Below are 288,358 nucleotides of genomic sequence, written 5' to 3'. Positions count from 1 at the left end.
ACACACATGTATGAAAGTACCTGAATGAAACCCACTGTTCCATATAATTAACATATACCAGAGAAAAATTTTAAACGTGATTAAAAGCCACTGAAATATGTAACATGTCAGACCCCTGTACTATGGAAGAGTATGGTGTTATCTCAATGATATACTGCAACTTCAGGATACATTGTCTCTGACATATCAAATTCAGGGCTGCAGAATGGAACTAAACTCTACAAAGGAATGGGTTTCGTCTGTTCCCAGGTTTCGTCTGTTCCCAGGTAAGTAAGTGTTCGGGATGGGGAAAAAATCTTGCAAATAACTCAGAAAAAAACTACTGCGTTTCTATAAGTATTTCTGAATGTGCAGTCACCTGTGTACAGGCCTGAAATGCTGCCTGCTATTTGTCCTTAATGCTTCTCCGAAATCACAGGGTCTGTGTTCCACTACTGACTACATCAAGGCTAAAAATCAACAATATGGAAACAAAATGAAGAGAGAGAGAGGTGGGGGAGAATATTTACTTCAATTTTCTCAGGTCTGCATGGGAAGAAATTGAACTTAGAAAATATTTTAATTTTTAGTAAAACTTCATTACCTAAGATGACTTGTTCCTACTTAAAATCATTTTGAATTGCATTTTATTCTCTCTGGAAGTTTTTTTTTTTTTTTAAATGCACTTCATTAACTCTTCACCTAAATAAATTACTTTACATAGGACTGTATCATTTTGCCTAAGATTTAACACTGGATAAGCAGAAAAGTCTACAGTCGTACTGTTTGACTTCATGTCAACATGTTACATGAGGTAAGATGTGTCCCCATTTTGTCTTTCAAGATAAATTTTTGTTTATTTTGTTGTGACAAGGTCTCGCTTAGCCCAGGCTGCCCTCTGACTCCCTATACAAAGCTGAGGCTAGCCTTCAATTCCTGATCCTGCTGCCTCAGTCTCCCAAAAGCTAGGACATAGGCATGCACCACGGCGCATGGATCTTCTAGAGGCATTAGATAGCACAATTTCCCTATTCACCTCTGCTAATATCACTAGCATAAGCTATCAGTATTGGATGATATGTCAGAACAGGAGCTATGTCAAGAGAAAGCCAGTTTGGCAGGAAAGGACATCTCCACAGTCTTGTCTTTGGGGAATTAAAAGTGTGAATGCATGGAGCTAGGAAAATGCTGCAGTGGGTAAAAGCGCTTGCCGTGGAAATGCAAGAACAAGACTTCGAATCCCTACAACCCATATAAAAGCCAGCCACATAGCACAAAAGTCTGTAATCCCAGCAGCAGAACCAAGAGAATTCCTGGAAGCGGGTCAACTAGTGGAAAATGCAGCAGAAAAACAAAACAAACAAACAAACAAGACCCTGTCTAAAGCCAAGTGAAAAGCCAGGACCTGTACCCAAGGCTGTCTGTGGCACATGCATGTCCATACAAATGCACACACATCACGTACCTACAGCTCTTTCCGTCTGTCTCTCTCACCTTGCCCTCCTAGAATATTCTCCACCCTACCTTAGAACAATCCCATGAGAATTAGCCACACGCTGGGAGCTGGCATTATGAAAGAAGGCAGTCTCATCCAAATCACACCTACCATAAGAACGGCGAGTGAGCTCTTAATTCTGAGCTGAGTATAAAGCAGTGTCTATTCTCCGACTTTGGCTTATGTTTTATATTTGTCATCATTTCTACAGTGTGTCTACTTACTCAGTATGTGACCTGATGTGCTTCCCAGTCTCAACTCTAGGGCACATAGCATGGGTGTCCTAGCAGGCTTTGTACAGGTGGAAGGCCAAGCTGTAAACTGGCAGTAGCTGCTCTCTGGCAGTAAGTGGATTTAATTCTATTTATCCCAGCCCTGTACAAGATTATTTGAATTGTTCTAACAGAACAAATGGGGATTACCAATAACTAGGCCATTTGGCCTTAGGTATTCAGAACTGGAGGAAAGAAGGGAGCTCCCTCTTAGTGGCATTTACACAGCTAATTACCACAAAGCTCCCTCTTGGTGGCATTTACTCAGCTAACTACCAGGCAGCTGCAATGCTCTCATCTATCCTCTATATCCCACATGATGTTCACTTCATCTAACCAATCCAGAATAAAAGAAAGCAAACAGCAGCCCATCTTTTTCACCACCTTTTAAGTGGAACCTGGTCTAGTAATTTACTAGATATATTAAGAACAAAAGAACAAAAAAAACAAACAAACAAACAAAAAAACCCAAGAAGCTAGGTGGTGGTGGCAAATGCCTTTAATCCCAGCACTTAGACAGCAGAGGCAGGTGGATCTCATTTGAGGCCAGCCTGGACTACAGAGCAAGTTTCAGGACAACCAGGGATACACAGAGAAACCTTGTCTCGAAAAACAAAAATAAGAGCCAAGCATAATAGTGCATGCCTGCGGGGTTGGGGATTTAGCTCAGTGGTAGAGCGCTTGCCTAGCAAACGCAAGGCCCTGGGTTCGGTCCCCAGCTCCAAGAAAAAAAAAAAAAATGAGTGCATGCCTGCAATTGAAACACACATCACGTACACACTTCAAGTGTGTGGCACGGGAATCAGCAGTTCCAGACCAGTCTAGGCTGCCTGCCTCAAAAATCCCAAAGAATAAAAACCTGAAAACTCCTAGCATGTGCAAAGCTCTAGGTTCAGTCTGAAGCCCACCGAAACATTTAAAAATTAATAATAATCCAAGAGCCACGAATAGCATGGCACACAATGGTAGTGTCAGCATTTGGGCGGTGGAGACAGAAGGAGTCTTGGCTACATGAGACTTTGTCCCCAAACAAACAAAAACAATCTTAAAATAATGTTTTTAGGGGTCTAGAGAGATGGCTCAGCAGTTAACAGCACTGACTGCTCTTCCAGAGGTCCAGAGTTCAATTTTCCAACCACATGATGGCTCACAACCATCTGTAATGGGATCAGATGCCTTCTTCTGGTGTTTCGGAATGTCTGAAGACAGCCACATTGTACTCATATATACATAAAATAAATCTTAAAAAGAAAATAATGTTTTAACTTGCATACATGAGACCTTGGGTTTGGTCCTCAATAAAAGGGAGAAAGAAGATAATATAGATAATAAAGATAATATTTCAAATATAAGGGAGACACAGCACACACTGACTGGATATACCCTGACCATTAAAACATGTTATGTAGGGGCTAGAGAGATGGCTGAGTCGTTAAGAGCACTTACTATCTTACAGAGGACCCAAGTTTGGTTCCTAGCATGCACATGAGGGTTCATGGTCACTGCAGCTCCAGGGGATCTCGGATGCATGAGATGCACATACATACACTCAGGCACACATACATTTAAAAAAAGTTTTAAGTACTATGTAAGCATGTTGACCTAAATCCAGACATTCTGTTTCTGAACTGTATTCATTTTTAGCCTGAGGGTTATTCAATTTGATACCTATCAATTAATTAAAAGTGAAAACCACTTGGAAGATCAGCAAACAGAATTTCCTCAAATGTCACACCATGATTTTAATCAGGATCTACGTTGCGAAAACATTACAGTTATACAATTGTTACTGCTCCTGACTGCTTTTGGTAAGACTGTAAATTCAGCCTCTTTTGATTCCTTTCTGTCTCTACCAAGGCATACTAAAAAACCAAGAGGGGATGGCTCCCAGATCATAAAAGAAATGTATGAGGTGTACTCTTGACTGTGACAATGCTCTATAGGTGGTGGCTGACAGATAAGATCTGGAAACAGTGTGGGACTAGAGCCACTCGCTCTAGACAACAAACTGACACACAACAGGCAAACTACAGGATGATGAGGAGAGGAAAGCCCAGATGGGAAGAGAGGTCACACGCATGGCCCAGCATGCTGGTGAATCTGTAACCCCAGCATCTGATCACATGAGGACTGAGAGAAAGCTTGACTTCTAGGTCAGCCTGGGTTACATAAGACACTGTCTCAAAAGGGGAAGAGAGGCAATCTCAAAATTCTTCAGAAACATCTACCTCAAAAGGCTTATGGAAGGAAAAAAACTGAGGAGAATAAATGATAAGAAATAGCACTTGAGGGCTGTCGAGGTGGCTCGGCAGGCAAGAGTACTTGTTGCCTGATCACCTGAGTTAGAGTCCCAGGCCCCACGTGGTAGGCGAGAACAGAGGTCTGAAAGTTGTCCCCGACCGCCACCTGCGTGCTGTGGAACTTGTTTGAGTATGTGCACCCACATGCACACAAATAATATATGATGCAACAAAAAAAATGTAAAGACTACATTTTTTTTCTCCCTTATACACCAATAAGAAGACAGAATGTGGTACTAATATTGTGCTCACAAAGTGGGAATCAACTTTCCTAATATGGACGAATCCTAAATATAGCCACATTTTTTAGTTGTTGATGTTGTTGCTCAAAATACACCAAATTTAACCTTATCCGTGGAAAGAGTGGTGGTAGACAAGTAGACGGGGAACTCAAGAAACAGCGACAAGGACCAAGACGCCATCTCCACAGGCATTCAAATGGCTGTAAAGTCCTTCGTAAGGGCTGCCGAAGTGAAGACACCTGTATTAGACAAGCCTTTCCCTCTCCAAACCTGGAATCTTGATCTAGTCTGGGAATCCAAGAAGAATTTACATGTCCTGACTCCAAAGTAATTCTACAATTCAGAGACGTTGCACAGCATCACTAGCAGACAAATAAAAAGCCCAGGACCAGTCTGCCTGACGGAAATGACCACTGTGATACAAGGAACCCTCACAACTTACCTTCCAAACATCACACAAACAAATGCTATTCTGCTTAATGCTCATTCTCTCGGAGTTGGGGTCAGGTATGGTAGCGCGGGCTTACTGTAATCTTACAACTGAGAGGCAGTAACAGCCTGGGCTACATAAGACCATTTGGAAATGCAAGTTAAAAGAAAATCTTGTATAACTATAGTAAGGGTCTGTATATGTTTTGAATGAATTTTTTTATGCAATGGGGAACATGAAAATTAATCAAGGGGTTGGGGATTTAGCTCAGTGGTAGAGCGCTTGCCTAGGAAGCGCAAGACCCTGGGTTCGGTCCCCAGCTCCAAAAAAAAAGAACCAAAAAAAAAGAAAAGAAAATTAATCAAAATTCATTTCAAATGTGATGCTTCATGTTTGTGTTCCCAGAACCTGGGAAGCAAAGGCAGGAAGACTGCCGAGAGTTTGAGGCCAGCCTGATCAAGTCTTCAAAACAAAAAAGAAAAATTCAAAGTTTTACTTTTAAAAGGTTTGTTGTACTGACTACTGACTGTATACATCTTTAACAAGAAACTGCCTTTGCAGACATTCTGGACATAAAGTATCCCCAGAAGGCCACAATCGATGTGAGGTGTTCAGGTTTGTTGGGTTTTTTTTTTTGGTTGTTGTTTTGGTTTGGTTTTGTTTTGGGTTTTTTTTTTTTTTTTAATGCTGAAAACTTAAACGGCAAATAAAAGGTTTTCTCAACTAGTAGGGCTGAGGGGACAGTACAGGACCCAGGAAAGCATCTTTGGAAACTTATCACTCAAAGGCAGAATAGTACAGGAGTTTAAATACTGGCCAGCGAGTCCATTGCTTAGACGAAAATGCAAGACAGCCACTTAGAGCTGTGGATTTTGAGCAAGCTTCTTAACACATGCTAATTCAAAGGTATGTGTTCCGAAGATGAACTATTAAATATAAACTCTGCTTTGTTAAATTAGAACCTGAGACGTGTCATAAAAGCATTTCCCTCCCTTTCCACTCATCATGCGGCATCAGCCTTTCTAACTGATAAGGAAATTACACACTTTTATTCATCCGCTGGCGAGCTTGTCACACACTGCAAGAAAGAAGCTGGTTTTTTCCCCCATGGCTTCACCCTTTCCAACTTCAAAATACTGTCACATACTCAGCAGGTTGGAGTTGCCTGCAAAATGACAGCTTAGAGGCTCTGGAGCAGGGGAGACGCAGGTGACTCTCCCTCCAAAGTCCCTGGAAGGTACACACCGGTCCCAGCGGTGCTCAGACACGAGAGCATATGGGGAAATTTTGTGGAGCACCTGAGGGAGAAGGGCAGAGGATGGCGCGGGGCTCCCACCTGGGGAGACCTGGAGAGCAAGGAAGGAGGACGGCGCTAGGTTCCCACACAGAGGGAGCAATAGAGAAGAGACAGGGCGGTTCGCAGGTCTGAGACCCTGAAAGAAGTGCAAAGAGGAGTCCCACCTGGAAGGACCCGATGAGGGAGGGAAGAGGATGGATCTCACCCGGAAAGGGGACAGAGAAGCGTGGGGTCCCATCCGGACAGAGGAGACTGAGAAACAAGGGTCTTTCCCAGGAGTAGCTAGGAAGAAGGTACCGGGAGGCGCGGGGTCCCGCCTAGGAGGAGGGGACAGGGCGGCGCGGGGGTCCGGTCTCCACGCAGCCCGCCTGCGGCCTCCCTCCGGCTCGCACGCGCTCACCTGAAGGCCGGCTCCTCCTTGGGCGGCCGGGCCTGGGCGGACGCTGCGCCGCCGCCCCTTTTGTTGAAGAGCTTCTGGAGCAGGGTCGGGGCCATGGCGTGCACGCGGCGGCCCGGGCAGCCACGCTCCGGGACCCGACTGGCTCAGCGCGCAGCCCACGGCGGCCGCGGCAGGGGCCATGGCGACAGGGGCGCAGCCGCCCAGAGGGGCGCGAGCGCGGGACCGCTGCAGCGGACGGAAGGTGCGGCGCCGCGGCCGCTGGCCGGTCATATGACGGAGCCGGCCCGCCCGGCTGACAGCTCGCTCCCGCGGGAGGAGGAGCGCGGAGAGGGCAGCACGAGGGAGAGGGAGGAGCACGGGAAGAAGAGGAGGGAGAGCACGAGGGAAGGGAGGAGCACGGGGACAGCAGGGCGGGGGTGCACGAGGGGAGGGGGAGGAGCGCCAGGGGATGGGGGAGGAGCGCCAGAGGGCAGCACGAGGGAGTGGGAGGAGCCAGAGGAACAGGGAGGAGCGCAGGAGATGGAGAGAGAAACGTGTTGGGAGGAGTGATGGGGAGGAATACAAGGGAGTGGGAGAGAGGAGTGTGTAGGGAGGGGCGATGTAGGAGGAGCGCCAAAGAAGGGGAGGGTGGAGTGGGGAGAGGCTTGTCGGGAGGAGGGAGTTATGACCGCAGGGCGGTGAGGTGGGGAGGAGCGCGGGAGAGAGGGAGGAGCATGGCAGCCTCACATCTCCATTGGCCAGCTTTACCCGCCCTGCGCCGACATCACTAGGGGCACGCCCGAAGTTATCACTCGCCGGGCGCTTACTGGGGCTGAAGAGTTGGGCGGAGTGCACGAGTCTTCGCACACTTGACCCACTGAGGGGTTTTTGTTCTTTGGGGAAAAAAGCCCTTGAACTTGGTCCTCATTTTGTCGGGTCCAGGACTCCCTAGAGGAAAGTGTGTGCTGGAGGAGCAACCTGGTGCCTGAGGTTGCTGCTGGATATTCTGGCCCCTGCTGCATTTGAGGTCCCAGCAAGCTGCTGCCAGGACCAGAGTAAATCTGCAGGCTCAATTTTAAATATAAAGTTTATTCAGGTCACCGTTTTGTTTGGCATCTTGGGTCCCACTAGTACGTAGGTCACAGAAAAAGCTGCACGTGTGCTAAGCCCGTGTGTGTGTGTGTGTGTGTGTGTGTGTGTTTGTTAAGCCCAAATATACACTCAAATGGTTGCTTTCCTGGTTCCTGTTCGCATAGACAGAGCACATAAGACAAAAATCGCAGCAGATACTTTGATTTACAGAAGGGTGTGTGCTTAGACTCATTTGCCAATGTTTTCACGCCTCAGACCCCCTGAGAATTTAATGTGCTGTGGTGCAAGACGCTAAAGAACCTGCGGTTAGGAAGAGTCTGACCACATTCAAAACAGTTTATCAATCTGTTTTGCAGCCTAGACCTCTAACGTGCCTCATCTGGTAGGTAGTTGAGCTGGAGTTACTTTTGAGTTCAACTCTGTCTCCCCCAAATTTGAGAACGGTGAACAAATGACCTACCAAGATTTCTTAGACTTGATCAAAGAAAAGTTAAAGATGGAGAAACATGGCTCGGTGGTTACAAACATAAGCTGCTCTTGTACAGGACTAGAGAGCTCTTCCCAGAAAGTGGGTCAGAAAACTCACAACCAAGTGGAACTCCAGCTCAGAGAATCCTCCTCCCTCTTTGGGGCCCCTAGGACACTGTGCGTGCACAAAGTTACACAGCAAACACACGCAGTTAAAAAATAAAACAAACAGAAAAAGAGGGTATTTACACATTTAAAAGCAAACATATTTCACAAATAAGTGATCACAAGAGGAGGTGGGGCATCGCTCTGAGCTGCCCAAGGCCCCCAATCCAGCGATTGCTTCCTCGTTTCTTTTCTTTTTTTTCTTTTTTGTTTTTTCCTTTCTATTTTTCGGAGCTGGGGACTGAACCCAGGGCCTTGCGCTTGCTAGGCAAGCGCTCTACCACTGAGCTAAATCCCCAACCCCTGCTTCCTCGTTTCTTAGCTTCAGTCTCTAGTACGGCCACATGGCTCTGTATGTCAAGAACAGGAATACTGTGAATGCTTGGAGATGACAGAATAACAAGAAAATGGAAAGCGAGAATTGTGAGGGCTGTTTTCCACAAGCCGGTCTAGCAGTTCATGTGACTTGTTTCCATATATACATGCTCTGTCGTCTGTTTTAGATTCTGTTATATTATCATGGACACCGTTCGTGACCTGCTGAAACCTGGTACTCCTCCTTCTTGAAGAGACTAGAGGGAAAACAGGAGAGGTTTCTTCCCTCCTAACTAAGATGTAATTATTAATATTTAATACCTGACTATAATGTTATAACTGTCTTGATAGAACTTGCAGATGAAACCAGGAAAAGATATGGTGAAGAGAGAGGTATTGGTCATCACTATCAGTCCACAGTCCTGCTATTCTAAACAGATGCTTTCTGTTAGAAGAGAAATTTTATCTGAATCCAAAAATCTGTAAGAGAATTTCATTTTTAAAATTGTTCTCTATTGCTTATTGTATTTTTGGAAATTTTTAACTCCTAGTCTGCCAGAGAAAATACTCAACTCCAATGGTCCCATTACAGTTTTTTGTTGCTGGTGGTGGGGATTTAACCTAGGGCAAACTACTCTGTTCTCATGTGATTCATGTAATATACATATATTACAGGCATGTGCTACTCACCTGGTTTACCCAGTGCTGGGCTTTGTGTATGTTAAACAAGCAGAGCTGCATGCCCAGCCCAGTCAATCAATTTTTTTCTAATATTTCAAAATGTTTCTTTCATCAGGTTTTCCTCTCTTTCAGTGATTAATTACGGCTCTAGAATAATGACAAAGATAATCTCCCCAAATTACTTTTATATTCTTTTAAAGAATATTGCAGACTCGGTGCCATTCAATAAAGGAACGAAGGCTGATCTAAGAGTAACAGTTTGTTTCACTGTTGAATCAACCTTGTAGGAGATTCCAAATTCTATATCCTTAGTGGGATATGATGATTCATACATCACAGCATGTGAGGGGCCACAAATTCAAGGCAAGCCTGGGCTACACAGTGAATTATAAAGTGACACACTGTCTCCAAAACAAAAACCACCAATCACAAAAATTTTTTTCCATTTTACCTTTTTTTTTTTGTAGTAGTAGTAGTAGTAGTAGTTATGGTAGTAGTATAGTTAGAAATAATTGTTGAGAGATGTAATACTCCCTGGGGACTGGCATGGTGGAACTTGCCTATAATCCTAGCACTCAGAATGGAGATAAACATGGGAAGATGGATAGTCATCAGCTACATGTGGTGTTCAAGGCCAATCTACGCTGCACAAGACCTACCTCAAAATAAAGAAATTAATGAAATCATTGCCCCATTAAACAGAGTTGCAGCTAAGAAATATGTAAGATCTCAAAATCTCTGGTATGGTCCAGTGATAGAAGAGCAAATCCATGTAAATTGATCCTGAGTATTTTTTTTTCTTTTTCTTTTTCTTCTTTTTTCTTTTTTTTCCGGAGCTGGGGACCGAACCCAGGGCCTTGTGCTTGCTAGGCAAGCGCTCTACCACTGAGCTAAATCCCCAACCCCTTGAGTATTTGAAACAGAACTCCATTTACCCGACACTGGGTGATACAACTCCATTTACCCAACACTGGGTGATACAACTCCATTTACCCGACACTGTCGCAATGGGGACCATTCACGTGATACTAAAATCAGGAAACTTTCATAATCAACATGATAATGGAACATTTCCTCCTTTTAGAAACCTACCTGCATTTTGGCATGGTGCTGGTTTGAGAAAGACTCATGTAGTGGAGGCTGGATTCTACTTGTTTATGCAGCTGAGGATGACCTGGATCTCCCCATCCCCCCTGCCCCTACTACTGGGATTACATTATATACCACCATGCCTGTCCCAGAACCTAAAAGCCAGGCAACTCGGGCTCGATCCTGAACTCACATTAAAAGTAAGAAGAGAGAAAAAAACTCCACAAAGTCCTCCTCCAACCAACATACGCACGCACGCACGCGCAGAGCACAAGTACATTTTCTGTTTTATTAGCTATTCTCTGAAGGTTTTCCCCAGCTCTATCCTTCTTGGGGAGTGGGGAGGGATGAAGCAGTGCTTTTGCTCACTGAGTTACCTCATGGCTCTGTTTTCATTTCCGTTTTGAAACAGGATCTTCTGTGTACCCCAGGCTGGTGTCAAATTTAAGATCCTCCTGGCTTCCCCTCCCAACTGCCAGGGATTACAGGTGTGCACCTTCATGCCTCACCACATTTTTATTCTTACTTTATGTGTACATAATTGGGAGTGTACAGGTGTGTAGTGGTGGTGGTGGGGATGTTGTGTATACTGAATTTTTAATAACTATATCCATCTTGTTCATTAGCTAGCATTCTTTTTGGTGAAGAGAACATTTAAAAACCTATTCCTTTCACAAAGAATATACACTATATTTATCCCATATACACTATTATTAGCTTTGTCACCATGGTAACAATATATGGCATTCAGAAAACTTACTCCTTGTGAGACTTGAACTTGGTCAATCTCCCCACTCTCTGATTCCCTAACCCCTGTTCTCCAATAGCCACATTTTATTCTCTGCCTCTGTGAATTTAGTCTGTTTAGGTTTGTAAACCTGCAGGGCCATGTAGTTCTTATCTTTCTATGCCAGACTTGTTGGCTTGGCATAAAATTCTCCAGATTGTTGCAGTTATCAAAAGTGAAGACATTTTCTTCATTCATAGTTCTTAATAGTGCTGTGTTCTACACACTGCTCCATTTTTTCTTCCTTTACTTGCATGTGTTCTTTTTGCCCCAAAGCAGTGAATTAAACCCAGGGCTTGCACATACTAGGCCAGGGTTCTACCACTTAGCTTCCTTCCCAGCCTTACATGGAATTTTCATTAGTTTGCCGGTATTGTTTTTGTTTGTTTGTTTGTTTGTTTGTTTGTTTGTTTAAGGCAGAGTTATATTTTGTGGATTGGAATGGTCTCCGATTCAACATTCACCCAATTAGCCTCCCTAGTGCTGGGATTCCAGGCCTTGGTCACCATTCTTGGCTTCACATACAGCTTTTTTTTTTTTTTTAAATTTGGGGGTATTTGGTGCTGCTGCTGCTGCTGCTGCTGCTGCTGCTGCTGCTGCTGCTGCTGCTGCTGCTGCTGCTGCTGTTACTGTTTGATAAACATGGTGGCAGATACCATGGTCCCAGCACTTTGGGAGGCTGAGGCAGGAGGATGGCTGAGAGTTGGTGACCAGCCTGGATAAAGCTAGTAATACACTATCTCAAACAAGCCAACCATTAAAACGGTAACTTTTGTATGTGTGCTCCATACGGGGGGCGGGGGGGGGAATCCAGAGCCTGGCACATGTTTGGTATACTACCTACCACTGAGGCTACCACAAGCTTAAAATAACATTTGGTTTGTTTCTTTATTTACGTGTTATTTTTGAGATATGGTCTCACTAAGTAGCTTGGTGAGGCTACAGCTCGAGTAGCCCAGGCTGCTCTCAAACTCCAGCTCCTCTCGGTTTGGGCTACTTTAAATGTGCTTTTTCCTTTCCTTCTCATCTTTTTCTCTGGTTTTCTCAAATGGACTGGAAACTCTAATGAGATTGTTAATAGTTTCCCAGGTGTGTGGCATAAAGCTAGACTGGTTGCTAAGGAAAACACACTTGCTGGATACATGAATGAATGAAAGACTTAATTCAGGAAGGCTCTGGGGGTGTGCCAGAAAAAAGCCTCAAAGAATCCCAAACCCTAGAAAATGGATGACAGGCTGTGGTGTGGTAGAACCACGCTATCGGAATTTCCTCTGACCCCTGTGAAGAGCCAGCCATGGTCCACGCAGCCTGCAGAGTTCTGTGAAAGAACTGTTTTATAAAAATTGAGAAGGAATATGTTTGATGGATGCGTAGTGAGATGTGGGGGAAGGGGGTGCCGAAGCGGTCCCGTGCTGAAGCATCCCTTCCCCCTGAGGGACCAGCCACACGGTATAGTATACAATAGAGTTTATTCAGGACATAGGGAGGGGAGTTGAGAGAGTTGAGACAGAGAAAGGCAGAGGGGGGGGGAGAGGGGGAGTAGGGGAGGGGAGGGGAGGGAAGGGAGAGGAAGGGAGGAGAGGAGAGGAAAGGAGTAGAGGCCGGCTATGAGCACATGGAGAGGGAGGGGGTAGGTGAATGGGGAGAAGGGGGAGCAGGAGCAAGAGGACAGAGCAAGAGCAAGAAAGCAAGAGAGAGAGGAGGGGGCAAGGAGCCCCTTTTATAGTGAGCCTGGCTGTTGCCAGGTAACTGTGTGGGGCGGAGCCTAGACAAAATGCCAACGAACAGATCTGAGCTGCTTGTTCTATGGGCTGCTCTGCTTCTTGGCCTCAAAATGAGGCTGGGAAGAAGTCACTGGAAATCCTAAGATAACCAGACCCAGAAATGAGAAGAATCTAGCATTTTCTTTAAAGTGTTTAAAGATTATAAAGCTATCTCTCCCCCACCCCCTCAAGTTAGGACTACTGTGTACTGTGTCCTACTCCTGCATGCAGCAGCAAGAGCTCAGAGCAGCCTCTGAACTCCCAGACAGCTCTTCCTCTCTGCCACCTGTCTGTTCCCTCCTTCCCTCCCTCCTTCCCTTCTCCCCCGTCTCCTTCATCTCTTCCTGTCTGTCTATCCCCATGTCTCTGTCTCTGTCTCTCCTCTCTGTCTCTCTGTCTCTCTGTGTCTCTCTCTCTGTCTCTGTCTCTCTGTCTCTCTCTCTCTCCTTGACCCCTTGACCTTGTCTTATAGTTCCAGGAGGTTCAGTTCCATCACCCCTCTCTCCTTGTTTGTTTCCATCAACACTGTAAGAACCCCCAGGGTGTCCTGCATCTCCCTTATTTCACCCTCTAGATGTCTGGTTCTGTAACCCATATTCTTTCTTGGTCTTTCTTCCCCCAGTCTTGCATCAGCACCCCTTTGCTCCTGTAATGCCTAGTCTGTCAGATGAGTTATCCTTGCCCCCTCAGTCTGTTCGGTGAGACTGTTTCTGGGCAAGCTTCCCGACAACCGAAACCTCAGTTCTTTCTGTCTACGCCAACTCTGCTGCTTCTCTCACCTAGTTCTCAGGCTGTAACTGGTATTTTTACACACAGTTCTGATTGACAGCCTCAGCCTAGAGGGCTCCCAGGAAACACAAGTCCCTGAGTATCTAACACACATCTTTCCTCTTTTTATTTATTTTTTGGACACAGCCTCACTGGGTGGCCATAGCTGAGCTGGAAATCACTTTATAGAAAAGGCTGGCCTTGAACTCACAGAGACCTGCCTGCCTCTGCCTCCCGAGTGCACCGCATGCCCAGCCCCATCTCTCCTCCTTCTGAGACAGTCTCCCCACATAGCCCAGTCTGGCCTTGACTTCGCAGCTTTTCCACACGTCTAAAGTCAATTAGACCCATCATTTGCTTGTTTGTTTGCTTGTTGTCTCATGCAGCTTAAGTTGGCCTCAGACTCACTACGACCTTGAACTCCTGATTCCTCTGCGGCAGTTACTGTTAGGATCCTATGAGCTACACTGCAGAGCCACGTACCTATACTTTAACAGCCAGCTTCTCCCCAAATCTGCAACTTTCTTCACCGCATCAGCAACAACCTTGTCTTTCTGGTCGTTCATGCCAAGAATCTTAGGATCATTTTTAGATCCTTTTCTGTATATCCCAGATTCAGCTGCCAGCACATCCTGGTGGCTCCGATTTCAAACTATACCCAGTGGGCTGGGGTATACAGTTAAGTGGTACAGAGTGTGTGCTTAGTATGTGCAAGGTCTAAGGTTCAGTCAGTCACCAGCGCTGCCAGAAACCAAGAAACATCTCAATGAAACAACCAAGCAAACGTCTCAGTCACAAGGTGCCTATAACCTGGCCATCAAACCCACTACTGCTGCCATTCTATTCAATCCCATCACCTCTCACTCCCTACCAAATGTTCTTCATACCCACTGTTTAGTTCCTTTCGTGACAGTAGACTGCTCTTTTAAAATATGCAGGTCATGTTTAATAAGGCCTCAGTTCGATACCTCAGTGGTTTCCCCTTGCCTTAGAGTGACTTACCAGTCCCTCCAAGTTGTGCTTGCCAAAGCTGCTCCCACCTGCCTCCCAGTGTCCTCCTTGTTGCTTATTCTGACCCATCTCGCAGGCTTTCCTGCAGTTTACAGTACACATCTTGCACACTACTCTCAAGTGAGGCATTGGTGTTCTGCACGGACTCCTTCCCTGACTTCGGGGCAGCTCATTTCCTCCTCTGTGAATCCCTGCAAACCATCCTATTCAGAGCTGCATTCCCCTAGAACCGAGCGGTCAAAGCCTTGTGGGTTTGTTTATTTATTTGAGACGCTGTCTTATTAAATATAAATATCCCAGGCTAGTTTCAGACTCTGGGCAAGCCTCCTGTCTTAGGCACTGAAGTGCTAGCACCGCAGCCATGCACTACCATGTCTGGCTGGCCTTTATGTTTTGATGAAGGTTGCAGATTTCTTCTACTAATAATGTACGGATATGTCAGTTTCCCCACAGCCTGTCAACAGCAACTATTAACTTTTTGGTTTGGATGGGGGTTTTGTTGGTTTTGGTTTTTAAACAGGGTCTCTCTATGAAGCCCAAGCTGCCCAGGAACTTTCCATATAGACCATAGCAATTAGTGGTCATCTTCCTACCTCTGCCTTCTGAGTGCTGGGATTACAGACTTGTAGCCCCATCCCTGGCTAACGCTGGATTTTTGACAGAGTGTAGTTTTAATTTTCATAGATTTTTGTTTGTTTGTTTGTTTGTTTGTTTGTTTTGAACAAGTCTGGACATCAGTTTAAAAGCCACTTGCAAAAAAAATGCATTTTTGTCCCCTGCCCACCTCACTGGGGCTGTTGCTTTCTCTTCTTTATTGGCAGAGGCTCTTTGTGCCTTAATCAGGAAGTGTGTGGACATTTTCTAGTGTGTCATTTGGCTTGATTTGTGGCAGGCATTTGTTTTTTAAATCATATTGTGTGTATGAATGTGAAGTATGTATGTATGTATGCATGCATGTATGTATGTGAATGCATGTATGTATATGTATATGAGTATATTGCTACAGCAGGAAAGTGAAGGCACTGGCCTTCCACACGTGAGTGCCAGGATTGAACACTGCTTGTCAGTTGGTGACAAGTACCTTTACCTACTGAGTTACCCTTATGGCATTGGTGGTATGCTACTTATGCAAAATTTTTGAATATGAAAGTCTTACTTGTTAATATTTAATGTTGTAGGTTCTGAATAGTCAATTATACTTTTAAAAGGCTTCTCTTAGCTCCCTCCTCTCCCCTCATCTATCACACACATACACACACACACACACACACACACACACACACACACACACACATACACACACACACACACACACACACATACATACACATACACATACGCACACATACACACACATACACACACACACATATATAATATATATTTCAAACTCTTTAAAAGTCCTGTGTACATTTCATCCATGAGGAATGTATTTTGGTGCAGATGAAGCATACAGCCTTGTATTTGATATGACTACTCATTTCCTGGACGTTCTCTTTTCTCCACAGAAGTACCACCTAGGAGATTCTTAGGGTGACTTGAATGACTGAGTTCAAGTTGGGGTAATAATACCTTTTCTTTGTGAACTCTGTGGCAGAAACTTCAGATACGTTAGTGAGAACTTCAGATAAGTCAAACCTACAGCATGCTGAAGGCCCACACCCAGTAAATGTGTGTGTGTAATGTCTCCAAATTCTATCTGTATTTAACACAAGTGCATGATTCTGTGTAATTAGCTCCGTCACCCCACACACATTCTCTCAGTCATGACAGAGGGTGTCAGGGACTATTAAATGGTTTCTGGTGATCTGTCTTGCCAACTGACTCCAGCTACATAGGAGCTAGACCAGACCTTTTGTTTCTCAAAATCACTGAATTATGGGTACAAAGAGTACAGACTTCAAGTGTGTTATTCTTGTGACTTCAGCATGCTGGAATTAGTGACATTTTCTTAAGAGAGTATAAATTTATCTATCTTTGTGCAGCTGGCTGTGAAACTGAGCCCTGGGTGGGAATGATAAGGGCTCAGCTATGGACTTGGAAAGACATTTCAAAGTCGGTGATACCATGAGACTGCTAAAGGCAGTTTACTTTACGTCTGCTTACTAAGATGCATTTAAACTGGGGCACATATCTATAATTCAATGACTGTTCTCTGGATAACAAGGGCAGGAAGTTACTGAAAAATGTCTGAACTGGATTTTTTTTTAGAAAGTGTCTCACTTTGTAGCTGGACTGAAACTCACTATGTAGCCCAGGCTGGCCTTAGACTTGTGCCAGACCTCTTGCCCTAGCCTCTTGGTTGCTCCACTACATATGATGCAATTTTTTGAAATAAGCCTTGAATCATCAAAAATAATTATTATGAGATATATAATTTAGCTGTTTCTTAAATAAGGATGATTGGAGCAAGTCACTTGACTTCAATAAGCTTTAATTTTCTCATATGCAAAACAATGACAGTATTACTGTTTTGGGAATTAGGAAGGAATACATTTATTTATTTTAGTTCTTTTTTTCAGAGCTGGGACTGAACCCAGGGCCTTGCGCTTCCTAGGCAAGCACTCTACCACTGAGCTAAATCCCCGACCCCAGGAATACATTTAAAGTTTGTACTTTATAAGTTTTTAAATGTTAAGGGACTTCCCAAATCTGATTTGCAAAGACCAAAACCTGGAAAAAGAAAAGAAAGAAAGAAAAGATGAAAAGCCAGGGGTGGTAATCCTAGAACACCTGTAATCCTAGAACACCTGTAATCCTAGAACTTGGATGGTGGAAGTCAGAGATTCAAGAGTTCAAGGCCAACTTCAACTACATAGCAAGTTCAGTTCCAGCCTGAGCTACCTGGGAGCCTGTTTCAAAACACTAGGCAGGCAGACAGACAAATTTAAAAATTCATTTTTAGTGATAGTTTGGTATGGGCAGCTCTTTATATGAGATAGTTCTCTCTATGTTACTTGGGGGCATATAAATTAGTACAGCCATTACACAAAACAGCTTGACAATAGATATCAAAAATTAAAATGTATGCATACTCTTATTGACTACCAATTTCTTTCACTATAATTTATCACGCAGGCAAAATAAAAAAATAAAAAAAATAAAGGTGAATACAGTGCTGAGAAATGGCTCTGAGGATAAAAAGATGTACAGCTCTTGCCAAGGTGCAGGTTCAATTCCCAGCATCCTTGTCAGGGGGATCATATCCTCCTATGACTCTAGCTCTAGGGAATCTTATCCCCTCTTCTGATTCCACTGTTACCTGCTTTCACATGTGTACACACGCACACAAGCATGCACGGGTGCACACATGTACACATAATTGTAAAATATAATTGCTTAGATATCTCTATGTGGATATAGTAGGAAAAGCACAGAAACCCAAACCTCCATCCACAAAGGACCTATTTTGAAGGACTCAACAATCAAACACATTGCTTACAAAAAGAATGAAGAACCAGGCAAGTAGCACACACCTTTGATCCTGCACTCAGGAGGCAGAGGCCGGTGGATCTCTGTGAGATCAATGCTAGCCTGGTCTACAGAGTAAGTTTCAGTCCAGCCAGGGACACAAAGTACAAGCTTGTCTGAGTGTGTGTGTGTGTGTGTGTGTGTGTGTGTGTGTGTGTGTGTGTGTGTAGAAGTGGGTAATGGATATCGATTGTCAAGCAAAGAAGCAAAGTACAAAACAGTGTAAATGAGGTGTGAGGGGGATAATGCTTTCTATTGCTCAGTGGTGCAGATTAATCGCTGAGGACTGTAGGTGCTGGGTAAACACTCTATTACTGAGCTACGGGGCCAGCCCTGCGTGTACATCTTTGTTTGTGCAATCCCATAACCAAGAAAATGAAAATATGTTCTCCAAATCTAGAATTCAGTACCTGGGTGACTAGAAAGCTTTGTGTGTGTGTGTGTGTGTGTGTGTGTGTGTGTGTGTGTGTGTGTGTGTGTGTGTGAATATATATACACACATATATACATATATACATACATATACATACATATATATACATACACACATACATACATATACATGCATGCATGAATGTAACTCTGTGTGGGTGTGCATGTTAGGTAGGGATGCTTTGTAACTTTGGGTGTTGTTCTTCAGGCCGTCCCTCATTTTTGTTTGTTTTACTTTTTTAAGACAAGGTCACAAGCTAGGCTGGGCACGGGCATTTCATCCCAGCACTTGGGAGGCAGAAGCAGGTGCATCTCTGAGTCTGAGATGCCAGCTAGGGTTACACAGAGAAACCCTGTCCCTAAAAACCTTAAAACAAACAAACACACAGAAACTAGAAAGACTATATCTCTTCTTCAGGAAAACACCAAGTGGATGTTGATGCTGGACACTGGGAGGGAGGGCTTAGAGTATCTGGGGGCTCAGGCTTAGGAGCTCATAGAGGAAAAGCCAAAGACAAGGAGTGGACCCCTGGCACCAAGCTGGGCCACGTGATCAAAAACATGAAAGTGGAGGAGATCTACTTGTTCTCCTTGTCCATTAAGGAATCTGACATTATTGACTTTTTCCTGGGTGCATCTAAAGATGAGGTTCTAAAGGTCACATCAGTGCAGATGCAGATTCAGATGTCCTAGCGGACAAAGTTCAAGGTTTTTGTCGCTATTGGGGACTACAATGGTCTTGGTGTTCAGTGCTCCAAGGAGGTAGCTGAGAGGTAGCTCTGCCATCCGAGGGGCCATTATCTTGGCCAAGCTTTCTGCATCCCTGTGTGGAGAAGCTGCTATTGGGGTAAGCCCCATACTGTCCCATACAAGGTGACAGGCTGCTGTGGCTCTGTGCTGATGTATCTCACTCCTGCACACAGAGCGGGCATCTGTCTATGTCCCTGTGCCCAAGAAGCTGTTGTTGCTGGCCGGTATTGATGACTGCTACTCACTCGTTAGCCAGGGGCTGCACCGACAACCTGGGAAACTTTGCCAAGGCCACCTTTGATGCCATCTCCAAGACCCACAGTTACTCATCACCTGACCTCTGGAAAGAGACTGTGTTCACCATGTCTCCTTATCAGGAATTCACTGACCCTCTGTGAAAACCCACACCAGAGTCTCTGTTCAGAGGACCCAAGCTCCAGATGTTGATGCCATGTAAGGAGTTTTATACAAGAAAAACAAAGTAACTTAGTGTCTCTCTCTTTAAAAAAAAAAAATCAACAAGATCTCTCATTGAGCTGGACCTCATAAAACAGTCTGGACCCATCCACATGCTTCTGCCTTTCTACTGCTAAGATTACAAGTGTCTTCCTGCCTGGCTTCCTCTAGTTAGGGTCTGGGGATTGAACTCAGGTCCTTGTGCTTGCCAGGCAAGCAGTACCAACCAAACTTTCAGTCTATCTGCTGAATGTGTAACTTTGAAAAACCAAACTGGAGTTTGGATCCTCCACGCACATGTTCACCGTGTGTCTGTAATCCCAGCTCTGAGAGTGTGGAGACAGGCAACTGTCTGGGACTTGCTGAGCTGCCAGACGGGGGCAAACTCCAGGTTCAGGGAGCCACTCTGCATCAGAAAACAAGAGGGGAAAGCTATTAAGCAAGATATTGTTGTAGAAATTTTTAATCCTGACCAGGGGTTTCTACCCCATCTTTGACCATTTAGTTTCCAGAAAAAAGACACATACTACCTTTGTGTTTACAGTAACCCTTAAACAGCACATGAGCTGGGCAGATACCTACCCTCTATGCTTTCTTTCCTACTTTCCTGTCGGTAACCTGGAATTTGACAAGCACTAGGTCCTATATTATTAAATATAAAAACAAATTTAAGTATATGTATCCATAGATATATTAAATCTGCAAAGAAGGGAGAAATGAGTGGAAATTGATATAAATGTTCTTAAGGAGAACTACAAGGGAGAGAAGGTGAGGCGGAGGAGAAGTCACCATGGGTTAGGGAGGTTCATGAAAATGTGTCCCTGAGGGCTGGCCAATTGGCGTTAAGAGCAGCCCAGATGAAATATAACTAATATCTTGGGTTATCTAAAGGAAAGTAGATTCTAATAGCATAGAGATACCTACCAAGCTCTGCGCTGTGTAAGGCTTAGTGTCAATCTAAAGGTTGTGTGTGTGTGTTTTTCCAGAAACTAAATGGTCAAAGGAGGGGTAGAAAGCCCAGATTGGGATTAAAAATTTCTACAACAGAGCTACTCACATCAGCCTTCTGACAAGCACTATATCATTGAGTGTACCCACACCCACATGTGCACATACTTGCTTGTGCCACACATACATGTACGTCTAAATAAATTAATTAATCCATTTGAAACTACACAGATCACTCATGCCATTAAGTAATCATGTAATAAATAACAGTAGTTATTTAAAAATTTAATCTCATTATATTGTTTAATTTCCATTGAAATAAAGGTATACTGAAAAAAGTTTTAAATTATCCCTGAAATTTTTTCTCTTTCTTTCTTTCCTTCCTTCCTTCCTTCTTTCTTATTTTATTCATTTATTTTTTGAGACAGTGTTTCTCTGTATAATAGCCCTGGCTGTCCTGGGATTCTCTCTGCAGACCAGGCTGGCCTTAAACTCACAGGGATCCAGCTGCCTCTATCTCTGAGTGCTGGGATTAAGAGTGTGTGCCTGAAATAATTTTTCTTAAAAATGTTTTTGTGACATTTGTTATTAGTCGTTACTGTAAGGTGAAGGTTTTTACATGATATATTTAGTCCTCAAATAACTATATTATAACCTTATTATTCTACCTCATTTATTAGACCTCTATGATTTAAAATGTTGTCCCATGTGATTCTAAAACTGATGCACTGTGCACTAGAAAGACGGATTCTTCCCTTGGTGTGCATAGTGACAGGAGTGGAATTCAGGGTTTCACACACACTAGGCAAAGTGCTCTACACCTGGGCTACACAGCCAGGCCAAATCTAACACTGTTTAAAGGCTTAAGTATTTGCAAAAGTTCACCACAACAGTGTGGGGATACATACCTGGAATCCCAGCACTCAACAGGCAGATTCAGGAAGATAAAGGATTGAAAACCAGCCAAATGTGTGTGTGTGTGTGTGTGTGTGTGTGTGTGTGTGTGTGTGTAGATGTCTTTCTGACACTAACGCTAAGTCTCTCTTTATGTATTTGGCTTTGATCTGATATCTTATAAATTGATTAGGCTTTTATACATTTATATTTTTATAACTTTAGGACGTGAATGGAGGCAAATAAAACATTTTCCTATAGAAAGTGAAAAATTTCCTACTCATTTTGCCGAGTGAGAGCTGGTGTCAGTCTTAACTTCCAGAAGTTTCTTTAGCTGCAGCCAAAGACTGAGGTCAAGGGAAATAAGGATCCGGGGACTGCAAAGGTAATGCAGTACTTGAGGGCACATACTGCTCTTGCAGAGGACCCTAGTTCATTTCCCAGAACCCACATTAGCTGCTCCCAACTGCCTTAACTGCAGACCCAGGAGAATCTGACACCCCTGGCTTCCTCAGACATCTGCACTCATGTGCCCATACCTCCATACAGACACACGTGCACAGATATATACACAGTTTAAAATAATATAAATCTTTTAAAAAAACAAGGAAGAAAGCTGTGCAGGTCACAGGCCTGGCATCTCTGACACGGGTACACTGAGCAGAGGAGCTTATGCAGACAGGCAGTCTACTAGGTCTCATTGACTGACAGACTTCTGTGGACATGCTGAGGATTGAGTGTTTTTTCCCCTAGGAGCAAGAGTAAGCCATTAAAAGATGTGTTCATTTACTTATCAAGCTATATGGTTGAACGGGGGTTACGTTTAGAGTCTTTTATATGCTAGGTAAGTATTCTGGCAGATTACAGAGCTTCATGGGCCAAAATAAAAAAGCCCTTTTGATTTATTGTACTATAGTGTTTACATTTTAGAGGCCTGGAGAGAGTTGGTAGAGTGTGTGCCTTTCATGTACAAGTACCTAGGTTCAATTCCCAGTACCGGAAAACAGAAAGAAAGAAAAAGGAAGACAAAATTACTTCAGCTAATGCAATTATTCCCATGGAGATCTTGATGTAAACAAGTTTGTCACTGGATTGGTTTAATCAACTGAGGGTAAACACACGTTTTTACAATGGAAAACAGTGAAAATTAATTTTAACTATCCCTTCCGAGAAAATAATCTCATTGCTCCTCAAAAAAATTTGCTAATACATAAGCCTCCAAATGGTCGAAGAATCCTAAGCTTGGGGAATTCACAGGTACGAACACAGGACGCTGCTTATCTGGGCAGAGTTGATGGAAACAAAAGCTCTGCTGCCCCCTGGTGGCATCTGCTGCCTTTCACTGATTCTCTGTTGCAGCTCAGAAAACCTGCTCTGAAATTGCACTTCTATCCCTCCTCTCGGGGATCTCTGCCGGGCGAGAGCAGGGCCCAGGGGGGAGGAGGTCCTGCCTGTGTGTGACCACCTGCATATGATGCCAACCTTCAGTGCGCAACTGTGTGCCCTTATCCATTTAACAATCAATCCCTTTTGTAAGTCCAGTGATACAATCAGAGCCTGATAGTACGAACAGGACAGTGGTCCGTCTTCGCTAATCTTTGGGGTCCTTTCTAATTTGTTACCTTTGAGAATGTGTGCTATTTTAAATTTGCCTCAGGTCCTGGTAGAAACTTCAGTGATCCACAGTCTATGCCCATGTAACTCAACCATGTTTGAAATACACTTATTTGTCTGTAACTCACTTTAGATTTCAATTTGGGGTTGTTTTCTTTTTCCTGTCCCCTCCATCCTTCCTTCCCTCCCTTCCTGCCTCTTTGCTCTTCCATCTCCCTCCGCCCCCTTCTTAGTCATTCGAGACTGTGTACCCCAGTCTGGCTTTGCACTCACAATCTTACTTCCTCAGTCTCCCAAGAACTGGAATTACACTCCTAATTTCAAATTGTCTCTTCCAAAGGACTGGTAATTTGATCATTGCCAACTTATGGAATCCCTTTTCCCTGAGGTTAGATCTAAATGTCAGAAGGTTCAACACAGTGGCAAGTGGATAGAGGCCTCCATGCCATCCAGGCACACAGGCATCCAGCTCAGCAGCTGACCTCAGGCATCTGTTCTCATGGTCCTCTACCGAGCTCAGAGTTCCCTCCTGCACACTCCCTGAGTTAGGGGGTTGTTTTCCTTTCCTTTCCCCTGATGGTAGGGTCTTGGGGTGGTCTCGTTTATAATTTTCTTTCCTTAGCCTCCTAAGTGCTGGACTTACAGGTTTGTGCTCCAACACTCTGCCTGTTTTTTCCTAAACAGTTGAGTATCTAGGAATGTTGGGAATCTGTCCACTCCCCAGCTTCTTGCTTCCTTCATGAGCTGAAGTTTGCTCTTTGTGACCTGCAGCCCAGCTTGAGCTGTTCAGGCACCAGCATGCCTGACCTCTCTGCTCCTAAATCTCTTTAGCTGCTCTGTGAATGCTTATGCATTCTCAGAGTTATGATGGCTGATATGTCAATCAATCACCAATCAATCAGTCAGTCAGTCAACCCACCAATCTCCCCCACTCTTGTCAAGTGGCAAACTGCCATGTACTTGCTTTCCCTCTTACTCTCTTCTGTCAGCCCTCGTCCCTCCTCTTTTAGATCAGGAATGTGCATTTCTTGTTAAATTAGTTGGTCTTACTCTATAGCTCTAGATGGCCTGGACCTCTCTATTTAGAGCAAATCAGGTTCAAACTCACACAGATCCACCAGCTTTTGCCTCCTGAGTGCTGGGATTATAGGTATGGACCATCATGCCTGGTTTTACTTTCTTTTGAGAGAATAAAACCATGCATGATCTTATATAAGATGGGTTTGGAGGGAATAGTGGTGGCAGGCACAGGCAGATCTCTGAGTCTGAGGCCAGCCTGATCTACAGAGCAAGTTCTAGGGAGGCCAGGAAAAATCAAGTCATTTGCAACACCAGACCTGGAAGGCAGCTCTTTCTCTTGAAGCAATGAACACAGAATGCTTAGCTGCTTGCTTGGGGTGGAGTGATGTGCAATGTGAACTAAAAAGAGACTGGAGTGGGATGTGTTAACATCATTGTCCTGTGCTTATGAAAAACAGAAAGGATAAAATAATGCTAATGCTCTCACACAGGGCCCTCTCTGTCTAGGTGAAACCAGGTCCTCAGACAGCTCTTCCTCCTGTTCCTTCCTGAGATGTCAGAGCCAAGGTGACCTGTCCTGAAGGAGCTGACAGTTGGTGGAGTAAGTGGTTTTAGAGAGGCTGGTCTTCTCACTAGAGATCTGGTTTTCAGTGATTTCAGAGGCTGGATTCTTAGGGCCAATGAGTTGGCCTCGGAGGTCAAGAGAGCTTGCTGCTCTTCCAGAGGATATAAGCAGGACCACAACCACCTATGACAGCAGCTCCAGGGGAACCAACGCCCTCTTCTGGTCCTTGTGGGCATCTGAATTCACATACACAGACACAAACACATAATTTTTAAAAAGTTTGATTCTTTCATTTTGTTTGGTTCTAGTAATACGAGTTTCATAAAAAGCCACAGATTTACTGAGTGTCTTAGGGTCTTACTGCTGTGAACAGATACCATGACCAAGATAACTCTAAAAAAGACAACATTTAATTGGGGCTGCCTTACAGGTTCAGAGACATGGCATTATCTAGGGAGGCATGGTGCAGGAGGAACTGAGAGTTCTACATCTTCATTTGAAGGCTGTCAGCAGAATACTGGCTTCCAGGCAGCTAGAATGAGGGTCTTAAACCCACACCCACAGTGACACACCTACTCCAAAAGGGCCATACATTCTCATAGTGCTACTCCCTGGGCCAAGCATATATAAACCATCACACTGGAAAAAACTAGATAGTAGGAGAGTAACATTTGGATTAGTTTTTATACTCAGACTTTTGTACAACAAAAGAATCATCCTGTCTACCAAAGCTACTCGTTCTAAATGTACCTTTTTATTCTTTGAAACAAGGTCTTGCTTGCATAGCTCAGGCTTGCCTGGAACTCACGTGGATCCTCCTGCCTCTACCTTCTCAGGACTGAATAAGCACATTCAGCTTTAAGACGTACATTTCACACCAAACTCATTTGGAAAAAGAAAAAAGGCAGACTTTAATAATAGCGTGTCCAGTTTTAACAGAAGTCAAAATCCTCTCAATATCGGCACATTTGGAGCCTTTGCTGTAGACTGGGTCACTAACAATGTGATGGCCAAATGACAATAACATTGTAATAGTAACAGGACAGCTGTTATTAGGAGCCACAAGTTTATGTCAGACATAACTTTAATCTCAAAAACGCCTTCTCGAAGTGGGCATTAAGAAAAAGAAGAAACCAATTAATTTATACATGGGCTCTCCTGTGTGCATGCTACCACATACTTGTGGAGATCAGATGGCAACTGGGCGCTAACACTTTTTCCTTCCACCCTGTGAATTCCGGGGATCAGACTCAGGTCAAGCACTGTTAGGTGCCGCTGAACCATCTTGTCTGCTCAGATTAGGCATTTTTATCCCCATTTTACAGACTTTAAACTAAGTTTTGGAACAGTTACTGGTTTAAGTTTCAAAGCAGTTACTGGCAGTTCGTGGCGGCGCCGAGGCTAGGATGGTTTCTAAATAGTCCAACCAGCGATGCAGCAAAGACCGCGAAACGGCGCAGGGACTTTAAAAAAAAACAATCGACCGTCACTCTAGCCACTAGAGGAGTAAACGATTAGGGAACAGGCGCAGAAACCGGAAGGTGAAGACGTCACCGGAAACTAGAGAGCAGCTTCCGGTCGTGCGCAGGAAGTGGGTCTTCAGCGTGTCGCCAGCTTATAACGTAGACGTGCGGTAGAGTTTGAGCCCCTCTCTTACACGAGGCACTTGTGTCCTGCTTTCCAGCGCCTGCAGTGAAGATGTCCCACCCATCCCCAGCAGCCAAGCCCTCCAATTCCAAGAACCCGCGAGTCTTCTTTGACGTGGACATCGGCGGGGAGCGAGGTGAGCGGCGCGGGTCGGCTCAGCCCTTCTCGCGCTTGGGGCCGCCCTGCTGCGGTTCTTCTTGGCCTGCTGGCTGTTCGGCGGCTCGGGGCCTGTGATGAGAAGGGAGATAGCACCCTGAATCTCACCCAGAGCAAGACCTGGCGTCCACGAGTTCAGATTGAGTCCTCTCCCTTGTAGGCGATGGTCGTAGTTCCGGTGGAAGGTTCTGGAAATTTCTACTTAAGGAATCGTGGCGTCCCTTATGTTTGTCTCTTTATTTGGTCGCATTTCCCTGCAACCTTTGCATTACCACTTACTATAAAATAAAATGATTTGACGAGTGTGGTGGATAGTTCGGTCCGCTTCCTGGATATGTGCCTGCAGGGCTCTAGTCACGCGCCATGTGCCTCTTGGTACCTGAAATGCACCGGGAGCTACCAGGTCATTTACATATTAAAGTGACTTATTTGCTTAGTGCTTTTTCCTCATTACTGATTATAGTAGCAGTTTAGGTAGGCTATTTTGCTATCATGGAATTGAGCACCATGTCTGTATTCAGAGTCAAGAAGCCCAAAGCCAGTGGCTTAATCGGTGGGTCGAGACTCTTTGGAGGGGGGTTGTTAAACGACCCTTTTACAGGGTTGCATATCAGATTAGGAGTCGTAACAGTAGCAAAATTAGTTATGTTGAGGAACTGTATTAGAGGGTCGAAACATTGAGAAGGTTAAAGAATAGTCATAAGCTCCTGTGTACTGGGTGAGAACATGTTGCTTGGTAACTTGAGTTGGGCTTGTTCTGAAACATGTCGGAGTTGTAGGCCAGACCTACTGGGATGGGTTCACACACGTTTACACGTGAACTAACTCACTTTGTTTTGTAACAGATTTTATTACAGTTTTGGATTGTTGAGAAGGGAACTGTTTCAGAGGTTACAAGAGGCAGTTTCCATAGAGCAATGAGAGTGGCTTAAGACCTTTCCTGGACTATGTCTTCTGTTAGTTTCTTAGAGATTAGAAATTCTGAGTACAGGGCCCTTGAGATGGCTCAGCAGGTAAAGGTGCCTGACCACCAACCCTGACTGCCAGAGATTGTCCCATGATCTCCACACTGCATTCCTCAGTTTTTGTTTTTGTTTTGTTTTGTTTTGTTTTTTTGAGCTGAGGACCGAACCCAGGGCCTTGTGCTTTCTAGGCAAGCGCTCTACCACTGAGCTAAGTCCCCAACCCTGGATGCTGTAATTGTAATCTTAAGTGTGATGTTTCAAATTTAGATAGTCGAAGCTTTCCTTAGACTAAATAGGAATATTAGAAAAATGATAAGGAGATCCAGCAGTTCCGTGCTTGGGAGATGGAGTTTGTATGTATACCTGTGGCACTATTCAGTAGCCAACATACAGCACCCATCTGGTGTCACTCAAAGCATGAAAACATAGTGTGCTGTATACATAGAATATAACACTGCCTTTTAGAAGAAGGAAATCTTAATTTATAATTTTTTAGTTGAATTTAGAGGATGGTATGCTGAGTGAAATAAGATTACTATAGGATTTCACTTTTGTGGACTCTTTAAAAAGTTGAACTCCGAGAAGTAGCATGATAGGTACCATTGCCAGGGGAGATGTCAGTCAAAGGATGCACAATTTCATTTAAAGACAGGCAAGCAATTCCATTTAAAGAAGACCTGTCACACATTGTGACTACAGTTAATAACGTGGTTAAAACAGAACTAAATGACTTTGCAAGAAACTAAACTGACAAGATGTCCTTTTCTTTTCCTTCAGTTGGACGAATTGTTTTAGAATTGTTTGCAGATATTGTTCCTAAAACTGCAGAAAATTTTCGTGCATTGTGTACAGGAGAAAAGGGCACTGGACCGACAACTGGGAAACCTCTGCATTTTAAAGGATGCCCTTTCCACCGAAGTATGTATATGAACTTCCTCTGTCCAATATCGATGCAGATATTAGTACTGCTCTTAGGAATGGAGGAAGAATGTCAATTTCCTGATGGACACTTGGACAAAGTGGTAGCTCAGTGTCATAAAGGCTTGGCGGTGTGCAGCAGGATGGATTGTGGGAGCATACTAAAGTTTCTCTGGGCAGCTCTGCTAACTCTCCTCTTCAAACCATTTCACTGGGAAAGAGAAAATATGACAGATAAATAATCTGACCTTAAATCATTTGACAGCCTGGGCAGAATTGTTTGAGAAGTATTGGACATTTGGTGTCTGGGATACCTTGGAAATGTGTTCTTAAACTATACCTTACATAGATTACTCGCCTGTTGGCCTAGTGGTTAGGTTCAGTAGAGTTCAGGAGCCACATACAGTCATCATTTTGTTTTATTAACTAATGAAAGTCTAAGTAAATTCAGTAAATATTTATGAATAAACAAGTAAATGACAGTAATTTTCCGATATTGCAGGGAATTGAATCCAGCTTTTCAATTTTCTTTAAAATACTATTTATTAAGAAAAATGAGCCAGGTGGTGGTTATGCATGCCTTTAATTCTAGCACTTGGAAGGCAAAGGCAGGTGGATCATGAGTTCCAGGACAACCAGGACTGTTACACAGAGAAACCCTGTTTTGAGAAAACCAAAAGAAAAAGAAAAAATGAACACTGATTTTTAAAATGTTTTAAACTTGACTTACTTTTGTATTTCATAATGTATTAAAGTATGCTAATAAAAATGTATCTAGAAAACAGTTAACATGGGAAGGGAGGAATGGTAGAACAGTTAAGAACACTTACTGCTTTTCTAAGAGGACCCAAGTTGGGTGCTCTGTGTCCACGTTTCTTGGTTCACAACCTCTTGTAACTATAGTTTCAGGGAATCAAACACCTGCCCCCTACAGGCACTGCACATACATGGCATACACATACACAGACCCACATATACGCTAAGAAAATAGTTTATACAGTGGATTTAGCATTGCTTATAAAATATAAAAGTTGGCTTAGCTATTCTTATAAAAATCAGTTGGCAACTAGTCACTTGAACCATTTCTTAAATCTAAGGTTAATGATTGGTCTGTACTGTTTTTACAAATGTAATTTATATGAAACATCTGCTTTTTAGTCTTGAATTTTGGAACATGTTACTGTTATGATTTTTATAAATTTATATATAATATTTTGGGGGTGTTGGGATTCTGCCTGGACTTCTTGGGCAGTTTTATCCCAGGCCTCTCTGTATTTTTGTTGCTATGAGAAATGTAAGCTCTGTACCACTTTGAGAAGGAGAGAGCCCAAGGAGGCTGCACATGTCTACCTCCCAACTCTGTTTCCTTGTCTCTTGGCTAGCTGTGTGTATATTATTGCAGTGTAGTCCAGTGCTCAGTCCGGTGAACCTGGGGTTCTTTGAACATGGGTGGGCAGTCTAGTCCTTATGAGGGATATTTAGTGTTTATTTAGCAGGCATTACTCAGTAAGTATGTATTTTTTTCAAGGAATAAGATGATATTAAAGGAACTCATTGTTGGAAAAGACAAGATTATTACATGTAATAAAATGGAAGTAGAGTTAGCGTAATGATGGAAGCTAAGTCTGTCTCCTGTGTTTCAGTTTAACAGATACAGGGACTATCTTTGATTTAGCTCAGAAAACTAATTTCTTGAGAGTTGGTGGGGAGTCATTAGTAAGAAGTAACTTGGAGTTAGGCTGTGAGAAATCTTCAAGTAGAGTTGTTAGCTGGGGGCAGGGGAGGAGGTTGGGGCACTACTAAAGTTGAACTTAGGAAGTTGTCTTTTTTATTCCTTCATTAGTTAGCATCTGCTTCAGCTACTAATGGTCATATTCCTTTTTTTCTTTTTTTTGCAGTTATTAAGAAATTTATGATTCAGGGTGGAGACTTCTCAAATCAGAATGGGACAGGTGGAGAAAGTATTTATGGTGAAAAATTTGAAGATGAGAATTTTCATTATAAGGTAAAGAAAAAATCTTAGTTTTGCTAATATAAAGACTGTATTTGAAATATACTTGAATTAACATTTAAAATAACTTTGGATGTGGCTAGATTGCTGTCATCCCTGCCCCCTTCTGGTACTAGGACCTCTTATGACAGCCAAATGGTTCATCACTAAGCTCCCCTTTCCCGTTTTCTATTTTGAGCCTGGGTCTTGCCTATTGCTCAGGTTAGCCTTAAACTCATCCTAGCTGAGCCATGCCTTGGACTCCCAGTCCCTTTTACTTACCCTTCTTAGGCACTGGGATTACAAACCTGTGTCAGCAGCCTGGTACGGATTGTACTTTTCTTATAAAAGAGACAAATACATAAGCATTTCTAAGGATGTGTAGTACTGGGGCTGAGCTCAGGGTCCTGTGCATGCTAGGCAAAGTCCTCTACCACTTGCGCCACATGCCAGTTCAGTATGCATCTTTGATATGAAAAGGATTTAATCCAGTAACAGTTTGCTTTTTGAGATAAGGTTTTATTGTGTAGTCCAGGTGACCTTGAATTTACCATCCTTCTGCATTTTGCCTCCCGAGTACTGAATGGCAGATAAGCAGCAGTTTATCCAGTTTATGCCTGGCCAGTATGATATTTTGGCAAAAAATAGCATACTTAACTTCACTACAATTAATTTTTATATGCTTCAGTTAAGCCAATGAGTTTTAAGCTTCCATATGGCACAATTGATCCCAGGAAAAATGTTCTCATTATTGTAAGGATGGTAACTTGTGCATCTTTATCCTTGAATTTGAAGAACAACAAAACCATCGCTAATATCCAGGATGTCAGGGGATTTTCCACCTAGCGGATATGGTTAATGTTCGGGGTGTATTGCACCATTCCCGTTTTAAGAACAGACATGTAAGTACAAAAGTAAAGTGATGTCTTTGGCAATGAGGAATATAAGCAAGGTAATTAGGGTGATTTGGAAAGAGAATTTCTATTGGTCGGTTCCGTCACTACACCAGAGAGAGAGCTTGTAAAAAAGAACTTGAGAGGCTGTTTATAATCGTACCTCAGAGTCAAGATTAAAGTACAAGGCGCTGTGAAGGATAGTATACAGTTTACCACATGCAAATGCTAAGCATGACTTCGATACAAGTTGAGTATCCTTTATATGAAATACTCCATGTTAGAAATATGCCCGTGTTATTTGTATTTTGAAATATTTGCATAGATTTTATAGGTTGAGCATTCCTTATCTAAATGTGAAAGTTGTGATTCAGATTTTGTAACACATTCGAATTTGGTTTTCGGATTATAGATGTTCAACTTTTAGATTGGCACTAGCTGTGCAGAGCAAATTGGCCTAAAACTCTCAGAGATCACTAGTCTGCTTCCTGAGTGCTGGGATTTAAAAGCACATGGACCACACCTAGCCAATGTGATAGGAGAAAGATTTAGATAGTTCAAGTTTATAGGTAGGAGAGGCAATGAGGTTTAAACACTTAAGCTAGGCAAACTGGGCCTTCGGGTGGCAGAAATTTTGCCAGGCTAGACTAAAAATACAGATTTCAAAATGAAGTGGTGGTAGCAATAGGGGAGACAGTGAAGGCCAAGGAAAGAAAGCTTTCTGTCTACTGAGTAGTTAAAGGAAAACACCAGGAAGGCTGTCAGGGATAACAGCTTGTTCCACCACTGCATTGATTAAAAGAAAGGATGCAAAAGGAAAAAAAACAAAAAAACACAACTTGCTGTGGCATTGTGAAAATTTGGTGACCTTGAAAGCACAGTCAGATTTGGGTTGATGGGTAGAGGGACACAGGTGGGAGAGTTCTGAGGCATGCACTGGAGGTATGCCTTCCAAAGCCTAAGCTATGCGAAGCAGAAGAGCGGGGACACTGGATTGACTGGAACAGACTGAGTACAGGCTATTCCTCTGCATTGTCTCTGGATCATTGATTCACCTGAATGAAACCCATAGATTGGAATTATTTTCAATACTTAATCTGAATAACTTGTCTCAATTCAATAGGACATTACTATTCTCAGTTTGGTGAAAAATTAGTATCATAATATAGGCCTATTTCTGATGGTGGGAAGACTATAGGGGTTCTCAGAAAAATAGTAACTGTCACAGAAAGAGCACAGTTAACTACTAGATGTCCTTAGTGTGGCATCTTCATCTTTAAGAGTGATGTGTAAGCATCTCTTGCAGATGGCCAGTTTAGAAACGACCTGCTTCTTGTTAAAGTGACATTTAAAGAGTTTTGTTCATTTAAGGTGGTAGTTCTTCAAGTAAAACCAGAGCAAAAGGTACTTAACATTTATAAGCAAAGTTGATGTAAAAATAAAGTTTAGTATACACCCCATCTATTTTAGGTGAAAAGCCAAGTAAAGGAAATTCATACTAGGCCTCTAACTTGTTTTTCTTTTAATGATTTTTATCTCTGCAGCATGATCGGGAGGGTTTGCTGAGCATGGCAAATGCAGGCCCCAATACAAATGGTTCTCAGTTCTTTATCACAACAGTTCCAACTCCTCATTTGGATGGGAAACATGTGGTATTTGGTCAAGTAATAAAAGGACTAGGTGTGGCAAGGATGCTTGAAAATGTGGAAGTGAATGGTGAAAAACCTGCCAAAGTAAGTAAAAAGTTACAGTAAAATGAACAGACCAGCTTAGTTACCTGTCAGAGAAATGCATAATTGTTGCCTCAGAAAAGTAGGAAAGAGGTTAGGATGCTTTTGCTATACTGGCAATAGGACCTAGATTGGCAACTTTTCTTGAAACTTTTTTTTTTTAAAAAAAAACAAGGCCAATAAGATTAGTTTAAAGGAGATTTTTTTTTTTCTTTGAGATCTGGCTTTCCTTGAATTGTCTATTAGTCTCAATCCTTTTGTCTGTGCTAACTTTACTCTAGTGCCAGGATTTAACGACTATGCCCAACAAAGCGATTTTAAGACTTACCAGCTTCAGTGGGATCTTATGAAGTGATCTATGTTAGATTGTTTAAGTCTTCCCATAACCATGAGACGTGTGTGTCAGTAGTAAGTAACTATAATACACACCAGAAAGAAGGTAGCGCACTGTTGTTTAACTGGAAGTTTGACATAGAACTTGTTACTTTTCTTGATCTGCTTTTATAGCTTGCATACATTGCTTAATGGTTTCAGGTTATATTGTATTCTAAATGCCCATGCAGCAAGGTGACTATGAAAGACCCATAATGCAACCAGACAGTGCACAGGAATTAGAAATCCAGCTGTTTGTAGGAAGTGTGCCAACCAGTAATACAGGACAGACTGTATCACCTGAGACAGCTTCATGCATCGTGATGTAGTTCTCAACCCACTGTGCTCATAGCACAGTCCCTAACAGTGAAACGCTGTGAAGAGTGACATTGTTGTGTTAGCTGGAATGTACAAGAAAGGAAGTTGCTGTAATTTAGCAGATAGATGTGTCCCTGACAAGTCTGCCACATGAGTAGTAATGTATGTAACTGAGCTATGCAGCCTGCAAAGGTAGACTCTAAGATCTCTAGATACTCACTTCAGCTTACTGCTTTTTCAGCTCTGTGTTATTGCAGAATGTGGAGAATTGAAGGAAGGGGATGACTGGGGAATATTCCCCAAAGATGGCTCTGGGGACTGTCATCCAGATTTCCCTGAGGATGCAGACATAGACTTAAAGGATGTGAGTATTTTCAGATGGATACTTTTTTTTTTTTTTTTTTTTTTTTGGAGCTGGGGATAGAACCCAAGGCCTTCCGCTTCCTAGGCAAGTGCTCTTCCACTTAGCTAAATCCCCAACCCCAGATGGATACATTTTAATTACTTAAGTGAATTAAAATATTTAGTACTAAAAGCTTGGTTAGCCTATCATGTATATATCATATATGTTTCATATCATAGTGTTAAAGTCACATTATTTACTAATACCCAACATATTTATGTCCTTTTATACAGGTAGATAAAATTTTATTAATATCTGAAGACTTAAAAAACATTGGAAGTACTTTTTTCAAGTCTCAAAACTGGGAGATGGCTATTAAAAAATATGCAAAGGTTTTAAGGTAACAGCATTTTTAACAAGTTTAATAAGTTTAACATTTTTAATAAGTTACTTTTAGAATGTATAAACTGAATTATTATGAACTAAACTCAGAATCGCTCACATTTAGCAAGTTATTTATGTAATGACAGTTGTTTTGAAAGAGTAACATTTCTTGGTGGTGTGGTGCTGGGGAGGCAGAAGCAGGCAGACCTTTGGATTGTAGGAGGCTAGCCTGGTCTACAGAGCTAGCTCCAGGATAGCCCCAGGGGGCTACACAGAGAAACCTTGTCTCAAAACAACAACAAAGAGTGTGTCATCGATTTCATGTCCCTCCCTGTTGTTTGAGGTGCTCGTGGTCCCAGACCCCTGGCAGGTTAGATAAGCACGCTGAGCTACACTCCCAGCCTGGTTTTGACATGTTGTATCAATACCTTAGCCCCTGCTTTAGGATGCTCTTATAACTACTTCCCTTTTTTTTTTTATCTGGAATAAGCAGTTTCTCTAAGTTGATTCCTTTTAGAGAAAGGAAACTAAAAACTAAGATCTAGGGAACAGATCCTCAGCTCAACTTCTAGGATCTTTAAACAGTTCTAAATCAGTGTTACATAGCTGACAAAATAACTCTGTGAGTAAAAGCACTTACTAATCAAACCTGGGACCTAAACTTCCTGGAATCCATAGTAAAAGTTAAGTAACTGACTCCGCAAATTTGTCCTCTGACCTACACACACACCACATAGCACTACATAGTTCTTTGCCTCTTTCCATTGAATTCCCTAATATAGGAATATGGGTTCTGAACATAATTATATTGGAAAGTGTGTAATATGAACCTGAGTTGTACATAACTGGTATGGGGGTTAATATTAGTTGTTAGCTTTGGGGGAAAGTTGATGTAAAAAAATGACCTGGAGAAATAGGGCTAGGAATGCAGCTCAGTGATGGGAAGGTAGGCCTAGCAGGCTCTGGGTTTAATTTCTTGCATCTGAAGGAAAAGCGACATGAAAAAGTTGTGATCTTCAAGGGTGAGATGGACCGTTAATATTAGACACAATGTTGAAGAAGCAGTGTGGAGTTAACTGTTACTTTTATTAATGTTTTCTAGGTACGTGGATAGTTCAAAGGCTGTTATTGAGAAAGCAGATGTATCCAGACTGCAACCCATAGCCTTAAGTTGTGTGCTGAATATTGGTGCTTGTAAATTGAAGATGTCAAATTGGCAGGGGGCAATTGACAGTTGCTTGGAGGTAAGTCTGCATGATTTATTTATATTTTTGTCTTATCAAGTTAGAAAAAGTCCTTAATGTATTTTTATTGCCTAGCACCAAAATGAGACTTGACAAAATGTGACATAAGTCATCCTGTCTCTAGTTTGGATTGCTAGTTCTTTCTGTAAATTCATTAATTTTGCTTTTAATATTGTCACCTGATATGTACTTTGCTTTTATTTATCAAAACATGATTATCTTCTTATTTATTGGTATTTATGAGCTAGGCATGTGAACACAAAGCCTGGAATGATTAAGAATATAGGTATGCGTGTGACCTGTGCCTGTAATTCCAGCGCTGGGGAGGTAGAGGTAGGAAAGTCAGGAAGTCAGAGCTATCATTTGCTGTGAGGGAGGCCCTGTTCTCAAAAGCAAGACTAAAGCATGGGTGTGTAGACATGCTTTCTCTTCTGCCTGTGCAGGGTTTTATGCTTTGCTTTATGACTTGAGACTTAAGTCTTGGCTTTTTTGAAACAGGGTCTTATGTCCTTTAGGCTGACTTGATATTAGGTATTCCTGCCTGGCCTTTCAAGTGCTGGGGTCAAGCACGTTCCCACCATGCTGGGCTTAGCTTATCTTCATTTTGTACCTATTATGTCTATGGCCATGGTGCATGTCCAAGGGTCAGAAGACAACATTTGTGGAGTTGGTTTTCTCTCTGCCCTTAGGAGGAGTCCAGAGATTGAGTGGAGGTTCAGGCTTGCATGGAAAGTGCCTTTATCCATTGAGCCATTTTGCTGGCCAATTTTATTTACTTTTTAAAAGCCTGCATCATCAAAAAGCTATTTGGCATCCAGACTAGTTACTATTAGAATACATAGACACTGTCCTAATGTAGGCCATCCAGGTACATTGACTGGTACTTTGAAAAAATTTCCAGACTAAATGTTTTTTTGCACATTATTCTTAGAGCATGTATCAGTGCTCAGCAAGAACTAAAGACCTGGATGTGTAGCTTTGTGGAATAGCAGTACTTGTGTAGATTACAAGGCTACCCTGGAGTCCCAGCCATCTCATACCCCTTGCTTAAGTAGGTGGAATAAATGATGAGAACTGTATACACATATATTTAAAAGGGAACATGCAATAAGGAAAGTACAAAAGAGAAGGTCCACTCTGGATCTCTACTTCTGTAAGGCAGGTAATATTCCATCCTAAAAAAATTCTCAGTATTTGCTCTCTTAAGAGCTGTCATGCCAACAGAGTATATTGCTTTAAAAATGTTTAGGGGAGATGCCTATTAAAAGTTGTTCATGTTTATAGTATAATTGTCCCCTCTTCCCCAATGTCCTTGGGCTCTCAGATAAACACGTAAGCTTGTTTTCCTCATTACCTATAAACCTAGCTGGACACATACTTACATGGCATTCATGTGATTTGCATAGCCCTGGATTTTGGTTTTCAGGAAGTGGTGGACTGTCCTTGAACCAGTCACAGGATTCCAGAAAAATGACTATATTTAAGCTTTTATTTAATTTTTTTTCTTCAGTAGTCTGGGTCCACTTGGGCTAGAAACAGTACTGAGAACAGCACTCTGGAGACTGATAAGAATCCTATCCCTTTCCATGTCCACTCATATAGCTCTCTTCTCATAAACTCTACCTCGTGCTGGCTGGCACAGGTCCTCTAGCTCCAGAGAGTTGGAGCCAGTTGATAACAGGTCTTTTAGATACAAATACTGATGGTCTAATTTTTTCATAGGCTCTTGAAATGGACCCTTCAAACACTAAAGCACTATACCGAAAAGCGCAAGGATGGCAAGGATTGAAAGAATATGATCAAGCATTGGTAAATTTTGTTATTAATTGTTTTATAATAATCACCTTAAAAGTCTTAATGTCTAATGATTCTTACATTCTCTCCCCTATTTTAGGCTGATCTTAAGAAGGCGCAGGAGATAGCCCCAGGAGATAAAGGTAAATTGCAGGATTTTGTAGTGACACTTCATTTTGTTTTTCAAAAGTGGATACTCATGTACATTTAACCTTGACAGATATTGTTGTCCACAAAGAGTGCCTCTTATTGGGTCAGGCACCGACTATATAGTAAATAGACAAATATCCAAGGTCCCTGCCTTATGCAGAGCGTACGTTCTAATTCTGCTCAGGAATGTCCTAGCTTTATAATATGGCTTCATCCTGCTTCTGTGAACATCGTTTAGGTGCAGGTTCTATTCCATCAGTGCTAGTCAGAAGGTCAGCAGTAAGAAAGTATTCATTGTGATTGTAAAGTTTGGGACATGCCTGCCTTCCTCAAGCTGAATGTGGCTGTGACCAAACATTCTCTGTATTGGGTGTGCTGCAGAGTAGCTAAAACAGATAATGCAGACAAAAGTGACACCAGGTCTAAATAGTACTGCGAAGAGATGCCAGGAGAGTTATTGTCACTACTAGGTTGTTGGTCTTCTTTCCAATCTTGTAGATGCTTTGAAAAGTAATTGTTTCCCTTTTTTCCTCCCCAGCTATCCAGGCAGAATTGCTTAAAGTCAAACAAATGATAAAGGCACAGAAAGATAAAGAGAAGGCAGTGTATGCAAAAATGTTTGCTTAATAAGGATTAAAGTTTCCTTAACTATTATACATTGATTATATAAAGGACAATGTATATTACTGTCTACATAATCCCTGATGTGTTTCCCTTGATCTTTGTCATTGTTTACATAGCAGTGCTGACATCGGTTCCTTAATAAAGTTACGAATTACAGTGAATCTCATTATAAAGTGTTTCTGTCTGCATTTTCACCAAGAGTGGTATCTGGCCAATGTTTAGACTCTAAGAGGACCTTCTAGCCCAGTAGTCCTCAACCTGTGGGTCCACTGGAAAACACAGATTTACGGTTCAGAACAGTAGCAAAATCACAGTTCCAAAGTAGCAAAAGAATAAATTTTTGTTTGGAGTCATGAATGGCACTAAAAGGTTGTAGCACTCGGAAGGTTGAGAACGATGTAACCTGTCACAATTATGTGTATAAACCAGCAGGTATGGCTCTGTCTCAATAAAATTGCTTGTAAGTGTTGAGCTCTGGATCTTCTTTCGTGGTCTAGAATACACATTTGTTTTTATACTTAAAGATTTTAAGTTTTGCAAGACAAATATATTGTAGGAGCTTAGTAGCCCAAGTTTCTGTTGGTACTGGAAGGACTTGAAAAGCAAGTAGATGCTCTATTATTTATTTATAAAATTTTATTAATGACAAATATTTCATGATTTTATGGGACAACGTTAGATACAAAGTTTTTTACTTCAGTGTTTGAAGGACACTTGTTCAGAAGTTATCCAAACAAAGGAGGTTAGTTTGGCATACATTTACAGTATTCTAGAAACTGGCTGTCAAATGTGCCAGTAAGTGCAGGCACTTGGGCTTTACATGCCATTGTAAGCAGGTCCTCCTCCACCTTCTGGGACCACCCAGTTAATATTTTGACTTGGGTCTTTGATATCACACGTTTTACAATGCACACAGTTCTGAGCATTTATCTGTAACCGAAATCCATCACCCTGTTCCAGAGGAACAAATTCATAAACTCCTGTAAAAAAAATTATATATATATTTAGCTATGCAACAAAAGGCAAATAATGAAAAAGTGAGTGGGTATAAACTAATCACATGATAGAAGTGCAGCAGTACTCTCTGGGTTAGTTAACAAGCTAAAGACATTGACTCCAGTCCTTCCTTCTGACAGACAAGTCAGAGACAGGAGCTTATTCTTGAATATTTATCTTCCAATCGCACTTGAGCATACAGTGATTTTCATAAATCTGAGTACTGTTTATTCTACCATATTACTTATCTTGTTTTCATTAATTTTAACTGAAAGCTCTTAGGACTTAAGGGATTCAGTACTTGGGATGAATTTAGTGTCAGTCACTGGACTCGGTGTGGTCATGTCTATACATGTACACGTGAACCATCATTTCAGAACAGCGTTTAAAAAGACCCGAGAATAGGTATTTCTTTTCTGTAGTCCAGTCCATTTGTATGAGGGCAGACATGAAAGCATTTTGGAGATAGGTCATCCAAAGAGAACCTAACCAAAATCCCTACTATTTTATCATTGTGATTCAGGACATTCAAGAAATGGGTTTCATTTAGGGTGCTGAGCATAGAGTGTTGTGTGCACATGTGTGTGTGTTTCAATGGTCTCTTTGCAATGGAAGGGAGCATCTTGAACTGGGAAATTGTTAAATGTTTAGGAACAGAAAGAAATTGTTACTCACCTGCAGGGCAGAATCGCTGCTCAGGCCCATCATATATTGACAGATTTCTATTAACAGGTATGCTGTCATCCTTCAAGGTTAAATGTGCTGGCTGGTCATGTTCATGATTAGTACCACTCAGAGCCACAGAGGATAAGAGGTCAAAACTGATCTGTCCGTCAGGTTTTGGATACTCAATGGGTGTACAGTCCTTGGCTGGTTTGAGCTGTTCAGAGTCTGAGCCTTAAGCAATTTTGAGGAAGATGTTTAATAAAGTAACATCATTTTCTAGGACTCACCGTGTGTGTGTGTGTGTGTGTGTGTGTGTGTGTTGGTGGTACAGGCAGCTCATGCTTATAGGCTTTTACAATTGAACTTCATCTTCAGTTTCTCAATCAGTCTTGTTATGTAGTCCAGAACTTGGCCTTGAACTTAACTGTCTTGCCTTTACCTGTCCATGTCTGGCTTGTCCCCCCCCCCCCCTGCACCCCAACCCCCAGTATCCAAACAGAACCATATTTACCATGGCTCTGACAAGCAGGGTTAAAATGTGAAGAGGGTGGGTGGAGATGAGCTTAATGAAAGTGTTTGCTACTGAGCAGTGCAGCCTGGGCCCCCAACACTACCAAAAAGCGGGGGAAACAAAAACCCTGTAACAAGGTTATATTCTCTATTAAAAGTACACCTCACACATACATTTTTTTCCATATATAGGTACTTAATATCAATACTAGCATTAAGTATATTTGAATTACCTTTATGTTTTAGAGTCCATGGCTCCATTCCTCTCAATATCCAGTAAAATATTCCAGTGTAAATCATCCCTCCATATACCCCCAGGATCCCGTGGCAGGATGGCCTTATATTTCTGACAGCATGTAGCTCTTTCCACACCCAGGATTGCTTCAAATTGTCCTCATACTCAGTTACGTGGAGTCCTTTTATGAAAAACAAATATTAAGTGAAACATAGAGTGAGGCTTAGTTTTTAAAAACATCATGTGGACCCATGCAGAATCATGTCTGAGTATAACAGAATGGTTACAGACATAATTGGGGTCTTGTGGAATAGAGTGAGTCCCTAATCTATTAGACATGCCCACTTTACAAGAGACAGACAGATGATGGTGAGGTGAAGACAGGCAGAAAAGGGAGGAAAGAATGTGTAAATCAATCTAAGATGAGGAAAATTAGAAACTTCAGAGAGCATGCTCCTTGATTTTGAACCTCCTACTAAAGAACTTGTAAAGAAGAACTTGTTTAAAGTCATCTAGTTTGTTAAGAATACTACTAAGAAATCAATCTTTTGGGGGATGGGGGGTGAAGATGGTAGGGATTAAATCTAGTGCTTCATGAACACTGGGCAAGTGCTACATCTAGTATGGTACATTTAATCTTTAAGGGGAACAATTGCTTATTAACTGACTTGCATCTTTAGTTAATGGTTTTCTGTTAAAAATTTCAAGGGATTGTATTCCTTTTTTATAACTCTAAATTCCAGGGTCATCTGGTACTATGTATGCATGGTACAGCTACAGTAGGGCTTATGGTCCCATAGGGAATAGTACTTGATGAAAAATTAAGAGAACACTCTACCTACCGTCTGTACACTTCATCTTGTCTATCCTGCCTTGTCTAAGGTATCTCCTTGGCTTTTATTGGTTTTCTTACCTCTTAACAAGCCCATGTGCTAGATCTTCATTCTTAAGATACTTGAAGGCATAACCAAGCTGTGCTTAACACTGGTTTGGTTTTTTTTTTTTTTTCTCTCTTTTCCAGAGCTTGGGAACAATCAAACCCAGAGTCTTGTTCATGTTAGGCAATCTTTCAACCATTACCTCAAGTCCCTGACCTGCTAATTCTTAGTTATGTGTAGTTCTATGGACTAGGTTTATATTCACTGTTTGGAACTGAAAATGAACAATCTTTGCTGGAGTTTTTTTCCAGGTGCCAGGATAAATTAAGATAAATTAAGCCAAATATATAGTGTGTCACATGATGGCGCGTGATAATGAACAGTGCAAAGTAGGAGGCCATGTGCATCCCAATTGGCTGTTTGGATAGAGGCAGAGACCATGAGAGGAGAGGATGTGTGACCTAGATGTTCAAGAAGTGGACACCAGTGACTGCAATGCGGACTGTGGAAATGAGGTCAACAGCAGGGGGGTGTAGTTTAATTGTAGAACCCTAGGTTCAATACCCAGTACTGGCAAAGAAAAATAAAACAACAAAACAAGCCCCCAAAAAGCAAACAAACCCCAAACTGGCAACCATGGAGCTGAGTTCCCAGCTCCTGGGGGGGTGTCTCTCTGCAGGAACTTGTACGCATGTGCAGAGACCTACGTACACAAGTGAACAATGATAGTTGATTTTTTTGGAAAGTTTCCTGACCTTTAAATGTGTACTATGGCTTATGTATGCCTAACTCCTACACATTACATGTACTGTAATAACAGTAAAAATAAATAGCAAATATTAATAGTAAAAAACCAGTAAACAGTAATAACAGTGAAAATAGTTAATATTTATACATAGTATATAATGTATAAATGTATATAACATTTATTATATATACTATTTTATAATATATAGGCAAATGATTCAATGTGAATATAGTACATATAAATTATATCTATTAATATATAAAAGTATATATAATAATAAATACATAACTTACAAATAATAAGGAAAAATGAAATCAAAGAGAAAACTGGGTTTCAGAATAAGAAACTTGCTAGGGGTCATTTTATAATTAATTGATTTAGAGACAGTCTCATTACATAGTCTGGATTGGCATGGAACTCAGAGATCTGTCTGTTTCTCTTTGATTAACAATGTGTGCCACCAGGCCCAGTCAGACGGCCTCTTACTTTACTATGGTGGTCGTAGTTGTTTTCTGTCACAGCAGAGTTGTGATTATGCTTACAATATTTACTAAGAATAGGTGGCTGATTTTGCCACCTATACTTGGGAATTTGTGTGATACCTTTTTGAATCATTCCATAAGGTGCAGGTGTACCATGTGCTGAAAGGGGACATCACTGGTGCTCTACTTTGGATGTGAAGAAAATGACAGTTAAAATTTCTGACTGTAGGGGCTGTAGAGATGGTTCAGTGGTTAAGAGCACTTGACTGCTCTTCCAAAGGTCCTGAGTTCAATTTCCAGCTCACAACCATCTGTAATGGTATCCAATGCCCTCTTCTGGTGTGTGAAGGTAGCTACAGTGTACTTATATAGATAAAATAAATAAATAAATCTTTAGAAGAAAATGTCTGCCTGTCTTAGTATTTCTTTCATATAGGAGTTTCTCACCCGCTGTCTTTGATTGGAGATTTTCACTAGTTAGTTGCTTAAAAATTGCTTCTGCTGCCAAGCTTCCACTTTTCATTGCCGTGTGGGTACCTTTGATCTTGGGAACATTCATGAATCCAGGACTGCAACCAATTAGTAAGCCACCAGGAAAAGTGAGTTTTGGTATGGACTGAAAAGAAGATGAAGAATAATACATTCGTCAGCTCAAATGAGGCAAAACAAACACAAATATTCCAAAGAAGAGTAAACGCATGGAAAAGGGGTGTCGCAAGGAAGGGGAACAGCCGGCGCGTGTAGGGTTAGGACTGTGGCTTGCTTTCTATTTTTTTTTCCCTCTCCCTATCCCATGCCTGTCTTGTATGGGACAGAATTAACAAAACAATATGTTTAAAATAACATGCTTTTATTTATGTGTATCTGTCACAGTTCAAACATTTTCTAAGTTTCGGTGAAAATTGTAATTTTCTTTACATGTATTTTGAGAAATGAGTCCATGTCTTTATTTTAGTCTGGTATGTGGAGGTAAAGAATATACTCTAATGGCATTACAACGTCTAGGTGCTACTCTAAGCAACTGGAACTTTCAACTTCTGATAAAACAACCAGTGTAATAAAGGTATTGGTTAAAAAAGGTATCACTGTCTTCAGTTTAGCCAACAAAAGTACATTGTCTAGGGAGTAGGAACTGAAATAAGGACTGCATGGAACATGTACTCAGTTTGAAAAGGATTCAAAGCTTTATTTTAAAGTCATGTGACCTCCATGTTACTTTTCTAATAGATTAAAGGAAACCAAACACCAATTTCTAAAACAGTTTGAGAATCTAGACTATTAGAGGCAGAAGTGATCATGTTTTAAATACAATCCTGAAAGCAGAGATGCTATCTCCTTTCAAGTCATTTGGTCTAACCTTTAGAGCTGCTTTTCAGATTATCTTATCTGTCTGACTGATACTCTTCATAACAGTACTAACAACTTTTATCTGGCCATTTAGTTCTTATTTCATCATTTCACATATACCCAACAAACTTATTTCAAAATATTTACTTTTAACAGAATAACTAGAGGTAGAATCATAACAGGCTACCTGAAACACTTAGTTGGGATAAACCATTTTTAAAAGATAAATTTCCTTTTCAGTTTCCTGGTGTAAGTAAAACAATAAAAGGAAAGCATGAATCACACAGGTTTTTTTCTAATAAAAAAGTAAACAAAAGGCCCATGAAAATATCTCTAGAAATATATATTTTGGAGACAGGGTCTCACCATTCTTGTCTGGCTTCAAGTTCAAGAAATCCACCGGCCCTAGCCAACCAAGTGGTGAGGTTAAAGGCGTGCACCACCACCCCAATCAAATCATAACCTTTTTCCTTTTTATGTGTATGAGTGTTCTGCTGTATGCCTGTGTACCATGTGTGGGCCTGATGTCTGAGAAGGTCAGAAGCAAGTATCAGATGCCTTGGAACTGGAGTTGTGGATGTTGTGGGCTGTGCTACAGATGCTGGAAACAGAACCTCAGTCTTCTGCAGGAACAAGTGTTAACCACTGGGCCATCTCTCCACTCTCAATATATTCTTGAAACTAAATTCATGGTATACTGTAATCACTGTGTTTATGCATAATTTATAAGTATTTGTTAAGCTCCTTAAAGTTTTGTCCTATGAAATAAAAATTATGTTCTTAATTTGAGAAGTGCTGGAGGCTACCTGCAAGCCGCCTTCATTGAGAGCTCGGGCTCCATAGGCTATCCTTTTCCCACCTTCCAGGGTTGGTCGGATGCTGGGGTGATGCTTCCACCTCTGGAACTCTCTGAATGGACTCAGGTATGGATTCTGATAGTCCAGGCCAACCTTAAAGCAAAACAAAAATTAAAGCAGAGATAAACTACACTGAGGGTAAGAGAGTAAGCAAAAGGATAATTGCATTTCTAACTACAAAACTTTAAAGATTAAAAGATCTCAAGAAGCCGCTGTGCTGTGGAAATCAAGGTCCAAATTAAGAAAATGATTCTCGATGCATTTGTAAATAAGTATCCACAAGTGGAGTTGTAATTACATAACTTACCAATACCAACTCTACAAGTAAGATAGTAGTCCAGGCCGGGCAGTGGTGGTGCACACCTTTAATCCTAGGACTTCGGAGGCAGAGGCAGGTGGTTCTTAGTTGGAGGCCAGCCTGGTCTACAGAGAATTGCAGGATAGCCAGAGCTACACACAGAAGCCCTGCCTTAAAAACAGAACAAAACAAAAACAAGCAACAAAAAGAGTAATCTGTGTTACAGTAGTACTAGGGCAGAATTAAAGTGGTGTAAAAACAGTGGGAGGAAGTACAGCTTTTACAGCTGTATCGGTGCTCAAATTAATAGCTACACCTTTTTCTTTTCATAAGCCTGAGTCACTAGGGTAAGTACCACAGGGTGACACACCAAAGCCTGACAACTGGGTTAAATTATGTACTGAGTGCAGAAATTTAATGATGAATCATGTAAAAGGATCATGACACTAACCCTTGACATTGCTGTTAGCTATAAGATGTAGAAACTTGATTGTTCAAAATGTTTAAGATATAATTTATTGCTATAGCAATGGAAGAGGAAATTGTAATTTGTTTGTTTGTTTGTTTGATTTCTTTTTTTAAATGGTAGGTTCAGACTGTGGGCCAACTTATTTTTAGTAGCAGCATGCCATAATGGAAGTGGGCTCTAAAGTCAGCATCAGGCATGAATCCCACCTCTATCATTATGGTAATTTGAATGGAAATGGCCCCTTTAGGCTCATATGTTTGAATGCTTTGTTCTCAGCTAGTTGAACTGTTTGGGAGGATAGGAGGTGTGGCCTTGTTGGAGGAAGGTTGCAACTGGAGATGGGTTTGGTGATGTTAAGACTAGACCAGGCCCATTCTCTCTCTGGCTTCAGATTAGGGTATAAAGCTCTCAGCTACTGCTCTGGCACCACTGATGTCATGGACTAACCCTCTGAAACTGTAAGGAAGCCTCCAATAAAATGATTTCTTTTATAAGAGTTGCTTTGGTCATGATGTCTTCACAGCAACAGAACAGCAACTAAGACAAGGAGTTCCTGTGGCATTTGGATAGACTTATTTAATTTGCTCATAATAAGGATATGCTTCATAGCACACAGGATGGCTACAAAATTGACTGACCAATCTCCACTAACCTTCTAGAACAGTGCCTAGAGTGTGGTAGCTACTAGTATTACAGCTAAGCAAGTTGATGAATGTCTACAGTAGCCATAGAGATTTTACATGCTGGTAAGTTCAAAAGTCAGCTTTCTTTTTTTTTTTTTTTTTTTTCTTTTTTTTTCGGAGCTGGGGACCGAACCCAGGGCCTTGCGTTTGCTAGGCAAGCGCTCTACCACTGAGCTAAATCCCCAACCCAAAAGTCAGCTTTCTAATAGAAAAGTATTCTCTATATAAAGCTCTACTTTTCACATGGATCACCCTATACCTCTAGTAAAACTTTTTGCAATGGGAGAAAACTTACCACAAAACCAACAGCTACTAGAGGTTCACCTTCATTTAAGTGATAGAGGAAAGAGCCTCCATAAGTATGTCTGTCCAAGGGCCAGCCAACAGTGTGATCTACTCTCCCAGGTTTCCACTTCTTTTCATCAATAACCCATAACTAAAAACAAAACACAGTCCTTGAAGTCTTACAGTATTAATTACATTAATATTATGTAACATGTAATATTGTGTAATATTAATTACATGAAAGCAGCACAAAATTATTTTGGACAAAAATATAATTAAATGATTGTAAGCCAACATAAAGAAATGGTTCATGAAAGTTATGAACCCATTAGCACTTCAAATTAAGTATTTCTTTTGTGAGAGTATAGAAAAGATTATTGAAAAATTTCTGGAGTACTGGCTACTCAAGTATGCCTACTGTTGCGGGAGAGGGGAAATCAATGGAGTAGCAAACTTCAGAGCTGCCATTTTATCATTCTTACTTCAGCCATCTTACAATAGGATCATTGTTCATTGCCAGCTTTTATTCACAAATATTTATTTACTTATTTTTTCAGTGCTGGACACTGAAATCAGGCTGTCATACATTTTAGGCAAGCACTCTGACATCCCAAGACCTTTAAAAAATATGCTGTGTCATGTGTCACGGTGGTGAGGCCTTTGGGAGTCAGGCGGGAAGATTTTGTAAAGTTCTTAAACTAGCTCGGGATGCAGCTCTGGTAGAAGGTTTGCCTAACACAGTCAAGATCCTGAGTTTAATTCCTAGCACTGCAGAACAAAACAAAAAACAAGTTTAAAGGGTTAATAGAGTGTAGAATAAATTAAGAAAATATGCATTTAACTTTATTAAATTATAGATTAATATACAATGAGTATTTCCTGAAATATTTTCACATAATTTTGAATAAATAATTCTTTGTAGGATTTGGCCATTCTATAAGTAGCACGTGAGAAAGCCATCGAAGGGAATGTTATGGGAAATATTAAGGTTCAAATATTTTCAAGTTTATGAGGTGCTGTAGACATAATTTAGGCAATCATTTGACCTGTTTTAGTTTAAAGAAACCATTTAAATTAATGAAAAAATTAAAGTAAAATTAAATCAATATTATAAACTACATGATAATACAAATTAAATTCCATCACTTAAGGTTAAAATTTCACAAGCAAACCAGGATACCTCCTTCAAACCAATTCCGTAAGTCTGGGCATCACAGCTGGCCCTCAAATCAAACTTCTTATAAAGCTGCTTGGCTAGGTGTCCATGGCAGCCTTCTGCAAAGATTGTGACTTTGGCATGCAACTCCAGGCCTCTCTCAAATGTTGTCTGAAAAGCAAAAACTTGTTAAAAAACAGTATTTGATAAAATAAGCTAACAACGATTTAGGTACACAAAACATAGTAGACCTATGTACTGGAAGGAAAACTATCAGGACTATTTATTATAAGTGAGTCTAAATTTCCCATCTCCGTACATTCCTGAGTTTGCTTTTACCATCAGAAGCAAAGCAGTAGGTTTCTTATGAGTTATGAAAAGAAAATATGCATTAAACACCATATACAATCTAGTTACATCATTTTTTTTTTTTTAAAGAGTGGAAGTGCTGTCTGCATGTACACCTACATGCCAGAAGAGGGCTTCAAATCACCATGAAGTTCTGGGAATTGAACTCAGGACCTCTAGAAGAGCATACAGCCAGTGCTCTTAAGTGCTGAGCCATCTCACCAGCCTAGTTACATCCTTTTAAGCATTAGACTGCACTCAACACACTCTGCATCTACTTGCTTTATTTACTTTAACCTTTTCCCTACTGTCAACATATAGTATTGCGAAACAAATTTCCCTCTCACTAAAAAATTAATCAAATATGTATGTAGGTATGTTTGTATGTATGTATGCATGCATACATGTATATAAAGGCCAAGCATGTTGCATACTTCTGTAATCCCAGACCTTAAGAGACCAAGGCAGGAGGATTATGAATTTGAGATCAGCTTAGGCCACAATGAAGAGACTACGTCTCAAAATAAAACAAAAACAGGCTACAATTAGAGACTTTTTTCTAACTGCATTTACATCTGGCAGGTGACAGTTACTTAAGAACAATAATTAAGGAAATCCATTATAAAATATATTTTTTTGAGGTGTATGTGTATACAGATATATTATTTATATAATTAATAGGTTTATACCGAAGTAATGCTTCATAGTTATTTGCACATCATAAGTGTATGTATATTATATGCATTATACCAGAAATGAAACATTCATATTTTAATGGTCAAATAGATTAAGTTTTTGTTTCTGTCTTGCAGTGAAGGCCAAGCTGCCAGTGAACCCAGAATTCTTCAGTCTCAATAGTCACAACTACCTCAGTACTAGGCACACTCAGAGAAACAGCCCGCTTTTCACTTTGATTGGTAAATTGGTTTTTTCTTGAGGGGTGTCTATTTGTGCCATATAATCATATCACAGATAAGCATATACCAATAGACAAGACCGAGTTGACCACCAGACTGAAAAGCTGGAGCTGTTTCAAAATGTCACAGGCGAAAATCAAGCTAAGTAGGATAAAAAGTGAGTGGAGCACAGCAGAAACCACCTCTGCTTTTCCCCACGGCAAACATGGGGCAGGAGATCCCACCACATTCTTCTATGGTGTTTGTGGGTTTTTTCTTCTCTCACGGTTTTTCAGTATGTTGACCAGGCAACTTTTGAGCGCTGGGTATCAGCTTATCCTCCTGAGTATAGGTATGTGCGACCATGCCTGGCTTCTTTTATACATTACATTCATGTAATATATACATATGTATGTGTGTATTCAGAGAGGAATATGTGTGGTCTTTGTTGTGATGTTGTAACGTTACTATTATATGTAAATTTCTTTACAAATTAGGTTGTCATAATGTATAGAGAATAATTGCACAGGCAAGCAGCATGGCATGGCTTGTGTGCTTGCCACTGGCTTTCTAAGCAGAAAAACTTACTGGAGGAGACTAGATTCCTAATTCTGTTCAAGAATAGGAGAAAGGGGTTAAGCAATAAGCAATCACCAGGTCTAGGGTAACCGTATGTTACTTCTGTCCTCAAGAAACTGACCATGTAGTTGGGAGATTAGGTAGTAAACACAGACGGACAATGTATTGTGATGGGAATTTGTGTTTATTCTTATGGTAGGAAAAGAACCTGACAGTTGCAAGCTCTGTAATTCTTTTCTTTTGAAGCTCCAATCTATTTAGGCTTACATAAAATATTCTTTTTTAATCTTGGTTTCCTACCCCACCCCCCCAGTTTTAAAACAGAGTCCACAGCTATCCCTCTGCCTCAACCTCCCAATAGTGGGATAACCGGTACGTGCTCCCATGCCTGGTGCTAGCTATGCCTCTTAAGTTATATGTAGTTTAATTACTGATCTAAGTAGTGACTCCTGTGAGTCTGAGCGACTTTTCAGGCTTTGTAGTACGGACTCTACATAGCAGCAGCAGCAGCTAACGTGCACCTGTGTTCACCTGTCAGACCGACGTCGTGGAGGAGAGGAGACAACCAGTTTTAGGTTTCCCGGAAGATGGCTGCTGTGGTAGAGTGAATGAGACTGAAGGAGTGCCGATGCAGATGGCTGTGCTAGTTGCCACAACTAAGTCTCTCATTGAGTGAATGGAATCAAAGCTTTCATGTTTGTTCCACAGGTTTATGACTCAGATTTTATCTTTTAAAAATTATTCTTAAACATGTTATACTTGTGTTGAGCTCAAACGTGCCTCTTGTTTTTAAACAATTGTAAAAAATACTACTAAGTATATTCTAAAACCTCCATACTGTGCAGTTTGTAGGAAGACCTAAATACCATGCTTGGGTTGGTTCTTTTTGTTGAGAAAGGATCTGGTATGTAGCTAGCTTAGGCTGGCCTTGAGCCTCAGCCTCGGCCTCCCAAGTACTGGGCCTGCGATGTGCGCCATGCCCTGCCCTGGCTCAGCACATAGCTGTTGTTCGTAGGCATACCTTTGGTGCGCCATCCTTCTGTATTCCCACATCGTTAGTGGCGATTCCTTTCACACTACCATCTTCATGATAAAGGACCTAAAAATGATAAAAGCAAACTTAGTATTACCTCAGATTCATATTAACTTTGACATATTTGAAATGATGATGATTACAGTTTATCTTTGAAGCAAGAAGGGTGGGGGAACGTAAATAACCATGAAGCATAATCAAGAAGATGAGAAACTATTGTGACACCGCACTCCTGCTCCCTCTAGAGAAAAATGCTCTCTGGACAGTCAATGCAACTGCACCCTGGAATCATGGGAGTATACGAACCAAGGAGAGCGGGTCAGGTGGGTGCTGACCCAAGGAGAGCAGCAATGGAGAACGGGGTAGACATGGAACTGAGGTCTGGTTCCGAGCACTAAAGCAAACAATAAAGCCTGCTAACTGTTGGGGATTGGTTCTAATGCGTTGAATTAATTCGGCCCCAAAGTTGGGAGTCTGCATGTCCAAATACTGAAGGTCCTTTCCCCAAATGCTTTTCGATCAATCAATAAAGAGCCAACAGCTAATGACTGGGCAGATAGACTTAAGGTGGGACCTTTGGATTTGTGTGGACTAGAAATGGGAAGAGAGGAAGGAAGAGTCACCAGGATTGAGGGGAAAGGGTGGCAGGATCGGGGAGAAGGATGGGACATAAGAACGCAAGAGGGAAAGTCAACCAGTCATGTAAGAATTCTGGTAAGTGGCCTTCCCCGATTGGACCTGGAGTAACAGCGGAAGGTGTAGGAGTCTCAGGAGTACTGGACGGGAGCATTTGCTAGCAGAGGACTGTTTAGGCTCAAAGCCCAGCCTTTGAGCTAGCCACAGCATGTAAAAATTAACTGTGTGTGTGTGTGTGTGTGTGTGTGTGTGTGTGTGTGTGTGTGTGTGTGGTGTTTCAATCCCAAATCGAAAGAGCTCCTGGGTGGGTGGCTGGGAGTATGACCTGGCAGGAGCCAAATTGATGTAACTAACTACTGCTACAGCTAACAACAATCAGGAAAGAAGTGAATAAAAGAGAAGCTGTCTGAGAGACAATTAGTGTGTATACATAAAAGAGATGCCAGGTACTTAATAAAGTCACTCTCTGACATGGAGCCACCCAAGAATGTTTAACAAAGCAGTGCGAAACTCCACACTGAGGTCTAAAAACCCAAACGCATATGTATGGACTGAGGAAACAGAAACTTTTAGCAATAAGGACAATACAGGGGCCTGTGTCTTTTACTTGGCTTTGATTAATAAAAAAATTGAATTTTCTCTGACACAAAGGTAAAAGAATTTCTTCTTTGTAGGATGATGCCATTCTGCAGCAAGGCGGGTCCAGGATAAGGCGAAGCCTATCATTGGATGAGAAGGAAGGGTAGGCGGGGAAAAGTCTAGGAGGAGGGGAAGGAGGAGGAGGAGGAGAAGTGGGAGATGAAGATGGAGTCTACAGAGAAGGATGGCTTAGATTTAGATGACCTAGGTCAATTGTATCTTGTCTAGGTGGGCGGTTCATATCTTTATCAATTGGCAGGGAATTTATTGTGTGGATGTATTATAGATCGAGAATTTAACACATAAGTCTAATTGTTAAATTATAAGTTTTTGGAACTTTGATTTTTACCAAGCTAAAGAGGAGAGTATGCGAAAGAAATGGCTAAGAGGCAGGTGGAATGTGCGGATCTGGTTCTGTTGCTTGTGAGGGCCAGCAGAACGAGGTGTGTGTGTGTGCGTGCGTGTGTGTGTGTGTGCGTGTGTGTGTGTGTGTGTATGCGTGTGTGCGTGCGTGTGTGTGTGTGTGTGTGTGTGTGTGTGTGTGTGTGTCAGGCGTGGCACCTACGGCCTAGGGGACCATTGGGAGAGGGTGGCTTGTGTGGCAGAGTCGCAGCTGGAGCGAGAGGATCCGGCTCACAGGAACTGATTGAAAAAGTTCTTTTTAATTTTTACCACAACACTTCTTACCTCTCTTCTTTCATTATTTCTTCAAAAAAAATTATGTATGTTTTATTTTATGTCTATATTTTATGTTTTGCCTGAATGTTCATGCTGTGCCTTCAGAGGTCAGAGGAGGGTGGCAGATCTCCTGGACTAAAAGACAGTTGTGTGTGCTGGCATGTAGGTGCTAGGAATTACACCTGGATCCTCTGGAGAAGCAGCCAGTGCTCTTAACTGCTTCATCCTCCCAGCCCTTTCCTTTCTGTTATAGAGACAGCGTCTCACTATATGGGCCTGGCTAGCCTAATGTGGACCAGGCTGGCCTCAGATTCACAGTGATCTGCCTGTCTCTGCCTCATGAGTGCTGGGGATTAAAGGCACACCATCATGCCCAGGTGCCTGGCTTTTTAAAAGGATATTTCTTTCTCAGCCTGTGAAAGTAGGGGAATTTTTGGTTTATTGTTCATTGAATATTAAATTGATTTAAACAAATTGTTTACAAGTTATGAAGGTTCTTTTGGATTTTCAAATTTAATTCCTTGGGGTCAACAGTTTGAAATGGTTCCCAAAAACTATTACTCTGTGGGAACTAACAGAAGAAGTTCTTGGAATGGAGAATAATCTACACAGGTTTGAACTAGTTCATTCATCATGGTACCACTTTTGAAAAGGGAAAGAAATGTGTTTAGTGGAGCACGACAATAGTAAGGGAGATCAAATTACACAGCATGGTGGTTGAAAGAAATGAGAATATTAGCCTGGGAAACTAAAACCTGGTGAGTAAAGGTGGGGAAAGAGTGAAAAAGACAAGAAGAGTGTCCTTGGAAGAGGGCATAGACTTGTTTTGCAAAGCCACACAGCAGATGATTTCCACTGAATAAATGAAAAGATGACCAGGAGTCCACAGAGAGATTCATATCCCCATGGCGTTCAATCACATGACGGGAGCAATAGAAGAAATTCAATTCCTCTTTGGATTAGCATTTTTAGTATTTTCCCCAATTTTGCTATTCTAAAATGCTAAGATTTTTCTAAACAATTTACCTCTGTAAAATTATTGGTTTACTTTTGTAAGAAAGAGATTGTTTCCTATAAATGTTAAAAAAACAAAAAAACAAAATAAAACTACACAGACCTCAGCAGCAGCATATCCAGGGTACACTTCAACTCCCAGAGCCTCTGCCTGTTCTCCCATCCAGCTCACGAGGTGTCCGAGGCGTACGATGTAATTGCCATGATTGTTCATCGGAAGACCTGCAATTTTTATGCAATTTAAAACCTGACATTTTATTGCTAAGGCACTTTGATAATCTAATATACTTAATTTAAAAAATCTAACCAGTGTGTACTACTGCATAAATATACACATTATCTTTTTGGCTATCATGACATTTTTTAAAAGTTTGGGTATAGTTCTAGCTTATTAAAATAAAGTCAATATTAAAGCCTGAAATAAAAAATTCCTCGCTGGCTTTCAAGGCTCTTTAGAGAGGAAGACAAAAGAACTGCACCCTAGTCTGGCCTTCTCATTAGCTCGCTCAGCCATCTCTGGGCAAGTCCTCCACATTTCCCGGCTTCTGTGTTCTCATCTGCAGATGAGGGTTTTCCTCACTGAGATGCAGCCCCTCCAGCCGTGCAAGCCCATGCTTTCGTGACTGTGCATACTCTACCTGGAAGAATTGGCACAGGAATTCTGTGTTTCTCTGTTAAAATCGCAAACCTGTCTTCTGTTACAGGAGTGTTAAGTGGAGCCTGGGAACAAATGAGAACAGGAAGGAGATGCTTTTACTTGTATGTTGGGTGATATGCCTCTGAAAGAGAAGAGAGAAAAGGAACTCCTCTCCTTTGCTTTGAAAACCTTGTAACTAAATTGTTTTGTGTCTGTTGGAAACAGAAATCCTTTTTCCTTAGAAATGTGTAAGCGTGTCTAAGAGTGTTTAGCCTGCATGTACAGCTGTGTACCTTTATGTGCCTGGGGCCCACAGAGGCCAGAGGTGGCTCTGGAGTTACAGATGGTTGTAAGCTGCCACGTGGATGCTGGGAATTGAACTTTGGTCCTCTGGAAAAGTAATCAGTACGCTTAACCACAGACCATCTCTCTGGTCCTAAGATGGGGATCTGAAAAGCCAACCCATAGTTCTTGGTGGTTTTGAGAGGCCTCTTGAAAGATGTCTGAACTGTGTACATCATGCCTCCCTGTCTCTGTGGGCCTCAGTGCCTGCTGCAAGTTAAAACTCTGCCTAGTTGGAGGAAAAATTAGAAAAGTTGTCCTTTTGGGGATAAAGACAATCGACATGTATGTAGAACTGACAGCTGTGGTGTAGAGGTCTCAAGGCAATAAAGGGCTTTGACATTAGAGCTGACACTGCCAATCTAATGATTCGGGTTTCTGATAACCTGAAGACAGAATAAGTCCCTTTTCTTAAAATAAAAAATAAGGGTTTTTGTTTTTTTTTTTGTTTTGGTCTTTTTTTTTAAACCATGCTATTTTGGGAAGGAGTGCACAAATCAAAGTTTCACATTATAGTTTATTCCATAAAAAATGAGTGCAAATAACATTTATATACTTATTCAACCTTTATTAAGGGTATTCACAAATATTCTAACTTTGGATGCAGGACAAATATAACTCATCCTACAAAAGAAAAAGTTGAAGTAAGATTTTAACCAATTTCATATTAATTTTGAAAGCAATGAAAACTAACACTGAGTCTTCTGGATGGTCATACTTGTACCCTTTTCTGCTGAGATTAGAAGAAACCACATTATTTCTTTAGAAAATTGATTTCAGGTGCCAGAGAGTTGGCTCAGTGGTTAAGAGTGCTAGCTTTTATAGAGGACCTGAGTTCAATTCCTAGCACCCACAACTATCTGTAATTCAAGTTCCAAGGAGATGCAATGCCCTCTTCTAACCTCTGTGGGCATCAGGCATTTTCATGATACACACACTTACATGCAGGCAAATACTCATACATATAAAATAAAAATCTAAAATAAATTTTAAAAGAAGAAAATTCCTCTTTGGTTTTAGATATTGCATTATCCCAGAAAAGTCTACATAATATTTTACTAGGCAAACATTTAGAACAACAAAGTGTTATATTAGGTAAATTGTTCAAAGAAATTCTCAAGATCATGGCTTCTCATATGTTCAGTATATAAATGAGACATATAGGCAGCGTTATATAAAATAGGAGTTACGGGTTGGAGAGATGGCTCAGAGCTTAAAAAGCACTGGCTGCTCTTCCAGAGGACCTGGGTTTGATTCCCAGAACCCACATGGTGGCTCTCAATTGTTTATAACTCCAGTTCCTAGGGGACGAAGTTCTCTTGTGATCTTCACAGGCACCAGGCATACAGGTGGTGCACAACTATATATGCAGGCAAGACTTTCATATACATAATAAAATAAGTAAATACATACAATTTAAAAACTATGAGTTACTATGTCAAGTTATAATTCAGTTTCTTCTTTCTTGTTTTAGATTAGGTCTTGCTATGGAGCCATGCTGGCCTTGAATTCATCAACCTCCTGACTCTGCTTCCTCCATGGTAGGAGTACAAGAGCAATCAACTATATTTAGCTTTCCAGCTATTGTTCATTTGTGTGTGGTGCTGGAAACTGAACCCAGGTCTTGCCACGCTTGCTATACTACTTAGCTATAGGCTCAGGTTCCTTTTCTTTGGTTCTATTTAAGTTTAAAAAAATTAAAAATATATATATTTACCTAACAATTTAAAATTTAGATTTACATGATAAGTGTTTTCTTTATTTTACTAATTTGAAAGTAGAGACAGCATAGATTAGACCTTGTGTAAGAATCATTGTCCTACCCCTTTCTCCTTCCAGTCTGGGAAGAGCTCTTTAAAAGCAGCTGGATCAAGGCAAGCCCCTGAGAGCGTATGAGCTCCTATCTGAGCAGCTTTCTCCACCAGACACACACGGATGTCCTTTTCCTGTTCAGCAGCCAGCTGCTTTAGCCGAATAGCTGCAGAGAGCCCTGCTGGGCCGGCACCAACTATTACCACATCTGCTTCTTCTGCAAATCTCTCCATATTCACTCCTGGGAGGAAAACAGGTTAAAGATAAAGAACAACTCTGGGATTAATAGAACCACATAAGTCTTATGCTGGTTTAGGATACATTAAGATGTGTTTTAGTGTGTTTACCATGCTTAATAGTATAATTTATAGATATTATCTCTGGGCTGTGCATAATAATTATAGTAAGTATATAATTTGATGAATTTCAGGTTCTCTTAGGTTCAGTATGTATCTTATTTTGCTTCTCATGAACAGTCTTTTGGCTTTGAAACCCACTATTATAAATTTAGAAGGCATGGTGGTTCACACTTATAATCATGACAACTGGGCGGTAAGAGCAGGAGAATCAGGAGTTTAAGGTCATCCTGTTACATTCAGGAGTTCAAAGTCAGGCCACTACATGAAGTCCTGTTCTAAAAGAAACAAATGAACAACAACAAGTTTTTACTTATCTAAGCCGTAAGATGTGACACATTTGATAAATCTGGGATATATATTGGATGCTTTTAAATTATCATGAAAAATAAAATATTAATACCAACAAGATAATATAAAGTATCTAGGGAAGTCTCAAGAATTTTATGAAATCTATGGCCTACCTTCCCATCTTTTGTCTTTTTCCCGGGGATGAATAGTGTAGTGAGTGGTAATCTGAGGTACAGCAGAGGTTGAAGAGCATCTTGGAGCACACAGAGGTAGGCACTTTTTAATTTTTAAGGCATGAAACCACTGATATGCTGCATAAAAATGAAAACAGTATCTTTTTAAAAATTAGTTTCCATCTGTTGTATACTGAAAAGTCTCTCAGCTGAACGAATATTTTAAATAATTGACACAATTCTAAATGGAATGTTTTTTCTTATATGAATGATACAGCTAACTTTTGCTCATGAAGCAAAATTTCAAATCTTAAAATGAGTAAGAGAATAAAATGAATGGCTGATAGTATAATAAAAATGAATGGTTTAGAATTTGAGAGGGATAGTTACTCATTAAATGGCACAAAAATAGAAAAACATGTTTTTTTCTATTTTTGTTTTGTTTTTCCAAAAACATTTGGAAAGAATATATACATTGTTCTTTATGTCAAATGAATTCCATTCAATCCACTGTCTTTGATTGTTTGTTTGAGACATGGTCTTAGATCGCCCAGGCTGGCTTGGAACTTGTTAAATAGATGATGCTGGGTTTGAAGTACAGAAATCCACCTGCCTCTGCCTCCCAAAGGCTGAAATTAAATGTGTTTATCACTATACCAAGCTTAATCACACATTTTTATTAAACATCTCATAATATTATATAATATATATAATAATTATATAGTCACATATTCTTTGATTCTTCCCCTACTGAGTGTGGACTGGACCTTAATAGTTTCTAATAAGTGGAATATTAAAAGAGAAAAACTGGAACTTTATAGTAAAAAATATAGTAGTTATAATTTGAATAAAGTGAATCAAATGGTATTTGAATCACATACCATTTGAATATGACCAGCAGAACACTGATGTCACATGCTATTGATATGATGTAATGAGAAAGATTCTTAACCTGTGTGGTACATACCCTCAAAATCCTTACTCTTCAGTCTAACCAGGAAATCGTGAGAAACCACCAAATAAGTTTAGATTAAGAAGCATTCATTAAAATGCTTGTATCAAGATCACAAATGACAAGAAGCAGAGGAACTGTCCCATTGAAATAGATGGAGGTATGCATGGACTAGATCCTGGACCAGAAAATGGCAACCTCAATAATTTTGTAGTATAATAACATTTCATCAATGTCAGTTTCTTAGTCTTGATATTCACCATGATTATATATGATGTTAAGGTGGGAAAGACACGTGGGAACTCTGTATTTGCTCTGCAACTCATCGGAAAGCCTAAAGCAAGTTCAAAATAAAAAGTTAAAGAATACAGTGGTAGGTAGATCAAAGACTGAAATACAAGAGCTACAGCTATTCAGATGGGCATGGTGACATGCCTTTAATCCCAGCACCTAGAGGCAGAGGCAGAAATAGGGGATCTCTGTGACTATGAGGCTAGTCTGGACTACACAGGGAGTTTCAACCAGCTGAGGCAACACAACAAGACCAATTATGCCCTTCTTAACAGGATCAGGACCTTCCTAGTAACAATTTCAATGGTTATATACAAAGAAACCTGTGAAATTGCTCGATTTCTAACTTGGATTGTGTCTTATGAAGCACCTACAAATGAAGAAACTTTTATAAACTTTTGTAAAAAGTTAAATAGTAAAGACAACGAGTTTTGTTTTGACTGTATAATTTACACTTTCCTGGACATGATGACTGGTTAAGAATTTTCCATGTTAATATTATGTCTTGGTTGGGGTTGTGGCTCAGTTGGTAGAGTGCTTGTCCAGTTGGGTCATCAGTACCTCATAAACCAGGTGAAGCAATGCACACTGGGAAGATCAGAAGTTCAAGGTTATCTTCAGCTACATAATACCATAACCAACCTGTGCTATATGTGAACTTGTTCCAAACAAAATGCCCCTCATAACTTTCTGAGACGTGGAGTAGCTGCAATCCCTATTTACAGCAGGTAAATAGAAATTCAGATAGTTTCTTCTAATACCTGTCAAATTTTGAAATAATAATTATCTCTGAAGTCCTGGAACCTGAGGCCATGGTACATTTTTTTCTTTCAATTAAACAGAAAGAAGAAATCTTTCAAATAAAAATTAACCTTATATAAACTAATTTTATCTTTTGGCACCACTTACATGGTTAATATTTTTAAATATTTCAACAAAATAGTTTCTCAAGTGATTCCTAGCATCAAGGCAATAAGTACTAAGTTGAATGAAGTGGGAAAAACAGTTGGAGTAGAAGTCTAATGTCTTGTAAGTACTATACATTTCTTTTGCTAATTTTAAAGTAGAAGGGAAACAGATCTCTAGCTTGTTTTGCACACTAAAAATTATAATATTGCTGGGCAGTGGTGGTGCATGCCTTTATCTCAGCCTTTATCTCTGTGGATCTCTGTGAGACTGAGGCCAGCCTGGTCTACAGAGCCAGTTCCAGGGCAGCCTGGACCACACATAGAAATCCTATCTCGAAAAAATCAATCAATCAATCAATCAATCAATCAATCACGCTGGAATACTTTATTAAGACCAAGATTAAATCTTTATTTACCCCAAATCATGGGAGGAAAGATATCAATAAGTAATTCAGTTTGAGTTCAAACATACTAACATCATTTTAAACAGTATTTATTATATACTGTAGTTTACCATATACAAGTTATCACTTACATCTGAAAATTAGTAAGTGGAATATGACAAACTTTAATTCTATTATTTATACATCTACTAATTGGATCTGTGGTCTCTGATTTCCATTTAAAAAGGCATAAATACTTAAATGAGCATGGTGTCTCTCCTGAGACATCTGAACATTTAGGAATAGAGACAGGGTTATGGTAGGGAAGCAAAGTCAGAGTCCACTGAACACTGATCAGCCACACACATTACATACTTAAGCACACTTAGTGTCAACACTAGCAGTAACACTGAGTTATGAAAATGTATCAAACAGCATTCAAAGAAAAGTCACTGACTGGATCCAAGACTGCATCTAAATTAGGCTGTAAATAGCTTTAAAAGTATAACATATCCTGTGTAATAGATGCTTGGTTTGAATATAAAACATATTGTTTAAACAAATACATACATACATATATATATACATATATATATTCATTCGTTTAAAAATCCTACAGCCAAATTTACTTCAGTAGTGATTTATATTAAGCCAATTACAAAAGAATTCAAGATCCTCTAAACTTGTTTGAATTAGGGGGTTGTTTTTAAGTAAAAACTTAAAACTGTCATGAAACTGCTTTAAGAAGCACCCTTAACAGAAAACGCCTGGAGTTAACTTAGGATAATGCAGAAAAATTTCCGACTCCAGACATAATTGTTGATACATGAGTTACACGATATGACAGGCTAGACTTCAATTAAGATTGGACTATCATGGCTGCAAAGACGAAAGTCAGGTCAGAACCAAGGAGACAACCCACACAAGTTTTTCTTTCTTTCTTTCCCATTTCTAATAAGGCTGCAGATAATACCTGAGCCTTGGGGTAAGGATTAGGATCCGCATTTGGGGGAGGGGGGGACTCCACCGAGGGGGCAATGTTGACATTTTCCTCTTCTCATGACCTTTAACCTAGATGTTAATTCTGCCAACTGGGGCAACTCCAAGGTCGGCAAGCCAGGGTCCGCCAACAGGCGCTGACGGCATTGACCTTTGCCCTAGTTTAGCCTAAGAAAACAGACAAGGAGAGAGGTGTTTGCAGTACCCCAGGTGTGGCCCCAGTCTCTTTTGTCCCAACTTATCCACCTTGCTCCATCTGTCCCCACCAGGAGTTTCATCTCACCAGGGCAGGGCAGCTTGGTTAGTCGCACCAACATGTTCAAAGTGACCCGGAGACTTGATCGGATACAACAGAGAGAGGCGGGTCGGTGGCCTGAGGACGGCGCTGGACTTCTAGGCCACGAGGGGCGCCATCACCTGCCAAGAAGCCCCTACTGCTCAGCTTCTGTCAGCCTCTGGGATCTGCTGATCGCCCTTGCTTCGCGGCGTACCCGCCCCTCTTCTGCTTTGCGCCGGCGCCACAGAGGACACGATACCCAGTAAGGTTTCCGGGTCACGTACAAGCGAGGAAAAGGCAGAAGACTCCATCTCCCAGTCATCCTCATCCAGGAACCTAGTGTACGGAAGAGGCCCACACGGTCTCGCATGCGCGCGTGCGCACTAGAAGCATAGCAGGGATGAGTCGCTCAGCATTCTGGGAGTTGTAGTGTTCAGCTCCAGTGTCTCCCGATCCGGACCCGAGGTGTGCGCAAGGAGTGCCTGACTTGATATCTGATTGGCTGTCTGGGAAAATGAAAAGTACTTGTGGTCCAGGGCAGAGACAAACGAGAAGATGGGGCGGGACTCCGTGTGGGAGGAGGCGGAGCCTGTGGGCTTTGGGCGCGAGCGGTCGAAAGGCAGTTGGTGAGGGTTCGGTTGCTTGGTCCTGTCCGGCGGTACCAGCTCAGTCCCATGGCTGATTCTGAGGAGTTTCGGGCTTCTTCGCCACCGCCGCCGCCTCCCTCGTCTCCGTCGTCAGGCGCCTCTTCGTCGTCCCTCAGCATGCCAGTGAGTTTGGGCTGGCGGGGTCCGAGCCGGAGCCACGGTCCAACGGTGGACCCGCTGGAGCAAGTGGAGCTGCAGATCGGAGACGTGAGTGTGGCCGCTGCGGCCGGGAGCTGCTTGCAGCTAGGGTGCTCCTGCCTGCAGTTCTTGGAGTTGAGGGCTAGCCTCGGCTCTCTCCGTCCGCATCTTTCTGTCCTTCTTCTGCCTGCAGTCACCCACAGCACCGCTACCGGGATCCTCTCTCCGCCTCCTTCCATCCTTCGGAACATTTTGAGCAGGGACTTGAGCCTGCGCTTCTAGTTGGTCCTCAGCCCAGGGCTAGCTGGTGATGCTATTTATTGTGTGTCGCATACTTGCTCTGTGTTGGACTTGAGTGGACCAGGGCTAATCACAGCCGGCAGCCGAGGTCATTGGTTTCACTGATGGTTAGACAGAACAGATTAGACATCCCTGTAATGCAAAAATTACGGGAATTTTTTTTCAATCTCGAATTCCCAAAAATCAGTTCCTGACTCCCAACACATATGACACTGAGGTGGTTGGAGGGTCACAGCGTCACTTTATAAGGACTCTTGAGAGGGAGAGAGGAATGAAGTATGTAGCGGACAAACTTTCTGGGAGAGCGTTGTGGAATAACCACACTAAAGATTGGAAACTAGAACTGGTTGACAGGTTTTTATTGTTTCATCAAAAGAGATGGCTAAAGTGCTGGCCCAGGTTTTTAATTTTTTTCCCAAAACAATACTGGTTGCAGATAAATGTGTAGAATAAATGCTGATGTGATATAAAAAAGTGTTACTTTATATATTTTTGGTGAGGAAAACATTTGATTTAAAAGTGAGTTTTTCATAGCTGTGTGTGATGTTAGATGTTCTGTCAGCTCAGCTCAGAATATCAGTTCTTTTGATTTTTTTTTTTTGTAGTTCAAAAATAAATATTCATGGGTGAAAATAGTGGAACAGGGCTATTCTTACCCAGTTACCAGCAAAAGTGGTTTATGAGGAAGTCCTTTGGATGGCTCTGTTACTTTTAGTCAAGAGGTTTCCAGATTGCTTTGGTGAAGTATACAGGAGTTGGGGGGTGTTTTCTGTTAAAAATACTGACTTGCCATATTTAGTGGGTGTTTTTATGGCAGGTATGTTTCCTCAATATGAAATTTTGTTTCCTTGCATAATGAAAAAAATTTAGAGGTTCTGCATGTAGGTCAGGTAGAGCTATGTGTCTCCCATGTTCTGAGACTTTGGGTTAAAGAAAGAACCAGTGTTTCTTTGAAAATTCCTTCTTTTAAAGAAAAACATGTGGGCCTTTGATTGAAGGTTTTAAGCTATATTTAGACTATGAAGTTAGACAAGATTTTTAAAAAAATAAGCGTGTGTGAGGTCCAGAGCGTGGCTCAGTGCTGGAGGTTCTGGGTCCTCATACCATAAACGAACCTATTTGACTTTTTTCTTTCATTAAATTTCAGGCGGCGTTTTCATTAACTAAACTCCTCGAAGCCACATCTGCAGTATCAGCTCAAGTGGAAGAACTTGCCCTGAAGTGTACAGAAAATGCACGTTTCCTTAAAACGTGGCGAGACCTCCTGAAAGAAGGCTATGACTCGCTGAAACCCGACAACTAGTGACTGGCACAGAAGATGCTGGCATGTGGACCGCATGTGGGACTGCCCGACTCCAACATTTATACTGAGAATGAAACTCTTCTTAGTACTCTTGCTCTGTGAAAGCAGAGTACTGGACTGCTCTTATTTGCTTATGCGATTTCCCTGATATGACAGTGTTTGCCTTAAGTGCTTTCTGCCCTCTAAGCTTCTGTAGACTTCCTTCATGAGAGCTAATTCCATCAGTAAGTAACTGTCATACTAGAGAGAAGATGACAAAAATGCTTGAGTTGGGAGTTGACCCCGGTGTGTCTCCTGAGGCAGCGATGAAGATTTCAGGAGCATGGTCCAGCCCCACGGGACACCGACTCTGAGAATGGGGGTGGCGCTTTGTTTACTTCCCTTATCCCAAATGCCACAGCCACCACACAGCACCCACTATCTGTGAATAAGACTCGATGAGTATAATTGAAGGAAAAATACGCTTTTTTTTTTTTAATGGGAATTTGACATTTTTTCTGCCTTGAAGCCTGTGAAGGCTTCTGTCTTAGTCTCTTGAGGGCCAGGACTTCTGGTGTGCAACACCGTGCCCAGTAGAAAGTTTTGAATTTTGATGATGATTTTAAAATATATTTTTACTCATTCTATGACTCCATTTTTAAAAAAGCTTTTACTTCATAAAATGAAAACTTTTATAGAATGCATGCTTTTTTTCCTATTTATTTTTATACTTAACTGCTTCCATAGTTGATATTTTTCTTGTTGGTGTTCTATATGTTCAATTGCTGTCTTTGAAATATCAAATTTATGGCTATATGCTAGGTATTATTAAATGGAGCTTTGCAAGTTATTTATGTAATTCTAAAGTTGGTTTCCAGTGTCTAACGTTTAACCGTTTGTATGGGTTTGCTGTCAGTTGACCTTAGGGTTAAGGTTCCAGTTTATCTGTACTGTGTTTTATGTATTTAGTGCCATCTGTCTTCAAGCCATGTACTACCTTGATACATAGGACTTTGAAGTATCTTTGATGTGATGTCTGTGTCGATACATTGATGTGACTAGAACTCTCACTGGGAGCTGTGGTAGGGGACAAATGGATGGGCAAAGACTAGTTTTGACATAGTCATAGTGATTTTTTTTCTTTAAGATCACACAACATGTATAGTGTGATTTCTGTACCAAAGAATGCAGAATGCTTATTTCTGTATGAGAAATACTTATATATTCTGAAAATTGCAATTTAAAAAATATATAAAATAAATGTATTACAAGTAAATTTGTTTATTATTATTATTAATAGTAATTATTATTATTATTTAAAGTTTTATGAGATAGTTCAACCATACAGAAAAGGTGAGTGATTCAAAGAGTCCCATATATTCCTATGCAGGGTTAAGTTTGTATTTTTATATTTTCAGCTATCCCCTCAACCCCAAGTGTTAGACTCATTGGAACTTTACGTTGCCACCTCTTACACCCATCCCCTTGTTTTTCTCACCATAGCCACTGTCTCAGAAATGTTAAGTTTTTGTTAATTTTGGATTAAATGGTATTAAGTAGTTGGTGATTTGTATCCTGTACCACTCCCAACCCTGCTGAGGACTGAGTGTAGGGCCTTGTGTATGCTAAGCAGGTACTCCTTGGGCCCTTAATTTGTGTTTTGAAATTTCCTATACTTACAGGTGCTTTGTTTTTGAGACATGGCCTTTTAATGTAGACTGGACTGACCTTGAAGTTGCCACGTAGCCAAAAATGACCTTAAATTCCTACCTTGCCTCCACTTCCAAAGTGCTGGGATTAGAAATTGTCCCCTTTTATATACTATGTGCTTTATTTGGTGAGAAAGCTTCAGGATAATCATTTTTCTTAAAGAACTACGATGTTTTTTGTTTGTTTTGTGAGACGGGGTAGCCCTGGCTCCTGGAACTAGCTCTACAGACCAGGCTAACCTTGAACTCAGAGAGAGCCACCCGCCTCTCCCTCCTGAGTGCTGAGATTAAAGGCGTCGCCACTACTGTCCTGAGAGAAACTTTGATTTGGCAAGTATTTCATTACAAACTTCAGAGGAAAATTTAATAGTCTCGGTGATGTGAAGTGAACTGTGTCACGGGACTGTGTTAGAATTTGTGAGCATTATTTTATATAAACTCTTGTGCTCTGAGGACAGTGACATCTGTTCATAGAGCAGGGCATGGAAACTGAGAGAAAACAATTTCCCAGGGCTGGAGAGATGTCTCAGCGGTTGAGAACACTTGCTGCTCTTGTGAGAGGATGCAGATTTTGTTCCTAGCACCCCCATGGTGCCTCATAAGCATTTGTAGCTCAGGTTCCAGATGACCTGTCTTACTTTTCTGGCCTCTTTGGACAGCAGGGATAAATGTGCGCATGCACATGTGCAGAAGAGCTCTTCCTTAGGTCCCTTAAAACCCTCAGTATCCTGCGACATCAAATTATTGATGCTTGTTTGTATTACACCCAAGCAGACTGGAGAGAAGTTAAAGTTCAGGTCTGTCAGTTTAGTCTCCTCATGTGGTGGTGTCACAGGTGCTCAGATATTTGGTCTGATTCTGGGCTTTGTTTGGCCCCCCACACCCCCATCAGGGTATGGTTAAGGTTTAAGGATATTCCTGCCCCCTTTTGTGTGTATACACGTGTAAGTATGTGTACAAATGTGAAACGGAGATCAAACCTAAGGTTCTGCATACACTGTTAACCCTAGACCTGGAGATTTTTTTTTTTTTTGTTTTTTTAAAAGCAGGGTCTCGTATATACCAGTTAGCTTCAAACTCTGTATGTAGCCACAGTCAGTCACGGACTCCTCATCCTGATTCTGCTTCTCAAGCGCTGGTGTGATAGGTGTATGCCAGGCTGAGGTAAATTTTTAAAAATTAAGCAAATTATATACAAAGTAAAGTGAACTTCATCCAAACAGGAGAAGACCAAGTAGAGGAAAAGGCCCTCAGGAGGGTTCTGTCAGCCTTTGAATTGGACACTGATGACTTCTGGTTTTGCAGTAGCCTGTCAGCTTTCAGACTTGACAGAGCTATGAGTCAGTTCCTTGTAAGTATCTCTTACATGTGTATGTGTTTTTGCATGTTTACACACACACACACACACGTGTACATGTGTCTTTGGAGAGCTGAGTTACTATCTACAAGTAGAGCTAATATTTGTATAGCATTCACTCCCCAGATACTTTTTTTTTTTTTCTGGAGCTGGGAACCGAACCCAGGGCCTTGCGCTTGCTAGGCAAGCGCTCGACCACTGAGCTAAATCCCCAATCCCCCAGATACTTTTTTGCGAACTTTAAAAACCCATAATGATCGGCTGCTGGATTAGAACTGAGGCTACAGACATGTTAGCTTATTGCAATATTCATGTTGACATGGATGACCCAAACTATGGCACTAGGTATTGGGGCAAAGAGAAGACCAAATAGAGGATCTACTTGGTTCCCAGAAACCTTTATGAGATAGAAATAAGAAAATTTGCTGGGATCTTTTTACACAAGAATAGGGACCCCCAAAGCAATTATGTGGTCATGGTGGTGGTATGTGTACGTGAGTTGCCCCATCCGGGGCTTCTGTCTGTACCACCAGGGCTTTTTTGCCATCTCCCCACAGCCACCTAGGGCTTCTGCCCTCCTTTCATCACCAGGGCTATCATCTTTCTCCAGCACCAGAGCTTTGTCTCTATGGGTAAATCTTCTGGGTTCTACAGACTTCCTGTCCATCTGTCATGAAAATCTTAGTGCTAGGTCGAGGGATTGCTGGCTTAGGTCTGTTCTTTTTTTTTTTTTTTAAATATTATTTATTTTATGTATATGAATACACTGTAGCTGTCTTCAGACATAGCAGAAGAGGGCATCGGATGGTTATGAGCCATCATGTGGTTGCTGGGAATTGAACTCAGGACCTCTGGAAGAGCAGTCAGAGCTCTTAACCGCTGAGCCATCTCTCCAGCCCAGGTCTGTTCTTTTTTACAGACTTCTGATTGCTGGGAAGCCAAGAGTTTGGTTTCAGACTCTCAATTTTGAAAGGGAACCCTAAGATCATCAAGAAGTTTTTCTCCCCCTGACCTCCCCATTCCTCATATACCCTGACTCACCAGACCAGAAAATGGGCACTGAGATTGCTGGCCTAGAGATTCTTGCCCTGACTGCCCTTAGCAGCAGTTGGTGGCCTACAGCAGCACAGTGGCAAATGCTCTGAGGGCCTTACACTTAGGTCTTCGTTTTTAGCTTCTCGCCTCCTTCAGGCCTGCTTTGCTCTGCTGCTTGAGCTTAACCTTAAGTACACCCATGACAACTCCTAAAAACTACCTTCATTCTATGATGCCTTCCACCACAGCCTCTTCTAACCTGTTTTATAAATCAGCTCTTCCAAATACCCTTCAGGAAGCTGAGCCAATAGGACCTGAGTGCTGCTAGCACTCCTTCCTCTGATGGCGGCTGTTCTGTCCTTATTAAATCTTATTATAGAGACAGAGATAGATAGATAGATAGATAGATAGATAGATAGATAGATAGATAGATAGATAGACATCCACACTCTAGGCATGTGAGGAACACACTCAAACCTCCTTACTGAGGGGCTTCACTAAGGATGAAGGCAGTGTGAATTGCTGTCACATTGCATGGCTGACATGTGACCCAAGTTCCACTTCCCTACCCTACACAGAGACTGAGTGATCCTGTCACATATACCCGGCCTCCCTGCCTCTGACATGTCACATAGCTCATGCTTCCGATAAGCTTGCTTTGTAGTGGTGCAAGGCCTCCCTTCCCTCGGAAACCTTTAAGGGGAGACATTTTGCTTTGGCTGATGAGAGTGAAGCTTCCTGCTTCAGACTCAGGCTGTAGCATTGTAGCTGCTGCCTAGAGGAAAATTCTACTTGGTGTCTCTCTGTCTTGACCTCTTTTTCTCTCCCTTTCCCAAGCCTTTCTCCCTCTCAGTTTCCCAAGAGTTTAGTACGGAACTCTTTCTAAAACTGAGTTCCCAAACCAACAACTTTCTTCTTTCAGTGGCCAGGTTGAGGGAGAGACAGTCATAACCGTACTAGAGAGTCCACCCGTCTAACGTGCAGTTCACTGGCTTTTACTGCAGTGTCCAAGTTCGTTCTCACCTGCATTTCAGATTATGTAAGCCCAGGAAGATACGTTCAATACCACTGCTGCCCCTATGACTAGTGATCTCTACGTTACTGCCCATCTCTAAGAGTCTACTTATGCTAGGTATGCTATGTAAGTGCGACCGACCACTCAGTATTTGTCCTTTAGTCCCTTCCATTACATCTTCTTCATGCTGTAGCATTCATCGCACCATCCTTTCCTTCAGTGGCAGAATAATATTGTTGAATAATATTGTTGAATAATATTGTTGAATAATATTGTTGAATAATATTGTTGAAGTGGGTGTGTCCTGCACTTTGTTCTCCCATTCCTCAGTTGTTGGCACTTGGCTTTCCATATTCTGGCTCTCATAAAAAATACCACAAGAAATAGTGCGTGAAAAGTACTTGTCTGAGTCCTATTCTTAATTCCTTTGGGTTTGTATCTTGAGGTGAAATAGGTCATATAGTAATATTATTTTAAATTTGCTTTTTTGTGGAAAGGCCAAAATTTTCCACAGTGATTGTCATTTTGCATAGGTATGTATCCGAGTGTGAGTTTGTGCATATGAGTGTGGTGTCCAAAGAAGCCACAATAGGGTGTCAGGTCCTCTGGGGCTGGGGTTACAGGTTATGGTGAGCTGACCAGTGAGCGTACTGGAAATGAAATCAGGGTCCCCTGGAAACCCAACCTCTCTCTCTCTCTCTCTCTCTCTCTCTCTCTCTCTCTCTCTCTCTCTCTCTCTCTCTCATTGGATGCTGATGGCATACTTCCAAGAGCAGGTTCATAAGATCTTTATGGGTACTTATTAGTAACATCTAATTCCTAAACAAGTCAATAATTTTTTTTCTCCCAACCTTCTTGATGCCTTAAGGTTTGAACTTAGATGAAGCAGTTTTTCTCCTTTTGTTGTTTTCAGTTTTGCATCGCTAGGAATCCATCACCAAATCCAAAATCTCAAGGAATTATTCCCGTGTTTCCTTCTAAGAGCTTCGGAAGTTATTTTTAGATTAACATCAAAATGATGACTTTAGATATCATTTTCATACATGTGTGTACTTTGTTCTCACCTCTCAACCTGCCAGCCTTCGTGCCTTTGACCCCTCCACACAAATGCTACCTTCTGCCCCAACTCCCCTGCCCATCCTTCTCAGTGCCTCCCAATACTCTTCCCTCTCATGGTTCCCTTTGTAGCTTCATTTCACATACATTTGCATGCTCACACATATGCACGTGCACACACATACACACACACACATACACACACACACACACACGAGAGAGAGAGAGAGAGAGAGAGAGAGAGAGAGAGAAGAGGGAGAGAGAGAGAGAGAGAATGAACATATAGTAGTCTGTCTTATTTCATTTAACATAAGCATAATGAAACTTTATTCAGCCACCGAGAGGAAAAAAAGACATTTTCAGGAAGATGGATGTAACTGGTGATTTCAATGTTAAAAAATGTTAAATAGGATGCAAAACAAACACAAAAATCAGTAGTATTTCTATATACACATGATGAAGTTACTCGGAATGAAGATATATACAAAGACTACTGAATTTTTTGTAAATATATAAATTCTCCTTTTCTTTCAATGAATGTCTAAGCTGTTCCCTTTTTCTTTTTTTGTTTTCTTTCCTTTTTTTGGTGAACATTACAATAAATATGGTTATACAAGTATTTCTGTGCTATGTTAACAGAGTACTTTTGGCTTATAGCCATGAGTTGACGTATACCCATGAGTTGACTAGCTAGATCACAGACTAGTTCTATTTTTAGAAACACTATAGGGAAAATGTCGAGGTCCATGAACTTTCTAATGGAATCTTTAGGGTCTTTTAAATGTAGCTTTGGGTTGTCCATAGTAGGGATATATTAATTTCTCCCTGTCATATTTGTGTCCATTTTATTTCTTTTTATTTTTTCTCAAGCTGAGACTTTGAAAGATAAACTGGATACGAATTCCGTAAGTGGGCACTTGTAGGAGGCACAGCTTAGAAACAGGAGCGTAGGCACAGGAGAAAGCGTGAAGGAACCAGACTTGTTAGACAGGCGGGCCTATTTTCTTCAAAGGAAGCAAATACCTGGTCACCTAGAAAGCTGGGATAGGTGTTGTCTGACAACTTGGTGATCTTTTTGCGATTCCATGGAGCCGGCCTTCCTGAATTCCCTAACCCCCCGCCATATCCTGAGCATTGTGTAGGCCCTAATCCTGAGCCTTGTCTCTCAATGAGTAGAACTCAACTTACAAAGGAGGCTCAATGTACTTTGCATCCTCCATCAATAATCTATCATTACTACAAATCCTTCCTCCTTACGCACTGAGTACCGTTTATCAGCCGACCCAATTCATCCTTATTGTAAGGGTCACAGACACTTTGCTACTGCCCTAGGGAGCTTCTATGTCTAAATGACTAAAGCTTCATCGTGATAACTGTCACATGGAAACTTTCCCCAAAGTTTTACTGTGCTTAAGTGTGTAAGAAGGATAAACTCCAAGGTCAGGTTCTGGAAGTTTTGACCCAGCACCAGCAAAATTGTTGCTGATTCGAGTTTCACTCTTCACCTCACATGGACGGTTTACCTGCTGGCCATGATGCTGTTATCTCATTCCCTGCTTTAGAGGAAATGCCTTCATTCATTTCCCACTTACTTCAGTCACTTACTTATGTGACCTTTATTATGCTAGCTTCGGCTCCTTCTATTCTTAGTTTCCACAAGGCTTTTATCATGAAGGATATTGAAATTTGTGAAAGTCTCTCTCTGTGTGTGTGTGTGTGTGTGTGTTTGTCTTGAAATAATCACACCATATCTATCCTCCTCTATTTTTGTGTTATATTAGATTTATTGATTTGTGTATGATGGATTAACAAAGCTACATCCCCGAATAAAACAAACTTGGTCATGGTGTGCAATCTCCCCAATCTGTAATCTGTTCTTGACTTTGACTCGTTGGTGTTTCTTGGGAATCATTACATCTATGCTCATCAAGGAATTGACCAATATTTTTTCTTTTATTGTTCTGTCCTCTGGTTTTGGTCAGGACTGTGCTGGGTTTGTAGAGTATGTTTGCTAGCGCTCCTTCACTTTTCATCTGAGGAACACTTTGAGTAGCATTAGTGTTAGCTTTTCTTCAAAGGTTTGTTTGCCGTGTGGATATAAATTGTTTATACTCTCTTGATTTCATTTTGTTAGGTTACTTTACCTATGTCTCGCGACCCATTTAAACAATCAATTGATTGAAACCCAAAGGTTTATTTCTGGACTCTGAATTTGATTTCATTGATCTAAATGCTCTCAGTCCTGCTTCTCTGTCTCACCCCTTTGAGATATTCTGCCTACTGTCCTGTTTCCTCACGATGGCACTAACTTAAAGCAAAGCCACTAGAAAGCTCGGTAGGGAGTGACAGAAAAATGTTGGTTCTGAGTTTATAGCAAAGCTTGCCTCCTCTCTCTCTCTCTCTCTCTCTCTCTCTCTCTCTCTCTCTCTCTCTCTCTCTCTCTCTGACATCCATACATGTGTATGGATTCAGAGGTTGACATTAGGTGTCTTCCCCAATAGCTGGTCAACAAGCTTTCAGGTTCCTCCAGTCTCTGCCTCCCCAGCACTGGGATTATAGGTATGCTCTACCACAGCTGGCATTTTTAATGTTCATGCCAAGAATTCAAAGTCAGTTGGCTGTGTGTGTGTGCAACAAGCACTTTAGCAATCGAACCATATCATAAGATCTACTTTTACATGTTAGAGACTGGATCATTCTAGATTGCTGAGGCTGGCCTCAAACTTGTTAACCTTCTGCATTTTATTTTTAAGATTTATTTATTTATTTATTATATATAAGTACACTGTAGCTGTCTTCAGACACACCAGAAGTTCTCATTACAAATGGTTGTAAGCCACCATGTGGTTGCTGGGATTTGAACTCAGGACCTCTGGAAGAGCAGTCGGTGCTCTTAACCACTGTGTAATCTTTCCAGCCCCCTTCTGCTTTTTCCTCTCCAATGTTAGGACTACAGGTTTGTCTACCACAGTTGGTGACAAAGCTGCCTTTTTAATAAATATGTTGTGTTGACTCTCAAGTGTGAAGGCTCATGAAGAATGCAAAGGATTTGTTAAACAGCAACGTTTCTATTTTGCAAAAAACCACATTTAAAATTGTGTGTGTGTGTGTGTGTGTGTGTGTGTGTGTGTGTGTGTGTGTGAGATGAGCATGTGTGCACACACATGCCATGGTGCACAAGTGGAGGTCAGAGGGCAATTTTCCGGAGTGTATTTTCTTCTTCCACCCTTCCATGGGTTCCAGATATAGAGCTCAGGTCAGCACACTTATATAGTAATCACTTTTATCCACTGAGCATCTCACCGGCCCCTTACATTTTATCTGATGCTGTTATCTTTGAGTATTATAAAACTTTAGACTTCAAAGGTGTTTGTGCTGATATGCACAACAGAAGTCTAGGAGCTGTGGGTAGAATTTGTGGTGTTAATAGTTGAACACAATATGTAGATTAAAAAGGCTCTATGTTGTGTGCTCAGCACTTTACCTCCATGCAGTGTGCATAAATGCATGCCAGATATAGATTTCCTTTCATCTGCTATGCAAATATGTACTAATATACATGCACACATTGTCAGTACGATTACTTCTCATCATATGAACACCAGCTACCTTTCTCTCCCTCGTGCCACTATAAGCTAACTTGTCTTAGATACATATTTTGTGGTATTTGCTTCATATCAGCAAACCCCTTTAGAAGCACTTCACAGTATTCTTGAGAATAAGTGGTTTCCAAAGCCAGTTATGAATAAGAATTGAGTCTAGATGACCGAGAAACTAGCGACAGATCACAGGGGTCTGTGAAAGCATCCGGCTTCATGAACTCAGTGGACATCTCCTGCAAGGGCCACATTTCCACCCAGATGAATGATGGAGTGTATGCTTTCTGAGTCCCTTTCCTGTCAACAGACCTCCTTTGTCTGTAGTTGTACCAGAGTTGATGGATCATTTCCTTGAAAGGTCTGGTGGTCAACGTGTAGATAATTGGGTTCAAAGCACTGTTGATAGGCAGGATAAAAATCACCACCCAAGAGGTAATAGTATCTGGAAGAGAAAGAGGAAACATTTGAGCATGGTGGCATGTTGTAAGGCATATCTCGCCTCTTCATCTTCAGCCTCTCTTTCCTTTAGTTTAAAATGTTAAATTTTCTCTCCATTTAAAGACAAACCATGTTACTTAGCATTTATCACATTTGCATATGTCTTAACCAATAGTATTTCTCAGAATATGTAGATTGGTCTTGAATGAATTTCCTGTTTGTTATGTATCTGATTTAATTCTGTTTTTCTTTACAGCACTGCTAGGGATTGAACCAAGGGTGTTGTAAATGCCAGACGAGTACTCAGCTGGCTTCCAGGCCTATTCATTTAAAAAATAGACACATATTTTAAGTCTTGCATACATGTGTGTGTACATGTGTGTATGCATGTGTATGTGTGAGTGATACGTACAGGGACATGTGCACTTGTGTGCCCATGCATGTGGAGGCCAGAGGTCAATGTTCGACTTTCCCCCCCCCATTTTTCTCCACATTATTTTTTGAAACAGGCCCTCTCAGTGAACCTAGAAGTCGCCAAGTGGGAAAGGCTGGCCGGCCAGTGATCCCGGGACTCCCTCGTCTCTGTCTCCTCCCAGTGCTGGGGTTATAGATGTGCTACTAAACGCTTTGCTTTTCAAGCATCTTCAAAACTGAGCCATCTCCTCAGCCTGCAGCATTTTTAGGCTTTCGACCAAATATTTATTTCACTGAAATTTTATTGAGTAGATAGTAAGACCAGCCTAAAACCCCAACTAATAAGAGCCCGAGACAAGCCAGGTGTGATGGTGGACGTCTTTAATCTTGGCACTCGAGGCAGAGGCAGGCAGATCTCTGTGAGTTCGAGGCCAGCCTGGTCTACAGAATGAGTTCCAGGACAGCTAAAGCCACAGGAAGAAACCCTGTCTTAAACGCCGCCCCCCCAACCCCAAAAGAGGCCGAGAACAGTACATGGCCATTCTGAGCTACAAGATGAGTGAAGCAACTTAGCAGGATGATGCCTCAACATAAAAAACGGGGGAAAAGAACTAGATACATATTTGGGTGGTAGAGTTCTTGCCTAGTGTTATGGGCCCTAGGTTCAACCCCTAGAACCACAAATGAACAACCCAAAACATAAACAAACAAACACACACAAACACATACACATACACATACACATACACATACACAAACAAAATCTCCAAACGTTTAACTAAATCCATCTTTTTTGGAAGAATAATTTGGATTTGTATGTGTCTGTATGTCTGTGGGTACCCGAGGAGATCAGAGGAGGGAGTAGGATACCCAGGAGCTGGGGCTGCAGTTGGTCGTGGCACTGGGAACTGAGCATCTGTTCCCTGGAAGGAGAACTAATACTCGCAACTGCTGAGCCAGCTCTGCCACTCTCTGAACCTATCTGAAAAATCACCTTTGCATACATACGGAACTACCAAATACTCAGGTTCTTGTCGTGATATACTTGATACTATTGTCCCTCTTATTCTTCATAAATTGTCAGATTCTATTACCATCACCTGTGGGATCCAACAAAACTAAATTATGCATATATAGATGTCAAAATGTGAATAAACACTGGACCACATCTGCAGTCAGCAGGGGATACTGTGATAAAATATGCATGACATAAACTTTGCACGCTAACCTTTTAAATGTGCGTTTCTGTGGTACTAAGTACATCTATGTTGTAGAGAATTTCTCACCACCGCGGGCCTCAGTGTGTTCTCATCTTCCCAGAGGAAACTGTGCCTGTTAAATGGGGCCTCCTGCCCTTCCATCCTCTAGCAACTGCTAGTCTGTGTCGTCTATGAATTCGACTATTCCAGGAATGTCACGTAAGGATGAATCAGAAAACATGTGGCCCTTTTCTGTCGGGGACATTTACTCAACACAACATCTTCATGTATAATGCAACACATGCCAGAATTTCCCTCTAAGGGCTGAGGAGAAGGCTCGGTGGGGAAAGGTTCTTGCTACCAAGTCTGACAAGTTTGATGCCCAGAATACAGATGGTGAAAGGGGAGAGTTGACTCCAGCAGGTTGTCCCCTGACTTTCACTTGTGTGTCATGGCATGCATGTGCATGCATGTACACACACACACACACACACACACACACACACACACACACACACACACGCGAAATAATAAATGTAAAAAAATCTTTAAAAAGACCTTCCTTTCTTTATGGACCTGAATAGTGATCCATGTATACGTTTGCTACATTTTGCTTGTCCATCAGTAGACACTAGATGATCATTGTACATGTTTGCTACGGTTTATTTGTCCATCGATCTGTAGACACCGCACTGCTTCTGCCTACTAATGCTGCTGTCAACACAGGTGTGCTGATACCTATTTTAGTTCTGGCTCTCAATTCCCTTGTGCGTTTATCCAGAAGTGGAATGGCCGGATTGTACGGCAACTCTATAGCTAATATTTTGCGGTCGCTAGCACACTCTTCCACAGTAGCTGCGCCATGTTCAAATCCTACTGTCAATGCACAAGGTGTCACCCACATATCCATATTCTGTTGCTCAATGTCACAGCCACTGTGATGCCTGTGATGAACATTATTTCACAACGCTGTGTTGTTTCCTGTTACGTCACACTCGGGTGCAGTGTCCTCTATCATATGTATTGTAGGGAGAAACATTTCTCACATTCTAAAAAGTAAATTCACGATTGGCTAAGTGTTGTGTTGTTTTTCGTTGTGGTCATTTTAAGCGGGCAGCCAATTTAAGCACTGTATATCCTTTGTTTGGTCTCTTTGTTTTCATGAGAACTGTGGCACCAGACATTTATGGAAAGAACTCAGTAAGCACTTCATCAACAGTGGAGCCATAACCAACATTACTCTGACTAATAATTCTTGAAAAGAGTATTTTTTTTAAGAAGAACACTGTATAGATTTATTCTTCCCAGGAAAAGGTTGTACCTGGTATTTCCACCCGAATCAGTGAGAGAAATTTCAGTATAAAAATGGGAATCCAGCACAATGCATCAGTGAACACGATAAAGAAAAAACGTTTGGCGAGGATCATCTCCTTCTTCACCTGCTTCTGTATTTCGGTGGCTGTTATGGTGCTTTGATGAACACTGTAAAACATGCTTCCATAGGAGAACACAATGATGATAAACGCCACCAGGTTAATACCTGTTTAGACCATGAAGAATATTAGCAGTGTATGCTAGCATTCTCTTAAGACAAACAGATAAAACATGGCTTAGATGTCACTATTAAAGATCGCAGAGCCCATAAAGTGGTATTCATTTATTCGTTTATTTACTCCGTGACGAGGCCTTATTGTAGAGTTCAGATGAGCCTTCAGCTTGACTAGGTAGCCTAGGCTGGACACCAACATGCAGTCCTCCTGCCTCAGATGACAAACGTGTACCAGATCTCCTTCCTGATCTCCATTTCCAACCACACAGTCTTATGCCCACCGCTGTCTCAGAGAGTGTCTCAAAGGGCCTTGTCTTTCCTCTCTGCCTCCATTTGCTGGGGACTCTGCAGATCCTCTGGACCCAGGCTTCCTCTCTTACCCCATCCCTTTGTGTCAGTCACCAATACCCAGAGGCACTCTCTACCTAGGCACATGCTGGCCAGTGAGAATCAAATAGGCAATCTTCACTCTCCTTCCTGTCTTTTGGTTCCAGTTCCCCAGTGTCATCCCCAGCCCAGTGCAGACCACCTGCAAGGGCCTGTCTCTCTCTGACTCCACTCTTTGCAAACACTAACAAACCTTGCAGCAGACCCAGCTCCCCTCTTTCCTCTTTTTTTTTTTTTCCGGAGCTGGGGACCGAACCCAGGGCCTTGAGCTCGCTAGGCAAGCGCTCTACCGCTGAGCTAAATCCCCAACCCCCCCTCTTTCCTCTAGTCCCTTTCAGCTCCATCTTCCTTACAGCCCATCCCTGTTCTTTCACATTAGCTCCCCAAACCTAGAAACACATTCAACCTGGGACTCCCAGTGGCCACACTAGGGAGGGAATCAAAAGCACTTCTTACCAGGCAACCCATAGCCACCAACCTCTTCTAAGATCCAGAAAGGACAAGGGAAACCAATGAGTGGAGTTCTCAGTCAACAAAGACAAGACCTGACATCAGTGCATAGAATCACAATGATCTCAAGCCCTGATGCCTAGATGCCAGTTCGAACACAACCCCACAGTCATTAGCAGCCAAGGCACTGTTTCTCCACCAGAACCCAGTCACCCCACTGCAGCAGGTCCTAAAAATAAAGCAATATAGTTGCAGCCAAAACAAGCTGCAATAAAATAGCTATTATGATATGCTCAAAGATTTCAAAAAGGGTGTGACTAAATCTACTAATCGGTCTGTGAGAACACAAAGTAACAGTAGACGAAATGATGAGAATGGGTCAAGACATGAAGTAACAAGAGAATCACTGTAGAAAACTGATGTTCAGGTAAAACTGGAAATGAAAAATTTAAGAAGTCAAACAAAAACAAAATGTCACCAACAGAGTTGAAGACATGGAAGAGGAAATTTAGGGAATTCGAGACAAGGCAGAAAAAATGAATATGCTGATCAAAGAAAATATTAACTCTAAAAAAAAATCTAAGCACAAAACATTCAGGAAATCTGGGACATCATGAAAAGACAAATCAATGACTGGTAGGAGTAGAGGAAGGAGCAGAAACCCAGGCCAAAGACACAGAAAATGTTTTCAACAAAATCATAGAAGAAAATTTCCCTAACCTGAAGAAGAAAGGGCCTATCAAGGTACAAGAAGCATACAGAACACCAAATAGACTGAACCAGAAAAGAAAGTCCCTATGTCATATGATCAAAACATTAAACAGGAGACCAACTAACATAAATGCAGACGTATAGAATAACCCCTGACTTCTCTTAGCAGAGACCGACAGCCAGAAGGGCCTAAATGGATGTTTATAAACTCCAAGAGACAAGTACAGATGCCATTTTGAATTACTATAGCCAGCAAAACTTTCCAGTCAGAATAGACGGAGAAAGAAAAACATTCCCCAATAAAACCAAATTTATCTATGAAATCCTCCAGAGGAGTCACTAAAAGAGCATTTCTGAACACAAGGGTGGCTACTCCCTTGAGCCTTGAGGATGAACATCCCTTTCAAAGGAGTGGCCTAAGATCATTGGAAAACACACACACACACACACACACACACACACACACACACACACACACACACACACACACACGATTTATTATAGCAGCAGCAAAATTATAGTTATGAAGTAGCAATGAAAATGATTCTATGGTTGGGGTCACCACACATGAGGACCTGTCTTAAGGGTCATAGCATTAGGAAGTTGAGAAACACTGAAGTTTGTAAACAATGGAAGTCCTAACTGAGTTTTATACTGCCAGATACTCTGGCAAGAGCTGGAACACAGGAAGGCTTGCAACGCAGGGTTTCTTACCAAGAAAAATTACCACTGAATAAATCTGGGCTCCAGTACTCCCCGTGTCTTCTGAATGAAGAGGAAAACATACTCCGTTCGTGCCGTAGTAGTTTTTGAAAAAGTCCTTATTGCCAAGTGGAGCGAACGCCACTATAAACCCAGTAATCCAAATGAAAATCAGAACCGCGACTGTTCTGCATTTTCGAGGCCTTAAACACCGAAAAGGATACACGATGTAGATGTACTTTTCCAGTGTCAGAAATGTTAAAAGTAGAACGGACACTTCTGTGGACAGAACGGCCAACGAGCCCATGAACTGACAATGAACACTCTCCATCCACGGCTGTGCGTGCTTCCTGTACTCTCCCCGAAACTTGAGGTCAAAGGCGCCGATCACAAATAAATAAACCCCCATGAGGCAGTCGGCACCTACAAGGATCCGAAGGTTATAGGTTCAGAGAAACACACAATATGTGTATCTTTACACAAGACATTTTAAATGACCCACTTCTCGATAGGACCGAGGGATTTTCTCCACTTAAGAATTCACAGACTAACCGGTTATACAGCTCAGCAGTAGAGTGCTTGCTTAGCATGAGTAAGTAAGTTCTTACCCTCAGAGTCATCTCTCCAGCCTCCTGAGAGCCGTTTTTTTATTGAAAAAAAATTTTTTGTACCCTAGATTCTAATTATGCTTTTCTCTCCCCTAACTCTTCCCAGATCCTAACCCACCCCATCCATCCAACTCCACACCCTTTCTGTCTTTTTAAATAAATAAAAAAAACCCAAAACATGCACAGAACTAAAAAAAAAAAATCCAAAATATACTAGCAAAAGAATAATAAGATAAAAAAAAAATCCAAACTAAAGCCATATGAGACAAAAACCTACAAAAAGACCATTGACTTTGCTGTGTTGCCCAACTATTCCTGCCTGGGGCTCCCCACTGAGGCCTGCCCTGAAGTGTGGTTAATGTACCCAAATAAGATTCCACTGGAAAAAGCTAATTTTTCTCCATTGTGAGTATTGACCCTAATTATTTTTTTTAAACAGTGTAGTTATCCTCTGGTCTTGCATAGGGAAATTGAACTTGACTCAGAATTTTATAGCTAACCATACAGAGTGGTAGACATTTTGTGACTTCTGTTTCTCACATTGCTTGCAAAGACAATAAATTAGAATTCAGACTTTGCACAGTGTCTGCAAACATTCGGAAACGTGGCCGCTCACAAAATGGTGGACATTGTATGGATGACCGCTTTACTTACTTAAGGGGCTACAGATGTAGCCTCGGCTTTGGGACCCAGGCTGTAAGCACCCTGAGTCTGATTTTTTTTTCTTTGTAGTCCTCATTTAACATAACATTTTTTACAATCATATTTTAAAAACTTAAAAAAATCAATCCCACTTGGAGACATTTCCCTACTTACATATTTTAAGCTGTGAGTGAAAGTTATTCTAGTATCTCAGACTACTAGAATGTTTTAATCTGAACGATTTTACTACAAGTGCGATTGTTGCCTTCCCCCTCTGAATCAACTAAGCAAAGCACATATGGGCTCACAGAAGCGGAAGCCGCAAACACAGGGCCTACACAGGTCTGCACCAGGTCCTCTGTGTATACCTTAATGTATAAATACATCTGCATCGTGTATCCTTTTCGATGTTTAAGGCCTCGAAAATGCAGAGTAGTCGCGGTTCTGATTTTCATTGGATTTCTGGGTTTATAGTGGCGTTTGCTCCACTTGGCAATAAGGAATTTTTCAAAAACGACTATGGCGCCAACGGAGTGTGCTTTCCTCTTCATTCAGAAGACACGGGGAGTACTGGGGCCCAGTACTGAAAAGCGTCCTGCTGTAAAGTCAGTGTTGAACTGGACCTGCAAACCAATCAGCGGTGCCGCTCTGGGTGTGACGATGTGACCACGGAAAGCGACAGTTTCTTTTTCCTTTTAATTTTTTTTTCTTTTCTTGAAAATAGATTCTTTTCTCATGCAGTATATCCTGTCATGGTTTCCCCTCCTTCTATTTCTCCCAGGCCCTCTCCACTGCTCCACCCGTCTGGGTCCACTCCCTTTCTGTCTCTCATTAGAAAAGAATAGACTTCTAAGAGATAACAGTCAAACATGACAAAATGAAGCATAGTAAGATAAAGCAAAAATTATCATACTGAAGTTGAACATGGCAATCCAACAGGAGGAAGAGAGTCCCAAGAACAAGCACAAGTGTCAGAGCCCCACTTGTGTTCACAGTCTTTAAAATACAGGAGTCCCATAAAAATACTAAGTTGATAGCTGTAATACATACACAGAGGACCTGGTGCAGACCTGTGCAAGCCCTGTGTTTTCGACTTCCGCTTCTGTGAGCCCATATGTGCTTTGCTTAGTTGATTCAGAGGGGGAAGGCAACAATCGCATTTGTAGTAAAAACATTGAGATTAAAAAAATATTTATTTATTCTATATTTGTGTGTGTGTGTGTGTGTGTGTGTGTGTGTGTATCTGTCCATATGTGTAGAGACTGGATGAACATATTGGATCCCGTGGAACTAGAATTACAGGTGATTGTGAAGAAACCACTCTTAACTGCCGAGCCATTTCTCCCGCCTCTATGCTTTCTTTTTTTTTTTTGGATCTGGGGACAGAACCCAGGGCCTTGCGCTTGCTTGGCAAGTGCTCTACCACTGAACTAAACCCCCCAACCCACCTCTATGCTTTCTTACTTTAAAAACTAATTTTCTTATGACTAAAATGATTTGTGTTTTTAATCATAGAAAATGAAGAAATACCATATAAACAAAAAGAAGAAAGATTTTTATATCTCATAATTATAATACTCATGGAAATTGTTTTCCCTCTTAAATTTTCTTTTAAGATTTATTTATTTTGAGTATGGGTGTGTTTGTTTGCATGTAAGAATGTGTATCATATGGGTAGGCACAGAGGTGTGGACAGAGGTCAGAGGAGGGGGTTGGATCCCCTGGATAGTTGTAAACTACCATGTGGGTGCTGGGATCTGAATCTGAGTCCTCTGTGAGAACTACATGTACTCTTAACTGCTGATTCATCTCCTAGACTCTAGCCTCTCCCTCTCTCAAACTGTGGGCCATGGCTGTCTGTCTGTCTGTCTGCCTGCCTGCCTGCCTGCCTGCCTGCCTGCCTGCCTTTTAGGTGTTGGAGTCTGTGGAGCTGAAGTTATAAGCTGTTGTCAGCCACCTCATGTGGGTGCTGGGGACCCAGCTTGGGTCCTCTGGAAGAGCGGTATGTGCTCTCAACCACTGCACCTCCCCTCCAGCCCCGCAGAATTTATTTTCTAGTAGCGACAATTCTGCACAGTTCGAGCCGAGCTGCTCTTTAACCAGGAAATACTCACAGCAGAGAGACATGATGGACATGGCGTGCAGCTTGTTCTCAGACCTGATGTATGGTCGCATACAAATAACGAAGATGTTTCCGAAGCAGGTGATGGCAGACACGACCCAGACAAAGACTCTCTGGATGATGTTTGCCAAGAGGTTCTCAAGAGAGGAGATCCCATCCGTGTTGGGCTTGCAGCTGCGCACGTGTGGTGCATAGCCACAGTACTGAAATTTCTTAAAGTATCTGGTTACAACGACAAAATCATAACATATACCTAACTTAATGTCATCCTTGACATAGGTTTTCAACATTTTCTCAGTAGAAAAAGTGTTCATATAAGATCCAGTGGAATAGAAAACATTTCCCTACCAATCATAATTCTTTTTTTTTTCTTTTCTTTTTTTAGGAGCTGGGGACCGAACCCAGGGCCTTGCGCTTGCTAGGCAAGCGCTCTACCACTGAGCTAAATCCCCAACCCCCCCAATCATAATTCTTAAGTTCAAAATTTATCTCTTAATCACTTGACTTTGTAGTAAAAGAGTGTGCGGGTAAGAACTGCCAACAGGCATAACGAATGTATGTTAGACCTGTCTTAGCATAGGCATAAATGGTTAGCTTGTGAACAAGAGAAGGGGTTTATCCAAAGAAGCTCTCTACGACTGTTTCCAGAATTCAGTCCATACAAATCAGTGGTTCTCAAACTGTGGGTCGTGACCCCTTTGAGAGTTGAATGACCCTTTCACTGGGGTCACCTAAGACATCAGAAAATACAGATATTTACATTACAATTTATAACTGTAGCAAAACTACAGTTATAAAGTAGTACCGAAAATAATTTTGTGGTTGGGGGTTACCACAACCTAAGAACGGTGTTAAAGGGTATTAGCGGTATAAACACATGGTTATGAAGCTCATATCTCATAGCTTTGCCACAGCTGATCTTACTAAGCAGCTCTTAGGGGAAAAATTAAATTCTTTCTATTTGCTGCTCCCATGGCTTTTCTGTTACAAAAGTTATAACATAACATTACATTACGTTATTATCTATAACTACTAACCACGTCTATCCCTCACACTAGATTTTGAAACACGATGAAGAGATAAATGTTGAGTGAATTTTTCATCTATAGACATAATTGCTTGGATAAAGACATCACCTGGATAAACAAGAATTGCTTTCGTGTCAGCAGCAACATGAACATTCCTGGGCATGTTTTAAATACCAGGAATAGGGCTGGAGAGATGGCTCAGCAGTTAAGAGCACTGACTGCTCTTCCAGCGGCCCTGAGTTCAATTTCCAGCAGCCACATAGTGGCTCACAACCATCTGTAATGAGATCTGATGCCTTCTTCTAGTGTGTCTGAAGAGAGCAACAGTGTACTCTTACAAACAAAAATAATAAATAAATCTTTTAAAAAGTTTTGTAAAAAAATAAAAATAACTACCAGGAATAACTTCTCCAATGAACTCCATGAGATCAGTGTTAACAATACCCTAAGAGGAGGTAAATCTTCAAGGGAGGAGAATTGTTTGACAGGAATTTTTCTAGTGATAGTAGAAACTGGAATTCAAACTGTGTCTGTCTGCCTTACAGGCAAAGAGCGGTGGCAAAACGTAGACATGACCTCCCTAATGCAAACAGTTGCAGTAGTAAACGATACAAGGTGGAGGCCATTTTGTGTCTTGCACAAGGGCAGGGCAGTTTCTGCTATGCTCATCTGGTTGTTTGCATGTCTCTATGAGCTATGATGGAAAGAGTATAAGGAGGGGTGTGCTGCTGCTTCTTGTTTTAAGAGTCTGAGGCTGAATCTCTTTCACCAATAGAACCTCAGTGGGGACTTGTTTGCTAGGTAAGCTGCTTAGCACAGACTCATCTTTTAGCAGTAATGTCTTTGTTTCTTCTGAGGGAGCCGTTCTCCAGCCACAGGAATCGTGGTGGGTGTTCTGTGGAAGCCCTCCCTAGCTCAGGGTAATCAAATACTCTAAGAGGAACCCTGAACCTTGCTGATGGCATGCAAATGGCTTATTTCAGCAGCTTGGCTAAGACCACTGTTCTACTCTTGTTCCCATGATTCCTGCCCACACCTAGCTCTTCTTTTACTTATTTCTAGATCATGTGAGCTGTATGGGTCTCTTGCAATAAAGACAGGCCAGGCTGTTTTGTTGTGAGCAAGCAAAGGACCTTATGAAAGCCTTGTCTCTGAGGAATCCCGGGAAACAGAAACAATGCCCTGTGTTAGACTTATGGTGCAAGGAAGAGTACAGAGTGGTTAAGACACTTCTCAAGTATTGAAAAATTACCACAGTGTGAAGAACAGTCTAGTGCTTGCTATGATAGCAACTTGACCCAAAGTACTTATGAGGCCTATGATCAATGCAAAACCAGACACAATGCAAAGAATTCACAAAGGCTACCATTTCACCCACACACTTCCCCCAATCACACTCTGATACTAGGGACAAGATTCCCTGGGGAAGAGTTCTCCGACCTTCATTAATTTGTAACAACTATTTATATCTATTTTAAATATGTGTTCATATATTTTATGTTTATATATTATACATTTACATATGTAAACACATATTTAAAAATAAGAAATAATTGCTACAAATTAATGCACGTGTTGTGTAGTGTGAGATGTGTGCATAGACCTGACTCGTGTGTCCCATGCATGGATATGTAGGTCAGAAAATGGCTTCAGATGTTGATCCTGGCCTTCTACCTTGTTTTTGAGTCAGAACTTCTCTTGTTCATTGCTGCACTTTATAGTCCAGGTTATGAAGCTCCCGAGCTTCAGGTTGGAAGGTCCTGCCCCTGTGTCCCAGCTGAGATGTCACACACACCACTTGTGCTGTGTTTTACCTGGGTTCCAGGCATCTGAACTCAGGCACTTTTGCCTGCTGAGCCCCCTCCGCAGCCTTGCTTGTAATTCTTTTATATTACTTAGATACATTCCTATTTCCTCATCTGGTGGCACTTACACAAAGTGTGTACATCACTATCTTGTCAGGTAAATATCAGCCTCTGTGACTGGTATCAGAGATGTGTGTGTTTTGTAAGACTGAGTAGACTCCTCTTACATTTGTGTTTCTTGGTATTTGAAATTTTTCCGATAAAATTTTTCCAGAGGGTGGAAAACTAAAATCTGTCCAGATAATGACAAACTTTAAGAGTTAATAATTGAATACTGATGTCTGAGACTATCTAGGCTGCTGAAAAATTCCATAGCCTGGGAGTTTAAACAATAAACATTTATTTCTCAGTTCCCCATGCTGGGAAGTCCAAGGTCAAGGTGTCAGCTTATTAGATACCTGGTAAAGTGCTGCTTCCTGGCACATTTTTACTATGTATGCTCACAGAGTGGATGGTGCAAGAGAGAGCCTCCCCCCTTCCTTCCTTCCCTCCCTCCTTACCTTCCCTCCTCCCTCCTTCCTTCCTTCTTTTCTCTCCTGAAGTTTGATACTTTTAACTTTCTTATTTCCGCTTTTTTGTGTAATTCATGGTAGAGGCTTACATGGCTATAGACTCACATGACTATAGGTTCACATGGTTATAGGATCACATCGCTATAGGTTCTTATGGTAATAGATAGGTTCACATGGTACTAGGGTCACATGGCTATGGGCTCACATGGTTCTAGGCTCACATGGATGGTGGTGAACTCGGTTTCTCATGTTTTCATAGCACTTTTCTCAAATGAGCTATCTCCCTACCTAGGATGCCTCCCTCTTCCTCTTTCTCTTCCCGCTTGTGAGAATCCATCAAACCTAGAGCTTTGATGTAATAGCTCCAGCCTTTCTTAAATTCATTTTTGTTTTGAGACAGGACATCACTATGATGCCATGACTGGCTTTGAATTCTTCATATGGACCAGTCTCACTCCCAACTTAGAGACCCATCGTCTGTCTCCAAGTTCATTAAAGGTGGGATTAAAGGTGGTGTGCCACCACCCTGGATTTCAATTCTCTTTAAACGTGGTATTGATGTTGTTCATGAAGGTTCTGCACTCAGGAGCTAATCAGTTCTTCAAGGTTTCACCTTTTAATAATACCATCACTTTGGGGTTAAGATCACAACATATGCTTTGGAAGAGGGACACAAATACCAACTATACAGAGAAAAATTAGTAGAAATTGTTAATATTTTATTTATATTTGGTATGGGTGTATTAAATGGGGACATAAAAATTAAAACCAAGGTGAACAACAAGAAAACATCTACTTACATGTGAGAGAGATTTATGAGAGGTCTAAACATCCTTTGTTGGATATTTGAAATTTCTATTCCTTCAAGGCTGCTAAAAATACCAAGTAATAGTCAAGAGAACATATGTTATTCACAGTATAAGAAAACAATTATTTTTGTGAAAGACAATGTAGTAAGACGCCTTTAGTTAACATTATTCTAAGTGAAATGCTCAGACTTAGCCTATCTAGACACATTTATGATTTATAGACATGTATATCCTTTAAAAAAATCTTCACAGTTATGATACAACGCCTAATGCATGCTAACTAGTCAATCAATGTTTGTTGAATAAGAGCATACACAGTATATTCTGGACATCTTTAATTTTTCCAATACCTTTTAAGTCATACTTTTTTCCTGATAAAGTGCTATTTTACTGTAGAAAAGTTAGTTAAGATGAACTGAGGCTTATCTTTTAAAGGCAATTAGACATTAACAGAACTTTTGGCGTGTGTGTGTGTGTGTGTGTTTGTGTGTGTGTGTGTGTGTGTGTGTGTGTATGTAAGTCATGATTTACATAGTCTAGAAAATTCCATTTTAGGGTAAGCATGCTAATCTTTGTTGTCAGCTTGACACACTTGGGAAGAGAGAACCTCAATCGTGGAAACTGCCTCCATTGTTTTGGCTAGTGGGTATCTGTGGGGCATTTTGATTATGATTGATGTTGGAGGGCAAGCAAGCCAGTAAGCATAATTCCTCCATGGTTTTTGTCAAGCCTTGAGTTCCTGCTTTGACTTTCCTCAGTGATGGATCGAAACCTATAGGATAAATAAACTCTTTTCTCCACAAGTTGATTTTAGTCATTGTTTTATTACTGCAATGGAGAAGCAAACTAGGAGAGATCCTCTAGTAAATCTTAACCACCCAGAATCAATGGAGCAGTGAATATGCACCATACAATCAGAGAACATAAATGCATAATTCAATATCTTAATCTTGGTGCCACAGAGAGAGATAGAGGTTCATTATCACTTAATTTTATCTTATTAACATATGATATAGGAGCAATAACTATATGTCTACAGTTCATTAAGGACTCATATTTTTGTGGAGCTGGAAATAAAACATAATTAAAAGACACAAGAGCATGTCTGCTATTAGTGTTGAAGTAAAACTGAATATTCATATACTTACAGAGACTTGAGTTTGGCAAGATAATCAAATTGATTTACTTCAATTTTCTGGATTGGGTTATAAGAAATATTCCTGAGTTTAAAAAAGACAGCCATAAGTCATTCCTAAAAATTGTTTGGGTAAAGAAAATATATTTGTTGACTTTGAATGAATTTAAGACATTTACCAAAAAAAATTATAGTACGACTCCCAAGTATATTGAAAAATTAAATGTGAACCCTGAGCCCATAGAGAAAGACCTCGGGACACTGGCCTGGCAGTGCTTTCTTTGGATGTAGTTTCCAAAATACAAACAGTAAAAGCAACAGGAGTCAATGAGGGCCATCAAACCCAAAAGCTTCTTCACACCATGAAAGAAGTCTACGGCATGGAAAAATGACGTACAAAGCACTCTCTTCCTCTTCCTCTCTCTTTCTCTACTTCTTTGTTTTGTTCCGCACGCACTGTGTTAAGCACACACTCCACCACTGAGCCACATCCTTACCCCTGCAGAGCATCTATCGAGGATGGATTAATATCTAAAAAGATATAGGGAACTCAATGCAATAGAAAAAAGACAAATAATCTGATAAAGAAATAGACAAAGAACATGAGTAGATATTTTCTAAAAGAAGACACACAGATATATAAAGAAAACTCAGAATCAGTATTCATCAGAAAAATGCTAATTTATTTATTAGAGACAGAGTTTAGCTGAGGATAACATTGTACTTCACTGGATTTGGCCTTGACTTTTGAACTTCTTAACCTCAAGAACAGGGAGCCATGTAAAATTCTATTGGTTATAAATTAGGCAGGCTGCTGTATTTTGTTATAGTAGCAGAAAATGAATAAAATCAGCAGCAATGAAGGGAAAGATACTCTTGTTCGTGGTGTTTGAAGACTCAGTCCATATTGAAGTTTATGACATCAGAGGAGCCCAAGTAGCAAAAGTAATATTGGAAAAAAGAACAATGTTAGGGTTTGCACAGTAATCTACAGCTGTGCAGACCAAAGGGTTCAACTACAGAGCCCAGGAACAGCCTCATTCAGACAGAATCAGATAACTTTTGACATAGGAGCCAAAGGCATTCAACAATGAAAGGACATCTTTTTAACAGTGTTGGGAAAATTGGATAATCTTCTGCAAGAGAATAGAATTAGACCCTTACTGGGCAACATACCCAAGTTTACTCAAAAAGGATCATGTGCCTAATGGTAAAGCTATCAAACTAGAAGAAAATACAGGAAGAAAATTCCATCGAGTGGATTTGACAGTGTCTTAGATGTGAAACTGAAAGTAAAGACAATAAAGTAAAAGATACAAAAACGGCAGCGTATTAAAATGAAGGAACACTGTGGTAGAGGGAAATGTCAGTCATAACAGAGGGGAAAACACACGTAAGTCCTCTCTCTGCCTGTAGGACATAGGACTGTCTGTAGGATACACAGGATATGTAAAGACTTAAAACTCAACAACTGCAAAAGGAGCTCACATAAAAATGAATGAAGCGCTTGAGGAGTTCTTTCCCTCAGAAGACAGGCAAGTGACTAAACACGTGGGAAAACACTCAACACTACTGTTTTCAGAGCAGTGAGAATCAGATCCTGAAGGATTCTCAGCTAAGACAGCTGTGAGCCAGAGAAATGAAAACACCAGGTGTTGGCAGATTGTAGACGCCGGGGCCCTGTGCACACACAGAGAGTTGTACAATGGGGCAGTTCTGGTGGGAAATACAACTAAACAGAGAGAAGCCAGAACTACCTTGTGACCCAGTCACCTAATTTCTGGGGGTGAGCAGGTGGTCTCTGGTTCAGGATTTTTTTCACTTTACAGCCGTGAGAAAGCGATATACCTCTAGTGGAAGCTGTACTTTTAAGGCTGACTGTATGGTTTAGTGGTAGTGTGTTTGCCTAATATAAATTATTCATCCCTGATTACCGTATTACTGTCTTGATACAGCACTATTGGGAAAGGGAGGTATAAAAGAGCAAATAAAAAGGGAAGTTCCTCTAAGATCTTTTCTTGGGCTTGCAGCATGTGTATAATATAGTGTGTGCTGCGGCTCCCAAGCCATGGACACACAAGAGCACAGAGCAGACACTCTACAGTGCACTGGTTCCTAACTGACAATGTTGAGAGAGTATTAATATTAAATGAGCTTTAAAGATAATAATTCTGATTTATGATGCCTTCATTAGGTATATTTAAGACTGCTGTGAGTTCAGCCAGAATACAGCAAATACAGAGGCGAATGCCAGCAGCAAAACACTGAACTGAGAATAGGACCCCCGCTGAAGGAATCAGAGAAAGAACTGGAAGAGCTTGAAGGGGCTCGAGACCCCATATGAACAACAATGCCAACCAACTAAGAGCTTCCAGGGACTAAGCCACTATCCAAAGACTATACATGGACTGACCCTGGACTCTGACCTCATAGGTAGCAATGAATAGCCTAGTAAGAGCACCAGTGGAAGGGGTTGCCCTGGGTTCTGCTAAGACTGAACCCCCTGTGAACTAGATTGTTGGGGGGAGGGCGGCAATGAGGGGAAGATGGGGAGGGGAACACCCATAAAGAAGGGGAGAGGGAGGGGTTAGGGGGATGTTGGTCTGGAAACCGGGAAGGGGAATAACATTTGAAATGTAAATAAGAAATACTCAAATTAATAAAGATGGAAAAAAATAATAGTGTTATAAAAAAAAAAAGACTGCTGTGAGTTAAGAAGGAGCATAGAACCCAAATAACCGAATGTGGACATCCAGACATGTGCTCATAATAGCGTTACTCAAACTAGCCAAAAGGTGGAAGCACTCCAAGTGTGCACGCGCTGGAGGATGGTCGCACACAGTGTACGAGGTTTTATTATTCAGTCTTAAAAGCAAAGAGAACTCTGGCACACACTACAATACTGATGTACCTTGTTGGTATGGTAAGAGAAAGAAGCCAGTCACAAAATAGCAGCTATGGACATGAGAGAGCAAGGATGGTGGTTGCCAGGGCTGGGGCTGGATGGAGGTGGAGCTCGTGCTTGATGGTTACAGGGTTTCAGAGTTGTACTAAGTTTAAAAAACCAAACCAGACCAAACCAAAAACCTATGGAGGGGAATGTCCATGAGAGTTGAACAGCAAAGTGGAATATCTTGATGTAATCTAGTGATACAGGAACAGATGGGTAACCCAAGGCTATGTCTATTTTACCACAATTGAAAAAAAAACAAGATAAAGAAACGAAGAAGTAAGTTAATGTCTTACAATTGTGACAGCTCCTTCAGATCCTTAAATATGTTCGGCGGGAGATTTTCAATCTTATTACTTCCTAAATCCCTAGGAAAACAATTGAAAACATGTCAAACTGTTTTCTGAAGACTTCCATCATTGGTAGAAGAATCGTTCGAAAACCATTTATTTACAACTTTCCAACAGTGCCATTGGGGAGTTGGGTTAAATAACAAGAGAACTAACTCCTTGGTGTGGGGATTGAACACACAGCCTTGCTCCTGCTCAGTGTGTGCCCTACTCCTGAGCTCTGCCTCCACACCCATGGAGTCAAAAGGCTTTAAAAGAGGGAGTGAGGGGTTGGGGATTTGGCTCAGTGGTAGAGTGCTTGCCTAGCAAGTGCAAGGCCCTGGGTTCGGTCCCCAGCTCCAAAAACAAAACAAACAAAACAAAACAAAACAAAACAGGGAGTGAAATAAAAATATTTTATCACGAGCCAGGCCTGGTAGTACATATCCCTAATGCAAACGTTTGAGAGGTAGGAGCAGGAGGGTCAGAAGTTCACGGACATCTTCAGCACTTAAAATGTATTCAAAGCCAGCATGGGCCTAAAAAGCATCTCTCTCAATTTTTAAGTTCTATTCCATATTTCATCCTTTTTCTTCCCCTTTCTCCTTTTTTTTGTTAGAGTAAGAACACAATTTGAAGCCCTGGGTTTTCTTTTTTCGGGTTTCTTACAGTTACCTCAAAGCATGCATTTTGAGGTTTCTTTCAGAGGGACACACAGGCTTATACTCTCCTGGGTAGGACTTGTCTGTGCAGAGGGGGAGTCTAACATGATGTCACCTTGGATTACAAGGGGCTTTCAGCAGCAGTGCCTGTGGAATGAGAAAGGCTCAAGCTTCTTTTAAACAAGAAAAACTCAGTGAGCTTGAATTAGGAGATTATGAGTTATAACAGCAAAAGTAACTTCCCCTACCTACCTCCAGGGGTCAGGCAGGAGAAAAAACGGATGGGAAAGTTAGAGACAGGTATCCTGCCTCTTTAAAGCAATAAAACAGAACAGCGTAGGTTGTATTTTATTTATTAACTTTACCCTGGTTTTATTCTTTGTCTAAAGCTATATTTTCTTATCTAGCTTATCTCAAGTATTTGTTTCATATTTTATTTTGTATTTACTTTGGCAAGCTATCTGAATTGTTTTGTGATCCATGGGTACATATAATACTGTTTGGAAAAAGGAAATTAATATTTTTAATACATAAACATTACATGTGTAACTAACATGAAGTAAAACTGGAAAAGAACACTCTTAATGCATAGTTAGTTAGACTTACAATTCATCTAGTTTCTGGAGGTGTGTAAATGCATGTTCATTTAAGTGATTAATTTTGTTTTTCCTCATTACCCTGAAAATGAAAAAAAAATACATGTTAATATGTGGACATAATTATAATACAATTACTAAATGTAGCTTCTGAAAGGTATCATAAAATCATGAATATAGAGTGCATTTCCATCTCAGGCTATTTCGAATAGTATGATTGATTGTCCAGTTTATTTATTTAGAAAACACGGTCTCAACTATGCAGCTCTGACTAGCCTCAAACTCACCATCTTTCTGCATCAGCCTCTTCGGTGTGTGCCACCATGCCCACCTTCCGCCTGAGTTTCATTATTAAATTTCTCAAATCTTCTAATAGGGACAATATGAAAATGTAATTCAAACTTGTACTTAGAAATGGAGAAGGACCTCTTCAGAACAAAAAGTGAGTGTCTTGCAGCTATGAGCACAGGCATTGTTTCAGACTTGCTTCCTCAGCCTGCAAAGTGTGTCTTATCTAACAGAAGGCTCCATACACCACAGACATCTGATTTGCTAGTATATGGAGTTAGGACGGAGCAGCCTAAGAGACTGGCCTGAGGGGACCAACTCAATGTCTCATTAGTTTCCCCAAATATGAGTATTTGGAAAACAATATAAATCAGAATGTAGCCATTGCTCTCTCTTGACTGCTCATTCTTCTCTCTCTCTCTCTCTCTCTCTCTCTCTCTCTCTCTCTCTCTCTGTGTGTGTGTGTGTGTGTGTGTGTGTGTGTGTGTGTGTGAGAGAGAGAGAGAGAGAGAGAGAGAGAGAGAGAGAGAGAGAGAGGCCTAGGGCCTTATATGTGTTGGTCACTTGCTTTACTGCTGATTCACACCCCATCCCCCATCCCAATCTTCACTGATCTCTGTGCTATTCACTAGTATAAATGACTAATTTTGGACATTTAAAAGGGCTTCTGGTTGTCTTTGAATCTATTCTTTTAATTTTCTTTTAGCTCAGCATGTAGGCTAACGAATTCCTTATGGCATTTTCATATGCTACAATACTTCATTTTTATTTATACCATGAGCCCTCTGTCCGCCTCCATCTCACTTGCTTCACTGTGGTTTCCTCCTTTACCCAAATGGTCCTCCGTTTGGCTTTGGTATCACATATCACATGTGTGCTATTACAGTCTTTGCCCTCCTCCTCATCCCTAGATCTCTCTCTCTCTCTCTCTCTCTCTCTCTCTCTCTCTCTCTGATGTGATTTGTGATTCTGTAGGTTGTTTTGGGAGCTCTCCTGGTCTTAGAGAATTTTCTCATTGGTCAACTTACTCTTGAGGGTTCAACCTCCAGTACCACTTTCTATGAGCAGTAACATCAATCTGTATATGATAGGAATCCACTGAAGATCAACTGAAGACCATTAATGATCATGAAGGACAAAGTGACAAAGCTACTGTAAAATTTGCCTTGAAGCTAAAAATTATTTATAGTAAATGTGGAAATAGTAAGTAAAATTAAGGAAGGAGTCAGGCAAAGGTGACAGAAAGAAGACCCAGGCTAAATACATTTATAAAGGGGAAGGAGAGAACACAACAGTTATGGGGGGTCAGGGCATTTGGGTGGCTTTTGTGAATGATATAAACTAGGGCCATGTTGGACTCTAAAATGCCTCTTTCAGACTGACCCATAGACAACTCTCTGGGGACATTTTCTTGATTAGTGAATAATGATTGAGGTGGAAGGGCCCAGCTCACTGTGGGAGGGGCCACCCCTGGACAGGTAGGTGGTCTTGAGTGGTAGAAAAAATGTAGCTGAATTTGAGGCTGAGGAGCAAACCAGTAGGAGTGTTTATTCATGGTCTCTGCCTCAGTTCCTGCCTTGGCTTCCCTCAGTGATGGACTGCAACCCTGGAACGTAAGCCAAATGAACGCTTTCTTTGGGCCTGGTGTTTATCACAGCAACAGAAGAGAAAGTAGGACAGAAGGGGAAGAGAATGATCAAGAGATTAGATGAGATGAAAAGAAAAGGAAAAAAGGAAAGAACACAAATCAATTTCCAGTAATGTGAATATATGACAGCAACAAAGTTACATAAATGTAAAGAATGTGAATAAAAAAGTAATTTAATTAATTAATTAATAGAAATAAAAAGTTTTGGAAACAGAAAAAGCATCAACAACTTCTCCCAAAAGTATAGAAGAGAGGATAAAAGAGAGGGCAAGGTAGGAGGCGAAAAGAAAAGTGGACACAGTGAGATGAATATACAAAAAGTAAGGAAAATAAGTCGTTAACTTATAAAATCAAGTAAAGTAAGAAGAAAAGAATTGGGAAGCATGGGGTGGTGGTGAAGAGAGGACAGCCATCAAATGCTAGCTCTGCTTCAGTTTGTGCTGGTGAAGGTGACCCCGGTCCGAGGCATGATGTGTGTGTGACTTGGGCATTGGGCGGGCTGAGTTTGTGCACCATGTTGCTTGTGACTCCCATGGCTTATGCAGGTGCTAAGTCTCTATTGGTGACGTCTGGATGGCTATCAGAACTGTCTTCATTTTGGTCTCTTCCCTTCTTTGCCCACCCAAGCTCTCTGCTGGACACATTTAGCTTTGCACCTTAGGGGCTATGCGTCTTCTCTCATCCTTCTGAGACTGTCCAGATCATATCCTTGAGAAGCTAATGTTCTAGCGGGAGATGTCTTCCGGAAGAGTTGAAGGCAGAGGACGCAACCGCAGTGCTGAGGTATGCACGAACTGAGGATAGATACTGCTCCATTTTCTAGCCCTCTAAGTATCAGTCTGATGGAGCGATGCAGTTATACACTAAATAATTTTTCTGGAGCTTCAGCATTCTTGACTCTACAAGGGACAGCTCCAAATATTGATCTACCAGAAGCCTCCAAGATTCAGGGATGAAAACTCCATGCCGAGTCTCCATTAGTGAGATCTTCTCAGAGACTCTGTGGGCAGGGCTACCTTTCCCTATCCACATTGCTACCAGAGCTGAAGCTCCTGCTGCCTACCTCTCTCCCTGTCTTGTGGTTGCTATTCCCAGACTTTAGCAATGCCAGACTGTAGGTGATCTCTTAAGATGGTGCCTTACCACTGCCTCTGAATCATAAAGAGCAAGAGAAGAACCTCTCCCTGTTGCTGGCCCATTTGTCAGAAGAATTATGGTCTCACAGCTGCTTTTGAGGCTTGTGAGAGCGATGGGCTTGTCATTAGGGTAGAGCTCCCAGACTCTTTGTAGTAAGTTCACCTGGATTATTAGGAAAAAAGCCTCGCTTCTCTCCTCCTGCCAGTGATCTGTGCTTCTGAAGCTGTGCTCTGTTGTCTTACTTCTTTTTGTTGTATCTTCTCCTCCATTTTCCCTAGCTGTTCAGTCACTGTCTCTGTAGATTTCCAAAGCCCTTCATTTTTGTGATTGAAATAACTCATTTTTTTCTTATATTGATTCTTCTCTTTTACTTAACTCTTTGGGGACAGCTTCTAATCTAACTTGACACAATGTAGAATCACCTGGGAAGGAGTTGCAGTGAGGAATTATTTTGATTGCTGTCTTAGCTAGGGTTTTACTGCTGTAAACCTACTCAGATACTCCACACCTCCAAATACTGCCATTCCCTGGCCCAAACATATTTGAACCACGACATTCCACTCCCTGGCCCCCATAGGCTTGTTCAAACATGTGAGTTTATGGTGGCCATACCTAAACATAGTATAATGCAAAATATATTTAGTATATTATATAATATATAATGCTATATATTTATAGCAGTCTAAACAATATTAAAAGTCCAAAGTTCAAAGTCTCTTCTGAGATTCATCCAATCACTTAACTGTAATGCCCAAAGCAAGACAGGAAACCAGCTGGGCAAACACCCAAAATCTCCATGTCTGATGTGACGTCTTCAGATCTGCAGCCCTTTTTCATCTTTGTTGACTATAACACATTTCCTCTGGGCTGGTTCCACTCCCTTGGCAGGTATTCCATGGCTCTGGCATCTTTAGCATCTTGGGTCTCCAAGTGAACCTTAGTTTTACAGCTTTTTATTCCAATGTCTGGGATCGACACATGATCTTTTGTGCTCCCCAAAGAGCTGGTGTCACTTCTCTAGCTCTGCCCTCGGTGGCACTCTAGGTTCGAGTTGACTCCATTCCACTGCCACTGCTGTTCTTGGTGATCATCCCATAGTACTGGCATACACTGGGGTCACTGCAACTAGGTTTGCTATGACCCCAATAGCCAGTCTCTCATAGGCTCTCTTCATGGTACCAAGCCTCAACTGCTTTGCATGACCCCTTCAGACCTGGGCTGTCAACTGCAACTGAGGCTGCACCTTCACCAATGGCCTCTCATGGCCTCTCAGTGCCAAGCCTCAGTTGTTCTCCATGCCCCCTTCATACCTTCAAACTCAGTACCGCCTGGGTAATTACTACACATTACCAAGTCTAGCTGCAGCATGAGGTACAACCATGGCTATCTCTGGAATACAACTTCTTTGTACTCTCAGAAAACACTTCCCAGAAGATTTGACCTCAGCGATGCTGGTCTCTTCTTAATCACTGCTCATTTCTTAGCTCTGGCTAACCAATGGTCTCAGTAGTCCTTCTATTTTTGACTCTAAAGCCAGAGCCACAAGGCCAAAGCTGCCAAGTTCTGCTACTTGTTGGGGATGGAACATCCCACCTCCCCTTATTTTGTTACCAATTCTCTATTTTCCAATTCCTTCACTGCCTAAGCTTGGCTGTCCTGGAACTTGCTCTGTAAACTTGCTCTGTAGATCTCTGGTATTCAGAGATCTGCATCGCTCTGTCTCCTGAAATTAAAGGTGTATGAACACTCTGAACCTAAACTTAGCTGGATGGGATCTTTTCCCAAAGTCCCTCTCTCTAAATTTGTTATTTCCTAGAACATAGGATTCAGCTCCATTCTACTTCCTGGTGCCCTTTAATACCCGAACCATATATTTTGCATTTTTCCTTTCTCAGCTTGCTTCTTTTCATTAAAACACTTGTCGTAAGAGTGAACTTTAGTAACCACACAACATAATTCATACCAGGCTGTCTTGAGACTTCTTTTTTTAAAGCAATTAATCTAAATCTCTTCACATTAGCCCTAGGCAGACTCTTTATCCAATGGCAAAAAGCAGCCACATTCTTCACCAAAATTCCACAAAATAGTCTCTTGACCACATATTAAAATTCTTCTCTTCTTAAACATCCAGAGCCAGGCTTCCACAGTTCAAACCACTCTCAGCAACAAAGTCTTCCAAATTCCTTCTAGGATGGCCCAGTAAGCTCCACTTAAAGCATTCTACTGCTTTCCACATCCAAAGTCCTAAAATCTACATTCTTCCAAACAAAAGCATGGTCAGGTGTATCATAGCAATACCTCTTTCTGGTACCAACTTCTGCCTTAGGGTTTTACTGCTGTGAGAAGGCACCATGACTAAGGCAACTCTTATAAGGACAACACTTAATAGAGGCTGGCTTACAGGTTCAGAGGTTCAGTCCATTATCATCAAGGCAGGAGCTTGGCAGCATCCAGATAGGCATGGTGCAGGAGGATCTGGGAATTCTACCTCTTGTTCTGGAGGCAGCTAGGAGATGACTGGCTTCCAGCAGCTAGGATGAGAGTCTTACAGCCCATGACCACAATGACACACCTACTCCAAGGCCATACCTACTCTAACAAGGCTATACATTCAAATAGTGCCACTCTCTGGGACAAGCATTTTCAAACCACCACGACTGCCTTAGTTAATATAAGAAGACCCATCCTGAAAGTGGGCAGCACCATTCCTTTGGTGTCCTGGGCTGTATAGACATAGAGAGATCCAGCAGAATATTAAGCACACATGCGTTATTTTTCTCTGCTCTTGAGCAAGGAGGTGATGTGACAAGCTGCCTCAAGTCCTGCCACTATGAATTCTCTGTAATGATGAACTACAATCTGGAATTATAAGCTAGAATAAACACTGCATCCCCCAAGTTGGTTTTGTTTTCTACTTTATCACAGTAGAAATGAGAAATGGACATCTACCTTCTTTCCTTGAAGTTTAATCTATTATTTGCAGTTACTTAAATACTGTCTTCAGTACATGTCTTCAAATACATGTCTTCAAGCAGCCATGTGCTAGCTCTACTTATTTAACTCCTTCCATCACTATAAAACATTGCCACCTTCTCCTAGTAACTTTGGACCTAAACTGTAGACACCTACCAAAGAGAAACCCAAATGATATTTTCCATAAAACAGTCAATGCCAATGTCAAATGGTCATTCCTGAAACATATTATGTATGAATAAGATTACATTGACTGAGCAGGTTATATTTATGAGTGGGCTATATATTTATACTAAACAAGATCTATCTATCTATCTATCTATCTATCTATCTATCTATCTATCTATCTATTTTTTTTTAATTAACTTGAGTATTTCTTATATACATTTCGAGTGTTATTCCCTTTCCCGGTTTCCGGGCAAACATCCCCCTCCCCCCTCCCCTTCTTTATGGGTGTTCCCCTCCCCACCCTCCCCCCATTGCCGCCCTCCCCCCGACAGTCTAGTTCACTGGGGGTTCAATCTTAGCAGGACCCAGGGCTTCCCCTTCCACTGGTGCGATTACTAGGATATTCATTGCTACCTATGAGGTCAGAGTCCAGGGTCAGTCCATGTATAGTCTTTAGGTAGTGGCTTAGTCCCTGGAAGCTCTGGTTGCTTGGCATTGTTGTTCATATGAGGTCTCGAGCTCCTTCAGGCTCTTCCAGTTCTTTCTCTGATTCCTTCAACGGGGGTCCTATTCTCAGTTCAGTGGTTTGCTGCTGGCATCTATCTATCTTTCTATCTATCTATCTACATCTGTCTAGCTTGGAAATCACTATGTAGACCAGGCTAGCCTCAAACTCTTCGAGATATTCCTCTCCCTCTGAAGTACTAGGACTAAAGTTATTGACTTGTTTTCTTTTATTCTTGAGATTAGAATGATATCATTTCTCCCTTCCCTTTCCTTCCTCATACCCCTTCTTGTTCTTTTCCAAATTCATATTCTCTTTTTCTACTGATTGTTTCATATATATATTTCATTATGTATAGATATTTTTACTATTTATCATCTATCTATCTATCTATTTGACTATTATCTAAGTTTCACATAAAGGATTCATTTGGCTTGTAAGGAGAGTCACTATTACTTTAAAAAAGATAGTACTTACAAAACAGTTAAATTATTGCAGGAAATAAAAGTCAAATTTCTTAAATTATGGATACGGTTGCCTTCAAAGTCCCTAGAACATAAAAATAAAGCACAAATTAAATTCATAGACTTAAATAAATTGGCTAGGAATTATTTGCTATCAAATAAAATATCATTTCCTTACATTCTGTTTACGATTTGTATAGCAGCTGGATATACCTATATAATATATCCATGCTATATACATGTAGTATTATTGTCTGTCTTCTGTAGCAAGAGTAAAGTGATATGAGGGTCATCATATTCCCCTTCCTTTTCTCCCTCATCTCTTCCATCTTTCCTTGGTCCCTCCCTGTCAAATTGCTGGTTTCTTTTTCTTTGATTTTTACTGCTACACACACACACACATATACATACATAAATGTATAAACATGCTCACTGGGGGAGACTAATTCTCCCTCTCTCTCAGAAGCCAATAGTTGCCTGTACTTCTCTAGGAAGACCTCTGTAAGAGTTTCCCCTTTGACTTTAGCATGTTTATTAGTGTTATCATTGAGTGTTGTTTAGGTGGTGTTAATAGTGTGGTGTTGTGAGTATAGCTTCCTGTCTATTCTGGGAGACACAGTCTCATGGCTGGTCCTTTTGTTTTGGAACACTTTCTGGTCTCCCACCCCCTTGTGATATGGGTGTGGAAGTTGTGTTGGGCCTGGGCATGCCATGACCAGTTAGTTGTTTTCTGCATTTTGACGGTTGTGTTTTTTTGTGATAGTCTCCCAAAGAAAATATTTAGTTCCTGTCTCCCCAACTTAAGTGTCCTAGAAATGATTCTTAACAGTCTGCCACTGCTGGGAGCCATTTTATTTGTCCTTTCAGACAGTCATATGAGCTTCCCTTGTTCTGCACTTCATGCTGGGGAGCTGCCTAGATATTCCCCTCAAGTGCTTGTACTGTGTGGAGCTGACATCACACGGAGTCTCTTCACAGCATCAGAAGCTACCTGTGTTTTCTTCCACTGCTGGGGACCAAGTGCAAGGCTTTGCACGTAGGAGACTACTGCCCTATCATTGATATCTATCTATCTATCTATCTATCTATCTATCTATCTATCTATCTATCTATCTATCTATCTATCTATCTATCTATCTATTCCTAGCTGGGGTTGTTTTCACATAGCACCTCTCCTTTGACCCCAGCAGTAGGTGGATGGTAGAACTTTGCGGAGCACAAGGAGAAAGTTCCTTCCCTGAACACTGCGTTTAGGTCCAAGGGCATCACACACTTAGTTTAATTGCCAACGACATAAAGTTACTCAGAAGCAACAGTGATTCTTGTAGGGTAAAAGTGTGGGAGAGCTACTAACACCTCCAAGGAAAACTTGGAACGCTCTAGAGAAAAACTAGTGTCTCATCAGCACCAAGGGCACTGTCAGCCTTGCTTTGGGAATCACACTGAAGTTGACAGTGACATAGTGAAATATATCCGAAAGATTGGGAAGATCAAGAATTAAGGGACCTAAACACTGAATACATTGAAGAGGGTGTGTTTATAATGGAGAGTAACTAAGAGGAACATATTTGAAGTCAGTCTGTAGAGTGAACATCAGATTGCCCTTCTGAAGGAAGTGTTCCTCACTCTGTGGCTGCTAAATGCTTAGAGTCATGCTTCTTTAGTCTTAGTTCAGGCTCTCTGTTCTTGCTCTTTTTTTAACTAATGGTTATTCATGAATCTACCACCAGGTGGCAGTGTTCTATGACAAATCAAAGTTTACTTTATTAAAAGTTGCCTGCAGCCGCTCCCACCTATAATCTCAACAATAGGAAGACTGGGACAGGAAGATACCTGCTAGTGAGTTTAAGGCCAGCCTGGGCTACATAATGAAACTTTGTTTAAAAAAATAGTCTCAATTCACATTTTTTGGGGGGGGGTGGTTTGCTTAGGATTCAACTCAGGACCGTTAGAACTAAGTTAGTACTCAATCCTCAAACTGTGTCTCCAGTCCCACATGCAAACAGTTTTAACCGTTGACTGCTTCTGTGAGTACTGCTCGATTGTGTCTAGTTACTAAGTTTCTCCTTATCTTCCTGAGTTCATTACTCAGCATGTCTAGTTTGCTGTAAACTTGGATACCAAACAGTCAACCTTGGAAATTTTCTTACAAAACAGGAGGTAAAGGGAGTTTTGTTGATTTCAGTAGGCAGTTTGTTGATTGAACTTTTAAATAGTAATTTTGGACATTTCTTTAGAAAAACAAAACAAAAAAAAAGTAAAACAAAAGACAAAACAAAACAAAACAACAAAAAATCCCCCAGAAACCCAACTAGAACCCAAAACTCACAAAACGCAAAAACCCAAAACACCAAAACCAGATGCCAAACAAACAAACAAATGAACGAAACCCTGGTGGTTTATTTATTTATGTTGATAACAGGGCCTCACTCTGCTCCCCTGGCCTTGGGCTTGTAGTGACCCTCCTTCCTCAGCCTCTTGCTTTAGCCTCCTAAGATTACAGGTGTGAGCCACCACACCAGGCCAGACCCACGTCCTGAGCAGGCACATTCACTGATTGGTAGAACTACAATTAGTGGGATGATACTTGTTACTAGGCAACGCCACCGTGTTATTACACAGAACAAGTAAGGGACTTTCTCAAAACATCCCACAGACCCCGCTGTATTGTGATTGGTGCTAAGCAGTGCACTCATGACTCGGAATTTAGGGATAAAACTAAATGACTTAGCTTTCTGCATCAATTTAATAGGTGAGTGGTGACAGCAGGGAGAGCAAGTGTGACATACACCATGTGACGTCCCTTCTGTCTTCCTTCTTCCAGGTTCTAAAACACTTTTCTCTTTCACATATTGCATTTTGATAAAAGTTTAGAGAAGTTAGCCAAAGAGGGTGTTTAATATAAAAATAAAATAATGTGAGGAAACTTGATACACTAGCTAGCTGTGACAGAAGACCCATAGATAGATGGATAGATAGATAGGTAGATAGATAGATAGATAGATAGATAGATAGATAGATAGAGGTGGATAGATAGGTAGATAGGTAGATGGATAGGTGGGTAGATGAATGGATAGGTGGATAGATGGATGGATAGATGGATGTACAGGTGGATAGATGGATGGATGGATAGGTGGATAGATGGATGGGTGGATAGATAGGATAGACAGACAGACAGACAGACAGACAGACAGATGGATGGATAGATGGATGGATGGGTGGATAGATGATTGGATGGATAGGTGGATAGATGGATGGGTGGGTAGATAGATGATAGATAGATAGATAGATAGATAGATAGATAGATAGATAGATGGATGGATAGAGGGAGGGAGACTGACTTACAGCCAGTGCAGCCGGGGCATGTGCTGACAGAGGGGTTTGTCAGGCAAACGGGTGAGGGCATTATTCATCAGCACTCTAAAAAGTAAAGAAACCACGAAAAGTCACATTTTCTGGTTCTTTCCTGTCTCCAGGCAAACACAGTGTTATCATTGCTGTTCAGAAATCGCAAGAGCCCCATGCTACATGTCTTGCCCCCCACCTTTTCTCTGCATGCCCTGCAGTACTGAAGTGCTTTGGTAGTTAAGACCATTTCTACATACATTGGTTCTCCCACAGAGAATAGCAATATTAGTCTCCGAACAGAAGCCTGTGCCCGTCGGCAGCAGTTGGAGGAGGCTTTTCTTTCGCTGAGGTTGCTGCATGGGAGGGCTGGTGCCTAAGCACACTTCAGTACAGTACGATGGTAGCCTGTGCTGGGTTCTGGTGGACTGATAGAACATCGTTACAGCAGTCAGGCCTATAAGTTGCCTTAGAGAAAGTGGTCAAGGTGGTTTTTAGTCAAGAAAGCTTCTTTTAGGCTTTAATAACTATAAATTCATGCTGCTATACTTAAAGTTTTAATGTTTTATTTCTGTCTCTTTCTTCAGTTGGAATACTTTACATTTTTTATTACATTGATTTACTTATTTATTGTGTGTGTGTGTGTGTGTGTGTGTGTGTGTGTGTGTGTGTGGTGGTTTGAATAGATAAGACCCCCCATAGTTGCATGTGCTTGAATCCTTGGCCCATAGGAGGTGTGGCCGTGATGGGTCTTGATGGAGGAAGTGTTTCACTATGGGGTTGGGCTTGGTGTCTCAGAAGTTCAAGCCATTTCTCCCTGATGCCTGCCAATCAAGACGTAGAACTCACAGCTCCTTCTCCAGCACCTGTCTGCCTGCATACTACCATGTTCCCTGGCATTGTCAGCCCCAGTGAAGTGTTTTCCTTTCTAAGAGTTGCTGTGGTCATGGTGTGTCTTCACAGCAAGAGAAACCCTAACTAAGATAGTATGCCTCCGTTTGTATGTAGAGTCGAGAGCCTGTAGGAATGGGTCTTTCTACTGTGTAGGTCCTGGGGATTGAACTCAGGTCACCAGGCTTGCTGGCAATCGCCTTCTCTCTCTGAGCCATCTCCCCACCCTGTTTGTCTTAACTGAGTACTTACAACAGAATGAGAGAATTTAGTCCGTAAAATGTGAGTGGGGAAATTCGACTGAGGTGATTGTCTTCAATTATCCTGTCAGCAACAAAATAACAGAGTTATGTGTGTATTTTCAGAACCTTAAAAAGCAGTACAAGGAAACACCACACAAATGAAACATACAGCCATTCCAGTCTGTGGAGATCTTCAAAAACTCCTGGCTTTAGGAAGGTTATTCTGTTGTGACTGAGGTACCTGGAGAGGAGACATAACAGCAGGGAGTTTATTCTTTTTGATGTTTTACAAGAAGGAAAGTCACATCTGCCATTGCCTCTCCTATACCAGCTCACCACATACACCACTTCCTGCCTTTGGACTTTTAAGGGCCCTTATCATTTGTTACGTCATTTCTAGCTTTAAATTCCCCACAGTTAGCTAATGAATTGGTCTATACTTTAGTGATCCACTCTGCTGTTATCTGGATGGGTATCAGCCTGTGATCAATCAAAGGCTTTGTCTGAAGTGTTGGGGTGGGGGGGGTGAGGACCTTAGGAAGGAGGACTCTGTGTGTCTCCTCTGGTCATTCTTGTGTGGTGCGATTAATGATGTCTTTCTCTTCCTTACATCGCTGCTTGAGGTGGGTGAGTGTTATGCCATGAGTTCTCACCCCCTTGGGCTGCCTCATCACAGGCTCAAAGTCATGGAGTCAGCCAATCGCAGACAGACCTCAAAAGTGACAGCCAAGATCTTTCTTCTTTATCAGGTAATTATCTCGAGGATTTTGTTATAGTGACTGAGGATTAAAAATGGGATAGTTTTTGGAAGTATATCAGCCTATTCGCTGAAGGACATTGAATCCCGAGAAGCAGACAGGATGTGAAAAGAAAACTAGGCAACATGTAAAACCCAGAGGGAAGTGTACAACATGTGGTCACTCATTAGCAGAAGGCGCCTGATCTGTAAAGACTAGAAACTGAGGAACGGGAGTGGAGGGGGGAAAGGAGTTGAGAAGCATCTTGGGTGAAGACAATGGTGTTCACAAAGCACAGAATGGGCAAAGTAGACAGAGTATGCAGAAGCAAGAGCCACAAGAATGTGAGGCGTTCCATCGACTATTGACAGTGTGACCTTGAACATTTACTTCCGGGGAGCTGATCTCCTTCATTTCTAAGACGTGCACAGCACTTCTTCCCTCAGTGTTTGTAGTCACATCTGACACAGATCACGTCATCTGCACTCTGCATATATCACTGTGAGATCACTATTTCTGCCCACATCCTTGCCTATGGTTCATTTGCAAGCTGTTCACTTGCCCAGATAAATGGAACACACTGACACCTCTCCATTATTTATCCTTTTGGGAGGAATTGTTTAGAAAGGCAGGCCTCATCTAGCCAAGGCTGACCTCTGACTTCTGAGGCTTGCTTTGAAAAATTTTTTTAAAGAATTTTTATTTTATGTATATGAGTATACTGTAGCTGTTTTCAGACACACCAGTAGAGGGCATTGGATCCCATTTCAGATGGTTGTGAGCCACCATGTGGTTGCTGGGAATTGAACTCAGGACTTCTGGAAGAGCAGTCAGTACTCCTAATCACTGAGCCATGTCTCCAGCTCCCTTTGAACTCTTGATCCACCCACCCCTGCCCGCCAAGTGCTTGAACTATAGGAATGCACAATTATACCTGGCTCTAAGTGGTAGTGGTGATCAAAACCAGAGCTTTGTGTATGCTAGGCAAGCACTACGTCATCCCCCAGCTCCCCATTTAAAAAAAAATTCCCTTTTCTTTGATTTTCTCACACCTTGTAGCTGACAACTTGCAAAAAATTCCCCAACCAGGAATCTGCCCTTTCTGTCAGGTTTGACTTTGGCCTGTTTGTCTCATATTTTAAGCCACCTCTCTGCAGGCCTGGATGCCATGCAGGCCGAGAAGGACTAAGACCTAGCTTTAGCCATCCATGAACATGGTAGGGCTCTCTCATGAATGCACCGTGCTTGTGAACACCCATCCCTTCCAGTACAAGATAACCGATCTACCCTTGCACCTCACGCACATCTGTCTTGTCCCATCCTCAGAGCCATTCATTGCTCTAGAGCAGAAACGACCACTTCTCACAGAGTACCTGTCACTTTGACCCTGACCATCATCAACTGCAGGACATCAGTAAAATACACTGTCTGTGACGGGCCTCCAGGGAGGTCAGTGGGGACTTCCCAGGGATGGTGCCCCATGCTGTCTGCAGTGATGGACTTCTGAAGTCACACACCACACTGAGTCTCTTTCCCTTTAAGCTGTTTGTGTGAGGGCAAGGGTGAGGGCAACGAGAACTCTAATGTGGGAGATTAAAATGGTGCGGCTGCCAAAGAAGGGGTGTAGAAGATAGTGCTATAATGGAATAATGGAGAAACTAGAACACGGGGCGGGGTGTGAAGGGGTGGAGATGGGAGGGTAGGAGGAATAGAGGGGTGGAGTTGGAGGTCAAGGTACAGGAGGGAGTGTGGGGAGGAGTAACTGATCCGAAGGCCCTTTGAAAATCCATGTGGGAACATATTACTGGAGAAGCCTTCTAAGGTGTACACATGAAAAGAGTTTGAATGCACTCACCGTAGGATGGAGGAAGACAGTGCCCTGAGGAGACATCACACACTACCATGTCCCCCGACCCCCGTTCCCAGTACCAGGAATGAGTTACCTTTTGGGGGCACTCTGGCCAAAGAGGTTCCATAGACATTACCAAACACCACAGGCTATTGACAATGCTCTTAGGTGGGCTCCACTACCTGACACTGAGACCTTACTGCTGAAGACACCACGCCAATGGCATAGAACATGAAGAAATCTAGCTACTCAACCAGAAACCTCACCTGTCCTGGCATTTCCTGTGAGGTTTTAAAATGTATTCCCACAATAGCCCGGAGTCTGAACTATTAGAAGAAAGTGGAGGGAGGTGGTGCCCGAGGCCTCACCTGACAAGTGAAATCAAGGCTCAGCCTGAATACCGTGTGCTCCCAATCCCACCGTCCCAGGCCCCCTACCACATTGTCCCTTCAGCACTTGCAGGTCCCCTGCTCCTGAGTGGGAGAACTGGTTTGGACTGGAATGAATTAGCCTGACCGAATGCTGTTGCTCTAGGGAGTCAATTAACCCCAGACTTACAGTTTAGTGAGGCTGTGCAGTCCTCTGAAGGCAGAGACACTGACGGAGCGAATCTTATTGTTTTGCAGGCACCTGTGACGGCCGAGAGTCGTCAAAGAGAAAACAATACAATAGTGTCAGCTTCACAAGATAAAAGACCCTGGCAATATAATCGGAGGTGACCGTGGCACGCGCTTGTGCCGACAGCCCTGTCCCTGGCACAGATGAGATGGTCATTCTCCTTGAGTGTACTTTACTGAAAGAAATTGACCTGAGAAGGGAAACACAGTGGAATAACCGGCCCAAACTGGTATTTTGCTGTTAAATTCATGTGTGCTTGGGTCAGAGCTTATTTGCAAGTTGAAGCTAGAAACGGAAGTAGCAACAAACTGCCCGCGGAGCCTGTATCTCTACTCACAGGTTAGCGCAGCTGTCAGACCTCACCAGGGAAGTTTCTTTCTGCAGTGGATACTTAAAACTGGTCAAAGTTCCGAGAACATGCGTAGTGGAGCGCTCGGCTGACTGGGATGTCTCCATTACAGCCCAGCCCAAGGCTCAGGCACCATTGTGGAGGAGGAGCCAGAGGTCCGGAGGACAGGAGTGAAGCAGTACGTGACAAGAAGCTGCTGCTTTGCACAAGACCAAGTCAGACCGTGCTCTAGCACGGGGAGGGGAAGTGAGGGGATCATGAATCCCTGCCCTTAGATGGTACTGGCAGGTGATGGCTTCTAGTGGGAGGGAGATGCAGTTTTCTTTAAGAGTGTGGGCCCTGGTGGCTGACTCTGCTCCAGTGGTTGCCCCTCCCCCACCCCAAGTGTATGGGCAACACAAATTAGACTCAGTGGGTCATTAAAAATAAAAACCACAGAAAGAAGTCACATAGCTGGGAGAGGTATGGAGGTGGAGGTGGACTTGGGAGGACTGTGGGATGAATATGATAAAAAATATATTACATGACATTCTCAATTCGTAAAACTACTACAAAAACTTGCAGTTGTAAAGGTACATCGATAGGAGTTAAAGCTTGCCGTCTAGAATTTTCTAGACAAGAACTAATGTGGAGAAAAGTGCTCACTGATCACATGGTTCCAAAAGCCAGGCTTTTAAAACTTCCTGTTACAGTTATTCAGATTTATATGTGCTCACATAGAACCAGACCAAAAAAATGTCTGTGACTCATGATACAAATCTTATCGCAAAACAACCCTAAATCCTAATAAATCAAATTTAGTTTGAGTACTCTGACACCCTAAACCTTGTTCGCAAAAGCTCTTGAGACAACCTATGAGGAGTTTAAATGTCAAGCAAACATTGGAATGTCAAGACAAAAACACAGGCTTGCAACTTGACAGCGCGTTAGAAGGACTAGGACCCAGAGCTAAGCTCTCCCATTCCGTGCACCCGTGTATAGGGTTGCAGCCCTGTGGTTGCGAGAGACGATGAAGCAAAGATGGTGGGCCTGTAATTGCGACTACCAATGTTCCGGAGAATGTCTTAAATCTGTATATGACTTGTTAGGAGAAAAGAGAGAAATCAATAGGAACGGATGTCAGTTAGTTTGATATTTGATTCAAAGGCATCCCTTTGATTCTACCTGAAAAAATGCAGCTACAGAATTGATTGTTTCACGTGACATGCTGTGGCCTGGTCACGTGGTAGGTAACGCATCTTCTTTACTGACACACAAGGAGCCTTGAAGACGGAGTGCCGTGTTTTCACCTGTACTGAGCGTCTAGTAAGCAGCAGATTGCAGTGTCTGTACGTGGAGTCAAGCTGTGCCTCTAGAAACCGGACGGAATGTTTTATCATTAAGCTCTTTGGATCGTTGTTGCTTGGAGTGATTTTCAAAAATTCAAGAGTCAGGAGTTTAGGCTTAGCCTGTAATCCGAGTACTTGGAATACGGGGCGGGAGGATTTCTCTTAGTTCTAGGCTAGCTGGATCTACAGAGTGAGACTTGTCTAAAACATAAACAGGGTATGGAGAGATGGCTCAGCAGTTGAGGACACTGGCCTGCACAGGTACTAGGCACGCATGTGGTGCACAGATAGACATGCTGGTAAAGCCCCCTTAAAAACAACCAACCAACCAAAACCGTTACCGATGCCATTTAAATGTGTGGCCACAAGGGGGTGTTAGATATCAGGATGAGCTTTTGGACTCCGGAGGATTCAGGGAGTTGTCCTGAAAAGCTTTTTTGTTTTTTAAGCTGAGAAATTCTGAAATGGATTGTCATTTTATTTTCAAACACGAAATACATCTTTCTTCAAGCTATCTGGAGCTTTAGAATAGTTTTGCTTGTATGAAGTAACTAATTTTTTCACTTGGTTTCCCTCTGTTTCTATTTATATTATTAAAAAAAAAAACTTTATTACACAGTTTAAACTTCAGAAAGACAGACAAATCTCTGACAACGTGAGGCAGGGCCTTGGCCTTTTGAGGATTGCGCCTTTCTTTTTATTTTGCTATGGAAAGATAAAACTGAAGAATTATGTCTGTCATGAGCACATGATGTCAGAAACTCAGACGGACATATTTGTGTCTTCTCACCCAGTCAGAACTTACTGAATAACAACAAATTTGTAAGATTTATTGCTTTTGTTGGCTGGAGTTTATAAAATAGTTCTGATAGTTCTTTACAGCAGTAGTTCTCAACCTGTGGTTCACACACCAGATATTTATATTATGATTCATAACAGTAGCAAAATTACAGTTATGAAGTAGCAATGAAATAACTTTATTTTTGGAAGTACCAAACATGAGGAACTTTATCAAAGGGTTGTAGCGTCAAGAAGGTTGAGAACCACTTCTTTACAACATAACCACGGCAATCACAGGTTCTTCTATTATCAATATTAACTCTTAGGTAAATCCCCAACCCCAACACACACACACACACACACACACACACACACACACACACACACTCACTAGTGGTGTGTTACAGGGTTGTGAAAAGGTTATAGAGGCTGCAATTCAAGAGGGCTTTACTGAAGGCAGAAACAGAGCTGATGCAGACGCCTAGATGAAACAGTAAATATAGTTGGAGATTTGCACAGCCACAGAGCTGAACTGCTGAGGCGTAGGACGGAGAAGGTGAAAATTTGGATGGATGGATGGACAGCAATCTGAGTGAATTGTGTCACCTGTTGGTGACTGTGCTGAGCTGAAGTCCTTGGGAATTCTCTGTGTGCAAGTCCCTTGATGTAGCACTGGATGGTCAGACAACAGGTATAGCTGACTCACTCTCTATTGGTCTGGTGGTTCAGAAAGTTCATGGGTCTCGGCTTCGTGCTGCGGTCTGAATACACCACGCACCCACAAATTCCCAAACAACTTAGATAAATTGATGGGTGGTATTCTTTCACTCGCAGAAGTAAGTTGCTTATCAGTCAGTATCTCGTGGTTTGTGCTTGGCAGGCATTGGCGTGTATGCACACAGACATGATAGGATTAGTTACCTTCGTTTTCGATGCTGTGACAAAACACCTGACAAAGAACAACTTAGTAGAGGATGAGTTTATCCTGGTTTGCAGTTTGAGGGGATACAGCCCCTCAAGCCAGGGAAGGCAGGGCAGGAAAAGCAGGCGACAAGTTGCCAGCTGTATCTTCAGTCAAGAAAGCTGAGGCAGAACAGGAAATGGGCTACAAAATCCCAGTCATCCATTTCCTCCAGTGAGGCTCCACCCGCTTAAAGCTCTATAACCTTCCACTACAGCGCCACCAGCTGGACACCAGTTGTTTAAGCACTTGAGCCTAAGGACAATTCATATTCAAACCCCAACCCTGAGGCAGAGTAATCCTGTCTCTGCTTCTGTACTCAAAATGGAACCAACTGCTGCCTTGTAAATCTGCCCTACCAAGGGCAAGGAGTAGTCCAAGGAGCAGTGCAGTGACTTGTATTCTTTCCCTTGGCAAGAGGAGGTATGGAGTTGGGAACGCGGCCAAGCTGTCTTCAATCCTGTAGACGGAGCTATCACCTGGATGCTTGTAGGAGGTGAGGGGTTTGGAGCCCTCTATCCTTTGGTCTTGATCAAGGGAAGTGATACAAATCCATTCAGAACCATTTTCTTCTAGCCAGATGCCTTTCTTGATGGTGATGATCCCAACCTGTCTCATGGTGTCTCTCATACGCTGGTTTCTTTGGAAATAGGAGAATCTTAATTTTGAGCAACATGAACAGATCTGAGCACTGGTTGCTGCTGTCCTGGGCTGGTTGGCTGACCTCTCCTGGACTGAGGTCTTTTCCTGGAAGCGCTCCCACTGGTTCTGAGGAATGGTTGGGCTCGGTTCACTTTCTCTTCATTAAAAACTTTTCCTGGAAAGAGCTCCAACAATTCATGGATAAAGTTTTCAGAGGGCACTCCCACTTCAGCATCTCCTTAGACAGGCCATTTGCTTGATTCTCTGCACATTTCAACTCTCCCATCAGAGACTCTCACAGAGCAAAGAGCCCTGATTAGCCGCAATGTGGTGAGTCATCCACATTGTGATGAGGACATCTAGAGTACACCCTGAAATCTCATCCACAGACAACTCTCCAGGAGAAGCTGCTCACATGGATTGCCATGAGCAGAATCACAGGTGTTTTGCTTGGGAGAAGGTCCTTGCAAGCGGGAGGAGGTAGCTCATGGCTGATGCTTGGTCATCTAAGGACTATGAGAAGCCAGGATGTCCTCTTAGAGGTCAATTTGATGTATATTGTTGAGTATATGTCCTGGCTCTTTACTATCATGTGCACGTGTCAATCAAGTCCACAGTTTTTCTGACATGACTTTGGAAATGAAGTCTCAAATCCAGAGGATGGGCAGAATAAGAAAGTGCTACCCCTTCCTGCCTTAGTGCTGGCCTCAGTCCTCTTCAGGTTCAGTCTGTTCCAGGCTGTGCAGCTTGGCTTACTGGGGATATGCTGATGTTTGTAGTGTGTTTATACTAACTCCATCTATTATCTTAAGAAAGTACACATCTGTATTAATACACCAAAAGGAAATCAAGGTGTCCCTAGGCAGGAAGAAGTTCCAAGATGTTTTCTTGACAGTATGCTTCAGGGACAGAACATGTAAGTTCAATATGTCAGTAATTATTTATGACTAAATCATAAAGTTGATATAAATCATATGGAGATCACCTTGGCTAATGTGGATTTTGAGAATGCATTCATGAAGCTCACCTGAAAAGAGTCAAGCATTACAATGCTGATCAAGATCAAGATAAAGAATGAACTTGCTGAACTGAACTTCTTAACATATGGGAAAATTCTGTGGCTGTTTGAATGTATTGTACCCCATAGGCTCACAATATTTGAATGTTTGGTCATTAGGGAGTGCAGACAGGGTTTAAGAGGTGTGGCCTTAGTGGAGGAAGTATGTCACTGCAGGTTGGCTTTGTGGCTTTAAAAGCTCAAACCAGGTCCAGTGTCCCTTTTGCTGCCTGTGGATCTGGATGTGAAACTCTTAGCAACTTATCCAGCACCAAGTCTGCCATGCTTCCTGCCATGATGATAATGGACTAAACCTCTGAACAGAAAGGCAGCCCCTAATTAAATGATTTCCTTTATAAGAGTTGCTGTGGTCATGATGTCCCTTCACAGCAATAAAACACTAAGACAAATTCTCCACAATTTAAACTTTTTTTTCCCTTAAACCTGTGGTGCTGCTTAAAGCCAGTATCTTACACATACTGAGCAAGTGTTCTTCCCCAGAGATACATCCCTTGCTCATTATTTAATAGTGATAGTGGATCTTGCTGAAGATCATCACATCTTTTAAAATTCTTTTAAAAGATTGATTTTATTTTTAGTTATGCATAGGTGTTTGTGTTCATATGTGCATACAAGTGGGTCTCCCTAGAGGCCAGAAGTGATGGATGACCTGGATCTAGAGTTATAGACAGTTGTGAGTGGCCATCTTGAGCTAGAATCTGAACTCTGGTCCTCTGAAAAAGCAAAACTCACTCTTAACTCACTCATCTCTACAGTCTCTAATTCTTCTTATTTTCTTCTTCTCTTCCCTTCTTCCTCTTCTTCCTCTTCCTCTTCCACCTCTTCCTCTTCCTCCTCCTCCTCTTCTTCTTCTTTCCACTTTTTATTTCTGTATGAATGCGCGCTCGCGCGCGCGCGCGCGCACACACACACACACACACACACACACACACACACCATGCAGTATATACAAGTGTCAGAGGATGACCAGGGTTGTTGTCAGATCATCAGACTTGGTGCCTTTGCTGGGTAGTTTTATTTTAATAAATCTCATCTATCTATCTATCTATCTATCTATCTATCTATCTATCTATCTATCATCTACCTATCATCTATCTATACGCTAGAGAACCCTGACCTGTTGGGGTCCAGAAATCACCTCACAAACCACATGAACACCGATCTCAGTCAGACAGGGATAGTTTATTGAGCAGATGCCCCAGGACTTATTGTCCAGGGCCAGGGTCCAGATTCAGGAACTGAACCGTGACCCTGAGTTAAGGTTCTACAGGGCTTTTTAAGCCTCAGATCTATAAACGTTTGTGCCAAATTATTCCACCAATCAAGATTTAGGGATAGGAGGATTTCCTTAGGAAGATGTCTTTGTTGTACACTTATCCTGCTCCCATTGGTTGGGGTATTTGACTGTGGCCTACCTTGTCTAACATTCATGTCTTAACTTGACAATCAGAATGTCAGTTACATGTACATGTTTCTTTCGGCCAAGTAGGATGTTGGTTCCCAGGAAGTTCTTGGGAACTTAAACTTTACTTGACCACTACACAAAATGAAAGCTTTATTCTAAATACTTTATTATATTGATTCAGGTGTCTCATATGTTGGGGTCTATCCTGGGGGCAGCTTATACCATTAAAGCTTATACATAGGTTCAGGAAGTGCTTTTGGGTTCAGGTTCATGCTTACTGTGGGTAACTATACAAAACACTTCTACTTACTTCTATCATGATTGGTTTTCAAGGGCACAAAACATAACAATATATAATTGACTTGGCATTATATATTCTACTGTTTCCTAATAACAGTAGAAACATATGAGAAAGTTTCTTTATAATGGCAGGTAACAGTTAACTAGACCTTAGCATTCCATCTAGGCCTTGATGTTTTACCTAGGCTGATATGACCAACACACACTGAGCCATCTTGGTTGCCCTAAGTTCAGCACACCTTTCTTTGAGATGATCATTGAGTGACCCATGACAGGAGGAGGCAGAAATAAATACTTACTTCCAGTCTGTGAGGCATGGCGGAGGAACCACGGCACACATACTCCTGTTTGACTAGGGATAGTTATCTGAGGTTTTTCTAGACTGTCTCTTAAGAAACACTCAGAATTTTTACTTGCAAGTCTTTAGCTAAGGGATAAATACTTTCTCCAGGTGGGATTATTAGACTTAATATGTAGTATGATGCTGTTACAGAAGTAACAAGAAACAGGTACACAAGACTGAAGGTTCACGGTAAGCCCAGAGTTAAAGTTTTCCTTACAGCTTTTGGAGGTCATGGTACTTCCTGAAGCTGTTGGGAGGGAGCGTTCTTATGAAGTTCCATTGCAGGGACCTGAAACACAGACACAGTTCAGTCTTGCTGAGTGGCTTTTCACTTTAATGTCTTACTTCTAATTTTAATACTGACGCTCTTGGGCTGGAGTCTGAGCTGGATGCACTGTATACTGGTTTAATGATGTATTTTAAATGAGTGACTCAGAAAGCCTGACTAGTCACGCTTTCTCCAAGTTGCCTGGGAGGCTGAGCCACCACTAAATTCTCTCTCCTCTTTCTCCTAGCTTACCGAGACTCCCTTTTCTACCAGTGTTTTAGCTTCCAAACCAAAGTCATTCAGTGTTTATATTGTAGAAAGATAAATTGTTAAATACTTGAATTGGTTTAATGACCTAGGTGAAAGTTTGGTTTGCTCTTAAACGAGTGTTTATTCATCCATCCATCTGTTCCTTCCTTCCTTCATATATCCATTCTCTCAATAAATGCCTGTTAAACTCCCACCATGTACTTTTGTAAGAAAAACAGTATCTCTACCCTTTCTGTGGATGACTAATGATATCTCTTGACTATAAATTAGAGGATTCTCTCAGAGAATCCCCTAGGGATAAGGGAGAAATTTGTTGTCTGTTGTTATTTGTACATGGCAGTTTCAAAGTGATTATTTCAGTGTGTTGGAAATTTTGGAGGAAATCTAGGAAAATATGGAGCTGGTACGTTTTCCCTTTTCATGTGAGGGTAGGACTCCAAAAACTGTGCAAGGAATTACATTTAATATTCCTAAAAAGGGGTACAAGTGAGATTCTATGAGAACCTCCACACACTCTTAAGTGGAATGGTTTGAATACAGGTAGGAAGGTTCTTTAGGAACTTGCAAGAAAGCTGGATCCTTATTAACACATGCCCAGAGCTTCTAAACGAATTCTTCCTAAATGATACAAGTGAAGAGGGGTGGATATTATTTTCATTGGTTAAGAAAACCCCACATACTTTCATATTGTCGGTTATCTTTATATCTTGAATTTGGATGTCCTGTTTGGTTCTTCGCAAAGCACTCGTATACAGTGTGTGTATGATGTATGGAGGAAGCACGAGCCAGAGCTCTGCTTTTTACTGGTTATGTTCAGGGATCTAAAAGTCAGCTCTCAAACAGAGTTAACATTTATTGAGCTGGAACAATGTATAAATATTTATAGCTATCTGTGTTTGTTCACCTCACTCTTTATGTGAAATGTCTTCAAAAAGGCACGACTTCAACAAACACTCATTGGACAATTAGTTTCTTTGATACTTTACTTACACATGACTTAGGCCATTTCTGACATTTCACTACAATAGTTGCAGCTCAAGATCTGGAAAAACTACCTTATTAGTGAAACGTGTGATATTTAGTCTTGTAATGCATTTGCACTAAAGCTCAGAGCTTACCCCCTTCTGGAACAGAACAGACAGACTGGAGCAAGGCATGAAGTTGAGCCAGGGATCTGCGAGAAAAGTTTATGTGGATGACTGGAATCAAGTGGTTTAGTCAAAGTACAAGGCAATGCTGTTTGGCTATGTCTATCGGTATATATAGAGTCAGAGCTGCAGTGGGGTGTGTGTGCGTGGTGCGTGCGTGTGTGTGTACAGTCCTGATATGAATTCAGGGCCTTGTATATGTTAAGCAAGTACAATATTACTGAGTCAATACTTCCAATCTGATAATACTGTTTTCTTTTCTCTTTTCTTTCTTTCTTCCTTTCTCTTTCTTTCTTTCTTTCTTTCTTTCTTTCTTTCTTTCTTTTCTTTCTTCCTTCCTTCTTCCTTCCTTCCTTCCTTCCTTCCTTCCTTCCTTTCTTTCTTTCTTTCTTTCTTTCTTTCTTTCCTACTTTCCTTTTTTCTTTAAAAATAGCCAAATGCTATAGATTTCAAACCGCTGAGCATTATATCTACATCTACAAATGCCTGTTGAATATCTACCGAGTCACCCAGTAAAGTTAAATTGGAATAAGCAATGTAACATTGGTGTCTTGATCATTCACATTCCCTGGGACCTAGCCCCCCGGATCTTCCATCTGGAACCCAGGGCAGATGCCCTGAAGCCACTTTACAGTTTCTCCACCTGTCTTCTTGTAGAATATGATCTTAGGTTTAGTTTTTAACTCTCCTCCCTCTCTCCCTCCTTCCCTCTCTCCCTCCCTCCCTCCCTCCCTCCCTCCCTCCCTCCCCCCTCCCTTCTTCCTTTCCTTCTTGGGTTAAAGCTGGCTGATACATATCTATTTTTGTGTATATGTTATACATATGTGGCCGGAACATTTCTTTTTAAATTGAATCATAATTTATCTACGTCATTTACTCTGTGTCCCCCACCACCATCCCTCTAGCGTTCTTCCTCTGTTCCTTTCTTTCATAAAGATTAGTTGGATTGTGGGCAAATAAAGTCCAGTATTACGTGTAGGAAAATGAAAAACTGAAGTTGGCTTCATCAAACTTTCCTTTGGCTTTTCCCGTAACTCGATGCAAGCAGTGGGGGTGATAATTATCTCTCTCGAGTTAGAAATGAATTCGGAGAAGCTCTTCCTAGGACCTCTGTCGGTTTCTTTACGGGAACCATTATTTTTTCCCTAGCAGGACTAATTACTATGATAAGCTTGGGAGGTGAGGAAGGAAGGCCACACTAAAGGAGGCTTCCTCTTCATCTAGGAAATGTCATTTCCTTCAGAGAGCAAGCTTTTGTGGATGTCTGTCCCCAGGTTCTCAGTTTCTGTTCCCAGGCTGAGATTCACTGGGGGACACCCAGATTCTGTGAACTTGATGGGCTCTGCTATAGCTCCTTTACCTGTGTGCCAAGCATCTGAGGTGCCGTGTAGGTTGTTTGAGAAAGGCAAGCCTTGCCGACACCTGTATACTCAAGGGTTACGCTTACTGTGTCTGTGTGAACCAAAAAGCCAGAGTCACAAGATATTAAAACACACGGATAAAGAACCCATACACAAAAAACCCAAAGCCCAACCAACGCAATAAAAATGCACTGAAGCTTCTATATTCCATTGAGTTCTTTAAAAAAAAAAAACTGGATCAAAATATGTGTTTGTGTGCTGCTGAAGTCTGGTTCAGTCAAAGAACCATGACTAGAAACTTGGCATCCAAAATGCTGAACTCAGCAGGACATTTTTTATACAACTCTTTCTTTTCTTTCCTATAGGTAAGTTTGACTTGCTTAGGAAAAGACCACAACATCAATATGCCTGCGTCAAAATGTGATTTAGAAGTTAATTTAAATGTGAAGTTCTGGGAATGTTTTTCCAATTTATTTTATTTGTTTCTCCTTATTTGTACACAAGATTACACAAAAACTTCTTTGCTTATAATAAACTCTAAAACAGCTCTTGCAGTAAGCATCAAATAAAAATTCTGTGTAATGAGAAAGCTGTGAGTAGTGTTTACTTAGCCTTTTCCCACGCAGTGGCAGTTGAAATGGATGGCGTCTTTTGCTTAGATGAAATATTGTGAGTAGTCAACACTTCACAGAGTTGTTTATGCAGTAACTTAAGGTGAGGTCTAATATTTAAAAGTATTTCTAGCCATGTGTGAAAAATTCATTATAATTGATTAGGGATGAAACCATCTTTGAACCAAAGTGCACTCTTAGTGATGACCCAGTGTTAGTCCACGAGGTTCACCGCAGCCTTAAGGACGAGCCAATCTTTGCTACTTACATTACAGTCACATTGGAAGAAACTGATGGGACAGCTCGTAAATTGGCTTCGTCACAGTCAAGTTCTAGATCTCGGCACAAACAATGCATGGGCACAGAGCCAACCACTGAACAGAGAGGAAGTGGGAAGGAGTAATGAAGTGAGGGGCCGGGGGAAGAGGGGACGAAGAGAAAGAAAGGCAAAGCCATGAGAATATTGCCTACTGTGAAAGTATATCATGCTTTACCTAAGCACTTGGGTGAATGCTTTAAATTAAGGTTCCACCGTTTGCTCTGAATTTAAGGTCAAGATCAGGCTAGCCTAGCATTAACCTTAGATAATATACACAGCGAGGATCTCATTTTTCTTTCCTTTTTTCCTGTTTTAAAGATTTTTATTTGTGTTTGTGTTTGTGTGTATGTGTGTGTGTGTGTCCATGGGTGCCCCAGAGAACATCAGATTCCTTGCAGCTGGTGGTTACAGGTTACACGCAGTTGTGAGCCTCTGCTGATGCGGGCTGGGGCACCAGACTCTAGTCCTTTGCAGGAGAAGCAAGTGCTCTTAACTACTGAGAAATCTTCCAACCCTCATCTCATATCTTTGTTCAGATAATGGAATGCTGACTAACATGGGGGTAGGGAAAGAAGGGAGTTTCCTGGATGGAATTGCTCACCATCTTTTAAGTTTTCTCTAGATATAGGAGATAATGAAATGGCTTGCATAGTGAGGACTAGTGATCAAAGCAGGAACAGAGGAGCCCTCTTCCCGGGCCCGCCCATAGTTTTTTTTTAAATAGAGGATTGACGCTTTATATGTTGCAAAATGGATGGAATCTGCTTCTCTCACCAAAGGGAGAAGTGATTGCGTATGTGCATGCGTGTATGCATGTGTGGTTGCATGCGCACGTGTGCGTGTGTTTGTGCATTCGTGCGTGTCTTTCTGTGGAGGAGGAAGCTTTATGTCCATTTGAAAGCTTCTGTTTGATAAGTATTGAAATTAGTAAATAAAACCTTTGGTGGAAACTAAGTAATTTTAACCAGAAGCTAGCAAGAAAGAGACATAAGCACTGATAGGCTTTCATCCTTTTTAAACGGTTTTCCTGTGTAGCTCAAGGCTGAGAGCACAGAATCCTGGCAGCAGCTCCTGTTTGACCTGCAGAGTTTTAAATGAGCTATTATTGTTTAGAAATAAGCAAGTGTATGTAAAGCATTGCATTTTTACTGTCTTTGAAAACGTTGGCAGACATGGATACACATATGCCTGGTTGACAACAGTTAGAAGTGGTTTCTCCCATGCACAGCAGCACTGAATATTTATAGCTGTAGCTGCTGCTATGTAGTTCCCAGGAGTCAATAGATGCAGAGCGCAACGCTCACTGTCTTGGTAGTGTCCATTCCACAGCAAGCAGAAACCACACTGTAGGAGTTACACGGCTTCTTACAAAAGCCGTTAGACTACTAAGCTATGTGAACGGCAGGGCTCTAGTAGATTTTAGACCTTTTGAATCACATCCTTAAGATGTTCCAGCCCCACAAGATGGCCAAAAGTATACATCCCATTCTTCATCTTCCCAACACCCAATATCAGAGAAAATGGGATGTGCAGAGAATCATTCGTCCCACAAATGAAGTTTTGGGAATTATTCAGCCTATTTATGACAAAACCACGCATCTCAATATTTTAAAAGTATCTTTTGAATAAGTCCTAGATTCTGCTATGCTCCAAAGTTGGACCTGTTCTGTAGAATGTGGTGACACTCATGCATTTGAGAGGCTGAGGCAGGAGGATTGTGGGTTCAAAACCATCCTGCTAGCTTAAAATTGTATTAAAAATGTTCATTTGAGAATTATAACTGGGTTAAAAAAGATTACTCCACGAGCAGGTCAATGCTTATAGCCAGTGGATAAACAATTTCTCCCCTCAAATCCTTCGAAGTTAAACTTTTATTATGCATTGCTATAATGCTCTCCACCGCATTTCTCTGAAGAGGTAACTTTAAAATATAAATTGCTCACATTCTTTCAAGTATTCAAAATGTTTTTGAGCTGATCTTGGGTTCATTTCTAGCAAGAATCTGACATGAGAAAAATGTTAAAACAGGAACCTTAATTTAAGTTTCACCCCACTGTTATTTCATGTACTGCTTGAAAATATGTTTAATTCAGCAATTGTAATCCCCACTCTCTCTACGGAAATCTAATTAAAAATTGAGCTTTTTGATGTCTTCTAAGCATCAATAAAAAATTACCTTTGTATTGATCTCGGCCTATCATTTATTGTGCAGTGCCATGCTTCTTGAATAATTACTTGTGATAAATCCCTTCCACAGTGACAGGGTAGGCAAAACAGGGTTCTTTTGGGTTGGGGATTTAGCTCAGTGGTAGAAAGCGCTTGCCTAGCATCGCAAGGCCCTAGGTTGGTCCTCAGCTCCAAAAAAAAAAAAAAAAAAAAAAAAAAAACAGGGTTCTTTTGCTGACTCTCTCTGTTTTGCTCTACTGTTTTTGCTTTGCAAACTATAGCATGAGCTCTGAAAGCTGGCATTTCTCTCCTTGACCTGAATGGTCTGAGCTTTGGATGCAGCTGCTGAGTTCTCTTCAGCAAGAGTGCTCTCCCTCTCCCTCTCCCTCTCCCTCTCCCTCTCCCTCTTCCTCTCTCTCTTCTTCTCCTTCTCCCTCCTCCCTCTCCCTCTCCTTCTCTCTCCTCCCTTTCCTCTCCTCTTCCTTTCCTCCCTCTCCCTCTCCCCTTCCTCTCTCTCTTCTTCTCCTTCTCCCTCCCCTCCCTCTCCTTCTCTCTCCTCCCTTTCCCTCTCCCTCTTCCTTTCCTCCCTCTCCCTCTCCCTCTCCTCCTCTCCCTCTCCTCCCTCTCCCTTTCCTCCCTCTCCTCCCTCTCCCTCTTCTCCCTCTCTGTCTCCCTCTCCTCCCTCTCCCTCTCCCTCTCCTCTCTCCTCCCTCTCCCCCCCCTCCTCTCCCTCTTCCTCTCCCTCTCCTCCCTTTCCCCTTCCTCCTCCCCCTTCCCTTTCCCCTCCCTCCCCCGCCCGCCCCCTTCTTCCCCCCCTCCCTCTCCCCTCTCCCTCCCTCCCTCTCCCTCTCCCTCTCCCCCTCCCTCTCTCTCCCTCTTTCCCCCTCTCTCCCTGTCTCCCTCTCCCTCTGCCTCCCTCTCTTCCTCTCTCCCTCTCCCTCTCCCCTCCTCCTCCCTCTCCCTCTTCCTCTCCTCCCTCTCCCTCTCCCCTCTCCTCCCTTTCCCTCTCCCTCTTCCCTTCCTCCCTCTCCCTCTTCCTCTCCCTCTGCCTCTCCTCCTCTCTCCCTCTCCCTCTCTCCTCCTTTCCCTCTCCCTCTTCCCTTCTCTCTCTCCTCCCTTTCCCTCTCCCTCTTCCTCTTCTTTTCCCTCTCCCTCTCCTTCTCTCTCTCCTCCCTTTCCCTCTCCCTCTTCCTTCCCTCTCCCTCTTCCTCTCCTCCCTCTCCCTCTTCCTCTCCTCCCTCTCCCTCCCTCCCTCTCCTCCCTCTCCCTCTTCCTCTCCCTATCCCTCTCCCTCTCCCCTTTCCCTCTCCCTCTCTCTTTCCTTCCTCCTCCCTCCCTTTCTCTCCCTCTTTCGTTTCCTTTCCTTCTTTCCTTCTTCCTTTTCCCTCTTTCTTTCCAGTGTTTTTGGAGACAGGCTCCACTGTGTGGTCCAGGATGGCCTTGAACATCAGATCTGCTGCCCATGCTTCTGGTGTTGCTGACATTATACCATTATATCATTGAAATCTTTATGTTTGACATATGTGCAGGTGTGCACTATTAGACCAAACTGAGCATTTTCTTATGGATCTATTATTTTTGCTATTACCCTTTCTTTTGCCATTTACCCTTGCCTTTTATAACTTGTTAATGTGTTAATGACTTAATTCTGTTAATAGCTATACTTTAAATTGATAAAATATTTTTGGAATATGGTAAGATGTAAGATTCAATTCATTTTTTTGAATAGGGTGAGATGAAATTTTAATTTAAGTATAAGAAATGAAAACTAATATATAAAATACAAAAATGAAATTACATTTTAAGATAATATATTTAATTAATGTTTTTGTATTATATTAATAACAGTGCTATGCCTTTTACATTTTAAAAAAGATTTTAGTATATTCTTTCAGCAATATGAGGAATTAAACCTAGACTCTCATACATGCTAGGCAAGTACTCTGCCAGAGAGCTACATCGCCAGCTGAACTATTGCTTTCTGATGATCAAATTATTTGGTTTCCCACCTTTGAGAGGCAGGTGTGATGCAGACAAAGGTTTCTGGGCAGCTGTATGATTTACAGGAGAGATGTGCACACCATTACATTGGGTGTTGTTGGTAGCCTTTTAATCTCATTTGAGTAGTGAAGACAAAAACATATTATCAACGTGAAAAGCTAAACTTTAAATTGTGGTAGAACAACAAATTAAAGAATACAGCAAAAGAGCCGCCCCTCCTCAGCCCTTGGCTTACGAGTATAGGTTTGGAAATTATAGGTCCAAGGCATGCATATATATTTGCAAAATTTATTAACTGGACACACTTTATTTAAAAGGAATTACTTTAGTACATATTCCTGATTGAAATCATAATGAAGCTACTCTCCAGGCTTCTTCCCTTCCACACCCCAGGCAGTATCTGCAAGTGTTCAGCAGGGACTGCAGTAGTGAGAGCTGCAGTCAGCAAGGCTTTCAAAGGGCTGCAGCTTGGCGCCATGGCTGGAGACCCAGGCACTTTTTCACTGGTAGACATTAGGACCTGGGCAACTGGTCTGCACCTCCACTTCCTTGCTTTCCCTCACTGCACCCCGATACCATCCATTTCCCAGCCCTTCCATATCCACTTTCCACCCTGTAACCTCCCCCATGAAAAGAAAATTAAAAAATAAAATTAAAATTAAAAAATAGAAAAAGGAAAAGAAAAGACCGGGATGGCAAAAAGGACATTATATAAATTAGCAACCCTGACTACTGACATTGACTTTGTTTGCAATACCTGATTTGATTGATTCCTGGTACTCTTAAAAACAGCATTCCAAATTGAAGTTTCCTTTCTTAAGAGGCCTGAAACTTGAAAACCATAATTGACTTTCAAAAACAAAATGTTGTATCCAAAAGGTAGAAAATGGCGTCTTACCACGACCTCATCAAAGGGTAGACTCAGCTGCTGTGGTTACTTACAGCATTCGGAAGTTTCTGCCTCAATGGAATTTGTGGAAGTCAGTTTGTAGTAATTAGCAAAATATTTGTCCAGTTGTAGAGACCACCCATTGTTGTCTCCTGAAATGAAAAACCCAATAGAGAAGAGGTTAAAAAAGAAACACGCCGATATATTTTGTTATCTTGGCAAAAATTGCTCCTCTGAAATAAGGCAGTGAATCTCGAAGGTAGTTTGTTAATTATCCTCAGGGACTTTCTACAGGTGTGCATTTCTGTCCCCGGTCGGAGGCCTAGGGTGGCCCCAATCTCCATGTTTATCAAGTGCTGTAGTAGCTTCCTGCAAGGTTTACCACACCTGAGCCAGCGATAGTCAGATAAGCTGCAATGCGGTACACCATTCCTCATGTCGTTTTATGTTTCCCTAAACCACCTTCATTAATTGAAAATGATTCTCGGAATGTACAGACATATCATCTTCATTCATCTAGACTGGTTTTGGAGATGTATAGACATGGATAGGTGGCTGTGGTGGTTTGAATAAGAACGGCTCCCAACCATTCATGCTTAGTCTCTAGTTGGTAGATGGTTTAGTGGCCTTGTTGAGGTAGGTGTGGCCTAGTTGGAGTAGGTGTGGCCTAGTTGGAGTAGGTGTGGCCTAGTTGGAGTAGGTGTGGCTTCGTTGGTAAGCAGTTTAGTGGCCTTGTTGGGGTAGGTATGGCCTTGTTAGAGGAAGAGTGTCACTGGGGGTGGTCTTTGAAGTTTCAAAAGTCTCTTTATCTTTGCCTACTGACTTCAAATCGGGATGTAAAGTCCTTAGCACCATGCCTGTCTGCTTCCCACCACGGTGATCATAGACAAATTCTATGAAACTGTAAGAAAGCCCCTAATTAAATACTTTTATAAAAGTCGCCTTGGTCATGATGTCCCTTTATAATATTAGAAAACCAAGATGGGCAGGATGAGTATATTTAACACACGAAGCAGCAGGCCGGAGAGGGGTCTCAATTGGAAAAGTGCGTGTGTATAGACAGGAGGAAGGGCCTGAGTTTAGTTTCCAGAATCCACACTAAAACACCAAAACCAAAACCAAGATTAAACAAAACAAATGGTGACATATTCTTGTAATCCCAGTGTTGGGGAAGTGAAGACAGAAAAGCTGGCTATAAGGAATAGAACCGACTCAAGAGAAGACTGTACCGCAGGCAGCAGACCTGAAGGAAGCCACCACGGGAGTCCTTCGGAGCCCAGACTGTTCTGTCAAGAGCTCCAGAGGCTGACATGGAACTGTATGCTTTGGCATTTGGCCTGTTGGTCTTTGTCTTGCTCTGGTCTGATCTTTTCCTGCCAGGCACCTTCTCTGTGGAGTGGGAACAGTTATTCTGTGCCATTGTGCATTAGAACTCACCTGTAACTTTATAGACGTTCATCTTTAGGGCATTGGCTCTAGTATTGGAGGACTGGACTTTTAAATGATGTTGGAACCGTTAAAGCCTGTGTTAGGGTGAAGTTGGGATGGAAGCAGTCTGTATTATGAGATGGCCACGGGTCTACAGGGCCTAACAGATATAATTAGGTGTCAAACTGCTAAGGTGTAGACTTGTGATAGTTTATGCTGTCAACTTGACAGATCCCTGCAGCACTAAAGACACAGCTTCTGGGCACGGTTGTGCGGGATTATTGGATTGAGTTTGCTGAGGTGGGAGGACTAGACGTTCACAGAGCTACTTCAGAACTAGGGTAGGGCTCCAGACTGAATAAAAAGAAGTAAGCTAAGTAGAATAATTTATCCCCCTTTGGGCGCTCCTTTTCGCCAGCATTGAGGACTGAATCTCTTCCTGCCTAAGGGGTGAATGTTCCACCAGTCTCAGCTCTGTGCTTCTTGTCTATGGATGCAATATGAGGCTGCCTCAGGCCTGTGGCCACTGGAACTCCCTCCCCTCTCTAACGAACTGTACCCTTGATGTGTGCCAGCAACAAACCTGTGTTCCGTTAGTCACATTTGCCAGGCATTTTGTTGAAACAAGAAGACCCTCCTAAGACTTGAGTGTCCTCTCACTGAGTCCTCTGAGGCTGTGGTAGGAAAGGCAACCTTGGTTATATGAACAAGCAGACTGGGGTAGAGGGCTAGCCTGGGGTGTGCGTGTGTGTGTGTGTGCGTGTGTGTGTGTGTGTGTGTGTGTGTGTGCGCGTGTGTGAGTCTTTGCGTTGAATCTATAGTACACATGTATCTGTCAGGTTTTGAGGTCTGTGTGGCACTAGCATTTCCTTTTTTCTAGGCTTGGCGGTTTGTTGACTCCTTTGAAAACATTTAATTGAGTAGCACAGAAGCGTTTAGGAATTGAAGTTTAAGTTTATTACTATTAGACTTGAGGAAAGTATTGAAATTTATGAAGTGCTAGCAAAAATTTTCAAAATTCATTTTTCAGAGTGCCAGTGAGTAACATTGAGGTGTTATTATGTATTTATGAATAAAATGTGGAAATAGGTGACTTACTAGTCTTTGCTGATATTAAGGGGCTGCTGTTTCCTCCTCTTTTTCCTTTTCTTACCCCCTCTTCTTTGCCCTTTCTTCCCCTCTCTCCTGACTCTCCCTCTTTCTTCTTTTGATGGGGTACTATAGACGGATCCAGGACACACACACACACACACACACACACACACACACACACACACACACACACAGTAGTCTGCTTGTTCTTAGAGCCAAGGCTGTTTGCCTGTCACAGCTGCAGAGGTCTCAGTGAGAGGATGACCGTGTCTTAGGAGGGTCTGCAGTCCTGACCTTTCAGGCTGCAGGGCCTTGTGAACAGTGGACTGGGGCGCTGCAGTTCACCTGGTCAGATATTCCCATTCAGAAGTGGTGTAGGGGTGGGGCCGAGGGAAGGCAGGTGACAAGACAGCTCTCTGGAACAAGGGACTGTTTAGTAGGTGACATTTCCTTGCTGCCGAGAGTGATAGGCACGCCAGTGACTGACACGATGTTATTTGCAGCACTTCTTTAGCAGGTCCTATATTTAACTCAGCGTTTTAACAAGCGGACTATTTTAAGTTGTTACATTTTTACTATACACTGTGGAGTGACTTAGCATCATGGGCTTGGTGCCCTTTCCTGGTTATGCATCTCGCATGACCGCCCTCTTGCCCTTCTTCTGTTTTAAGGAATGCCGCATATGTGATTATCTTAGTTTCCTTACTGTAGCTGTGTGATAAACTATGCCAACAAAAGCTAATTAAAGAGAGAGCTTAGTTTAGCTGACAGGTTACAGTCCATGGCTTTTGGGGGAAGTCATAACCACACAGGAACTTAGACATCCTTGTCACACTGCACTGAATTTGTTCATGCCACTACCGGCCAGCTCTCTTTCTATGCCTTTACAAGACACAGAATACTTTGCTGAAGGTATGGTGTCATTCCTGTTAATCTAGTCTAATAACCCCCTATGGTCATGCCCAGAGAACTATGTATCAGACAGCTCTAAATTTTGTCTCAGTGACAATTAGCATTGGCCATCACTGCAGACTTTGCTGCAGCAATTTTGTCAAACAAGTTCAAATGGTGCAGTTACTCAACTCTTGTTGTTTGCTCAATCTTCTTTCTTTTCTGTTGTAAAAACGACCTCAGTGGGGCTTTTGCCAAGACACCATCTTGTACCAGGTGAACTGTTGGGGGCAAGGTGTCATAGATAATATTGACCCTGTAGCAGGTGGTGCTGAAATGTAGTCCCCATGAAACCCACCACATGCTGTCTGCCTCATAATCGGGAAAAAAATCTTAAATAGTTACACTCTTTTCATACTTCTTTATGGAGCCTTTACGGGGTGGGCTGAGTGTAGAGCCAGCCATCTGGAAAGGGATGGCAATGCCATCTATTATTGTCACGATTACCATGAGTGGTATGGGGAGAGGGGTGGGGTCCATGGATGTCAGAGATGGGGAAGCCTGCAGCCCGAATAGTGGTGGGAGAACTGGATACAGATGGGCTGCTCAGTGAGATACAATAGTTAACCATGGTGTTGGTGGCCCCGTGTTCATTTCACTGAGGATTCTTCCCCTTCAGCAAGAGTGACCGTCATGCTGGTGACCTTCTCAAAGGTGACATTGCTGGGCAGCATGCGTTATTGTGGAGGGGAATCCCTGCATGCCTTCTGTTCACTTTGAACTCCTTCCTGTCATTTTTAGTGACTACTGAAGCTGAGCTGCTGCAATGATAAATCCATGATAAGCTCATGAATAAAGAGTTTTGCCTTTAAACCAACTGCTGTGTCTGGGCTGAGTCCTTGACACACTGAGTGGATGCTTGAGGTTGGAATGGAGCCACTCCTACTCTTTCTCATTCTCATTCTTACTTCTTTTCACTTTTCCACCTCCCCCCCCCCAGGCACACACACGTACGGAGAGCAGTGGGAAAAACAAAAACAGGTGAAAGTGAGGTCAGACCAGCTGCACGGAATTTTTGACTAGCAGAAGCAGTGCAAACCTTCTTCTTGAGGTCAGAACATGTATTTTGTAGAAAGTTATTTTTTAAATAATGAAATATTCACAGAACCAAGCCTCTTGGTAATTAGTTTTTACCTTCTCTTGCTTGCCAAAGCATTTTCTCCTTCCTAGCCTTTACTTCCTCCCAACAGAAGGCAGGCACACAGAACAAGAGACATGTGGCCAGAATTGCAAAGTTGGAGTTAGCATTTTTAAGAGAACAGCTTTTTAGTATTATGTGTTTCTATATTTCAACTCATATATGCTTGATATTTTAAGGATATACTGTTTCTCATACATTAGTAAGTATTGCAGGAATTTAATTTGCTGTTTTTTTGAGAGGAGATCTAGGGTAATCTACAGAGTACTTTATATTGAAAAAGGAGTTTGGGAGAATACTCACTGAATGGATGGAGTACTTACACCAGTGAAAGAAAACCCAGTCTTCTTTAGGCTAACAGAGCTCGGAAATCAAGACACTTACCAAGAACATTGATTCCTTTTTACAGTTCTCATCTATTTTGCCAGTGTGGGGCCTGGGAACCTGCATTTTCTATATCCTGGCTGAGTTTTAGGTCAAGTCCTTGGGGGAACAATTTGATACTAATGTATCAAAGTGAGCCAATCCTTTGATAATGGTTGCCTTTGCAGATAGTATTCTTCTCACAGGGTCATAATGGGGAGTAAGGCTGATGCCCTGCATAACAGTCCAACAGAGGAAAAGGAAATCTTGATGTTATTACAACCTAGTCCTCCTTGAAGTTTGCAAATACTTCTACTGAAAGAAGGGTAGTAAAAAATAAAATCGGGCTGGGGATTTAGCTCAGCGGTAGAGCGCTTTCCTAGGAAGCGCAAGGCCCTGGGTTCGGTCCCCAGCTCCGAAAAAAAGAACAACAACAACAAAAAAAAATAAAATCCCCAAACCAACCTACCAACCAAGCAAAAACAACAACAACAAAACTCAACCAACCAACCAACCACCCATTGACCTGTTCCAATGTCTAAATGCAGTGAACAGGAAGCATGAGCACCAAGGCTCCACCTCCAATGAGAGTAAACCAGACAGAGCCTAGACAAAGAGTTAAAAAGAACTAGAATGAGTTGTAAAAGGAAATGAAAGAGGAACAAACTCTTGAGTGAATTCCAAGAGAATACAATCCCTTGAATGACAAAAGAAAGTCAGCATAGGATACGAAACAAGAGGTAGAAACACCGAAGAAAAACTGAACTGTAACACTGAAGAATTCTATGAGCCAAGTGAAAAAACTCAATAGAAAAACCTCATCTGAGCTGGAGAGATAGCTCAGTGGTTAAGAGTGTGTGCTGCTCTTCCAGAGGACCTGAGTTTGACTTCTAGTCAGGTGGCTTACAACCGCTGGTAAATCCAGTTCTAAGGGATCCAATCTTTATAACATTTTGAAAAGAGAAGATCTCAGAATCATGAACAGAGAAGAACGAAGAGAATTTATTGCAAAAGGCATGAGAAAATAGTTTTAATAAAATTGTAGCAGAAATTTCCCCAAATCCAGAGAAAGAATGCTCATCTAGGTACAAAAGGCATTGAAGACACCAATGAAGCAAGATCAGAAAAGAATTTTCCCACATCATATTAGGCGAAGGACTAAATATACAGAATAAAGAAATAATGTTGAAACTTGTAAGAGAGGAACACAGAACCACATATAAAGACAGGACTATCCTAATGGCAGCAGATTTCTCAAACAAAACAAAGCAAAACAAATCAAACCTTTAAAGTTAGGGGGCTTTGAATGATGTTATTTCAAGCCCTAAAAAAACAAAAGCCAACCCAGACTACTATATTCAGAAAAAGTAGCCATCTCAATTGAATGCAAGAGAGAAAGTTGTCCACTAATGATAGTCTGCTATACTCAGATAGGCGCCTAACCTAATTGTCACCAGAGAGGCTTCATCTAGCAACTGATGAGACCAGATGCATAGCTCCATAGTCAAATGCTAGGTGGAGGCAGGGGAACCCTGCAGAAGAGGAGCAGGAAGAAAGGGCTCCAAGAGGCTGAAGTAACAAATATGGAGTCAGTATGGTTCTGAGCTAGATCCTCTACATTTACCTTAGAGTTGTGTGGCTTTGTGTTCTTGTGGGACTCTCAAAAATGGGAACAGGGATGTCTCTGACTCTTTTCTGTGCTTGAGAACCTTTTTCTCCTGCTGGTGGCCTCTTTCAGGCACCTTTTTCGATATGAGGGTTTACGCCTAGTCTTATTAGATCTTGTTATGCCACAATCAGTTGATATCTCTGAGAGGCCTGCTCTTTGTTTTTGATTTTTTAAGGAAAATGGAAGAGGAGTGGATCTTGGAGTGAGGGGAGTGGGTGGAGTGGGTGGAGAGGGACTGGGAGGAGTGGAAGAGGGAAACCATTTAGAATATAATGTATGAAAGAGTAAAAAAAAGAGATCAGGGAAGAAATGAATGAAATGGAAAGGAAAGAGACAATACAAAGAATCAGTGGAACTAAGGCTTAATTCTTTTGAAAAGACAAGATTGACAAATCCTTAGTTAAACCTAAAGAGAAAGGGAAGATTGAAATTAGTAAAATTAAATATGAAATGGGAGATGTATCTTAAAAATGTATATACCACAAATAGGAAAACCTAAAAGAAATAGACACATTTCTAGACACATATGACATATTAAATTAATCTGAGACAATTTAAAATGAATCTGCAAGCAGCAAGACTAGAATATGAATAAAAAATTTCACAAGCGAGAAAAGCCCAGGTCCAGATTGATTCCCTGCTGAATTCCACCAGATCTTTCCATAATTAACACATTTGCTTATCATTCTAGTCATGACTAGAATAGGAAAGCTACCAAATTGCATTCAGTGAAGCCAGTGTTATGCTGATATCCCCCTAAAGAAACAAGAAAAAGGAAGAAATGATAGACCAACCCTTTCTGATGAACACAGATGCAAAGATTCTCAATAAAGAAATACTTGCACATTCGATTCCAGAGCACATGGAAAGGTCCTTCACCATGACCAAGTTGTTTTTAACCAATTAACAGTCTTCAAAAGATAAAATACAAATGTTCAATAAACATTTGGAAAAATTTCCACCTCACCAGCCATCAGAGAATGTACACATCAAAACTGCTTTGAGGTTCCATAGCACACACCCAGTTAGAATAGCAGTCATTAAGAAAACAAATAACAACAAGTGCTGGTGAGGATGTGAACAGAAGGATACATTTCTACTCTGCTGGGGAGGGGGGATGAAAAGTCATCCATCTATTATGTATTATGTATCTATTAAGTACTATGAGGTCTCTCAAATCAAGAGATCTACCATATGTCTCAGTTACACCATCTTGGATGCGTAGCAGAAGGACCTCAAGTCAACATAACAGAGATGCTTGTACATCACTGTTTACTGCAGCACTACTCACAATCACTGAGTTATAGCACCAAAGTTAGGTGTCTATTCACAGAGGACTATATAAGGAGACGTGGTTTATGTACACACTGGAACTTTTTTTAACCACAAAGGAGAAATGTGTCACGTGCAAGAAAATGAAGACACATTTTTTTTTCAGATAACATTAGTGAATTAAGTCACTTGCAGAAAGACAAATATCAAGACTTTCTTTCACATTTGGTTCCTAGAATTTACATAGATACATGAAATCACACTTGTCTATATGCTGTGAAAGTGGAAGTGAAACTGTCTAGGGAAAAAGAGTAAGGAGACAGTTGAGAAAACACAGCATGGGGGTTTGGGGAGATGTGTTCAGCACACAATATACACTGGTATGAAAATGTCCTTCTACAACACAGTTCCATCTACAATCAATATACACAATGAAACATATATTAAAAGCATGTAATATATATAATCTCCTGGACATCACGGGTCAGCACATAGAACACTCGAGCATACTGGAGTTTTCCCTACAGGTGTCTGGCTTGACATCAAACCAAGGCTTACTGCTTCTGCACAATACCATAAGGTAATATATGATATGACACTAGCTTGTGAAATGAGCAAAATTCAGAATTCAATGTGATTTTTTAAACCAAATGTATATCACTTTCACACTGTTGAAAAGTTGAAAAGTTGTAGCGAACTGTTGTACTACTTGTGCTGGCTCCTATATACTTTGGAAGTCTCCCCTACATACTTCAGAGGTTGCTTCTGGGTTCTCTGATGTTTGGATTTCTCTTTAGAGATGATGAGGCTGGAACCCTGAACCTTGGGTACATGGTAAGTGCTTTATAGTTGTGGAGCACCCAACTCTTAATTTTGAAAAACATATTCCCACTGGAGAGAACCTAGAACAAAGCTGGGCGTGATGCTGTCTCATGTTAAATGGTCTGCTCCTTCATTAAGATGGAGGAGTCCATCTGATCGTCTATAAAGTGTCCACCATATTGGTTGATGAGCAGGTAGGGGTTCACCAGTAAGGTCTGGACTTAGGCAAACCAGAGCGTTCTCGGTGCTCGCATAGTCATTCAACATTCAGCACACATTCATGGAAAAGAGTGCTAAAAAAACCTGGTTATCCTTAAAAAGAGAGATGCTCCAAACTACTGGAAGGAGCCTGGATTTGTAGAGTGCCTGAGTTCAGCTGTTTGTCAAAGCTGCTGTGTGGAGTCTCTCTGAATTTTAACAAGAACGGTAGTTTGTTGTATGGGATGAACATGCCTCTGTCTGTGGTCTTGGTGCCACCAGAGGCAAATATTTGAAGACGGCAAGGAGTGTGCCATTATCCTGGGTAGCTTTTAATGCAAACTAAGGTCGCAGAAAAGAACTACCACCCCTCACTTCTTATCTAGTAAGATGTGTTCTGAGAGGAAAACTCCGTGGGGATAGCCTAACCTGATCTTACACATTATGTTTAAATACTTTCTCTTGATATAGGTTTCATTTTGTTGCCTACGCTGGCCTCAAATGCCTGGGTTCAAGTTATCTTCCTTCTTAGTTTTTAGGGTATCTGAGACAATAGCTGGGGGCCCCTGTGCCTGGCTCTGACACTGTTATATAAACACAAACATACCGGAAGTGAAAATCGGGCCGATAATTCTAAGCCAGGGGTTCTGCCACTTATACTTTCGAGACTACTGAATATAAAACCAATTAGTTTTGAACATAAAATACATGATTATATGCTAGGCATGGTGGTGCAGGACTATAATTCTAGCTACGTAGGAGGCCAAGTTAGTGGAGACCAAGTTTAAGGGCAGCATAGGATGCAGAGTGAGATCACAGCCAGTCTGGGAAACTTAGGGGGTCAGGTCTCAAGACAAAAATAAAGGCTGGGTCATAGCTCAGTGAGAACGCTCACTCATATTAGTCCACAAGGATCAAGTCCAGAAGATTCAAACACCCAAGCACAATTGTACATTAATACCAGAATCATGACCAATGTCACTTCCCCTCCTTTGCTTTTAACATTAAAAAGGACAAACTACCAACTTTAGCGTAGGACCCAGAAATGGGAACTGACTCCTGCTCACACCGCTGGGCACAGCTGTCCTCCCGAGAGCAGCATTAAGAAGCTTATTTAAAAAGTTATGGAATATTTAGTGTTTCTGAATTTTAAATCCAGGACAGATTAACATTAAGAGTCCTTGAATATACTTCCGTTTTCTAATCTTATTAAAAATATATCATCACCATCACACCCCAAAATAGATGCTGTTTATCTAGTTCTCATAGATTAGTAAATGCCAAGCCAGCATCAGAAATACACTCTGTGGTGTTAAAAGTTTTTCTTCTCTAAGATTCCTTGCTCTCTACCCCTTTCCTGTTTTAAGGAGCTAGACTTTCACACTTCTATTATCTGAAAAAGGATGACACAGAAGCTCAAAGGTTCACAGAGGAATTAAATTCCTGGAACTTTATTTTCAAATGCTTAAGTCTGACCTTTGACAATGACTTTGCAAGTACATTAAAGAGAAGCATTGGGATTTTCTGGTCACAAAGTAGACAACAGACCTGGGCCAGAAAAGGACAGTTTAAGGGTCCCCCATTTCTGGGATCATATTTTCCACACAGGATTCTGGAGCAGGGTTCCCTGGGGTCATTGCACAATTGTTGAAGAGCCTGGCTAGACCTTGGAGCCGCAGAGTAGAAATGGTGACAAGGACTGAGGCAGGTGAGCACCAACAGGACCACAAAAGTCCTCTAGGGGCACAGCTGTCTCAGTGACAATGAAATGTTTCCCTTCATCCCTGGAGGGCTGAGGATGTCGGCGAAGGAGGCTGGTGTGATGGTGTCTGTGACAGGGTAGTGACTATTCAGAGGTGTTTATGGCAGAGGACCAGATTGATTCTTGCATATCTTGGGGGGGAGGGGTCTGTGGTTTCCCATAATGACAGCCAGTCAGACCTCTGTCCCTGTGGACCCCGGTAGAGTATCGTGGCACCACAGAGATTCATGAGCTCAGCTGGAGTCCCGGTAGAAGGGAAATGGATGAGACTTTTAAGTGGTTTCTGTCTCTCAGAAGGGTGGAAGCTTGTACAACCTTTGCACAGAGAAAGGTTTGCATGAATAAAGATTATTATTCGTTTGGGAATGTGAGCCGACTTTCCCAGTTCATGCATAGTACAGGCTTCAGCTTCCCCATTTGAGAGGTACCGAAAAAGTTCCTTTCTCAAAGATTGTCAAGAGGATTAAGTGAGGCAAAATACAGACTTAGAATCGCATTTCATATTTAGTAACTATGGTAAAAACGTCAACTCATTCTTGCCATTTTAAATTTGGAGGTATAACGAATTTCTCATGTATTACTTTTCTAAGAAGAAACCTAAAATACTTTTCTTTGAAAAAATTTTAAAATGTTTTATGTATCATGCAAGGGGAGGCTCCATCATCCAGTTTAAATTGTATGGGCAGGAGATTTGTTTGAAGGCAAATTCACACATGATTATCACATAATGAATAACTCGTGGGTATAGTTCTTCCACCCAGGCAAAACCAGAATGTGGGAAGCCTCTATGTTTGGATAAGTGACCCTCAAAGGTCCATGTGCTAATAGAATCTTGGTCCTTAGCCCATGACATTACTGAGAGGTAACGGAACTCTTAGAACTGGGACTGATTGGGAATTCTAGGCCATGTAGAATGGTCTTTGAAGGGGACCCTAGCCCATTGGGTTCTTGACCATGAGCAATTTTCTGACCACATGCCTCTGTCATTACATTCTACCTTGCTGTAGGCTAAAAGCAATAAGGGCCAAGTGATCATGAACTGAAACTTCCCAAGCTCTGGTCCCAAATGAGTCACTTTCTGTTAGCAGACTGATTATCTGAAGTGTGTGTTAGAGTGATGAGAAGTGACCACACAAGCCAAACAGTTGGGATGGGATTCTCACGAAACTGTGTTACCAGGGGACTTACATAATCTTTCTGCATTTTTAAAATTTTCTTTATTTATAGAATGGATATATTCCAATATGTCTAATTACAGTGAGGATGGAATGCAAGGAGTCACATGAAGAACTTATATTGTGTCTGGCACACGAAAATACTCAGACATAGAAGATAATTTAGTTATACATCTTATTAGATAAAATCAAGTACTGCCAAGAGAGTAAGAAGAAAGATAAGAAAGCTATTCAAATATGAGATCTCCAGAGCATAGAGATATTGCCAAATAAAGTGTGTTATTAACAACTGATGTGTAGAGGGAGGCAGAAAGGAGAAGGAGTTAAGGTAAAATCTTCCAAGAGCTTGCTGAGGTCCAAGTGTTGACTGTCACCCAAAGCTCTGTGTGTTAAAAGCTTGGTCCGAATAGTGCTGCTAGTGGGGTTTTTATGTGGTGGAGCTTAGTTGGAAATCTACAGATCCTTGGGTATGTAGCCAGGAAGAGGACTGTCATCTCTTTCTTTTTGTATTTTACTTTCTGGACATGAAGTGAAGAGTTCTACTCTGCTATGTGCCTCTCTGCCCAGTCCATGAGTCATGGGCCAGAACCCACGGGCTGTGCTAGGACTCGTATGTGAACCATTTGTGAGTCAAAGTAAACCTCTCCTCTTTGTTGGCTTAGTAATGACTTTTCTTAGGAGCTGGTTATAGGGCCAGGAAGCTAGCACACAGCTGCAATAGAAGTTCCATAAACAATCATCCCTTTGCGTGGAGCTTCCCCGGGAAACACAGTGCAGTTTTCTCTCTGGTGTCAAAGCTGACTTCTGCTTACCGATAACTTGTTACTTCACTTTTGTGTGTATGCTTGTGAGCAGGAAGGAAGAGAATTCACAAGTGAACTCACAAAGATCTGTTGTACTACATATTAATTTTTGCATGCGTGTGCCCAGTAATGTTATGCTACTAACCTTTCTGGCTGGGGACAGCTGGCTATCCAGGGCCCAGACAGTTCTCAGAGAGAACAAAGAACACAGCTGTGAGAAAGGCTCACGACCATCTAATAATGAGAAGTATATTTTGTCCAATTATGTGTGAAACAACCAGTCTGGAGCCAAAGTCGCTCATCTATTTGGTCCACGGATGAAGGAGACAACTTTCTCTGCCTGAAACATCCAAGCCTAGGTACAAGGAGACCAGAGACCACCTGGTAGGCCATGTGGAGTCCTTTGAAGTTATCCAACCGTAGCTTGTTCAGTTTGCTTTTCCTTTCCAACGGAGCTCTCATCAAAGACTCTAGTCTAAGGCTTTCCTTTTCTCCTGTCTGTCCCCTAATCACCTTGATGTCTTTCCTGGGTGCTCTGTGTGGGGACCTCTGCTTCTTATTTCTATGAATGTAAGGAATATTCTTCTTTATTCCTAGCCTGTGCCTCCCTTGTGGCTATGTATGACTAATCATCTCATAAAACAATGTAGAGTATCCAGAAAAAAGTTTCTCAAGGATAGGGCAGCTATGCATGAAGAGAACTTATCTTCAGAGAGTTTATGCCATGTGCAGTAAGGTATACGGTTGACTCATTGGAAATAGTGTCTAGACTACAGATTGTGTTCATCTGGACTGGGATTCAGTTCCACAGAAGGACTATCTTTTTCCACTTTGTGTCTCCTGCCTTGATTGCTGTAGTAAATTTCTGCAGTTTGATGGCTTGAAACAATAGAAATGTAATATCTCATGGTTTTAGAGGCCAACGTCTAAATTCAAGGTGCAATCAGGGTTACTCAGTCTCCCCAGCCTCTAGATTTTCTCATGCCCCTTTGGGCTGTTATTTTGAATGTGCTGGAAAAACTCTAGCCTTTGCCTCTTTCTGCCCATGGCTACTATACCTCTCTAGTCATTTTCTCTTTTTTGCAAGGGCACTCCTATTGGCTTAGGGTTCTAGCCTAATGATAAAATCTGAGCATGGTCTTGATCCTTGTCTTTATTGTCTTTTCAGAGACTGCTTCTGAGTAAGGTCACATTCTTAGGTTCCAGGAGGACAGACAATTTTGTTGGATACTGTCTCCCTACTGTACACCATTACAGATATATTGGAAGAGCTTTTGTTCCATTTCTTCTATGGCTTATGGAAATGCTAGTGTGGAAACACACCAAAAATGCCTTCATTCCCTTTCCGTGGACGGCTGAATGGCTGTAGAGGTGTAGACAAAGCAAGTGATGTTCAAAGAGCAAATCTAGCAAGGACAGGCATGATGATTTTGGCCTGGAGAAGAACTGGTCTCCATAGTAGAGGGAGCAGCCTATCTTGGAATGAGATGGTGTAGCTGAAGTGGGAGGGTGGTGCTTAGTGTATTGGCTCAGCTTGTAAAACATGAGGAAATGTTGGAAATGCAGAGCTCTTTCAAGTGGAAATGTAGTTGGGTGAATTGATCACATACACACACACAGACACAGACACGTACATACACACACACAGACACATATATACATACATCATATACATATACATACATACCTATATACATATATGAGATTTGATACACACACACACACACACACACACACACACACACACACACACACACACTTGCCATGTGGGCCTTGCATGTGTTAGGCAACTGAGTTTCATCCCCAGACCTCAGTCAGGTATTTGATGCTATTTTAACTTTAAACATGTACTACTGATTTAGCACGCTGTTTGAAATGAACATAACATGATTTCTACATGAGAACCATCAACGAGAACCATCAACATTTTGTAATTAAATTCCTTTGGTGTTTACCCAGGCATGACCTCCCAAATGTCTGATTGTTCTGTCTCAAAAAAGGAAAGGTTTCCCTGCTTTGCAACTGACACACCAAATTCCGGCTCTGATGATTTGGAAGTTTGCTTGGCTTGTACTCAGAATGTGTTTATAAAAAGTCTCAGGAGAGATGAAACTGTATTAAGTGACACATGGTAAAAAGTACAAAAACTGTATGGAAACCATGTTAAATACGTGAACTTGGAGAAGTATGTTTTTTTATCTAAATAAATAATTTATGTTTACTTGTAATTAGACATTAATTATATAATTAGACAATAATTGTCTAAGTATATTACATATGTAATATCCATATTCCTTAAATGTTTAGAAAGATGGGATTCTTTTCCATCTTTAACTTCAACTAAAAGGTTATAAGTGTATTATTATTATTATTATTATTATTATTATTATTATTGGCTTGAATCATGCCCATGAAAATGTTTAATGGTTTAATGTTTTAATAATTTTTGTATCAGGCGCTTTATTCTTGAGACTTGGTTGTTGTTTTTGTTACTCTTTTTATTGTTGGGATGAAATTCCTGATAAAAATAGCTTAAAGAAGGGAGAGTGCATTTTGTCTCACAGTTCAAGGGAGTGACTCATGGCTTGGGAGTCATGGCAGAAGACTTGCATCTACGGTGAGAAAGCAGACAAAGATGAATGTTGGTGCTTAGTTTCCTTTCTCCATTGCATTCAGTTTGGGGCCCCAGTCCATGTTTGTGGTATCCACACAGTTGGGGTGTATCATCCTCCCTCAGTTAGCTCAGTCAAGAAGCTGCCTCACAAATGTGCCTAGAAATTGCCCTCTTTGGTAATACTAGGTTCTTTCAGGGTAAACAACTGCAAATCTATCTCTTGTAAGCTTGACACACAAATATAACACTTTGAAGCCACTCCTGCTTTTTGTACTCATAGGCTCATGAAAAAATACATCTAGTCCAATTACAAAAGTCTCCCACAGTTTTTAAACAGTTCCAACATGGTTTAAAAGACCAAATTCCAAGTCTTGTCTGAGACTCAAGACAATCTCTTAGCTATGACCTCCTATTATAAAAAACGAACAACAATGCACACATTTAATATGCAGTGGTACAGACTAAACATTTCCATTCCAACAGGGAAGAATGGGGACATGGAAAGGGAAGGTGTCATGGTTTGTATATGCTTGGCCCAGGGAATGGCACTATTAGGAGGTGTGGCCTTGTTAGAGTGGGTGTATCACTGTGGGTGTGGGCTTACAACCCTCATCCTAGCTGCCTGAAAGTCAGTCTTCACTAGCAGCCTTCAGATGAAGATGTAGAGTTCTCAGCTCCTCCTGCACTAGGCCTGTCTGGATGCTGCCATGCTCCTGCCTTGATGATAATGAACTAAATCTCTGAATCTGTAAGCCAGCCCCAATTAAATGTTATCCTTATAAGAGTTGCCTTGGTCATGGTGTCTGTTCACGGCAGTAAAACCCTAACTAAGACAGAAGGGCAAACCAAATTAGACCAAAACCCAGGAGGCAAAACATCAAATCCTGCAACTTACTCTTTGGCAACTAGGACTTTTGACCAAATCACCTGGGCTCCAAAGGGGTTTATTAACCCTGTCTCTCCAGCCACCTGCAGCATACATATTCTTTCTTGTGCTGGCTCTACTCTCTGCCTGTAGCTTTTCTCCAACATCCTGGAGTCTCTGCTGCAGTGTAGGCTTTACCTTTCCAGCTTCATGCGACTGCTTTTCAGAGTCTCCTTACAGGAATTCCAACCCTGGCTCATGTTGGATGGCTGGGTCCACTTTTAGGATCTTGCTGCAAGCTTACATGACTCCCTTGTTCTTGCAGCTGTCATGCCTATAAAACCAGTACCACACAGATGCTGCTGCCAAGTTCTGCTGCCAGCTCCAGGTGTAGTCTGGCTCCCTTCAACTATAGCTGTAGCCATGGCTGCTGACTCTGAGGTAATTCTTCTTTAGGGGATTATTTTGGAACAAAGAATTAAGTATTCTTAGTTTATGCTCTCTCCTTCCAGATTAATTTGTGTTTTACAAGTTGGAAGCTTTACTGGGTAGGATCTTGTCCAGGGCACATTTCCCATTTTTCCATTGCAGAACATGATGTTTATCTTGTTTGGTGCCAATCAATTTACATACTAAAGTGCATCTGCTATACTTTGTCCATAGCCTCAAATGTGCTGACACTCCTTTCCTTGACAGATTCAGTTTCTGTGTCTTTCTTCTCTCTTCCCCTGTAGATCTGAGCAAGGGAGTGAGGAGTAGTCATGCCACAGCCTGATCTGATCCTTTGCTCACCCAAAAGTCCATTACTGTGGAGTTCAGCAGAGCTCCGAGTATTTTTATCACTTTGCTCTACAGTTGAAGATGAAGTTCTGCTATTCTTCCTTAATGTCCCCGACCACTCTGACATGGACAGGCAGCACAGCACATATCTGGACATCTTGGAGGTTTGATAAGAGTTAAGACTGGGACTCAGGCAGAATGAAGTCAAAATCTCTCCCAAAACTACTTCTAGCCTTGTTCTTTTGAAAACCTCAGGAACTGGGTCTCCACTGTCCACCTTTCCCTTGGCATTCTGGTCTCTTAGCCTCCCATCAGAATGGCCCCTCAAGATCTGCTCACAGTGGTCCATGACTTCCTAATCCTGCACTTGCACACTGTTCTGCATTCCTCCACAAAACTTTTTAAAGCCTATAAACCACAGGTCATGTTAATCATAGCAGAGATGCCACTTCCTGGCACCTATTTTCTGTATTAGTTACTTTAAAAAAAAGTAGTGTGTGTGTGTGTGTGTGTGTGTGTGTGTGTGTGTGTGTGTGTGTGTGTGTGTGCCCAGAGGGAAAAGCAGATCTCCTGAAGCTGGAATTACAGGCCGTTGTTAGCCTCCTGGTGTAGGTGCTAGGATCAAACTCTGGTCCTCTGGAAGACAGAGCAAGTGCTCTCAATTGTTAAGCCAATCTCGATAGAGCCTGTGTTAGTTATCGTTAACGTTCATTGCTATGACAACATGTCTAACAAAAGGGGCTTACAGAAGGAAGGGTTTCTTTTGGGTCACAGTTTGAGGGTACAATCCAACTTGATGTGACAGGAATCGCAGCAGGGCTCTGAGCAGCGGGTCATGTTTTACTTATGTTCAGGGAAGAGAGAGATCGGCACTCGCGCACACCTCACTCCCCGCTTATTCAGTCGGAGCTTCAGACATGAAAAGGTACTTTACATGTTTAGGATGGGTGATCTCTCCTCAGTTAACCCCATCTAGAAACCCTCTCATAGGTGTTCCCAGAGGTTTGTCTCCCAGATGATTCTGGATCCTGTCAAACAGGCAATTTTAGTCAGTCATTGCAATTACAGACCAAGCTGGATCCCATCTCACAGAGACCTGCCTGCCTCTGCCTCCTGAATGCAGGAATTTTACATGATATATATGCATGTGCATAATAATATATATATTATTTTGCACAGTTGGAAATATATCTAATATGGCTTCATCAAATATGCATGGAGTTTATATATTCCAAAAAGACCAAATTTCTGGTTTAATTTAATTAGCATTAGCAAGAATTTAAATATGGACATCTTAAAAATGAGCAGCCTTGGGAGCATAAATTATCCAGATACCCGAAAAAGAAGAAGAAAAAGAAAAAAAAAAGCCACAGCCAGCCAAGGAAATTAGAACAACGGGAGTCAGAAATAACTCAAGTTCCTAGTTTTCTCACCTGACTGTAGAGATGGTAACGAAATTCCACTGTACTTCCTGAGCATCCCTGTCTACTCCAGCCCAGACAGATAGCAGCAACACATACTGGGACGGCTCAGAGGTGTGACCAGAGTTAGCATTTTAACATGTCACAGGGTAGCGTTAACTTGGGGGTAGGGCAAATGTTTTTTATCTTATGCTAAACATCTCTCATATGGCATCTCATTTAATCCTCTTTAAAAAATTGTCTCCCCCGCCGTGTGTGTGTGTGTGTGTGTGTGTGTGTGTGTGTGTGTGTGTGTGTGTGTGTGTGTGTTTTACTCTTAGAGGAAGTCAGATTCTCAGGAGCTGGAGTTAGAGATCTTTCTGAGTCTCCTGCTGTGGGTACTGGGAATTGAACCTGAACTTGGGTCCTCTGCAGGAGTAGTCAGTGCTCTTAACTGCTAAGCCACCCTTCCAGCCTTCATCAAACTCTCTGCAACCTGTGGCCACAGGCATTCTTTTATTGCCTTTATCCAAAGAAGAGAAGAAGGGTCGCTCACCACCCATCATATCATCATGAAGTAGAAATCTTGGAGGCTGACTCAGCCGTATGGAATACCTTATTGTCTTTGTTTGAGCTGCTGCCTGGGGAATCTGAGGAAAGCACCTGACTAAGGGTTATTGCCATAAGGACTGTTACTTATTGTTATTATTTTCCAATATGGTCTCTTTAAGGTTACCACCAAAGTTGGAGCTCCCTTTATGCTGAGGATCTGTTTTTATCGGTGTATTTGAGCCAGCCACCAAGCTTCTGCTTCCTGAAAGCATTCCACTTCACGGGACTTTACCTAGGACTGTGTCCCAATAACACAGGTGCAGGGAGAAGTGGCTGGCAGCCTGCAGGCCACCTCTACATCTTTTCCATCTTTATTAAACTGGGTATTTCTTATTTACATTTCAAATGTTACTCCTTTTCCCGATTTCCAGGCCAACATCCCTCATCCCCTCCACCTCCCATCCTTCTACATGGTTGTTCCCCTCCCCATCCTCCCCTCACTACTGCCCTCCCCCAGCAATCACATTCACTGGGGTCCAGCCTGGCAGGACCAAGGCTTCCCCTTCCACTGGTGCTCTTACTAGGCTATTCATTGCTACCTATGAGGTTTGGAGTCCAGGGTCAGTCCATGTATAGTCTTTGGGTAGTGGCTTAGTCCCTGGAAGCTCTGGTTGGTTGGCATTGTTGTTCATATGGGGTCTCGAGCCCCTTCAAGCTCTTCCAGTTCTTTCTCTGATTCCTTCAACGGGGTCCTATTCTCAGTTCAGTGGTTTACTGCTGGCATTCACCTCTGTATTTGTTGTATTCTGGCTGTGTCTCTCAGGAGAGATCTACATCCGGTTCCTGTCAGCCTGCATTTCTTTGCTTCATCCATCTTATCTAGTTTGCTGACTGTATATGTATGTGCCACATGTGGGGCAGGCTCTGAATGGGCGTTCCTTCAGCCTCTGTTCTAAACATTGCCTCCCTATCCCCTCCTAAGGGTATTCTTGTTCCCCTTTTAAAGAAGGAGTGAAGCATCCACATTTTGGTCATTCTTCTTGAGTTTCATGTGTTCTGTGCATCTAGGGTAATTCGAGCATTTGGGCTAATATCCACTTATCAATAAGTGCATACCATGTGTGCTTTTCTGTGATTGGGTTACCTTACTCAGGATGATATTTTCCAGTTCCATCCATTTGCCTATGAATTTCATGAGCTCATTGTTTTTGATAGCTGAATAGTATTCCATTGTGTAGATGTACCACATTTTCTGTATCCGTTCCTCTGTTGAAGGGCATCTGGGTTCTTTCCAGCTTCTGGCTATTATAAATAAGGCTGCTATGAACATAGTGGAGCATGTGTCTTTGTTATATGTTGGAGCATCTTTTGGGTATATGCCCAAGAGAGGTATAACTGGGTCCTCAGGTAGTTCAATGTCCAATTTTCTGAGGAACCTCCAGACTGATTTCCAGAATGGTTGTACCAGTCTGCAATCCCACCAACAATGGAGGAGTGTTCCTCTTTCTCCACATCCTCACCAGCATCTGCTATCGCCAGAGTTTTTGATTTCAGCCATTCTGATTGGTGTGAGGTGGAATCTCAGGGTTGTTTTAATTTGCATTTCCCTTATGACTAAAGATGTTGAACATTTCTTTAGGTGTTTCTCAGCCATTCGGCATTCCTCAGCTGTGAATTCTTTGTTTAGCTCTGAACCCCATTTTTTTAATAGGGTTATTTGTCTCCCTGCGGTCTAACTTCTTGAGTTCTTTGTATATTTTGGATATAAGCCCTCTATCGGTTGTAGGATTGGTAAAGATCTTTTCCCAATCTGTTGGTTGCCGTTTTGTCTTAACCACAGTGTCCTTTGCCTTACAGAAGTTTTGCAGTTTTATGAGATCCCATTTGTCGATTCTTGATCTTAGAGCATAAGCCATTGGTGTTTTGTTCAGGAAATTTTCTCCAGTGCCCATGTGTTTGAGATTCTTCCCCACTTTTTCTTCTATTAGTTTGAATGTATCTGGTTTGATGTGGAGGTCCTTGATCCATTTGGACCTAAGCTTTATACAGGGTGATAAGAATGGATCAATCTGCATTCTTCTACATGCTGACCTCCAGTTGAACCAGCACCATTTGCTAAAAATGCTATCTTTTTTCCATTGGATGGTTTTGGCTCCTTTGTCAAAAATCAAGTGACCATAAGTGTGTGGGTTCATTTCTGGGTCTTCAATTCTATTCCACTGGTCTATCTGCCTGTCTCTGTACCAATACCATACAGTTTTTAGCACTATTGCTCTGTAATACTGCTTGAGTTCAGGGATAGTGATTCCCCCAGAAGTCCTTTTATTGTTGAGGATAGTTTTAGCTATCCTGGGTTTTTTTGTTATTCCAGATGAATTTGCAAATTGTTCTGTCTAATTCTATGAAGAATTGGATTGGAATTTTGATGGGGATTGCATTGAATCTGTAGATTGCTTTTGGCAAAATGGCCATTTTTACTATATTAATCCTGCCAATCCATGAGCATGGGAGATCTTTTCATCTTCTGAGATCTTCAATTTCTTTCTTCAGAGGCTTGAAGTTCTTATCATACAGATCTTTCACTTGCTTGGTTAAAGTCAAGGTACTTTATATTATTTGGGTCTATTATGAAGGGTGTCGTTTCCCTAATTTCTTTCTTGGCTTGTTTCTCTTTTATGTAGAGGAAGGTTACTGATTTATTTGAGTTAATTTTATACCCAGCCACTTTGCTGAAGGTGTTTATCAGGTTTAGTAGTTCTCTGGTGGAACTTTTGGGATCACTTAAATATACTATCATATCATCTGCAAATAGTGATATTTTGACTTCTTCTTTTCTGATCTGTATCCCTTTGATCTCCTTTCGCTGTCTGATTGCTCTGGCTAAGACTTCAAGAGCTATATTGAATAAGTAGGGAGAGAGTGGGCAGCCTCGTGCAGTTCCTGATTTTAGTGGGATTGCTTCAAGTTTCTCTCCATTTAGTTTAATGTTAGCTACTGGTTTGCTGTATATGGCTTTTACTATGTTTAGGTCTGGGCCTTGAATTCCTGTTCTTTCCAGGACTTTTATCCTGAAGCGGTGTTGAATTTTGTCAAATGCTTTCTTAGCATATAATGAAATGATCATGTGGTTTTTATCTTTCAGTTTGTTTATATAGTGGATTATGTTGATGGTTTTCTGTATATTAAACCATCCCTGCATCCCTGGGGTGAAGCCTACTTGATCATGATGGATGATTGTTTTGATGTGTTCTTGGATTTGGTTTGCAAGAATTTTATTGAAGTATCTTTGCGTCTATATTCATAAGGGAAATTGGTCTGAAGTTCTCTTTCTTTGTTGGGTCTTTGTGTGGTTTAGGTATAAGAGTAATTGTGGCTTCATAGAAGGAATTTGGTAGCGCTCCATCTGTATCAATTTTGTGGAATAGTTTGTATAGTATTGGTATGAGGTCTTCTATGAAGGTCTGATAGAATTCTGCACTAAACCCGTCTGGACCTGGGCTCCTTTTGGTTGGGAAACCTTTAATGACTGCTTCTATTTCCTTAGGAGTTATGAGGTTGTTTAAATGGTTTATCTGTTCCTGATTTAACTTCGGTACCTGGTATCTGTCTAAGAAGTTGTCCATTTCCTCCAGATTTTCAAGTTTTGTTGAATATAGGCTTTTGTAGTAGGATCTGATGATTTTTTGAATTTCCTCTGATTCTGTTGTTATGTCTTCCTTTTCATTTCTGATTTTGTTAATTTGGACACACTCTCTGTGTCCTCTCGTTAGTCTGGCTAAGGGTTTGCCTATCTTGTTGATTTTCTCAAAGAACCAGCTTTTCATTCTGTTGATTCTTTGTATAGTCCTTTTTGTTTCTACTTGGTTGATTTCAGCTCTGAGTTTGATTATTTCCTTCCTTCTACTCCTCCTGGGTGTATTTGCTTCTTTTTGTTCTAGAGATTTTAGGTGTGCTGTCAAGCTGCTGATATATGCTCTTTCCTGTTTCTTTCTGCAGACACTCAGAACTATGAGTTTTCCTCTTAGCATATCTTTCATTGTGTCCCATAAGTTTGGGTATGTTGTACCTTCATTTTCATTAAATTCTAAGAGGTCTTTAATTTCTTTCTTTATTTCTTCCTTGACCAGGTTATCATCGAGTAGAGCATTATTCAACTTCCATATATATGTGGGCGTTCTTTCCTTATTGTTATTGAAGACCAGCTTTAGCCCATGGTGGTTTGGTAGGATGCATGGGATTATTTCTATCTTTCTGTATCTGTTGAGGCCTGTTTTGTGCCCGATTATATGGTCAATTTTGGAGAAAGTACCGTGAGGTGGTGAGAAGAAGGTGTATCCTTTTGTGTTAGGATACAATGTTCTATAAATATCTTTTAAGTTCATTTGATTCATAAGTTCTCTTAGTCTGTCTTTGTCTCTGTTTAATTTCTGTTTCCATGGTCTGTCCATTGATGAGAGTGGGGTGTTGAAATCTCCTACTATTATTGTGTGAGATGCAAGGTGTGCTTTGAGCTTTAGTAAGGTTTCTTTTATTTAAATAGATGCCTTTGTATTTGGAGCATAGATATTTATGATGGAGAGTTCATGTTGGTGGATTTTTCCTTTGATGAATATGAAGTCTCCTTCCTTATTTTTTTTGATGACTTTTAGTTGAAAATCGATTTTATTCGATATTGGAATGGCTACTCCAGCTTGCTTCTTCATTCTATTTGCTTGGAAAGTTGTTTTCCAGCCTTTTACTCTGAGGTAGTGTCTGTCTTTGTCTCTGAGGTGTGTTTCCTGTAAGCAGCAAAATGCTGGGTTCTCATTACATATCCAGTTTGTTAATCTGTGTTTTTTTATTGGGGGGAATTGAGTCCATTGATGTAGAGAGATATTAAGAAATAGTGATTGTTGCTTCCTGTTATCCTCGTATTTGGAGGTGAGATTATGTTTGTGTGCTTGTCTTTTTGTTTTATTGCAAAACGATTAGTTTCTTGCTTTTTCTAGGGTGTAGCTTGCCTCCTTGTGTTGGGCTTTACCATTTTTTATCCTTTGTAGGGCTGGATTTGTAGAAAGATATTGTGTAAATTTGGTTTTGTCATGGAATATCTTGGTTTCTCAATCTATGTTAATTGAGAGTTTTGCTGGATACAATAACCTGGGCTGGCATTTGTGTTCTCTTAGGGTCTGTATGACATCTGTCCAGGATCTTCTGGCTTTCATAGTCTCTGGTGAGAAGGCTGGTGTAATTCTGATAGGTCTGCCTTTCTATGTTACTTGACCTTTTTCCCTTACTGCTTTTAATATTCTTTCTTTGTTTTTTGCATTTGGTGTTTTGACTATTATGTGACGGGAGGAGTTTCTTTTCTGGTCCAATCTATTTGGAGTTCTGTAGGCTTCTTGTATGCTTATGGGCATCTCTTTCTTTAGGTTAGGGAAGTTTTCTTCTATGATTTTGTTGAAGATATTTACTGGTCCTTTGAGCTGGGAGTCTTCACTTTCTTCTATACCTATTATCCTTAGGTTTGATCTTCTCATTGAGTCCTGGATTTCCTGTATGTTTTGGACCAGTAGCTTTTTCTGCTTTACATTATCTTTGACAGTTGAGTTGATGATTTCTATGGAATCTTCTGCTCCAGAGATTCTCTCTTCTATCTCTTGTATTCTGTTGGTGATGCTTGTATCTACGGCTCCTTGTCTCTTCCTTTGGTTTTCTATATCCAGGGTTGTTTCCCTGTGTTCTTTCTTGATTGCTTCTATTTCCATTTTTAATTCCTTCAACTGTTTGATTGTGTTTTCCTGGAATCCTTTCAGGGATTTTTGTGATTCCTTTCTGTAGGCTTCTACTTGTTTATTTATGTTTTCCTGCGTTTCTGTAAGGGAGTTCTTCATGCCTTTCTTGAAGTCCTCCAGCATCGTGATCAAATATGAGCTCTCTGAGAGGTAAGCAACCAGGAGGACCTGGGCCGCCTTTTCTGGGAGCCCCCGTGCACCAGGGTCCCAGATGGCATTTGGTGTTTTCCTCTGGAGTCAGAAATGTGAGCAGAGCATAGTCTCCTCTGGTTTCCCAGGTGTGTCTGCACTTCTGAAGGTCTAGCTCTCCCTTCCACGGGATTTGGGTGCAGGGAGCTGTTTGACCGGGTCCATTCAGATCTGGGTGCAGTCTGGGCTGCAGGGCTCCTTGCCTGCCCATATCTTCCTGTTCCCAGAGTCCCTATACAGTTTCCTCTTGGGCCAGGGATCTGGGCAAGGGTGGGCAGTACTGGAGGTCTCTCCTGCTCTGCAGTCTCAGGAGTGCCCACCTGTCTAGGCGATGAGCTCTCTCTCCCATGGGATTTGGGAGTGGGGAGCTGTGGGCTGGCATTAGCAGGGTTCGGGAGCCAGCTAGAAACCGGAAGGGTCCGGTCCCAGAGGAATTTTGCCTTTGTGTGTCTTGTGTCCACCAGGCAGGTCACTTGGAGCAGAAAAGTTTGTCTTATCTCTGGTCTTGGGCCTGAAGTCATTCCTCGGGGCTGGGTTTCAGCTCTCTGTGAGGGCAGCAACCAGAATTGCCTGCCCCTACTTCTGGGTCCCTGTGTGCAGGGGGCACCTCTACATTTTAATCTCTAAGAACTGAACAGTATTTGGGTCTTTTAGCAAATGCTGTTGTTTAAAATGTTTGCTGCCCTCTAACTCAAAGAGAAGAGTAGCTCTCACTTGTCAGTTTAAGTGTCTACCAATGTAGATGGAGTGTTCCAAGCTTGATTTCTGAAAATACAATCAGAAGGTATTAAAACAAAACAAAACAAAACAAAACAAAACCATCAAAGCCTGAGGCTGGAGGGTGTGGTTCTCTAGCTGACTGCTTGCCTAAATCAGACCTTCAGTTGCATCCACTTGGCAAGTAATCAAACAGAGGGTAACTGTCACAAAGTAAGAGAAAGTGCAGCTTGCTATTGGCACCTTAGCCCAGGTAAGAGGCTCAGTCAGAGGAGGCTTAGGAAAGGAAGGTGAGGGTGTTGTTAGCTCTCTATGGACTTGGCTATTGCCCTGGGAATCCCCACATGCAGAGGTTAGGTGAAAATAGTTACTTTGTACCCTCTTAGGAAGATGACTTAGTTTTGTTTATGATTATAGGATTCACTGACAAGAATTGACCTGTTGATCCTGGGCTCACCCTGAGTTTCTTAGTGAGCTCCAGATCAGTGTAGGCTTTAAGGTAGACCTTACTTCAAAACAACAAACAGGCAAAAGCAAATAGAGCAGCTATTGAAGCAAATCAACTGTGAGTCAGCACGTCCTCTGACTCCACTTCTCCTTCTGGTTAGAGCAGCCCGGCCTTGCTGGCTGGGACTCAGCTCCTCACTTACCACAGTTGTCCTCATCAGCTTGGTTCCCACAGTCGTCCACGCCATTGCAGTGAAGCAGCTGAGGCAGGCACTTACTGATGTTCCCGCAGGGGAAGGAGCCAAGGGGACAACTGACATCCTGTGCATTTCCAAGTGTGACTGGGGAAAGAGAGAGAAAAATGACAGCTGGAAAGGTTAATACAAATGCAGCACCCAAGGTAGGTCCTGTCACAGCTCCCACACATTTGTCCCCTGGTCTGGTTAGTGTAGAAACCTGGCATTGCCATCAGCAGGGACATAGCTGCTTTCCAGAGCCTCTGCCTCACTTAGAAACTCTTATCAGCTTCTTTTCCTAGGATCTTCAAGTGCTAAAGTGGTGAGGATTGAACCTATGACCTACTGCATGCGAGGCAAGCATTCTTCCACTAAACTTGATTTCCAGCTCCCAACTCCGGCAATGTTTTCTTAGCTCCCCTTTTATCTACAGAATGTTCATCCTTTGACTTCAGTTCTATTCCTCTCTTCTATAGAAAACTTTGTTTTGTTTTGTTTAAATCAAGAATTTACTGTATCTTCCCTATGGACTCAGAATCAAGGCTGTTCTGGTTTGAGGGCATTGAGAGGCATGCGCCCTCTGCTCATTTTTATAGTGAATATTCCTAAGTGTGAGACCCTGGCAAGACTGTGCCTGGGTGTTGGCTAACTCCCAGCTGCCATCCTGGCAAGGGCTGGTCTCCATTGGAAGGACACAACTGAACAAGTCAATAAACGATGCCCAACTGAGAGGTGCACCAAGAAATGAAACCTGAGCTTTCATGGGCATAGCTACTGGGATATGTATTTTGGGCCTCTGAGAAATGGGTCTGAGTAAACTGACAGGAAAACAAAGAGGAGAACCAGCACTGCAGGAGGAGGTAGGGGTGTGGGGAGAGATGAGCAGGTGTGTGTGTGTGTGTGTGTGTGTGTGTGTGTGTGTGTGTGTGTGTGTGTGTGTGTGTATGTAGGTGAGTAGGTTTAGGCTAAGGACCAGGTACCTTAAAAAAGGTTCTGAGGAGCACAGTGAGCAGGCATGTGTGGCCTAAGCTGACACTGAGGAGGCAGACAAGGGAGAAGACTTTGGGTTTTATTTAAAATGCAACAGAAACAGAAGGTGGACCTGGCCCTTCAGCTAGGGAGGGCATGAACTTTCCTAGCATTCTTTTGGCTGCTAGAGCTCAGTCATGGGTCTCAGAGGGTGAGTATGGGCTCTAGACTGCTGCTGAGGAGACAGTGGCGATCCAACTAAAGGATGATGTTATAGCCTAGGCCGGAGTCACATTTCACACACACAGGTAGAAGGGACAGTGGAAGTAGCTGAAACAGCTAGGGGCCAGGCTGCACCTTTGTTCAGTCTCCTGGAATATGATGGACTGCGACGAGACATGTGACACGTTCCCTCTCAGTCCGTCCTTCACCTGAGCCTCGACATGCGACTGCGGGTTTTCTTACTCAGCATCACCTTTTAGAGACTCAGAGACTCAGGGCTCATCCAACTGTGCTGCTTCCCAGTCTCATCCCTTCTCTAGTTCCTGGGACTGCCCGGCCTCCCTGGCACCATCTTCTTTCTTAACCCTTTCCTTGGAGAGCTAGAGTCCAGTCTTGCTGAAATTCCTGCCTCATACTATACTGTCTTGCTTCTTGGTGAGAATCTGCTCTTACTACGTAAATATTTATTTATCGAATGATAGAAAATTAGTTACTATTTGAAATCATGTTTTTGGAGATAATACGTTCTGAACATTCCAAACCAATTTAAAATTAAATGACGTATACCCCCATGAGCACATAATAAAACAAAGAGGACTATGGGAACTTTGGAATTTCAAAGAGTTGGCATATTAATTTGCCCCGATAGACCCCAACTTAAGCCAAAAGGAGTTAACCAAACACTGTACAGCTCGGTTCTCAAATCCTCTTATGAATTTTTTCATCTTATGATGACTCAAGGAAGAGGTACATTGTAACAAAGTCCCTGACATTGTTTGCCCTTTGAGCAGTTTGGAAAGGGGCATGCTGAGTAAGAACATTAGAGATGGAGACATAAGGAGTAACAGTTGTCCATAGATACTTGGAAGAGAGTGTATGGAGTAAACACGGGAACTCAGTGCCTTTGTCTCGAAGCTGGTGAAAGAATAGAAAAGGTCCAGATACTCGAGAACATTTGTTTATCCTATTCCGACTTTGAAGGGTAACCACATAAGTGGGTAAAGTAGATTTTATTCTTTAGAGCCATTTCCGTTGTACGCAGACTAGAATGGAGGGGTACTTTCCTGTAGGCTTCCACGTCCACACAAGCAGAGCCTCTTCCACCATCAAAGTCCTCCACTAGAGTGGTGCATTTGTTAGACAAGATGAACAGACACACATTGCCTGTCGTTTGCAGCATGGTTCATTACTGGTCTTGACAAATGGGATTTTGGCAAACGTGTAAATGTGTATTCACCATGATTGTAATGTTTCGACATAGAACTAGACTCCAGGACCTGGCGTCTGGAGAGATGGCTCTGTGGCTATAAGCACATTGCTCTCACAGAGGACCTGAGTTTGGTTCCAGGCAGCCATGTTGGGTGCCTCACAACTGCTTATAACTCCAGCTGCAGGGAGATCCAACTTGCCTCTGTGGGCACCTGCACTCATGTGCGTTCTCCCAGACGACGTACACACATGCATGGGCAGCCTCCACCCCCATTCCCCAGAAGAAATCTGGCAGAGGAATCGTAACGCCTGGGTCATATACTGTGCTGTGAATAGTGCTCTCACAGGCAGTTATCTTAAAATTCATCAGCCCATTATTCCCCCAACTATTAATTAAACCACATTAGAAACTAAGGACTGTATATCCCAGAGCAGAGATATCAAACGCACATTCATGTTGACATTGATTTTTAATAACTTCTTAATTAAACTTTTAAAAACTGAACTTTAAAGATCAAGATTAAAAAAAAAAAAGCTCCTTTGACAACAAATCATCAATCTCCAACCCTGGCAACTGCTTAAAGTTTTAGCTGCATGAACGTAGCTGTAAGTTCATGCTACTGTTTTGAATATTCTGGGTCACTGGCTTTGGCAACTACTATTTTTTTCTTTTATGATCTTTTTGTTGTTGACAGTGCCAAGGTTAAGCCCAGGGCCTCTGGACGGCTGAGCATGAGCTCTGCTGCTGAGACAAGCTCACAGCTCACATCTTATCCCTTAAATTTATATTCATTGACAAATACAGAGTTTTCATGACAGTGCCATGAAATTAGTCTATTTCCTTAACATTATGATTCAAGAGATACACTAGAAGCCTTAGATATTACGTTACAATTAGAATGTAATTAATATTTTATTAGATTGATGCTAACTCAGAATTTTAAATTGTCAGACTCACAGAGGACTTGCAAATTTAGGATAAAAATCTTTTTATTTCCCTGAGTGTAAAGCACTCACCTGACATTACCTTTAGACACTTTGATGAATATTCCCTCCAAGCAAAGACATCCGCCCACGGCATGACTCAACCGTCAAAATCAGATTAACACTGATTTACCGTTCCCCAAGAATCCTCAGCTTCTGTTCAAACTGTGGCTTCCAAATATCTGTTAAGCCAAGGGGTCTAATGTGGACTCATACCTTGAAATTATTTATGTCTTTAGTTTTATCTGGGACCACTCTCGTTGCTTTTAAAAATCATCGTGTGTGTGTATGGCTATGAGTGGGCATGTGTACCACAGCACATGTGTGAAGGCCGGCAGACAACTCTGTGGACTCACTAAGTAGGTTCCAGAACTCATCTGGTGACAAGTGCCTTAACCCACTGAGCTGGCTTACTGCCTCCCCCAACTCAAAATTCACCATGTCTGGCCCTGGTAACAACCTCAATCTGTCTTTGATCCTCTCAAGTCTCAGCAGAACTCACTGTTCTCAGAGGACTTCCATATTTTCAAACACTGAATGATATTTCAGAATCATCTATTTTCCTTGCGGCCCCTCTATAATCCACCACGTCTCTGAGTTCTGGCTTCTCCTGGGGTTGGATTATATTTAGAAGCCAAGACAAAGACTCTGGGTGTACAAATTGCTACTGGGATGTCGCTGCTGTCAGTGTCCTCAGCAGATGGACTGGGACTGTGTAGTTAGTAAGACCTGTGCACACAAGCACCTGCATTCACTTATTAGTACGTCTCTCAATAATGAACTATGAGCACCTCTCCTACTTGCCCTGACTCCTGTGAAGTACTGTAATACTAAATCTAGTTTTCTCCTCTTAAGTTCCTCTCTCCACTTTTCTAACAGTGAGGAAAGGGCTTTCTATTACTTCAGTATAATTATCCTGACAACTTCCCTCCTCTCTGATATATAAAAATGCAAATAACCATTGTCCTTAGAAACACAGATTTTCTGTGGTAGAAATGAGATGGTGAGATACATTAATTATTGTCCCATGATACTGATTGATTTTGTATGCTTTTTATTCCACCGTTTTTATTAACTAAGCTCACCCATCCCCCGCAGTCTCCTGAATTACCTTGGTTCTCTTATTAGTAAATGTCTTCCAGACAATTTTGAAGTTATATCTGTATGACTCATGAGTTTCATCTCTTATTCCCCCCAGTTCTTGTTAAAGTATCCTTTAACAGGTTTGGGGATTTACTTGGAGTTCCAAAGTTGATATTTTGAGCTGAAGACATTTGAGACTCAGCAGATGGAGAGATATGACATCTCAGAGCTCATTTATCTGACTAACGGCAGAAACTTCTGGGAAATAAAGCTGGGGTTGACTCTTTCTTTGGGGCCAGTCTACTTCCAGGAGAGAGGACAAAGGTAAACCTCCCATTAAGTTAATTCCTGGGGGTGTTCACAGCCCCTTAGTGGTTTGAATAAGAATGAACCTCAGAGCTCATCTATTTGAATGTTACCGGGAGAGGAACTGTTTGAGAAGGATTAGGAAGTGTGGCCTTGTTGGAGAAATGTGTCACTGGGGGTAGGCTCTGAGTTTCCAAAAGTCTCTGCCAGGCCCAACGTTTTCCCCCAGCCCCCGGCAGCTACTACTCTGCCTTTCTGCTCCCCACCATGATGATAATGGACCAACCCTCTAAACTGTAAGCAAACTCCAATTAAATGCTTTTTTTTTTTTAAATAAGAGTTTCATTGGCCGGCAGATCTTCCTGGTCGCTGCCACCTCGGAGAGCCCGTGGGCAGAACCCCGCGAGCGAACTCGAGCCTCGGGACCAAAGGTAAGACTAACTTATCTGCTGCAAGTGACTTGCCGGGTGGAATCGGGACAACAAAGGCAGAAGCCTCTCGGCCCAGCTACGTCCTGGGTGTAACGGAAGTCCCGCAGTCGCGCTCTCCCGACCCGCAGCAGCTCTCTGCTCCCAGAACCCGTGGGAGACAGACCTTACCGCCTGGTCAGGTGGGCACTCCTGAGGCTGCAGAGCAGAAGAGACCACCAACACTGCCCACCTGCCCACATCCCTGGCCCAAGAGGAAACTGTATAAGGCCTCTGGGCTCCCGTGGGAGAAGGGCCCAGGTGAGCAGGAGCCCTACCTGAGACACCTTGGAACCTGAAGGAAACAGACCGGATAAACAGTTCTCTGCACCCCAAATCCCGTGGGAAGGAGGCTAAACCTTCAGAGAGGCAGACCGCCCTGCGAAACCAGAAGAGACTGCTCTCTACACATTGCTGATTCAGAGAAAACTTTGGAGGCCATCTGGAACCCTGGTGCCACGGAGGCTCCGGAAGGGCAGCGCAGATCTTCCCGGTTGCTGCCACCTCAGAGAGCCGTGGGCAGCACCCCGAAGCAGAACTTGAGCCTCGGGACCACAGGTAAGACCAACTTTTCTGCTGCAAGTGACCTGCCTGGTGAACTCAAGACACAGGCCCACAGGAACAGCTGAAGACCTGTAGAGGGACAAAACTACACACACAAAAGCAGAAAACAGTAAAACAGGTCTACAGCACTCCTGACACACAGGCTTATAGGACAGTCTAGCCACTGTCAGAATTAGCAGAACAAAGTAACACTAGAGATAATCTGATGGCGAGAGGCAAGCGCAGGAACACAACAACAGAAACCAAGACTACATGGCATCATGGACCCAATTCTCACCAAAACAAACATGGAATATCCAAACACACCAGAAAAGCAAGATCTAGTTTCAAAATCAGATTTGATCATGATGCTGGAGGACTTCAAGAAAGACATGAAGAACTCCCCTTAGAGAACAAGTAGAAGCCTACAGAGAGGAATTGCAAAAATCCCTGAAAGAATTCCAGGAAAACACAATCAAACAGTTGAAGGAATTAAAAATGGAAATAGAAGCAATCAAGAAAGAACACGTGGAAATAACCCTGGATATAGAAAACCAAAAGAAGAGACAAGGAGCTGTAGATACAAGCTTCACCAACAGAATACAAGAGATGGAAGAGAGAATCTCAGGAGCAGAAGATTCCATAGAAATCATTGACTCAACTGTCAAAGATAATGTAAAGCGGAAAAAAGCTACTGGTCCAAAACATACAGGAAATCCAGGACTCAATGAGAAGATCAAACCTAAGGATAATAGGTATAGAAGAGAGTGAAGACTCCCAGCTCAAAGGACCAGTAAATATCTTCAACAAAATCATAGAAGAAAACTTCCTAACCTAAAAAAAAGATACCCATAGGCATACAAAAGCCTACAGAACTCCAAATAGATTGGACCAGAAAAGAAACACCTCCCGTCACATAATAGTCAAAACACTAAGCGCTCAAAATAAAAAAAGAATATTAAAAGCAGTAAAGGAAAAAGGTCAAGTAACATATAAAGGCAGACCTATCAGAATCACACCAGACTTCTCTGCCAGAAACTATGAAGGCCAGAAGATCCTGGACTGATGTCATACAGACCCTAAGAGAACACAAATGCCAGCCCAGGCTACTGTATCCTGCAAAACTCTCAATTAACATAGATGGAGAAACCAAGATATTCCATGACAAAACCAAATTTACACAATATCTTTCTACAAATCCAGCACTACAAAAGGATAATAAATGGTAAAAAGCCCAACATAAGGAGGCAAGCTATACCCAAGAAGAGGCAAGAAACTAATCGTCTTGGCAACAAAAACAAAAGAAGAAAAGCACACAAACACAACCTCACATCCAAATATGAATATAACAGGAAGCAATAATCACTATTCCTTAATATCTCTCAACATCAATGGCCTCAACTCCCCAATAAAAAGACATAGATTAACAAACTGGATCATAGCGAGGACCCTGCATTCTGCTGCCTACAGGAAACACACCTCAGAGACAAAGACAGACACTACCTCAGAGTGAAAGGCTGGGAAACAACTTTCAAGCAAATGGTCTGAAGAAGCAAGCTGGAGTAGCCATTCTAATATCAAATAAAATCAATTTCCAACTAAAAGTCATCAAAAAAGATAAGGAAGGACACTTTATATTCATCAAAGGAAAAATCCACCAAGATGAACTCTCAATCCTAAATATCTATGCCCCAAATACAAGGGCACCTACATCGTAAAAAGAAACCTTACTAAAGCTCAAAACACATTGCACCTCACACAATAATAGTAGGAGATTTCAACACCCCACTCTCATCAATGGACAGATCATGGAAACAGAAATTAAACAGAGACGTAGACAGACTAAGAGAAGTCATGAGCCAAATGGACTTAACGGATATTTATAGAACGTTCTACCCTAAAGCAAAAGGATATACCTTCTTCTCAGCTCCTCATGGTACTTTCTCCAAAATTGACCATATAATTGGTCAAAAAACAGGCCTCAACAGATACAGAAAGATAGAAATAATCCCATGCGTGCTATCGGACCACCACGGCCTAAAGCTGGTCTTCAATAACAATAAAGGAAGAATGCCCACATATACGTGGAAACTGAACAATGCTCTACTCAATGATAACCTGGTCAAGGAAGAAATAAAGAAAGAAATTAAAGACTTTTTACAATTTAATGAAAATGAAGGTACAACATACCCAAACTTATGGGACACAATGAAAGCTGTGCTAAGAGGAAAACTCATAGCGCTGAGTGCCTGCAGAAAGAAACAGGAAAGAGCATATGTCAGCAGCTTGACAGCACACCTAAAAGCTCTAGAACAAAAAGAAGCAAATACACCCAGGAGGAGTAGAAGGCAGGAAATAATCAAACTCAGAGCTGAAATCAACCAAGTAGAAACAAAAAGGACCATAGAAAGAATCAACAGAACCAAAAGTTGGTTCTTTGAGAAAATCAACAAGATAGATAAACCCTAGCCAGACTAACGAGAGGACACAGAAGTGTGTCCAAATTAACAAAATCAGAAATGAAAAGGGAGACATAACTACAGATTCAGAGGAAATTCAAAAAAATCATTAGATCTTACTATAAAAGCCTATATTCAACAAAACTTGAAAATCTACAGAAATGGACAATTTCCTAGACAGATACCAGGTACCGAAGTTAAATCAGGAACAGATAAACCAGTTAAACAACCCCATAACTCCTAAGGAAATAGAAGCAGTCATTAAAGGTCTCCCAACCAAAAAGAGCCCAGGTCAGACGGGTTTAGTGCAGAATTCTATCAGACCTTCATAGAAGACCTCATACCAATATTATCAAACTATTCCACAAAATTGAAACAGATGGAGCACTACGAATTCCTTCTATGAAGCCACAATTACTCTTATACCTAAACCACACAAAGACCCAACAAAAAAAGAGAACTTCAGACCAATTTCCCTTATGAACATTGACGCAAAAATACTCAACAAAATTCTGGCAAACCGAATCCAAGAACACATCAAAACAATCATCCACCATTATCAAGTAGGCTTCATCCCAGGCATGCAGGGATGGTTTAATATACGGAAAACCATCAACGTGATCCATTATATAAACAAACTGAAAGAACAAAACCACATGATCATTTCATTAGATGCTGAGAAAGCATTTGACAAAATTCAACACCCCTTCATGATAAAAGTCCTGGAAATAATAGGAATACAAGGCCCATACCTAAACATAGTAAAAGCCATATACAGCAAAACAGTTGCTAACATTAAACTAAATGGAGAGAAACTTGAAGCAATCCCACTAAAATCAGGGACTAGACAAGGCTGCCCACTCTCTCCCTACTTATTCAATATAGTTCTTGAAGTTCTAGCCAGAGCAATCAGACAACAAAAGGAGATCAAGGGGATACAGATCGGAAAAGAAGAAGTCAAAATATCACTATTTGCAGATGATATGATAGTATATTTAAGTGATGCCAAAAGTTCCACCAGAGAACTACTAAAGCTGATAAACAACTTCAGCAAAGTGGCTGGGTATAAAATTAACTCAAATAAATCAGTAGCCTTCCTCTACACAAAAGAGAAACAAGCCGAGAAAGAAATTAGGGAAACGACACCCTTCATAATAGACCCAAATAATATAAAATACCTCGGTGTGACTTTAACCAAGCAAGTAAAAGATCTGTACAATAAGAACTTCAAGACACTGAAGAAAGAAATTGAAGAAGACCTCAGAAGGTGGAAAGATCTCCCATGCTCATGGATTGGCAGGATTAATATAGTAAAAATTGCCATTTTACCAAAAGCGATCTACAGATTCAATGCAATCCCCATCAAAATACCAATCCAATTCTTCAAAGAGTTAGACAGAACAATTTGCAAATTCATCTGGAATAACAAAAACCCAGGATAGCTAAAACTATCCTCAACAATAAAAAAAGGACTTCAGGGGGAATCACTATCCCTGAACTCAAGCAGTATTACAGAGCAATAGTTATAAAAACTGCATGGTATTGGTACAGAGACAGACAGATAGACCAATGGAACAGAATTGAAGACCCAGAAATGAATCCACACACCTATGGTCACTTGATTTTTGACAAAGGAGCCAAATCCATCCAATGGGAAAAAGATAGCATTTTCAGCAAATGGTGCTGGTTCAACTGGAGATCAACATGTAGAAGAATGCAGATCGATCCATGCTTATCACCCTGTACAAAGCTTAAGTCCAAGTGGATCAAGGACCTCCACATCAAACCAGACACACTCAAACTAATAGAAGAAAAACTAGGGAAGCATCTGGAACACATGGGCACTGGAAAAAAATTTCCTGAACAAAACACCAATGGCTTATGCTCTAAGATCAAGAATCGACAAATGGGATCTCATAAAACTGCAAAGCTTCTGTAAGGCAAAGGACACTGTGGTTAGGACAAAACGGCAACCAACAGATTGGGAAAAGATCTTTACCAATCCTACAACAGATAGAGGGCTTATATCCAAAATATACAAAAGAACTGAAGAAGTTAGACAGCAAGGAGACAAATAACCCTATTAAAAATGGGGTTCAGAGCTAAACAGAGAATTCACAGCTGAGGAATGCCGAATGGCTGAGAAACACCTAAAAAGAAATGTTCAACATCGTTAGTCATAAGGAAATGCAAATCAAAACAACCTGAGATTTCACCTCACACCAGTGAGAATGGCTAAGATCAAAACTCAGGTGACAGCAAATGCTGGCGAGGATGTGGAGAAAGGGAACACTCCTCCATTGTTGGTGGGGTTGCAGACTGCTACAACCATTCTGGAAATCAGTCTGGAGGTTCCTCAGAAAATTGGACATTGAACTGCCTGAGGATCCAGCTATACCTCTCCTGGGCATATACCCAAAAGATGCCCCAACATATAAAAAAAGACACGTGCTCCACTATGTTCATCGCAGCCTTATTTATAATAGCCAGAAGCTGGAAAGAACCCAGATGCCCTTCAACAGAGGAATGGATACAGAAAATGTGGTACATCTACACAATGGAATATTACTCAGCTATCAAAAACAATGACTTTATGAAATTAGTAGGCAAATGGTTGGAACTGGAAAATATCATCCTGAGTGAGCTAACCCAATCACAGAAAAGACATACATGGTATGTACTCATTGATAAGTGGCTATTAGCCCAAATGCTTGAGTTACCCTAGATGCCTAGAACAAATGAAACTCAAGACGGATGATCAAAATGTGAGTGCAGATGGCTCATTAGAGACACAGCCAGAATACAGCAAATACAGAGGCGTATGCCAGCAGGAAACCACTGAACTGAGAGCAGGACCCTGTTGAAGGAATCAGAGAAAAGAACTGGAAGAGCTTGAAGGAGCTCGTGACCCCATATGTACAGCAATGCCAACCAACCAGAGCTTCCAGGGACTAAGCCACTACCCAAAGACTATACATGGACTGACCCTGGACTCTGACCTCGTAGGTTGCAATGAATATCCTAGTAAGAGCACCAGTGGAAGGGGAAGCCCTGGGTCCTGCTAAGACTGAACCCCTAGTGAACTAGACTATTGGGGAGAGGGCAGCAAGGGGGGAGGGTTGGGAGGGGAACACCCATAAGGAAGGGGAGGGGGGAGGGGGATGTTTGCCCGGAAACCGGGAAAGGGAATAACACTCGAAATGTATATAAGAAATAATCAAGTTAATAATAAAAAAAAAAAAAAAAAAAAAAAAAAAAAAAGAGTTTCATTGGCCATGGTGTCTTTTCACAGCAATAGAGCAGTAACAAAAATAGTCCCAAGGAATGGATAGAGACCCACATCAAATCCTTATGCATAGAGATATCACAGACTTTCCTATTTACTATTCTCTTTAAGCCTTCTTTGGGAAACCAGTTAGAAGGACAGGTGAATGAGGCCCTGCCAGCCGAATTGCCTAGCTCCCTGGATTTGGTCCTCCAAGACCCACTCTATTACATATTCTTCAACCTTTCAAACAAGTAAAAGACCTGTATGACAAGAACTTCAAGTCTCTGAAAAAAGAAATTAAAGAAGGTATTAGAAGATTTGAGGAGTTCCCATGCTCACGGATCAGTAAGATTAACATAGTAAAATGGCCTTCTTACCAAAAGCACACTACAGATTCAATGCAATTCCTATAAAAATTCCAACACAATTATTTTAGAACTTGGAAGAACAATCCTCAATCTTCTTTTTGAGACACAGTATTGCCCAAACTAGTTTTGAGCTCTTATCCTTTTACCTCAAATTCCCAAGTACCCGTGGTTATAAGTAAGTATCACCATGTCTGGTTCTACATGTGCACTTTAATCAGAAAAAAAATGAAACGAAATATATAAGCAGAGTGGAAATGCTTAAGAAAGGTTGACATTTGCTATATTTAAAATGAATTTTATTAGATTTTTCTAGAGTTTTAAGCAAACATTTCAGCCATGTAAAATAAATTTAGTTTACATGTAAGATTTTCCCCAAACAATAGTTCAGTATATGTGTGAAGGGGACTAATTGTTGGAGCTCAGTTCATTCAACTTAAGCTGAACTTTGTAAGTTAGAAAGTGAAGGTGATTTCCCATCTTAAAAGGTTATGAGTAGAAAACAGAAAAGTTTCAAAGGAAGAAAGCATTTAGATTTGTATGCATAATAAACGCATTATTTTTAGATGTAAGTGTGGCTGGCGCTGCTGATTTGCTGATTAAATGGCAACTCCAGAAACCCTGCCCCCTCACTTCCTCCCCGTGAAGAGATTGGAAAGAACACCTGTCCTAGCTTTCTTGCTTTCAGGCAGCTATGTTGCATTGTTCTCGCCACTGAGACTGCATGGGCTCCCTAGGAAGTTTTAGATGTAGCTTTCCTGAAACAAGAAACAGATGACACTATTGCGATCCCTTCCCATATTTCAGCCTCCAACATGAGATGGTACCCAACCCAAGCACAGCAGCCTTCTGACAACTGTGACTTCAGCTCTGGCAAAACCAAGGGAACTAACAGGTGCTGAGACACGCCCAACCTTAGACTCACTTGCCCATCAGACTCCTTTCAATGAGAAGAATAAACCCTTTCATTTTAGACCATGATAGATCAGATTTTTTCTACTAATAATCAATGACCTGAGTAGGTGGCGCATGCCTTTTATGTACCAAGCTTCTCAACACTTGGGAAGCAGAGGCAGGTGAATCTCTGTAAATTTTAGGCTGGTCAGTTTGGTCTACAGAGTGAGGTCTAGGACAGCCATATATATATATATATATATATATATATATATATATATATATATATATATATATATGTCATGACTCAAATCAAACCAAACCAAGCCAAGCCAAACCAAACCAAACCAAACCAAACCAAACCAAACCAAACTAAAGCCAAGCCAAGCCAAGCCAACCAACCAAACAAACAGACAAACAAATAGAAACACAAGTGTCACCCAAAGACTATACATGGACTGACCCTGGGCTCCAACCTCATAGGTAGGAATGAATGGCCTAGTAAGAGCACCAGTGGAAGGGGAAGCCCTTGGTCCTGCCAAGGCTGAACCCCCAGTGATGGGGATTGTTGGGGGGAGGGAGCTTATGGGGGGAGGATGGGGAGGGGAACACCCATATAGAAGGGGACGAGGAGGGGTTAGGGGGATGTTGGCTTGGAAACTGGGAAAGGGAATAACAATTGAAATGTAAATAAGAAATACTCAATTTAATAAAGATGGAGGAAAAAAAAAGAAACACAAGTGTCTTTTTTCCACCAAGTTTTCTTTCAAAGGTGTAAAATACCAGATTGGCAATGTATTTGAAGGACAGCAGGACCATTAGGGAGACTGTGGAGTGTACAACACTGAAGTAGCAGGAAGTTGTAGCGTTAGTGGGTGGGATCCTCACTGGCCTGATTTGATCAGGAGGGATTAGAACTATTACATCATGTACATAAATAAAGAAATATTCAATAAAAATGTAGTTTACAATAAGAAGAAAAGGAACTATTACATCGTTTCTGGTGCCTAGGCAGATGGAAGCAGAGAGACACGGTGGGCAGGTTGTGGGTCTGGCATACAGGTGTGCTGTGTTCTGTTTGACAGGATGGGCCCCAGCCCTGCAGCCTCAAGTTCACATTCTCCACGGAAGCTGGAGAGAAGCAGCTGAGGGAGAACATGGACCCTTCTGCTTCCTGCCGACACCACGCTAGCATCCCAGGTTAAGGAGGAGAGAGCTTACCTTTCCTCTGAGGGAGAAAAGATGCACTGAATATTAAAGTACTCTGCAAGTTTTATACCTTAGTTTTCCATGAATAGTCACAGTCCAGTTCTGAGGTTCCTTTGGCCTGATACAAATTTCACCCGTCACCTAGTTTTAAGTATCAAGCTCATGCCAATTCAATAATAACAACGAAGCAGAGGAAGTCATTTAGCACGACTGTAGACTTTTATAGGAATGTTAATTTTCTACTGAAAAGACAACTGCATCTTGACTGGATTCCTTCTGTCCCAGTTGGCAAGTTATAATCTTGCACTTTGTCTTAGAAAAGAAAAGCAACCTTTCTTTGTTAATACACAAGCCATTAATTGAGAATTTGCAGCCACTTGTTTCATCCTGGAAGCTGAATTGTCATACAAATATTTGCAAAGCATGCTTGTCCCTGGTGTGGTGGAGGAAAAGCAGTGAGTGTCGGGACTCCACGGACAAGGGGCCTTCATCTGTCACTTCCACAGCTCCGTGAACTTATGAAAGCCTCGACCTTCGCTTTCATTATGTGGAAAATCAGCGGTCACAGTAACTAAATGGTTTTCCTTCACGCTAATGGTCCCTCTGCTGCTTCATGACATACCATATAGTTAAATCTAGGTTCAGTGTACGGAAGAGAGAGAGTGCAGTTTTACCTTTCTGTCTCCCATGAGCTTCTTCTGTTCTTTTTCATTCTTTTTGATCACTTTTCCCATTCTTATGTCCATATTTATGTTTTACATTTGAGTGTGTGTGTGCATGTAGGTGTGTATAATAGTTAAATCTTGATTCTGCTTACGAGACACGCATTGTTTGTCCTTTTGAGACTAGATGATTTTATTTGACATGCTGATCTCCAGTTCCACTCATTTTGCTGAATTACACAGTTCCATTCATCTAGTTGATGTTTTGCTTTATCCGTTAATGGTCTGAATGTATACTTTGGCTGCTGTGACTAGTGTTACAACAAACATGGAAGATATGGATGTTCAGGTGTCTCTGTGGTATGCTGATGGTTCCTGTGTGTATATGCCTAGGAGTAGAATAGTTTGTTCATATGGTGATTCTATTTTTGTTTTTCTGAGGAACTTCCACAATCATTGCAAGTTATTCCAGTTCTTATTTGCACTAAATAGTTGAGAATAACTATTTTAATTGAGTTGAGATAGAATCTCAAAGTAATTTTAATTTGTAGTTGCTCGATGATAATACTATTGAACATACTTTTTTCCCCAAATACTGGTTAGTCATTTAGCTGTCTTTCTTCCTCCTTTTTTCCTCCTTTCTTCTTTCCTTTCTCTCTCTGTCTCTGTTTCTCTATCTCTCCTTATCTCTGTGTGTCTGTCTCTCTGTCTCTCTGTCTCTCTCTCTCTCTCTCTCTCTCTCACACACACACACACACACACACACACACACACACACACACACACACACACACACACACACAGCAGGGTCTCACTAGCCTTGAACTGACAGAGATCTTCCTGATTCTGCTCTTGAGTGCTGAGATTAAATGTATGTCATGTTCATCCATGCCCAAATGTAGTTCTTCTCTTGAAAACTATCAAGTTCATTTGCTGATTTGTTTATAGGATATTTTTGGATGTTTAGTTTTGAGTACTTTTTAGACTCTAGACACGAATCTCCTGGCAGGTATCTCTCCTGTCCTGTAGGCTGTCTCCTTGTTGGGAGCGATGCCCATGAAGCCCTCCATTATTGATGTTATTATTATGGTTAGAATTAAGTATGACTGGGTTCATGGAAAATCCCCAGCCAGCTGCAGGAGACTAATACAAATCTGGTGGTCAGGATGAATGATATGATAAAGCTAAAACCAGCATCCTGCTGACTAATAGATATGACAAACCTGTGACCTTTCTGACAACCTGTCAACATCAACCTACTCCCTGACCATATGAATATTGTGTCCTTGGCCTATGTAAATGTTTCTTACTTCCCCCTCCCTCTGTTACCCATGTTATGGTATAAATTCAGCCTTGGGGAAAAATAAAGTTGTCACCTTGATCAGACTCTTGCCTTGGCGTCCTTCTTCGCATTCTTTGTCCCCCATTCTCTTCCGGGTACCCCCGGACCCCTCGTTAACTGTCCTGCAGGACCTGACATCTCCTCACTCTACTTGGTGTTGCTTTCACACGAGAAAGTTTTTTTCCTGAATCATTTAAGCCTTGTCTTTCTTGGGAGTTCTTGGAGACTGGGTAGCAGTTAAAAGAGATGAAAAATCATGACTACTGATTATCAAGTGAGAAACAAGGAGGTTGGTGGGCACCAGCATTTTTGTTTTTGTTTTGTTTTCTGTCTGAGAGCAAGTCGCTGCCATTTTTGTGTAATTGCATTGTGTCCCAAGGTCTGTGTGAACTGTGTATGCATGGAGAGAGAGACAGCAGCTGGGTTCTGTGGAACTCTGGAGTCTTTTTACTGAGTGTTGGTGTGGTTCAAAGGCAGCAGCTGGAGAGCAAGGGTCGAAAGGCTCTTTGCTCGTTTGACTAAATGCTTGCTGTCAAATTGGCAACAGCATAGACTCCTTTCTTGATATAGCCATATATCTTGGACTTCCAAAGTAGACCTAAGACCAACAGCTCTCCAAAAATTCTTCAGACCCTCAGTATCATATAGAGACAGCTGAGACATTCATCTCCATCAGATGCAACTTCCAGATTCTTGACCGCTCTAGTCTGAGGCAGCCATTGTTGGACTACCTAGACTTTATTATGTAAACAAATCTAATACATCCTCTATCAGTTAGTAATGTTCCTCCAGAGAGCACTGACCTTGTCCCTCAGTAGGACAGAGATCTTCTGTAGGATGCCTGCCCTACTTGAGAAGAAGAAATGCTTAACAAAGAGGCCAAGAAGAGCTCAAACACACAGCTCTTCTGTATTTCCACCCAACCCAGTCTGCTTCTCTCAGATCAGACCTTTTCTAGGCAATTAAATTTCCATGGAGATGTCTATATGTCAATAAAACAATAGACAAATTATTTTACAAACCAATTCCCTTATGATCAAGATACAAAATTTCTCAATAAAATAATTGCAAACCAAATATAAGAACACATTAAAAAAGATTATCTTCTGTAATCAAGTAAGCTTGAGCCCAGAGAGGGAGGGATGGTTCAACATATGTATATTCATAAACACAATCTACCTCATAAACAGACTGAAAGTCAAAAACCACACAATCATCTCAAATGCAGGAAAGACCTTTGACAAATCCAACATACCACCATCCTAAAACTCTTGGAGATACTAGGTATAAAAGGGACATACACAATATAATAAAGGCAATATAAAGCAAGCTCACAGCCAATGTCAACCTAAATGGATAGAAACCCAAAGCATTTTCATTAAAATTATGAACAATTATATCTACTCTCTCCCCATCTATTCAGTAAAGTACTTGAAGTGCGCGCGCGCGCACACACACACACACACACACACTCACATACAAACCCATGATAGCTAAAAAAATCTTGAATAATAAAAGAACTGCTGGAGGTATCAGCATTTCAGATTTCAAGTTATGCTACAGAGCTATAGTAATAAAAACAGCATGGTATTGACATAAAAAGAGACATGTTGATCAATGGATCTAATCGAAGACCTAGACATAAGTCCACACATCTATGGACACCTGTTTTTTGACAAAGAATTCAGAAATACACACTGATAAAAAGAGACGGTAAGTCCAACAAATAGTGATGGTCAAACTGGACCACTGAATGTTGAATCCAAATAGATCCATATTCTGCACTAAAGTCAACTCCATGTGAATCAAAAACCTTGATTAGGCCAGGCATGCTGAATCTGATAGGAGAAAGCGCAGGCTAGTTTTGAACTCACTGTCACATGAGAAGACTTTCTGAACAGAACACTATTAACACAGACACTGCAATTAATAGATGGGACTTCATAGAAAGCTTCTGTGCAGATCTTTACCAGTTATATATCTGACAGAGAATTAATATCTAAAATATATAAAGAAACAAAATACTGGATATAAATAAAACAAGGGTTGGAGGCCTGGCTCAACATTTAAAAGCTGCTTTTCCAGAGAACCTGAGTTCAATTCTCAGTACCCACATGGCAACTCACAACTGTCTGTAACTTCAGTTTCGTGGGATCCAACACCCTCACACAGACATACATACAGGCATAAGACCAATGCACATAAAATAAAAATAGATTAAAAAGAAAACAAATTAGCTAATTTAAAAATTGGGTATTGCTGGGTGCTGATAATGCATGACTTTAACCTAGCACTGGGGAGGCAGAGGCAGGCAGATCTCTGTGAGTTCAAGGCCAACCTGGTCTGCAGAGTGAGTTCCAGGACAGGCAAGGGGAAATCCTGTCTCTAAATAAATAAATAAGCAAACAATAGATAAACAAACAAACAACAAACAAACAGGAGATAATTCTTAGGAGAGGAAGCACAAATGAGATATGTTTAACTTCCTTAGTCATCGGGGAAATGCAAATCAAAATTATTTACACCATTCAGGATAGTCAAAATCAATACAACAAATGATGAAAAGATGTAGTACAGGAAACTCTCATCTTTTCCTGGTGGGAGTGCAAACTTGTACATTCATTATAAAAATAAGTGTGGTGGCTCCTCAGGAAGCTGGGAATAGATCTACCTCAAGATCCAGATATACCAACCACTCTTGTACCTATACCCAAAGGATTCTAACTTCTACGCCAGAGATATTTGCTGAATCATGTTCTTTGTTACTTTATTCATAATGGCCAAAAATTGGAAACAGCCTAGATGTTCATCAACAGATGAATGGATAAAGAAAATGTGACACATGTGCACAATGAAATATTGCTCAGCTGTTTAAAAAACAAAATTCTCAGATAAATGCATGGAACTTTAAAAAAACATTCTGGATGAAGCAACACTGACCCCAAAAGGCAAATATGGTGTTTCTTAAATGTGGATTTTAGCTTTTAAGCCTTTGAAAGGCATGCTACAATCCATACAACCTCAGAAATTAGGTATAAAGTAAATGTGTGTGTGTGTGTGTGTGTGTGTGTGTGTGTGTGAGAGAGAGAGAGAGAGAGAGAGAGAGAGAGAGAGAGAGAGAGAGAGGAAATATCTCCCAAGGAAGGGGAAATAGAAGGAGGGGAGGGGACTGGAACAGAAGGATTAGATGGGGTGGATAAATGAAGAGGGAGTCAAGGAAGAAAATATGGGGAAGGACAACTAATACTGAAAAGTCTAACACTAATGTTTAAGAGGTCATATGGAAACCTACTATGTAGAAGCTGTACACACACACACACACACACACACACACACACACACACACACACACACACACACACACACACACACACAGAGCTACTGAGTGAATTTTCAGGTGCCAGAAATGAGTTCCATCTAGTTGAGTTGTTGCCTAAGGGGCTCTATGGAAATGCTCAGACAACTCAGGCTATGCCAGGGCTATTGGTTGCTCTCCACAAATGGATGGTAAGGCCTTATTGCGGAAGATGACATTACACATTTCATTCAACATGGAGAAGTCAGGTTGGTGCCTCACGAAAACCTTTAGCCCTACTGACTAACATTCATGGTACTGTAAAGTACTCTTCATGTTATCAGTGGGGAAAGGTATCTATCAACTTAGCCACAGACCTTGCAATATACAATAGTTATCCTTCCTGTATGCTAAATGACTCCAGTGGCACAAACATTGTGAGAGTAACCAACCACTATCTGATTAGATTTCAGGCTCACTCCATGAGATGGAACCCATGCTGACACTATTTGGATGGCCTGGAACCTATATCTTGATTGACCATGGGCCTGGGGAGAAATCAATAGTATGGCTCTGCTGAAGGAAATAGCAACCAAACGACTCCTAAAGACATTCTGTTACACCCACAGATCAGTGTCTTGCCACACCACCATCAGAGAAACTCTCTCCTGCAGCAGATCGAACTAATACAGAGACCCACAACCAGACACGGTACAGAGAGTGAGAGACCTTGGAACACTCAGTTCTGAACCGGACGTCTCTATATCAAACCCTCCCCTTAGGGTTCTGGGATCTATGGGGAAGAGGAAGTGAAAAGATTGTAAGAGCCAGAGAGTATGAATGACATGAAGGAAGCGGAAATTTCCAGACACAACAGTAATGACACACATATGAACTCAGAGACTGTGGCAGCATGAACAAGGCCTGCACTGGCTCAAGTCAAACAAGGGTCCATCACTTAGAGGGGATGTGGACACAAGCCCCCTTCCCTAACCCCAAAGATGTCGCCAATCGACGTCATCATTAGTTTTTCCCAGAGGTGTCTCACTGGGTATATAAGCCACACTTAAGGGTAGACCCCATGGCTAGTAGATGGCCAACAAAATTCTTACTTTTTTTGTTTTTTCTCCTATTATATTGCTAGGGCATTAAAAAAAATCTAGCTAATCTTATGATTGTGTGTTTTAACATTCAATCATGTGTTTCTATATGCATGTATGTGTTGTGTGTTTATGTGCATTTCTTGTTCTTTTTCTTTCCTTTTTTTTGGTGTCTGTTTTCTAAAGAGAGAGATCAAGGAGGTAAGGCAAAGAGTTGGACAGGTGGGGAGGTAGGGAGGGTTTGGGAGGAGATAGGGTAGGGGAAACAGAGATCGGAATATATTTACTGATTTTCAATTAGAAAGAAAAGAAAAAAGGTTTTTTTCCCTCTTCTTTCCCATTTTACTTAGATCCCTATCTTTTATATCTTCCTTGTATGGATATGTGTGACAGAGTTCCACACCAGTGTCTCTGAGATTCCTGTTGGCTTAGCTTTAGTCCCCATAATTCCCTGAAGGGAATGTCGTCCCTGTGGAGCAGTCCAGGATGCTTTTAGGCCTAATTGATTTTTATTCTATGTCCTCTGGAGTTCTGTCACCTTCTGTTAGCTTTTCTCCCTGTATTTTCACCAGCCACCCATTTGTGTCATTAACCTGTCTGGCTCTGTGATATCATCACTACAGCCCCAACCTCTTACTATCTGAGTCTGCTGCAGCTGAAGACAGATTCTTACAGCTCTTCGTCCTCTGTGTACAGAGTGGACAGATCTGCTCTGAGTAGGCACAAGTTACCTTCTCTTCTCTCTCTGTTTTTTCATGTCTGTGATGTTATGAACTAGTTTTTAAGAGTTTAGGATAAAAAAAAAACCCCTCAATTGTGAGATGTCCCACATATTAACCCAGGCTCACCATTTGTACAATAAACACACAGATACCCCCATTTTCCAGTACAGAGTAGCTGAGATTTATGTGTTTTGTGTTTATGTATTTCTAGCATGTCTCAGGCTGTGGCATTTTTACACCACCAGTCTCATTCCGTTCCTTCTCAGTGACGTGGCAATGGGCAGTTTCACCAATTATGTTGCTGGAGCAGCCAGGAAATAAGATCCAAAACCAAGGGCACTTGAATTATATTTCTTCTCAATACCTTTTCACTTAACACTTAATCTCTGCTCCTACTGCTGCATCCACCATTCCAATCTGCACTAGCTCATGTCCAGGAGACAAGAAGGTAGTGTCTTTCTTTTGTTTATTGCTTAGCCTTACGGCCAAAGTCTACCTGATCAGCCATCCTGACAACCTTCTTTTTCCCTAAGGAATGTGTCTTCAATAAATTATCATTAAATTATTAGTAGTATTATTACAATGCTGGAGTTTGAATCTAGAGCCTTTGCACATCCTAGGCAAGCACCTCATCACTGAGCTATGTCCTTAATCCTTATTTAAAAATAAATATGTATTTCTAGTTTGTGTACATTTGTGTTTGTCGTATATGCATTTGCGATATAATGACAAAGAGTAGAATGATTGAATTGTTTGTTTTTCATTTAAAATCCATGCTAGGTGGTTTCTAAATATATAACACACTTTTACTACTTAGTGATTGTGCTTTATAATAGATCTGAAACAAATTCATCCTATTGAAGTGTTCACATCCTGGCTTGTAAGCTTCCTGCTCCATTACTCTGGTACCCACCATTCTACTCTCTTCTTGTGCTCATCTGACTGTTGTAAGTTGTGTTCACCAGTAAGACTATGCAGATGTGTCTTTCTGTCCCTCTCTTATTATACTTGCAAAATGCCTTCCAGAATCATCCACATTGTCACAAATGATAATATTCCTTATTTTAACTTTGTAAGTTTGTTTGTTTATTTGTTTGTTTGAGATAGGGTTTCTCTGTGTAGTCCTGGCTGTCCTGAAACTCACTCTGTAGTCCTGGCTGGCCCCAAACTCACAGAGGTCCATCTGCCTCTGCCTCCCAAGTGCTGGTATGAAAGGCCAGCCCCCACCACCTGGCTTCAAGTTCATGTTTTAAAATTGTAATTATTATTATTTGTATTCATGATATGTGTGCAGATACACATGTCATAGCTGTATCATGAGGTCAGGGACAAACTTTGAGGAGTCAGCTCTCACCTTTACATGGGTTCTAGGGATAGGACTCAGTTTGCCAGGCTGTAGTGTAAGCACCTGTACCCATCAGCCATCTCCGTAGCCCAAGATTTCATCTCCTTTTTTTTTTTATTAACTTGAATATTTCTTATATACATTTCGAGTGTTAGATTTCATCTCTTTTTAAAGCTATGTTTTCCCATGAGCTGTGAATGAATTAACAGGACTGCTTCCTGCCTTTAAAACCTTCCGGTTCTTTTCATTCATGTTTCGCTCTGGTAGGTGCACAGTTTTTCATGTTTTGTGCATTTGTCTTAGGTAAGCAGGCTGGGCATGCTCTACGCCTGTTTTACTTTATCCTTGTCACAGCTGTCAAACATGGTTAACAGCATCCTGATTTTACGAGTCCACAAGTCACAACTCAGAGACGCAAACTGCTCCGGGGCCACAGAACTTGTCAGTCAGGAAATAGATTTAGACTTACATCTCATTAAGCCTCATTTATGTCATTCTTTACATGTATGGAATGTCTTTGTCTCCCCACCCCCCCAGTCTTATCCTTCAAAAATCAAGGCTAATTTTATTTTCTAATTCTTGCCTAATTATTTTCCTGTAGATGCTCTTTCCACTCTCTGAAAGCTTTTGTTGCAAAGGTAAGAAAGAAGTCTGAGACCCCATATGTACAACAATGCCAAGCAACCAGAGCTTCCAGGGACTAAGCCACTACCTAAAGACTATACATGGACTGACCCTGGACTCTGACCTCGTAGGGTAGCAATGAATATCCTAGTAAGAGCACCAGTGGAAGGGAAGCCCTGGGTCCCTAAGACTGAACCCCCAGTGAACTAGACTGTCAGGGGAGGGCAGCAATGGGGGAGGGTGGGGAGGGGAACACCCATAAGGGAAGGGGGGGAGGGAAGGGGATGTTTGCCCGGAAACCGGGAAAGGGAATAACACTCGAAATGTACATAAGAAATACTCAAGTTAATAAAAAAAAAAAATAAAAAAAAAGAAAGAAGTCTGTGGGGGTGCACCCCCATAGAGGCAGGGAGAGGGAGGAGGGGATAGGGGGCTTGTAGAGGGGAAACTGGGAAGAGGGATAACATGTGAAATGTAAATAAATAAAATAACCAATAAAAAAAGATGTCTGTTTCTTTTCATTTATTTTCTCAGGGATTTTAAAGATATTTCCCCTACAGGTCCAAAGTGAGGGTGGGGAATCCTGGATCAAAACAAACCTTTTATTATTATTTCTCTACAGAAATGTTGAAGATGCAAACCCTAAAGTCCTGGTGCACGGCTCATGTGGAACATTGGCTTCCTTGAAGGCAACGGCTTATGAGTATAATTTCTTGTAGAATATCGAAGATTTGAATTTTATAAACATGAAGGATGTGGAATGGCAAGGGTAGAAAGGCCCATGATGCTCTAGGGTTGGCTGAATTGCTGACCTGAGGTTCCCACAAGTGTGTGAAAAAAATCTGTATTTAAGTTACTGCTGCTTGGCATTTTTCCTTGTTACATCTAGAATGCATTCTCAACCAATCTTGAGGGGATTGAAGGCAATCAGATTCCTTCCTTGAGGAGAAAAAAGGAGTGTTTTTGGATTTTTTTTTGTTTTTTTTTTTTTAAATAAAAGACTCCTCAAAGCCAAGGCAAATAGTTGGATTAGAGAGGATCACGCTTTAGAAATGATGCTGTGCCATGACTACCTCCTAAGTCTGAGAATTCTATCTTTACAATTTAGAGGACTGAATATCTTTAAGTAATAAAATGTCTAAGCCTATTTACTCTTTTTTTTTTTTTTAAAAAATAGTGCCTCTTTTTATTACAGAAGTGAGTAGCCATCATGAAGGAGTGCTGGACAACTTTGAAAATTATTTTGTACACTGCATAAATAACTTATCTGAAGTCTCTGGGTTTTGCAAGGAAAAAGAGGAGATATGTTTGAAATGTTTGCTTTTGCTTTGTAGAGACAAACAAATGGAAAATCATTCATAAAGCATGAAAAATATCAGTAAAATATCCTTAAAGTCTCATGACAGATCCATCGCAGTTCACTTGTCAAATTTCTAAGACGATGACATCACAGACAGACTTATTTTCCACAGTTTCTCTGAGTCACAATGCTGCTTTTTATTTCAATAGCCTTTTGATTTTCAAGATATATTTAGACCTGGTTTCCATTTTTCTTTACAGGGGAGGATAAATAAAATTTAATAATATAAAAAAATGATGCTGTGGGCTGTGGAGATGGCTCAGTGAAGATTTTGCCATGTAAGCATGCAGAGTTAAGATTGGATTCCCAGCACTTACATAAAAGCTTGGTGCAATAGCTTATGTCTGTAACTCCAGCATTGTGGGGAGATGGCCAGAGACAGTGCGTCCTTTGATTAGTCTCACCTCATCAGTGAATGAGAGAATTTGTTTCAAAAATAAGGTGTGGAGTGAGTGAAGAAGACACCCAATATTGATCTTTTATCTCTACAAACATAAACGTGTACACACATTTAGCTGTACACACATGTACACAGAAAAACTGCCACTTCACAAAATAATTTGAAAGCAAGAGGAGGTGAGTGATGCTTCACAGTGAACATTGGCTGAGAACTATTAGAAGACCATGGACATGGAAAACGGCAACTCCCACGAACCATGACTTTAAAGGTAAATTGAGGCAACTGTGAAGAGTTGCTAGAACTCAATATGTAATTTTCCTTTGATTAGTCTTAGGAAAGTTTAGCAGTGATCTGTGTTTCCAGTGGATGTACCTTTAGCTCTGTGTTAAAAATGTGCTTGGGTCAGACAAACTCAAACTGAGGAACATTGCATTATGTACTGTGAAGGAATTTTAATCCAGCAACATGGTTGCTCTTACAAGAGATCACATACCTTTAAATCCTCAGGATGGAATATAGACATGCCCTTAGTACACACCTTTGATTCCAAACAATGAAGGTAAAGTTAGTTTTTAGGAGGAAGCATAATGTTTGAAACTGATGTCTAATTGAGAGGCAGACAAAATGACGAATCAGAGAAAGATTTGACAGAATAGGATATGCTAAACTCTCAGGAGAACAGAAAGGAAAGAGAGGCTACTTAAGAGAGAGCAGCACAGATGGAGAAAGAGGAGGCAGTTTCTCCAGAGTTTGGAGAGAGAGAGAGAGAGAGAGAGAGAGAGAGAGAGAGAGAGAGAGACAGAGAGACAGAGAGAGACAGAGAGAGACAGAGAGAGACAGAGAGAGACAGAGAGAAACACAGGTGAAGACAGAATGATTAGAACATATTGCCAGGGTTAGTATGAGACCAAGCAGAGCGATTCAGTCAGAAGCTGAGAGAAGCCAGTTTGAATCAGTCAGCTAAGAGAGAAGCTTGGGCCAGAATAGTTGAGTTGAACCAACCAACCAGAGTTCAGAAAACTAGAAAGGGTGAGCTTACTCAGCAGTAAGACTCAGAGGCTGAACACATTCTAGGCCTAGGTAAGGTTGTATGGAGGCTAGAAGCTTCCAGGACTAGGCTTAATTTGGAAATGGGGGCCATAAGCTTCCAAGATGACAATTATGTCTGGCAAATAAAAGATACTTTTATAATATGCAACTGCCTCTATCCTGCTCCATAGGCTGAGAATGTCACATATAATACAGGACTAGGGCAGCTGGTGAAATATGAAGATGGATTTTACACTGAATAGTATTATTTTATTAATACTAAATTTGCAGCACTTAGTAATTGTATGGGGTCTAAGATAATATAATTCTTAGAGACAAACGCTCAAGTGTTTAGCCATTAGCAGTCACAATGCAATTTACTCTGAAATCATTCAGCAAAGAAATGCATGCTCAGGGGTTGGGGATTTAGCTCAGTGGTAGCCAGCTCCGGAAAAAAAAAAAAAAAAAAAAAAAAAAAAAGAGAGAAAAAAATGCATGCTTGGTGAGCGATGAGATCAAATATAGTAAAAAGAATTCAGAAGAAATAATTTTAAATATTATTTCCAAATGTATAAAAAAGTTCAAAATAAGTTTGGTAAAGTTTTTTGAATGATCATTTTTATTGGAGGCTGAAAGTGGTTTTTGCAAAGTTTTCGGATTTTCAGTGTTTGGAGATGCCTTTACTGCTTTCCACGTCGAGTTTGGGTTGTGCAAACCAGCTTTGAGAAAATAGAAAATGACCCAGGCATTGTGTGCGTGTGTGTGTGTGTGTGTGTGTGTGTGTGTGTAGTTCTCTGAGAATTCTGGGTATGAAACAGAAGGACTTTATATTCTAGGAATATTGTTCATAAGATAGTTTATTTCACCTTGGAATGTGTGATTTTGGAAAAACCTGTGAGAATGGGACAATCTCAAAGGCACAGTACGTCTGCAAGAACTAGATACAATGTGCAGTGGAGACCTTGGCTGCGTGTCCTTGGGTCATATAGGGAATTGTCTACGGCCAGGGAATGCCTACAGGCCACAGGTTAGGTGGCCAGGGTCTCCTTAGGAGTCACATGGTCCTACTATTCTCTTAGTGATGCCTACTAAAGGCTTAATTTGAATCTGTTTCCTATAGCTACTTACAATTATCAAAAGCAAAGAGGCTTATTTAAATGTAATTAAACACTGCATTTTCCTGCTTTTACCCTCTCTTGGGATTACTCTAGTGTCAGACAGAAGGAGTGGCTATTGTTGCTCTCCACACTTGAAGCAGGATCCCTGCATAGAATGACTGGCTGCTGTGACTGTGACAGTTATCTGAGAAGTTTCCAGTTGTACTACTGTGTTCTTTGTATAGAATTTAAAATCACACACACACACACACACACACACACACACACACACACACACACACATTTTTGGTTTGGTTTGATTTGGTTTCAGACAAGGTGTCCAACAGTTAAGAGCACTTTCTCTCTCTCTCTCTCTCTCTCTCTCTCTCTCTCTCTCTCTCTCTCTCTCACTCACACACACACACACACACACACACACACACACTCTTTCTGGTTTGGTTTGATTTGGTTTCAGATAAGGTATGAGTTGACCCAGAAGTTAAGAGCACTGGCTGCTCTTCCAGAGGACCTGGGTTCAATTCCCAACACCCACATGGTGGCTCAGAATTATTTATAATCCAACTCCAGGGAATCTGATACTCTTTTCTGGCCTTTACAGCCACCAGGTATGCACATAGCAGTACATACACGTAGGCAAAGCATTTATCATGTAAAATAAACATAAAAATCTTAAGATATTTTTACTTGTCTTTATTATGTGTGAGTTTCTGCCTGCCTGTATGTATGTGCACTGCCTGCATGCTTGGTGCCCACAGAGGCCAGAAGAGGGCTGCTGGATCCTCTGGGGAGGGAGTTATAGGCAGTTATTACTCTGCATTCTATTACACATGTAGCTGCCATTTGAGTTTGCGAACTGGGACCTGTGTCCCTTGCAAGATCAGTATATTTTCTTAACTATAAACTGTCTCTACAACCTCTGAACAGATTCCTTAATGTGTATTTTAGAAATTAGGTTTAATACCTCCTAGGTATTAGGTGCAGTTAAGTGAAATTAAGGTATCAAGGAGCTACAACCTGCTGCCTTTTCCTGCGTACAAAGGTTAACTCCCTCTGTCCACCTGCCTTAACTTCTAGGTTAGTTATATTGTAACTAAGAGCTATGCTAAAATCACCTTTCAGGGACTCCATGCCAACATCCGGCAAACATCAATCCGTAAAGTTATAGCACCATATGTCAAATACCTGCTGTCACACATGGTCCCCATGGAAGGAAAGGACCTCTTTACTACCACGTAGAGATTACTGACGTCTTTGATCTAGTCTTATAAACGTCTACCAGGAACTAGCCAGCCTGTAAGCTCTTTGTGAGGCACCTCCGTTCCTCTCCTGATTGCCGGGTAATGAACATGTTTTCTAGTGAGCACTTAGTTTACGTTGCTGGCGTCATGGCCTCCTTTCCCTGTCCACGCTGTCACCTCAAATTAAGGGTGAGACTTGTGATGGAGGCGCTTGCTGATTCAGGTCACCAGGTTAAGTAGTGAGGGGGGACTTATTTTCTTCCTGTTCAGATATACTTTGTTACAGTTGTTGCCATCTGGCCTTGCTTTGTGTGACTGCCTGCTAAATACCCATCTGTATCCAGATCACAAGACCATTAAGCCGGTTAGATACGCACCTGTGGTAGGTAGGAGGCAACACCATCCCTCTGTAATTAGTTTTTAGGGAGAGGAGGTCTAGATTCCTACATATTCTATTGTGAGGGAGGAGGTTGTTTTTTCAAGACTGTATTTCTCTGAGTAGCCCTGGCTGTCCTGGAACAATCTCTGTAGATCGAGCTGGCCTCTCACTCGCAGAGATCCACCTGCCTCTGCCTCCTGAGTGCTGGGATTACAGGTGTGCCACCACTGCCGGACTCCACACTCCTTTACAGAAAATGACTGGCTTTTCTCTGACCCTCTGAGTCATTTTGCCTCCTCTTATTTTTAGGGTTAAGCAATTCTTTTTCTCACCTTTCATCTAGAGAACTTTTGTTTACAACTGTTATTAATGTGTCAACTCCCCATCTCTATCGTGTCCCAGTGTGGATAGCCAAGCTGTCTGATGAGGAGTCTTCTCCTTAGCGGCTGGCTTTCTACTCAGCCAGCATGGTCATCACACAGCAGCTAGAAGATTCTTCAAAACCCAAGATCATGAAGTGTCCTAATTCCAAAATTCTCCTGGGACCTTACTGTCCTTAGAATATCATTCCACCTTTTCACCTTTACCCTGTGTCGTAGATGAAGAGGTCACGACTGTCCGTTGGCTTACTTCCTTCCCTCTTTCCCCCAGTCTTTGTAGCACTATCCACTCTGTGTTCTCATCTTGGCCCTACTTCCAGGTCTTTGAGTCAGTCTATCTGTCTGGATATCTGGATTATCACTACCCGGATCCCTACAGAACAAAGAGTTCTTCTCATAAGTAGCAGTCCCTTAGGAAGACTGTCTTGATCTGAAGCTAAGCAGGTTGGGCCTGGTTAGTACTGGGAGACACAGTTGAAGATCATTCTAGCTAATGTTCCCTACCTACCTTCCTAGTTACTATTCTATTCCATTGTGTTTCTTTTCTTTAGGACATATTACCATTGGGAAATTTTTGTGCTAGCATGATGGCTAGTTTTGCTTTTTGGCTTGATACAATGTAAATAAAACTAGGAAGAGAGTCTCAATGAGGAATTGTCTAGGTTGGGCTGACTCACCGGCATGCATGTGAATGAGGAAATTTCTTTCTTAAAGTTTAGATTTTTATTTTGAGAATTTCATACATGTTCTGTATTTATGTCCTTTCCATCCCACCCTGTCTCCTGTTCAAATTCCCCTTTGTCCTCCCACTAAAATTCATCACTTTCTTTTCTTTAAATAACATTGTTACACTGGGTTAATTGAAGTGGGGAGGCCCATCCTGAATGTGGGTGGTGCTATTTCATGGGCTTGGCCCTGAACTGAGTGAAAAGGAGAGGGGGGAGCCAAGCTCAGTGGTGGATTCATTAAGCCTCTGGTTTTGGCTGTGCATGTCATGTGACTACTGCTTCTGGTTCCTGCTGTCTTGACTTTCAGGCCATTGCAGCCTGGCATTGTGAGTCAGAGAAACCTTATTGCCCTTAAGTTGCTTTTGTCAATGTATTTTATAATGGCGACAGGAAATGAAACTAAGACAATTAATTAGTCTACCTTCTGTTAAGTATCCTTTCTAGAATGTATATACCCATTGGTGAAGGGCCTTTGTGGTATTGACCCCAATGATTTCTTAAATGACTTTATTCATGTTAGGCACAGTGTGGTAAACTCAGAGGTGGAGGAAAGGAGCATGAACAGTCAAGTATTTGTGTACTTAGAGCATTTAGGACAGAACTTGAAAACTGCTGTGAAGTTCTCTATAATATGCATGGAAAGTATCCCTCTATTTCACCCTTTACCAGTAAGGACTGAATTTCTAGAAAAATCCCTGATGTTTGAGATTGGTGCAGTCAGCCAGTGGGTCCTTGCTTCCTCAGAATATGTTGCCCCTCACTGGCTTCTCAAAGACTCTACGGCCCACAGATTCTCTCTATGGAATAACCAGACTAAGGAAACATATTTGTGTTTTGGCTGTTTTTGTTTGTTTGTTTTGGAGGGAGGTGAAAGAAGAATAAAGGGAAAATAAGGGCAGAAAAGAGATAAAAATGAAATATTTTAAATTCTGACGAGCTCTTGAGTAAAGCCAGTCATGGCTTCACCATAGCTGTAGCTGTCACCAAGTGATGGCTAAAAATCCCAGAGAGGCTGGACGTTTATAGTTTAGAACATACATTCCACTAATCAAGGGAACAGAGCCCAACTTTCCTATATTAGCTCAGTTCCTATACACTGGAGTGGTACTTGTGGTGGTTTTGAGATCTTACTGCCCCCTGGCATCCAAGTCTCATGATCCCTAGTTGTTGGTAAATGTTTAGGGAGGATTCGGAGGTGTGGCCTTGCTGGTGAAAAATGTGTTACTGTGGATGGGTGTGGTGGTTTGAAAGAGAATGGTCCTCATGGGGTCGTATATTTGAATAGTTTGACCCTAGTTGGTGAAACTAGGAAGAATTAGGGGCTATGGCCTTGATGAAGGATGTGTAGCATTAGCTGTGGATCTTTGGGTTTCAAAAGCCCACATCATCCCCAGTCAGTTTGTGTGTTCACTCTCTATTCCCCTCTCTTCCCACCGCTACTCCCCTTCTCTCCCTTTCTCTGCCTCAAGCTTGGCTTGAGGACTGAGCTTGCAGCTAGTGCTGTGGTACCATGCTTGCCCATTCTCGGCCATCCTCCTGGCCCTGATGTTCATGGGCTCGTCTTCTGAAACTGCAAGGCCCAATAGACTCTTTGTAAGTTGCCTTGGTCACAGTGTCTCACAGCAATAGAAAGGTAACCAAGACAGTGGGCTTTAAGGTTTCAAAGGACTCCAGCCATTTCCAGTTAGCTCTCTGCCTTCTGTCGGATTGGGAGGAGAGCTCTCAGTTGCAGCTCCATCTGCCAGCCACCTGCTGTGTTTGCTCCACCATCATGGACTCTAATCCTCGGGAATGCCATGGTATTTTAACACAGAGAAAGAAAAGTAGCTATGACAGTATGTGCTGTTTATAAGAAATGGTAAAATGATGTATTCCCCATTTAAGAAATTTCCTTAGCCTGCCAGTGTGAACTTTATTTAGTTCACTAATTTTGAGACTCCAGAATATATTTCATCTCCTGCTTGTGTCATTTTGAGATCATGCACACAATTGGCAAGTGTGTATTTAATTTAGACCAGCAAGTGATTCACCCACTAGAGGAGCATGACTTAGTTCAGCTGAAGGTGAGTCCCTAATCTTCATAAATATATCGAGGTAGCCCAGACATTTCTAAAGGATCTATATTTTTTTGTCCAGTCACATGAGAAGCTATAGTCAATGTTATATAATGTGCATAGTATTCACAAAAGCCCGCTTTCAGATATATTTTGGCTACATTATTAATTTCCCGTGAGAATGATATGATGCCTTTTCTTATTTTAAAGATTTTCTTCAAACTAATTCGTCTGCATGACTACAGTTGTGCAGTTTTATGGAAATTAAAAACTGCGCAGAGTGAGGGCATTCCTGGCACATTTTGAACTGTGCAGTTTCAACTTTCGGGCCCATTATATCTCCGTCTTACTGGAAGAAAATACATTAAAAACATAAAGAGGCCCTAGGAGACATGAGACCAGCAACTGAATTGGTTGATCTACTTTTCCAGTGACTCAGTGCAACTCAAGGAGTCTGTCAGGGCTTCCCATTCTAGCCCATTTTCTTTCAACTCACAAGAGCTACTTCCTGAGGCAAATATTTCCTGATATCATTCTGTGAAAAACTTCTGCTCCAACTATTGATTTACTGCAGTCTGAATTCCGGAGTGTGGTGGTCAAGGGCCTTCATGATCCAGTTGTCACAATCCTCTCCAGCTCTCTTCAAGCAAGCGTCTCAGCCTTTCATAAGCTACTGAAGTTCTTGTCATTTTCTACAGCTGTCCTGCTGTCCTGGAAACTTCGAATATGCTATACCACTGCTATTTGTGTAGTTTCTTCCTCCTTCTGGGGGAGTAATACCCGGCAGATCTGAACTGACTGCAGCTTGCTGGATCAGCTGAACAAAATGACAGATCATGCATATAACTGTACAACATGTTTTTGGTGTTGGCATGGGGAACAGGAATTAGATGATCCTGAGTTCAACTCTGAGTATTTTGTGAACCTGTGATCTAGGCAAGTTCACATATCCCTCTGAGACTGTGCCTTGCATTAGGAGAGACAAGGCTCTATACTACCTTCCACGGTTTATCGAACTATTACTTGTGTTGTCCTTTAACCAGAACTTCAATAATGTAACTGACTGTGCCACAACTTTAGTAAGGTCAATAGTTCACACCAACAGCCAAAGTGCAGTGACTTTGACCTAGCACGTTTGTGTATTTAAGTACGTAGAATAAAGAATATTAAAACTATATTAAAAACTTGCTGTGATTTCCCCAGTGCCAATGTTAAAGTAGAATACATCCCTCAGTGACTAATCAGACAGCCTGGCTTCCAAGCGAAGGAGATTATCATATCAGATCATTCCTTGCTCCTTTCAATTATGCATTACACATCATGTTGCTTTAGGGACTTCATTGGAAAAAATGTATGATAAAATTAAGAAATAACCCAGGTTATTATGAATTTTCGATATTTAGAGTAACATTTCTGCATTTGGTTATTTTATTTTATAATACTCTGAAGAGTATTGTTAGAAAAAAGGAAAAAGCATATACAATGCACATGTTTTTTTATGACTTCAATATGGAACATCCTCCCCCCACCCCCCTGTTTCTGTTTTAGAGGCTTGGACCTCAGGTGTTGGTACTATCTGGGGAGGCTGTGGAAGTGTTGGGAGGCAGGGCTGGAGGAGGTATGTCACAGGGGAACTTTGAAGTTTATATCTGTCTCTTAAACTTCGGCTTGCTGGGCTCGAGACCCCATATGAACAACAATGCCAAGCAACCAGAGCTTCCAGGGACTAAGCCACTACCCAAAGACTATACATGGACTGACCTTGGACTCTGACCTCATAGGTAGCAATGAATATCCTAGTAAGATCACCAGTGGAAGGGGAAGCCCTGGGTCCTGCTAAGACTGAACTCCCAGTGAACATGATTGTTGGGGGGAGGGTGGTAATGGGGGGAGGATGGGGAGGGGAACACCCATATGGAAGGGGAGGGGAAGGGGTTAGGGGGATGTTGGCCTGGAAACCGGAAAAGGGAATAACATTCGAAATGTAAATAAGAAATACTCAAGTTAATAAAGAAAAAACAAAACAAAACAAAACAAAAAACTTCTGCTTGCTGTCTGAAAGGTTGCTGCGAAGCAGCTCTGACACACAGTCCCATCCCCACGGTGCTCTGCCCAGGCACAGGGGATCAATCACCTATGGACTGAACCACCTGAACATGTGGGCCCATTAAATAATGCCTCCTCCCAAGGTTTTCCAGATATTTTAATCCAGACGATACAAAAGTAAAACTGACTCAGAAACTTGGGAATGGGAATTGAAAATAAAATTTGCACGCAGTGGGTAACTGTAAACAAAGGTAAAGCAAAGGGAACCAGTTTGAGCAACCATGGTGATTGAATGAGAATGGTCTCCATAAGATTATATATTTGAATGCTTGGTCCCCAGTCAGTGGAAATGTTTGGGAAGCAGTAGGAGGTGTGGCCTTGTTGGAGAAGATATGTCAACAAGATGTAAGCTCTCAGCTACTGCTCAACACAAGTTATGTCTGCTGCCTGAAGCCATGCTCCCTGTCACAATGGATACATACTCTAATCCTCTGGAACCTGTAAGCCACATTAACTCTTATGCGTTGCCTTGGTCATAGTATCTCTTCACAGCAGCTGAAAGGCCATTAAGACAGACAGAAGAATGGGGAGAAATGGCATCTAAAATGATATAGGATTTTGAGTCAAGATATTTGAGTTTGATTTGAGTAGGTCAAACACTGTTTTTGCTTCTCAGTAAAGACGCTTCTTTGCCAAAGTGAGTAAACCATAACCATTGTGAAAGTTTTGCAGATTTGGATTTTCTTGTAAAATCTCACAGAGTGGGGGTTAACATGCACAGTCACTGGTGTCCCCTGGTCACTGCTGGGACATAGCTAAAACTCTGGTGCTATGAGTTCATACTTTACCCAGATTTTTCATTATAATTGTATTTCAAAGTACTCTGGCTTTGTGGTTATAGCCCTTACTGTCAAATGCTCTCTGATTTTATGATACACCCCAATGTGTTTTCTTTCATAGTTCAGAACAGGGCTGTGTGGTTACTCTAAAGAGAATCATTCTTTAACCCATTCTAGAGGCAGAGACAAACCATTCTGGGGAAGGATGTGGAATAGCAGTTGTAATAACATCGTCTCCAACGTGCATTCCTTGGTTTAATGCCCACTCTGGACCTAAGTCTTAGCCTTCCAGGAGGCCTTGTTTTATACCTCAGAGCTTTCTCCGTGTCTACATTTGTCTTTCTTGGTTGTGCCATTCTTCATTTTCCCTTCCTCCCATAGTTCACTATCTTGCTAAATTTCAGTTTCCTTTATTAATACCATACTTATTAATCCATCCATTTTTATCTCTTCAGGCCTTTTTTTGTGACTATGTTGTAGTTAAAAATAGAGGAATGTAATAAGGATGGTACCTGGCATTGGTATTTTCCTCTCTTCATACTTTACTAAGTCAAGTTTGTGTCTATTTGAATTTCTCTATCATCGATTATGAACTCTTTAAGGGAAAGATAAGACTGTCTAATTCTTTCTGTGTGTGCCCACCTCTTCCCGCTTACTAAATAGTGAGAATAATTTTGGATCTGTCATGTATGTTAGCACGGAAACTCAAAAGCAGATGCCCAAGAGCAACTCAGAAGCAGCATTTGCATCTTTCCACATTAAAGTGGATTTGGTGGCCAAATGCTAGTGCATTGCTTCTGGCCAGGGCTGGGGTGAATTCAGCCGTCCAGAATACCACTGAAGCCAAAAATAAAATCAGTCTCTTCTTCACAGCCTTAAACTGGGCTGTTAGCTCAGAGGGTCAGGGGTAAGAACTACAGTCAGAAGAGCAGAAATAAAAACATAAATTTAACCGAGCCACTGCCGACCTCTTTGGACCTTAACACCAGGGGAAAGCTAGGAGAGATTAGGAGAAGCTGACAGAAAGCATGCCTGATAACATCGCCTTCCGAGGGTTGAAATGTGTGAGAAAGTAGAAATATTTATAAGCCACGAGGCCATTTGCAATTTCTAACAAATTAGCCACAACTGGGGAAGTAAAAATGCCCAACCAATCCTCTGGACCATTCAAACAGCAACAAGCGTTTCCAGGCCAGTTTGGGAAAACATATTAAAGCATCCACAGCCAAGAAGTCACAGCAATACAATAGCAGCAGTGAGTGAGAAGAGCGAGTGACAGAAAGGCAAAGGGCCAAATGCTTGAATTACCCTAGATGCCTAGAACAAATGAAACTCAAGACGGATGATCAAAATGTGAATGCTTCACTCCTTCTTTAAAAGGGGAACAAGAATACCCTTGGCAGGGAAGAGAGAGGCAAAGATTAAAACAGAGACTGAAGGGACACCCATTCAGAGCCTGCCCCACATGTGGCCCATACATATACAGCCACCCAATTAGACAAGATGGATGAAGCAAAGAAGTGCAGGCTGACAGGAACCGGATGTAGATCTCTCCTGAGAGACACAGCCAGAATACAGCAAATACAGAGGTGAATGCCAGCAGCAAACCACTGAACTGAGAATGGGACCCCTGTTGAAGGAATCAGAGAACAGACTGAAAGAGCTGAAGGGGCTTGAGACCCCATATGAACAACAATGCCAACCAACCAGAGCTTCCAGGGACTAAGCCACTACCTAAAGACTATACATTAACTGACCCTGGGCTCCAACCTCATAGATAGCAATGAATAGCCTAGTAAGGGCACCAGTGGAAGGGGAAGCCCTTGGTCCTGCCAAGACTGAACCCCCAGTGAACGTGATTGTTGGGGGGAGGGTGGTAATGGGGGGAGGATGGGGAGGGGAACACCCATAAAGAAGGGGAGGGGGAGGATTAGGGGGATGTTTGCCCGGAAACCGGGAAAGGGAATAACATTTGAAATGTAAATAAGAAAAACTCAAGTTAATTAAAAAAAAAAAAAAAAAAAAAAAAAAAAAAAAGGCAAGGGCCGACTTGCGAGGGAATGTGGGGACAGAGATCTGTGTTCAGCCCCTGAAGCTGGGGCCCGATGTACCCAGAACTCCATTAGCTACTTCCACTAACATATCGGAAATATGTGGCCTGGATAGAAACTCTGGGAGAATCATCACATGGCGGCTTATTTGATCTAAGTAGATCAAGTTATGTACATTTTATTAAGATCAGCAAGCTCATATTCATCTTTAGCCCATAATATTTTAATTTCAAACCTATGAAGTCAGGTTTATCTGTTTAAATGGGTGAAGCTACAGATACCTGAAGGATAAGAGCTTCCTTATATGTTTGGGGAAAATGTTGGAACTAATTTGTCAAATGGCTGAAAATATCAGCCCCAATGTGTATGAATTCAGATAATGTGTGTGTGTGCATGTATATGTGTCTGTGTGAGTATGTGTGAATGTGTGTGTGAATGTGCATGTATATGTGTCCGTGTATGTGTATTTGTATTTGTGTGTGTGTGAATGTGCATGTATATGTGTCTGCGTGAGTATGTGTGAATGTGTGTGTTTGTATTTGTATGTGTGTGTGTGTATGTTGTGTGTGTGTGTGAATGTGCATGTATATGTGTCCGTGTATGTGTGAGTGTGTGTGTGTGTTTGTATTTGTATGTGTGTGTGTGTGAATGTGCATGTATATATGTCTGCGTGAGTATGTGTGAATGTGTGTGTTTGTATTTGTATGTGTGTGTGTATGTTGTGTGTGTGTGTGAATGTGCATGTATATGTGTCCGTGTATGTGTGAGTGTGTGTGTAAGTGTGTGAATGTGTGTATTTGTATGTGTGTGTGAGTATGTGTGGTGCTGTAAGTATGTGTCACACAACTCTTCTGTAAAAGTTTGGATTCATGAGCTGAGTAGGCTTAGGGATCAATTGAGGAGAACATCTCACTGTGGATACTTTATTAGGAGTCACAGTGAGACTAAGGAAAACAGTGGCAAGTTAAGACAGAAAGGGGAAACCAACACTACGGAGCAAGAGAACATGTCTGATAAACACCCATAATCTGGGAGGAGGTGGGAGAGGAAATGAACAAGCACACTGGGCAGCCAGGAGGCTTCCATGTTAGGGAGAAGTGAAGAGGAACAGAACACAGAAGAAACAAACTGCAGGAGGCTAGACAGTGGCCTGGGATAAGAGCTGGCTTTTCAAGAGTCCATTTCATCCCAGTGCTTGTATCCCAAATGCAATGACAGTCTTACCCTGTCTAATGAACAAGAAGCCAGATGTGACTGAATGGGCAGTCCACTACCACTGTAGGATTAACAATGTCGCAAGCCATGACTTGTCCAAGGCTGAGGTGGCTTCCCAGAACAATGAGGACTCACTGCATGCTCCTCAAGCACTGTTTACTCCATACAAAAGAGAAAACACATTATCTACCTCTGCAAACTGGGCTGGAAAGGGGACGAGAGGACCAGAGTGTGTTTAGGTGACGCTGTGTGTCAGTAATCTCTCTGTTGTCCTAACGGAATGGTACCAGATACAAGTGGGAAGGCAGGGAGGTGACATTCGTTCTGCAGGGAGGAAGGGTCTCGGGGAGCTGAGATACACAGGAGTTCAGTGCCTATGCAATACTGAAATTGGAAAAAAATAGTAACTCGGGGAGATGGAGAACAGAGGTTGCCATTTTTATTAAAAGGCCTGACTGCAAATATGGCCTTGGGGAGGTTGGACCAGAGCCTTTCTCATTGGCTGTGAGAAAGACTGGAAGTGTTTCTTCACCAGGCAAGTGCAAGGGAAGTGACTACATTAGGGCAGCATGCTGGCTACGTCATAACATTTGAGGCTAGAATTTTGGTGGATAATAAATTTAATAACTTCAGTCTCGATTATTTCTATTTTTAGGTGATATTCTGCCCTTTTGTTATTTCCTATCCTTTATGGACAACGTGTTAATGGGCAACTGGAGAGCCATGTTTAGAAGTGAGCCAAGATAATGAAGAGAAAAGCCTTAACTTCTTCCTGTGTCAGAGATGAGTGCTATCCTCTGAAAGCACTATATTTCTGACCAACTCAAAGAAGCTTTACATTTATAAAACTGAAATTAAACGAATACTTATGGAATTGCCTGAGGCAGTAGCAGCTCACTTGAGATTTAGGCTCCAGACAGCAAGAAAGGAAACTTCACATTATTTCTCCTTAAGTGAATCAAATGAGAGTCCAGGGAACAGATGATTGGAGATCTCCATGTAACCAGATGCTATAATCAGCATAATTGTTCATGGTTATGCAGACTCTCAGCTGAAGGGCCCACACGCCCTCTAAGAAAACCATCTAATTACTTAAAACGCCGGCTACCTCTTAAAAACAGCAAATCTCGCCACTGAGGAATGAATGGGCCAGAGCCTCTGCTGTCCCTTTGTGTAGTTAATCATGAGGGCGATGTTTGGCTTTCACTGGGTGTCCTGACTAAAGGTGGACCTGGAACTGAGTTTGGGAAGAGGCCAGGGGTAGAGTTCTACATTGTTACATGAATACTGTCATTTTTGAGACAGGATTTAGAGAGTCCCAAGAACCATGAGGAGAGACAGGCAGGAAGGGACAGGTGCCACAGACAGAGGTAGGGATGCTGCATGGCCCAAAACAGCCAGTGAGAGAGTTCTGGGAGCCCTCTTCTCAACGACGAACTCTCAGGAAGTTTTTGATTATTTCCGAAAGATACATTCATCATTATAGAAACATGAAGAAATGAAGGACTTCAGTTAATTCCTACGATTATTGATTCAATTATGAAGTGAAATCCACTTAGCAACAGACACAATACTATAGAACATAACAACTTAACAAGAAAATATCATTTTTTAATACAAGGGAGAGAAGAGAATGCTTTATATTGCCCTCTTTTTGTTACTTGATTTTTTTTTATTTTTTTTTTGGTGTATGATGTTGGAGATCAAAACCTAAATCTGAAGTTTTTATAACTTGCTGTTGCCTATGAGCAACGAAGAAAAGGGATTCCTGGTGTCAGGAAATGGAGGCTTTGGATCTCTCTGCATTAGGAAAGAGAAGGGGCTCCCAGGGCTGTGGAGCTAGCAAGGGAGGACATAGCCAAGGAGGAGGGAGCTGACATAGGACTTAAGCGGATGTTGATTGGCACTTGCTATGTGGTCGGAAACAAAAGTGTTTTCTCTATATACAAGTTGTCAACATTTGCGTCCTAATGCATTCGTTGCTGGTATGCATTGATTGGTTTATAGAGCCTTGCACCAACCCGGAAGAAGAGATGGGTGGACGCTGAGGGTGGACTGGCCTGACCTCATCCTACGTGGTAGAAAACCTGGATTTCTGGCTTCGAGACCCTGGGCAGCTCAGGTTCTGAAGTGAGCGCTACCTAATTTGTGTGAAATGTGACCACGTAAGCCAGCCCAGGGTGTCTGAAAAGCACCTTTTCATTTTAAAATACTGTAATTTTGGAAGCATTAGAACCAAGTTACACTTTCCTGGAAGAGTGTTGTTAAGGAGACAGACTTGGATTCAAGTCTCTTTTGCAACATTTTTTTTTAGAAAGCAGAGCCCAAGGAGAGAATTCCTCACTTCCTGTTTTCTACTTTAAGGTAGGAACATCTCATAAGTTATGGGGGAACCTGAGATGTTTGTGGACATTTAACGAGGTTCCTTGTTCATGGAAAGCTCACAATGAATGGAAAACATAACCACAAAGCTAGATATTAAATTGTTGAAATGCTAATAATCTTTTTTGTTAAAAAAGAAAAGAAGAAGACGAAGGTTGGTTAACTGAACTACCCTACCCACCTCCAGGCCCTTCAGTTGAACAAGTTTGTTTTGATGTGTGCCATTGTGCTTGAGTGCCTATTTACCACACAAACATAATTTGCTACCTTTTTTTTTCAGATGGTAACGTACTTACACAGATTTATTAATTTTCTATTTAGTGGAAACTTAAAAATGTAAGTCTAAATGGATTCAGAGTGGGAACAGCACCAACCTGTAGCAACTGACCTTCACAAAATTGGCTTAGAACATTATATATACTGTGGTCTGTGCATTGGTAAATTTATCCTCCCACGTTTGGACATGGGTAAGTATGTCCATGTGGTCTGCCTTAATATCTTCATCAAGTTTATGCGGCTTTTGTAGGATGTCTGTCTTTCCCTTCTTCCTTTCTTAGAGAGATGGTAAGAAGTTACATGGAGCAGGGGATGCCTCTAGAGCAAAGACCAGGCAGTCTGCTGAGTCTCCATGGAGGTCTGAAGCTGAGCCCTCAGCGTCTGGGCCAGTCCTTTAGAAATCTGAAGTGGATCAGGCTTGTTTCCGAGGCACTCTATTTCCCCCTTACTTATTTTGTTCTTACCTAAAGTATTACATAAAACCATTATTTTGCTCGAGATATTGTTTAATATGTAAGAAAAATCTCTTGAAAGGATTTATGATACAACATATTCTGAGGATGTTTTGAAAACGTATAATTCTGAAATAACCATAGACTGACAAGAACTCTGGAAAATACCACAGTGGGGTACCCCAGGCCCTTTGCTCAGCTTCCTTTGATGGCATAACCTTACATAACCTAACTAGTATCCAACTACAGATTAACTTCGGTTTCTTATGACTGAAGGATAAAAGGCCAGCTCTTCTGAGCCCAGATCAGCTTAGGTGTGTCACTGAACAGGAAATTCTGGGTTAAGGTACTGCTATCGTCACTCTCCCTTCAGAGCAAGGCTGAAGGTTACACTTTATCCTATTGCTTATTAAAGTATCTGGCATTCACTTGCATTTTTAGTTAACACATGGCCGATAGCTCTACAGCTATAGGGAGTTTTGCTGCTTTCAAGGCCCAATTATTTGTGCCACCTCTGCTGAGGATGGTCATTGTCCAGGGGGAAAACGCATGAATCCAAATCACTCAAATCTTGACATTTATTAGTGTGAACCTTGTGACAAGGCATAAAATGTCCTTGGGTCTCTCTGAATTGGTTTTACATGATCGTCACTGTGAAGATTTACTATGTTTTCCCTGAATGAATACACGAGCTCTGGGAAGTAGATAGGGTAAAATATTTGATTGCCACTTGACAAACTAAGGTTCAAAGGTGGTAAATTAATTGCTGAGAATCATGGAACCAGGACATAGCCCCACAGCTGCACATGGTAGGATGGTGTTTACCATAATATTAAATAACCTTTCCAAAGTACAGAGGTCAACACAACCCAACACCACACTGTACAACACCACACCACACCACACCACTGCACAACACCACACTACAATCCAACACAACCCAGTACAACACTGCACAACACCGCAACACTGTACAACATCACACTACAACCCAACACAACCCAACACAACACTGCACAACACCACACCACACCACAATACAATATGGTATAACACAACACAAGAACAAAACAAGCCAAGCCAAGCAAGCCCAGTAAATAGAGCAAACAATGTACAGCTCAGGGTAGCACTGGAGGGTTAGGAGCCTGGCCTGATGTGTGGCTGTTGATGTCCTTTGCTGATGCCCTTTGCTGTGAGCACAGAAACCGAGGTGGATTTGAGTGATGGGCTACAATAAGGTGGCTGAGTTTATTATGGGTTATTATTTGGGGGGTTCTGCAAAAGCAGAACCAGTTGCCCAGATAGTACAGTAGTGTGGAACATCTGTGTGTTACCATGTTGCCCTCACCCCAGGGGAAAGCATGGGATGTTGAGAATTTGGAATGTGCAGCTATGCCACTATTTACACTGTTTTCTGTTGTTGTTGTTGTTTGTTTGTTTGTTTTATTTTGTTTTTTAAACCTAAAGAGGACATAAATGTAAGAGGATGGAGGAAGGTTCTGGTATTATCATCATCCTTATCACTTTCAAAGTTTTGCTCATGAAAATAACTTATTCCAGGGTGGTGGCAGTGCATGCCTTTAATTCCAGCACTCGGGAGACAGAGGCAGGTAAATCTCCATGCGTTCAAGGCCTGGTCAATAGAGTGAGTTCTAGGACAGCCAAGGCTACACAAAGAAACCCTTTCTCAAAAAAAAAAAAAAATTAAGAAAAGAATTTAACATGGAGAATTTTTATAGCCTGGAACTTCTTTAGTATCACATCAGTCAAAATTCCTTGTTAACCTGCTCCGAACACATTTTATACATCTTAAATTCTTCCTACTAGATCACCTGATATAGAAGAATCCCCCTGGATCTGTCAGTCTATGCACCTCCTTGAGATTGGATAGGAAATGTTAAAATTGATCATTAATTCCAGTGGGCTTTTGCTACAAATGTCAAAAGCCCAGGGATGGATGAGTGTGTGTGTGTGTGTGTGTGTGTGTGTGTGTGTGTGTGTGTGTGTGTGTGTAGCTCTGATACCTTAAGTACTCTGGGTTATAAGCAGAAAGATCCAGGCTTTTATTATGATTTTCAGTTTGAGGTTTTGCTACCTTAGATAAAATCACAGTTAGGATTGACATATAGCAAATTAGGGGGAGAATAGTCTCAGGTTTCTCTAGTTTTTAGATTGTCTCAATCTTTAACTATTTAGTTGTACTGTGGTCAGAGGAAAAAAGGAGAAAAATATCATCAAAGTATAGTATATGCAATCAGAATTAGAGATTTAAGATGGATTGCGACCCTGAGAAATTCAGTAGGATATCTTAGTATAAACACCACGTTTGTAGAATTTAAAGACAAAAAAATATAAACATGCTTATGCTTTAAATTTGAGGATCCTCACAACCCACCCACAATCCTAATGTATTAAAGAGACTCGGAAACTTTCATCCTGACCTGGGGTTGGATTATTTTATTGTTCCAAAAAGCATAGATGTTTTCTTAACTCAGAGAGATGATTTAATGAGGTATAATATATAGCAACCCCCTTTCTAGAATTTTAAACAGATTTAAAAAAAAAGAAAACCCATGGCTTAATATTCAAAGGAAATTTGCCATTAGTGTAAAAGTAAAATGACTTTTTATTTGCTTGAGTCCCCGTGGTTCTCATTTCTTGAAGCTTTCCCTTGCTTTTCTTTCAAGGAACAGTGCAAAAACCTGGCAAGAGAGTTACGTGGCTGCATCTCTGTGTGGATGCCCACCCGAGGCAGCAATGTGCTACAACCTCACAGAAACAAAAAAACATTAGGACCTCTCAGGGAAGGGGCACAGAACTTACAGATTCTCTTTAAATACTAAAATACTGCTTATCAGTGATAAAAGTTGGCTGTAATAAAGCATAGATTTGTAAAATATGTTAGTTTTGCTTAACTTTTGAGTATGACAAAGATATTCCAGTACAAACATCAGAAATTTACTAAGAAGAATGATTCTAAAGTGAGCTTGCAATTTTTATCAGAGCATGCATTTTAGCTTAAAAGCATGAATGTACGGAATGAACATTTGTACTTGTGACTGTTTCACAAAGCACTAAGGCACATAAAATTAGACGCCGAGCATACTCACAATATCGTCCAATAATGAAGACGCAGAAGAAGAATGGACCAGATGTCATTTCCTTCTTTCTGAGCATCTGATTAATGAAAGATAAAACGTGGTCTTGGATAAAATGAGTCGCGCACAGCTCACAGTGGTTGTGCTATTTCTGTCTGCAGTCTTAGCAGCTATAAGGCAGATCTCTCTCTCTCTCTCTTTCTCTCTGTCCCTCCCTCATTTCCCTCCCTTCCTTTATCCCTTTGCCCCTCCCTCTTTCCTCTCTTGAGTCCCTTTTCTGAAAGTCTTACTATCTTTTACACACACACACACACACACACACACACACACACACACACACACACGAGGGGTTGGGGAGAGAGAGATATTAGTGGCAAGGAAAGTTTCTGAGAACACACAGACTCTGTTTACGCTAAACATTTTGTTTCTATGCTCTGCAAAGTCTCCACATACATACATAGACACTGACTTGATCAAAACCATGCTGTTAGAAACAACTTGAACTGAGGTAAATCCCAAGCAAAATAACATTTCCCTCCCCTCTGTGAATGTTTTTGTGGCACACTATAAAGGAGGAATTAAGGTGTGACTGCAGTGGCATTTTAAATCTGTATGGAAATTTGAGCAATAGATATGGCTCAAACAAAAACATAAAATTTACACATGTCAAAATCCTTTTTTTTTTTTTTTCTTTTCTTTTTTTCAGAGCTGGGGACCGAACCCAGGGCCTTGCGCTTGCTAGGCAAGCGCTCTACCACTGAGCTAAATCCCCAACCCCGTCAAAATCCTTTTGTACCCCTGGATTTTACTTTAGTAGAGACCTGGAAATGCTGTGACTGAACACTAATGTCTTCCTGGGTCCGAGTGCTAGGGATTCTGACACTTTGGGGCTGACAGCTGTTACCTGAACCTGGTTTTCAGGAATCAGATTCCTGTCCAGCAACACGGCTCTGAAGCTCCACACAGGCATATGGATGTGTGGCACAGGCCCTAGAGCACAGCAGGTAACTACCAAATGGCAGCCATTCATGTGGCAAGCTTTACTCTGTCCTGCATGGGAAGAAGAAAAATACATAAGTACAAAGCATGTTTCTATGAACAGCATTCTGTCATAGCCAGAGTACACAGTTCTTATTTTTGACTTAGTGGTGTATTTCTAGAATTAATGGGTATCATCATCACGCAAGGCTTTGAAAAGGGATGGAGAAAGGAGGGGGTAGAGGAAATTCCAGCTAAGGTGAAGTGTGCATGAAGCTACTTGGGAACCTATGATCTTGAACCCCAATACAAAAGATAAGAGTGGATTTTAGAACATGTGCTATATGTAGGAACTGGAGGGGGGTTATATACCACCAGCCGAAGATTAGGCAGGGATGAGGGCTGTGGGTAAGGGGATGGAGGGATAGGAGTATATGAAGAACCCTTATGGAGCCCACGATACTAGTGTGAAAACTAATTAAAACTGCAGTCTTAGCAGCTATAAGGCTCTCTCTCTCTCTCTCTCTCTCTCTCTCTCTCTCTCTCTCTCTCTCTGTCCCTCCCTCATTTCTTCCCTTCCTTTATTCTTTATTCTTCTGTCCCTCCCTCTTTCCTCTCTTGAGTCCCTTTTCTTACTATCTTCTACACACACACACACACACACACACACACACACACACACCCCAAAATCCAGGCAGCAGTAGCAGTAGCCTTCAAGTCCAGCACTCAGCAGGAAAAGGCAGGTGAATCTTTGAGTTTGAGGTCAGCCTGATCTACAGAGGTTCCAAGATCTATCTATTCTGGAGTTTGAATTGAGGAAACACAAATGCATAAAAATGCTTTCCTCAGAGGACATGAATTTTAAATGAAAACCTGTGTTACTTGAGACACATGTTTCCTCCCTATAAGTTATTGGTCAGGAAGGCCCAGAGGCACTCAAAAAATGCTATTGCCATTGCTCTTGTAACTGGATGGTAAGACTCTTTTGCTTGAGACACCCACACTTTGATTTTAAGACATAGAGACATAGAGACACAGATCTTGAGCTGAGCAGAAAACATTTTGCATTTCTTATAACAGCAACAGCTGTGCAGGCTACTGGGGAGAAAAAGCATACATAGTCTTATCTAATACCCTGTCTGTGGTAATACTGACCTGAGAGACAAGATGTGCCCATTGGTGCAGTGGTGGCAAGACTGTTTTTTTAGGATAATCATTTACTCTGATTGGTTTGAGGTTTGTTACACAGAAGGGAGTTGATACTTGATAAACTCAGTCAAAACTCATGGTCATAATTTTTTTCTATGAAATAAATTACTTCTACAGGAGAGAAAAGACAATTAAAATGACTTTTGGGCTACTATTTAGAGATAGGTTTCACGTATTAAAGTCAGTGAGACAAATTCTTTAAGAGTCTATTCTCTTCAGACATTGGAAAAAAATTCCTTGGGTACAAAATTGCTTCTGGTTGAAAATTGCTGTATTTTAGTTATATAATTTCTTGAATAATGTTTAGACATTGTTATGTTTTTGTGTTTTTGAGGCAGGGTTTCTCTGTGTAGCTCCGACTGTCTCAGAACTCACTCTGTAGAGTAGGCTGTCCTTGAACCTGGAAATCTGCTTGCCTCTGCCTCTCATGTTCTGGGATTAAAGGTGTTCGCTACCACTGCCTGGCTAGACTTGTTTTTTAATGTCTGATTATTGACATCAAACTATTTTTACATAGACTTTGCATTAAAGTGAATTTTCTTGTCTTACAATTTGAAGAAGCACACACACAGAAATACACACACACTGAAAAACAAAACAAAACAAAAAAAAGAGATGGAGTAGATTGTTCCTCTTCTTCATGCTCACGCTGGCTGATTACAAACATGCTTGAGTGCTATGATAGTCTAATGGTGCCAGAGTCTCTGCACTGTCCTGGTTTTCCATTCAGATTTAGTGCCGATGTAGGTTAATAGAACGATGTCCTTTCTTGTCTCAGAGCTTCTTTATGAAGCCTATGGAAGCACTCTGAGTAATAGCAAAGCCCCCTGCTTGAAAATTACTCCTTGTAACAACCCAGAGAGTCAAGCAGAAAAGCATTTTGTCCAGACACACTTCTATCAGTTAGACCTGTGACACTCCAAGACCTGTTCATCCCTCCCCACCTAAAAGTCACCATACTTTTCTGCACCTGTCCATCACTACCATGTGCAACAGCGAAGACAGCCATTTTGTTAATTCTTTTTTATTGTAGACCCCAGTTTTCCCAAGGTCAGAAGCTCATGAAATCTCACTCAGAGTTTCACAGGATAGAGAGAGTCCATAATCCACTAACCACAAATGAAGAACATTAAGTACAACCCAAGGGCAAAGGAAGCAATCTGTCAAATTGTTCAGCCCATGGTTCCATTTCTCTCATGACAGCTGCCAATCAGTTAAGACTCTTGAAGTATTCTTCATTAATAAGTTCCACACAAAGACAATTTTAGCTGTCTTAATTGAGCATCAATCGAACTATTCCAAAAGGAGATGACATTTGGAGAACGATATTGACAACATTGCTGAACATGGAATTGGATGGAGTAGTTAATAGGTCCAGGGATTTCTAAAGATGTTTTATGAAGAATTCAAGTAAATTTGTCTTTGATAGAAAGTGACCAGAAACATTATTATTTCAGAAAATTATCAGTAAGTGGAAAACCAAGTCCTAATTCATGTATTACCAAATGTCCCATTGAGGGACATAGCATGGAAGTAGAGTTTAGTATCCTTCTGCAAAATTAATAATATGAAGAGGACAAGGGCAAGGCTAAAAAGCATAACTGAATCTCCCTCTGCATGTATATGGATGAGTATAGAGACATGTATGTATCTGTTATTTATCTACCAATTATTTTAAAGTAAATGAAAGTAATTGGTATTTAAGTACAAATTCTGTGAAGACCTTAGAAGTATTAGCTTTGTCTTAATTGGTTTCCTCATCTTCCTACGATAGTCTCATTCTACTTAAATTATGCTCATCTGACTCGAGACCAACAGTATGGTCTTGGATATGACTGTAAGCAGCAATTTGGTATATTGATTAGGAGCCTCCATCCACGATGGGAGATTTTTGATCTCAGAAAAAAATTGATATATAATAGTAAGTTGTTGTAGTTTGATGTGACTGTGCAGTGTGCAAACAAAAGACATTAGAATGATCAGTATTTTTAATTTGAGACACCTTACTATATACTCAGATTAGCCTCAAACTCACAATCCTACTGCCTTACAGACTCCAGAGTGCTGGTATTGCAGACATACACCAGTATAATGGACTTAGAGAATTATCTTTTAATTGTATTTAATCATAAGAATAGTTTGACTTTAGAACAGGGATGCCTAATAGAAGTAAATGTGAGCTATATATACACAATTTTAAGGGATTCTAGAACTTACATCAAAGAAGTAAAATAAAAATCAAATGACTTTAGTTTTAATGATAAATTTTATTAAGATCAACATACTCAAAATATTAATGTTATGCTGGCTACATGTTTCTTATAGGCTCATATGTTTTAAATACTTGGTCCTTAAGTAGTAGCACTTATTTTGGGTGGTTGTGAAACCCTAACAAAATGGGACATAGTTGAAAGAAGTTCTTCATGGAATAATCAGACCTTGAGGATATAGCCTTTCCTACTTACTATCTTATCTCTGATTTCTAAAATGCCCAGATGTAAGGGATGTGAGCAAGTGTCCATTGCTATAAGCTTGAGGGGGTCTCCTCTCATCATATTTTTTCTGTTGTGAGAGACTGTACCTAAAAGTATGAGCCCAAATCAATATTCCCCCTTGCCTTCCTTCTTGTAAGGTGTTTGGACACTGTAAGAATTAAAAATAACTAATATACAAAGAGGAGGAGGGGGAAGTGAACATGACAGCTCAAAACACATTACAAACATATCTGGAATTCTCAAAGAACAAGTGAAAATATTATACTGAAAATCAAAGCAATAAATACACAAAATTGGTACCAGATATAGAGTCTTTGCTCTGACTACCTACTTCACTGTGTGATTTATAAGTCTTTGGATCTAATTTGTGGGAGGAATGTGGAAGATTTTAGACCTGACTGCTAGAGAAGTCCTAAAGTGCTGTAAGCAGAGATTAATGGGCCATTAAGGAGGAAACTCAGAAGACCAGGATGCTGATAAAAATGTGAACAGTAAAGACTGGACTTACAAAATTGGAGAGAAAAACAAAGACTCTATCAGGAATATAGCTAGATGTCATTCATGCTACATCTTGACTGCATTCCGTGAATATCCTCCCAAAACTCCAGTGACAGTAAACTTAAAAGCAATGGACTAAACTTGCTTAGTAGAAATTCCAAGACAATAAATAATTCATCTAGTGGCCTGGTTTCCACTGCATTTACTCATATTTCAGTAAAAGAGATTAAAGAAAATGGAACAGAAGATATAAAAGAAGTTTTTGGTGAGGGAAGGATTTAAAATTGTAGGCAGGACCTGTGCTGACAGAGAGTGTCTTATTAAAGCGATTAGTGCAGTTAAGAAAAACTCATACTTTGACCCAGTCAATGAAGAACTGCAGGGAGGAAACATATCTGCAGTTTTCGTTAAAAAAAAAAAAAGAGTGATTAAATAAAGAGATTCTCCCCTAAGGACATCCTTCTTAGCAGGACTTCCTAGAAAAGTCTTTTCACAGGTCAGCTTTGAAAGCACACAGAGACCATTGCAGTTGTGGTCTAAGGGGGCTAGGACACATGTCCAGCTATCAGCAGAAACTGACATAGTCCATATGGTACTGCTTTTGTAGGCATGAAAACTGTAAGAGTTGGAGGGTTATAGAGACTTGCATTGAGGTTCCAAAAGGCTAACAAGGTCAGGCAATATGAAGTAAGGTATGATTCCCCTATAAGAACTCCCGAGACAGCTACATGTGAAGCTGTAAAGGTGAAACAGAGACCCCATACATTGAAGATGCCTGTAAGAAGCCCATTGAGGAAAGCTGAATGTATCAGGAGGAACTGGACTGAAATAGATAGATAGGTAGATAGATAGTAGGTATGTATATATACATACATATATATATATACATATATATATATATATATATATATATATATATATATATGAGATACATAGAGAACAAGCATGTCTGTTGCGGGCAACAAAGGTAGGAGAATGGGCTACAGAACCCTACTTGCAGTCCAAATGACTCCATCATGATCCCACAGATGCCAGACATGGGCTTTGAGGTTTGATTTTGTCCCTCTGAGTTTTGCTCTGATATTCTTTCAAAGATAGTATTTGATCTGTTCTATTGTATTAGAAATATATACATTTATTTATTTTCATTGAAAGTAGATTCCTCTCTCATACAATACATCCTTACCATAGTTTCACCTCCCTCCACTCTTTCTAGCTACCTTTCTCCTTCCCTCTCCCACAGATCCATTTTTCCTCTGTTTCCTCTTCAGAAAAGAGCAGGCCTCTAAGAGACAATATCCAAACAGGACAATGCAACCAAACAGGATGCAGTAAGTCAAGACAAAAGCCATCATATCAAGGTGGGACGAGGCAACCCAATAGGAGGAAATGAGTCCCAAGAGCAGGCAAAGAGTCAGAGATCCACATCTGTTCTCACGGTTAGGAGTTTCACAAAACCAAGCTCTCAGTCATGACATGTTCTCAGAGAACCTGGTAGAGACCCATGCAGGCTCCATCTTGCCGCTTCAGTCTCTGCGCACATAGGAGTCCTGCTTAACTGATTCAGTGGACCATGTTCTCTTGGTGCCCTCCTTCCTCTCTGACTTCTATAATATTTCTTCCTCTCCTTTTGAGAGAGGGACTTGAAGGAGATCTCCCATTTAGACTCTTTCTGTGCAGAATGTCTGACTGTGGGTCTTTGCACCCACTCCCATATGCTACCAAAGGAAACCTCTCTGTTGATGACTGGTTAAGGCACCAATCTGTGAGCGGATTATCATTAGGGATCATTTCATTTCGTTTATTTTATTTTATGTTTTGATTGTTCTGTTTAACTCTACTTTAGGTCTCTGCTGTCCAGTCTCCTCTTCCTGACAATCCATGCAGTTGGGCTCCCCCTTGTGGAGTGGCCCTCAAGTTAAACATTGGTTGCCCACTCCCACAAGTTCTGCCCTACCATTGCCCCAGCACACCTTTCAGGGAGGACAGATTGTAAGCGGAGGGCTTTGTAGCTGTGTTAATGTCCAGGTTTCTTTTTCCGTAGTCTGCAGAGTACCTCCCTGCACCAAAAAGTCTAGAGTGTAGGGGTGAAGGCTCCATGCAGGCACCAACTGGACCCCTCAACAATCAATGGGCTATGTGGAGTTATCCTAGCAATGGATGTCACTGTCAGTTTTCAGAGATCAACCCTCTGTCCTAGCATTAGCCTGGATTGTTTGGGGATCTCCACAGGACCCCTTGGCCAACAACTCAACCTAATGCAACCCAGTCCCACCACTGGGAGCATTGCTTGGCTACAAAAGATGGCCAGTTCAGATTATTTGACAGAAAAATTTTCCATGAGATTGGCTTGAGTTTAGAAGAGGCATTGGACTTATGGATAAGTTGACAAAGTTAAATGTCATTACATAAAAACTTGAGTAACAACAATGAAAGCTACTGTTTATTTTCATGACCATTTTATAAATGTAATGGGGTTTTAATATTGCAAAGTCAGGAGAGTCACCCTTTAGACACTAAACAGCTCTTTAAATTGAATCCATTTCATTTCATTAAGACGGTCACAGTGTATTTCTCTCGTTGCCCTTCAGATGAGTAAAAACTTCACATCACAACTATGAGTCACATTACAGAAACATCTGCTCTACTCCAGGCTCAAGTGGTGATGGAAGTCTTTAAAAATAAGGACAGAGCAGGGTGTGGTCACACATGCTTGTAAGTCCAACATTTGGGAGCCTGAGTGGAAGAATCAGGAGTTCAAGATCACTTATCAGCTCTTTGGAAGGCCTTTCTTTTGACTGTCCTGAAAATCTATGTCTGAAGTGGGTATGGGAAGATGGGCCCTCTTTGGAGACTATTGGATTCAGGGCATTTTGTAAGCAAATCTACCAGTCTCATAATTTGTTAGCTAGACTGATAATTTTTGTAGTAACCCACACTGATTTTTACGTTTTCATTCTAGTTAATTTCCCATGTCAATAGCTACTCAGTACTTCCTCAGGTTGGTCCTGTGGACCCAGCTCTCTGGTTTACTGTGCTGTTTCCTTCCTTTCTGTCTCCTCATTTAATGAACTCACTGGGGGGGGGGTAACCTAGCCTCCATTAGGTTGTGGTTAGACAGTCAGCTCTTTTTTTTTTATATTATTTTTATTTACATTTCAAATGTTATTCCCTTTCCTGGTTTCCTGGACATTAGCCCCCTATACCATCACCCTCCCCATCTTCTAAAGGGTGTTCCCCTCTCCATCCACCCCCCCTTCCCACCCTCCCAACAATCCCCTACACTGGGAGTCCAACCTAGGCAGGACCAAGGGTCTCTTCTTCCATTGGTGCCCAACAAGGCCATCCTCTGCTACATATGCAGTTGGAGTAATAGGTCAGTTCATGTATAATCTTTGGGTAGTGGTTTAGTCCCTGGGAGCTCTGGTCGGTTGGCATTGTCATTCTTATGGGGACGCAAGCCCCTTCAGCTCTTTCAATCCTTTCTCTAGTTCCTCCAACAGGGATCCTGCTTTCAGCTCAGTGGTTTGCTGCCAGCATTTACCTCTGTATTTGACATGCTCTGGCTGTGCCTCTCAGAAGACATCTATATCCAGTTCCTGTCAGCATGCACTTCTTAGCTTCATCAATCTTATCTAGTTTTGGTGCATATATGTCCCACATGTGGGACAGGTTCTGAATGGCCATTCTTTCAGTCTCTGCTCCAAACTTTGCCTCCATATTCCCTCCTATGAATATTTTTGTTCCCCCTTTTAAGAAGGAGTGAAGCACCCAAAGTTTGGTCATCCTTTTTCTTGAACTTCATGTGTTCTGTGGATTGTATCTTGGGTAATTCAAGCTTTTGGTCTAATATCCACTTATCAGTGAGTGCATACCATGTGTACTTTTCTGTGATTGGGTTACCTCACTGAGGATGATATTTTCTAGTTCAATGAATTTGCCTATGAATTTCACGAAGTTATTGTTTTTGATAGCTGAGTAGTACTCCATTGTCTAGATAGTCAGTTCTTTTATCTTCTCTACAGAGTCACTGGTTTAATTAGGAGGAGGTTCAGGGATGTGCTAACAGGTGGTCTGATCCTCTTAAATTTAGGGAGTGCTTCAGGGACTTTTAGCAAATAATATAATGACCCAGCTTGCTCTAGTTCTTATCAAAAGACGGCTTTCAGTTGACCTTTGTTAAAACTTAGAGAAGTTTTCCGTTTTATCTTTTACTGGCTGTGATTCAGAAGCAGTGTAAAAGAGTTGCTTTAAATCATGGACTTCTGAGTTTGTAGACTTCAAGCTTCCTATTCTTAAAAAAATTATTCATTATTGCTGTCTGTGTATGGAGGTACAGGGGCATGCCATGGTGTAGATGTGGAGGCAAAGAACAATTTTGTTCAATTTGTTTTCTCTTTCTACTTTTATGTGGGTGCCAGGGATCCAACACAAGTTCCATGCTTTACCCACTGAGCCATCTCCCTGTCCACTCCCTTTACTAAATCGGCTAATTGTTAACAACCTACTTTGTTTTTTAAACGTATGTGAACAAGGACTAGCATTCATCATTAAATTTTCGTGATCTCTAGTCCTAGGATTATAAATCGATCAGCGTTGTCTGCTTGCCAAGTTGTCATTGGAAACAATGTCAATAGATACTTTGCCATGCTTAACAAGCTCACTAGTCTCAGGGGCCTGCTTCAGGGGTGCTCTTCCTGGCTGTGACCAGCCTTGATGCCAATACTACCTGTATACACATTTTATGTGCATCATTTTATAACACATCTTATAAATGATGTCATATAAGGGATAACGCACCAAATGTAGCCACTGTCTTTCCAGTCACTCAGCATATGCTAGGCAGGGACAGGCTGACGGCTGGCCCCCGCTTCCAGCTTATTTCTCACATTATGCTCAGTCAGAGACTCAAGCTGATAAGACTCTGGCTGGTTACACAGTTCCACGGTTCTGTGTAGGGGAGGAAGGTGACAAATAATGCCAGAGGCACAAAACCCAGAGGCGAGACTGTTTAATCAGAGGCTGTCTCATTTGCATTCTAATTAAGATTATGGTGCTCTTTCTTTTTACTTGAAAAGTTCACCAAACAGTATGTCAAATAATCTTTCCACAGTTTCTTTGATCTAATCTCTACCAAACCCCCTTTACTTTTTGATTACACACCCATTCAAGCCTCTTGCTTTGTAGCCTTTGGTTTCAAAGTATATGGGAAGTTCATGATAAAATATCACATACTAATGAACATTTCTACAAAACTCTGAAATACCTTTGAAATACTTTTGAAATATTGTTATCAGCAATGAAATATGCCTCTGTATTACATCTTTTAAAAAACATCCTATTAGTTCTTTAAGAATTTCTTATGTGTTTTGATTATATTCATTTCTCTTCACCAAATCTTCCCAGATATGAAAGGATTTTTTTAAACTAATAGCTAATAATAATAACTAATAACTAAGTTACTGCCTTTCCAATCTGGGACAAAGGCGTCTTATAATTTTTCACCTGTCACTGCTAAACATAATTCTCATGACGAAGAGAATGAAGGAGGAGTTACTTTGAGCTAAATGCACATGGCAATGCCCTGGGGACGTGGATACAGGTTGCTCCGAGTCACGTGTTCCAGGGTGGAGACAGTGACATGCACTTCCGTAGTCAACAACAGAAGAAAGCCACAAATCAGGACATTTCCTAAGCTCATTGTTAGGAGCATTAGGCTGGCAGGTCACAGCACAGTGTGGAGAATGTGTGATGGGTGCTAGAGATCACCTGGTGACAACCTCAGCTTCTGGGGTGAGAGTTAGATGTCTGTTAATACGTTCCAAAGGCTTTACCTGACTATTGAAAGGGAGTAGGTCAGACAGACACAGAGGCGCCTATTAATGGCTATTGAGATGGATAAAGATGACCCGAGGTAATGTGGTCTGAAACATTCCAACTCTCTTAACACCAGAGTTGTAATCATTATCACTCGTCCCTGAAGAATCTTTTAGAAAATTATACTTCATTACATTTATGAATGTATGTAGATGGGAGGGGCTTGGAGTGTAATGCCACTGTACATATGTAGAGGTAAGAAGACAACTTGAGAGAGTTGAATTTTTTCCTCCCCCTGGTCAGGCTTAATGGCAGGTACTGTTATGGAAACTCCAGTCCACAGTTTCCTCCCCATTCCACAATTCCCCCGTGCCAGCTGCTTGACTGTGCCATCCTCTTCCCAATTCTGCATTAGTTGGATTAACTGGAGTGCAGGTGGCAGGAATCCAACTCAACCGAGGTCCACAGATCTACCCGGACTCTGCTTATGACTCCCCATGCTGCATCTTTAACCTTTCTCTCCTAATCTCTCGATTTCCTGTTTTCTCTTAGCCTAGAATCCCTGTGTGCTTGGCTAAAATGGCTACAGATGAGCTCTGGTTTTTCTCTTGGCTCTATGCTCATCAGAGCAAGGAAACACCTTCAGGGGTTCTCAAGAACTACTGTTCTTTGACTAGGTTATAATTTTAATCTAAACTAAGAATTGTGTCTAGGGTATCATGATCTTACTGATGTGAGATTACATTATGAACCATTCTTGATTATGAGGCACAATTGTAAATAGTCTAATGGCCAAAAAGTTGGAGGTCAAATTTATGGTTTAACCACTGTCCTGAAGTTTCCTAGGCCAGTAGACATAAAAGGAGACCATACTGGGTCTGAAAAAGAAATGGGACATGCTAAGAGTTAGTGGAATAGGGTTGACTCACACTTGCAAACCTAGCACTAGAGACGTTGAGGCAAGAGGATTATGAATTTGAATCCAGCCTAGAGTACACAGTGAGCTACAAGTCAGCCTGGGATAGATAGCAAGGTCATAAACAAACGAAATAATACTGAGTAACAACAACAATAGAACAAAACAAACCAAGGTAACAGTGGGAATAATAGGTGAGAGAAGAGTGAGGTGGGGAGAGAGGTAGAGACTAAGGGAAAGAAACAGTTAAGGGAAAACCCTAATAGCAACAGAGAGATCATCAGTGCAGGTAGAGTGAGACCACTGTCCTGCACTGTAGTCAGTGTTTATGTCACACAATGAATGTATCTACAACCATCCCCACAGACTTCGTGCAAATGCTGTTATCACTGTTATTAACTATGTTAGTTATACAATTCAGCTTATGATCTTTCAACATGAAGACAGACAGGTTCTGTTATATTACATTTCCTCTGGCAAGGGAAGGCTCTTCAGACTCTACTAATAAAGCAGCTTGTCAGTGTAAGCAACCCTGGTTGTGAGGACAAAGACATGTCTTCTATTTCTCAGTTAGTCTTTAGAATGAATAGTTCTAACTGGAGCTCCTAGGATATTTCAACTATGTCCCAGATAACTTTCTATTACTCGTGTTTGGGTACCAGGCAGTAGCCATAGAAACCTCTCATCTATTATTGCTTCCAGAGGTTAGCAGTCCCCTTTACACAACTGCATCTGATTGTGAAAAGGCTAATGAAGATAGATTCTGGGTCCCTTGTTGGTATTATGTTCTCAGAACACTCTTCATTTTCTAAAATACAAAGTGAGATCTTTTTCCTCACAGCGTGTATCTCTAAGCACATCAACTAGTCACACATCTTACCATATTATGTATATGTTTGTAAGATGTAAGTGTTGGAACCAGGTGAGGCTGAAAGGGATTGCCAGGTGCACAGCAGCTTCAGTCATACCACAGACAGGCAAGTCATGGAATTACTCCAACAAGGTATTTCATTAGTCGAGCCTGTGGTAGGAGAAGTAATAGAATTGTAATAGAATGTAATGTAACAGTATTGATCAGTCTTCATGTACAAAGTCGTGAGCTTGATTGAATAGCTTTATGCTTTCTTAGTGTGATGGCAACCATTGTGCTGGTTGAAGTCACATTCCATGTGTGACATAAACACCACATGATCGGGGGAAGTCAAACTAGAAACACCAAGAGAAAAACTGAGGCCTGACAAAAGCTTAGAGTGTTGAATGCTGATGTTCCTTGAATGAGAAGGACAGAAGGGAGAAGATTGGGCCCCAGAATGGGGCTCACGGGGTTGATTTAGTGTGCTGAGTCTCTTGCCTTTGAGGTTGTTTTTAACCAGCTGGTGAGATCTTGTGGATAACATCTGAGTTTGAGTACCCAGAGTGATGGATGTGGAGGAGAGGATCTGGAGAACATGGTGCTGTACTACAGGATTAGGAGAAACAGGTTGGCTTATGATGATGGATGTAGGTGCTTCGTTCCAGGGTACTCAACCGATAGCCAACCCTACCCACTTTCATATCTATCGTGGCCACACACACATTGCTTTCCTTCGCGTTAATCAGCTATTCACCAACTCCAACAATTTATTCAGTTTGTTAATTTAAGCCAAATAGCTTGTAAGTCCACACAGCACAGTAGTACTTTTTATATTTTTCAGAGGAAGAGAGCATCACTAAAACAAATTTCCTGGAGGGGTTGCTACTAAGACCATGCCTAGTTATTAAGTGAAACATTAAATCCTTAAAAAGCAACTTCATCAAAAGATATGTCACAACAAAAAAAGCATTCTTTTTATCTTCCTTAATGGTGCAACTGAAGGAAGAGATTTCAGAGAGCTAAATACTGGCAGACAGCAAAGCAAGCATGAGTTGTCAATTAAAAAAAAAACCCTGCTTTGGTAAATATACAAATATATGGAGTGTGAAATCAATTAAACCTAAATTTAAACATGCATACTTAGTAATTTGCAGTTTCAAATCCTTAATTACCAAGTGAAAATACTTCCTTTGAATGTTGACGTATAGCATACAATTTATGAAACTAATATTTGGTACAACTATTGCAATTATAGTATCCTTTACTTTCTGTGTAGTAAATATTTAGTTCTCTCAGGTGTATTCATTTTTTTTAGTTATTTTACTAGAAATGGTAAGAGCTACTTTGGACTATAAATCTTAACATGTGGTTTCAGCCTAACAAGAAGTATATATACATAATTGGCAGAAATCATAACTTTGTTATTATTAATCTCCTTAGAAAATTTACTTCATATATAAAGCTTATTTTTAAAGTTTTGGAAAAATCCTTAAGTATGAATGAAAACAATTTTTAAGACAAAAATCTTATTATCTATCTTAGGCTGTCTTGAACTGGTAACCTTCCCAGCTCAGCTTCTGAGTGCAGGGATGATAGGTAGACACACCACCACACCTGGCTTTGTGAAAGTAAAATTTAAATGAGTTTTTATTTTAATTCAGTATAATTTTTTTAATTGTATGGTACATTGAACTGAAAAAGCTCACACTCTTTCCAAAATTGCCAAGCTAAAAATAAGTGGCTATGCCTAAACTTCTAAACATGAAGACAAAAAAGAGATTCAGTGTGCTGATGCTAGGCATACATTTGATGTTCAAGAATGCATGCTGGGGCCAGAGAGATGGCTCAGCATGTAAAAGTGCTGTCTGAACAAGCCTGCCAACATGAGGCTGAGCCCCAGGACTCACAAGGTAAAAGCACAGAACCAGTTGCTAAGGTGTCCTAGAATTCCATACCACACTGTGGTGCTCTCCGTAACCATAGTAAATAAAATAAAAATTAAAGTCCTGAGAACAAAACAAAACAAAACAAAACAGAATAGTTACATGACTGTTACTCACTAAAATTCACTTAAGAAAACTCACGAGGTCAGAAGATAAATTTTAGAGTTTGAGGTATGAATGTTTTCATTCTATTTAACAACGACTGAAAAGATTATTTCTTTTATTTATTCTCTCATGTATTACATCCAGACCCCAGTTTTTCCTCCCTCCTCTCCTCACAGTAACCCCCTCCACAACTTCCCCCTCCTAAGCCACTCCTTCTTCATTTCCCTTCAGAAAAGGGCAGGCCTCTTAGGGATAGCAGCCAAATATGGTATAAAACATTGCAATAAGACCAGGCACCTCCCCTCATATGAAGGCTGGAGGAGTCAATCCAGGAGGAAGAAAAGGGTCCCAGAAGCAGGTTAAAAACTTTAAAAGACAATCTCCTCTCCCACTGTTAGGAGTCCCACAAAAAGACCAAGCTACACACCATAGCCTGCATGCAGAGGGCCCAGGTCAGACTCATGCAAGCCCCTGATTGTCGGTTTAGTCTCCGTGAACCCTATTTATCTGTTTTTTTAATCACAGTATTTGTTCCCTTCTTGGATCTGACAGTTATTACTATCGTTCTTAGAGAAGCAATGGACCCAGTGGTGTGTGGCTTAGCATTCTCCTCTGTTAGTCACCAAACTCATTCACGCTTGGGAACCACTGGCGTAGACGGGCTTGAGATCTTTCCGATGTTGTTTGTGTGATGAAATGATAATGACCATGTTATTTTTTCCCCCAGGTTTAGACTCTGCTGTGTTTTGGAGCAGAAAGAGTCAACCTGTGAAGGGATATCCATCTCCCAGGCCATCAGAAAAATATGAATGATTTCCTTGTATCGCTTTGGAAGTCTGGACTTTGGAGATGAAACCACAGTGATGTAAGATGATCACAGAGTCGATATGTGTATTTCATTTCCAGAAAAAGATACTTTGAAAGTGGTTATAAGCAGTCACTGGGTTTGCATCAGATGATATAAAGAAATCAAAGTGCTTTGGTTCCTCATTTTTATGTCTTTTATGTGCAGACGTTGAACCACGCATCATAATGTCTCTGTTGTGAGCCTTTGAGATCTGCTTACTGAAGTGATTTTGAATATTCAGTATAATATGTTAGACATACTCACTGCTCTGTATCCTCAATCTTCAAAGCTTATTTACCTTGTATAACTGACCATCACCTGTCTATTCTCTTTCCTGTCTCCAGCTCTTATTACATTTTCCCAGTTTTATAAGTTCACCTATTTTAAATTCTGCATGTGACATCATATAGAATTTGTCTTTCTGAGTTTGACTTATTTCACTTAACATGGTAGCCTCTACATCCACCCAGACTATTGCAAATGGCAGAATTTTATACATTTTAAAGGCTGCTTAATAACTTACTACTATATACATAGTTCAAATTTTCCTCATCTATTTATCCATCTGATAACAAACTTTGACTCTATGTTATGTGAGTCTGGCGAGAAATGGAGACCGTGTGTGAGCAGAAGAGACACACGCACATATATGTCTTCCGTCCCTTGACACTCCCTTTGCCTAAAGCCACAGAGATGCAGCAGACACATGATGCATGGGAACTAACCAAAACCCAATGGGAACACAAACGCAATGTCCCGTTTATGATGGAATGGGGAGTTGATAACCCTGAGAGGTATGCTCTCCCTTAGAATCAGAAATGTTTCAAAAGTGAACGGTGGCACTCTAAGAAATATGATAGCCACAAACCCCAGCATGTTCCTCGCTGTTCTTGTGGCTTCTTCTCGTCATAAGCCAACAACTTGAAAAACGTGATCAAGAGCGAGTCAAAAAGCGGAGCTATATTGGGCAAGGCGACACACATTTAGAACCATAGCACTGGGGCAGGGAGAGTGGAGGGTCCCTGGAGCTAGTGGACCAGATGGTCGAGCCAAAGTGGCAAGCTCCAGGTTTGATGAGAGATCATGTTTCAAAAAATAATGTTGGCGCAGCTGGAGAGAAGGCTCCGCAATTGAGAGTACGCGCTGCTCTTGAAGAGGACTCCAGTTCCGTTCCCAGCATCCATATGGTGGCTCACGACTATCTATAATTCCTGTTCCAAAAAATTGAACACCCTCTTGCGGTCTCTGTGGGAAAAAACCTGCATGTAGGCACATAATAATTCATACGAATTTAAAAAATGTAAAAGAAGATGGAGAGTGAGTGATTGAAGAAGACACTTGAGTCAACCGTTGTGCACATACACACAAGTATCTCACATACATGAACACATACATGTACAAAAGGGAAGATGTTCACATTTTCTTGTTTGAGTCTTTCCTGATTTACCAGTAGACCAAAGAATGTAGTAAGGAAGCAAAAGTCAAATCAGGGCTTCATGCAATGTTTCCTTTGTTTTCCTAAGAGCAAAATGAATATTCATGTGTGAACCATGAGATACAAATTTTATAATTTTGATGATCTTGCATGCAAGGTAAATGCTCTTATATTTAAATTTTAAAACTGGAATTGTGTAATACAAGGATTAATGCCAAAATTCATGTTAACAATTTAAATTTTTAATTTTTTCTTCCCTATGATAACATTAGCAGACAATAAAATTACATCATTATAATAGAGGCACACAGAGAAGCTACATATTAACTTTATATATGATTTTATAATATATTATTCATGGTAAAAATGTTAATGTCCTCCTGTTCTTTGGGAAGGAAGTGCCAGACTTTCCTGCAGCACCTGGTCCCCAGTTCCATCCTGGCTCTGTCTCTGCTGTCGCAAGGCAGCACATAGGTGCCAGTGTCCATCCCTTCTTATGAGTTCATATAGAAATGAGGCTGTGACTTCTGGTTTTTTTCTTCCATATGAAGTTGAGAATTGTTCTTTCAAGATCTGTAAAAAAATGTGTTAGAAGTTTGGTGGGAATTGTGTTGAATCTGTAGATTCTCAATGGGAGGACAGGCCCTTGGTCCTGTCAAGGCTGATGCCCCAGTGTAGAGGAATGTCAGGACAGGGAGGTGGGAGGGAGTGGGTGTGGGAGCACCCTTATAGAAGCAAGGGAGGGGAGATGGGACAGCAGGTTTCTGGAGGGGAAACAGGGAAAGGGAGTAACATTTGAAATGTAACTAAAAAATATCCAAGAAAAGAAAAAAATTATAAAAAGAAGCTACCTAAAAGACAGTAAAAAAAAAAAGTCCATTTTCACTCTCTTAATCCTACCAATCCATGAGCATGAGAGATCTTTTCATCTTCTGAGATGAGATCTTCTTCAATTTCTTTTCTTCAGAGACTTGAAGTTCTTGCCACACCGGTTTTTCACTGGCTTGGTTAGAGTTACATCAAGATATTTTATATTATTTGTGGCTATTGTGAAGAGTGTTGTCTCCCTATCTTCTTTCTCAGTCTGTTAATTGTTTGTATAAAGGAGGGATACTGATTACTTTGAATTAATTTTGTATCCAACCACTTTGCTGTAGGTGTTTATCAGCTGTAGGAGTTCTCTGGTAGAATTTCTTGGGTTATTTATGTATACTAACATACCATTTGTAAATACCGATACTTTGACTTCTTCCTTTCCTATTTGTATCCTCTTGATCTCCTATAGATGTCTTTTTTTCCTCCCTGCCCCTCCTACAGTTGTCTGATTGCTCTAGCTAGAACTTAAAGTACTATATGGGAGAGATAAAGAGAGAGAGGGCAGCTTTGCTTTGTCCCTGGTTTTAGTGAAAATACCACTGTTCCCAAGAGCATTCATTTTAGACAAACCTTTGAACAACTAATAAATTGAATGGGATATTACATAGCAGCCTACCATGCTCAAGGGCCTGTGTTCCATGTGTAAACACACACACACACACACACACACACACACACACACACACACACACACGGGGGTGGTGGTGGGGGGTGGAAGAGACAGAGATAGACAGAGACAGAGACAAAGACAGAGAAGCAAGCAGCTTTAGTTTCTAAGCTCTCTGGTTACAAAATCGAACTGTTATTACCCACATGTTTATCACCTGGTTCACTCACTACCTCCACCTGCACCTCAATAACTAGGGTTGGATACTTTTCTTTTTCAGAGTTGGGGGCTGGGAAATAAGGCCTTGCACATGTGAGGCAGTCACTCAATGTTAAGCTACTTTAAATGTTCTAAAAGCAAATCCGAATGTTGTTATGAGCCCTGGTAAGGGGACATGTGAAATGTTTGGCCCCCAAACGATATTTCTTTTAGCCTTGCAATTTATTTAGGACAAATATTAGACATGACTTTAATAATAGTAAGGAAATGTCTATTTTAATCGATGACTCATTCTGTGACTTTGAGGAATAAGATACTTAATTGGAAATGAGTCGAAATTACTTGTGTTCTTTTTGTTTAAAGTGACTAGTAAAACAAATTTCCTCTTTCTTAATGGACTCTCACAGTGTCTCAATTAAGCACCCCAGGTGGCTTTCCAGTGCGTGACCTGTTAGGAGGACATCCTCCACTGTAACTGAGGCTTTAGGAGTCGTTAATAGCTCTGCGTCTTTTCCTCTACAGAGTACAGTGAAAGGATAATGTCTGTTAAAAGTAATTGTTGGTAACAGAATCCAAGGCTGACTGTAAGGTCTGTTAACTTAATTTGTTTGGTGACTTTGCTGCTTAATTCTGTTTTTCCTGCTTCTGCCTCCTACTCCACAATGGCCCCATGACTCTATTGTTACTTGAAATATAAGGAAATACACTGGAGATTTTTTTCTCTTTTGTTTATTTAGCCATTTAATTAGAAACATTTAAGGATGAAACTTTAAAATTTTAGAGAGTCTTTAATGCAAGGCAATGCATCTTTCATTGAACATCTCAACTGATCATTTGTTTTGCTCCAAGCACTCAGTTTCAGGGTTCCTGCCCTTACCAGGGGTTTCATGTCACTGGAGAGCTGCAGGAGCATGAGTGGATGAACTAAGGGGTCAGAGAGGGCCTTGCCTGAGAGCTGACTTACTAGTACCCCGTGTGCTGGAATGGACTCTCTCCTATGTGGAGCAGTCCTACTTTCTTGCTGATAACTTCCCAGGCTTCTGCTTTGCTCCTGCTTCTGCCTCAGGGGTTTCATAATCTTTAGGGCATGTTTCCTGGCTACCTTCACTTCAAAATCAAAATCTCTGGCTCAAAACTTTTTGAAGAGCCAACTTTTGGGGCTCCAGAGAGTACTGGCTGGATGCGGGCACTCTATTTTGTCTACTTTCTGGTTGGGCTGGATGTGGGTGAGATGTTTCATGCTCATGGCATCACTACCAAAGGTGTGACTGCTGCCACTCATATCCCGTCATGACCGGGTGTATCCTCACACTGTAAGCTAGACTAAGCCCTTCCTTCCTTATGTTGCTCCTTGTCCGGCATTTGATCACAGCAACAAGAGAAATAACCAATACTGAAAACTGGTTCTTGGGAAGTAAGTGATTGTGATAAACTTGACCACGTGGTTCACAGGCTTTCAGATTGGTTAGTGGAGCTACGGGGGAGAGTTTGGGACTGTGGGCTGGAGAAGCTTTAGAGTGGTGTAGGCAGAGATTAAGGGAACATCCTGCTGGAAGTTTGGAAGACCAGAAGGCCAAGAGAAATGTGGACAGTGGGGGGCCGGCCTAATGGGGTTTCAAAGGGGAACACATACCATACTGGGAACTGATAACCCTAACACGGCAAAGAGCTTGCCTCTGCCTCAAAACCTTGCGTGAGGCTGAATTTAAAAGTCAAAGGCTAAGTTGTTCGGTGGGGGAAGTTGAAAGACAGTACAACATTCAGGCTATCTTGTGGTTTCTGCTCTCTGAGTTCAGTCAGATGTATGTTGAGTGAATGGAACAGAAAGACAAGAAAATGTGGAATTTGGTGAGGAAAGAATATGATTGAGTTAAAAGTGGAATCAGCCCAAGATAGTTTGCATATGTTTCTGGAGACAGCTGGGAAAATGGGAGGTTCTGAGTCTGACAGAACAAAGGTAACGACATCAGGAGCTCAAAATAGAGCTGAACACAGAGCTGCAATTTTGTGTGTTTAGGCTTCAGTCTTGCTTTAGGCAAACCTTCAATCGCCACCTTCCTAATTTTCCCACCTCAATGGGAGTGTTCACTCTGTGCCACTGTGTATTGAAAGTATGGGACACATACTTACATATGCTTATAAATTTGAAGGTATTTGGTCCCCAGTTGGTAGAACTGTTTGGGAAGGATTAAGAGGTGTGGCTTATTGGAGGAGATGTGTCACTGGGGGTGGGCCTTGAGATTTCAGAAGCTGGTATCATATTCTCTCTCTCTCTCTGTCTCTGTTTCTGTGTCTCTATCTCTGTCTCTCTGTGTCTCTGTCTCTCTCTGTCTGTCTCTGTCTCTCTCTCTTTCTCTCTCTCTCTGTGTGTGTGTGTGTGTGTGTGTGTGTGTGTGTGTGCGCGTGTGCGCCTATGCCTTGCACTTGAGACTAAGGTCTCAGCTACTGCTCTGACAACAGCCATGCCTGACTGCATGCTCACCGCCATGATAGCCACGGATGTGCTCTCTGCATCTGTCAGCTCCAAATAAACCATTTTATAGGTTGCATTAGTCATGCATCTCTGCGCGGCAATATAAAATTAAGTAAGAGCTGGATGTGGTGGTGCATGCCTTTAATTCCAGTACTCAGTAGACAGGCAGGTGAATCTCTGTGAGTTTGAGGCTAGTCTGGTCTGTGGTGAGTTCCAGGACAGCCAGAGATACATAGTGAAAGCTTGTTTCAAAAATAAAAGAGAAAGAGAGAAAAAAAAGTAAAAGGTAAAAGATTTATCACTTTTAGGGGATTGAAAGAAACTTCAATCACTCACAGTGCTTAAGTGGGTCCATGAAACTTGAATGGAGGTCCCTCTTTACTTTCTTTCTGTTGTCAGTTTCAGTCACACATCTTTGGCCACATGAAGAACTTGGACCCTTGTCCTTAGCCCAGCACTACTGCTATGTGTATTTTCTTGCCAGCTATATATACTGCTTGTCCCCAAAGCATTCCTTAAGAATGTATTGGAGGAACTCAAACTACTTCTGTTTCCACTACATTTCTCTTCTCTTCCACCGCTGAGGCTCCTTTGCATAGTATAGCTTCAGGAGCAGCAGCAGCATTCACTGGGGTGGAACCCCACTCTTCCTACTCCCAGGATCCATCCCAGCTCTCAGTCACCCATTCATTGTGACTCCTGTTCTGAGACTTCACCCTAATTGTTTACATGTGGATCTCTCCTGCCTATCTTCAGGAAGAGGGAGTAGTAGAGCCATCTTGAAGGACGTGGTCAATGTTTGAAAAAACTTTTCAGAAAAACAAGTCCATTTGCTGGTTTGGGATTCCCAGTAAGCACTGAGGCTCAGTCAGTTCTCCATAGAGGGAAGTGTTCCCTTTCTCTCTCTAAACTTCTCATGAAATAGTAAGGGTTAAGGTAGTATCGGGTTGCAATTTTTCCCCCTAACCTGAAGCCAGTTATTAAATTTCTAATCGCCTTCTCATTGACCAGTGAAATGGATTCAGATTCTTTAATTTCCATATATTTGCATATGTATGACTATCCTTCGCCTCTTTCCAATATTTTTCTCATACATTTTAATGTCTAATTTCAAACTAGATGTTGAATCTTGGTAATTTTGTCAATTCCTCAATTAAATCTTCTTTTGGGGGTCTCTCATGATAGAAAGGAATTAGGGTTTAGGTTTATATAGAACACAATTAGGGAAAGACATTTCAGGCCATGTTACCGAATGTAAAAATATCATATCACAGACATCAATAGGGAATCAGTATATATGGGATTAATAATGATAGAAAAGTGTAAGGTCAATTATTAAGCTGAGTTCTAACCATATGCAGATCAGTGATTTTGAGGGCCTTGAGAATGTCTTAATTAGAAAGGATTAGTTAGTGAAGGAATGTGCTGTAGAGACAAGCCATTCAGCCTTTTTTTCTTAGTCCTGATTGTTATTTGTGCAGTGATGAGCCTTTTCTAATTTTCCCCTAATGATGGTTAGGTCTGACTCAGCTTCCATAGCAATTTTAGTTTCCTTATGTTCCCCACAAGATTTTATTAAATCTAGAGTTTCAGGAAAGATTTAACAATGAAACATAAAATCATCATTATGGTCATTACTTAAATGACACAATGTTTAAGGGTCTGCAGAAAGGCACTGGCATAAATTGCTCTTTAGAAGAGCGTTACCGAGAGAGTTATAATATCATTCTGCAGAAAGTGATGATGGGAAGGGGGAGAGTAAGTTTTGGGCACAAAGAAGAGCTTCATTAGCAGAGACAGTCACCATGGATAGTATTACAGGATTTACTGAAGGGACAGACAGATGCTTTGGTGCCAGAGAAACAAGAGGATATCTTACATTTATATGTATCTAGAGAAAGGGATGCTCTAAGATGAGATACAGCTTTTACTAGAAGGAATATGTTAGCTGGAGGCATTACTCTTTGGAGGTATTAACTGAGAAGTAAGGCTGTAGCTAAAGGTCATCTTGGGCTGGACAACAAGGTAATGTTTGTCTGTAGAGGCTGAGATGGAGCAGGGACCCTTGTTAGTGTTTGCTGCTGGACCTGCAAAGAGACGTGTCCAGCTGTAAGTAGGTGTGGTTAGCTTTCTTCCAGGATGTCACATCTGCTCTCTTGGAATGGATGTGTCCAAAGTTACAGGACTAAGAGAAGACTGTGAATAAAGTTATTATACATTTTTATTGTTTGTATTCTCATGTCAAAATTCAAAATGTTATCATCTCATCATAGGCAGGATTCTATGTTCCAATCTCTGCTTATTGTTCCTTTTTTGTGTCTATGTTCTTATCTGTGTCTTTGACTCCTTTCTGTGTCTGCTGTCACTCTGTGACTATGGTTCTTATCTGTATTCATGATCCTATATATGTCTAGTGTTCCAGTCTGTGACTATGTTTTTATCTGTGCCAAAGGTTCCTATATGTTCCTATATGGTTTCTTTCTGTATTCATACTCCTCTCTGTGTTCCTTTCTGTGTCTATGTTCCTATGTCTATTATTCCTATCTGTGTCTATGGTTTCTATCTCTGCCTGTGTTCCTGTGTCTGTGTTTCTCTGTGTTTATGTTCAGTCTACAACTATGGTTTCTGGTTTCTCCCTATTTCTATAGTTTCTATATTTGTCTCTGTTATTATCTGCGTCTATTATTCCTGTCTCTGTCTATGTTTCTATCCATGTCAATTGGTCCTATCTATATATATTTTCTTATCCATGTCACTTGGTTCTATCTGTGTCTATTGTTTTGATCTGTGTCTATACTCCTATCACATAATTAGGAGCATAGATAAAAAATAGAAACATGGACAAGGTTATGAACCATAGACACAGGCAGAAACAATAAATACAAAGGAGAAGGTAAACCCAGAAAGAAACCATAGACATAGATAGTAACATAGACACAGATAAGAACATATACACAGATAGGAACATACACAGAGATAGAAACATAGGCACAAATAGGGAGATAGACACAGATAGGGACATAAGCATGGATAAGAATCCAAAGCACAGACAGAACCCATAGGCACAGATGCAATCATAGACAAAGAGAGGAGCAATAGATATGTGTAGGACCATAAACAGATATAGGAACAATAGAACAAATAGAAATAATATATACAGATAGGAACATGGACACATGTAAGAGCACAGGCATAGATAGGAACTATTGACAAAGATCAGAACAACAGACACAGATAGAAACCATAGTCAAAGACAGAAGCCATACATACAAATAAGAACATAGATGTAGATAGGAATCATAGACACAAATATGAACAATATATAAATATAGGAGCGTAGACACAGATAGAAGCACATGGATAGGAAAGTAGATACAGATAGGAACCATACACAATAAAGATAATGGACTTCGATGGGAACATAGACACAGGAGGATAGACACAGATAAAAATGCAGACACAGATGGGGGAGGTGTAATGGATAGATTTTTAATCCAAATCTAATCTGGGCCATGACTTCTGTTGGAAGTCTATATAAGAACATGGAAAACGAAACTTGCTCTTTGTCTGGTTGCCCTCACCTTGCTAGCAACTCCATTCCTTTACTGGCATTAGAACTTACTTCTTTGGGATTCTAGCATATTCTGAGGGCTGCCTAATGCAGAGCTTAATACACCCAGCAACTACTGGATTCTTGGATTTTTCCATTCACTGGTAGCCATTGTTGGATTAGTTGGGCCTCACCCTTTAGGTCATTCTATTAAATTATATATATATATATATATATATATATATATATATATGTGTGTGTGTGTGTGTGTGTGTGTGTGTGTGTGTGTGTGTGATAGAGAGACAGAGAGACAGTGATAGAGACAGAGAAAGAGAGAGATTTATTCCATAAGTTCTGTTACTCTAGACAACCCTATTATATCAGGCATTCAAAAATTCTTCAAAAAACCATTATAATCATTATAACTGTCATTTTCTACAAGGATGAAACATTTATTGAAGTTAAGGGACACAGCGGATACAGTCTACCAATAAGCAGCTTTGCAATCATTCTGTATATTCTAGTTTAAGGGTCAATTACTTTGACTCTTTTATGGCTTTATTATTTTAGTCTTTCCTGGTACCATAGGAAGTATAAGCTTCTTAGATCTGATACAAGATCTAACTTTTATTTTCCTTATGAGTCAATTATCTTAGTTGCTTTCCTGTTGCTGTGATAAAGCCTTCCAACAAAATCAACTCATAGAAGAGTTTCTCTCAATTTGTAGATTCCAAAGGCATAGTGTCTATAATGGCAGAGAAGAATAGCATGGATGCAGAGGCAGGATGCTGAGGGTCACAGGTAGAAGAGAGAGAGAGAGAGAGAGAGAGAGAGAGAGAGAGAGAGAGAGAGAGAGAGAAGAAAGTTTCAAATCTACCCCAAATGATGAACTTCCTTCAGCAAGGTTATACTGCTAAAGATTTTATAACCTTCCTGAAAAGAGCCACCAACTGGGAACGAAGTGCTCAAGTTCATGGGGTTATTGGTGAAGTTTCTAACCAACCATCACATTTGGCCCCTCACTCTCATATGGTCACTTCATAATACAAAATACATTTGTCCCAACTTTAAAGGTCCCCATTGTCTTTAACAATGTCAACAGTGCTCAGAAGTCCAAAGTCTCTTTTGAGTTTCAAGGCAATCTCTTCACTGTTATCCTCTGTGAAATATAAAAGCAAATTCTATTTTTCCAACATAAAATGACACAATTCTATTATACACCCTGGACCACAGTTATAGCAGTTTCTGTACACTGAAGCAATTGCTTTCTTGGAGCAGAAAACAATTCAGGGGCTCTTTCTCAACTGGGTAGGGTCTTGTCTACTGTTTTAGTGTAGAGCAGGTCTCTTCTTTTTAATGGTGCTACCTTGTCTCTGTTCAGTAGCCAATAGCTTTGTTGTAACAGTGATTCCCAGTGCTCTTTTTTTGGACTGCACATTTAAAGCCTTTCTTTCTGTGACACTTGTAGACCTGCATAAGAATAATCAACAGTAACTCCACCACATACTTAGCATTCTATTGTCTTAAAATAATCCATTCTATTTTAACTTAGCTTCGTGTAAAATTTCTGACATGGGTATAACAATATAAACAGATTCTTTGCCAAAATATCACATGAATGGATGTCACCCTTGCCCCCATCTTGGAATCCTCTGAATCAAGTCTCTGGTGTTCATATTATTCTCACCACTACTTTCCACAGGCCATTACTACAATGGTTTGTTAAGCTACATCATTCCGTTGTTTTTCTAACTAAAAAAAATACTCCTCCAAAACATGACATGATTAATTTCTTCACGGATACAACTCTATTTTCCAGGTATCAGCTTCTGTATTACTGACTGTCTTATCAGTATTCTATTACTGTGAAGGGACACCATAATCATGACAAATCTTATAAGAAAAACCATTTAATTGGGACTTGCCTAGTTTCAGAGATTTAATCCATTATCCTCATATGGGCAGCATGGCTACATACAATCAGACATAGTAGCTGAGAGTTCTAAATCCAGATCCAAAGGCAGCAAGAAGAGAGTGCTATAGGCCTTCGCTTTGCTTTTGAAACCTCAAAGCCCACCCTCAGTGACATACTTCTTCCAAGGCCACATCTCCAAATCCTTTCAAAAAGTGCTACTTCATGGTATCTAAGCATTCAAATATATAAACCTATAGGTGTCATTCTTACTCAAACCACCACATTCTACTTCTTGGTTCCTATACGTTTGTAGCTACATTATAATGCAAAGTGCATTTAGCCCAGCTTCAAAAGTCCTCATAGTATTTCGCAGTTTAAACACGGTTTCAAAGTTCAAAGTCTTGTCTGAGACACATGACAATCTCTTAACTATAACCTCCTGCAAAATCAATAATCAAATAGCAGATCACAAAACTCCAATAAACAATGGCACAGAAGATTACATTACCATTCCAAAAGAGAAGAAAAGGAGCGCAGCGAGGACATATTGGTCCAAAGCAAGCCAGAAAATGAGCTGGACAAACTCCAAAGTCTGCTTCTCCAGGTCTGATATGAAAGCACTCTTCAGATCTCCAATTCCTTTCAGCTTTCTTCATTGCAACATACTTCTCTCTCTTGGGCCGATTCCGTTTTCTGTTCCAGATCTCCTTGGCAGGCATCCCATGACTCTGGCATCTCTTGGGATCTCCAATGAAATCCAGGCTTCACTTTCATAGCTCCACACAATGGCCTCTCTAGACCTCCATGCATGGACATCCTGACACATGTCTGGCTTGAGTGGCTTTCTTAGCAACAGAGATTGCACAACCTCTTTCTTGTATCCTTGACTCTGAGGACAAAATTATGTGGTCAAAGCTGCCAAGTTCTACTGCTTGCTGGGGCTGGAACAGGGCCCCCTTGCTCCATTTCATCAGCTTTCTGGTTTCAATGGTCTCCTTTTCTGCTTAAGCTTTGTTTTAATTTTTTACAAATTGTAAGCTTAGCTGGGTAGAATCTTGCCATGAGTTTTCTATTCTCTCTCTCTCTCTTTTATTTTTATTTTTCATTTAGCATCTGGTATTTTTTTCCCTTGAGAACAGGCTTTAACTCTGCAACACTTCCTGGCACTCCTTTCCCCCTCAAACTATACATTTACATATTTTTTTTGCAAAACTTTATCCTTTCCAAGACCACATAAGAGCTTACGTGACCCATGATACAGTTACTATATGATTATAACCACATGACATAGCCTATCTTGAAATCTCCTCTGACAAGACCATTAGTCCCAAACTCTTCAATTTAGCCTCAGGGAGATATGTAGAACAAGGGCAAACAGCAGTCATATTCTTTGCCAAAATACTACAGGAATTGTCTCTAAGCTACTTACTAGTATTCTTCTCTTCTGGAATCTCGTGAGCTAGGCTCTCATTATCCACATTGCTCTTCACACCACTGTCTTTCATACTCTTTTTAGAATGGCCCATTAAGCCATTAAGTGTTCCACTGCCTTCCTAATCCTACTTCCCAAAGTCCACATTATGACAACAAGTAGCATTGTCAGGCCTGTCACAACAATGCCTCACTCCCTGGTACCAACGTCTTAGTGCTTTACTGTTGTGAAGAGACATCATGATCATGGCAATCTTATAAAAGAAACTATTTAATTGGGGCTTTCTTACAGTTTTAAAAGTTTAGTCCATTATCCTCACAATGGGGAGCATGGCTGCCTACAGACAGCCATGGTAGCTGAGAATACTAAATCTGTATTGAAAGGCAGCAGGAAGAGAGAACGCCTTTGGGGCTGCTGTTGCTTTTGAAACCTCAAAGCCCATCTCAGTGACACACTTCCTCCAACAAAGCCATACTTCCTAATCCTTTCAAATAGTGCTACTCCCTGATGATTAAAACATTCAAATAGATGGGCCTGTGGGTCATTCTTATTCAAACAACCACATTTTTTTCTATTGCTGTGATAAAGCATTTCGATAAAAACAGCTTAAGAAAGAGTTTATTTTAGCTTACAGTTCTGTAGGGATAGAATGCGAAGGACTGATACTGTGGCAACAGTAGGAAACAGAGAATCATACACAGGACACAGAACAGCAACAACGGTGAGGCTATAAACCCCTGAAGTCTGCCCCCAGTGATGCATTTATTCTACAAGACTATACCTCTCAAAAGTTCCATAACTTCTCTAAAGAGTACCATAACTGGGGAATCAAGTATTCAAATACATGAGTCTGTGGGGTATACTTCTTATTCAAACCTCATTAGATATTTTATTATATTAGATGTTTTTATTGTAGCAACAGAGAAAGAACTATCATATCACACACACACACACACACACACACACACACACACACACACACACATATTTCTAAAACCTGTAAAAATTTCTTTGGGAACATAATCCATAGTCGTTAGGGTCCAGAGCAGATTACTCTTTGGCCATGTCCACCTGCAGAAGCTGCTCTTTGATAGGTACTGTAGCTGTAAGGATATGGCCTGTTCCCTACTAAGAGTCTGACTGTAAAGCTCCAAGCACCCCTAATAGATTCAGGTGCTCAACTTCTAAGTGAATGACTGGTTCATTCTCAGTTCCCCAAGGCAATCTATAGACTTCTGGTTGACAGATTCTTTAGGATATTAGAGTGTCAACACATGTTCTACCCATTTAATATGTATACATTAACTATCTGTGTTTCTTTCCTTGATCCTCCATATATTTTTGGAATCAAACAGAATTTCCCTAAAATTTCCTTCATTCTCCCTTTCTGGCTCCAACTCTTGCTGGGAAACCTTTCCCCTTTCTGTAAGACCTACAAAAAGAGACCCCCAGTCTGCCTCGTGGACTTGAATAGCCCTACCCTGCTCTCTGTCTTGCTATGGTGCTGGGGCCTGAACTGTCACTGGGGTCTCCACCACACTGCTGTCTGGATTTCTGTATATATGTCCATAGTGTTAATAACTCCTCTAATAAACTTTTTACCCTTAAAGGAAATCATCCTCAGTGCCTTCCATGAATTTCAATCCCAATACCATTCAATAATTAAAAATTAATAAATAAGGAGAGCTGTATGTGTAATACAAGCCATTCATTTTCATGATCCTATGTTACCTTCAAGGCTACCTATGGGATATTTTATGTATGTTTACAAGGAGAAATGGAAAGTTCTGTTTCTTGTCAAAATCAACACAGTTGACATAGATGAACTAGCATCAGCTCAGAGCTTTCACTTGGGCCAATGCTTGTTATAGCTGTACTTAAGTTGATTCCTTCAAATGAACATGTCCATTGTTCATGAGAAATCCTCAAGTTCTCAGGTAAAAGACACTTGCATTGGGCCCCCTCTCCTGTGAACTGCTATGCTCGTTTGTAGCCATTGGATGACTCAAGTAGCCCATACTTTCTTTCGGGCCTTGTGAGAAGGTCTGGTTCATGCTCCATCTCTGTCTATGTGAATTAGTGCTGCTCTACTCTGGGGTTGGCCGCACACAGCACATTTGAAGCCATAAAATGAGAAGTATTAAAAAGCAGATGGTTTCATTTACTCTGACTCGGAGACTCTTCTGGAACATACCTTTAAACAACTAAAATCTTTATTGTGAGAGGATAGAAACGTCAAGACACACAGTTAAAGATGCTTTTAATACCCATTGAGCATGTAAGAGAATATGATTTTTTGTCTTGTAGTCTCAGAACTGTGGCTAAAACCTGAGCTGAGAACACATGACACTAAGATTCTCTAGACCACTAATGGCCATTGGGGCTTACTACATGACAGTTGTCACCATTACTTATCACCAGTCACCCCAACCACCCCATTTCTTCGTGCTTTCCCAGAATTTGAGGGAGGGTAAACACTCAAAATTTACGGCTGATGCTTTCCTTTCCTTGCCCTCAGAGGAGCCAGTAGAGCTTTTCTGTCCACAGAGCCAAGTGACTCAGTCTTAATAGCATCCTCATGCAGATTGGGGCCATCTTGGGAAAGCAGAGATTGCCAGCCTCTCCCTCCAAATATTTACTTAGGTGCAGAATCTTGAAACATGTTCTGTTGCTGAATATATGATTTACGTCTCAACTTTTCTCCTTTGCTTGGGGAAGAGACAGGAGAGTGTATCTGTGGTTCTGGACGTTTTGACACATACTTGTAGTGAGGTAGGAGGTAAGCTGTTCTGTGGAGGGGCTCCTGGAGATTGAGAAGGTTTCAGATACAGAAAGGCCTAGCCTGAAGCTTCACATGCACGCCATTGATACATATACACCATATAGGAGGTCACTACAGTCATCAAAAGTCAACCTGAACCAACCTGATCACGGACGCCTCCTAACCAACACTTCAGACACAACCACATAGGGAAAATGTCATTGTGTATCTGAGGTCCTGGTCTCTGGATCCAGAGTGGCAAATGCTTGTGGCAAGGGAGAAATGAAGGTAGTCAGAGGTAAATTATATGCCCTCCTACTCTTTAGACACTGTGGTTGAATGGGGTGACATAAGGGAGTGTTGTCTAAAGGAGCTCTGAACTAGGTCTGACACCCGGGTCTTAAAAAGTGTTAATATTTGAGTTATCATTATTGAAAATGGTGGGTTGCTTTGAGGACAAAATGGCTGCGGAGTCATCCTAGGATATTATGTCATCCAGCTATGGAGGCTAAGCTATCAGCAGTTCTGGAGCTTATACTGGAAGACAAAGTCATTTGGCATTTAAAGTACAACAAATTGTGATTCATTGATGAGCTATGTGTTTAAACTGAACATTTTTTTCTCCGAGCTCCCATGCCATTTTCTTCATGAGAAGGACTGTAGTTACTTTTAGATTGTCAGTAATGTCTGGCCCATATACCTGTTGATTATAAAGGATATGTGTGTATATAACAATATACATTATTGCTATAGTACAGATGTGGGATGTTCTTCAAAGACTCATGTTATTAGTAACATCTTGGTTCCTAGCCCACAGGACTGTAAGAAGAAAATTATTTGGAAGTCTTCCCGGTCTTATTGGAAGTCCATTGTCCAGTAGTTTCCTCAATATCCTCATTCAAAGCCTTAAAGTTTTAATTGTCTAGACAATAATGTAGTCTTTGGAGTTTCTTATGTATAAAATCATATCATCTGTAAAAAGAGATATTTTGACTTGATCTTTTCCTATTTACATCATTTTTATTTCCTTGTCTTATTGCTCTAGCTAAGGTTTTAAGTGCTCTACTGAATAGAAGCAGAGAGAGTGACACCCTTGTCTTGTCCCTGATCTCAGCGGGAATGCTTTTAAACATTTTTCATTCAGCATGGTGTTGGAAGTTTGTTGCCTTCATTATGTTGAGGTATGCCTCTCCCTTTACTCATTTCTCTATCACTTTTTTTTATGAAGAGATGCTAGATTTTGATAAAGGCCTTTTTTGGGGTATCCTTTGAGATTACATTGTGGTTTCTGTCTCTGAGTCTGTTTATGGATGAAGTATATCTATTAAGTTATACATGTTGATATACAGCCACCCAATTAGATAAGATGGATGAAGCAAAGAAGTGCAGGCCGACGGGAACCGGATGTAGATCTCTCCTGAGAGACAAAGCCAGAATACAGCAAATACATAGGCGAATGCCAGCAGCAAACCACTGAACTGAGAACGGGACCCCTGTTGAAGGAATCAGAGAAAGGACTGGAAAAGCTTGAAGGGGCTCGAGACCCCATATGAACAGCAATGCCAACCAACCAGAGCTTCCAGGGACTAAGCCACTACCCAAAGACTATACATGGACTGACCCTGGGCTCCAACCTCATAGGTAGCAATGAATAGCCTAGTAAGAGCACCAGTGGAAGGGGAAGCCCTTGGTCCTGCCAAGACTGAACCCCGCAGTGTACGTGATTGTTGAGGGGAGGACGGTAATGGGGGGAGGATGGGGAGGGGAACACCAATATAAAAGGGGAGGGGAAGGGGTTAGGGGAATGTTGGCCCGGAAACCAGGAAGGGGAATAACAATCGAAATGTAAATAAGAAATACTCAAGTTAATAAAGATTAAAATAAAGTTTTACATGTTGAACCACTTTGCGTTGCTGGAATGAAGCCAACTTGGTCATGAGGAATGATTTTTTTTTTGTACATGATCTTGAATTTGACTTGCAAGCATTTTACTGAGAATTTACATCTATGTTTATCAGGGAGATTGGTCTATACATTTTTATATATGTCTCTTTTGAATTGTTTTCCTATCTTATACTGATCACTGTCTTAGTTAGGGTTACTATTGTTGCATTAAATACCAAGGCAACTTAGGAAAGGAAGGGTTTATCCATGCTACAGTTTACTAGCAAAGGAAGTCAGGAAAGAAACCCAAGTAGGTCAAGAATCTGAAAGCAGGAGATGATGTAGAGAAACAATTCACAGACCATATAAAGCTCAAGAAGAAGGAAGACCAAAATGGGGATGTTTCAGTCCTTCTTAGAAAGGAAAACAAAATACTCACAGAAGGAAATATAGGGACAAGGAGTGTTACAGGGACTGAAGAAAAGGTCATCTAGAGACTGCCCCACCTGGGGATCCATCCCATATATAGCCATCAAACCCAGTTACTATTGCTGATGCCAAGAAGTGCTTGCTGACAGGAGCCTGATATGGATGTCTCCTGAGAGGCTCTGCCACAGCCATAATGATACAGATGAGGATGCTTGCAGCTAACCATCAGATTGAGCACAGGGATCCCAATGGAAGAGTTAGAGAAAGGACTGAAGAAGCTGAAGGGGTTTGAAACCCCATAGAAAGAACAACAATATCAACCATCCAGATCTCCCAGAGCTCCCAGGGATTAAACCACCAATCAATGAATACACATGGAGGGATCCAATGGAGGATGGCATTGTCTGGCATCAATAGAAGGAGAAGCCCTTGGTGCAGTAAAGGCTCATTTCCCCAGTGTAGGGGAATGCCAGGGCATTGAGGTGGGAGTAGGAGTATCTTCATGGAAGCAAGGTACAGGGTTGGGGGATGAAAAAAGGGGGAAGGAGGATAACATTTGAAATGTAAATGCATAAAATATCCAATAAAAAAAGAAAATTGCTGCTTACTGGTTTGCTTTCTATGGCTTGCTCAACTTGCTTTCTAATAGCACCCAAGACCACCAGCCCAGGGGTGGCACTACCCACATGCCCTACAGGCTTGCTTACATCCTGATCTTTTCTCAGTTGAGGCTGTCTCCTCCCTGATGACTCTAGCTGCGTCAAATTGACATAAAACTAACCAGTATAACTGACCACTTGTCAGGTTGACATAGAAACACATCACTTTCCAACTAGAACCTTTCCTTTCTCCTTTATTCCCAGGTGGACCATTAATATTAATATCACAATATAAGGGATAAATAACTTTAAAAGTTCCCCACTATTTACAAATTAAACTAGTTCAAACTAGTTCGGTCTCTTTTAAAATATCAGCTCTTTAAAAATCCAAAATCTCTTTTGAAAGTTCAAAGTCTTTCAGCTGTGGGTTCCTGTAAAAATCAAAATTAAGTTCTTCCCTTTTTCTTCAAGAGAGGAGAATCAGGGTACAATCACAATCCAAACGAAACAAAACCAAACTCCAACAGTGTAAATAACTTGATGTTCAGGATCTGTGATTGACTCACAATCTTCTTGGCTCCTCCAAAGGCTTGGGTCACTTCTCCAGCTCTGCCCTCTGCAGCACACACAGCTTGTCTTCTAGGCTTAGGCTGGTTCCACACCATTGCTGTTGCTGTTCTTGGTGCTCATCCCATGGTACTGGCATCTCCAAAACTGCTGGGGTGCCTTGCTTCAACTGGGCTGCGTTTTCACCAATAGCCTCTCCTGGGCTCTCCTCGGGGTCTCCAGCACTGCCATACAGCATGAAGCCTCAGCTGTTGCACACGGCCCCTCCATGCCTTCAACACTAGAACCACCTGGATGACTCTTACACTACCAAGTTCAACTGCAGCATGAGGTACAACCTTGGCCACTTCTGGGTCAAAGCTTCTGTGTACTGACCCTGAGAAACACTTTCCAAAAGATATCACCTTGGTGATGCTGGTCTCTTCTTAATCACCACTCATTCCTCTGCTTCAGCTAACTAGCATCAATTGTCCTAGTAACACAAAAGTTTCACTCCGATGGTGCTGGTCGCTTGTTAATCAGGCCTGACTCTTGATCCCACAGTTGACCAGAATGACAGAATCTTCATTCAAACTAGCAAATAGCCCCTGATAGAGTCATCAGATTTCCCTCTGAAACTTCAGAAGCCAGACACCCATCATCTGCACTGTTCTCAACATTCTTATCTTCCAAGCTCCAATAGAACAGCCCGCTGAGATCTCAGTTCAAATGACTCTTTTAGCCCAAAGTTCCAAATCTTTCTACAATCCTGTCCGGTGAAACACAGGCAGGCTATCACAGAAATACATCACTCCCCGGGTACCAAGTTAGGGTTCTTATTTCTGTGACAAAACACCATGATCAAAGCGACTTGAGCAGGAAAGGGTTTATTTGCCTTACACTTCCACATCGCAGTCCATCAGGACAGGAACCCAAGCAGGTCAGGAACCCGGAGGCAGGCACTGATGAAGAGATGCTGCTTACTGGCTTGTCCTCATAATTTTTCTCAGCTTGTTTTTTTATAAAACCCAGTACCACCAGCCTAGGGATGGCAGCATCTGCCATGGCGGGGTTGGGGGGTGGGCTTCCCACGTTATTCCCTAATTAAGAAAATGCCCCACCAGCTCGTCTACATCCTGGATCTTATGGAGGCTCTCCCCCTCTTCAGAGACTCTAGCTTGTGTCAACTTGACATAAAACTAGCAAGAACAAGAACCTTCTTCTTTCATTGGGCTCTTTGTTTGTGTTTTCTTGAAGCATTTGTGCATCTTGTCTGAGCTGTGTAAACAGAGTCATTCTTTTGAGTTCTCTGGAAGTTCTTCAAGGTCATTCTCACTGAGGCCAATTACTATGGGATTAGTAATTTTTGGAGGAGACGCTTTTGTTTTCATCAGGCCAGTTTTGTTTGTATACTATGCCTGGAGTTCGCCGATTCAATGTCTTTCTTCTTCTCCTTTGTTCTTTTCTTCCTTGCCTCCTATCTTTTAACTTGTCTTTTAACTGTTCTTCTTTCAGTGGGAGGATTTCCGAAAGGATTTGGTAGAGAACTAAGTCACGGTAAGCTTGAGCTGTGGTTTTCCTCTGTGAGGCTGGTACTCAGGGCCACAGGTTCTATTCCAAGCCTTCTGATAGACTGCTACTGCCTGCTCTAACAGTCACTGGACCCTGCCTCTGCCGTCCTCTGGTGTGGCTCTATGCCCTACTCTGGATCAGCTTGAGCAAGTTTCTGCAGCCTCGTACATGTGTTGAGCATTTTCTTGTCCCTCCATGTCTTCCCCTCAGCCCATGTCTTCCAGTCCATGTCTTCCCCTCTGTCCATGTCTTCCCCTCAGTCCATGTCTTCCCCTCTGTCCATGTCTTCCCCTTAGTCCATGTCTTCCCCTCTGTCCATGTCTTCCCCTCAGTCCATGTCTTCCCCTCGATTCATGTCTTCCCCTCAGTCCATGTCTTCCCCTCAGTCCATGTCTTCCTCTTGGTCCATGTCTTCCCCTCAGTCCATGTCTTCCCCTCGATTCATGTCTTCCCCTCAGTCCATGTCTTCCTCTTGGTCCATGTCTTCCTCTTGGTCCATGTCTTCCTCTTGGTCCATGTCTTCCTCTTGGTCCATGTCTTCCCCTCAGTCCATGTTTTCCCCTCGGTTGGCTCTAACCCAGACCCCCAGCCTCTGCTGCATGTTGTGCAACCTCTTTTCTTTTCTTAATTGCATTTTTATTTACATTTTAAATGTTATCCTATAGCCTGGTTTCCCCTACAGAAATCTGCTATGTCCCACTTCCTGCATCTGTGAGGGAGCTCTGTCACCCACCCACCCACTCCTTCCCACCTCCCCGTCCTGACCAGTCCGTACATTGAATCAAGCCTTGACAGGAGTTGTGCAGCCTCTTACGTCTGGGTACCTTGCCATGGTCTCCTTGGCCCACACTTTAACATAAATGTGGTAGAGGGAGAAGAAAGTTCTACATCCATAGTTTTTTTTTTCTGTGAGTTTGTTTAATTCTAAAGCTATGGTATAAAAGAATCAATGTGTACATATGTGGCGATAATTTAGTTATCTAATTTAAAGAAAATATTTAAAACTGTCAAAATAAGACACATTAAAGAAAAACTATGTGTTAAGATATTAGGGTTGAAAGAGTAAATTGCTTGATCCCCAGCAAATACTAAACAGAAAAACAAAACAACAAAACAAAACAAAAAAACCAAAAAACAAAAAGAAAACTTAACCCAATGTCATTTTTTTCTCAGAAATATTTGATTTGCATTAGAAATGACCATTCCTTCCTTAATTTCCTTCTGTTCCATATCATCTCTGTCTCTCAGCTAGAGTTTTTATTAAATCAGGGCTTGAAGAGACAGAGAAAGGGGCTGCGGACGGAGTCCATTGGTCTGCTTCTGGCCCAGCGTGATCAAAGCCTTTGGTTCATTCTCACAACAACATGAACAGTTAACAAACCCAAGGCAGGACCTGGAACACAGTGTGCATATGACTTCTTCATTGTTTTCCCTACAGAATGAGAGCAGGTGAACTGAGATTCAGATCTATCTCCTTTGAGAAAAGCATCTTTAGTCTGTGGCTGTTCATAGCAGTCCCTGCTCACATTGAGTGACAACTCTGGGCTTCTGAGTTGGCGACTTTTGCTCCCCCAAACCACACCCGGATGCTGTATGGGCAAGGCAGCTCATGACACACTCTGTAACAGAAACACCGGCGTCTATTTACCACATCTTAATTTCTGGAGCTGAATTTCATGATTGTGTGGGTTTCGAACAAATGCAAAGATTTGAAGTCAATATTGATCCCCTGAGTCCTGCTTTAGGTTCTGTCCCATGGATGGTTGAATGGAGGGATATTAGAAGGAAGTCACAAGTGGGTATGATAAAATTAGCTTCTACACTGTGGACACTTGTATGAAATTAGATCGAAGCCTATGTTTAGACTGCATTAGGTTTTCCTACAAAAGCATTTTTACTTAAAATATACTTAATATCACACACACCCTTAACTTTAGAAAGAAAAAAAATGTTGGATGAACAGATTCCTCAGTGTCTTCACATACTGGTACACAAGATACCCTTCTGAATCCCTAGGACCCAAAGGAAACACCAGGCTACACAGATCACTGCCGCCAATGCTTCTGTGGTTTTTTGTGATATTTAGATAACACCTAGCTGCTTCACTTTGCTCTTGCTTTATTTCTAGTCATGTTTCGATACTTAAACTTCTCCAAGTGCACGTGTATAAGCCCACTTAAAACCAGTCTCAATGAACTGCTGGAAATATGGGACTCAAAAATTATCAGTCAGCCAGACATGGCCATGCATGTCTTTAATCCCAGCACTCAAGAGGCAGAAGCAAGCAATTTCTGTATGTTTAAGGCCAACCTGGTCCACATAGTGAGTTTTAGTATAGCCAGGGCTACATAGTGAGACTCTATCTTAACATCATCATCATCATCATCATCATCATCATCATCATCATCATCATCATCATCAACAACAACAACAACACTCAAAGAACTACAGTCATGAAACATAGCTACATTCCAATGCCCAGGTGACATTTATATTATATTTAATATGGCAAGTGATATAAGATTGTCTGATTGTCCTTTTTTTCATTTTAGAAAATGTACTTTTAGAAAAAAGTATAGGGAAATATGGAATTTTAAAGTACATTTTCTTAAAAGTAAAAATGTTAACAAACAGAAATAGACATTCTTTAAAATGTTGCTTTCAAAACAATAGACATAATATATTATAACTTAGAAGATAATGACAATTCGTTAAATTAATATATAGCTAAATAATGTAATATCATATGGCCATGGAAAATGGTATTGACTAAAATGTATTTAGCAAGTGAAAACGGCAATATGATCTTTTGATTAAAACAATACATGTATGTGTAGATCAGTTTTGATGCACAGAAAGTTCTGGAAACATATACATCAAGGAGCCTCTGAGTTGTTAGAATTATAAATATTTAAGGTTTTTATGTTTTTCCTTTTACATTTTGTATTTTTTCTTTACATTTTTGAATCACAATAAAAGCCAATTATTTTAATTAAACAATAGTGAGCAGCTTAGAATTTTTTTTTTGTCCGAAGTGTTTTCAGAGGCAGAGGAGGGAAGAACGGTGGCTACAGCCAGCTCCTGCTCGTCTGCCAGAGTGGGCATTCATGGTACACAACCATTGGCAGAGCGTGGGGCACACAGCTCTTTGATCTTCAGCTCAAGCATTCCCGGGCGCCATTTATCTCTTCCTGGTTAGTGTCAGCAGAGAAGATGACAAGGCTAGACACCACCTGCTCAGTGAACCTGCTTTGATTTACCAGAGATGGAAATAAAGTGATTTTTATAGATGTATCCACCGAAATTTGTCATCAGTGTTTGATCTTCCTAAGAGTGTTGGGAAAGAACTATGACACAGAATGGTCATAAGAGCCACTTTTTGATCCAGTTGTAGATTTAGAACGAGAAAACTTAAACTACCCTAAAGCATGTGGCCTGTTGCACAGACTTGGAATGTGGAGAAGCAGAACTGCTCTCTGTCAGCAGGTCCTTCGAGTCCAGCCCGCAGAATCGTCTATCCTTTTTTTCTTTTTTTTTTCTTCCCTCTGATTCTTTTAGAGTGCAAGCTTGTAAATTATCTGTCTGGAGTTGGCAGCAAAACCCAAAGCTTCTATTTCCAGAGAAGAGTCACTTAAAAAAAAAAACATGTCTGGTCATTCGTCATTTTCCAGAAATAGACAAGAGGTTCCAGAAACATTTGGGAACATTCTAAAAGTGCAGGTTGCCCCCAGTAAAACAGAGCTGGGTTTAGGGTTGGCGCCTGAGCCACGTGGTGGCTGTGAAGTGAGGGCAGCCATTTGGAAGGGCTGAATTGTGTCCAGACTGAGAAAAGCTTTACAACTCAGGTGACCTCTCAGTGTCTGTGCCCCATATGGTCGTTAAGTCAGTTTCATGGTAGCTTGTTGATGCTATTTTTCTGCTGGCGAAATGAGTCAGTTCAAGCCAGATTAGATAATACTAAGTGCGGGTTTACTGTGGGGGAGGGGGCTGGCAAGTTCATTAGCCAGGAAAGTTGCCATGGGAAGAGAGAGAGAGGGAGAGAGAGAGAGGAGAGAGAGAGAGAGAGAGAGAGAGAGAGAGAGAGAGAGAGAGAGAGAGAGAGAGAGAGAGAGAAACAGAGAGAAACAGAAACAGAGAAAGACACAGAGATAGAGGAGGGGGAAGAGAAAGTGCAGAGAGAGAAGGAGATAGAGAGGGAAGAGGGAGAAAGGGGAGGGAAAAGAGGGAGGAGGAGGGAGAGGGGAAAAGGAGAGGGAGAGGGACCAAAGAAATCTGGATTATATAGAGAAGAGAGACTGGGGGAAGACCAGCCCAGTCACTGAACTGGAAAGTTCAGTATTTGGGGCAAGGTAGGGACTGAGGGATACTGGGAGAACCTGGAGGCCAGGTCTGCTTTGATATATAAACTATGCATCTCAGTCCCAGATCCGAATCAAACACTTGTGGCATTGTCTGGTCTCCAATAGCTATTAAGAATTCTGAGGAAAGGACTATGTTGTTTCTTCAAGGGTCAAGCTTTTCACTTTGCTCATGTGCCATGAACAGTTGTTTATTGAGTTGACTATTATTATTATTTTTTTTCCTTTGCTCAAGTAAAGAATCGTCCCTGTAAATTTGACTGTTTCTTACAACCTCCACTCTAAATGCGATAGTTGAGGTTGGCTTAGTGCAGGTCACATGACTCAAGAGGACTCAAGGAGACCTGAGGAAAGTGAGCAGTGGGGGCTGGGAGTTTTATATTTTAAAAAGGAGCTGTACTCTGGATGGCTCATGTCTTCCTTTGGCTGTTGCCATATCTAGACCTGCTTTCTGGATCTTACACAGTTGTCTCCGGGCACATGGGGTGGGCTTGAGAATGCATGAAATGAAGAGAGCAGAGAAAAGAAAGCCAAGCGGGTCTTCGACTTGGTCAAGGTTCCTGCAACCAACAGCCCCACAGATGAAACTCTCTGGGGATTGACTGTTAATTTTTCATGGTTCTTTGACTGAACTTGGGCCTTCAAACATGCCAGGCAAGTGCTTGCCACTGAGCTGTAGCCCATCTCTTTTACAAACAGGTTTTAAGTTTTCAGTAGCTCGTGAGAAGGTTCAACTATATATCGAGGCATGCCTCGAGTTTCCCATTCCAGTCCCAGCCTCTCAGTTACCTGGGGCTACATGTGTATGTCACCATGCTCAGATCCCTGGGGGAATTCTTACGAGAAGTAATAGACTGTTTTTGTTTCAAACAAATTACAGAACATGTTTACCTGCCGCTAAAGTGTATCCTGACTACTCAACTTTTACTGTAGGTTTCAGGAAAACTGGTAGTTAGCTATGTTCCCTCTTATGTTCCAGATGCAAAGGGCTTCTGCTTCTAAGACCGTGGGGTGCAAATACAGTGTAAAATGAGATGGCCACCCTGCTGGCATTTTCTAGCACCGTGAGTCTGGTAGTTTCTCCACCCTGGGTTCTGGAGTGGAATGGAAAGACTGAGCCAAATCAAGAGGTAGAGTCTGACGGGCTCTTTGTTTGAGCACTTGGTCCCCAGCTGGTGACACTGTTTTGGAAGACTGTGAAGGTTGAAGAGGTATGGCCTGGCTGGCCATGGAAGCCCAACCCTGGGCCCAGTCTTGCTCTCTCTGCTTCCTGCCCGCTGTGATGCTCCCACAGACAGCTGGGGCCACATCTGCCACCAGGCATCCCTGAAGCTGAGACAAAATGACACAAAATCAATCTCTCTTAAGTCACTTCTGTCCGTTTTCTTCCCTCATGATAAGAAAAGTAGCTAACACTGTGAGTGAAGCGTGCTAGGTGGAAGAAACAGAACTGAGAAGCACGTGGTGTGGACAGACAGCTGAGGCCATTCACCCTGAGGCCTGGCCTGAGACAGATGATCGTTCCAGGAGAAGCCAGGAGGGATGAGGGACTAGAAGGGCTCAGCCCTGGGGACTGAGCTTATAAAGATGAACAGTTGTGCATGCAAGTGAGGGGAGGGAGAGGGGGGGAGGGGAAGGGGGGGGGGGAGGGAGAGAGGGAGGGAGGGAGGGAGAGGGAGAGGGGGGGGAAGAGGGAGGGGAGGGGGGAGGGGAAGAGGGAGAGAGAGGTAGTGCAGGCTTGACTAGATACCAGATTTATGGGTTTTGAAACACAGATACAAGATTATTATGGTAATAAGATTCATTTTTATTTATTAATCTATACAACAAATAATTTGCATATTTATTATTAAAAGCTTATTGAAGCCCTTCCAACACTTTGGGTAGTTCTTCTTATCAGTGGTTAAATTAAAGAGTATTGATGATTAAAATTTTAGAAAACAACAGTAAATCACAATTATGATTCTAAATAGGACATTGCTTTTTCTTTTTCTTTTTTTTTTTTTAAGCCCTAGCTTCCAAACCAAAGATGTCCTATTGTACCATGCCTGAGGAAGGGCGTCTTTAATCTTTTATAAAGGTTTATTTTATTTGACATGTCTGAGAATTTTGCCTCAAAATTGGACAGGCCTCTGTGCAATACGTGCACTCAGTGCCTGTAGAGGCCAGAAGAGGGCAGCAGATTCCAGGAACTGGGGTTACGTCTGGGTATTAGCTGCTCTTTGGGTGCTGGGAATAAAATCCAGGTTCTCTGCAGCAGCTCTCAACCACTGAGCCAATTCTCCAGCCTCTGCCGGGCGAGCGGTGGGGTGGGAGCTCTTGAATTTTAATGTGATTGGGTCCCGTCTGCTCCCTGAGAAACATAAGAACTTAAAATTGGCAGAGATTTGGGCGGTAGATATGAGCAACATATACACACACACACACACACACACACACACACACACACACACACACACACACACACTTAATCCCACCTTGGACAGATACATACAGACTTGTGAAACAATGTTGGTTGCACTTCTCAGAAACAAAGAAACAGGGCTGAAAGCTGAAAGCCCAGTGACCTGAGACCGCAGGCCACTCAACGCGGGCAGAATGAACTGGGAATGTTCTTCTTTTGCCTTTTATTTCCTGGTTAGGGCTTTGTTTATGAAAACACAAGTACAATGGAAGGTCCTGTAAGGATCGTTCTGACGATGCTGCTAACAAAATTAGAAACAAATAGTTTTGGATCTCCTGCTCTGGTCAAGGGATTCTAGGTGAGGAAGATGAAGCAAGAGCACTTTTAACACCAGAGATTTGTCAAATCTATGTGTTAATCACAAAATCGGATTTTTTATGTGTCTGTACAAAAGTTTAAGCTCAAATCATCTAAGATAGGGCTTTGAAACACAAGTGTGGCCTTTAATGTTTCAGACTTATTTACCCATTTTAGTTTATGTGCATGGATGTGTGTCTACATGAGGTTACATGCATCCCATGGATGCCGGTAGCCACAGGGGCCGGAGGATATAAGGTGCCCTGGACTGGAGTTACAAGTGCTGGGAGCTATCTGATGTGGGTGCTGACTACCAAACCAGGGTAGGTCCTCTGGAAGGCCAGTGAGTGTTTTTAACCACTAACCATCTTTCCAGTGGTTAAGAACCTGCATCTAACCTTTCCTTTATCATCCTTTGTAAGTGTGCAAGCAATATATGAGGTCCCATTGGAGCCCCTTGTTGATACTGCTAACAAAACTGGAAACAAATGTTTTTTGATTAGGAAGCCTTCCTACAGAAAATGATACTACCGTACCAAGTTTACCCTTAGGAACCTATTATTGAACGTGTTTACAGTTTGTTTCAAACTCCATGGCAATTTAGAAATCCTCCGTATTATTGATAACAAGAAATGCATTGAATATAAAAATACTTCTAAAAACAAAACAACTCTCATATAGCTTATATTTTCTAATTATCTGTTCTAGTCAGTCCCAGAGCATTCCAGCCAACCCTAGAGCATTCCAGCCAAACCCAGAGAAGTCCACTAGCTCCAGAATGCTTTTGATCTTTCAATGTGGCGAACTTGTAGTCACTCCCTACAGAGTGTGTGGTGAGAGGGCCTCTTTAGGAATCCAGGTGCACTTCCCTCTCTCAGTCTTGAGTAGGGATCTCCCTCAGCCTTTCCTCCTCTCTCCCTCTCTTTCTCCCCCTTCTCTCACTCCCTTTCTCCCTCCCCAGTTGCTTGCTATATTGTAAAGGCTTGAACCCACATTCGTGATCCTCCTCCCTTACCCTCCATGATTCTGGGATACAGGCTTGTTTTCACCACACCTGATAGCTGCTTTCTCTTCATAAACAAACTTATAACCATATTTCAAAACCATTTTGTTTTACTTCCTGATAGGCTTTCCTAACCCTTCTTCTGAAAGTCTCCTTTCTGCACAGTATAGAGAGATTCCCACACGCCCTCAGTGGTCTGGTCCTCCAAGCGTGCCTTCAGGGGTTGGTTCTTGGGTGAGGGGAACGTGAACGTCTTAAATGTTGCAGTGCTCGGTGACTCCCCACAGCCTGAAACTATGCAGCAGATATTTTTTCTTTTTACTAATTATTTCATTTCACTGGAGAGAGGCAATTAGGAAAAAATATCTAAGAAATTATCTTTAGAAGAGTAATAATTTTAAAATGTCAAGAAATACTATTACAAATTTTAAAATATGTAATTCATTGTATACATTTTCCTGTTCAACTTATCTATCTCCAGGAGATGCAAACTACTATTCCATACTCTCCTCTCCCTCCCTCTCTCTTTCTCTATGTATGTATGCACGCATGTACATAACACTAATGTACTTATTGTTTATGACTATAAATGACATAGACTCCTTCAATACAAGGTCCTTGTCCAACTTACGGCTGTATTTCACGTAAGTAGGTCACACCAAGGTCTCAAAAAACTGTGCATTGACCCTAATGTTAACTCAGACTCTGCCTCTGACCATGCTCCATGTAGGCCTACCCTTTTCCAAGCCAAGCTTCTCGGTAAGTGGTTGTGGGTTTCTGTGAAGGATGAGACATCATTACCAGAGTCTACAGCATTACATCATTGCTCTAGAGATACTGGGCCCTTGTGCCAGGGTATAGTTCAGCGAGTGAGCTCGGAACGTGAAAATCGACCCAGGTTTGGAAAGGGGGCAGTGAATTATGACTTTCAAATGGAGAAGCTACTGTCAGTGTCTCCATTGCTCCTTCTCATTGGAAGAAAAAGGGGGAAGGTTTCTCATCTTCTTACATCATGCAATGTATTCTTTCATTTGTTCTGCCTGGGCTAACGAATGGCAAGACTACAGCAAAACAATGCTGTGTGCAGACTGCCTTGTTCTCCTGTCCTACCGCAAACATTCAGAATATGACAGCTCACTAAAGTGAGGTTAGGGAACAGAAAGGGAGCAGATGGCATTGGAACCTGCTGTACCTGGGGCAGCAGTCTTGAAGATGATTTTGTTCTCCTCTGTACAGTTAGTGCATAGGATGCTGACCTTCTCCACCCTGCTTCCTGGAACCAGAGCCCGGCTACCTCATCACATCTTCCATCTCCAGCAGAAAGCACTGGGGATGAATTAGATGAAGTTTTCAGATGAGGCGAGACTGAAGCAGGGAGCGAAGTGGCTCAGAAATTTATATGGATAGCTTTATTTCCAGCACAACAGACTTCCAAGCAAAATATTTAGGAAGAGGGGAACTGGGCTTCTTAGAATCTGGAGTAGCACATAAAACCACTGAAATAGAACAGAATTATTCCCCTCATAAAATCAGGGTAAGAGATTTGTTGCACAGATAACCTGGCATTTTAAAGCACTGTATTCCGTGTTCTGTGGTTACAGTCATGTGTGTACCATGACTCAGAAATGCTCTCCACTGAGCCAGTGTTCTTAAGAAAAATTCAAAACTCAGTAACAGCAGTGGCTGAAAGGTGGGTGTTCCCATAGATAAATAAACAATAAGTCTTGCCTCAGGTCGCTGATGTTTAATTCTCCAACATAACTAAGCCCACTTGGAGCCAGATACTATATTGTCTCTTAAAATATGAGTATATATTGCTTTTAGCAATATGGTTTATTTTGATAGGTAGTCGTAACCTGCCTTTAAATTTTAGAAGATGGTCAACAAGCCACATTTCCAGGAAGAATTTCAGTTCATTGCTTTCTTTGGAACGAATATGATGGCCAAGTTTCTTAGTATAGAGAAAGAACATTTCTCCTTTCGAGGTAGATCAGTTTTTCAAAGGAAAATACCTTACCAACTATTAGCCTATCATATATTGATAAATAATTTTGTATGTTGCATGAACTAGAAACCCACATAGAATTCAAAATTCATCAGACAGCATCATTTAGTTGTTCCTATGTCTATGTTCTTTTGTTTTGTAATTTTTAACTGACTGTTTTCTACATTGGGAAATAAACACACACACACACACACACACACACAGACACACACACACACACACACACACAGAGAGAGAGAGAGAGAGAGAGAAAGAACAATTTGTCTTCTAAGTTCCATATTTCTTTTTAAAACATTTTTATTGACTCTGTGAATTTCACATCATGCATCTGAATCCCACTCACCTCCCCATCTCCTTGTATCCACCTTCCTCCACTCACAACCTCTCCTCCAAAAGAAAACAAAAAATAAAATTAAAAACCACCACTACCATTACCGCCACAGCCGCCACCACCACCACCACCACCAAATCTCGCTGTGGAAGCTGTGTTGTGTTACAGTGTGTCATGTAATCCATCCTTTTGCCTAAACAGCGTTACTAGCAAACGTTCATTGCGATGAGTCATTGGCCTGGTTTGACCCTCTGGTTTCTGCTACACTATCAATTCTGGATCCTCCCTAGGATGTCCTGTTGTTCTCCTGATCATGGAGATCCTGCAGCTTTGAATCTGTAGGATTGGCCCCTTCGTGTGCTCCAGCAGTTAATGCATGGATGGGGTGGATGTTGGGGTGAGACAACTCAAATCCCTGAACTTGAGCCTGGGTGGTAGCGGAGTTGGTCAGCCTATCGGCTCCACCACACCCCTGCCACCAGGGCCAGCTCTCCCACTTTGCCTAGGCAAGGAGCCCAGGCCAGCTCTCCTGAGTGCTGCAGCTGCTGAGGGGCGGAGCCATTTCACCCTCCTGCAGCAGGTGAAAGGGGGAGGGACAACTTGCAGAGCGAATGAGGGTCAGGGTCAGCTGCTGAATTCATTCCACCAGGCCCACTCTTGCACCAACACCACCAGGGCCAGCTCTCCCATGCTTTCCAGGTGACGGGATGGAGTCAGATCACTATGGTGCTTCTCCAAATCAGAAATATCTGTACGGCCTTGATGGTAACTTGGACCGTGGATCGACAGCAACCCCAGCTGCAACAGAAATATGAACCCAGACATGGTCCTCAGCAGTAACTCAGGCCAGGATGTCACCATGGCCTGACAGCTGGCCGCACAGACCAATCAAATCAGTTTGGTCCTTGGCATCAGTACAGTCCCCAGACATCAATATAGTCTCAGGCAGCAGCCCAGACCACTGACATCCAGATGGCTTTCAGTGTTAGCTTGGGCCACAGACAGCACATATGCCAGAGGCAGTAAGGACATGGACTCAGGCAGCCCTTGGCACAGCATGGGCCTACCATCAACGTGGCCTCAAGTGGTTGTGTAGGCTCCTCACCCATTTTGAGTTTCCAGTTCTACCTCTCCACAGCTCAGGAACCATGTGGCTTTGCTTTCTCTGCAATCTCTCCATCGTGTACCCCCTCTTTCCTATCTCTTGGGCACATGGTCACTCATTATAGTGGCTCTGCTGGGGTGGGCATTTGAGTGTCTTTCTTCCAGTCAGCTAATTCATCTTTCTTAAAAATTGTTGACACTGGGATGGACAGTTGGCTAAACCATTAAATGCATTTGTTGCTCTTGCAGGAGACCCAGGTTTAATGCCTAGCATTCACATAGTAGCTTACAACCATCTTTAACTCCAGTTGCAGGAGATCTAATGCTCTCTTCTGACCTCCAACAGGCATGAGGCACATACATGGAACACATACATATATGCAAGCAGAACATTTATTCACAGACTTAAAGAAAATCTGAACATGTTGGATGTGAGTGGAGAATCCCCAGTCATCACCCTGCAGCAATGCATGTAAGGAGAGCCTTGTCAAAAGTCTCAGCTGAATTCAGCAAGTCAGCTGAAGAAACTTCAAAGGAAGAAGTTGATGGTGGTTCTTTGTGCAGGGATAACTTGGGGAGGTCCAGGCATCTCCATGCCACTGGCTGATAAGTATACATCCAATAAGAACAATTCAAAGGCAGATCAGAGGAAGTCCTCCAGCTAAGCATGACATGATCCTTGGAGCCACTGGTAACGACACCTTTTCCTCCACTTTGTTGCACTTTGACATGATATTGTCTCCACTATTGCATTGCGCTGCCATGTTTATGAAAATTGTGGCTGTTAAGTATTCCAAAGCTTTGCTCCCAGGAGATGGTTTTAGTAAGTCTGAGTCACTTTCTTGTGCAAAATATCCTAGAGTGCTTTCTATAGATATGATAAAAGCCAGGACCAAAAGTAAATTGGATAAAGTGGTTTATTATAACTTCCAATTTATAATCTGTCATGAAGGGAAGTCAGCGCAGGAACTCAAAGCAGGAACCTGGAGGCAGGAACTGAAGCACAGACCGTGGAAGAATGCTGCTTAGTGGCTTGCTTCTCATGGCTTATTCAGCTTGTTTCCTTACACAACCCAGGACCACCTTCCTAGAGATGGTGACACCTACAAAAAGCTGACTCTCACCCCAATCAATTACTAATCAAGATTTGCCTATAGGCCATTCTCATAGAAGCATTTTTGCCAGTTCCCTCTTCTCAGATGACCCTGGCTTGTGTCACACACACACACACACACACACAGACACACACACACACACACACACCTAGTCAGCACAAACATGGTAGATACAGATTTTGAAAAGACGATAGTAGTTTTCTCTAACGTGGTTCTACATTAAAACCAATCACAAAAAGAATAAATTCTCTCAAATGGTCATCAAGCTTCAGAAGGAAGAAATATTTGAAGATACATTTAATTTTTCTTTAACATATAATTCTAAATGTGGCATTGACAACTTTCTAAAACTTTTTGAGTCTGAGATTTTCATGCTTCTTCTTGTCCTCCACTCCAACCTCTTCTGTCTCTTTCCCAGCCTTGTATCAACCTGTTTGAAGGTGCCACTCCTCCTACCCTTCCCCTAGTCTTATCTGCCATGCCTTGGTAGGGACCCAGATTTCTCTTTCCTGTGGACTCTCTCAGCCCCAACTTTTAACCCAACCCCTTCCTTCCTGCTGGCCTCCCAATACCTGCACACCTTCTGTACCCCGTCCCCACAGTAGCTACTGTCAGGAACCCAGGTAGGTGAATCACATTATTCTTCCAGTCCTCCATTCTGATCTCTCTAGTCTTGCCCTCAGTCCAGTAACAAACCGCTTACGGCTAAATTACACTTCTATGCTCATCTAACTCCTAGAATTTTCTTTCTCCTCCTAGCCTCTGAAGGGTCTTCTTGTCTACTGGCTGACACTAGTACTTTGCCCCATCCTCTTTCAGAGTCCCTCATTGACCCTAAAGAGTGAGATATCTCCTCTTCTTTGGTGGCTTTCCATCATGCCCCCACTGTGATTCTGCTCTGGGACCCTTCCTCATAACTCTGTACTCTCCAAACCTTATCTTTTAAAAACATGGAGCAGGCTTAAAACCTACCATGCAATACCTTCATAATGAAGCTACCACGCAAAGCTTCCTTCTCAAGACTTCTCACTTCTCACTCACCGTTTAGCAGCCCTGTCTTGCCTGTCCTGAAACCGGAAGACTCCTACCCCTGGCCTAGGACCTCAGGATTAGTAATGGGGCTGTCGTTCCTACACACTCAGAGATGCTCAATCCTTAACTCTTGACTTTCCCACATCCCCCCTCCATGTTTTACTTTATTTCTCTAGACAGTAAGGACACTTATTTGCCATTCATTTACACCCAGACTCACTCTGCCTTTGTCTGGTAGGACCGTGACACTGGGTCCCTTAAATAAAAAGCTTCAAACCTGAGGCTCAGTTACCCAGCACCCTAAATTACTTCCAAGTGTAAAAGTCAAGACCTGCCTTTTCCTAGAGCTAGAGCAGTGGTTCTCAAGCTTCTTAAAACTGCAGCCCTTTAGTATTGTTCCTTGTGCTGTGGTGACCCCAACCATAAAATTATTAGCTGGAACTTTGCTGCTGTTATGAATTGTAATGTCTATACTGTCTGGAGATAGAGGTTTGCAAAAGGGGTCTCAGATTGTGAACCACTGAGCTGGAAGCACAGGTTTCAATAAAAAACAAACTCAAAATGACCATGCAGTTGTTACTGACATAAACATTTCTTTTTTATTCATCCTTTATTCTCAATGATGATTTAAAATGACTACTTTTTTTCTATGACTATTCTAAATATGCAAGTTATAATAAAGATTAAAATGACTGGATGTTTTCAAAGGGAAAGAAAAACAGGCTGTTTATGCAAGTTGTGGGGATCTGAGGAAGTGATTTAAAGCATGTGGGAAAATGAGACAAAATGATATATATTATGTTAAAACTTCAAAGCTCCAAGTTTAACATCAACAGAGTTCTGATAAGTTATTAATCTCTTCTCGGTGACAGTTAGGAACACTGGCTACTAAAGCTCTTAAGAAAATAAAATTATCATAGTCACAGGCTCAAAAAAAAATCTTAATTTCCTTTGGTTATTTTCTAAATCTAGACTTCAAAGTGCCTCTCATTGTGCAGAAAACATCTCTATCCAATCTCCACCTACCCAGTGCTCTGTCCAAGAGGAACAAGGGTTCCTGTTTCTACCCTAGGACCACCTTCTGGGTCCTCAGTCTTGTCTTCCAAGTTGTTCCCTCTCCTCCCAAGATATTTCCGTCTTAACTACAGATGAATGTCTACACTTCAGTCACATTGATTACCTTCAGGCCTTACTTTTGCTATGGTCAGAGGTGTGAATCCAGTTAAGCTCTTTGTAGATTTATTAATCTTTCTCTATAGCGGGGATGTCAATGCAGATTACAGACAGTGCTCCTGCTAACTTATCTAAAACTTCTGTCTCTTTTGTCAACTTTAAAAAGCATTACGTAAGGTTTAGGGAGTTGTGACTTGGATCCATCTGTCACAGCTCAAATGGGCTCTAAGATCCCTCGCCCGAGACAGGCCAGCAGATTTCTAGCATATGTCTGTGATAAAAATCCTCCCGGGTCCTTTCTGTCCATAGACTATATCTGTCCCAGTAGATTTCCATGCAGCACACAGACACCATGCAGGGATCAACTTCAGCTCTGCAATCGCTCATCTTCAGCCTCAGGTGGTCCTGCAAAACTGCTTAGTCCTTTACTCAGCGACAGTAGGAAAACTTCTTCCAGGAGAGAATTAGTGAAGTAATCCCACTGCGGCCGGTGAACCAGATGCTTCTGATGGAATTTCCTAGTGTCTCTTATCAGCTGCGGCTGACTTGAACCCCTGCCTTGGGCAAACATTCCAGACTGTTCTTCTCAAACTCACAGACAGAACGAGGTATCCAGAGGATTAGCTAGCATCACGCAAAAGGCTGGAAAGTTAGGCCCAGAGGGGCCCCCAAGTTCACAGTGCTAGTGACAAAGTCCTGAGCAGAAAAAAAAATTACGATAGGTAAATAGAGGGATTTTTATTGGGTAAACGGAGGCCTAAAGATGGCTTCCTGTTTGCTAGAAGCTGCCCTTAAATCACCAGAAATTTCCTTTAATCTGCCCCAAATCTGCATTTCAGGAAAGGGCATCTGGTTCCTGGCCGGTCAATTCCAACAGCACCTCCACCTGGTTGATCGTCACGTGAAATGCACTTGCTTTCCCACCATTCTGCTCTTCTCTGGGTCCCCTCTTTCCACCCCAGAGATAGCCTTGGCAGCCTGATCCCCAGTAAGCCTTTCCTTCTGCCCACGGGGCAGTCCAAGTCAGTGGCTTCTCTGTATCCTCACTTACAATATCAATGTAACCAATCAAAGAAAAAACCCTTCAATAGCTCTTTATTGAACATGAAATGACCTGTGTAAGATTCTACAATTAAAAGACAAATTGAACATTAAGTAAGCATGAATAAAAAATTTTGACTTGCGCAAGTTCACCCCACACCAGGCTTCTGTCACAACAACAATTCTTATTACGTGACCAGCTCCCTAGAGATCCTGCCCTCAGGACTTTGTAGCCATGATGAACTGAGTGTACCTAGGAACTAGGAGCCAAAAGAAAACCTCTTTCCCAAGGCTACTGTTTTCAAGTGTTTTTCTTAAAGCCGTGAGACAGCAAAGGCATACATTGTGCAGTATCTGTTCTCCTCAAGTTGGTTTCTGTCGCTTGAAATCAGAAGGGACATAGCTAACATGATCTGTGCTAGAGCGAAGCCAAGCCTAGGTTTCCAGTTGGCTCACATTGCCAACGCCCTTACCTCTGCAAAAACCTGAAGCAGAATAAGGTAGAAAAGTCCAATGATTAGATATTGATTTATTGAGTGATTTCTTGAAGCACTGTTTGTACTGTGCATCGGCCAAGCGTGACTTCACTTGCTACCTGGAACACAATGACCTGGAGGAATAGCTGGGACAATGGGTCATTGTCCTTAAAGCCTGCTGACTGCCACTTACGCTCTGTAAAACCTTGCTTGCTTTCCTGACACACCTTGTGGTTTTAGAGTAGAAAATGAGACTCCAAACTGGACCCAGCGTCGAAGCCTTTCTGGAGATGTGCTGGCTTTGGTCCACGTGCTCACTCCAGAAACATTCCCAAAGCATACCCAGGAGTCTGCGTCTGGATCTTTAGAAAACTGGGAAAACCTCAAGACTGTCAATTTTGTATAATTCAAGTTCCCACAAAGCACTGGACTCTAAAGTCTGATGCGCTTTGGCAGAAAGACTATTAGGTCTTTGGTGCTTTCTGAGTTGTTTGTTTGTTTTTTAAGTTTAAGATAAGAATTGGATCAGAGGAAGACCCCAAGGACATAGTAACTAATATCAAATCCTAAAGCTACTCATTTTAAGGGTTTTAAAAAAAATTGAAGCAAATTCCTCCTTTCAACAGGCCACCCACATTTCTGATTTCATAGTTTTTCTTTCTCCATAAGGGTCTAGTACTGTTTCGGTACAGCTCTGACTGACAGTATCTGAGTGGGGAAAGAATGAGAGTTAGGTGGGGCAGAAGGGGGTGCAGGGTGATGCAGTGGAACCTGCTTTTTGTTACAGAGGAGCAGAGGAGCAGAGGAGGGTGGGCACGAGAACTGAGTCAGAGCCGAGTAACACTCACATGGGGAAGGAGCCACTTGCTTTCTCCTTAGCCTTGTCCCCCCCTGGGCAGCAGAGGACGGAGGTCTGTTCTCTCTGAAGAAATAACAGAAGATGAGAAGAGACAAGTCGCCGGGCCTGGAACACGTAGACACACTTGAAAATGATTCTGTAAGATTCTACCTCAATTAAGACTGAATTACTAATCTCAGACTCTCCTGGAACCATATTTGAGCAAATTCAGACCTGAGAAAAAGAGCCTGATTAAGAATGAGGAACTCAGGGGCTTTGTTTAGATGCCAGAAAACATCCATAATAAACAAAACATAGCAAGTAAATTAGTAGAACTGTTTCCAGAAAACAAAATGCTAGACAATTCTTAGTTTTAGGAACCACTTCTAAGTGAAAGGAATGAGTCTCTTGAAAACAGGAACTAATTACACACTTGGGTATGAGAGGAAGTGCAAGGTCTGCCCTCTCACACAGCAAAAGGTGCATAAATCTTGGTAGAAGTACTGAGGGGCTCCTGCTGGAATTCCTCCTGCAGGAAGTTATTCCTGAGTCCACAGGATGGACTAGGGAGATCGTATTGTAGAAAAGTAAAGGGCAGTGAATATATATTAATGATGTAATCATACAAGCTCCTCTTTGCAACTGCTGATGTTATCATTTATTTAAGCAAAGTCACCGGTGAGTGCTCACATCTTCAGGAGAAAGTCGTTGGAGAGCTGTATCATAGTTAAAACAAAAACAACGATGGTGAATCTGATAGACAGGGCCTCAGCCCAGTTATCAAACTCAGCACCACCGACAAAGGAATAAGCTAGGAGTCTATGGTTTGTGGTGTGTAATAACCGTCCACTAAAATGAAAAAACAAGCAGATCGAGGAGCCTGGGCCCAGGGCTTCTTCTTACAATTTAGACTTAAAATTCATACAGTTTCTCACATTGTAAGTCTAAATTCCAAAACCCACGAGAATCAGTTATTGAGAGTTATACACGGAGGAGGAGAGTTGTACAAAAGGAAGCAGAGGGACTGAACCCAAGGGAAGTATGGTTGAGGCCCACTCACAGATGCAAAGGCACACGGGTCACACAGGTAGCACTTACTCCTGTCACAGTGGGAACTCACTTAAAAATCACTTTGGCCAGAGGGTGAGGGGATGGTAGCAGGGATGAAATTTAGTTACAACATTTTTTTGGTAGAGCATTTTGACAGTGTCCGTCAATCAAAACTTTAAATGGCTACCTGTTTCGAGATGTCTAGGCATGTGTTGTAAACATTCACAGCAAGCGTGTAAGATAAACACACGAGGATATTAATGATGCCCTTCAATTTCGGTAGGAAGATACTGAAAACAGTCTTTAGAGACTATGAGAAAACAAAGACTGAGCAGTCGGGAGAGAATAAGAGGTGGTATTTAATCTTTGCTTGTGTCTTTGCTGCTGTTTTGAAGACAAATCTGTCTGTTGAACCTAATTTAATGAAATTGATGTTCGTCCCAGACAGACCTGATGGACACCGTAAGAATCATTCAGAAAAGGTCAGACTCTCATCCTGGGAAGAGTTTTCTTCGTGACATTTTTGAGCCCCAGCCCCAAAGGTAGAGCAGTTTTTGTTTGTGTGCTCTTGTAGGCAAGGGAATTGTCTGGGAACGTGGTCCCTGATGAGCTCCTCAGACTGTGGTCTGGGATGAACAGAGTTAGGCAGCTCAGCCATAGAACCAGGGAAGACTGCACACAAGCCGAGAAAATTAGATTGTCCTCCTTGGCTCTGTAGCCTCGAAACAACATCTTCTCAGGTGGAAAAATTAGCGTTATCCAATATTGAGGTTAACCCTAGGTGACTGGACATCTACAACTGTTGCATCAGACATTGAAAAGAGACGCGCTCACAAGAAACCGTGAGGCGTGTGTTGTCTGCTGCTCACAGAAAGTCTCACGGGTGTGCAAGTATCCAGTACAAAAGTTCCCTGTGTTTCCCACCTCCCTGCAGGATGCACACAGATCTATTGGAATCCAGTGAGATTGATTTTACGTTCCCTCCCCTCAGAGTTAAGAAATATGTCTCATACTGGAAGAGCTTGAAGGGGCTCGAGACCCCTTATGAACAACAATGCCAAGCAACTAGAGCTTCCAGGGACTAAGCCACTACCTAAAGACTATACATGGACTGACCCTGGACTCTGACCTCATAGGTAGCAATGAATATCCTAGTAAGAGCACCAGGGGAAGGGGAAGCCCTGGGTCCTGCCAAGACTGAACCCCCAGTGAACGGGATTGTTGGGGGGAGGGGGGTAATGGGGGGAGGATGGGGAGGGGAACACCCATAGAAAAAGGGAGGGGGAGGGGTTAGGGGGATGTTGGCCTGGAAACCGGGAAGGGGAATAACAATCGAAATGTAAATAAGAAATACTCAAGTTAATAAAAAAATAAAATTAAATTAAAAGAAATATGTCTCATTCTTGTGTTGAGGTGAACAGATTTATTGCCAAGACACTATACATGGAATATCACCTTTAAGTGTGGGAACATGGGAGAATAAAGTGCCCTGATGGAGGGCAGGGCACGACTCTAAGCCTGTAAGTGAGACGATTCTGCAAAGCATCTTGCCTTGTGACGAGATTTAAGGCACGTCCAACTTCCTGTCTTCAGTAGAATTTGTGTTGTGATTTTCCACTAGGTGTTTCAGAACTGAAATAAACACGGTCTCATGTCCGCACATCACCTTTGCCCAGTATAATTCCATACCCAGGGGAAAGGGACGGTGACCTGCCTCTCAGCAGTCTGCCAGGGAGAGTTAAGTCTGTAAGATTCCACATCCACTGGACGTGTAGTTACAGCAAGTGCTTGACTTAATGAGCCCACTGGGGAAACATTTCAACCTCTTATTGGAAAAAGGCCTTCAAAAATAACAGGGCAAATAGTTCCAGGTCTCTGTGACCTGAAGCGTCTAATTAAGCTAAAGAATTACTAGTGCATCTTTGAGAAAACTGAGGCTATGCAGCCTGATGAGTCAGTGGGGATGCATGGCCATGTGGTCAGAGAACAGTGTGGCTTAGCCGTGCCCTGGCTGTTGGTGGCATTCGGCAAGGACACACTCTGCACTTACATACTTCTAACACATGTTTATTTGTGTTGTCCCCGCCTTACAGGAAACTACACGACGAAGTCCAAACACCAATCAAAGGACGGGGAAAGCAATCATTGAGAGACAGATGGCACATAGAGAGTTAGAGGCACAGCTGGGACATAAATGATACGGTAGTAATTTCGAACACACGAACGCTCGTGATACAGTCACTTACAGGCCACATGTGTGGAGGAGGTTAGTTGCAGGAGAGAGATGGCAAAAGATATCAGCAGTTTCCAAGCAGTTCCCGAATTTTCAAGCAGGCATACAGTGCCCTCTGGTGGTCAAGCGTGAAACTGCATTTCCATATGAATAAATGATTAATAGTCCTTAAAGATTAAAGTTGGGCAACCAGGTACCTGATATTATGAGAATAACTCATTTTAAGCATTTGATTGAATTTTCCACAGTCGTTAAAGTTGAATGGCTCATCTTAGAGGAGCTCCGGTTTTATAAGCTTTCCCGTCTTTGGCAGTGGCTCCAAGGATGACATGGATAACTGCATCAGGCGGAGACCCCAAGCTGTCCAATTCAGGGCTAGGACACCGTGTCATCAGATGCCCATTTGGTCCTCAGGAGGATGGCACACGTGGCATTTAGTGGGCAGTAAATAGAATCAAGTAGAAAACCTGGATCATTTTTTAAAAGATTTATTTTTTTTAAAGATTTGTTTTAAGCATGTGAGTACACTGTCGCTGTCTTCAGACACACCAGAAGAGGGCATTGGATCCCATTACAGATGGTTGTGAACCACCATGTGGCTGCTGGGATTTGAACTCAGGACCTCTGGAAGAGCAGTCAGTGCTCTTAACCAGTGAGCCATCTCTCCAGCCCTTGACTTACTTAACACATATTGGTGTTTTGTCTATATCTATGTCTATACACCAGAAGGAGGCCACGAATCCCATGAGACTATAGTTGCAGATGGTTGTGAGCCTCCATGTGGGTGCTGGGAACTGAACTCAGGGCCTCTGGAAGATCAGTCAAAGCTGAGCCATCTCTCCAGCTCCCCAGTTCACACGAGAGAATGATGCTCAGCCTGACAGGTGTTAGAGCGTTTTTCCTCCCTGCCGAATGGTTTTCACAATAAAATACTTCCATGCATGTATTGATGACATTTTTTTTAGATTTATTTATTATATGAGTACACTGCAGCTGTCTTAGACACACCAGAAGAGAGCATCAGATCCCATTACAGATGGTTGTGAGCCACCATGTGGTTGCTGGGAATTGAACTCAGGACCTCTGGAAGAGCAGTCAGTGCTCTTAACCACTGAGCCATCTCTCCAACCCTTATTTCTTGTTTTTAATCGGCATCCCACCATTGTTCACAAGCGTATGTAACTTATCTTCTCCATTATTTACAGACATGAACGTATGCCCCGTTAGCTGTGCGTGGCTGTATGCATTCTCGAGTTCTGTCCTTCTACTCTGTGAGTCTTTAGGATACAACTCACACTGCCAGGTTTATGGCAGCGAGCATCTTGTTTACTCTCTGTGTCAACTTGCTGGTCCACTGTCGCTTTGTGATGACTGGAGGGGATTTAGAGGTTTTCCAGTAGAATAGCTTCCACACACTGTATAATCGTGTGAGTTGTTGTTAACAATGCCAAGAAAATGTAAACTCTCTGACCTCATAATGACTTAACGACTACTTACAACAGTGAGGGGAAACTACAAGATAATAGAAATGTCTGGTGACGTCAGGATGCCCCTGGACTTGGGGAGGGTTATGAAGGGTTTGAAGTCTAGAAGCCTGTGATGCTGGCGATGAGGCAGTTCCCTTATCTGTGACAGACACGGGGCGGATGAAAAGGTGGATTTCAAATGCATTCCTCAGTTTGCAATACTTGGAAGCATAGCAGGGGGCGTCTGGGTCGAACGGGAAGGCTCGATGGAGCACAGAAACAGACGCGGGGAAATGTGCACCCGTTCTGGAAAAGGAGACCGTCTCAGTGCTCTGTCTTGTCCATGGGTTCTGACAGAGCTGTAAGTGCCCGTGTGCGAGCTTACAAAGGGCTGCTCTGGAGATAGCGTGTGAGTATAATGGGCTGACTGTTCACATGGGCTGGCCCTCAGTCGCGTTAGAGCTCCGAGAATGTGTATAGTAACCTTGCACAGGACTGACTTACTCTGCCAGGACACCGGGGCTGTTTTCCTCTTTATCCACATTTGCTTATTTTCAACCCAAAGACTCAACTTTATTGTCTATACCCGAGAGAAGTCCTGTGCCCTCCTGCTCCAGTTCTTTTAAATCTTAAAAGTTACAAAAGACAAAAAATATAAAATGTGTCAAAAGATACCAAAAACGTGTCATAAGTAACAAATCTAAGCATGATTGCTTAATGTGAACAGCTTTTCTTTCCTCCAACATTGACATGCCAATCTCCTTCCAGGTCCAAAAAAGCTATCTCTATGAGCTGGACACACTGTCTTTGCTTATTTATTTTGCTTTTTTATCTGCCTTTTTGAGGCAGGGTTTCTCTGTGTATCCCTGGCTGTCCTGGAACTTGCTCTGTAGAACAGAGAGATCTGCATGCTTCCACCTCCCACGTGCTGGGACTAAAGAGGTGCCCCGACACCACCTGGTGACACATTGGCTTTAATGTTTAATATAAATCTTCATATGGGTCACTTTGATCACTAGCAATTTTCTTTAAGGGTATCATGCTGAATACAAGGTTGTACAACTTAACTTTTTCCAACTCAGTGTGACTTTAGCACCAACAGGTATAGTAGTCAGTCACCTAAGTGAAGTTAATCAGGAGTAAAGAAGGAAGTGCTAGATTGCTATGCCTAAGATTGCTTATTTTCTCCTGCATGTCTCACAATGTGAAGATCAGCCTTACTGGGTGTGTCCTTTTACTTTATGCAGTTCTGTCTCTGGACACAAGGGGGCAGGAGCTCTTTGGAACAAATACGATTGTCATTTTCATTAAGGTACAGTAGAAAGCAAAACTTGAAAAGATCAAAACAGCAGAATCTGGCTGTTTTGGATCATCCTGTCTGCTGGTTCTGGCTTTAGGGAAATTAAAACCTCAAAACCTCACCTCTAAGGGTGAATGGATAATGTGGAGATTGCAAAACTGGCAGGAGAGGAGAGGCAAAGACAGACAGACAGACAGACAGACAGACACCAAAACCTACATCAAAATGAACACACAGGGCAGAGAGGATTGGAAACCCTTCCCCACGAGGCCGCCTACAACACGTGGAGCCTACGAGAAACGTGTGCTACGCTCTTGATTAGAAGGGTCCGGTGGCTTCCAGCCAGCACTGTTTGAGCCTTCCCCTCAGCTCACCAGCCCACTGCCTCTCCTTTTCTAATAACCGCATCCCCTCAGCTCACCAGCCCACTGCCTCTCCTTTCCGAATAACCGCACGCCCCTGTTTCAAAAGACACAGAATCTGTCAAATGCCAGCAAGTGGCAGATCTGCCCCTGTCACATGACCAGGGACAGTAAATGGCTTGATGACCGTTTTGGAGAGGCTTGTTTCTCCTACAGTACTGTTATTAACATTGTAGCCAGTGTTTGGATTGCTTGGGGTGGAATAAGGGGCCCCCTTTTTCTTTTATTGTTTTTTGTCCCCTGCAAAACATTGTTTTTTTGCCTTACTTTCTGTATAAAATTGGCAACCTCACAAAGAATTAAAGGCTGCCCACCATGAAATTCTAAAATATATCTAAAGAAGAAAAAAAATAGATTTTCTGTCATAAGTTTATTCAGAAGTTGTCATATCATCACAATTCAATGACATTTCAAGTAAAAACTGAAATAGGTAAAAGACATTATTATTGTCAAATATTTGTGTGAGGAATTCGATGATTAGAAGGGACTCCAGTGATGTTTCTGATTTGGCAAGACAAAGTGTAACTGGGATGAGGGTGGTAAGTCCAGTAGTTTTTATAAGTTCTAAGATTTTCCTATCTGTAAACTTTGTTTCCCCTTGATTAACAAGTAGTAACAAATAGTAAACCAGCTTAGAGTGTTTGTCAGGCAAGGAGACATTTTTGAACATACTGCAGATTTAAACGACAGAATCCAAGGCACATACGATCATTAACCCTCTTTTACAGGAAGCACACCACGTGGAGCGCTCAGTCCAAAGCCACATCACTCAAATGGAGCGTCCCAGGTCTAAGCGCAGGTAGGTGCAGGATGCTCTTCTGTTTCTCTGGCATAGCAAAGTGCTGCAGTGTCCGGAGGGAGCGGGTAAAAGGCACAGCCAAACCCCATTACTGTATTAAGGGTGCAGCGGCCATGGTAGTGACCAATGTGCTTGCAGGTTTTTTCCCTTAAAGAATCAAATCAATGCACTTGCTACATTCCTTTGTCTCCTGGAAATCAGTTGAAACAGGCTCAAAACAAACACTTCCAGCTAAAATGACTCTTTTTTAAAGTAACTGTGTTTAGGGACACACACATAAAATAGTTCTGCAGTCAAACAAGTCCGTTTCCTTTAAATTGAAACTGATGAGCTACAATGTTTTATTTTAGCAACTCTGGAACCTGCACACGTATGTACCCTTGTGAATGTATGCATTGTATCACACGTACGTATGAGTGGTGGTGACTTGCCCCTGAGGATCGGTTTTATCTAGAGTAATTACCAAAACATTTTGAGCTGAGAAGGTCAGGCAATGTAAAGAGTCGAGCAGTATTAAAGTACTAATTTTTGGCTGGAACTAATGAGCTGGCCTTTTAAACATTCAGGTAGCAACTGTGACATTTACTTTTTCCAGCAAAGGGGCTGCTAGCTTTGAATTTAAATCCCCTCCCACATGGTATGCCTCTGTTCCTCCCCTCAACTGAGAAAGTATTGATTTTTGCCCCTCTTTATTAATAAATTATAAATTCGGATGGTAATTTCCTTTGTACAAACCCCATCCTATTTTCTGGACTATAATATTAAGTAGACATTGATAAAGCCAGCACCGGCAGACACCCAAAAATGCAGCCACCCAGCGAGGTCCAGCCTTCGTCAACAGCTCATCGGAAGGAGTTTTCATCCGTGCCGGGCTGGAACCTGCTCTCCCTTCCTTCTCACGTTTGTGGGGTAAACAGTCATTTGTCCATTCGTTCCCAGAGCGGCAGAGATCCACTGTGTCACAGCACGGCTGTCCCAGTAGTAGCTTGTGCGGCAGAGGCCTCCTCCTAGCCGCCGCTGCCATCTGCTGCTCTTGCTGTGAATAGCTAAATTTTAGAAAACGCGGTGCACAAGGCCCCCGCCAAGACGATGCAGAAGGCAAGCATCAGTAGCAAGTAGTTCCGGAGACCCTGAGTAATAAAAACAAGAACGGTCGCATTGAGTAAAGCTTGAATCAAATTTGAATTTGCAACATGTATATTTTAAAAAGACTGTCATGGATCACAGATCTTTGCTGCATCATATGCTCTGGCTATTGGTATGCTGGCCTGCCTCCCCTCCCCCCTTCTTTTTTGTCCTCTCCCGGCTCCGGAGAAAACCTGCAATAGCCTTTCTCATTCATGCACTGAATAAGCATACGTGAGCACCCTCAGTCCACACCCTGAGAAACAAAGGGACATTGCAGGCGAAGACAGGCTGAGGGCTTTTAACGAGCAACTATCACATTGTTTGTATCTATCTTCATGGAACTGGCTTGGAGAGTGGAGCTGGGTTTCCGATCCTTAGGTGTTGCCCAAGAAAATGGGAGAAGCAAGGTGAGATTACTAGAGGAAAGAATTTTATGTTGTTCTTAGGAAGTATGGCTGTTCCCAGGCTGGTTTCAGTATGCCGGGAGTAAGCACAGGTGGGAGCATGAAAGTGAGTGTGGTGGTTCGAATGAATGAATAGCCCTCAAGGACCCATTGGGAGTGACACTAGTAGGACGTGTGGCCTTGCTGGAGTAGGTGTGACTTCACTGGGGGAAGTGTGGCCCTGTGGGCGGGTCTTAAGGTCTCGGATGCTCAAGCCACACCCAGTGTGGCAGTCCCCTTCCTGCTGCTTGTAGAACTCTCAGCTCCTTTCCCGCACCATGTCTGCTTGTGTGCCGCTGTGGCTCTCACCGTGCTGATAATGGACTAAGCTCCAGTTAACCGTGCTCCTTTGCTGTGGTCATAGTGTCTGTTCACAGCAATAAAATCCCAAGACAGTGGGGATGGGGGGAATGGCCTGCTGTGTACTCAAAAGCCTATAGGTCTTAACTTTTCAAGAAATAAGAAGGTATTAAAGGAGCAGGAAGATGTGGGTGTTGAAATGTTAGATCTGCGTTCTGGAAAGTCTACACTTCTTTCGGAGGAATGTGAAACAGGTGGGAGGAATGAATGTAAGGAGACCCTAGTCTTCGAAAAAGATGGGACACCGATGGCATGGTGGAGACAGGTCTAAAGAGATGGAGAGAGGTGTGAAGAAGGTTATTCGCTTTTGCTACTGTGTGTGACATGAGCAGCCTCCTCTTAATGCAGCTCAGTCACCGTCTGAGTCACCGCCTGAGTCTCAAAGAAATACCTTCCTGCCGTAAGCAGACATATTTCATTTCCATGAGATCTATCTTCAGGGGTACGCATAGATCTATTTCAATAGCTCCCTCCTGAGATTAAACCCTCAAACACTGAGAAACAGCAATCTCCTGTCCCTGAGCATGCTTTCTGGACAACGTCTTTGCCCCTTAAGCCATTTTCCACATAGAATGGTTCCCAGCATCCTCTTTGTCTTGGCTGTTCCTTCTGAAGGACTGTAGTAGTGGTCACTCACCCCTTCGTACAGATAGACTTTGGACACTGTAAGGAAGATCTGCCCACTCCAAAGTAACACCAGGATAATGCCTTACTAATTCTAGATACGCTTCCCACCTTAGTGGCCTTGTCACCGAGGCTAGGCTGGGTAACCAGAGAGTCCTAGGGACACAGCATCCCATTTAAAAACTATTTCTAAGAGTTAGTAATACCCTTAACATGTAATTCAAGACTTAAATTTTACATACTCTTCTTGCAATTTAATAAGGAATCAGGTTTGAATACATTAATTTGTCTCTGATCAGAGCTTGGTAAGGTGGGCCTAGGCCAGGTAAGCTGTCTGACTTTGGGAGACCCTCAGTACTAGAAACTGTATCCAATTCTCTCCTAGTGCAGTCCAGCACCTGGAGCTGCCAGGAGGCGGGGGGCAGCTTCTGCTGTACACACTCCCATGTATGTTAGTCCCACACTAGTGCTTTAGGTCTCCTAAAGTCCTTGTCTTGGTTTTCACAAGTCTTAAACTAGTACTACTAGTACTAGTTCAGAACAGGCACTCAGTAACTTTGTTTAAAGAAGAAATATATTCACAGGCTCTCCAGATGGACTTAGTGAATTAGAAGTAAGTTGATGCAATTAAATTTAAAATCTGAGCTTTTGGTTATTAAGTGCCATACGCCCGACTGTGGGAGCACTTGGCTAAGCCCCATCCCATCTCATAACAGAAGAATGATGTTCTCATGGGGTCTGCTAACCCTTTGAATCTAAGTATCTATCCATAGTTCTCAATTTCCTAAAGGAGATGGAGATTCTGGGACAGCCATCATTTCTCATCCTTACCTGTATTTCCTTGAACATGAAGATCCCCCAAAGTGCAGCAATAAGTCCAGGACCCTTAAATTAAAAAAATGTTAATTTTATTAAATTTTTTAAATATAATTGCACCCTAGAAAAATACAGTAAGCTACAAACAACATAAATTTTTTGGGGGGAAGGGGGAGCCCTTTAGCTTCACAAAGATCCAAAAATTCTTTTTTGTTTCTTTGTTTCTTTTTTGCTGTTTTGTCTTCACAGTCATTATTGCTATTATTTTGATGATACTGTAATATTTTATCACATCAAACAATTTTATTTAATGTGATCTGCTTGTGATAAACTCTTCTAGTCAGGCCCTGTAGTGTGGGTGTGTAATCCTGGATACCTGGGGAGCTAAGGCAGGAGGACTGAAAGTTGATGCCTTGCCAGGGTTAAAGACTGAGTTCAAAGCCAGCCTGGCTAGCCTTGCAAAACTGTCTAAAAAGGTAGAGCAGTGTTTGAAGGGGAGGAGCTACACCTCAGTGTACAGCGCTTCCCTCATGTGTGGGAAGTCCTGGTTTTAAACCTAAATACAGAAACAAAACAAAACAAAAAACCCAACAAAAACAAACCAAACAACAAACCAAAAAAGAGAAGAGAAACAACCTTCCTCTCTTAAAATAAACACATAGCTTGTTTCTCTCTCGATGTACTTCCTAGACACATAAAGAGAGACGGACAGGATAAAGTATACGAAGACGCCTCACGTTTTCCCAGCATTAGCTCCATGATCTCATCTCCTCAATGAAGCAAGGGCGTCTTTGACAGACAATGGCGGTACCAGGCCCCCATGGAGACCAAAGAACTCTGTCTCACACTGAACCCAAAGGGACACTAAAGGTAGCTACATACAAAAACGAACCATGTAAGCAAGCAGAGCGAGTCCCTGGAGGCAAGGACAGGAGTGAAGAAAGTATACAAAATGGGAAATGAGAAGAAACGAGGAAAGGCACATGTCTATCATCTGAAAATGGGAAGCTGTTCAGATCCGGTCTGAATATTTTTCACCAGCAAGGCAAACAGTGGAGTTGGCTTAGCTGTGCTGTCTGTGAAGACGACAGACCAGAGCAGAATTTTAATGACTCCTCTTCAAGTCCTGCAGGGACTCTGGAAGAGCTTCAATAAACAATTCCACAGTGTTCTCTCTCCCTGCGCTACCCCCACTGTCTACAGGGCTGGCCCAATAAAGTTTGACTCCCTGCTTCTAGCATGTCAGGGAAGCAGTAAAAATGCCTTGTTCTCCATTTATCACCATCTGCGAAGTCAGCATCAAAGGGGCCAGAGAAATAGGTCAAAGGAACCGCCTTACATTAGATTTGCAAAGTGCTGATCCCAGGAGTCCAACTCAAATGAAGCACGCGCACGCCTGGCGAGGGTGGGCGGAAACACCAATATTACACTAGTTCCTCGCCGCGCTTTATCCTCTTCATTCTGAAAATGAATTTCCCTCCACAGAAGAAAGGACCATCGGGCGCCACTGGTCTCTGAAGCCTCCGACCTGATGACTGTTTTAATCGCCCCGTAAGCCTTGCTCTGAGCACTGCTGTGAAGATATACCTGGTTTTAGGAGTGATACTGGGCTAACGTATTGTACAGCCCAGGCGAAGGAGAGCCATGGAGAGGGAGACCATTTCACAGCAGCGCCAACGGCTTGGGACGCTCGAACTGAGTATTGTCCTTTTGTAAAATAATACAAGTTGGCCTCTGAGTCAGCCTTTGAAAGGGAACGTGGGTTTGCTGCTGTCTTAGGAGGACAACCTGATGTGCTTAGCGTGATGCCTGATACGTAGGTACTAGTAGTGAAAAGGGAACGAAACCTGAATGAGATATTTAGTTTTAGAATTACCAGGGCAGAAAGGAAACAGAGAGAGGGGATCCACGCACTGGGGAATGGGGTCTTCCTTCCTCCTCCCTCTCCTCCTTTCTTCTGTAAAGACTTTGATTCTGTCGAGACTTGCAGAATTAGGCATTTCCTTTCATGCCAACATGTAAGCTTTTTAAACAAAACAGAAAACCACTTAGAGTTTACTTGAATTTACTTCGCTCACACGCTGTGTGAGCCAGGCTTGGTGAGGCATAGCTGTGATTTCTAAAATTCTGGAGGCTAATGCAGGAGGATTTTAAATTTGAGACCAGCTTGGGCTAGCTACAAAGACACCGTCTTGGAAACAAACAAAATATTGTTTGAAGCCCACACCAAGCCTTTATGAAATCTGTTTTAGACTAGTTTTTTTAAGGGTTACACAGGTGTGCTACTAAATGACTTAAAGAAGGAATGTCTGTGACGACTATTTAGGGATCAGGAGAAGGACTGGTCAGAAGAGAGGGACACAGGGCTGGAGGCTCAAAGGCAAGGCCCCTGATTGCTCTAGCTGAGGACCCGAGCTCTGTTCCCAACGTCTATGTTGCACGGCTCACAACTGCCTGCAACTCCAGCTCCAGGGGGATCTACTCAGGCACATGTGCATAAATATAATTACATATAATAGTGATAAGATCCTTAAGGAAAATGCATATATACACGCACACACACATATATACATACATCTATACATATATATGTATACACACACATACATATAAAAGTATACACATATACTTTTTTCACTCTTGCCATGGCCTCCAGGGACTCCCATTGCTTGCTTACATGGTTTTATTTTTATATATAGCTATAGAAGGAAAAGACCTGAGGCTATCTAAGGTAATGATTAGCCGGGGGCCCACAGGATCTGTGGGAACTGTTCTTAGAAGTTCTGGTTTCCACCAGTTCTGTGATCCTGGGAGCACTCCTCTTGCTGGTGCCTCAACTCTGTTATCTTCACAGTAGGGATGACTTTGGCATTACTTATGTTATGTCCGAATAAGCATTTTGGTTTTTGCTGTTCCCTGTGTTTCACATAATTAAGCCCTCAGAACCCACGGACGCAGACAGCAGTTCCTATGATTAATGTCATCATAATTTCTGCAAACTTCCTCAACCCAGAGACACACAGGGAGGGCCAAGAGGAGTTTGAAGAACTTTTTATCTCACATTACATTTATACAGTGTCACACAAAAGAGCCTGAGAGAGTCATGAGTAGAAAATTATAATGTATCCCAGATGTCATTAGGTAAAACGACGGAAGGGAACATTTGGGGGGTGTAGAAAATTGGGCATTTGCAAACCTGTTAAAAAGAGGTTATAAACGTTTGCTTCTTAGCAACCAAGCACATGTCGACTAGAGAGTGGCAATTTGTCTATTTCTAGTGTAAAAAGAACCCAGGAAACTGGCCACTTACAGCAGTGATGATGGGAAAGCTGATCACAGCGCTCAGTGAGTGGTTGGCTATGAACCAGCAGCAGGTGGCGATGGCCCACAGCACCCCTGACAGGAAGCCTGGAACACAAGGAACATATGTGGGAGGCATGTGGTCCTCTGCTGAGGCCCTCCTACACCTCCTGCACCAGGGAATGGGAAAGAAAGCACATGGATAAAGCCTTCCTACAAACAACACTGGACTTGAGCTAATGCTTCGTGGTCACTTTAGAAGGAGAGTGATTCCTCTGCTCTAGGCTGCTGTGAGGACGATGATGAGTTATTCCCTTTTTGGACATTAAGGAGGAGCTGAGGTAGGGAGTGAGGAAGGAAGAGGGATTTAGCAAACACCACATCTGATACATCCTGCAGAGTGAGGTTGGGACTGGAACTGAGCTGGGAAGGACAGACTCCCATCCTTTAAATGAGAACCCTAGCTAAGTAATCCGCAGTTAACACCTCCACGACTTAAATAAACACTACTGTTGCTTATCAACCAGACACTCAAAATAATCAGATTCGCTATTTTATGTAAAAATATCTATTTGTGGATATTCATGCCATACTGAATCATGCTAAACTCTTTAATGAGAAACTCTTACTATAACAGTTAATGACTAAAGGATTATGACCCAAAACACACTTTCTGTTAACACTCCAGAAACTTTTATTCCTTTTGAACTTTTTGGATAAACTACTTTTCTAAGTGATTTCAGACTCTTATCTCTTGATACTTCTCTCATTATAATACAGGCACGGGGAGCTGGCTTGTAACACCGATCTTAAAATGGTAGAAAAAAAACTGATGACCCTAATAGAAGAGCCTTTAACAAAAGAAACATGGAAATTAATGTTTTGACAATTTAGGGTCTATACTAATATAATGTCTTGTATACAGTTTCTTTCTTGCTTATTTATTTATTTATTTATTTATTTATTCATTTATTCATTAATTTATTTTCAGTGCTTCCTATTTTATGATGAACTGAGCCAGGACACTTAAGTCTCAGTCTCTCTCTCTCTCTCTCCCCTCCTCCCCATCTCTGAGATCTCCCCCTCCCCTCTAATGATTATTCAAGTTCATTTAGTGGGCCTGGCACTTACACAGAACAATAAGATTTTGTAGTTAGTACTCCTTACCTGGTAAGACTGCTTCTGGATACAGCTTTGGCCTACTTTTCATGGCTACACTGTAGGCCACAAAGTAGACTGTGCTTGTAAGAAAGATGCCGCTGGAGTGCGCGAAAACGTAGTCTAAATCTGCAAACGTGGATGACAAAATGCAAACACCATTTTAGCCACCTCAACATGTTTTAATTTCTGGACATAAAAGCAAACTCACAGAAACTAGCCTTAAATGTGCAGGACCATTCATTATACCTAATTATCCTGAATCTCTAATGCACTGTTTCGAATCTTAATAAACGGATTTAGAGTCCAGAAAAATGGTAAGTAAGTTAACTGTGGCAGGAGTCTATCAGGTATACGTTCCCTATAACCCCGGAATTCTCAGTAAGAAAACTGAAGAGTATCTGACGATGATGTCAAGCAGTCTTTCAAGAAGAAATAGGCATCCAGCCCTATTTTCACTATGGAGAGTAGCAACTGTGCTAAATCTTGATGTAGCCCAGAGGGAGAATGTGGATTAAAACTGGACACTTGTGTGTCACCAAACTCCAAGGTCTGCTGATCCACTCTGTGATCAGCACTTCTGTCGCAGATGACAGCTGAGCTGGAGGTCTTAAGTGTTGGAAGTTATTCCAAAGACAGCTTTGTCTAACTGCTTACAACAAACTAGTTTCAAGGTGGGGACGGGTTATGACACACAATGGTGGCCCATCCTGGGGACCCTAATATCACTGACAGCCTGAGCAGATGGCACTGTGCCACCCAGATGGGTGCACTGCAGGAGCTTGGCTAGGAAATCTACCTTGGAGTCAACGATTCTTTCACCTACAGTCTTGACAAGGATGGGGGGTGTGCTCATGGAGGAAGACTTGAACCGCACGCCTATCTTTTCTTCTAAACCCAAAATCACACTGTAGACCGTAGAAACAAAATCCATCCATCTATCCGTAAAAGGATGTCGTAACCGTGCTTTAAAAGCACAGACCACAAAGGCGAGTTCTTCCTCATTGATATGGGGCTCTTGAAACCTGCTTGATAGCTCTCCGATTTAATAGTTTTCAGCTGTGAACTGCAAAGGTGTCAGTTGCAATAGGGGCTAACCAGCTGGTTTCTGCAAAAGACCTTATAACAGAGCGCATGATACAGATGTGCTGTTAAACAAGACCAGGGGAAGGCCCACTGAGGATTACTGTTTAACAAACGGGAATAAAGTCTGCTCCTGTCCACTGTGTCATACAGAGTTGTAAGAACAACACCTAAAAACGCATTGTCTATTGATAGGAAACGACAGTTGCGGGCATTGTTTATTATGTCCTAGGACCAGGAGGGAGGGGCTTTCTGCCTGAACAGTCAATTGTTTTTATCTCTGTTCACTGACTTCTGGGACTGAATTGATTTCCCTTGTGGCCATGAGAACTCTGAGAGGCAAATTCATGGCTTATTTCAGGCAAGTGTACAAGTATTCCACAAGATGTCAAACTCTCTGTTGGTTCTGTTTTTTTCCCTATTTTTTTCTCCTTCCTTCGATTAAGTTTTCCTTTAATCATTATATTTTAAAAAGAAAAAATCTAAAAATAATTTTGCATAAAGACCTTAAAATAAAGGAGGTCAGTAGAAGGCTTTAGTACTGCCCACGGAGCCAAGTACAGAAAGGATTAGGAGACAGCAGCTTCAAGATCATTGGTCAGTTCAAACCTCAACGACAACTCAAGTTCTCCCTGTGGGGACTCAACTGGCCTTGAGCATGTGACTTTCCTGTCTTATGTGCTTCTTAAGAGTTCTACATTTCAAATTTCTCTCTTATCTAGTTAACGAATCACATTGACTTTTTTTTTCTACGTCACATAATCCATAAGTTCACTTTCTCCTTTTTGCTTCTTCCTTAAGAATGCTGTGTTTCCACGGAGTTACAAGACCCCTACAGAAGATCTTCTCATCTCCCCTTCAGTTAACCCATAGTTGTTGCACAGAATGTTCAGTTTGCTTCGAGATACTGATTTTAGAACTGGAGGCATATTATGCTGACCCTTTCAGATAGACCACTGTGTGCTTGAACAGGCTTATATTTTGACATTTAGTTGGTGTGAGAATACTGTATGCTATATCTTAACTTTTTATTTTATTCTATTTTATTTATTGGATATTTTAATTTACATCTCAAATGTTATCCCCTTTCTCCCACCCAACCACCCACCCTCACCGCCTCTAAGCCTTCACATTCCCCTACACTGAGGGGGTCCAGCCTTGGCAGGACCAATGGCTTCTCCTCCCATTGGTGCCAACAAGGCCATCCTCTGCTACATATGCAGCTGGAGCCATGGGCCCTTCCATGTGTACTCTTTGGGTGGTGGTTTAGTCCCTGGGAACTCTGGTTGGTTGGTATTGTTATTCTTATGGGGTTGCAAACCCCTTCAGCTCCTTCAATCCTTTCTCCTCCAATGGGGACCCTGTTCTGAGTTCAATGATTGGCTGTGAGCATTTGCCTCTGCATTTGTTAGGCTCTGGCTGAGCCTCTCAGGAGACAGCTATATCAGGCTCCTGTCTACCTTAACTTTTTAAAAGCACCCAATACATGGCTTCCCAGAAGTCATGCTATTAACACTAATGGATCTTCATAATCTCTGAATTTTATTGGGAAGCTGGGAATGCCGTGCTGAGATCCCAGCAGTGGAAGTGAATCCTGACCATATAGTTGATTCCATTTATATATTACAGATCCCAGGAAAATACTTCAATGTCCACTGCTACCTTTATTCCTGGTGCCTTCTAAGTCACCACTTACAAATGAAAAGACAAATGCACACAGCAGTGCTGACTTGATCATAGCTCTTTTTTCTTGATCATAGCTCTTTTTTCTTGATCATAGCTCTTTTTTCTATTACTGGAACATGGGCAGGAAAGCTCCTCACTCACCATACTGGCTAGCGCCTGCGTATATGCTGTCATTCCTTTTGCTGTGATCCTTGATGTAAATGATCGGCACAAAGGTAGATCCATAGAGTATTCCAGATATTACCGCAAGGCTGCAGCCCCTTAAGAAACGAAAAGAAAATCACTGTGTATCTTGGCCAGAGGAGATGTGTTCTGCATGCAAATGGAACCACAAGTAAGGCTTTCTTCAGTTTTAAGCAGTTTAGCCCGACCTCTGATTTGGCCTCTGTGAGTCATGAAGAGAGAGGTGTAGCTTCGGCTGTCTGCTGTGTCATGGTGGAAGGACATGACATGCAGAGGGCGTAAGGAACCATTACTACAAATGGTCACTAGGCACGGGCTGGGAGGGTGGCTGCTGAGGTCATATGCTGTACAAATAAACTGATGTATGAGGCATCTGTGGATGGACATTATGGTTCAAGTTCCCCTCATGTTCCAAAAGCCTCATGGAACCAGGACAGACTTGTTTAGAATGGCCACAGAGACAGACTTGATTGTGATCGTGTCAAGAAGTGTTCACTGACTGTAAGGATCTGACTATTTTAGGTAAAAATAAAATTCCTTTATGAGAAGAAGTAATGTTTTATTTCAAACACTGCCAACTCCTTGGGCCCTGCCCTGGTAGAATAGAAACTGGTGTTTGTGGTGGGTGGGGTGGTTGAGAGAGAAGATGGGCGCTTTAGGAAAGCCCCTCTATCTTCATACAAACAAGGACTTAAAGGAGGGAAGCCATTTTAGACAAGACTCCTGTCTTCAAAGTGTGGTGCCACAACCCGGTAATCTCAGCGAGTGGAGGACTGCACGTTTGAAGCGGGTATGGGATACACACTGAGATTGTTGAAAAAACGAGCAAACCAAAACCAAAACCATAAAATAAATTAAAATCTCCCCTAAGCCTAAAAACAAATTCCTGGTCAATTTTAGTAATTGTATTTAAGGACGTTTAAAGGACATGGGAATCCAGAGTTCTCTGTACAGGTTGGTATTCCCTGTGCACTGCAGGCCTCTGACTTGAATGAGGTGAAGACTCCCTGGCTCCAGACTGGCCCAAACGCATAGCTATGAAAAGATAACTTCTTTTTAGGTGGTATTTGGGATGGATCTCTTAAACACTAGGTGAGCGTTTTAAGATACATCCTTTAGCAATATCCCCAGCCCAAAAATTCTCCCCCTTCACAAATATTCTAGTAAGGAAAGACATGCTTTGAGAGAAAATACGTGAAAATATTTTTAAAAATATCTTTAGGAAACTAGTTCACCCTGAATGCATCATAAAAATAACATGTTTTTCTTTTGCAGCTTGACTGATTTTTGTCTTTTTTGACTAAATTCACTTATTTAGTCAAACATTTATTCTATGGCTTCTTTCCCATTGTGAAGACAACTAACTTATCTACTGCCTTTAGGTTGTAAGTGACAGAGTGTAGCATGCCCAGAACAAAACAAGCAACCACTTCAATGTCCTGTATTTGAAGACGTTATCACAGCCACAAAGTTCAAACAACCATGACTGTAAAAGGAAAGCTGTGTGCTACAGTGTGTTTTAAACAGTTTGGCTCTCCAGGAAATAGTAAAAAATAAACAAAAAGCAAGTTAAAAAAATACCAAACCACTAAACTCCCATACCCTGAAGTGAGATGGGCTCTTTAAGGCATCTCTGAAGGGGTTATGGTGGGGACATGGGGGTAGGACTTACACAGGGACACAGTGTTGTTATATTTGACAACAGATACCTGGGATCATAAAATAGTCACACAGGGAAGAAGAGTGGCAGCCCTAGGCTGACCAAATGGAGTGCACTATTTAACTAGACCATGAGTACTCACGACATGGGCTTTATGCAATTGCTTTACTTTTGGTACTAAAGTCCTACAAAATACGGTTGCTCTGGTCACTGGCTACTTGTGTGCCTCGAGGCATCTTCTGTACCCAAATCTCAGCAGAGTGTAAAGATCTGTCTCCCAGGAGATGGAGGTGCAAGTTTTCAAGACCATTTTCTTCCTGGGATCAGATGAATTTCACATCTCTCTGGACCTTCTGCTTTAGAAAACACGAAACACGACAGGAGAGAGAAGCCGCCTTGCCTTACACAATGCGGCGGTATGTGGTAGAAAGTCTGTCCACCCAGGAGGAATCCACAGTCAGGGCTTCGGTTCTGTTGATCGCCTGTGGAAGTCATCAGAGAGACCCGAATACAAGGACCTTCAGCAGACAATTTCAGTGCCACACCAAGACTTCCAAGGTTTCCTCCCCTCTCAAACCGAGCACAAGTCACCTACTGGCTCCCGGGAGTTCAGAGCCACTGTTCTGATGCTACCCCTCCAGTTTTCGACTTAAACATTTTTCACAGATTAATGTGTAGCTATTTGATAAATTTAGATTTCATGGTTCACTAGTGTATTTTAATAAACTGTAGAGAAATTAGATCTAGGAAAAACTCGGACTTTCTACAGTAGAATGCAGAAAATCAATGAACATTTTAATGTCTCTTTTCTTTCAATAACATTGTTTTAATTTTTTTGTTTTGTTTTACTGAATTAAAATACTTCCAGTCATGTTTCAAAGTTAGGCTGATACTTTAAGTTGAGGAAGATCTGTGAGACAAAGTTGAAGAAAATTTAACGTTTCTATTATTGACTGTAATTCTCTGTGTCCTCCGGCTAACCATGTTCTTGGAGTGCATAAGGAGAGAGACCTGAATTCACTGTCCCTGCTGAGTCAGGTTTCCCACTCTAATGCTCATATATCTTTAATCCTGGTTGTTTGTACTCCTCGACCTGGCTTAGAAGATCTAGTAGGCCTACCATGTATCTCTTCCCAAGGTTTTATTTTTATTTTATTTTATTTTTTATTAACTTCGTTCCTTCGTTCACAGTGTGGTTAACTGCAAGGCAGCATCCAGATCCCTGGATCAGGTAAGAAGGACAAGAGTTACCTCTCAGAGCCAAATTATCTTTTCTTGAAGCACACAGCCCTTACAGATGCCCAGGAATCAATATCCCTCTTCTCACTTTCTTTTTAGGTCAATTTAATGAAGGTATTAGCCATCTCAGTTGAATGAAGAAAAGGGAAGAGGAGGGGCAGAATCATGGCAGAGTGGGGAAGCTGCTAGGGAGACAAAGCCTGTGGGTGTGGGCATGAGTGTGGGTGTGGGTGTGGGTATGGGTGGGTGTGGGTATGGGTGTGGGTGTGCATGAGGGTGGTGTGGGCATGGAGTGTGGGGTGGGTGTGGGTATGGTATGGGATGGGGGTGGGTGTGGGTGTGGTGTGGGTGTGGGTGTGGGCTCAGGGGGAGGAGGGCTGGGACTGAAGGACTGTACTGGGTTCCTGGCAACGTGGACTCCACTTTATGCAAACTTTGCAATGCAACCCTGGACAATGTCATGTCTCTTTAAGGTTGGCTCTGTTTAACACTGATGGGCTATTCCTGACCAACTTATATTCTTCATGGTCAAAACAGTGTTTTCTTGTATTTTTCTGTCATTGCCATTAATCAAAACATGATAAAGATAACATCAGAGATGAAAAAAAAATCCAGTCTATTTCCTACTGCGCATGGTCTCCCTGGAGCACGGATGCACTGAGCATCATTAGCTCCCTTTGCCCATTCCTTCCTCTATCTTCTCCTCAGCCTCCTCCTTTCAATTCCCAAGCTGCTCTCTCATCTCTCTGCAGGGCTGTGCAAGCCCCCAACGGATCTTCAATGAAAAACTACCATTGTATACCTTATAGAGATCTATGGTCAAAAAAGCCTCATGGCTGGGAAGGGGCGTCACTATGGAAACCTGACACACTTCTGATAAATGAGCTGAACTACTTTTATAGCCATGAGGGATGGAAAAGACCACCTTCTCTCATGTGGGTCAGAGTCAATGTTTGTCTTTGCATCCTGGTAGTATGAATGAAATGGTCTCTGTCGGCCCACAGGAAGTGTCACTATTAGGTGTGGCCTTGTTGGAGGAAATGTGTCACTGGGGACGGATGTCAAGAAGTTTCAGGAGCTCAAGTCAGGCCCAGCATTCCTACCTCTTTCTGCCACCAGCCCATCCAGATGTACAACTGCTGGCTACCTCTCTAGACCACATCTGCCTGCATGCCACCACGCTTTCTGCCATAACCATGATAGGCTAAACCTCTGAAGTGTAAGCCAGCCCCAACTGTGCTTTCTTTTATGAGTTGCGGTGGTCATAGTGTCTCTTCACAGCAATAGAAACCTCAAGACACATCCCGCTCTTATATTTCAAATCAAATCGTCCCACACGATACTCACAGGTTCTGTCATCAGCGGTGTGGTGTCCGTGCTGCCTGGGTTATTTGGAATTTCACTTTTGACGAACAAAAATGTGAGTGCACTGCAGGAAAACACATTCCAGTGAGGCTGACTGGGACACGATTGCTTCGTTTTTGTTTTTGTATCAAGCTACCCGATTTCTAAAGGAAAACAAAACTTAAATCCAGTCCTGGTGATGGAATTACTTCCGGTAGGGAAGTCTCTTCAACACCCCATTCTCCTTGGTGTCTTTTATCCGGCAGGGTAAAGGACACCCTGAGGTTGGGTAACTTTGACGTCACACCGGTGAAAGTGAAAGTGGAACCACCCTGAAGCAACCGCCAAAAACTTAACAAGATCTTGTTGGACAGCTGTACAAGATGGCCGCTTCTACATGACAGTCACAGTTGTGATAGAGGACACTCTTCCTGGAGGAGAAATTAGGAAGGTGATGTCTCCTAACCCATGAGTGCCTGGGATCCTAGCACTTGAGAGATCAACAGAGGAGGACCACAGTTCAGTGCTTTGCATTCTAGGGCAGCACAAGCTCTGTAGCAAGACCCTGTCTTCACAACACAGTGACAGAGGGGATGGAGTTTACGAGATGAAATGCAGCACATGTTTTGTGTTGTAAAGGAGGAAATTAAAGGTGGCTATGTTTTTCTAACTGGAAGTTTGCCTTTGGCTTGTCACCTCACGTGGGTGGATCGGGAGGTACTGCAGCATTTTAGTAGGGCCGTCTAGCCTCATCCACAGTTAGACAAAAGGACTGCAGCCCTGTGAAAGGCAAAGCTAGGAACAAAGGCCTGCACCTCCTCACAATGCAGAATAATGGCCGGGGTTGGGGAAAGACAACACTACAGAGGGGAAAGGTGAAAGGAGTCAGAAACAGAACAGAGGCTTGGATAACCCACAGCCCATCACTTTATTATTATTTTTTTTAATAGGAAAGAAAATCTGTCTGCAAGTTGAGGAAAGAGGACAGCAAGTTCAAAGCCATTCTGGACTACCTTGTGAGGACTTAGGCAAGTAAGCGGGCAAGCAAACTGGGAGGCAGGCAGGCAGGCAGGCAAATAAATCCTCTGCTGATTCAAATCCCTTGTATAAACAAATAGAGTAGTATACGTCGTACAGGAGAAATGTAACACCAAAAATTGTCTCGCCAGTCCTTTAAAGACTGTACAGTGGAATGGAATGATTGTTTTAATTATGAAAAGAAAAGTAGCATCTGACTGGAGAGATGGTGGCAAAGTGCGTTGTGCAAGAATGAGGACCCAAGTTTGAATCCTCAGAGCTGCTGAGAGAGCATGGAGTCCTAATGCTCCTACAGAAGGATGGGACACTGGGCTACAGGACAATGCCTGTGGCCTTGCAGGTCAATTGGCCTGGGGTGTGTAGCAGCGGTGGGCACCTATCTCAAACCGACGGAAGTCAAGGATCAGTAGCTGAGGTTGCCCTCTGCCCTCCATACATGTGCTATGACACCTGGGCACCCAAATCCACACATGAATATGTGTGTGGACATACACACACAGACACACAGACACATATACACAGAGGGACATCACCCCCCCCACACACACAGACACGCATATAGGAGTGCACACACACACAGAGACACATACAAACACACACACACAGAGGGAGGGGGGAGGGGAGAGGAGGGGGGGAGGGGGGAATAAAGCCACTCTGTAACCAATGAAACATGTTTTTATCTTCACACAACCATGAGCTCTAAATTCACTCAGCCAATGCCCTTCAAAATGAACCTATTAAAGCCATTAAGCTAAACTAATTAAATAACAGATTGGTGCAGTTCCACCCAGGAGAGCAATAGAGATGAGGCCTGAATACCTCATAGGAAGAGATCCCTGCATTTTCCCACTGCAGATCCAGCTCTTAACAGAGTTGCAGAGCCCTCTAGTTCATTGCCTAATTTAACATTAAGTTGAGACACCAACAAATGTCCCAAGGGACAACTATGCATGAATATAATAGTATAGGTATTTGGGTTCTAAGTGTCCCTAAAAGGCTGTGTCAAATGTTTGGTGGTTGGTCTACTTACTGTGGGGAGGTGGTCAGCCTTTCAGAGATGGAGCTTAAGCAGAAGTTTGGTGTTAGGGGCATCAGAAGTATAAAGGGGCTCGTTGAGGTTCCCTGTCTTTCGCTTCTGTTGTCCTTGGGTAGATAGATTTGCTCCTCCATACACTGTGGTCCTACTGTGCAACTTCTCTACAGCCCCAACCATGGGGCTGATTTGTTACAGCCTTTTCACTTGATGATCTCTAGTGTTTACTACAGAACAGATGGTGAATGCTGATGGAAGCTACCTTATATGTGGAGCCTAAACCATGGATCTAGATATACAAAGCTCTCAAAACATCTACTTTTCAAAATCTCTTAAAAGATTGGCACTAGCATTACCCCCTGTTTAAGGATGCAAAAGACCAAGGACTTGATATCTATCTGTGCAAGGTCTTCTGGATAGAAGACAAACTAACTGATGTGTAATTTTAGGGAAATTTTTTGTGTTTTTAAAGAATAAATTTGGAGGAGAAAGGTGCTTAATGTACTGAATAGACTAGCATTAAATTATTACCATTAAGTTAAAACTAGACATGCTAAATTAGAATTTCACAATGTGAAGAAATTGTCTTGGAACTACTGAAAGCTCGAATTCCATGTGAACTGTGTAGAGCACATAAAACTGCCTCTAACCAAATGTGTCAAGAATTTACAGTTTTAGAATAAGCTTCGCTATTCGTCCCCAATTGCCTAGGGACTACTCTCAAAGGCAACATTTCAATGACAAAGAGAGTGTTCGTGAGTGTGGCTGGGGAAAACACTATTACGGGAGGAAGGAAAATATACCGTTCTTTCCCCAGAAGACTGACGTCTTTGTGGGCAATGTTATTCGGTATGTGCAGCACTGACAGCGGATATAAATGGAACCCAGAGAGAAAAGGTGACTGAATTTAAGGTGACCCAATTCTTGCTTGAGTTTTATTGGCAAAACTCCACTGTGCAGAGATTAAAGCCATTTTCATCCTCACTGATGTATATACACAAGTAGAAGAGGAGACATGGAGAACTCGGTATTCAAGAGAACAAGAGAGGTGAGAATGTGGTAACTGGCTTGAAAAGAAGGAAAGAGAGAGTGGGGTGGTAGAAGCTGGAGTTCAGTGCTCAGCATGACTCCCCTTACCTGTGATGAGCAGGAACTGACATGATAAACACAAGGCATACACATCCCTAAATGTCAACTTGTGCAAAGCAAGGTGTTGTCTCCTTGTCTGAGGACCGAGGCATGCACTGGCCTCCTCTTGCCCAGTTAGCCACCTTGAAGAACTACCCAGCGCTTAGTCACTTGCCCTCCTACTAGTCAAACCCACTAGGGTGATTTGCAGTGCTGGATTCAGCTGACTGAGCACAAAGCACAGGAGTGAAGCGAGCAGGCAGAAGCACGCGCCATAGAGGAGCCGTTCAGAGTTGCCTCTCAGCGAGGAGGTAAAAGTTCTTAGCTTAAGAAACAAAAAAGAAAAAAGAGCTGCTCTAAAGGTTCTTAGATCTATAGTAAGAATAGAGCTAACTCATAAAGTTGTAAGACATAGATATTTCTCCTAGCTTTTTTTGTCTTACTGAAACTTTAAAACTGTGAAAGTATGACCTTAGCGCTTAGTTAAAATGGAAAAAGCAGGAAGTCATAGCGTTTGGTACGCCCTGTGTTTTAGGTATCCTCTGAGGGGACACTATATCCTCTTGGATATAGTGCAATGTAATTCATGTACAGTGTATTTTGATTTTCTATCTAGATATTGAGATTGAACTTCAGAGCAGTTCTGTGACTTTTCCGAGTTTCTCAGAGCTTTTGAGAACTAAAACTAGGGTTCCTGACCCCACCCCCCAATCTGGTATTTCTCATTCTGGAAATAAGATCTGACATTGAAAAATAAGAATCAGGAACCAGATAAATTTTACGAAATGTAGGTTTGAAGAAAATGTAAGGATATTAAAAGCTTTAGAAAGTGAGGCTGGAGAGCGAGCTCAGTGGTTAAGAGCACTGGCTGCTCTAAATGAGGGTTTGATTCTAAGCATCTGCATGTCAGACCACAACCATTTGTCAGGGAATCGGACACTCTTCTCTAATAGGCACACCCATGGTGCACATACACGCAGGCAGCACATTCATACACATAGAACAAAGATAAAACAAATCTTTAGAAAACACTCTGAATGCCCAAAAAACTAGTGACTAGAAACATCTGCAGACCTTACTACTGACAGCCCAGCTCCAAAGTAATTCAGCATTGGCTTGGACACTTCTTCTGCATCCATCCCAAACCAGCCAAACCTGGAAATGCAGAAGAATATCAAATTAGATACGGCTAAAATGTTTTACAGTAATGCTGAAGAAAATGGATTGGGGCTGGATTCTTCAGTTTAAATCTTGGTTCTCTCATGCACTGTCTATCTTTGGATAAGTTAGTTTTCTACACTGTGCATCTAATTTCCACGTTAAAGTGGAGAAAACAGCAGCAGAAGCATGGTGGCACATTCCTGAAACCCCCAGAGATAAGACAGTAAGAACTCAAGGCCAGTCTGGGCTACAGTACTCAGGAGGCAGAAGCTGGATCTCTGTGAGTTGGAGGCCATCTTGGTCTATGTATTGACTTTCAGGCCAGCCAGAGCTACATAGTAAGATCTTATTCCAAAAATGAAAGAGAACAACAAAAGCCAAACAAATCAAACCCAAACCAAACCCATCCAGTGCAACCCAAACAAAATAACCCTGGCAAAATGTTTGTAACTGCATGTGTGTGCACACACACGTATTCCAACACTGGGGATCAAACTCACGGCCCTGCACATAGTAGACACTAAGCTGCAACTCAAGCCTTCTATAATCTCTGAGGTATTTGAAATAACTTCTTGGCTAAAGATTCCTACTCTTTGACATGAGTTTACAATCTTTTAATCAGGGTTTGACTTTGTCACAATCATTAGCAGTCTTCATGGAGAGCCACCCAAGGGTAAGAGAGTGAGGCAAGGAGAAAAACCATTGTATTAAAACAAACGATGCTCCAGGGCACTGGGAAAGGATGGGAAAAGATGTACATACTGTAAGCTACTAGACTGATTTGCCTTGTTCTTTTGGGGTGATAGAATGCTTTTCAGTAGAAAGGAAGCCTTAAAGTGAGGCAGGAATAATGTTCTTGCTTCTCATTTCTGCAAGTCTGGCCTGAAGCACATTGCTCATGGGTACCAGACTCTGTTTGTGGAGATCACATGCTCCCATCTCTGCCCTGTGTGGAATGGGGGAGCCTCTGTAAATGTAGCTAGTGCCACTGGGACACAGAAGGCTCATATCTGTGATTTAATTTAGCTTAAGTTTCCATACAAAGGCTACCTGTGGCTTGTAGCTAACCTTTTGGACAACACAACTTTCTAGCGAGCCTTGAAGAAGCTCTTAAAGAACCAGAGTGTTTTAGGTGTGGCTAGCTATATCCCTTCTCTCTGCTATCATATGTAAAAGCAGCCATGGACAATGATACTGACATTCTCCCTCCTCCCCCCGCCCTCCCAAGACAGGATTTCTCTGGGAAGCCCTCACTGTGTTGTGGTAGACTGGAATTCAGAGATCCACATGGCTCTGCCGCCCAAGTGCTGGAATTAAAGATGTGTGCCACCACACCTGGCTCCTAAATGTTGGCATGGCTACATCTCACTAAATCTTGACAAAACCCCAGGGAGATGGAGCCCCAGTTTGTTGCTTTATTCGAAGGAAGAGCATCTACTTTAGAATACTTGGTTAGGCAGTAGAGAGAGAAAGCTGACACCAGCTGCTTCTTACTTTTTGATTTCCTTCACTTTATCTTCATAAAAATACCTAGATTGTGTATAAAGAGCTTCAGACAAACAATGGACATGGTTCATTTATATGTGTCAGCCATAAGCTGAGATGAAGAATCACGTTATTTCTCCCAGGGTGGCTAGACCCCAGTTTACACCGAATACAGGGTGCCCAACCCTTAGCTGAGATAGTTTGAATTGTGTTACCTGGAGCTTGCCCAGCCAGTTAAGGTGTTAAATGATCCCCAGATTAAGATTCCAAGACCCAAACCAATGGTCTTGATAATTGGAACGACAGCAATGTTCCCTGTAGATAGAACATGCAGGAAACATGGGTCACTTCCCATAAAACAAATGCAGTTCTAAGTTAGTATTTTTTTCCTGACTTTAAGTTCTGCCTCGACACAACTCTAGAGTGTACTCTCTGTCACTCACTGGCTTTCCTTCCAGATTCTCACAGCCATTGACTTACACTCTTGAGGGTCACCTAGGGCCAAATCCATGATGGTATTGAATATTGTCATTAGCACAGTTGTTAGGAAGACGAGATCTTGCTATGTCGCACAGGCTGGCCTCCCATTTCAGGACTCAAGAACCTGACCCTGCTCACTGCTGCTTTCTGTAAAACACTTACTACCCTCTCTGTAGCCAGGCTCAGGCCTGTAGTTTCCTCTCTGTACAGGATTTTTTAGATTTGAGTCACCTTCGTTTACTGACTTGAGCCGTTGATCAGAGGTCCACGTACCCTGTTAACGTACCTCCAGGCTAGATCTTGAGTCTCAGGGTTATGCTCTGAACTGCTGATGCAGTCTGCAGCTAGTGTCCTCCACTGTGGTAATGCTAGAGCTTTAGACTCAGAGGGTGTCATGCTCCACTTATTTTCCGATTGGGAAAGTTCTTCTGGTTTCAATGGTCTCCATTCTAATCACCTGCAACAAAGCCCTTACACCACCAGCTCCTCCCTTTCCTCTGTGCTCCAGACTCGTTGGTTGTTATAACCTGTAATGTGGTTATGTTTCTCAAGCTTGGCTCCCTACTTACCCACCCTGAGCACAGTGGAACCTGATTGTGAGACAAAGATCGAATGGGCCTGGCGTGGGGGCACCTAACTTTAATGTCAGATTCTCTGTGAGCTAGAGACCAGCCTGGTTTACAGAGTGCTCCAGGTCAGCCAAGGCGACATGGTGATACCTTCATCTCAAATAAGTAAGTAAATAAATAACTTCCAAAATTAAAAACATGCTCACTTTGGCAGTGCACATATTAAAATTGGAGTGACACGAATGAGGTCAGCATGACCCCTGCACAAGGAGGACACAAATCTTCACCAAGCATTCCACAGTCTGCATTAGCCTTGACCAAAAATAAATAGATAAATAAATAATCTGCAGGCTGACAAACAAAGGAGAGACGTCTTATCTGAAATTACATCAGGAAGCAGAAGCAGGAGGACTCAGAGTTCTAAGCTGGCCTGGGCTGCATGGTGAGACTGTTGTCTCCAAAAGCTAAGAGACTAAGGGAACAAACACTGTTCACTCTCTCCCAATTCCACACGGTAAACAACCACAGGGACACAGGTGAGGTGTGGTAATGCAAATTCTTGGGAAAGGTAAAGTTTTTACTTACTTTGATTTGTAATTAATAAAAATTTTAAAATCATTTAGTCCCTCAAAGACTCAAGTGGGTAAGCGGTGCCATTTTAACATTTTAAATTTTATTTGCATCTAACAAATTTATCTCTTAAAGATTTTCATTAATTCTCTTTGTTTAAAAAAAAAGGAGAGGACTTTCCAGACTGAATTCATAGAGAGGAGAACTGGTTCTGATGGCTACCTGGAGATGTAGACTCTATTATAGTCGTTAAGGCATTGGTAAAGCAATGCGATTTTTAATTGTCTGTTTCCTTTGCTAACTGTTACTCAACTTACGTGCTGCTATTGGCCAGCTTCTAAGGATAAGCTCAAAAATGATGTCAACAAAGGGTTGCTCTCTAATAAACATTCTTTGATAAGCATGCTGGAGAAAGGTCAAACGTATACAATGGCATTTGAGTTATGTATTAAAAGGATCAAATATCTTTACTCTAATAACTATTTGGCAGGAACTTAAAACATTTAAAGGGGGAAAAATCAAGAAATTTCCCAAAATATATGAGAGAAAAACAATACACAGCTCAAGTCTGTCCTGTGTCATTAGACTGTGAGCCCCCTGTGCTTTTTCTCCCGGTTGTGAATATACTATGTGACCCACGTATAAGATGAATATGCATATTACCTGTTGCCCAAATGCAGCCGCCAAGCATTGCAAAAGGCCAGAATTTAGGGCAGTGTAGAATCAAGTTGACCACCAAGGCAACCAACCAAATGGCAGCGCAGAGCACCCACTGAAGGAACATCCCTACGAATAAGACAAACTGGCATTACTTGGCAGAAAGATTTGAGTATATGCCATGTTTAAGGATATCTGTAAGATGTTCTTAGACAGACACAAACATGACATGTCCCCATAGTGTAGTGTCTTACAGCTACTTTATGTCAGGGTGAGCCCAATCTCAGACACCAAGGAGACAAATCTGGTCGGGACACTTCTCACTGCACTGCAGAGCCTAGATGCTTGACACTGAAGTCTACAACGTGTTCCTGCTTAACGAGCTTTTTTTCACTTTCTCGCCAAATCGAGAAATGTCTATTAAAGAATTTTGGGAAGAGCGAGCCTGTATTTCCACTCTGATGCCCAATCTTACTGCAACTGTCAAAACATGGCACCGAGAACTGCCCAGCAATGCAGCAGTAACTTAAACCTTGGGATACACTTGGCCGTTTGTGACTCACACAGTTGGTGTTTAATTCCTGTGCTGAGATAGATTTTACAAGCCTGAGATTTAACCTTCCAGGCCAGCACTCCTCTGCTACTGGCTTTTACCAGAAGAGGAACGTGGCACTGACCATTCAAGACTCCTGTACCAACAAGGTCTTGGGAATTGAAAAGATAGATATTCCACAACAAATGAAGCACCAAGGAAGCTATGATTCTATTCTGCCATTTTGGGTTGTAACTTGCAAAACTTTCATTTATTTCTGCTCATTCTCACAACAGAGTAGAGGGAAAGAAGTCTGCTAACCTCTAAGACTTGTAGCAGAACAGTATTGGAGTGGAAAATGAACTTCACGGTCCAAGTGAGAAACGAAAAACAAAACACTGGTAAGACTTGCTGGGTTGGTGGTGGCTCCAGCTAGAGTGTTCTACTATGTGAAGAGGCCTTGGGTTCAGTTTCCAGAAACACACCCCCACACACACACAGACACACACACACACACACACACAGACACACACACACACACACACACACACACACACACACACACACACGGGTGTAGAGGGTTGGTCTGGTGTTATCTGTATTCAAATGACAAATTCTGTACTCCAAAACCTGCAGACGTGCAGATCGTCATGTATACCAGCTTTTATTGTGTAAGCCCTGTCCCCCAGGTTATCCCTGATTGGTTAATAAAGATGCTTACACTGTAGCAGAGAAGAAGAGAGGTAGGTGAGGTTGAAGGTCCTGGCCTTAGGGACTCAGGCAGGGACCACTGGGAGAGAGAGGGAGGAGGAAGAAGGAAAAAGTTGCAGTGGGGTAGGTGGACCCTGAGCACTGGTCATGAGGGCCAGCCTGTTAGAGTAGGATTGGCCCGGGTGAAACATGGCGAATTATTGACAGAGAAGTAGTCAAAATAGCACAGAGCATTGATAATCTGCCCAGTTCTAATTCTATAAGACTTATAAGGGCTTTTGTGTTTTTTGTTTTGGAACTATATGGTCAAAGTGAGGTAAATCGCCCCCCCAATACTATTTACCACAACACATGGGACACTTGTCTAGGATCACAAACCCAAAAGTTAGGCCAGCTGCTCTTTCTGGTTATTTTTCTACTAGGTTTTATTTTTAAATTATTATTATTATTATTATTATTATTATTATTATTATTATTATTATTAGCCTATCAACACCAAAAGAAAAGGCTAGGAGAAAGGATTTGTAATCCTTTTGTCTAAGCAGTATGAAGACTAAGGAACCAGGGAGATTTAAAAATAACTGGGATATTAACTTCCGGCAGGTGTTTACTGGGAGCCTCCACTCCCTTCTTGCTTCCAGAGGGCAGCGGGTAGGCAAGAGCAACCCCACCTCCCATCCCCTCGGCTTTCCTTCACTGAACATCAGCCGACCCTGCTTTGCTATATTGTAGCATATGCGTTTCAAAAACTACCGCACTGAGCAAAACCATGCAGCAAAAACCTCAAAACAGAACCAGATCCGGTTTGGAGAAAGACACTGAAAAACTGCCCCAGCAATGCATTTTTTAAAACTGGGAATTAATAAAAACAGCATTTAACTGATTAAATGGTTAAGTATAGTCACAATATATTAAACCTAGCCCTTTCATTTAAAAAGGCCTGGAGGTTTGTGGGGAGGGATCCACTGCAAAGAATGCAGGGCTGCAGGAAGAGAGGTTTGACATCAGATGTCAGGGAGAATGGGGCACAGCATATACGGTACACTTGGGGATTGTGTGTGGCAAACTGTAAAAGCATGGTATGTGGTTTTGTGGTAAGGATGAGTCTCTGTATGTGCACATGTGGTAAACTGAGGAAGCCTAGTGCACAGCTCTGTCGGGAGGGGATGTATGTGCGCGTGCCTAGGTCACAGTACTGCCCCACATCTTTAGCTGAGAGCAGCATTCTGTGTTTGCCTCACGGTTTGTTAGAGAAGAGCTTGTTCACTAGTAAGCAGGTTTGTGCTGTGCTCAGATGGATCTCTCACGTATCAGCTGTGTCGAAAATTGGTTTTCAAATGAATGTTGATAGTGGAACTGGCCCTAAATTATCTGTTTTATAAACACAGCAGACACAGTTAAGAAGCTTTTCCAGTGGTCTCCATCCTGCCTTGCCAGGAAGCACCACTATCTGGCCTTCTGGTCCTGATTCTCTCCCTCAGTGTGCCACAAGGGGCTCTGTGAGACGATTTATGTGAGTGCTAGTCACTAGGCACTAAGATCAATTATATGTATATATATGCTGTTATTTTAAAAAGTTAAAACAAAAACAAATAACCAAGACACTTAAAAGCAAGTTTATGTTACTACTAATAAAAAGAAACAATTACCATCACCAGTATCATATTTCTTAAGTGGTACAAAGTTGGAGCCAAATAGGAGAATTGCTACAGCAGAGGAGAGGTAGCCAGTGGTGAGGTCTGTTGCATTGTTGTTCATGGTTGCAGGGTGGGAGACAGCAGACCGTCTCTCTTTCAATCTGTCTTTTACAGGAGCTTCTGAAATTCAAAAAGAAAAAAAAGAAAGGAAGGTGAGAAGTGGTGAACCTGTGAACCAGTTGTGATCCGGATAAGAAGTCTGGATCAAAAGGAGGTCAAGGCTCCTACTGGCAGATAGGTCGCTATGCAAATATCTATCATTTGTAGACAATGCTCGAGCATTTGTTTTGTTCCCCATTTGTACTGTAATTTCTTTTTTTAATAATCACTAATTTATAATAAGATAAGCCATTTTTTTCCATTTTTCCATTTATAACTTTTTACAGGTGTCTGATCCTGTTTTTCTACATGACCAGGTTCATTCTCCCATGTTATAGATTAGAGACGAACAGGTTTCTATGGACTTAGTTTACAGACTTGGTAGTAAGTTCAATAAACAAACTTTCCTGAGAAAACAGATCAGAACTCCTAAGGGTTTTATAAGGGTAGAGTCTGCTGTATTTCACATTTAGGGATGGCCGTTATAGCATTCAAGGCCTTTGTATCCATTAGTACCCCAGTAAAAAAAAAAAAAAAAAAAGAACCTAAGGTACAGATCAGTGATAGAGCATGTGTTTAATATGACCGGACTCTGGGTTCAACATGCTGTACATGTTGTATGCATACATAAACAAATATCTTGTCTTAGTTAGGGTTTTACTGCTGTGAAGAGACACCATGACCAAGGCAACTCTTATAAAGGATAGCATTTAATTGGGGCTGCTTACAGGTTCAGAGGTTCAGTCCATTATCATCAAAGTAGGAAGGCATGGTGCAGGGGGAGCTGAGAGTTCTCCATCATCTGAAAGCTGCTAGTGGAAGACTGACCTCCAGGCAGCTAGGATGAGGGTCTTGAGCCCAGGCCCACAGTGACACACCTACTCCAATAGAGTCACGCATCCCAAACGTGCCACTCCCTGGGCCAAGCATATACAAACCATCACATATCTATACCATCAATTTTTAGAAATGAAGATAGAAGAAACGCTTCGTGAATCTTGTAAAATCCGAGACCATTAGCAATGGGATTCACAGTGACAGCTTATGGGAGAGTGCAAGGCAGTTAGTTAGACGTCCCCGTTGTGCAATCTGGGAGCACCAACAAGCCACATGAAGTAACGAGAGTTTTCAATAAAATTAATCAGGTCAAGACAAAAGAAAAAAAACCACATCAGGTCTTCAGCTAAATTACAGTTTAAGTATTCAGTTGCCAAAGGTGTCTAGCAGCCACAATTCTGAACACTGCAAATTTAGAATTTTCTGTCACCGCACAAAGTTCTGTCAGATAGCGAGACTACAAAAAAGGTCCAGTAAAGGAAACAACAAATGGCTCAGGGGGTAAAATGTGGGTGACACGAGTTCAGATGCTTAGCACCAGCATAAAGTCATAAAATCGGCAAAACCGTGTAACTGTAACTCCATGGCTGGGTGGGGAGGGAGAAAAGGGAGGAGGTTCGAAGGGGCCACGGGCAGCCAGTCCAGCGTAAATGATAAGTTCAGATCCAGTGAGAGACCCTGTCTCAAAATGCTGGATAGAAGGGCTGGAAAGACGACTCAGCCTTGCTTCTCTTCCAGAGCTTTTCGTTCCTAGTACCAAAGCCGGACAATTCAACCACCCGTAACTCCAGCTCCAGAAGATGCAACACCCACGTCTGGCCTCTACAGGCACCTACATACATGTACACACACCTGCACACAGGTACACACACAGGCACAAACACACATACACAAATATAAAAACAAAAATCTTTAAAAAATACTGCTTGCTTTGGCATCGCAGATACTAAAGTTAAAAACAATACAGAGAATGTTAGGCTGGCCCCTGCACAAGAATGACAGACAAATTCATCGAGCGTTTGATAGTTTAGAAAGTTCTGCAATTTTCTCAATTAAAAAGTAACAATAGAGTGCATTAAAGGGAGACACACATGTCTTTCTCTGACCTCCACCTGTGCACTCATGGGCATACGTGCACACATAAATATACATAAAAACAAAAGAACCAAGCCTACCAGTAACCAAAACTCAAGATACTTTGCAGTGACAGTATTTGGTAGAGCCTGGGGAACACGAGTCACCAGCTACAACACTGCGTTCACACAATGCTATTTCAGATTTATACTTTGTATGTTGACCCTTTGCAATAACCTCTCTGAAATGGAATTCAGAATAATACAGAGTTCCTTTTTTCTCCAGATTTAATACAGTGATAATACCCTGTGGGTATATGTTGAGGAAGGCACCCTGGAAGCCCATCTTCCTTTCTATTTTAAGGAAAAAATATTCAAAGTTCATGCATTGCTCTGTAAGTGGTCTTGTAGAGAATACAAAACATCCTGACATTGGCCAGGTGGTGGTGGCACAGGCTTTTAATTCCAGCACTCAGGTGGATTTCTGTGAGTTCTAGGCCAGCCTATTCTATAGAGGGAGTTCCAGGACAGCCAAGGCTATGCAAAGACACCCTGTCCTGACCCGGCCTCCCCCCTCACACACCCCAAAACCAAGCAACAACAACAAGTCTTGGCGTTGTTATGGAGGATTTAACAGAAAACAGAAACCACTTCAAGTAAGCTTTCACAATAAGCTTCAGAAAGGGTCTACTTGGCATATGTGCATACATACACATATTTTCTTGCAAAATCATGGTGGTTAGAAAACACTTTCTGTATTGGGATGCAGCTGAGGAAGAGACACTGAGGCCTACTGAAAAAGTAACACAGTAAAACTATTCAATATGGAGACTATAATGCCTGTAGATTCCAAGAAAGTCTATGCCTTTAAGTAGCTTACAATGGCTCCCGCTCAAGGGTGAAGAGGGATGTGGTATCTGGAAAGATACGTGGTACATACCAACAGTCCCAGCACTTGGGAAACTGAGTAAAGACCTCTCTGTGTTCACTAAATAAATAAGACAGATAAAGAAATATCAGGGCTGCTAAATATGAGGCAGGAGATCCCATCTAGAATAAACAAACAGACAAACAAATAACAAACAGGGCTTTTAAATACGAGGCAGGAGCTATTTGGAAAGCTGTCATGGAACTGAAAATACAGGTTTAATAGCTAAGAAATCATTTTTCCATTTTAATTAAAACAAGCAAAGCAAGTACATGGCTAAGAGGACAGTGCCTAACTATTTAATGAGGTAGATTATTTCACACGAGCGAAGGCTCCACTAAGGGATATTGATGGGCAGCCACAGGTTTCTGCCTGAATTGAATGAATAATTAGCTGTGCTAATTAGAGCACATGACCTCATTTGACTGCTGAATCAACTTCAGTCAGTTACTGCCTTAGATAAACGATGTTCGTTCACAGCACACAGCTCCATCGCAATTCGAAAAGCACATGATCTAATTCCCTGTGAACGGACAATCCCAGGCTGCCACAAGGAAGAGTCTATCTCTCTCTAAATTAGTGACATTTCTGTGGTAAAGAGAAGCATCGTTACTTTACAGACGTGTATCCCCAACTCCTTTTTTAGCACAAACCTATCCTGAACTATTCCTTTAAAAATCTTATTTTCAGCCCAGGTTGGTAGCAAACTAATTTCCAGCACTCAGAAGGCAGAAGCAGGCGGATCTTTTCGATCATCGCCTGCCTGGTTTACATAGCTAGTTCCAGGCCATCTAGGACTACCCTAGTGAGACCCTGTCTTTACAGAAGCAAGTAAGCAGACAAATAAAATCGATTATTATTATTTAAACACTCTGCTCAGCTATACCCGAATCCTTTTTTTTAACTTTCTTTGATTTGAGTCGGTCTCGCGAGCTTTTCTAGGCAGACTATACTCACGCCAGAGCCCCGTCAAGCTTTAAACTTGTGGTATATCCCCCACATTCATTTAAAAAGTTTTCAATTTTAATTGGACAATAGAACCATAAATATCACATGGGTCAGGTAGCACGTGACCTGCCCATACAGGTTTACCTGAGGCAGATTATCAACCAGGCAGCAGCTCTCGGGAATAGTTCGTATTTCTACAAGATAAAAGCTTTCAGTATTCTGTTGAAAAGTCTTAAATCCAAGTATCCTAAAGTTTACATGTTAAGTATCCACTGATATTTTATTAAGTTACATTCATTCTTTCTAAAAAATTTACTACTTTCGTTTCATTACTGGTATATCTGCTGTTTTTCCTACTAATTTAAAGTTTTAATTAGCTTCTCCCCTCCGATTAAGATAGTGCCGGCACTCGATCCATACCGCCTGCTCGAGTTCAAAGACTTCTGGTTTCTGGTTTCTTTTAATTTCCTCCAATCTGAGGGCAGCTTCGCCCGCTTTGGGCTGACGTCACTAGTGCTGGCACTTACTTGCTCTGCGAGTTTTCCCAAGGAGCTGCAGGCTGCAGGGCGGCTTTCAGACTCAGGGCCACCTTAGACTCAGGTGACCTGGTGGATACTCTGCGCTGGCCGGAGAGCCCCAGCTGGCTCTTCCTTGGACGCGTGCGGACTTCCTGCCAGCATCTGGAAGAGAGACCAGAGTCCCTCCCAGGCGGAGGCTCGGGACACCCTCCCAGTGGAGGGCTGGAGCTCAGTCAGGTGACTAAGGAGTAGTCAGGCTCTCTGTCAATCAGCGAGTTAACCAGAGAGTCGGGTTTTTTTTCCCCCTTAAAGAAGAGCTCGGACTGGGAGTAGCAAGTCACCTTCTCTTACACTGTGGGTAAGACAAAGCAGGAGCTACCCCACACTGTTACAAAAAATGACCACCCCACCCCATTTGGCCTTTATTGCTAGGCAAAGGCTCTCCTAATTTGCACTCCCAACTCTCTTTTTCCCCTTTTAAAATTGAGGCAGCTTATCCCACGGTTGCCTAGACTGGCTTACACTCACTCTCAGTTACTCTCAACAGGCGCTGGTCTTGTAATCCTCCAGCCTGAGCCTCCCGTGTAGTTTAAGCAAAGACTAAAAAAGCAATTAATGGACTAATGTGTGTGTGCTAAGGAAACGTGGACTAAGTACCTGTAGGATTGTTGCCTTTGTGGCTTGCTGGCACATTTCAGTGGACAAGGGAGGTGGCTTTATACAAATCCACACGCTGGAGTAGCTAAAAATAACGCTTGGCCCAGGAGTCCATTTCTTTGAAGATAGCCTCCAGGAAGCTTTCCTGTGAAACCAGACTGCGAATCACGTTCCAGATCAATAGCTGTATCACATCCCACCTAAACAGCTGTGCGAATCATTGGCGCAATGGGTTAGAGTGAAGCCTCCGGATTGAGATTTGGAGAAAAAGCAGCCACTAGTGTACGATGTAGACTTGCCTGCCTCTTCTGTAGCTGGAAACCACATGCATGTGTGTGTGTGTGTGTGTGTGTGTGTGTGTGTGTGTGTGTGTGTGTGTGTGTGTGTGTGAGAGAGAGAGAGAGAGAGAGAGAGAGAGAGAGAGAGAGAGAGAGAGAGAGAGAGAGAGAGAGAGAGAGCCATGCTGTCTAGACGGATACTAGCATAGCAGAGGCACAGACAGGACTTCAAGAAGAGGAAGTGCTGGGTTCTGCCCTAGTCTGAGTTTGAGGTAGGCAGGCCTCTTGGAGTGGATTAAGCTGACACCCTCCACTAGCTGGTCATGTGAGATTCACCAGAAAGAGAAGAAAAGTGGAGATGTTAGAAGATAAGGTTTCTTGAAAGGAAGTCTTGCTTTTTAACTCTACATTCATCAGAGAACCTCACTGGGAGGCAAGAGTATCACGAAGAATGAAAGAAGATAATTTTCTTAAGGGAATGATTAATTTAGTGATTGAAAAAAAATTGAGTAACAACCTCCCGCTTATGTGCACACATACTTAAACTGACAGGGATTTGCTTAGAGTTCGCTTTTATGTACTTTGCAATTAATTTCTTTAAAAATTTTCCACATTAAATTAAGGGGTTTCTGCAGCAACCATAATGCATATGCAGAGGGCCCATGCAGGCTCTTGTGATTGCTGCTTCAGTCTGTCTGCTTTGTGACTGCTTCAGTCTGTCAGTCTATGAGCTGTGCTTAGTTGATTCTGTGGGCCTGCGTTCTTGAGCTCCTCTGTCTCCTACCACGGGGTTCCCTGAGCGTCAAGGGGAGGGACCCAGTGGAGAGCTCCAGTTTGGGCTCTATGAACCTAATGTTTGACTGTGGGTCTACGCCTCTGTTCCTATCAGCTGCCAGAGGAAGCCCAATTGAGTACTTTAAGATAGGTTTGCATACATTTTAGACATAATCTATTGAACACTCAATAGACTACCCTGTAGGAAGAACTTAACTTTAATATGTACTGAGAAAGAAAAAAAACATTCCCATGATTCACTTTGTTATTAACTTTGTTTTGCAGTGGTCTGGAGCAGAGTCTACAAGGTTTCCAAGTTAAGCCTACAGTACACAGACCCAGACTATTTTCCAAAGATACAGAACATAACAGAATCTGAGATATCTCCACTTTATGACCAAGAGACCCTGTGGCCACACCCTTCACTATTGTTTTAAACTGATAAGAAAAGCAGAAGTTCTCTCAGCTGAGAATTCCTTAAAATGTAAAAGTGTGTTGGAGTCTGTTTAGGGCCTGAGAGCTCTTTCTTTCTTTTTTTTTTTAAAAAACATTTATTTATTATGTATACATCATACAGCTTTCTGTCTGCATGTATGCACCTGCAGGCCAGAAGAGGCCACCAGACCTGATTATAGATGGTTGTGAGCCACCATGTGGTGGCTGGGAATTGAACTCAGGACCTCTGGAAGAGTAGACAGTGCTCTTAACCTCTGAGCCATCTCTCCAGCCCGAGATCTCTTTCTAAGGACATTTCTCTCTAGTGCTTTGCACATCATACTAAAGAGAAAGCCTAAGTGTGCTCTGCTACAGATTTTTTTTTGAAACATTGTACCTTCTGCCCTAATGACCAGACATAAACATCTGTAGTGTAAGGTCTAGATTCTAACTTTAACTTTGTCAGATGGCAGTATTTCTCTAGGAAAGTCACTTTGAGTGTTTTTTTTTTTAATTTTTTATTTAGTATACAAAAGAATGAATTTTAGCTATAACATTTTCACCCATTGACATCATTGTATCCTAATTCTATTCACTGTCCCACTCCTCACTGTCCATCTGATGAGAGTAGGAGACAGGAATTGGCAAAGCAGTTTATAGCCAGTTCCAGGAAAGCCCTTGGTTCTCTGGCAGGGAATATCTAAAGGGAATTATCTCCTTGTAAACCAGCATCCAGTCTGGAAGCTAAACTCCAGCCCAGGCATTAATCCCCTCTGGTGAAGTTTTAGGTTTTCACAGTAAAAATGCTTTATATATTTAGTGCCCAGCTTTATCCCATCACCTAAATGGTTTCAGGGTTACCTCTTCAAAGTGGGAATGCTACAGTGGTCTTTATTGGTGCTCCTTAGGAGAAGTGAATTCCAATGGCCTGGGTGGAGACCTAATCCAGTTGGGCTGGTCAGTCCTCAGGCTCACTGACCACACCTGGAATGGGTGATTTACCCTAAGGGATGGTAAAGAGGTAGGAAGAATAGTTACTCCGTTTCTCACACCTCTGATGGTTTTTATAGAGTAAGCCTCCAGGAGGCTCTGTTGCCTGTCCCCTTCCTGAATCTGGTTTCAGAGAGATGTAGCTTTTCCTTTTTATTCTTTTCTGTTTCTTTCTTTAGGATTTTGGACAGAGCATATGTATGTTCCCCTCTATTTCTCAGAAGCCAACCCCGGTCATCCACCATGTGGCTGTCTTCAAATGTCTTGATTTCCTCTTCTCCATCTTCTTCCTCTGGATAGCTGTTAACTTTTGAAGCTTGCTTGTCCTAAGCCTTTTTCCTTTAAGTTCTTTCTTCAGAAGTGTTCTTCTGAGCCAATTGTTAAATTATTTTATTAATAAGCCTAAGAACTCAAAGGGAGGAGCCTCAAATTCCTTGGTAACATGTGGTATCCTTGATGAGACACTTTAGAATTTCCATGTACAACTCCAACCCCCCTTACAAATCTTCTTCTCC

General features: G+C 41.8%; 6 protein-coding genes and 2 non-coding genes across 12 annotated transcripts in view; 4 read left to right on the top strand and 4 right to left on the bottom strand.

The window, feature by feature from the left end:
• The window catches only part of Fnip2 (folliculin interacting protein 2), a 109,196-nt gene extending 102,612 nt beyond the window's left edge, over positions 1 to 6,584 (bottom strand). For both annotated transcript variants that reach the window (XM_032898214.1, XM_032898216.1), the window contains exon 1: positions 6,416 to 6,584. In XM_032898214.1, coding sequence (XP_032754105.1) covers positions 6,416 to 6,510 — 95 coding nt within the window. In that variant the 5' untranslated portion in view covers positions 6,511 to 6,584. The remainder of the gene's footprint in view (positions 1 to 6,415) is intronic.
• A 19,668-nt stretch (positions 6,585 to 26,252) lies between these two features.
• Ppid (peptidylprolyl isomerase D) lies at positions 26,253 to 38,682 on the top strand. The gene is made up of 10 exons (XM_032898212.1): positions 26,253 to 26,466; positions 28,229 to 28,369; positions 30,268 to 30,374; positions 32,797 to 32,985; positions 33,914 to 34,036; positions 34,309 to 34,415; positions 35,502 to 35,643; positions 37,366 to 37,452; positions 37,538 to 37,580; positions 38,126 to 38,682. Exons 1-10 carry the CDS (start codon positions 26,382 to 26,384, stop codon positions 38,212 to 38,214), a joined length of 1,113 nt encoding a protein of 370 aa, XP_032754103.1. The 5' UTR covers positions 26,253 to 26,381; the 3' UTR covers positions 38,215 to 38,682.
• Positions 38,683 to 38,820: 138 nt separating this feature from the next.
• On the bottom strand, positions 38,821 to 61,360 carry Etfdh (electron transfer flavoprotein dehydrogenase). 2 transcript variants are annotated; one of them, XM_032898208.1, is made up of 13 exons: positions 61,072 to 61,355; positions 57,256 to 57,393; positions 56,447 to 56,676; positions 54,283 to 54,364; positions 53,748 to 53,866; positions 50,666 to 50,743; positions 47,846 to 47,992; positions 46,676 to 46,816; positions 44,880 to 45,023; positions 43,174 to 43,342; positions 40,617 to 40,799; positions 39,883 to 40,104; positions 38,821 to 39,191 (listed from the first exon to the last, which is right to left on the bottom strand). In XM_032898208.1, exons 1-13 carry the CDS (start codon positions 61,103 to 61,105, stop codon positions 39,028 to 39,030), a joined length of 1,851 nt encoding a protein of 616 aa, XP_032754099.1. In that variant the 5' UTR covers positions 61,106 to 61,355; the 3' UTR covers positions 38,821 to 39,027. The 2 variants fall into 2 exon arrangements, with proteins under 2 accessions (XP_032754099.1, XP_032754100.1); XM_032898209.1 differs by lacking the exon at positions 47,846 to 47,992 and having other exon boundaries at positions 38,830 to 39,191; positions 61,072 to 61,360.
• Positions 61,361 to 61,520: 160 nt separating this feature from the next.
• On the top strand, positions 61,521 to 63,786 carry C3H4orf46 (chromosome 3 C4orf46 homolog). Its single transcript, XM_032898211.1, has 2 exons — positions 61,521 to 61,919; positions 63,298 to 63,786. Exons 1-2 carry the CDS (start codon positions 61,740 to 61,742, stop codon positions 63,451 to 63,453), a joined length of 336 nt encoding a protein of 111 aa, XP_032754102.1. The 5' UTR covers positions 61,521 to 61,739; the 3' UTR covers positions 63,454 to 63,786.
• Positions 63,787 to 72,977: 9,191 nt separating this feature from the next.
• On the bottom strand, positions 72,978 to 193,952 carry Rxfp1 (relaxin family peptide receptor 1). Of its 3 annotated transcripts, none has more exons than XM_032898205.1 (18): positions 193,768 to 193,952; positions 149,610 to 149,747; positions 123,449 to 123,547; positions 118,289 to 118,394; positions 114,580 to 114,651; positions 107,117 to 107,188; positions 104,142 to 104,213; positions 103,983 to 104,054; positions 102,840 to 102,914; positions 99,508 to 99,579; positions 92,322 to 92,393; positions 91,021 to 91,092; positions 87,788 to 87,859; positions 86,631 to 86,702; positions 82,418 to 82,647; positions 79,066 to 79,476; positions 76,576 to 76,794; positions 72,978 to 73,645 (listed from the first exon to the last, which is right to left on the bottom strand). In XM_032898205.1, the coding sequence occupies exons 1-18, from the start codon at positions 193,832 to 193,834 to the stop codon at positions 73,344 to 73,346; spliced, it is 2,295 nt and encodes a 764-aa protein (XP_032754096.1). In that variant the 5' UTR covers positions 193,835 to 193,952; the 3' UTR covers positions 72,978 to 73,343. The 3 variants fall into 3 exon arrangements, with proteins under 3 accessions (XP_032754096.1, XP_032754097.1, XP_032754098.1); XM_032898206.1 differs by having other exon boundaries at positions 86,631 to 86,699; XM_032898207.1 differs by lacking the exons at positions 118,289 to 118,394; positions 149,610 to 149,747; positions 193,768 to 193,952 and having other exon boundaries at positions 123,449 to 123,548.
• A 59,821-nt stretch (positions 193,953 to 253,773) lies between these two features.
• On the bottom strand, positions 253,774 to 284,906 carry Tmem144 (transmembrane protein 144). The gene is made up of 12 exons (XM_032898204.1): positions 284,719 to 284,906; positions 280,259 to 280,426; positions 277,373 to 277,495; positions 275,306 to 275,405; positions 273,519 to 273,599; positions 269,249 to 269,330; positions 267,068 to 267,144; positions 264,961 to 265,079; positions 262,060 to 262,179; positions 260,903 to 261,000; positions 257,608 to 257,661; positions 253,774 to 255,351 (listed from the first exon to the last, which is right to left on the bottom strand). Exons 2-12 carry the CDS (start codon positions 280,365 to 280,367, stop codon positions 255,268 to 255,270), a joined length of 1,047 nt encoding a protein of 348 aa, XP_032754095.1. The 5' UTR covers positions 280,368 to 280,426; positions 284,719 to 284,906; the 3' UTR covers positions 253,774 to 255,267.
• LOC116897448 lies at positions 276,342 to 276,444 on the top strand. The gene has a single exon (XR_004387482.1). It is a non-coding gene; the product is annotated as a U6 spliceosomal RNA (small nuclear RNA).
• LOC116897451 lies at positions 282,167 to 282,272 on the top strand. The gene has a single exon (XR_004387484.1). It is a non-coding gene; the product is annotated as a U6 spliceosomal RNA (small nuclear RNA).
• Positions 284,907 to 288,358: the final 3,452 nt, after the last annotated feature.

This window comes from Rattus rattus, chromosome 3, assembly GCF_011064425.1.
Source record: "Rattus rattus isolate New Zealand chromosome 3, Rrattus_CSIRO_v1, whole genome shotgun sequence".
Classification (NCBI taxonomy): Eukaryota; Metazoa; Chordata; class Mammalia; order Rodentia; family Muridae; genus Rattus; species Rattus rattus.
This window is presented reverse-complemented; position numbering and strand designations above follow the sequence as displayed.

Excerpts from the sequence above, each read along its gene's own strand:
- Ppid (XM_032898212.1), top strand. The coding sequence starts at position 26,382 with ATGTCCCACCCATCCCCAGCAGCCAAGCCCTCCAATTCCAAGAACCCG. Across the intron at positions 32,986-33,913 it reads ATGGTGAAAAACCTGCCAAA|CTCTGTGTTATTGCAGAATG; the intron begins GTAAGTAAAAAG and ends CTGCTTTTTCAG. Across the intron at positions 37,581-38,125 it reads GATAGCCCCAGGAGATAAAG|CTATCCAGGCAGAATTGCTT; the intron begins GTAAATTGCAGG and ends TTTCCTCCCCAG.
- Etfdh (XM_032898208.1), bottom strand. The coding sequence starts at position 61,105 with ATGTTGGTGCGACTAACCAAGCTGCCCTGCCCTG. Across the intron at positions 57,394-61,071 it reads AACCAAGCTGCCCTGCCCTG|CATATCAGTGGTTTCATGCC; the intron begins GTGAGATGAAAC and ends ATTTTTATGCAG. Across the intron at positions 46,817-47,845 it reads ACGGAATTGGTTTGAAGGAG|TTATGGGTTATTGATGAAAA; the intron begins GTATCCTGGTTT and ends TTTTGTTTTTAG.
- C3H4orf46 (XM_032898211.1), top strand. The coding sequence starts at position 61,740 with ATGGCTGATTCTGAGGAGTTTCGGGCTTCTTCGCCACCGCCGCCGCCT. Across the intron at positions 61,920-63,297 it reads TGGAGCTGCAGATCGGAGAC|GCGGCGTTTTCATTAACTAA; the intron begins GTGAGTGTGGCC and ends ATTAAATTTCAG.
- Rxfp1 (XM_032898205.1), bottom strand. The coding sequence starts at position 193,834 with ATGCTCAGAAAGAAGGAAATGACATCTGGTCCATTCTTCTTCTGCGTC. Across the intron at positions 118,395-123,448 it reads GGCAGAAACTTCCGAATGCT|TGGTTGGCTCTGTGCCCATG; the intron begins GTAAGTAACCAC and ends CTCTCTGTTCAG. Across the intron at positions 73,646-76,575 it reads GATTCGGGTGGAAATACCAG|ATACTATTACCTCTTGGGTG; the intron begins GTACAACCTTTT and ends TTTCTCTTCCAG.
- Tmem144 (XM_032898204.1), bottom strand. The coding sequence starts at position 280,367 with ATGAACAACAATGCAACAGACCTCACCACTGGCTACCTCTCCTCTGCT. Across the intron at positions 273,600-275,305 it reads ACTGGCTGGGCAAGCTCCAG|GTTTGGCTGGTTTGGGATGG; the intron begins GTAACACAATTC and ends CTGCATTTCCAG. Across the intron at positions 265,080-267,067 it reads ACCACATACCGCCGCATTGT|GGGCTGCAGCCTTGCGGTAA; the intron begins GTAAGGCAAGGC and ends TCGTTTCTTAAG.